The 288,358-nt window shown below is 31.3% G+C and overlaps 5 protein-coding genes across 11 annotated transcripts; 1 reads left to right on the top strand and 4 right to left on the bottom strand.

Annotated features, from left to right (window-relative positions):
- Window positions 1-24,226: 24,226 nt before the first annotated feature.
- LOC127702362 (forkhead box protein D5-B-like) lies at window positions 24,227-31,895 on the bottom strand. Its single transcript, XM_052206521.1, has 2 exons — window positions 30,513-31,895; window positions 24,227-24,613 (listed from the first exon to the last, which is right to left on the bottom strand). Exons 1-2 carry the CDS (start codon window positions 31,769-31,771, stop codon window positions 24,586-24,588), a joined length of 1,287 nt encoding a protein of 428 aa, XP_052062481.1. The 5' UTR covers window positions 31,772-31,895; the 3' UTR covers window positions 24,227-24,585.
- A 29,044-nt stretch (window positions 31,896-60,939) lies between these two features.
- On the bottom strand, window positions 60,940-121,825 carry LOC127701838 (forkhead box protein P1-like). 2 transcript variants are annotated; one of them, XM_052205822.1, is made up of 17 exons: window positions 121,741-121,825; window positions 116,839-116,917; window positions 110,717-110,775; window positions 97,499-97,624; window positions 96,757-97,002; window positions 92,439-92,682; window positions 84,927-85,112; window positions 84,421-84,547; window positions 82,498-82,585; window positions 77,193-77,288; window positions 76,557-76,911; window positions 75,033-75,109; window positions 74,676-74,777; window positions 70,869-70,990; window positions 69,468-69,546; window positions 68,043-68,191; window positions 60,940-66,060 (listed from the first exon to the last, which is right to left on the bottom strand). In XM_052205822.1, exons 4-17 carry the CDS (start codon window positions 97,610-97,612, stop codon window positions 65,775-65,777), a joined length of 2,271 nt encoding a protein of 756 aa, XP_052061782.1. In that variant the 5' UTR covers window positions 97,613-97,624; window positions 110,717-110,775; window positions 116,839-116,917; window positions 121,741-121,825; the 3' UTR covers window positions 60,940-65,774. The 2 variants fall into 2 exon arrangements, with proteins under 2 accessions (XP_052061782.1, XP_052061774.1); XM_052205814.1 differs by lacking the exons at window positions 110,717-110,775; window positions 116,839-116,917; window positions 121,741-121,825 and adding an exon at window positions 104,331-105,288.
- A 7,350-nt stretch (window positions 121,826-129,175) lies between these two features.
- On the top strand, window positions 129,176-159,476 carry LOC127719965 (S-adenosylmethionine sensor upstream of mTORC1-like). 4 transcript variants are annotated; one of them, XM_052226363.1, is made up of 5 exons: window positions 129,176-129,285; window positions 131,587-131,750; window positions 132,466-132,817; window positions 148,057-148,171; window positions 158,895-159,476. In XM_052226363.1, exons 2-5 carry the CDS (start codon window positions 131,666-131,668, stop codon window positions 159,441-159,443), a joined length of 1,101 nt encoding a protein of 366 aa, XP_052082323.1. In that variant the 5' UTR covers window positions 129,176-129,285; window positions 131,587-131,665; the 3' UTR covers window positions 159,444-159,476. The 4 variants fall into 4 exon arrangements, with proteins under 4 accessions (XP_052082323.1, XP_052082316.1, XP_052082309.1 ...); XM_052226356.1 differs by lacking the exon at window positions 129,176-129,285 and adding an exon at window positions 129,292-129,414; XM_052226349.1 differs by lacking the exon at window positions 129,176-129,285 and adding an exon at window positions 129,828-129,883.
- Window positions 159,477-174,325: 14,849 nt separating this feature from the next.
- Window positions 174,326-266,882, bottom strand: LOC127719950 (leucine-rich repeat serine/threonine-protein kinase 2-like). Of its 3 annotated transcripts, XM_052226322.1 has the most exons (61): window positions 266,764-266,882; window positions 265,546-265,668; window positions 262,936-263,042; window positions 262,663-262,754; window positions 260,533-260,639; window positions 258,913-259,042; window positions 257,937-258,070; window positions 257,471-257,599; window positions 256,609-256,689; window positions 254,271-254,413; window positions 245,979-246,093; window positions 245,264-245,361; window positions 243,824-243,943; window positions 242,765-242,876; window positions 240,915-241,007; window positions 240,248-240,436; window positions 238,349-238,537; window positions 235,579-235,725; window positions 231,878-231,978; window positions 228,753-228,867; window positions 227,542-227,738; window positions 226,764-226,874; window positions 225,006-225,145; window positions 222,962-223,113; window positions 221,359-221,482; window positions 220,354-220,465; window positions 219,359-219,430; window positions 218,672-218,782; window positions 217,831-217,926; window positions 217,237-217,379; window positions 216,514-216,640; window positions 215,134-215,326; window positions 214,588-214,690; window positions 213,478-213,532; window positions 212,150-212,281; window positions 211,297-211,452; window positions 210,038-210,150; window positions 208,692-208,792; window positions 208,151-208,251; window positions 207,521-207,541; window positions 201,939-202,010; window positions 201,201-201,283; window positions 200,476-200,603; window positions 198,951-199,060; window positions 198,444-198,517; window positions 197,728-197,791; window positions 195,359-195,424; window positions 194,969-195,136; window positions 190,462-190,560; window positions 189,574-189,699; window positions 188,727-188,834; window positions 188,074-188,178; window positions 187,359-187,460; window positions 186,630-186,734; window positions 185,174-185,346; window positions 181,968-182,043; window positions 181,065-181,240; window positions 180,651-180,788; window positions 179,798-179,976; window positions 179,458-179,523; window positions 174,326-178,263 (listed from the first exon to the last, which is right to left on the bottom strand). In XM_052226322.1, the coding sequence occupies exons 1-61, from the start codon at window positions 266,840-266,842 to the stop codon at window positions 178,148-178,150; spliced, it is 7,098 nt and encodes a 2,365-aa protein (XP_052082282.1). In that variant the 5' UTR covers window positions 266,843-266,882; the 3' UTR covers window positions 174,326-178,147. The 3 variants fall into 3 exon arrangements, with proteins under 3 accessions (XP_052082282.1, XP_052082290.1, XP_052082299.1); XM_052226330.1 differs by lacking the exon at window positions 207,521-207,541; XM_052226339.1 differs by lacking the exon at window positions 238,349-238,537.
- Window positions 266,883-270,277: 3,395 nt separating this feature from the next.
- LOC127719980 (uncharacterized) lies at window positions 270,278-280,768 on the bottom strand. Its single transcript, XM_052226401.1, has 7 exons — window positions 280,748-280,768; window positions 278,758-279,067; window positions 275,230-275,321; window positions 273,994-274,073; window positions 273,339-273,427; window positions 271,881-272,024; window positions 270,278-270,483 (listed from the first exon to the last, which is right to left on the bottom strand). Exons 1-7 carry the CDS (start codon window positions 280,766-280,768, stop codon window positions 270,278-270,280), a joined length of 942 nt encoding a protein of 313 aa, XP_052082361.1.
- Between the last annotated feature and the right edge of the window lie 7,590 nt (window positions 280,769-288,358).

The raw sequence follows: 288,358 nt of genomic DNA, 5'->3' as shown, positions 1-288,358 counted from the left end.
TTATGAGATTCTTACAGCGTCCTCCCCATTGAAGCCTGTATTAAACGTTGGACCCCAAGTTCTTTGAACCAATGTTCCCCAGGACAACTATTCCTACAAACTTAGGGGAGGGTTAGGTTCCCGCTAACATGTTTAACCCCGCCACATTCTGTATGTATGTGCCTGTCCCAAGTCAGGAGCCTGTAATTCAGTAGCTGTTGCTTGTTGTTGTGTTACATATTTGTTTTTCGTTTATTTTTTGTACATAAATTAGGCCATTAGTTTTTTCGTTTGAATTGTTTTACATTTCTTATTTCGGAGCCTTTTATAGCTGACTATGTGGCATAGGCTTTGCTCATTGTTGAAGGCTGTACGGTGACCTATAGTTGTTAATTTCTATGGCATTTGGTTTCTTGTGGCAATCATACCACATCTTCTTTTTTTTATATTTAATCCTCATCATATAAGGATCAACCATTCTCTAAGATTGATCCAATATGGCCTGTAGTTCTTAATGAGAAGATTTTCAAAGCTTTTTCCATTGGAGCCTATGTTAAATTTTAGACCCCTAATAATCGAGCCTAATGGGTCCCCTGATCTTCACCTATCACCTAAGGAACTTGTGTCTCGTTCTCGAAGTGGTATGCGAGCGATTGCTATCGTTTGTTGTCCGTCGTCGTCTGTCGTAAGCGTGTTTTAAAAATCTCCTTTGAAACTACTTTTTAAAATTCTTTAAAAGTTAGTTTGATTTTTCCTTGTTAAATGTTTCCTTCACAAAAAGCGTGCTTTGATTTTTGACTCCTTAAAAACACAGCCGCTGTTATTAACTTGAAAATATAGGACATAATGGTCACACATTAGTTTTTTGATAATGTCTCGAATATCGTTACATTTATCTCAAATCTGTTGAGGGTTCATCATGACAAAATGGACCTATGCCGAAAATTTCAGAAAGATCAGTTTGACCCATATCTAAGTTGTATCCTCTAAAACATTTTTAGATAGCTACATGTATTGTCATCACTTGAAGTCCGTCGATTTTGACCGGCAACCAACAGAATGGACACTATTACTAAATAAAGGCAACAGTAATATACCGGTGTTCAGTCATTTCAGCGATCTTGAGAAGCAGATTTTGAACATTGATTTTTTCAAAGTCCCTTGGCGGTCATGTGTTTTAACCAATGTGTAACTAAGTAATAACACTTGAATAGGACCTTATAGTGCACACGTATATCAAGTTTGATTCAATTCTAATAAGTAATTCTTAAAATAAAGATGAAAATGTTGTTTCCCATAGTGTTTCGATGCTCACAAAGTAGCAATGTTAAGGTTGTTGTTATAGATGATATAGATGATATGTCGTAATTACGATATAGCGATGTCGTTATTTCCACATAATATGTCGTTATTACGACATAGCGATGTCGTTATTTCCACATAATATGTCGTTATTACGACATAGCGATGTCGTTATTACGACATCATACTATGTCGTAATTACGACATTTTTTTTTGAATGACCCTTATCGGCTTCCGTAGCCAAGAGACTAAATGACACAGAAATTAACAACTATAGGTCATCATAATGCCTTCAATAATGAGAAAAGCCCCCGCATAGTTAGCTATAAAAGGCCCCGAAATGACAAATGTTAAACAATTTAATTCAAACGAGAAAACTAACGGCTTTATTAATGTAAAAAAAATGAACGAAAAACAAATATGTAACACAGCAACAAACGACAACCACTGAATTACAGGCTCCTGACCGCTATGTCATAATAACGACAACCTTAGCGCTTTCACTTTTTGAGGCGATAGGAAATTCAAAATGGTCGTCAGTGAGGGCAAAGTTTGTAGCGTAAACATATTTATCTTCTTTTTGAGAATAATGAACACTAAATGCAATCAAGGTTAATTAAAGTTATTTACTTGTACATAGTCGAACTTAATTTTATAATCAAGTCAAATGAGACCCAGTTGAATAGGGGAGCAAATCAGGCTCCTTGGAGCCTCTAGTTATGTTTGGCATGTACAGATTCGTGTAAATTATGACTGCATTTCCATTGCAGGTTCTGAAGAAGATGAATTTTAAGCTTTTCCCAATAAAGACTATGATAAACTTTGGACTCCTAGTGCTCCGACACAAGGACCTCTGTACCTGCATTTGTACACAATTGAATTTTAAGTCCTACTGATGCTTGCTGCAAATTATAACTGCATTGCTACTGTTGGTTCTTAATGAGATTCTTCAAGCGTCCTCCCCATTGAAGCCTTATTGAAACTTTGTACCCCAAGTTCTTTTAACCAATGTCCCCCAGGACAACTATTCCTACAAACTTTGGGGGAGGGTTGAGATCCCGCTAACATGTTTATCCCCGCCACATTCTTTATGTATGTGCATGTCCCAAGTGAGCAGCCTGTAATTCAGTGGTTGTCATTTGTTGATGTGTTACAAATGTGTTTTTCGTTAATTTTTTGTACATTAAATAGGCCATTAGTTTTCTCGTTTGAATTGTATTACATTTGTTATTTCGGGGCCTTTTACAGCTGACTATGCGGTATGGGCTTTGCTCATTGTTGAAGGCCGTACGGTGACCTATAGTTGTTAATTTCTGTGTCATTTGACTTCTTGTGGAGAGTTGTCTCATTGGCAATCATACCACATCTTCTTTTTTATATTTAATCCTTATCATATAAGGATCATCCATTCTCTAAGACTGGTCCAATGTGGCCTGGTAGTTCTTAAGGAGAAGATTTTCAAAGCTTTTTCTATTGGAGCCTATGTTAAACTTTGGACCCCTAATACTCGAGCCTAATGAATCCCCTGACCTTCATCTATCACCTAAGGAAGCTTGATTAAATTCAGTGTTTATCATTCTCAAAAAGAAAATGAATATGTTTACGATAGGGTTTTGATACAAACTTTGCCCTCACTGGCGGCCATATTTAACTTCGGATCAGGTCAAAACGTAACAACTCTTTTTAAGGACCTGGATACTAGGTGCACAATGTATATTTATAATACGCTTAAACTCAGTCATTTCAGCGATCTTGAGAAGAAGATTTTGAACATTTTCAAAGTCCCTTGGCGGTCATGTGTTTTAACCAATTGGTAACTATAAGTAACAACACTTGAATAGGACCTTATAGTGTACACGTATATCAAGTTTGATTCAATTCTGATAAGTGGTTCTTAAAATAAAGATGAAAATGTTGTTTCCCATAGTATTTCAATGCTCACAAAGTAACAACGCTAAGGTTGTCGTAATTTCGATAAAGGGATGTCGTTATAACGACATGATGATGTCTTTATTACGACATAGCGATGTCGTTATTTCCACATAATATGTCGTTATTACGACATAGCGATGTCGCTATTTCCACATAATATGTCGTTATTACGACAAAGCGATGTCGTTATTTCCACATAATATGTCGTTACAACGACATAGCTATGTCGTTATTTCCACATAATATGTCGTTATTACGACATAGCGATGTCGTTATTACGACATACTATGTCGTAATTACGACATAAATTATTTTTTTCGAATGACCCTTATCGGTTTCCGTAATTTTCCTTTTTCAGAGGGCAACACTACAACAAACAGTCTTCAACAATTGTCAGGTGTTCTCACAATATACATATACGACTTAAAGCATGTAGTTGATGTGTAGAACTATAAACACCCCAAGCAAGCAAAGGGTGATAATTTATTTATATACGGAAAAGCTACTGTGATTTTTTAAGAAAATCGTATGAATTACTTTTTTTCTAACTTTAGTATAAATCTGTAATTGTTTTGTGTTGTAGCATAATTTCTGCCTATAAAATGTATCAAATGTATTTATAGTAGACGTCTATCTTCTTGTGTTTCTGTTCTTATTTGTTAAAGATGAAATCTATTAAAAATGTTTAGTACAATGTCTTTAAAGGTAAAATTGCTTGGTCATTTAATAAAAACATAAGTACTGTTCACAGTAGTCATCGGAAACAACTGCCTTTGGAATGTTACATCTCGGACAGGTCTTTAGTATGAATTCCATTTTTCAAGTACCTTTAAAGGTTCAAATTGATAAAAATACTACGACGAGGAGACATAGGGAACTTGTAAGTCCGGACTGCCGACTGACGGTCGAACTATGTCAACACTTTTGATCACAGTGACGTTTATCCGAATTCCAATATCACCTAATATTCCGTGAGAAAAGTGCCTTCAAATATCAATTTGTGACCAGTGGGCGGCGCTTACTACTTGTACGCAAGTAGATTTGATAAACTCCCAATGAATAAACCAATAAGACCTTTTATAGCTGTCCACAACAAAGGCGGGGTTGTTTATTTATGAGAATTCTACAGAAATTAACTGGATTCTTGGGTGTGAATTTCAAACTGGTCACTACAGATTAGAGTCCTTACATAGGTCGAGTAGGGTCACGACTCCCAGTAGAGAAAACCTATGTACATTAACAATTGTTTGAAGAAGTGATACTGAAGTCATGTTTACTATCAGTAGTGTCCTTTAATGTATAATTGATATTGGTATTTGTAGTATTTTATCTTTTGTTTGACACTCGAACGGGACAACCATTGCGACATCAGTATCGTTTTCACTTGCTTTTTATCTCTCAGATATTTAATTATAGTATCGCATTAAACAACTAAACAATAATACGCATGAAAATACCATTGTTCTCCATAAATGAATCGTTCAACAATGAGCATTGCTATAGTCTTGCTTCTTTCTATACTTTGTGGAAAATGCAAAGCGTTTAGCCAATCACCTATTTGAATTGACTTCATAAGCGAAAGCAGTGTTATTACATCAAATAAATTAGAAATGTCGAGTTTGCAATATAGCCTGTACAACTGTACTGTAACTTTCCGCAAATAAATGCATAAAAAATAGACTGATGCGGTAATGAACCGGTATGTACGCGTATAAATGTTTAATTGGCTGAATGCAAAATTGGAATAGCATAGTTTGATTGATATAACCTTAGAATTAGAAACACATAAATGAGATTATTTTTTTTTTGTGTTGCTGACAGTTTTACACTTTCTGTTAATCTTTAGTGTTGAGATAAGTTAGGACGACTCGCTACAGGGAATTCGGGTGAAATTGATAATATAAACCAAAGTAGGAACTTACTTGATTATTTAAGAATAACCTCTCTACATGATAGGACATCTTAGAAGTGGAACAGTCGTGAGATATGTTTTCAAGAAGAAACCCCGTACTTTCACAAGAAGCGTATGTTTCAAACAATGAACCACGTTTCACTGCTTACAGATTAGATCATAAATAACATATTGGGGACAACCAATCATACTTAGTTACCCAACGTTATTTCTAATTTATCTTCTTTCGTTCAAACAAAATTAGTTAAAAACATATTAATAAATGTATCAGAAAAAATAAGCAGTCTAAGACCTTCAAAGGCGGAGGACATTTTAGTGAATCGATATAACATTTTAGCGAGTTTGGACGTTTCAGCTCCAAAATATAATCCATTTTAGCGCCGTATTTTTAGCCAATTTAGGGAAAAAATCAAATTATCAATGTATATTTTAGCCACAGAAAATAATTAATTTTCTAATCATTTATAATATTATTGTGGATTGATATTTGTATGGCCCGACCATATAGTTTAACCATTATTCAGTCATTCTGCAACAAACAGTTATACGGACTTTTTTCTAAACGCCTTCACATACTGAGCTTATTTTGAGTATGTGAGGCTTTTACTCGTATTATTAATGAATAAACTGAGCTATTCACAAGCAAACACGTGTTGACACAGAGTTGAAACAGCGATGACGGAATATTAAACGAATATAAACATTTCTTGCAAAAATTACCATCACCATGTACGTTCGAGACCAAAAGTTTAGAAAACCAAAAAACATCAAACAATTTGCATAGAATTCAAAACGGCCTGAGTTTCCCAATTAAATTTCCATGTATTTTTTTTATTTTCCTCTTTGCTTGCGATAAATTAATGTTTTGTATATTTTCTGTATGTTTGAAATTAATTTCTTATAAAGAATGATAAAAAAAACCTCTTCTTTAACAGCTCAGTAAATGTAAACGAAAGATAACTAAAATAAGGAATACATATTTATTCATGTTCAATTGGTCATGTAAACAAGCATATAGATAATAATCGGGATTGTAGTTACGACAATTGAAAATATCCATCGTCATCTGTGAAACAGATATTAGATAACGGTCAAACAACTCGTGATGGCGTCCGTAAAATTTACGAAAGAATGATTTCAACTTCACCACTTGGAACTCTTGGTTTTTAATAGCTTTCTTGTAGAAATCTCTCCGCTCTGGTGTCCGATCTTTAGGTTGGAAAGTCTATCTTCAATTCCCTTGTATTTTAGCTTCCGTAAAACAACACGCTTTCCACAGAGTGCATGCTGTAGTTGCTGGCATCTTGTAAGGGCCTCTAAAGATCTCCTAGAGCATTAAACCAGACATCTTTGACTTATTCTACTGGCACCAAAAGCAATATAGCAGCACGTCGTACCAATACTTGGTTTTCTCATACATTAAATATTTCTATGAATAAAACTTTAAAATTTGAATGATTTTTATTTATGAATGTACTTTAAACAGTTTTTTTCATTTATTTTTTTTCAATTTTAGTTATAACTTTGAATTTTATTACTCTTTTTCTTATTATTTATTTTTTACTTGAAAATTTAAATACTATTTTTCTATTTCATTCAAATTAATTTTTTATTGAAAAAAAATGATATATTTAAGGTGAAAATAATTTTTACCTTAAAACTACTCTTTTCCTAATTCTTAAATTTTGTTCTAAAACAATATCTATTAACAAAAACAACATCTATTCAATTATTTTTGTAGGCATTCGAGGAAGAGATTTTGTTTAAAATGTAGGCATTCCAGGGAAGACACCAATTATTCATTTAAGACTCGTAATTCGTTATATAAAAACGAGAAGATTATTGTTTTTTTTAATAGTTGGCATATTGACATAATTGATACTACCAAATATTCATCTATTCTATTATCTATATAGTAAGCTCACCTTGTCCAAAGTAAGTACCAATGTGAGCTATTGTCATTGCTTGGCATTCGTCGTCCGTCTTTTACAAAAAAAAAAACTTCTTCTCTGGAACTTTTTTGCAAAACTTGCCCATAATCATCATAGAGTATATTGTTTAAAAATAATTCGATGACCCCTCCTTGCACATAGCTGCAATGGCTAAAACGGACAAGTAGGTAAACTCGACGAACTGGCTAATATCTGTAAAACCGTTATAGATAGAGAAAATATTGCATTGGCAAACATAATCAGAATGTCAAGATCTACACACTGTCCATTTGGAAAAAAAAATGTCTGACGATTCCTTATTACTGTTCATAAATGGCGAGTTTTGATTACAGTCTTGAAACTATAATACATGAGAGAAACTTTCAATAGCAAAACAGATTAGTCAAACATAGTCTACAAATAAGTCAACATGACTGAAAACGTAATAAAAAGATTTTTTAAGTATTATTGTGTTTCTGTCGAAAAATAAAGAAGATATAGAAAACTATACTAAGCAAAACAAAATCAAATAAAAAGTAAAATAGCCGAAATCGTCGGTCAACTTCCTAAAGGTTATATTGCCCTTATTTGACGATTGTTTGCCTTTTTTGTGATTTTTACGTAATATCTTTAAAAGCACAATAGATGGACTGAAACTTTGAACAACTTTACAAATAAGTTAAAAGATTGAAATCGCCAATCGACTCTTAATACTAGTTTTTTGTTCCTAAATCATAAGTTTAAACCTTTTTTTTTTTAACTTTTGCTTTTATTATCTTCAAATCTATGATAATGGAAAGACAAAAACTTTTTCCTGCAAAAATGATTAGCAAGGCAAGATTTTTCCCACAAAGTTTCCTTTCAACACACATATTCTCGTTTCTACGTATCATTACATGCAAAAATACCAGGGGTTGCGAAGCAGGTTCCTTCAATCTTTATTTTCATTTGTGTCTGATAAGTTTCACGATAAAGCATCTGTTATGACTATTGTTTTTTTTTTGTCTAAAGTAAAACTACATGTACAATAAAAATATCACATACAGACTTCATTGGATTTGGAGATCTTATCTTTACTAACCTTCAGGCATGGAAGCCCAGTGTCAAATGTTTTTAAAAGCAAAAGAAATACAAAACTACTGAGAGCTATAAAATGAAAAATAACAAAGCAGTTTGATAAGTTAAACACATTTTAAATGAGTTATAATGCGGATGGTCCAAGCTGCTTGTTGTACAACGGAAACTTTTAAACATTTTTTTAGTTTTATTTGGAATTCTGATTGTGTTATAAATGCTATCAGTTTGGAATATTATAAAGTAAAAAAAGAAATTTGGCTTTTATCATTTATAGTTCTATTTATATAAACTGTCGAGGCCTCCTGGTGACAAATTTCTTTTGAAAATTGCAGTCACTTCGTCAAATTTTGTCCAAATTATACACCAAACTAACTTCCTCCTTTTCAAGCCTTTTTGAACTTACCATTTGCACATTTGAATATAATATTAATGGTAGCTGAAGATTATTCTAAAAATAAAATAGTTATTCTTCATTTATTGGTCAATATTCCTTTGTTTCAATTTGGACTAATACAAAAAACATATTACCTTGATTTTTTACAGAATGTAAAGAAAATCTGCTAAACCTAGTTCATTACATTGTAAGTTGTTTATTCCCTTTTTTTTGCAAATTGTCCTCTTTTAAAAATGGAACTTTAGACAATAACCAACTAAGCGACAGTATCACAATATCACAATAATGCTATTCAAAATGTTAACTCTCTTTTATGCATGTGTTTAGTTTTTTGAAGGAGATGTTGGATATACGTCAATGAGACAACAACCAAACTTCACAAAAACAAAAAGACGTTTTTACAACTTTTTCCTTTTCTTGTCCGTGTTTTTTTTTTAGAGAAATATTGCTTGTAATGTTCAATACCTTTTTTGGCATTAAAAATGCTTTCTTGACTGATATTCCCAGGTGGCTTTCCGCAGTTTAATTTTTTTCGTTTTCTTAACCTCAAAATAAATGTTTTCTGAAGTATTATTTAGACTGTAATAATATTTGCAAACAACATGCTAATATATCCTCTCTGGTTGAAAATTATTTATTTTGTTTGGAAGAATCACGATTTGCTTTGGATATCGGGGACCCAGATCCAAAGTTTTAACTAACAAATCTCATGTTTTCAGAAAACTTTACACCTGCTTTATACAAAAGTATCAAAACTTAGTACAGAAGATTGTACACGCTTTAAGCCATCACTATTTCAAACTTCATTATTTAGGCGGGGTAGCATAATCTTCATTAGTGCTGTCGTGGTGATAAGAAACTTCAGTCGTCTGCTAACCCCTGTAAATACTGCCATAATGGATGTGTTTGGTTGCGTGTTTTCGTAAATTTCGGATCAGGCGCCTCGTATTTAAACATTTAATCGGACGACATGGTTATTGGGGTAAAAACTCACAATTATATCCATTAGTTTAAAAGATATTCTAATTCAAAATTGCTTAAAAAAATAATTTCGTCATTTATTATTTTTGTAAAGTGACTATAATGTCGTGACAAGAAACGGAAGTAACCCTTTGTATATAGTCTTTTCTAAATGAATTTTAAAGGTCTGTGAGTTTTTATAACATTTTATAAATAATTAATATACTCAATTTTAAGTTTGTTTTAAAAGTTTAAGTTGTAATAGTTTAAAGAACAAAAACTATATAGTGTTTTAACGTTACAAATTATTTTATTTTAAAAAGTGTAAAGCATTTTGTCTGCACGATTGCATTGCTTTCTGGTATATTTTTAGGGAAAATCACCTAGGGTTAGCTATATGGTTACCCCCCCCCCCCCCCCCCCCCTCCTAAAAAAAGATATGTACTTATGTTCAAATATTGTAAAAATGATGACCGTCTTTCAAGTAAATTCTTTAAATGATTTTCACATACAATTCCATGAAGAAATGAAGAAAATTACCTTGCAATTATTTAGAATATGAAATACCATAAAGTAGAAAGACGAAATACATGTACCTTAACCATAAGTTAAAAGATGAATAAAATCGAAAGAAATTGTGTGCAATATTTTTTTAACCCGTTTCATTCTTTTTATTTGCAAAAAACAATTCATTTCACGAGGAACTTGTTCTACTTTTGTCGTCAATGATTTATTTTTAATTTCTTTATTAATTTCTTTTTCTTTTCTTATTGCACTTATAGGTTTTGAATGCTGAATACAATTAGCGTATATATTTTTTTTAATTTTATTAGTTTTCTTTTTCTAAGCTGAAATTTCTATTTAGGTTTTTAAATAGATCGAGAAAAAAAATTATGAAAAAATACGATTTTGTCAAATAAGGCTTTTGAAAAAAAGAAAAAGTCCTTTTTTCCGAAAATAATTTGAAAAAAAAATATATTTGAAGTATTGTGAACATACCCGCCACATCATGTATGTACCTATCACGCCAGTATTTGTTGTAAGTTACTGTCAGCAGTAAAAAAAAATCGTCTATTGTTGTAGAATAAATTAGGTCGTTGGTTTTCTTCTCTTTTGAAATGTTTTTTAAAAAAATGTTGTCATTCCAATGGTATAGCTAACCAAATGGTGTGGGTTTTTCTCATTGTTGAAAACTCTACAACGACCTGTAATTCTTCACATCTTTGTCCATTGGTCTTCATGGATAGCTGTCTCATTAGCAAGCATACCACATCTCGTTTTTCATTCTAATTTGCAAGGTAATGTCACAAAACAAATTGAAAATGTTTAAAAGCAGAGATCACTCGGAGGAACCTTTAAGAAAGTAGTTAAAGAGTCAGAATAAATAACAATAATAAAAAAAGACACACAACTGTGAAAGTAAGCATCCAGTTCTTAAGTTTTTTGTCAATAACACAGATGCTTAATTAACTGACTATACAAGTTTTAAAAAATAAAAATAAGATTCGTTTGGTTTTTGTTTTGTTTTTTTTTTTTTGGGGGGGGGGGGGGTAATTTTGATGTCTTTCTATTTTATGAAGTAACTGTGATTTGGGTTTATTTTGCAAAATAAAATTTTCGGATTAAGTGTTGCTGCATACCAATTAATTCAAAATGAATTTAAACGTGTATTGCCAATTCCAGTTCGATTGACCAATACTTCATTAGGAACGCTCGCGACTCAAACGTTTTGGAAACCAACATCAGATTTCTGGTTACTAGAACTAAGGTGTAGTTTCACTAATTTGATGTTTTGTATGATAAAATATTCTATTGTATTCTATTCTATAGTGAAAATCTTTATACTGTTAAACTTTGATTATTAAAAAAAAATAAAACAATGACAAAAATTAAAGTGGGGAAATACTTTATTTGGTTAAACATCATTCTAGACAAATATTAAATAATATTTAAAATATTATACGAGTTTTATCGCCCTTCACATTTTATCCCCTTTTGTTTACTCGTATCTTAATTTCCTAAATCTAGCTATCTAATAAGACATAAACAAAATCTTCTTTATCAGAATTGTTTCACCCAAAATTATTGTAAGACGTTATGTCTCCTCCCGTTGTGGTTAGTGTCAAATGAGGAATTTTTCTTTCACTATTGTGTATATCATCAATATCACTGCTTTCACATTTTCTATCAGTATTTATCAGTGTACTGTTAAATGACACTCTATTAATTGAGATTTGTCTAGTCACATTTTCTCTAAAAGTATTTATTAATAATCTATATATTTTTTTTTTATTTTAACTATACTTTGAAATTTGGAACTCCTGCTACGCCCTGAACAGAACGTAAAATTATTTAATTCCTGGACAGAAACCTCTATTTCGTGAGCTTCTCTCTCACGAAAAAAGATGTAGTTATTTTTAGTGTCAACTCAGAATTCATGGTTGGGCCAAAATTGTCTTGTTATTTTGTTGGTTTTTTTTTTAGTCTGCTCACTGGTAAGATTTTGCTGGTCTCATTTAAAAAAAAACACACATACACACAAAATATCATTTCAGAAAACATTCTGAAAGTTAAAAAATGGATTTTAAGGGTTCATTTGAATTTAAGTTATATCCTAAATCATAATCTTGTTCAAATTAAAATCAGTATTACTTGATTTGTAGTGCTTAATTTTTTTAACAAGAGTTATTGTTTTTTTTTAGTTGGCACCAAGCTGTATGCATGTTCAGTTTAGTGTATGTGTGTTTTCTTCCTGGCTTACTGGTAGGTTCCTCAAAATTTGACTTGACGCAAAACAAATAAAATAAAATAACAGACACGGCCTTATATTAAATGATCATGTTGTTATTTCGGTCTATATGATTACAATTTGTTTTATTAACAATATAAAATAAATAGTTTGTGCATGTATACAAGGATGCTGTAACAAGATTTTCTGTTTTGCATGTGTGCATGCCATGATGGCATTTACATGATTGAATTTCTACTTAAAGGCTTTTTATTATTTAGATTATCATTATAAATAAAGTTAATATATTCTAATTATTTGTTTGCAGATACTAGTAGTTACTTTTAAATAATAAAGGAATGCAGTTATTTTCAAATACAAAAAAAACACAACTAGTGAGTGACGTGTCCAAATTCAAACTTTGTAGCTTCAACGATTTTTATTACATGTTAGTTTCAGTCTTCGGAGTCGAGTAGAATACATTTTCTGTAAAACTTTTAATGTACATCTTCGCTTCACTAAATTTCTTATTCATTAATTTTGAGAAAAGTACACAAAATTTAATTATTTTTTTTTCATCTATTTTAATTTATTTTTAAAATTTTTAAAATTTACCCCAGGGAGTTTTTGTCTGAATTAAGTTTTTTTCTTAGGTAATTTTTTTCATTCAGAGAAGTTTTCACTTAAGAAAACTTTCCCCTTTTTGCATTTATCCTTTTCAACAGAAAGCTTCAGTCCTATATATAAATGATGTCAATTGTTCAAAGGTTAGTTACATCGCCCGGACAATTAGCAAAAAGTCTTCTCTTTAAACCCCTTTAACCGACTTGAGAGAAAAATGAGAGTTGTGCCACCCTGATCAAATAATAATAATAATAATAATAATAATAATAATAATAATAATAATAATAATAATAATAATAATAAATAATAATAATAATAATAACAACAACATCAACGAATCCTTTTATCTAAATAGTTTATCTCAATTAGACATCAAAGAATATATATGTGTATAGTACAAAATCTACAGCAAAAGTATAAGGCAAATCGTATATTTGTTTGCAAAATTAACAACCGGTTTTATTCGACCTTAAAAAAGAGCTACACATTATGCGTCATAATCTATATAATTAAAGACTTTCTTTGGGTTTTTTTCTAAATGTAACATATAAAATTTTCTACAGTTAATCTTAAGATAGGTCTTCAAAAAGTGAGTATAAAAGAACTTATCATATGAAGTTTGATAATATAAGTACAACTTACAACTTACAAAAATTGCTTACACTTCCCGGGCGCCTGTTGGTTTTTTGGTGGATCTTGTGTTGCTCAGTCTTTAGTTTTCTAGGTTGCGTATTGTATACTGTTGTTTGCCTTTTCGTCGTTTTTCGTTCTTTGACTTAGCGTTGTCAGTTTGTCTTCGACTGGTATCTTCCGCCTCTCTTTTATAATAATAATAATAGTCTTTATTCGATGGTTTTGAAGTTGGCGGTACCGTTGTATTGTAGAAAGTATCATATTACAACTGGTCTTAAGACTGGACATTCAGTCTACTCAGTTATAAGCAAATGCAATTAAGATTGAATGTCACTCCTATATAGAAAAGATCAAACTAATAAATAGACGTACAGGATCAAGTAGACAAATTATGAATAAATTTGAAAGCCACTGTACAAAGCAGGGTTTGGACATTTGTCGATGAATACAGAAAAGCGTGATGTGATGTTGGAAATTTAATTAGAAGAAAGCAACTATATAAGCTTGGTATAGAACACTACATTCTCATTTATTTTTTGGTCATCATTTGTAAAAGCATTCTACCCAATTTTTGATAAATAAACCCATCATAGATACCAGGGTTAAAATTTTATATTTCGTCCAAAAAAGACTCATCAATGACGCTCGAATAAAAAAAAGTAAAAAAGGTCAAAAAGGTAAAAAAAATAAAGTACTAAGTTGAAGAGCATTGAGAACTAAAACTTCTGAAAGATTTTTCCAAATACAGCTAAGGTAATCTATCCCTGGGGTAGAAAATCCTTAGTATTTCGAAAAATTAAAAGTTTTGTAAATAATAAATTTTAAATTATGACCAATGATAATTCATGTCAACACACAGAAATGCTTAGTACTGGGCTGGTGATTCCCTCGAGGTGAAAACCTCCACCAGCAGTGGTATTGATCCGGTGGTTGTAAATAAACTCGTCATAAATAACAGGATTAAAATTTTATACGCAAGACGCGCGTTTCGTCTTAAAAAGACTCATCATTGACGCTCGAATCAAAAAGTTAAAAAGGCCAAATAAAGTACAAAGTTGAAGAGCATTGAGAACCAAAACTATCGAAAGGTTTTGCCAAATACAGCTGAGATAATCTATTCCTGAGGTAGAAAATGCTTAGTACTTCGAAAAATTCAAAGTTTTAAACGGTTTTTCGATAAATCTTTGAGTAACAATATATGTTATAGTCGTTATAATTCTCTTTTCATAACATTTACCAAAAAAATACATTTATTAGACATGCGATTTTTACATCGCGATGACCGTGAGGGCATTTCGATGTATTGTTGCCACAGAGATTTCTACTTACGTTTTTGACTGGTAACCGATCGATAAATAAGCGGGCATTATCGAGTGCAAAATAACATTCCTTATCGCTTGTTATAAATTCGAATCTTCAATGAATACTCATAAAAATATTCTTTTCAGAACATAAATTAATAATATGAAATATATATATATAAGTAAAAAATCATTAATATCTATGCACACGTACAGAAAAATTGTGTTAACGCATGCGGAAGAATATCTCAAGAACGTTTTGCGGGAAAATATGAATGCCTACTCAAATCCAATCTATTAGAAAAATCGAATTATTACAGAATAGTGTCCACCATGCACTTGCACTGCACTATTATTAGAATAGTAGAATAGAATGGTATACAAATGGATGAAAATAATATATACATGCAACTGTTATATATACAAATATTAATATAATATATAACAACAAACCAGAGTATACTGTATTGTATCACTACAATATAATAGTTTACGGTGAGGTTGACTCTATGATTCCCTGTCATTAATTCATCATCCACGCACGAACTTGTCTCAGAAAAAAATATATCTGTACATTAACCTCACTTTCAGGTATAGAGATGTGATTTTTTTTAGACAAGTGCTTGTGACCATCCACAAGAACTTGCGGTCATCCGATGTTCAGTACTTCAGTACTTTGATTTACTTCCCTGTTATGAATCACGGTTTATGGTTAAACTTCTTAATTACCAACAAAGCACCATTTAAATATCTTTAACCATTATTATATCTGCATGCAAATATTCAGACGATAAAACAATCCCGATTTTTTCTAAATATTCAAATGCATTTAAACAACTCAACTCATGCATGCCTAATCCAACGTTCACAAAAATTGTTCAGTGACCAATGTCTTATTTTAGACCTTGATATAATTGAAGTTTTAATGGTTATTTGCATTTCTCAGTTGGTTCCATATGCACGTATCTGTAATGACGTTTATGGTTTCAATGTACATTATAGATATTTTCATTATTAAAAAATGTACAGCAAAATAAAGATGTCATGAGGACAATTCCTAAAATTATGATGATAAGAGGACGGAATACTGTGGCTACGACAATTGGAACAATTTCGCTGCCATATGTGATACATATACCCCATCACTGTCAACCAAATCATGATGGCATCCGTAAAACTTTCAAAGAAATGACTTCATCTTAACCAATAGATACCCTTGGTTCAATAGTTTTCTTGTTAGCAGTAACCCTCTATCAAGGAAATTATGATAGGAAGCGTAAGCTCTGAAAATATATCAACTGGGAGATACATACCACATATGCAGGAGCTGCTCAAATAGGAAATGGAAAGTTCACAATTGTGAATCTGTGGTAAACCTTTATTTTGAGTTCGATGCGTTCAATATAGTAAAAAAACTTTGAAGTATTAAGTGAAAAGATATCATCTTTATATTGGAACGTAAATTTAATGAAGATGCTAGCTTCTTTCCACTCTCCCTGAATAGCTCCTGTGAAATGTTTCATCTGTTTTCTACATTGAAATTATGTACAAGTTTGTTCTAGGGATTGCACAAGCTTATGTTTTCTTGTACTGTTTATACGTTGCTGTATGAAAACTTCTCTGAAATACAGCCAACGATATTAAAGTGCTGGAAAGCTTATTTTCTTATCAACAGGTAGAAGAACTTTGAGCTTGCTTTCAGTAACTGCGATCATTCTTTGATATGGTATAGCTAATTTTTGTTTTGTTTGTTATTTTTTTATACCGCTATTATAGAGTTAAGAACTTTTCTGTACTGGTTTATAATGGTATGTTACATGTACCTTTTTATTAGCACGTGTTTACATTTACATGTTTGCATTTGAGCATGTACAATTATTTGAAATGCGGAAAAAGTGTGATCATTTTCATTAGTTGTAGCTTAGTGTATATTAATTCATCGTCATTCGATGACACCTTTACAGTACTTCCTTGGTAGAACACACAAGGAAATGCATAGCTTACGAAATTGTTGTTTCAACTGAGTCACAAAGACAAAATATTAATTAAACCTCGTAACATGTGTGTGTGCCTGTCCCGAATCAGGAACCTCGTCTGTGTCCTTACGTTTTTTGCCATTTAATGAATTTAGTGTTTAGGCAAATTTTTCAAAGTCTCTATTAAAAACTTTATAGAATCGCGTCGATTTAGAGCTTGACATACCCCTGTATTGACACTATTAATGAAGATCATTTTGACCTTAATATATCTTTTGTTTATTTGTGTCGTATCATTTACGTGTATCACAATATATTTTATTTACCTTACCGTAGTTAAAATGGTCTACAGCTTTACAATAGCTATTGGTTCCCGAGTTCAGCCAGTGACAGTTATTTTCTTTGAATCTATACTTATATATAAATTTGAGACTTTTTTTATTGACCGCTCTCTTACCATTTTCTACAGATCTACTGACTTTGATAACAGTTTTATATCTCAAAAATAATACCAACAAAATCATGTTGTATTATATTGTGATCACCCGCGCCTTCCCCGTTTCCATAACAAAATCAGTATTTTTCAAAAGAGAGGCGAAGGATACTAAAGGAATATTCAAACTCATAAGTCGAAAATAAACTGACAACGCCGTGGCTAAAAAAGAAAAACGACGAAAAAACAAACAACAGTACACCAAACACAACATAGAAAACTAAAGACTGAGCAACACGAAGTCACGTTTAAAGATTTCAGTAGTAGTATAACTGCATAATCTAATATCGTGTTTTTTTTTCACTTAAAGAATCCAGTAAATTCCTTCAGAAGCAGCAAGTTTAAGAGTTAAATGGTCTCCTATGCTGTTTTTGATTTTTCGTTCTTGTATGTTCTTTTTCTGATTGCACTGGTCGATATTTAGAATTGCAAAAATATAATCAATCATTTGCATATCAAATATTTATATGAATAATCATCATATATCTCAAAATAGAATATTACAGGATCTAAAGAGCATTTGTCGCTCACCTAGGTCTATGTGCATCTTCTACAATGGAAACTCTTCAACAGTGTAGACTTAAATATAATTCATGACTAAAATCTCTATTTTGTTGATCTTGTATTGTTGATTTTATCTGTTTACATGTTTGTGTCTATCTTTGAAAGTTTTGCCCCGCCGCCCCCGCCCCCCCCCCCCCCCCCCCCTTAAAATGGTAAAATCATAATTTAAGGGTAATAAATCCTATGATAAGACAACTGACTATTTCATCTATGCTAACATATTTGCAGATCGACTGACGAACTCCGCCATGTGATTTATTTGTTGATTTTGTCTTGCTGACAATTTTTGCTATTCCAAATGTTTATCTATCTAATACTACTATAGTTTTCAAGATAATAGTCAAAAACGCAAAAACATTAGTAAAAAATCATCATTAAAGGGCAATAACTTCAATATGGAGTCGACTGCCGATTCCGGCCATGTTAAACTATTGTAGATCTTGTCTTGTTCATCAGTTTTGCTATTTGAAGATACAGTCTGTCTTTTATAGTTTTTAAGACAAAAGGCAAAAAATCAGGGTAAAATTCGTCATTTAAGAGCAATAACTCTGATAAGAAGACGTCTGCCAGTTTAAATGTAAATCAACGGTAGGTAGATCCCAACATTGTGAATGTTTTTGCTCTGTCAGATTTATTGATAGCGGTTTTCAAGATAAACGACAAAACTGGCATTTTACCCCTATGTTCTATTTTTAGCAATTTCAGCAATGTTAGCTAACAAGCGGGGACATGGGACAATTTTTTTAAGTAGTTACCTCAATGACGATTGTAGTCAAGTTTGTTATATTTGTCCCGGTTGTTTCAGAGGGGAGGATTTTTGTAAGTTAACAGACGACGATGACGGAAAATAGAGTCCATCTGATGAGAAAAGCTCAATTGGCCCTATGAGCCTGTTGCGCCAATAAAAATAAGAAGGTGTGTTATGGTTGCCATTAAGAAATATCCACCAGAGACAAAATAATGTGGATGTCCGCAGTTATAAGATACTGCAAGGCCGTCAACAATGAGCAAAACCCATACCGTATAGCAAGTGTCTAAAGATTCGGCATGATAAAATAGTTAAAAAGCTTATTTAAGCTCATTATAACTTGATTGATAGATACAAGATCTGTCACTGACGAAAAACTAAATTTAAGATAAAAAGTTTTTCCTTTTCGATTTACGGTGACTATATTTTCTTTTTTCCCGACCTTCTTCGTATATATGAATAAAAGGATATGTGGGTATACGTCAGTGAGACAGAAACTCTACAATAAAACAAAGTAGATGTCATCATACAATTTTCAACAATAAACAATAAGAAGATTCATGACAATTTTGAAGGTACATATGGATAATTCAGGGTAAGACTCAAATAATCATTATTTCTCAACCAATAAGGAATTCACCGATGAGATCATTATCTGTGAAGTTTATGATGTCATCAAGGTCATTCACAAATGATCTGATTTGATTGGAAGTACTATTTCAAAGTGACTATAACTCAGGCACGGTAAAAGAAATTATAACAGATGAAGTACATTTGGGACATCAAATCAACACTTTTTTGATGTTTTTACTAAAATTCCAATTCCGAAAAGGGACACGCCAGTTTTAGGTGACTGTTACGTGATATACTGTTTGCCGTTTGTTCATGGACATTTATTACTATTACTATAATTGTTATCTTATTTATTTATTTATTTATTTTTATTTTATCTATACTGCTTTTAAATTTTTTATGTTGTATTTAATCCACAGTATTTTTATATACGCATTTCATTTCTAAATAAAACTGAAATTAATTGCATCGTATAGGCTGCTAGAAAAATCTTGTCTCTTAGACATGTATATGATTTGATTTAGATTTTGTAAAATGCCGAAATTTCTTTACCTGTTTTAAATAAAAAAATATGATTTAATCAATGTTAAAATTCATTTGATAAACATGATAAACGTAATCCACTTTCACCGTTTTCTCTTGTTGTCATTAAATGTTCTAAAATATAGATACTGTACAGAAAGTAGTAACAAACATCAACTAGTATCTAAATTCCATGCTTTCCCTGTAACCGCAGGTATTCTACAACTCTCAACAAGTTCCCACGATTGTCATCTTTAGCTTTGAAGCCATAGGAGACTGTCGTTTTATTTATCTACTTTTATCTATCTTCAGTATCCTTATACACACCAATGCGGTCATTAGAATGTTTATTTTAACGGTGAAAGCATAATTGGGAGTAATTTTCTCAAGTGATCTGCAAACATCTGAGAGAAACGACTGAAAATGAAACATCACTTTGACCAAGATGATTCACTCGACGTCTTTCGTTTTTATCAAACATATTGTTGTACATGTCTTCAAAAAAGTGTTCTGGTGACCCAGAATGTATTTGTCATTCAAAGAAATATATTCAAGTATCATTTCAAAATAGCGAAGGAGATCAAATATTTTTCAAAATGTTAATTTATATTTTTAACGGACTCTTGAAACGTCAATAATTATGTTACAAGTACACCAGGTTTAAACAAACGTGGCAATTTACTTTGATAGTATCTTTGTTTAAGCTTTCAAACGTTTTAATTGACTTTGTGTCTAGTTCATCTTTGTGTAAAATTTTATCTACAGAAAACAGAAGTTTAAACATTGGATACATAATCAGAGCATTTTAATAAAAAACATACGATAACAATTTTCTGATTTACAGTTCATTGTCAAAGTATATGTGACGCAAACATAGAAAATAAATGTCTACATACAGGCACACAAGAATGAAATTTATGTTTTAAAATCCATTATAATATCTATATCTTGCATCAAATAAAAAGTGAAATTCCAAAATGCACCGAAGCAATGAAAAAAATTCAGATTAAAAATAATCGGGGAAATTTTTTAAATCTTTGGTCATTTACTTGCCCCATACTTTCAAAATCTACCTAATCATATCATACGATTTTTTTTTCTATTGAACCAATAACTATAATAAGGGACAAGAAATTTCTGTCAAAATGAAGAAAGACGATAATCCTAACACAAGCTGTACTAGATGATATATACCTTAACACAAATAGAGAGCAGAATAGCTTTAAAAAAATTAGATAAGTCAATTAAAAGATATGAATGGTCCAAAAAAGATGCCAAAATTTGATGTATAACACATATTTCTGCAAAAGAGCGGCGAAAGATACCAAAGGGATATTCAAACTCATAAAACGAAAACAAAATGACAAGTCCATGACAAAAAGCGAAAAACGACAGTACACAAAACACATCATAGACAATTAAAGACTGAGGAGCAACACGAAAGAACCCCACCAAAAACCGAGGGTAATCTTAGGTGCTCCCGAATGGTAAGCAGATCCTGCTCCACATGTGGCACTCATCGTATTGATCATGCAAGTACAAAATCGGTGATAAGTCTAACTTGAGGGTACCCAAATTGCACCTATTTTGACCGTTTTTTTTACCTACGCTTATTTAAGAAACAAATACAAGTTTCCATTCTGTGTTGATTTTGTAGATGTATCCTTATTTACTATATAGTTCCACCAAGTTAATTTTGAATCCATACTGAATCATAAAAACATGTAATTGGATCGACAACCAAACGACCCAAGATTCTTTAATAAGGAATACCTAAATTGCAACCGTGTTTAATTTCACATGCGTAAAAATCGAATAACAGATGTTTTGTTTTACTTCTCCACATTTTAAGAACTATTTGACAATAGTCCATGCCTACTATGCATTTTGTAAGAAATGAATGTCTGCGACATATTTAAATTTTTACTTTTTATAAACGTCGCACGCGGCATTTCCGTAGATTTTACTTTTTCAGCCGATACTTATCTGTTGATATATAATGTGACCGTTTAGTGTACACATGTATTTAAATCTACTCAGCTATGTACAAAGACGTGCAAAGTAAAAAAATTATAAAACATTCAAATTGTTTAGTCTCCATGGGAACTTGTAAAGAAACATTCGAGGAAAAGAGGGCAATTGGAACATATCGGTCGTCATCTGTGAAACAGATATTCCATTATGGTCAACCAACTCGTGATGGTGTCCGTAAAATTTTCGAAGGGATTATTTCAAATTCACCTCATGGAACTCTTGGTTAAATAGTTTCTTTGTAGGCAGCAACCCTCTATCGAGAAAATCATGATAGGAAATGCAAGCTCTGGAATATCGTTTCAACTGGGAAACATATACTCCATATGCAGGCGCTGCTGGGATGTTGCTACATAGGAATGGAAAGTTCACAATTGGGAAGCTGATTTCAGAAATCATCTTCTTTTGTCGTAAAGTTTTGTTCTCAACCGACCCTCATTGTCAATTTCTAGATGTAATTCAAGATATGAGGCAGACTTAACTGTATCTGTTGTATGCTTTATTTCAAGTTCAATTGGATAAATGTGTTCAATATAGTCACCAAACTTTAAATCATTTAGTGAGAGGACGTCATCTGTTATAGCAATTTATAGAATATTGAATTGGCAAAACAACAAAACAAAATAAGACTGCATGCTGAACTGCTTTCAGCCAAAACTTTGAAAAAAGTCGACCATATCAAAACTGAATGGGGATATTCATTTTGTAGAGACCACAAAACTAAATTATTATAAATCTACTTAGGGATCGAAGTTGAGTCAAATAGCATTCATAAAACGGTCTTTTTTTTATAAAGAAATTACCAAATACATGTAATGTCAATGCTGATGCACGGATATTTTGCGTGTTTTGTCTTGTTTACAAATTGCTCTGTCGACCAAAATGTAGCATAAAAACACTTTTGCCAAGTGTACTGTGTTTGAATCATGGTTTTCTTTTAAACCTCAATGGATAATCTTATTAAATTGGAAAACCAAAGAAGAAAAAAACACCATGAAATAACAATGTATCGAGCTGGCAAAGATCACACTTAAACGTAAGAAGATGAGCCTTCTAAACGGTATGAATTTTGCTTATTGTTGAAGACCCTACGGTGACCTATAATTGCTTACATTTACGTAATGTTGGTCTCTGGTGGATAGTTGTCTAATTGACAGTTTTACCCCATCTTATTATTTCTATATATTTTTTTTTTCAAAGGATCCATGCTATATGAGGTTTAAGTTTTAACCTCAATAAGTGTAATAAGAAAACGGTACATAGAATTGTTGGGGCCTCGGTGGCCGAGTGGTCTAAGAAGTTGAACTACTGTACCACTAGCCAGTCAACACTGGGGAAGGTGCACTCGACTCCAATCTTAATTGACTAGGATTGTCAGTTTTCCTACCGAAGGTCGGTAGTTCTCTCCGGGCACTCCGGCTTCCTCCACCAATAAAAACTGACCGTCACGAAGTAGCACAATAGTGTTGAAAGTGGCGTTAAACACCAATCAATCAATCTATCAATCAATCAATAATAGAATTGTTTGATTGTTTCATTTTATTTCATTAAATTTATCATAAGCAATGTCGGTTGACACGATCTTGTACAATTACAGAAGTTGTACAGAATTTCAATAGAAAAAAAAAGATACGGAACGTTTTAGTCGTGTTCAAACTGTAAATAAGCAAATAAATATTAATCCCCAATATACAGGACTCATTTACATAGTTAAAACTGGAGGTAAAACAAAATTTAGATTCAACCTTAATATTTAACCCTTCAGAACGACCGATAAAAAAAGAGTCCAATGAATATCACATATACTCACAATAAGCATATGTGTTTTAAAACTTCTTGCATTTCATAAAAAAAAAGAAAATCTGTAGAAATAGACTCATTCAAATCTGTCATTATCATAAAGCCAAAAATATTGGCCTAATTTGGGAAAAATCAAATCGTTGTTATTCGATTTTTTTTTTATATATTATATCCAATATGGATCATATTCATGTTTTAGGAAAAACGACATATACATACTTATGTCATTATAAATTCTTTTGGAAAATGTTAATTACACTTTCTGATAAAAAGAGAGATTTAAAGATATTCAAATGTAAGAATCAAATTTTCACAAGAATTTGTTTTGCGGAGCATAAAGTTTTATTTTTTTTAAATCATTGATATCTAGAAATATCTAAAATTTGGTTACAAAATACGTTTTACAAGTCAAAATATATAGTTATGACACCAAATGTCTGAAAAGATAAAAAAAAATCTATCCCTTCACAATTTAATTTTGTGTCAATTAAGTTTTTCAAAACGGTTTTTTTTCTATAGTAATTGTGATATATTATTCTATGCATTGTCGTGGACTTTCAAGGCCATAAATGACCCTTTGTGAACCTACTTCTGCTGCTCTTTTTGTCTTTTCAACTTTCAAATGAATTTTTACCATCAAAGTATTTTGAGAGTACGACAGACTTGATCTTAAGGCTTTTCTCAAACATCATCCACGCCTTCATCTTATCAGTCTTGTCTGAATGACAAACGTATAATAATAAAAATTTCAACATGATTAAATTTATTGTACAAATTTTAAAAATTTATAAATATTCAACAAAAAATATCATGTCAACAATTAAAACTGTTTTAACAAGCAACTAGTAGATAATATCTTTCCGTAGAGAATCTGGGTTCTTTGAAGATCGCAAAACAGAGTCGTCAGGTTTGTTCGGAAAGCAAATTGGTATTCTTTGTATATAACATAGAATTCACTGTTATGTAATGTAAACATGGTGTCTGAAACATCAGCCGGGTCATATGATTCTAATGAACACGAAGTTAGGTTGACGCCATGAACTAATCCATTTGAATCCTCTTGGCCTCTTCGTGTCGAGATGAATCCGAGGGGTTGATAACTGCATTACACTAAAGAAGGTGTTGAGTAATTTCTGAAATGAAAAATCAAAGTAAAAAAATTGAGCCTTTATATTTTAAAAGGTATTTTCATTCGTAAGAGCTCTTCAATTTAAAGATCAATTAAGATATGGATCAGTTCCAATCCACGTGTAAACATATGATCTTGGATGAAAAAGATGTAAAGCGAGCCATGGAATCATCTTGAGTGTTTTAAGAACTTTAAAATTGATAATGCGCATTGATATAAGCTTCCTCAAATTTAATGTCTATTTGTATTAGCTCTTCTTTGCTGCTTTTGTATTGTTTTTTTTAACAATAAATTCGTGTCATCAATACGATGTTCAGCCGAACATTCTTATTTGTCGCTGCCCTTATAAACTGTATTTTACTATACTTTTTCGGTATTTCTAATGTTTTTTTTGTCCCTACAGTTAGTGTTAAAGTTAATGCCTATTTTTAATACATTTTAATTTACAATATTAATAAATATTACAGCAGGAAGCCATGCTATCTACTTGAAAAAGTGGCGCATGACACACGAAATCCATGATTAATTTATGTTTTAAGAAAAGGCATTTGTTTAAGACTTTTTAATTTATTTTTGAAATATCATATTATAAATCCGAGATTAATGAGATAATATAATTATTAAAGTCTTTGAAGGTATGAATAGGTATTTTTATTTTTGATAAACATTATGATATTGAACTGGAACAGGTGTTAAATCATAAGTAATCCTATAAATATTATAAACAAAAGTGTGATATTGTTAAAGACTCTAAACAGATTGATAATAAACTGATCATATTGTATTTCTTACAATCGTTTTGGAATTTAGCTTATTGACTGCTATAGCAGTTTGATAACGCTCGGAAAATATCAAATCCAAAGTTCTGTGTTGCATATTCATTTTAGCTTTTTTTAATACAAGTGACAATTTTTCCCGAATGAGCATTTCAACCAATTTCTAAAAAGCAATATTATTTTTTCTATTCATCTATTCGTTTATTTACCATTTATTTTGTCTAGCACAAAGATAAAATAATACAATTGTTTTATCAAGATTTTAAAACTGCAGAAAAAGTTGTTCTTAACACAATCAAAAAATAAATTAAGAGAACCGACAGCCGACCCCCCAAAAAATGTGACAATAGACAATTTATACTTTTAAAGTGTTATAATTTTAAAATCGTCAAATATAACAAATAACATTCTCTATTCATCAACAATATATTACATGTTTTACTCTTGAGAAAGCTCATTCACTATTCACTGTTTCGCGACTTGAATGATTACAACAAAACGTATGAATCTATGAAACATTACTCGCAGTTTTTTTTCTTAATCGTTGTTAGATTTGATGATTGACAAAATAATTCTGATGAAATTGTTTGCAATGCACAACTGAAATTGTCATCACTCTTACGAATAAACAATCAAACATCCAGCGGGAAATATTACAATCAATTTTAGTGCGAAAAATGATGGTAAGATCTACCGGGGTTAGTTAAATGGATGTCGATCTTATTTTATAAGCTTCAATACTTTGCATAAAACACAAATGTAACTGGTAGGGAAAAGTTAATATTTCATAGTAATACGTATTTTGGGGAGTGGGAACTGAAACTGAAGAAAAATGTGTGCATAATAGGACAGAAAACTGAAGTGCTATTCAGTTTATCCATTTCAAGTCCAATTCGTACAAAATCCTTAACGTATTCTTAATGCACGATATGAAAGAGGTGTTTTGGTTTTGGTTATTTGTGCCGTTAGGTTGCTGTCTCAATGCCGCACATACCCCACGTCTCCCGTTTTATCAATTTACATCACTTTCTCAACGATGCTATAAGTCATAGCAAGACCACAAATGTATTTCAAATATATATGTTAAAATTAATAAATATTGATATGAATAGATGCATTTTATAGAATTCTTGTATTTTGTATTTGTATGTGTTATATAGGGCATTTGCAATTTATAACTTGCGGTTGTTCCATTTACAGGGTCAAATAAAAAACCTGACCGACTGGAACTTAAATATTAAATGGTTCAAAATTATTGGCCTCAAAAAAGATTTTCAACATTGTACATACCATTGAACAATTTTACCATGGAGGACTAGAGCTCTGATGAAGGACAATCGGAACATAATTAATTAATTTCAGATTATATAGTTAATTCTAAAGACAACGTATAGCTTTAATAAGTCCGATACTTTCGTTTTTAATATTTTTTAGGAGGATAGGATGTCCATCAAACTCATAATTTTTGTATTTGTTGTGATAAGTATAAAGATTTAGTGATACCAAATTTAAAATATACAAAACTACAGTTTTTAATTATTTATAAGCATTGATCAACTTCACAAATTTATTAATACGAGCAATAAGTTGTCAGAACTTAAAATTACAAGCAAATGCAAAGAAACAAGGCATGTCCCTGATGTGAAATAAATTCAGGGAAAATTAGTCCTAGCAAAATTAGTATTATATTTATTCTTCACAATGTTATCCATATCTCCAGCTACTTTCCTTCATGTAATATTTATAAAGAGAAAACATATAAAAGGAAACTGTGACGACAAGGACGGGAATGTAGGTAGGCTAGCCTTAGTTTAGATTGATTTAAATTAGAGTCAAATGCCTTCAATAATAAGTAAATAACCTTGAAAAAGTAAGTAGTCGTAGAAACTCTCAAATATTTATTTTTTAAAACTTATTTTTGTTTTATTTTAAATTTTCTACAACTTTCAGACAAAAATGGTAATGCCAATTCAAATATAACAAAAAAGAGTAGAAATATATTATTGCCACATTAAAGTATTTCTGGTGAACCTAAAATAAAGTATCAATGTATATGAAGGTGTTTTTCATAAAGATTGATCAAGTACGCACACAAACATTTGAGAACATAACAAATAAACTCATCATGGATACCAGGATTGAAATTTAGTACGCCAGACGCGCGTTTCGTCTACAAAAGACTCATCAGTTACGCTCGAATAAAAAAAAGTTAAAAAGGCAAAATAAAGTACGAAGTTGAAGAGCATAAAAATTATAAGCATTGTTATGTCCTGAAAATAAATAGAAAAAAGAAAGAAAAAGGCTAAATATGTACGAGATGACACAAATATCGATCAGGTATGCTAAAAGACAAACGTTTTAGAAGCCAAAAAATAAAGCATTATAAGCATAAATCAACTTCACAAGTTTTATTTTAGAATAACGGACATGGTTTAACATGTATAATAAACCACGGGAGTAGTATCGAGTAAAAAAAAAGACTTCTAAATTTGTCCTTGACTAACACAAAATTTGATTTGATACACCATGGTTAAATTTTTTCGCAGAATTTGTTTTCTCCATGGTTAAGATCAAAAATGACTTTTAATACTAACAATTTAATTTTTTTATATAACTTGGTCAAAATGAAATGTTCAAATTTTGTTTTTTTAATACTGTGGATGTAAACATATGTTTCTTGTGTCTCATGGTTGCTAGAGAAAACAATCTTAAATAACCTTTTTATATGTAGTCGGAGAGAGTACGAGTTTGTTCCATATAATATTCTTAGTATACTGACTACTGTAGTCTTTAGCATCAAATTGGATTAATTATCAATTGTAATGGATGGAAATGGTGTAAAGCAAACTTAAACATCTTTTTGTTGGATTTTAGCTGTAAACCAACTTAGTTTCGCGTATTCTTTTTCACGCTATAAGACCTTTCCAGCTGACTTCATGACAATTTATTTTTGCGATTTGTTTATTTTGTTCATAAATTCATTTATACGAAAAGATTGACATATTCGCGACGATTTATGTTCGTTGTATGTTCTGTTGTCGAAAGTCGTGTAATAAATCATTCTCGAAAATTGGTTGGTAAATAGTATAATTTTTTCATTTTATTTTTCTAATTCAAAACTGCATGTGTAGTATACAAATGTGTAACACCGATTTCAGTGCAAACAGTGCGTGTTTCTTGAATAAATCATTAATGCCAAGAGAACATCTTTAGGCAATTGCGATTGTTTAAAACCAATAATCTCCAAATTTTCAAAATACATGGGAAACTTTCAGGAAGCACTGATTGCCTTAGCAGAAAATAAAGTTCTTTTCTGGTGAAATAATATAATTTCTCTAAAGTCCAGAAACCTCAACAAAGCTTTGTTGGTTGTGTATTCGAAAAGCGCGTCAAGTGTTCGAAAAATAGAAGCATTGTATTTTGATGATTTTTTTTTTGCTATATAACTATCTATCAAACTTACAGATGTAATTCATGCGTGAAGGGCAATATTTGTACATAACAAATTGCTAGTAATGAACTTGTTAATGTGTATTTGTATCAAAACTATTTTTAAAAAAATGGCTAATTGCTATAATTATGATAATAATAAAAAAAGAAGCTCGAGTTTTGTTTTCCAATTTTCCTCTTTTTTTTTCTCTTTTCTTTGGAAGAGAAATAACAAGTGTTTCCCTGCTGTTTTATTTACGTCTTTGACGCCTGAGAACTAGTTCTCAAAATCGGTCAGGAAAAAAATGAAGGACTGATTTTCTCCAGTATTTATAACAAAAAAGGATTATTTCAAATATTAATTTATCTTTACTAGAGTTCACAGTATATCAGCTTCACACATGTATGTGTATTTTTAGCTTTCATGACATCATGCTATATCTTTTTAAAATAGGCCATCAAAATCATAAATAGTAAAGGACTCAAAACTGCAAAATTTATAGACTTTGTCTTTCTAAGTATTTATCGCATCACTAGAACAAGGGCATTCCACCCTAAAACAAAATTTCATCGAAATTAAAGATTTGTTTTTTCTATTCTTTTTCAGATAAAATTAAATTCATTTTGTTTCGGATGTATTTTATTCAGAATTGTACAAAAATATGCAATGTATGCATCATTTCATTCCAAGAGTCAATGCTAAGTATTAAAAAATATTTATTTGAAAATTTGTTAATATGCATGAAAAAAAATCATCCAAACTCTAAAATATTCAAACTTTACCATGTTTCATTACCTTTCCTTTATTTTTATGAGCTAAACAATTTTTCCGTTATAATGTAAATATTTTTTTACCTTATTTTTCTGAGGTTTTTTTTCATATAATTTCATTCATATCATATTATCTTTTCGTCTGTCGTTTAAGGAGTTTTAAGATTTCGGTTTGCTAAATTTCTATAGTGGCAATTTTTGCATATTCAGGACGCTGAATTTTTAGACTGAAAACCCCAATATTATATTAAAAAAATAATGCACATAAGAATTTTTTTGTATTCATGCAATTATACATTGCCAAGTGTTTATTTGCTTATTTTCTTTAGCTAACTTATTTATCTGATTATGAATTTCTTTATAAGTTTATTTATCTATTCGTGCATTTATTGGTTTGTGAGTGTTTTTTATTTATTTTAATGTTCAGAATAAAATTTACTACTGTAATATCATGAGAAAACTTAACACAAACGAAAATACCTAGTTCTAATGTAACCCTCTTTGTTTCAAGGTTAATTAAAAGGAAGTGTTTACGTTTGAAATCACGATAGATATCTATAATGTAAAAATTAGAGTTTTTTTTTACATTAAAGATAAATATATTTTTTCGCATTATTCAAATATTCGCGTAGAACAGAATTTAAACTTCGGAAACAGTAAAAATAACAGTCCGCAATTGGAAATTGATAAAAATACGAGATGAAGTATTTTCATTTACAAGAGTATTGTATAGAAGAATACCAAAACAATCCGTTATTGTCAAGATTTAAAACGGATTAGGTTAGGCAATATTATTCAAATTATCTGATAATGTCACTTTTACTGTTATAGTGAAAGTTTATATTTATATGATATACCACATGTGATAACATAATTGCTATCAACTGATGAAACAAATCCCTTTTTGACACGCTGACATGAACTTACCGTGAGAGCGGGGAATTCAACTGATACACTGACTGCATAGATTGCGAATTCTGTTCTCCGTATCCCTGCCATTGGGCGGAGCCGTTGTTATACATCCCTGAATTGCAATTAGAGTTTTGGGCCGGATACGAACCGTTGGCTACTCCTGCAGTTGGGTACCATTTCATAAAGGGATTGTTCATGCTTTGCCTTAACAGAGCTTCATCAAGTCTATAAGCTCGGCGCTCAGCCTCCGTGTATGGTGAATAAATAGAACTAAAAGCAGTGTTTGGGTGATTAAATGGCATGCTTGGCGTTAGCGCGGAATATCCATTTACATGATACATCCCTAATTCACATTCCTTCTTTCTTCCTCTACGCCTTGACCTCCGTCTTTGTCGGAAGTCGCCACGCATAAAGTCTTGAATGTTTGCTGGATGTATTGCCCAATAGTTGCCTTTTCCGTCTTCACATCTTCCTGCCTTGATAAAGCAATCGTTCAGTGACAAATTGTGTCGCACGCTATTTCTCCATCCTTGTCCACGATTCACATAGTAAGGATAATTCTTCTCAATCCAACCATAAATGGATCCTAAGCTTAATCGCTTGTGTGGTGACTCTAAAATAGCCTTCGCAATTAGTGCTATATACGACATGGCAGGCTTTACGTCTGCGTTTCCACGTGCTTTTTCATCATGACCTTTATCTGGAGATTCCAAATCGAGTTTTTCCGAGTCCTTATCATCTTTAGAGCCGCTGTCACTGGTGCTTCCAGGTGAAACAATGCTGTCATTTCCACTTGACGAAGAAATGTTCTGGTTATCTGTAGAAGTTGCTTCTATTTTGATCGTGTCCGTGGTATTGAGATCAATGTCATTTTCAACAATCAGTCTGTTTGATTCTGAATCAAAACGATTAATGTCCAATGAATTTGATTCTAACAAATCTGTCTTTGACATGATTTGTTCATTGCTATTGTTGCGTTGCATTGTGAAATCTGGCATATTACCACCCGGTGAAATTTTGTAATAAGTATTATTCGAATTAGTCTGTGGAAATCCAGTATGAAATACAGTTGATTCGGCATATGATGGTGGTTCTCGGGGTATACTATAGCTTCCAGGCGATGATACGTTGTTGAAAAATGTATTATAACAAGAATCCGCTGGAACAGATTCCGGAAAATGTCCGTGATGCAACTTAATAGTCGAACCGTCGTAGGTTTGTGGTGCTCCATAAAGTCCTGGAGTTTGATACGAAGTTGTATCACAATACTGCATCTTTACGGATTAAAGCAGTAATAACTGCTATGTTGAAACAATTAAGCACAGAGTTTTACTACAAATGTTTACTGTTTATACGTAAACAATCACAATTTAGAAGACAACAAAACAAACCGTGTAAAACTGCAAATTATCTGGACACCATTATTTTGTTGTTGTAATCAACACAAACAAAGCAAACTGTCCAAAACATTTGTATGCAAACTTAATCTGAATTATGAGGTTTTGTTATATATAACGTACCTTTATATCACAAACCTGGAATATTTTGGTGACCATCAAAATTTTGATAGGGGTAATGAAAAACGTTATCCGATTGGTTGATTATATCAGATAAATTCACGCTTTTCAGTGCTTTTGATGTACCTGTTTAAATATGAAGGCGGAGTTACGTCTTTCTGTGGCCCTTTCTGAGATAAATATATTTAAAGTATTTAAATTTTGTTTAAACAGATGAAGAGGCGAATTTCAATTAATGGGTATAAAATATATACAAATAATTAAAAGATACAGTGCTTAGTGTCTTATTTGGTTAAGATTTAAACGATTCAAGTGGTCAAAATTATTAGAACTTTCACACGATATATACATACTATAAAAGAAATATAAATGTATCTAAACTGATCTTAAAGTAACTGTTTTAGGTTCAATCCATTAATTTTTTTTTCAGATACCTTTTACAAATCTTTATTAATCAAAATCTGAATCATAGTCGTGCAATAATATTTTTAGCAATTTTTTAGCTTTAAATCTGTGTTGACATATTCAATATTTTTTTTATTATTATTTTCTTTAGTTTTTTTAATTGTCATAGGCTTGCCAGTTTTGCTCATGCAATTTAAATCAGAGCAGATCGTACTTGAAACTTCAAAAATCATTTGCAAATATAAAGGACCTGCATTTTGTATACAATTTTAAGAAGAACGTCTGGGAATGAAACAAAATTCGAAGAACTAGATATTGTTTTCCATTATTTGGGGTTTTTTTTTATTATCTAAAGAATATTATCACATTAAACCAGAATAGGGATTCTGTCGAAAATATCATATACACTTTGATTTTGCCTTATGATAACGCTATATGTTTAATTTTAAAATGAAAGTAAAATTTAAAGTAAAACTATACCATACAGTAATATAATTCGTAAAATTCTTTTATAAAATAATCCTTTCATAATATGTTATTTTAGAAATTTTTAAAGGAATATAAAAGGCAATGTTGAAACCAGGCAGATGGAATAATCTTAAATTTTGATTCCATTTTTGTCTTCCTTTCATATATGTTCATGATCAATTGAATATATCGAATTTTTGTACGAGTTGTACTTTATATTTATAACAAAAATACCTAATTTTAATTGTAAATTTTTTTGGTAATTTCCTTCTTGAAAAAAAACACAAATTTTGTTCGTTGTTGTTTGTCTTTGTATATGTATGTCTATTTTGTTGGAGGAGCCGAGTGTCGGTGGTTAATGCGGGTTATTATGCTGTCAAATATTTTTGAAAATTTCTGTTGTCCTTTTTAAGTATTATTTTATAGGTTTTATTAAGGATTTGTAAGATCTAACTATACAAATCCTTGGTTCTATATATGTTGTTTTTCTTCTTCATAACAGAATCATTCCGCAAATTGAGTAATCAAAAGTTACAATGAAAATAAATGCAGAATGCTTAATTTATTTATTATTTTTCTAAGTGGCTTTAAAAATCTTTTGATTCAAAATTGATCGTAAGGTACTCTGGAATGTTCATGACTAACGAGTACTTTTGCTCGTGATATTTTTTGTGAAAAGAGCCACTAGTTAGTCTTTACCAAGGCGGTTGATGGTAGTGTTCATGGTGCTCAATCTTTTGTTTTCTTTCTATTGTTTTGTCTGTTTGTCTGTATTCTTTTGGTCATGGCCACGATGGTGATGTTTATGTTTTTTCGACTTATTGGTTTGTATGGCCTCCTTGGTATTCATCCTCTTTTTTTTTGCATTCATGAATGAATGACATTTTGGAAACTTTAAAAATGAAAGAAAAATTCCTTAGGTTGCTTGAACTTTTAAATCAACGATTATTAAAATAACAAGATAATAAAAAATGTTTATAATAAATAATTCAAGTGGCATAGCAAATTATGAAAAAGGAAGCCCGCAATTGATCCATCGAAAAAATGACACGAAAGAAACTTGAATAACTATTCCATTAAAATAAAATTCATGAAAAGTATAACTCCTGTAGATAATTTATATATCTTGCAATGCATATTTGTAAATATATTCATAAAATTGTTGTCGAATCCTGTAAATATTACATTGGATTTCTGCAGAATTTACAATAATGCCGTTCATTCATTCACAGTGAAAAGGAATGCCTTTTTAAAGATTAGTCGACATATTATGTTCAATCACAGACCAGAACAATCACCAAACTCAGAGCCGGAGGATCTGGAAAGGAACTTAATGTTCAATAACAGAATTAAATAGCTGTTCTCTTTCGAGATGCATTCATCGGTGAGTATTGTTGGGTGTTTACTAGAATACAATGCATTTTGGGATGTATAAGTACTTAAACACAAGATGAACGTATTGCATTAAGGTATGTGTGTGCATACATAGCCAAATATGATTATTAGTATTTCTATAATTACAGTAATGAATTTTGAACTTCAAGAGTCTCAACATTGAAAATTCAAATTTACATTATGAATATGAGTACTGTAACATCTTACAAGGGAATAAAAAGAACTTTCAGATTGTATTATTTCATTTTCAAAAAACTAAATGACGAAGGCCATTAAAATTGTTGAAATGTAATATTTGTCTGCAGTATCGTTGCATTAATTACATGTATTAGACTTGTATGAGTTTTTTTTTTCTGTTTGTGTTATATCGTCATTTTCAGGCGGTCCGAAATCTACTGGTTCGTTGTTTTTAAGAGTATATATTTCCCGCTGCTTTTGGTGAACATTGCTTGAAAGGGATGAATGATATTTAAACTGAATCTAATCAAAATCAACGAAAATATATATTTAATATTCTCACTCATGATTTATTTCTTCTTTTTAGTTTAATAAATCCTTTCTACAACATTTTTGTCTTTAAAAAGCAGCAGGTCCTTGTAGAAGATTTTTGCTTTGAAATTGCATTAAATCTTATAGTATTTAGTCCATCTGATTTGCTATGATTTCTCCTTATGATCGGGGTTTATTACGTTAATGTGAAGTGATAAGGTAGCTTGGGACTAACTTTACCATTCTCAACATTTGGGAGGCTTGTTTGAGTTCCTGTGTTTCCTCCTTTTGTGCATGAGGGCATGTTGTGTTGCGTACTGTTGTCTTAAGTCTATAGTGTTTATCATTTCCTAAGAAACAAAATTTGTACCACTTAAGTTAAATATTGTATATAGTAAAATATTGATCATGTTTTCATTACATAAAATAAAGATTGTCTGATTAAATGAATTTTGCAACGACGACGGGGGGGGGGGGGGGGGGGGGGGAGTTTTAACGACCTTGACTACCCATGAGGGTCTTGCACGATCGGCCCTGGCTTACGCCTTTTTGGGCATTTGAATAATTTTTTTTTAACTTATGGTAATTGATATAATTTTAAGTGACAAAAACATAACATGAATAAAAAGTAAAATGAGCAATAATTTGATAAAAAAAGTAAATAAATAAATAAATTGATGAACATTAATAATAGATAAAAATAAATAGAAATTAAATAAATAAAAAAATGATTTTTTTTTTGTAAAGAACAAAAAAATAATAAAATAAAAATAGGAGCCACCAAAAGCCGGAACAGGAGAAAAGGCCAAGCAAACGACAATGAGCGACAGCAACGTTGTCCTGGTACACCAGCAGCCAAGCAAAGAGCGGAGAAATTTGATATGCCAAATTGTGTATGTGAATTTAGTTGCCAAATATTTGGTATAAACCCAAATAGGCTTAAATATGTGTTTGTAAGTTTAAGATAAATAATTAGAGAAAGTTTTATAAAATGCGTATTGTTATGCGTTTACTTTTCTACATTGGCTAGAGGTATAGGGGGAGGGTTGAGATCTCATAAACATGTTTAACCCCGCCGCATTTTTGCGCCTGTCCCAAGTCAGGAGCCTCTAGCCTTTGTTAGTCTTGTATTATTTTTAATTTTAGTTTCTTGTGTACAATTTGGAGTTTAGTATGGCGTTCATTATCACTGAACTAGTATATATATTTGTTTAGGGGCCAGCTGAAGGACGCCTCCGGGTGCGGGAATTTCTCGCTGCATTGAAGACCTGTTGGTGGCCTTCTGCTGTTGTCTGTTCTGTGGTCGGGTTGTTGTCTCTTTGACACATTCCCCATTTCCATTCTCAATTTTATAAAAAAAGAATGAGTAAATGAAATGAAATAGAAAAAAAACGAATGGTGTATGTATAATTTTGACTGCTTTATGCTAGCCTACTGTTATTGCAGGACTTTAAAGTGCTAGTACACCGGAACGCTGTTCGCAGGAAGACAAGCGCCCCACTATTTTTTTTTTTTGCAACGATATTTCGACACTATGTTTCTACTATACACTGAACACAATACATATGTCCGACAATTTTGTCTACCTATATTTCATACTTGAGAGACTTTGTTCCGTTTTGCATTACTAGAAGATGCCCGCGAAATCGTGGTACAATTAGGCAAGTGTTGAAACAAAGAGTGTCAAGGGTGCCTGTGTTTACACATAAAAAGAGGGGAGGGGTCCGGACGTCGGGTGCCTGTGTTTACACAAAAAGGGGGGAAGATCACTTCGACACGTTCAACGCCCATTTCATTTTTGGACAGTTCTGCACCTGAGTAAAAAGGGTGTATGTCGTTCAATTTAGCAAAATGATGCACTTACAATACAATACAGGATCCTAATAGGCCTAACTGTCCTATTTTCTATCCTTTCTTCTTACTTTCATTTGGCAGTACGTCAACTGAGCATGCGAAACGATAAAAGTCTCCGAATTTGGATATTTTCTCAAAAATTAGCGTTTTCTGTGGAAAAAAGATTGTTTCAAAGACAAATTTAGGAAGTACAAAACACTACATTTATACGTCATATCACAAATATTTCCGACTTTGTATGGTTTCAGAGTAGTTGCGGCTCAATGAAATCGGTCTCTCTCTCTTCCTTTGGTAGTATAGAAGTCACTTGTTCATATATTTTTCACGATGTATCACTTGGATTGATCTTTAATTCAATTAGTGGCCGTACAGTTCTCCTGTCATACGGACTTTCCTTATACCTCGTCTATTATTTATTTCCATACCCCCCCCCCCCCCCCCCCCAAAAAAAAAAGATTCCAAAACTCGGTAACTTTTCAGAGTACTTAAACATGTTCCCCTTCATTTAGTCCAAATGGCATGAATATGAGGGTCTGGATGGGGTTTACAGAATAGAGAATAATCATGGCAAAAAAATAAAAAAATAATGAAAAGAGAAAAATTAGCAAAAAATAAAGAATAGAAAATAATGGGTTGCAAAAATTTGAAGAATGACTATGGAAAATAGAAGCATTAGGTAGTACAATACTGCTTATAGAAATTAAAACAGTGTACAGAATACAGAAACGAAGAACCCTCCATTCAAACCCTCGGATATGGAGATATGTTGAAAACTCCTTTAGTTCAATGGTCAACTTCATAGAAAGGTAAAATAAGTACCAACACAAAATATGACAATGTCATGAAGAAATAAAGAAACAGAAACAAATTAAGAGAATTAATTTGAGGGCTTACGTTAGGGTCCTAGAGAAAGGCCAAAATGATACGACAGTCAGATCAAATAACTCGTGTAGAATGAAAACTTAATAGAACCACAGATACTGCTTTTACTAAAGTATGCTAACAGCATTGTCATTTTTCTCATATTGTTAGAATACCCCAACTTAAATAACATTAAACATTTTTGGTAAGATATGTATTGCCCCAATGTCCTTTGCTAGTGAAGGCTTATAAGGCTTAAAATTAACAAAACAGAACAAAAAGTACATGCATACAAAAGTAAACAATACTATTAACAGCAATAAACTGCAACGTATCAAGGGCGGTTCTTTGTTCAGAAAGATCATGGAGTTAATCTGAATTACCGGCCTTGTTGCATAATACCCCAATCAAAGTAGCCATTGCAATTTCTTAAAATTTACAAGTGCAAAAACAAAGGATTACGGATCTAATCCTCACCTTACAGTATCCATATCAGAAATCTTTAAGAAATATGTTTTTATTGAAATGTGTAGGTTTGATATAATTAAACAAACATACGAATTAGTACGGCAATGTGTAAACATAGTCATTACGGTTCATCAAAATTATTGGATTTACGGTATCAACAAATAATCTACTTGAAAGATTACGCCTATGTTCGTTTTTTTCACAACTATAAATTCACTGTAAAAAAAGACACGGTGCTTTTTGTGTTAGATGTATTAATCCACTTGAAATTTCCCTATTTTTACAAGTAGGACCGGTTATTGAGAATGAAACACGAAATTGCATTCCATGAGTTCGGTCTTTCTTACGAAAGGAGTTAGATTGTCACTTAAACTTGTTCAGGAAAAAAAAGACGCGATTAAATGTTTCATTATTCCGTTACGGGATATAAAAGTAAGATGCATTGTCAATAAGACATCTACCCAGCAATGACTGAAGTTAGCTACAATCTGCAGATATGCGTAATTCAAGACCATAACCAGAGACATATATACATTTGTTGAAGAAAATTCAATGTTTCTTTTCTATAGTTTTGTGTTAATACTAGTAAGAAAAGTTACACATAAAAGATAATAAAACATAGTTATATTTTTACTGCTAGAAAGGAAGGCGTATTATAAGACTCGTCCATTGGATCTAATGTTAGGAAACATTGAATTGAAATTATTTCATCATCACATTTATCTGGTGATGAAACTTGAATAGATTTACACCAAATCAATGCAAATGTGCAGTTATGATGTCACTGCTACGCAATAAACGTGCTGCAATTTACCATAGAAAATAAGATCGCGAAAAATGATATGTGTAATTCATGTACTTTCGGAGATATATATCAAATATCTGGAAAATAGAAGTATAAATGTATAATTCTTCATTAACTTTGAGCCTTACGGCTAATCGATGTATTCAAATAAAGTATATACATATGGCTTATATCTCTAAAACAAGCACACGGACCCTACATTTTTTTCTGCTTTTTCAGTTCCTTTATTCATATACTATCAATTTATAATAGTCTTTTAAAAAGCTTGTTATTTTGAAACAGAGTAGCGAACATCCTTAACTCACAAAAAATACAATTTCTTTCATTCCTATATAGGATACACGTAAATATCGCATAAAAGTTAAGCACTTGAATCATTCATAAAACCTCCATTTTTGTCATTTTTTGCAGAATTAATTGCAGTGAAATAAACTCTCGTGTGAAGAAGCTTTCAGAATAAACAAATCTGTCTGAAGATGGAATATATGGATGTTATACTTTTGCAAATCACGTATTCACATAGTTTAATATTGATGATGAAGGAGATGTTAATTTTGATAAACCTTTAGATTTTGTTAAAAATTCATTAAAGAAAATAGATAATATCATTAAACAAAAGAATGATAAAAGCACTCTTGAAAAACTTTTCAATATAGTTAATAGTTCAGAACTTTATCTTCATAATAAACAGAAAAATAAAATTATATTGAAAAACACTTTGCACAATCTAATAAAATGATAATCGTTTTCACCCAAGTTCTGTATAAGTGACCACAACTTGGAAATCGAAATAGGTCGATGCAAGAAAATTCCAAGAGGACATAGAGTAACAGCATTTTTATTCTTCTCACGGTAAGCTTGAAACCCTAAAGAAAATATACAAAACGAAAACGATTGACATGTGACATACTATTTTTCATAGATTTAAAATATGTGTGAAACTTTTTTCGAATAATAAAGTGATCTATTCACGCCATTCTAAATGTTTCAAAGACTCGACGATACGCTCTGTTAAGATAACATATATTTAAAAAATAATGTTTAGTCATTTTTTACAAACACCAACTACTTGTACTTTTGATAAAGGTTCATGTTTGGGGAAGTGAAAATCCAGAAAACCAAAATTCATAATCAGCAATTTATTCTAAAAATGAGACCACAGTATTTTTGAGACAATACGTATCAATTGAAAATAATTTATCATTCTTTAATTCGTTTGTAGTTCAATTTTTTTCTCACAAAAATGTATTTGCCCTCCGCTGTAACCAAGAAATGAGAATGCCCTTTTAATTGTTTTATTGTGCACAAATGTTTTAGCGTTGCCTGCTGAGTGTTCCCGACGAAGTTTTAATTTCAAAGATATTACATTGTATATGTTACCAGCGCAACGAGTCTGGAAGGTGTTTTGAAACAAAGTTTTGCTATGCTTTAATATTTCGATTTGACGAAATTCATACAGGATGGTATTTCGAATAACTTTTAATTTTAAGACGAGAAACCATAAGAATAGAGGTAGAAAATGAAATCTTGGTAACTGTACATTTAAGTATAGCAAAATTAAAATCAATTCTTAATGTTAAGATCGACCTGCTTTTCTACCTTAATGTTTATCGGGAACACTCGGAGCCAATGATTCTTATAAATCATAGACCCATATAACACGGGAGCTCAGTTTCAAATGAAGTCGTTATACAATTGCTATTAAACAACAGAACCGGAACTTTTAGCCAGCTTTGTTTGACGGAATTTATAACCTTGAAATCTTATTGACTGATATAATTCGGACGAAAGAGAGCTGCTGTGCACAATCTCCGAAAGTATATTACGATATAGCTAACTGCATTAATAAGAGCCAACTACCAAATAATAAAGACCCTACATATGGTCATCCTCAAGACGAATGTACTACTCTATATGTATGAGTTTGTCTCTCGTGTTGTGTGGAACCGTAAAAAATTTCCCGGCCGTGCTTAGGATTAACTCGTAAATATTTACAGTTACATAGCGTATATGCTTAGGGTTAACTCGTAAATATTTACAGTTACATAGCGTATATAATGAGATTGGCGCCAAATAATGGAGGTATATTTGTTGTATATCTTTGACTTTTATCGTGTGTAATTGCATGTGGATATCACTCCGAAACGATGTTCTTTAGCTATAAAGGGATCGACATTTTTATTATTACATTCATAAGCATTATCAAACTCCATACAGCGTTATCGTTCGGGTCATACGTCCCTTTCTCTCTGTAAAGAAGCGTAGCATTATGTCACCACTGTTTCGGAGTTTGGAACATTTATATAAAAATCTATTTTTTTTCGAAACTTATTTTTTGTAATATTGAAATGTGAATAACAAACAACTACAGAAATAGAATAATCGTATTAATTATTTTAGAAATCAAAACTTGTTTGCTATTGCTCTGATAAAAACCAAAATACGTCAATGCAAGTTAATGTTTTCACCAACTAGTTAAGTTTTGTTTCAATAATAACGGATACATTTTAATTTTCTCAAATAAAGTAGACCACAAATTAATTACCAAATTACACACACTTCAAAAATGGTATCACTTGCTAGTTTTAATTCAAGTTTTCTATAAACTACAAAGAGGTAAATCCCGACACAAGTGTAATGTGGATACAACAACACGGGAGGTCACCAAAACAAGCCCCTTCTCGATAATTCCGCCAGAGAATATAGACCTGTCTACAACTTTGATAAGGTAAAAGACACTGCTAATTCATTCTAAGTGCCATCGATTAAGTTGTTATTCTTTTGGTTTACAATACAAAGAGATTGTGATACGCTAATTGTTGACCATAATCACTTTGCAGGCAGCTCGTGTAATGGTTTACTGATATCAGTATAGGACCGTGTTTAATGGGACTATTTTCAGTGGCATAAATGTTTGCAAACGAGCTGGTTGCGGCTTAACGAATATCACGCGTTTACCCCATAGGATTAAGTCAAAAAGTTTATTTGAATCCAGAAGAGTCCTTTAAATGGGTATATAACGCTAAGTATTTAAAGACGATTTATTAAATGATAATTTCACAAGAATATTTACATTGTTCAAAAAACAACAAACTTATCAATATAGATCTAGACTCGAATCGCAACATTTTAGATTACGCCAAATGTTGCAGTCTATGTAATGAATGATATACGCCTTGCTTCGTGACACGTTTTTGTCTTTTGCAATGGCCCTTAACATTTTTCTTTTCTAAAAACATTTTAGAAAAACCTGTATCGCATGTGATTGTGCACCTTTTTGAATTTAAATCCTTAAAAAATGTTAATAACATCTAAGCTCATGCATGTGTTTATTATAATGCTGCTTTGTACAGCCCTGATCTTGCAACGGACGGGCTTTTGCATCAATTGTCCATTCTGCGGAAAATGAAGCAAATTGAAAAAGTGTCAATATTCAGCCTAAAACAACCAATCAAAGCTTCTTGCCATTTTAATACATACAACTCTTACATTGCAAAAGAAATATGTAAAAAGGATACCAGTAATCAACAAACAATGACAGCACAATAGACCAACAGGTGACCAACTACCAACACCCAACCATTCCGAAAGAAGAAGAAAATGGACAAAAAACTGACATGCGTATAATGCGGCACTGTTGGTTCGATTCTCAAAGGTATGTGTCTACAACAATGATTCCATGACAGAGCACTATTATCGTCATATATATTAATTAGTCGGGGTTATATTTGTTACGATCGCTGTTTTTAACATTGTCCAATCACCAAAGAGTCAGTAATAATCGTTCGGTATGCTGTCGCTTTCGTTTACATTTGTATCACAAGATAGGTTTTTGTCATGGTTTCGTGTTTCCTTTAGTTTTAAAAGTTATCTGTTTGTATATATCTATAGTATTTACTAGTAGGTAAGTTTCTATATACCTGTTTTATCCTTTTGATTTATTTGGATAAAATAACGTATCATTAACCTATTGAAAACGAAGTCACTTTGGGTTAAGAATTGTGTATAGTAATAAAAAATCAAGTAGATAACTGAACATATATAAATAACTAACATATAGTATATACATATATTCATTTCTTACAAATCATGAGACATTTTTTTTATTCATTTTAGCACCCTATAAAGCGGTGAAAAGGTGAAATTTAACACATAATTTAACATAAATATGCATTGATAAATTTGAAAGTTACACCTTGCTAGCTTACATCTTAGGCATAGATGGCCTTTGCCAGATTGACAAACTTTGGGGAAGATTTAGATTTATAATTACACTTTTCTTATTTCTGATTATTGTTTTCACCTTTTGTAGGAGGTGTTCATTTTATTCGATTCAAGTTCAATTCAAATCTTTAGAATGTAGCGTGTGACAACAAGAAACATTATCAATATAAATGTTATAGGCATTTTCTAAAATGCCTAAAAACTACAAACATTTTATATATTGACTAATTTTTACAGGCTTTTTATAAAATGCCTGGACAAGTTGAAAGGAATTTTACAAAATGCCTAAAATTATTTCATACAATGAAATGTTCACAAAAACTTAGCCATTGAAAGTATTGAGCAGTGAATTTTAACGCTTGCATTTTAAGAGTTAAAAATTAGAAACAAAATTTACTGAATTTTCAAAATTCCCACAATCACTGAACTTGACAATTATTTGTTATTCAATAAAATGTTGTGATGGCAGGTTTTGTTTCTCATTTGTCCTGGTTTTTTTTGCAAATACATCATTTAGCGTTAAATCTGGTCTTAACATGACAACCACATTGTCCCCTTATTTCTTCAGATTGTAAAGACCTTGGATTCTCTTGAGGCTGTGAAGATGCAGAAACTCATATCTTTGCATCACAACCAAACACGACCTTGTACGGCTAAACCCATGCTATAAAGGAGAATCCGTTTGGATGTTCAGGATGTATCAATTTGCATTCTTTCTGAATGGTGATATGGTGATATTAAATCTGGTGCCTTTTGTAAGGAGAGTTCCATGCATGCTCTCTGCACGATAAGAACTCTTTGGCCGTACCGTAGGTGGCTTGTTGGAAGGCACCATTTATGTCCCTATCCAACATATCTTCATTTGAAGCTGCAGTTGACTTATTATCAATTTGTTCTCGTCCTAAATATGCATGAAATATTTGCTACTGAACTCAAACAAACACCAATCAGTCAACAAACAAATATTCATCTTTTTCTCATCTTCATATTATACACTTGTGTTTTGAATCTAAATTTTCTAAAAATTCATTTGTAAATTTTTTTCCATTGTAAGAACAATTTGTCCTTCTGTCATCGTGACAAGAAGATATAAAGTTACTATCTGAAATACAGAATGAGAACATTCTTAACGTAATGTAACTAAACAGAACTAATTATAGACATAGAAACTTTCCAAGCTGGTATTTGCAGAATAAACTTAATTTTGCCGAACCATTTGTTATTTTCTTTGCAAGTTATTGTGTTTTGCTCATTTGTATCTCAATGCTATCCCTTTTCTAAAAATTACCTGAAACTGAACAGGCAATTTGTTGAATTTTGTTTTAAATTTCAGTCATTTTACAAAATGACTAGGTATTTTTAGTCATTTTATATAATGCCTGTCAAGGTTAGGCATTTTATAAATTGACTGAAAATTCAGTAATTTTACAAAATCCCTGTAACATATACAAGTATAGTAGTTTAGGGAAACATTTCAAGAGTTCCCCAGTTCTGTCTAATGTTTTAAGAGTGAACCAAGCTACAATTGTTTCCTTTGCAAGAAGTTGTTTCATTATTAATTCTGAAATTAAAATCTCATTTATCTTTTCGTTTTCATTTATAAGTTGCACAAGTTGTTTTGACTTACAATCAACCGTGTATGATGTAATCATCATGAAAGAAGTCAATAAACACAAAGGACTTGGTGTGACTTTCAGATGAAAAACAGCAATAAAGTAGTGTTTCTTTGTTTTTGGGTTTATCGAGTCTGTGTGTGAATTAACTGAATTTTGTATCATACTTGAGCTTATTCACCACACTACTTTTCCATTAGCAGAGAAATTTAAAGATTTGAGTACCAAAAGATAAACAAACTATTTATCTTTTCTTTTTTTGGTGATTTTAACTTGAAATGTGTCTATTCATCTATAAATCTGATAACATCCACAAGTCTATCCGTCATGTACTTCTTTAATTGTTATTTTTTTTTGTATAGCTACGAATATAACCATGCTGCAAAAACACAATCTAAGCTGAAAATAAAGAAGAAAACTTTAGTATGAATCTACTGTTGTAAAGTGGTTTATTTTCGCGTGTACATTTGGTATATTTTAACAAAACGCATTTGACTAGCAGGTCGAACAACGGATGTTCTTAAACCCTGCTGACTGCCATTGGCGATTGCCAAATAAACGGATCACCAGATGTAATAAATTGGATCTTAACTATTAATTAAATACCAAACAGAAAACAATAAACTTGCGGAAAAGATGGTAAACCGCAAACAAAAGGTGCAAAAATTAGTACACCATATCCGGATTTCGACAATTAATGTCTCCTCAGTGATGTTAGGAATCGAAACGGTATTTGGAAGGCCATATAATTTACCTCAATTTAGGATAGACTCTTGAATTTTGAAGAGTCGAAATAGGATGAACGGATCATATAAACCCGAAGGCAAATATAATACAAGCCCAAACGAAAAAATATAAACAAGTATAAATTGAAAACAACGTTCAAACCTATGATTGCGTTGGATAAAAACCGCAATTTTTATACGTGTGCATGCACAACCGATTGAAATTTCTTGGTAGAGGGGTCTAAATACAGCACAAACAACATTTTTCAAAAGACCAAAAAAGTGAAAAAGTATATTTTAACAAAACGCATTTGACTAGCATGTCCAACAACGGATGTTTTTAAACCCTGCTGACTGCCATTGGCGATTGCAAAATAAACGGATCACAGATGTAATAAAATGGATCTTAACTATTAATTTAATACCAAACAGAAAACAATAAACTTGCGGAAAAGATGGTAAACCGCAAACAAAAGGTGCAAAAATTAGTACACCATATCCGGATTTCGACAATTAATGTCTCCTCGGTGATGTTAGGAATCGAAACGGTATTTGGAAGGCCATATAATTTACCTCAATTTAGGTATAGACTCTTGAATTTTGAAGAGTCAAAATAGGATGAACGGATCATATAAACCCGAAGGCAAATATAATACAAGCCCAAAAGAAAAAATATAAACAAGTCTAAATTCAAAACAACGTTCAAACCTATGATTGCGTTGGATAAAAACCGCAATTTTTATACGTGTGCATGCAAAACAAATTTCTTGGTAGAGGGGTCTAAATACAGCACAAACAACATTTTTCAAAAGACCAAAAAAGTGAAAAAGTATATTTTAACAAAACGCATTTGACTAGCAGGTCGAACAACGGATGTTCTTAAACCCTGCTGACTGCCATTGGCGATTGCAAAAAAAAACGGATCACCAAATGTAATAAAATGGATCTTAACTATAAATTTTATACCAAACAGAAAACAATAAACTTGCGGAAAAGATGGTAAACCGCAAACAAAAGGTGCAAAAATTAGTACACCATATCCGAAATTTCGACAATTAATGTCTCCTCAGTGATGTTAGGAATCGAAACGGTATTTGGAAGGCCATATAATTTACCTCAATTTAGGTATAGACTCGTGAATTTAGAAGAGTCGAAATAGGATGAACGGATCATATAAACCCGAAGGCAAATATAATACATGCCCAATAGAAAAAATATAAATAAGTCTAAATTGAAAACAACGTTCAAACCTATGATTGCGTTGGATAAAAACCGCAGTTTTTATACGTGTGCATGCAAAACCGATTGAAATTTTTTGGTAGAGGGGTCTAAATACAGCACAAACTACATTTTTCAAAAGACCAAAAAAGTAAAAAAGTATATTTTAACAAAACGCATTTGACTAGCAAGTTGAACAACGGATGTTCTTAAACCCTGCTGACTGCCATTGGCGATTGCCAAAAAAACGGATCACCAGATGTAATAAAATGGATCTTAACTATTAATTTAATACCAAACAGAAAACAATAAACTTGCGGAAAAGATGGTAAACCGCAAACAAAAGGTGCAAAAATTAGTACACCATATCCGGATTTCGACAATTAATGTCTCCTCAGTGATGTTAGGATATATAATTTACCTCAATTTAGGATAGACTCTTGAATGTTGAAGAGTCGAAATAGGATGAACGGATCATATAAACCCGAAGGCAAATATAATACAAGCCCAAACGAAAAAATATAAACAAGTCTAAATTGAAAACAACGTTCAAACCTATGATTGCGTTGGATAAAAACCGCATTTTTTATACGTGTGCATGCAAAACCGATTGAAATTTCTCGGTAGAGGGGTCTAAATACAGCACAAACAACATTTTTCAAAAGACCAAAAAAGTGAAAAAGTATATTTTAACAAAACGCATTTGACTAGCAGGTCCAACAACGGATGTTCTTAAACCCTGCTGACTGCCATTGGCGATTGCCAAAAAAAAACGGATCACCAGATGTAATAAAATGGATCTTAACTATTAATTTTATACCAAACAGAAAACAATAAACTTGCGGAAAAGATGGTAAACCGCAAACAAAAGGTGCAAAAATTAGTACACCATATCCGGATTTAGACAATTAATCTCCTCATTGATGTTAGGAATCGAAACGGTATTTGGAAGTCCATATAATTTACTTCAATTTAGGATAGACTCTTGAATTTTGAAGAGTCGAAAAAGGATGAACGGATCATATAAACCCGAAGGCAATTATAATACAAGCCCAAAAGAAAAAATATAAACAAGTCTAAATTGAAAACAACGTGCAAACCTATGATTGCGTTGGATAAAAATCGTATATAAACAAGTCTAAATTGAAAACCACGTTCAAACCTATGATTGCGTTGAATAAAAACCGCAATTTTTATACGTGTGCATGCAAAACAAATTTCTTGTTAGAGGGGTCTAAATACAGCACAAACAACATTTTCCAAAAGACCAAAAAACGTGAAAAAGTATATTTTAACAAAACGCATTTGACTAACAGGTCGAACAACAAATGTTCTTAAACCCTGCTGTCTGTCATTGGCGATTGCCAAATAAACGGATCACAAGGTGTAATAAATGGATCTTAACTATAAATTTAATACCAAACAGAAAACAATAAACTTGCGGCAAAGATGGTAGACCGCAAACAAAAGTGCAAAGATTTTTTGTACACCATATCCGGATTATATATATATATATATACTAGTATATATATATATGTATAGAATTACCACACATTGTCTCGAAATATAAAATGTATTTGTACCAGGCTTAGAAACAGGTAGAATGCGAGGCTGTTTTGGGCCGAATACCCGACATGAAATATATATTTCAAGATAATGTATGGTTATTCTCTTTATACTGCAACTATTACAACTTTTTCAACTGAAATACTTTTGGAGTATTAACCCCAAAACTCTTGACACTTTAAGGGCAGATATAGATCTTTGTTATAATTTTTGCAATTTCCATTCAAAACAGGTTATCAGATTTTTTTCGGAAATTTTCAGTGTAGACGTATCTTGTCATGCTAATCCATAATTGCTGTAGATTGAAAAAATCTGACAGGGGCAGAACTGTTCAGATCTACCTACTGTCCATTTACATCAAAACTGTCTGACGACTTCTTATAGGAGTTAGTGTTCTTAAATGACGAATTTTACCTTTTTTTCATTTTCGTCTTTCATCTTGTAATATTAATAAGTGGAGAGAAACTGTATATAGCAAATAGGATCAACAAGACCAGATCTACAAATATGTCAACATGACCCGAAATCGTCAGTCGACTCCTTATTGGAGTTATTGCCCTTTTAATGACAATTTTATCTATTTTTTGCATTTTCGCCTATTATCTTAAAAACTATTATAGAAAGATAGAAACTTTGAATGGCAAAAATAATCAGCTAGACAAGATCTACAAATAAGTCAGCATGGCCGAATTCGTCAGTCGACTCCTTATTGGAGTTGTTAGTCTTTAATGACGATTTTAACCATTTTGTTCGTTTTTGCCTAATAAGAACTTATAACTTAAAAATTATAATAGATAGATCAAGGATTTATGTAGTAAGATCTCTATATAAATCATTGGATAAATATAAACTTTTTAAAAAGCAAAAATGATCAGCAAGACATGTTCCACAAATAAGTTAAGGCAAAAATCGTCAGTCGAATCCTGAATATATGACGATTTTTCCAATGTTTTGAGTTTTTGCTTAATATCTTAAAAACTATAATAAATAAATAGATAGAGTCGCAATTACTAGAAACCATGCCTTCGGATTTTTCTGAAATTTTCAGAGTAGATAGATCTTGTAACGCTGATATTTGTTGCAGTATATCCATATGTCCAGTAAAGGGTCCAGAGTAACAAACAATTGGTCTTATATATTTGTATTAATATTATCATCTACTTATTTCATTAAATTTAATGAAATCAAAACTTATCATATTATTATTGTACCTGTCAACCTCTGAAGATGAAAATGCAGGTCAATATTAACACCATCCTTTAGTTTTTTTTAAGTTAAATTTATTCAGATTGGTTCACTTCATCTTAAGTGTTAGCATGAAAAAAGTTCAATTGTGAAACTGTGATTTTTTTCATGATAATAGCCCAAAAATGGGTAAAAATTGATGAAAAATGGGAAACTCATTAAAAGTGGGGTACTTTCAAATGGCCGTAGAAAAAGAAGAAGTGCACCACCATATGTTTTTTTTTTCTTCATCAATTACTTTCTTACAGTCATATAAACCAAAAAATCAGGTTAAGAAAAAAAGTCTAATTCTAGAAATGTTTGGCTCCTCAGAGGTGTACATCCTTAATATATAATACTATATAAATTCAGGCAATACCCCCCAATTATTGTTTTATTTACAGTGTATTATATCAACACTTCAACTATAAGTTACATGGATTGATATAGCTTAGTATCTTTTTTTTTTCTTTTTTATTTGAGCACTCAGACTGTCGTTAACATTTACATTCTTTTATATATAAAAAAAAAAACGAATCTAATTTAAAAGTGTTACTATCATTTCTTATATTTTTACTAATAAAAATGTTTACACATATGATAATTTATCTTATTTTCTAACTTTTTGACTTTAAACAAAGTAGTCAAAATATATATAACGTGACGAGTATGTAAGTTAGTATTAAAATATATACAGATGCGTAGAAGGAAGAAAGTGAGAATCTAGACTAAAGTATTCATATTATGAACTTATATGTTTTAAAAATAAAAATAGAATAAAATATAAAAAAGATGTAACAAAAAAAGATAACAAATAAGATGAATTTTTCTAGCTTTATTCATATATTTTTTTTTTTTCATTTTTGAACATTTCCACCGTAAAAACCAAATTTATGCAGGTATAGGTGATATCATGCTCTTGTAATTTATGTTTTTGTCTAATAAATGAAAAAATTATCCACACCTTACATACCCCAATTATTTTGGGGGTAGTGCGATTTATACATTTCATGTTAACATTTTCATCATCGTGCTCTATAATTGATTTATTTTTCTAAAAAAAAAAATTTTTTAAAAGTTAAATTATAAAAGTATTCTAGTTTAAATAGTATATTACATTCTGTTCAATTTATGTGTCATTTAGTTTTCTGTAACAGTTCTCATTTGTTGATTTCCTGTAGCTCCAAATACTGTGCGCATAACCAAATATATATGGAATTATCTCAATTTTTACATTCAAAAGTATGCAGTTGTCCATACACATTTCATTTTCATTTCTAATTATGTTACATGTTAAATCCCGAAAGTCTTTCAGTACCTCCGATATTTGATAAAATGTATGAGTATAACAATTTCTTGTCATATCTGGCAGAATATCTCTTGTCGTTAGGCCTAAAAGTATACGAATAAACTTCTCCATATTGATTGATTTCCCTTGGTTATCTGTGATATTCTGCCCATTTTATGTTGAATATCTGGAACCTGTTTGTCCTCCCTTTTTATATGATCTTGTTACTGTTTTTTCTTTTTAATAGTTCTAAATTATCACAGAAAAAGCTAAACATATGCTTATTTATTTTCTTTATAACATCTTCAGTAGGTGGAATTATACTTGCTGTATATAAAACCTTACTAATGATATAAGAGCTTATTATCAAGACCTTTCTTTTAAAACTGAGTTGTTGGCCTTTCCATTTGTTTATTTGGTTAATAATGGCATTTAAATTCTTTACCCAGTTTAGAACCATTTTGTGTTTTCCAAAATAAATTCCCAATAGTTTGACACTTTCTTTAGACAAAAGCTCTATGTTTTGAAAGTATGTTGTGTTTGGATTCCCTATTTAGAGTATTTCGGTTTTAGGTTCATTTATTTTACTTCCAGATACTAATCCAAAATCATTAAACTCTTTAACCAATAAATCGTAATCATTTAAATTTATCGATATCATGGAACAGTCGTCGGCATGTTGGAAAAGTTTTATTTTTTCACTATGATTCGGAACTGCAATCCCTTGTATTTGCTCATTGTTTCTAACTTTATTTGCTATTGCTTCAATAACAATTGCATAGATGCATACACTAAGTGGACATCCCTGTCTAATAGATCACGGTACATTTATCTCATCACTAAGAGCTCCATTTATTAACACTTTACATTTTATGTCTTTGTAGATCATTTCAATCCATCCTATAAATGTTGGAGGGAAGTTCATGGCTTTTGATATTTCTATTATAAATTGATGTTCAATTTTGTCGAAGGATTTTTCTTGGTCGGAAGCTAATCAAATACCATCTATACCATGCATTTCCATGTATCGTATTATACTTTCTTTTGAATATAGATTATCAAAAAATACTTTTCCTGGTCCAGCTCCAGTTTGTTTATAATCTTATTTATCACCTTCGTTATATTTTTGTTGTTCAATATCTCTACCAAATCTTCTCCAAGAGTTTCCCAGAATCTGAGGTAAAATTCTTTCCCAAACCATCTATCGCCGGTGACTTATTTTCAAATTCCTTATTTATTGCCAAACATGCGTCGTTAGTCAGAAAAATGTCTAACTTGTTTTTATCATCTTCTGTAAGTTTTTCAAGCTTTAATATATTTATATATTTGATAATTTCTGCCTTTTCTATGTCTTGACTGATATAAGCCTTTGTAAGATTTTCTATAACTTTTTCTTTTGCTTTTTGAATTTTACCTTTTTTGTCAAAAACAAAATCTATTCCTTTATACTTTTCTTAACTTTTTCCCACCAATCTAATAGTTCATAATATTGTTTTCTTTTTTTCCAATTTTCCCAAAAGTTATTTACGTAAGAAATATACTGATCATTTTCTAAAAGCTCTCATTTGAATGTGATAAAAGTCTCCAAGTAGTATATTAACATTTTCATTATAATCATCTCTCATATATTCAAATAAATCTTTATAAAAATGTTTCTGTTCCCCCCCCCCCCCCCCCCCCCAGTTCATCTTATTGGGCTGTATATATTAAACAAGTTATACACTTTATCATCTAATTTAAAACTGCTATGGAACCGGTCTACCTTTCAAATACTGACTAATGAAATGATGTGGTTTGACACTTTCAAAACTTTTGTTCTTTAGAGTCGTCACACCTTTTGTATGTAGTTCACCTTGTGAATAATGTTTCATAAAATTAGTATTGTTTTTTCATTGTTTTTAACATTATTAAGATGTAGCTTAGTATCCCTTTGCAGCTTTACTTCATATTTCGTTACTACGACGAGGGGGGTTTCTAATAAATTAATAATCATTTATGTATTATTCTTATAAATCTTTGCATTCAATTTGCCTTAGATTTAATATTTTTACTTAAAAACATCAATTTAAGGAGTATACTGTGAAAATACGTGGCTAAAAAGGGGGGAGTAACTCGAAGTTTTTGTCAAACATCCTTGAAGTACACAAAATATTTTTTACCTTAGGCTAAGGTAATGGGTGTTAATTAACAGTGTGTTTGACACCAAAGCTGTCAAATGAACCTATGCACTAAATGGGTCATTTAATTTGATGGTAAACACGGCTAGTTGAACTTCCTGTCCAGGAAGAATTAAGAATATTTCAAAGGAATACGAAATTCAGCATTCATACTGAAAAGTCTCAAGGCACAAGAATACCGGTGAAAACGGGTCAAATTCCGAAATTACGGGTTATTTGATCACCCGGGCAACTATATCAAAATCTCGGGTGAACTCTTTTATTTTTTTTAAATTCCCGGGTGTGATCTGCATAATCCGGGTTGGCAAATAAAACATTTTTGTTTGCTTGTTTTATATCATTTTTGATTTTCAGTTCAGTTTAAAGAGGTCTAAATGCATACAAAATTTTGCCAAAATTTGATGAGCTACCGCCGAATTACGTATGGCCAGAGGCGTCTTTTTTTGTTCGTCAATAGTGAGCCAGAAGAGGTTTTTTTTTGAAAGATCTTCTGTCTCTCTTCTACCTCTTCCTTTTAAATCGGTAGATTAGACGGTAGAGGCACATAACAAACATGGAGTCGTTTAGTCTAAATGACATAGATAAATTTATGAATGCAGATATAATAGAATGTGAGTTGTGTGATTAACGTTTTTATGGTATGGCAGCCTTAGTAGGACATCACTGTAGGGACAATAAGCTGGATAAATATAAGAACAAGCCGGGCAATAATAGTAAGGGGACGACTATTTGATATTCTAGGGAGGGGAGGGGGCAGGAGGATTTTTTGCAGATTTATTATTCATATTAATCAGTCGCAAAACATGCTTATTTTTTCAACTCTTACCAGGCCACCATATTCATATTCAAAATCCTCTTGCCCCCACATCCCGAAAAATATAAAACAAATATCAAATGGTTTTCCCTTTATTTAACACGTGTTTAAATTGAATGTTTGTGGGTTGCTTATTTCAAAAGTCCAGTAACAAATATGTCATGCATGTTCAGGACGACACAAGTTAAAAAGTCACGTATATAATATAAAAAATAAGGAGATGTGGTATGATTGCCAATGACTGAGGCAACGATCAACCAGAGTTCAAATGAAGTAGATGTAAGCAATTATAGGCAACAGTACGGCCTGCAACGATAAAAAAAAACCCATATCGTATAGTCGGATATAAAAGGCCCGGCCGACATGAAAAATGTGAAACAATTCAAACGAAAAAACCAAAGGCCTAATTATATATAACCATGGAAGTATATTGTCAATATTATACTTCCATGATATTACAAAAAATCAAATATGAGTCGACAGACATGAACTGCAGGCTTCTGACTTGGGATAGGCACATAAGGAATACGGCAGGGTTAAAACATGTTTGTTAGTGCTCAAACCTCCCTTAAACTGGGACAGAGGTGTAACAGTACTGTACAACATAAGAACAAACTGTAAAATTCAGTTGCAATTGGATTAACTCAAAAGTTCGACACGAGGCACAAACACAACTAAATTAAGAAATAGACACAAATAAAATTGAGTATGGAAACGGGGAATGCGTCAAAGCCTGAGACAACAATCCGACCAAAGAGCAGAAAACAGCCCAAGGCCACCAATTGGTCTTCAACACAGCGAGAAAATCCCGCACCCGTAGGTACAAAGCACCGAAATAAAGAGTATTTGCAGTTAATGAAAGCTTATTCAAAGCCAATCACAAATTATAAATAGATCATGTTCTCCCAGACTAACGTATCAATCAACTACATAACCAACAGATTGTCACAAACAGTCTGAGAAACGCATGACCTTGTATACATATACAATTAAAGTTCTCGAAAAGGGGTGATCCGAAGGTTTGGACCACCGAAATTTTGCAAGGACCGGCACAATTTTGGTATAGTTTGCAATAGAAATAATAGAATCAGCAGATTTTCTTCAAGAACCACCAGGGAAAAAAGAGTTTGAGTACTCTGCATGATACCGGTATATCTTTTATATACAAAAATAATCCAATTTGGTTACTTTAAAAAAAATTGATAGACAAGATGTCCTTTTCGATCATATACCAGACAAACATTGACAATTTCTTGTACAGGTTAAGATTATTCTTAAAAAAACAATTGGTCGGAACTTTATGCTGGATTTGTTTAGCTAGATTAAGTTAGAAAAGCATAAAGAAAAAATGTCACGAACACAGCGTTTTCTTTCAACCATTTTTGTTTTGTTTTTACACTTATTATATAATTACATCAATGTCAAAACAGATCACAATATTACAGTCATGTCTACCGAATGAACTGATTTAACTAACTTTTCTAATAAATCATTGTAAACTTCATTTATTTCATCCAACATAAAAATTCTGCTATATGAGGCGGCAAATTAAATTTGACATTATGTTTTATTGTTTTTTCTACAGAATATCTCCAGAAGAGGACCAAATTCATTTTTTTGGGGACTCTTCACCAGAAGACATTATGGAGATGAACTGAAGAGAGCAATAAAACACGCCCCATGAGTTAATCTATGAAATAGTTTATACTTATTGACTGGGTATGAGTGGAATAGTAAGTTTATTGTCCCCGAGGTGCAACTATTGCCCTGAGGCGTAGCCGAGGGAAATAGTTGTATCCGAGGGAACAACAAACTTACTATTCCACGAATATCTAGTCAGTAAGAGTTTCATTATACCGAAAGAGACAACAGACAATATAAATATCGTGGCTAAATCAACTATAGTATACTAATATAAAAAGCAGAAACACAACCATATTGTTTCACGTTTACTTCATATATATTCTGAATGCTAAGGCTACGTCCCGCACTGTCGTCAACCCTAGATACAATAGGTAAAACGCGACGTCGTAATACCCATTGTATTCGCAACATTATCCAATCCCGTAGCTGCATTTGAAATTCCGCGAAATATAATGACGCTTGCGGTCAAATAGTTTCAGCGAGGTCCAATAGTTGGAAACTATTGACCGGTCACATAGTTCAACACTTGCAATTTGAAAAAATAGTGAAAATATTGTGTACTTATTTTATATAGAGATATAAAATGTGCTATGTACAATGTACAATGTAAAGAGAGATAACTCTTAGTATTTGGAGTTTTTCCCCCCAAAAAAGTATTGCTCATTGTATGATTTATGGAATAAATAGCCCATTGAAACTGGCAGATTTTTTTTAATATTGACAGAACTGAAAGACATTGTAATCTCTGTAATGCTAATGAACTTGGTGTTGAGTTACATTACTTATTTCAAATGTACCTTTTTCAACAATGTAAGAGCTAAATTTTTAACATCAGATTTATTTACAATTACTGGAATAGCAAAATTTTGCAAAAGTGTTAATAAAACCTTTTAATACATGTGCTTAATCATGTTACTATAATTTGTACTTCCTGTCACATATCAGTATTTCATTATGTATATACTATTATTGTACCTTTGTTTACCATGTTGTTCAAATGTAAATATGTTCACACTTTTATTGTTTGTTAAAATGTTGCACTAACATACCCTTTGTGGGGACTTTAGTGAAATAAAATGTCTTGTGTCTTATGTTTTATGTCCTAATTCATGAGGAAGAACATATATATACACACAAAAGTAAATTTGAAATAAGCTTTTAGCTTAGTAGAAGATCGTAGATATATATAACTATTCATTAGATTTCATTTGCTTTACACGTTACATTTGTTGTACTAGTAAAATTTCCCCAGGGATTTAATTGAGTTCAAATATTCAATATCAAAAATGTTGAAGCAGGTAAAATATCTTCATTTGATTTTGTCCAAAATAAAAAAAAATCTTTTGCTAAATCATGATGTTCTCGAATTAGGAATTTGTTCAAATAGTCATAGAAAATCTCATTAAACATAAAAGTTTTCATAGATTAGTAATTAGTTCCAAATGGAAGAAATAATCTGGAACATTATTTCCACTCATTATGTTATGATTTTTTTGGTTCTTAACAGTAAAATAGAGCAGCCTTTAATTGCAGAGTGAAATGTTCTTTTTCAACTTATGATACATTTAGAATCATATTTGAATTTTTATGTAAAACACCAAGATGTTTGCTATGGCTTTTAAGAGAACACAGTACTGTGTTGTGTTGTGTTATTCAGATATTCTTGGATAAGACTGTGAAAGGTTAGTCATATAAATAAGGAGATGTGGTATTTTTTCCCCAAAAAAGTTGTATATGCTTAATGCCTTTAAAATTATCCTTTGAAGACATGTATTTTAAAGTTTGAACCCTTCATGTATAATAAAAATATCTATTTTCGCAGGTTGGTTTGCTTAAGTAGACATCACACATTTCCTATTCCAATTTTTTAAACTGTCAGACTTATTTGTGAACATTGATGATTCCCATGTATTGTTTTTGAAACAGGCAACATAAAATTAAATTTGTTTTGATCCTTTCCTCTCTGCACTCTGTGTGCAACTTTGTATATGTAACTAAGGTGAAGTGGTTTAATTTTCAAAGAGACGACTATCCACCAACAGACCAAAGGAAAAGGTTGTAAACAACAGGTCACAGTGGCAAAACCCATATCATAAAGCATAAAAAGTCCCCAATAACAAAATGTGAAACAATACAACAAACTGATAACGGCTGGAAATAAGCTAACAACATCAAACGAAAAACAGTCATGACAGACAGCAAACAACAACTAGACTTCAGGCTCCTGGCTTGGGACAGGCACATACATAATGTGGTAGGTTTAACATGTTCATGAGCGCTCAACCCCAAGGGTCAGTGGTGTAACACCCTGTTAGATTAAACCATTTTTCATTCATTAATCTTGAGTAACTTCAATTTATGCACTTTGGCATGGCATTTCTGCACAGAGAAAAATTCCTCAAAAATTGAAAAAAATGCAAGAAAGAGCATGTTTTGTATATGAGAACTTTTCTAGCTCCTATGAGAATTTACTAGAAAAAGCAAAGATACCTTCTCTGCAAGTCAAAAGAATGAGAACAATGGCATTTTAAACTATTGGAATCATAATCAACTGATTATGATTCCAATAGTTTAAAATGCCATTGTTCTCATTACATATGGAATGTCCAATATATTGTATTCTGATTGCTTACCTTAATAAGCCTTGTAAACATACAGGTGCCACCTGTATGGTTACAAGGCTTATTAAAGGTAAGCAATCAGAATACAATATATTGGACATTCCATATCATATGTAATAAAATGCAGTGCGTAGCATGATGGGACCGCAGAGGTTGAACCCTGAACCTCAGAACAATCATCTAATAGTTATTTCATCATTAATTCATTTCAAAATGTGACAATATTCAATAACAATAATACATTTGATTTTACTTTAATTATAAACCTAGACCATTCTGCCATTTGGGCATTACCATAAGATAACCCTATAGCCATTACAATATCCTACCTTCAATAAATAAAAACTTACCCAACCCTAACTATACCTTTTTTCCATAATCCTAGCCTTTACAATATATTTAGCATTTACAATATACTAGCCTCATAATTTCAATTAAAAACTAAACAAACTCTTTGCTAGAAATTTCATAAGCTATAATCCAAAAACTAAATACAAGGTTAGATTCAGGATATCAATTTTTGTTGAAATCAAACAAAAAAAAAGTTTGATTTTGGACCCTGATTTGGACCAACTTGAAAAATGGGCCCAAAATCAAAAATCTAAATACATGTTTAGATTCAGCATATTAAAGAACTCCAAGAATTCAATTTTTGTTAAAATCAAACTAAGTTTAATTTTGGACCCTTTGGATCTTAATGTGGACCAATTTGAAAATCTGTCCCAAAATCCAAAATCTAAATACAAGATTCAGCATATCAAAGAATCCCAAGAATTAAATTTTTTTTTAAAATCAAACAAAGTTTAATTTTGGACCTTTTAGACCTTAATGTGGACCAATTTGAAAATGGGGCCTAAAATCAAAACTCTAAATACACGGTTAGATAGCATATTAAAGAATCCCAAGGAATTAAGACTTTGAATGAAACCCATTGAAACTGGTCAAGAAATAAGCATCGGAAAAGGATTGTTTTTGGCGCCTAATTCCTCAACGGTTAGGGCCACAACCCCCAAAATCAATCCCAGCCTTCCTTTTCTGGTAGAGAAACCTTGTGGTACAATTTCATAGAGATCCATATACTTATACTCAAGTTATAGTCTGGAAACCAAATGTCTCCAGACAATAACATCACCATACCATTATACAGACAAACTGTTGCGGTCGTATAAAAACTACTCTTTTAAAAAATTGCAGCTACATTGTGGAAAAGTCTTCTGGACCATTTCAGGACAGAGAATAGTTAGAGTTGCTGTTTTGCATGTAGATAAGCTTTTGTTTTATTTCACTGTATTTTACTTTAACTTGCTCTTTTATAATATAATTTGCTTGCCATGTTTGTGCCGTGCTTTCTTTTATGTGTGCTTTCTCTATTTTTTTATTGCTTGCATGATTGTTTTTTATGTTGTTGTAAATGTTTGTATGTATTCGGTTAAAAGTTCTCTAGAACTTATTTTTGTAGTTGATAACTATACCTAATCTAAATAAAGTTTTTGTATCATATTCAGTTCAGATAAATAAATAAATAACTAATAAATGATTTTACTCCAATGTTGTATTTCATAGTTTCAATTTAACTGTATTTAAGGGAAAAAACTTCTCTAAGGTTGTCAACAAATGGTATGTAATATTGCTATGTATTATTGCCTATCATTTTCACTATTTATCTTCTTACTGCCTATTGAAGATTTCAAATTATAGCATACAAACTCATTGAAAATGGTGAGAAAATTTATCATTTAAGGACAACGACTGTTGTGAGAAAGCATTGATTGTCAGCAATTAAGCATTTTTGTAAATATTTTATGGCTGATCATTATTGTTTTGACAGTTTAAGCTATCAATCATAGTTTTCAAGATACATGTGATAGGCAAAATTGATTAAATTGGTAAACAAAATCTTTCTTATATGGCAATAAATCATACAAGGAGTCAATTGATGGTTTCAGTTTTACTGGCATATTGTTGATCAGGTTACACTAATCATTTTTGCTGATTACAGTTTCTGTCCATCTAAAATTTTCAAAATAGGCAAAAACACTAAATTTCAAAACATTGTCAATAAGGGAAATAACTCCTATCAGGCATATCCTGATAGTTGAAAGAAATAAAAAAATGGTAGATAATCTGACATTTTTATTCTTGTCTACTATGTTGTAGTAATCTCAGGATATGACAATATTATTTGCATTTTACCCTCAAGTTCTATTTTAAGCTCCATTGGGGAAATGTTGGTTTATTGGCTTGAATCCGGAATATGATCTTAAAACAAAATCCTCTAAGGAACTTTCTAACCAAGTTTGGTAGGAATCGGCAAATTAGTTTCAGAAGAAAATATTTTTAAATAAAAAGTTTAAGACAATGCCAGAGATGGATGATAGTCTTCAAGTGATGGCAATAGCTCATATGGTGCTATGGGCCAATTGAGCTTAAAAGGGACTTGGTCTTTAGTATACACAAATCTTCCTCATTCTAAGATTGGATTTTGAAGGAAACTTTCAAGAAAAGTTTTTACAAATTGCCATTTTGCACCACCTATTATGAATGATTGTCCAATAGAATATTCTGGTTTTCTGTAGTAAAACAACTGAAATATCATGGTGATGTTCAGTTGACATATTTCTCAGCTAGGTACAATTTGGCAATACGTTACTTTGCAGTAGTGTCTTTAATTTAATGATCCATTGTCGAGTGGCTGTCTCATGACCTTTACACAATTACTTGGTTAATGTACTGCAATTAAAGCACATTTTCTTTGAAATCATGAGGTCGCAAGAAAAATAAATGGAGAATGTGTCCATGGGACACAGATGATGCCCCTGCTTGCATATAACGTTATAAAGGGACATAACTCAAGAACGGTAAAAGTGACGCTACCCAAATTCATACTTGATCTGAATTTTGTGGTTATAAGCATTGTGTATAAGTTTCATAACATTTGGTTGAGGCAAACTAAAGTTAGAGAACGGAAACCAATTTGTGGGACGTACGGACGGACGTACAGACGGTCAAGGGTAAAACTTAATGCCCCCTCCACTACGGCGGGGGCATAAAAAAAAGAAACAAGCATTATAACCCAGTATATTATTTATTGTCTCTGATGAAGACATTACACAATAGAGAAAGATAGGTAATCATGAAATGCACCGGTTACTACATACACTCCCTAGTAGTAAATACTGTTTGAATACAGATTTTCCTGAGAAAGAAAAAATATAACTATTTCAGATGTAACATACTTGGTGTATAATGCAGTAAAAGAGATTACATAACTATTGCTGAAGAGGAAACTATTATTTGTTATTTAAAAATACCCTACCAATTTTCTCAGTAGTTTAAAAATAAATGACCGCATCATTTAAAACATGCATTATAAATTTATCTAATTAAAATGCCCTTGCACACACAGCTATCTGATAACTGAGATATTGATATTTTTACTACATTTCTAATTATTTGTATAATTTTCTAGCTGACCTGATAAAAAGGGATACATACTTTCAACTCCTTGTAATAATTGTTACATAACAGACACAACTTGTAATAAATACTTGCATAGATTTATTAGGACTACCTTGTAAAATCTAAATATGAAATCAAAATCATAAAAATATTTATTTATATGACTTTATCAAATGTCTACTTTCTGCATCTTTTAGATATTTTAATATTTAAAGTTATATAAGCTGTTTTACAAACTAATTCTTCTTAATCAGTTTCAATTTCAATCTACTTTATTATTACACCCTTTAAACAGTTTACCTTATTTTTACTATGCATGTGGCTGAAATATTGCATGCTTGTCATTATATGATGACTAACAATAGTTCTTTTTTTAACCAAATTGCCCATAAACATCTTAATTTGTAGCAGTTGTTTTAGATAGTTAACCAATTGTGTTATGAGATGTGTCTTCCTGTTTTTTATGTAGTTTGACTTTTGTGACTGTTGTATAAGGTCTTCTGTGAAATGTCCATCAAATCTATTCATCACAAAAGCATGATTTATAGAGGATGCTACAGAAAGTCATATTCCAAGAATACAGTATACAACAGCAAAGTTACTGTACATTAAAACCAAGAGCACTATTCATTTACTGCAAGTAAGAACTGCTCCATGAACAAGACTTTGAAGGTATAATCCAACATTAGAAAGATAAAAAATTTTGTCACTTTTTTGTTCATTATTTTTATCAAGTTACAATGTTATGGTTTGAGAAAAATACTTTCTGATTCTTAAACTGATATACTTTTAATAATGTCAAAAGATAAAAAGTTGGGAAAAAAATTACCAATATAACTAAGCAAGTTAAATTGTGACCTAAAAACATATGAAAAAATACACAAATGATCTTACTACTTGTTTACATTTATTCCATAATATAGACCTTAGATCCTAGTTTTATTTTATAGAAATTCCCATAAAGCTTTGGTCGTCTTTCAAAAATGTTTAAAAGCAACGTGCAAAAAATTCCTTCAAGAATAAAATAATACTTTGGAATCTTAATTCATTATATTATTTATGCAAGTTCATAAAACATCATGACAGGTTAAGGGAATGTTTGTGTTTACATTTTTAATCTCAATGAATACAATTTTTTGTTAAGCTAAATTATTTGAGAGTTTGTTTTCAGGAGAATAGAAACAATTGTACATGTGAAAGAAACAAACAGATTGCAAATTCAACAAAAAAACAAAAAATGACTAGAAAGATGAAAGAACAGAGAAAAAGAGGTATGTAAAATTGATGTGCAAGAATAACACTGGTGAGAAAAGTGAACATATGTTGTATGAAATGATTTCAAAATCTTGAAGTCCAACACATTCTACCAAATTAGCATTGGCCTAATGAACCATGTTTTAAATACATTTAGGTATTAAGCAAACTAGTTGCAAATTTTAGGTTTTCTTTTGCAAAGGAATTTTTATAAAAAAAAAAGAACTTAACAATATAGCATGAAAGTGTTACGAAATCAAACCTGATAGTTTTAATGTACCACATCAGATTTACATCAACATTTAAAAGACAATGTCATTTCAGTTTTACTGTATTTTTTTAAAAGCATAAATCTATTGAAATGTAAAAAAATTTAAAAGATCATTTTCTTTATTTGATGATTTTTTTTTCATATTTTTTTTATATTTTATTCTCTTTTATCCTTTTGTTTTGTTTTACATTTAAAACTTCAAGCTGTTATTAGTACACGTCCAATAACTACAATAACAGATCAGCGTGTTGGTTTGGTTTGTAAAACAGACATATCAAACATAAAAAAATAAATATATTTAACAGAGTATGAACAAATGAAAACATCTGTTGCTTTTGAAATTGATTAAATCAATGATATAACAATAAAGATAACAGTGCTCAGACTATCATCTCTTTACTTCTTAGGAAATGATTGTCCCATTAAAAAGAAAACAAACAAAATATGAAATGAAATGAAAAATGAAAGAAAACAAACAAAATATGAAAAATGATTAACCAGCATATATATTTATATATAATATGCTAAATACATGCTGTAGATTTTCCTTCAATATTCCTAAAAGAACTAAACAAAATTTGATTTGAAAAAAAAAACCCTGTCAGCATGTTAATTTCCAAAAATAGAAGGTTCCAATTTAATTTTTACAGAGATAATAGAGGGGAAATCATTCTTTGGTGGATAAATACATCTTATTGACAGAAATTTATAATTCTTTTGGACATTATTTTCAGAAAATAAAAACAAAATGGGGGTACCCTTCTTGATTTCTTGATAATTCACCAAAGAAAAGTGTAAAACCTTTTTGACTTGCTGTAAAATCCAGTTTTTACCTCCCCTTAAATAGAAGGTTCCAATTTAATTTTTACACAGATAATAAAGGGTAAATATCAATCAAATTTATTGAAAGCCATTGTACTTCTAAAATAATAAATTCTATTTTATTTAAATGTTTGCAAATTTCAAATCTTATGATAAAATGACTGATGATACAAGGTATTGGCTTTTAAATGCTCTGTTTAAAAGTGTCTATCTACAGTAAAATCAGAAAATAGGACAGGTTAGAAAAAAATAACAGTTCAATCATATCTTAAAACTTTTAAATACTGAACATGAATTAATCCAATCTTTTAGTATAAAGGCCAAAAATGCTAGAAATAGCTTTTACTAGATTTGCAAAACGAACAGTGCATCTACATGTACCAAAAGGTTTTTTTTTGGGGTGGGGGGGCTGGAAATATGAAACAAGTTTATACTTTGTAAATGTAAAATTATATTTTGCTGCCAACATTCTAGAGATAAAAAATATTAGAGATGATATTACAATGAAATGGGAATAGTCTATCAACAGTTAAACTGGGAAAATATTGTATTGCTTAATCATAATTTATCTTAAAAAGTCTTTCATAAATAGAATCATAATATAATATTACGTTTTATCCGTAGAATGACTTCAGAAGTTCATTTCTATGAAAAAAGATGTATGTACAATGTATTTACAGAATTTAATGAATAGTCAAAAGACTTAAACAGTAAAATATACATTAACAACTAACATTTATACAACAAGGACCAGAATGTACAAAAATACATGAACACAATCTTGTAAAATAAAAAATGTCATGCTTAATTTACCAATACTGAAACATAGAGTGAGAAACCAGTGAGATGATACATTGTTCACTTATTTCCCATATAAAATTATGACCCAAAATCAATGTTCTCCAATTTCACAAAAAAATGACATACAGAAAAACTAAAAAATATAATGCTAAATAACTAATAAGATTTTATGGAAGTATTTATAACAATACTTTAAGAAAGAATGTTTTTTTGCAACTAATATAAATCAACGAATCCCTATAAACTACCATGGGTCTTAATATTTCTGTGAAGTTAAATCTAATTTTGTATTTGTTTTAACTGGTGAGTAATCAGATATTTTGAAATAATATTTCACAACTATTTTACTTCTCAATAACATGTTGCAAGGGATAATTAAAACAACCTAATAAAATATTCAGTATAAATATAAAATAGAACTAACAAACAGTTTTTTGGTCCTTCCGACTGTATGAATTGATGAATGATTTTTTACATTGGTGATAATATTAACTGAATAATTATCTGATGATAACACACATCTTATTTTTCTGTCTACAGACATTGTCAACAAGATTAATATTTTAAAAAATACTCAGAATATACGATGGTCCTTTAATAATAAAAAAAATGCTTCTGATTGAAATGTACAATATGTAGTTAAGCACTAACTCCAGTTATATTTTCTCAAACATAGCTCTTCGTTGAAGCTGTGTTGTATTGCCTATTATTGCACATCAAACAAAACTTTTAAAACAAATTTATATGAAATCTACAATGCTTGATGCACTTGACTGTGGTAAAATTTTATACATTAAAATTATGCATATGAAGCACTGCATTCTGTTTTTAAATTAAAACTGCCCTATAAGCTATGATTTCCAGATCTAAATATCTGCTAATTAAAATCAAAATTGTAACACTTCAAATCCGCATGTCATCTGAATGGTCCAAAACAAGTTAACAATTAAAAGCTCTAAAAATAACAACAACATACAAACACAACATGTAAAGCACTAGAATAATAGAAGTTCTTAACAAAACATTTTTTGATTAAAACTTTCCTGACACTTTTTACAAAAGATGTCCTATTCAGTTTAGATTTTTACAACCTTCAGATTTCCTTTTTTATAATTGAGAGTTGTCCCCCTTGTGTATAAGGCTGACATTGTAAATCAAATCTAGTTAAAACAAAAAAAGTCTTAAAAAATCTTCGATCACTTTCTTGTTTATGTACTAAATTAAAGCAGAACATTTACTACAATAGATTGTTCCTATCAATAATAATTTTTTACAACTGTTACGGTCCTGTTCTCTAAGATGCTATATGACTTGAAGCTGCTGACATTGAATCTTGTGCCTTCTGAAGCAAACTTGAAAATATTTCATGATTTGTAGGTACATGTGATGTGTCTTTCGGAGAGTGCACAGAAGTCTGATCCTCAGTTTTCACTTCAATCATTTCTTGTGAGATACTGTCTATTTCACTGTCAATCATATCTTCATCTTTATGAATCCCATCACCCAGATGACCTTCATTGTCATTTTCATTGTAAGCATCATCTTGAGCCTCTTCTTTCATCATCATTTGATATTCTTCCCTGAAAGATAAATATAACAACATTCCAATAATAATTTGAATAATAAAAAACAAAATCAAATCAAATATCATTTTCTAGTTCTGCAAATATGCACCATGAGGTGAAAATAATGTGGAATTCAGGGAATTATTTTTATTTTTTGGGGGTTCAAAAGTCAGAAAATATTTCATCTTTAACCTAGTCCATGTCCTGTAGTATCCACATTGTTTTAAAGGAAGTTTGACATTTGTTCTCACTCCATGGACAAAGTGACAACGATCAATGCAAACCTTTTCAAAACAGATAAATTCTACCATTTTCTTTTCAAGACAGATAAATTCTACCATTTAATTTTAACTTGTTTTAAATTTCTCATCCTTAACAAATCCTTCAAGATGTCTTTTCGTTTTTTTTTTCATTTGTTGGGTTCGTGTTTTCTTAAATAATGAGGATAAGAAATGGCTATTCATAATATGAAAAATATTAAGATTGACCCATTTCACCACTTCCTTTTCAGTAAATTGTAATTTTAAGAATGCCTTTAAAAAAAATCCTTACAAATGTCTTTTGGTTTTTTGTATCATTTGATTGCTATCTCATTGATGTATACCCAACACCTGTTTCGCTTTTTTTACTTCTTATAATTCCTGAAGGCAAACTTACTCAGCAGATCGTGACATTAATTTACTAATTGATTTATGGAAAACAAATAATTAGTAATCTCAAATTTAAGAATCTTTCCCTTATAAGGAAGTGTCAAACAAAATCATTTTTTCTAATTAAAACAGCACATAATAAATATGTATTTCATTGTAATAAACAAATTACCAAATTCATAGGTGCAGAAAAAATAATATTAGTTGACATATTAATTGGTAATATAAAATATTTTTGACATATCTAATCAATCTTTTATCGATACATGTGAATGTTTATATTATTTTATAACATATGCATGAGAAGAATTTCAATTTTGAAGAAAAAAATTTAATGTTGAAATAAATTAGACTTGTATGTCACTAGGATTGTTAGATTTTACCTTGTTTCACCAGATGCGTGTAGATTTTAACTTGTTTTAGATGTGTGTAGATTTTGACTTGTTTCACCAGATGTGTGTATATTTTATCTTGTTTTAACAAGATGTGTGCTTTTGACCACACTAGTGTATTTGTGTTTTTAATATATCATGTTTTCTTCATAAGTTGCAAATGAGGAGGTGTATAAAAAAGATGTTATATGATTACCAATGAGACAACTATCCACCAGAGACAAAAAGATGTGGTATGATTACCAATGAGACAACTATCCACCAGAGACAAAAAGATGTGGTATGATTACCAATGAGACAACTATCCACCAGAAACAAAAAGATGTGGTATGATTACCAATGAGACAACTATCCACCAGAGACAAAAAGATGTGGTATGATTACCAATGAGACAACTATCCACGAGAGACAAAAAGATGTGGTATGATTACTAATGAGACAACTATCCACCAGAGACAAAATGATGTGGTATGATTACCAATGAGACACCTATCATCCAGAGATAAAAAGATGTGGTATGATAACCAATGAGACAATTATCCACCAGAGACAAAAAGATGTGCAGGTAAGCAACTATAGGTCACCGTGCAGCCTTCAACAATGAAATAACATTAAAAAAATTATTTTCAATTTTGGTGGATAGTTGTCTCTTTGGCAATCATACCACATCTCCTTATTTTTATATCTGTGCTAAGATTCAAGTTGATGTGACCACTAATTCATGGTTAACAATTGTAAACAAAATTTTAACTTGAGACAGGACAGACATCCCCCCCCCCCAAACCAACCTGTAAAAAAAAACACAAAAAAAACAGGAAAGTCATAAATACTTGCATCTAGTTTTTTTTTCTTGGTATATCCTACTTGATATAATAAATATATGCATTACATTCTGAATTTAAACTGAACAGGTTTAGTTCAACATCCTTCAATTAAAAATTAAAATCTAGCTTACCTAGAAGGAAAATCAAATTTTGAAAGGCTTTCTGAACTGTCATTTCTGTTTGACTTCATAGAAAGATCTTCAGCTCCGTCTAATGATGATTCACCATTGGAATAATTCTGATTGTTCATAAAATGAATATTAGCTTGCTCTATTGCTGCCTGTCAACAGAAAAAAGTTAAGGCATTTCTACTGATCAGAAATGTGTGAACAAAAACAGGTGTATATGGATTTACATTCAAAGAACATTGTAGATTAAAAAATAATAATATTTGAAAGTTAAAAAAAGGTGTCTCTTTATTTAAAACAAAATCAGTTGCCAGGAATGAATAGAGACATACATTAATAGCTGTCTTCATATTTTGATATAAATATCAGTCAGTGAACATAGAAAATAAGGGAGTTAACTCAATACAAGTTATTTACAATTTTAAAGAGCAGTCTGGTCTATACAAAAAAAACATAGAAAAAAGGGAGTTCACTCAAAACAAGTTATTTACAATTTTAAGGGGCAGTCTGGTCTATACAAAAAAAAACATAGAAAACAAGGGAGTTCACTCAATACAAGTTATTTACAATTTTAAAGAGCAGTCTGGTCTATACAAAAAAAACAAGGGAGTTCACTCAATACAAGTTTATACTGTAAACCAATTAATTTTCATGAACGACTTATTTCGCAAGAAGAGAAATAACTCATATATAAATCATTGGGAACTTAAAACTACATCAAGAAATTGAGAAAATTGTGATAACTAATCACTGCTAAGAAGGACGGATGACATTGCATGACAAAGTATAAAGGCTGAATTTTAAGAACAGTTTCACCGAGCTCTCTTTATCTTTTTGTTCATGATAAAACAAGGAAAAGGAATAGCACATGCTTAGTTTATCTGCAATTCAAATAAAGCAAATTTGCATTGCTGTTACATTAAAATTGAATTGTTTGTAAAATAAAGGCTGTATCAACTGAATATAAGCTCATATGATTTATTTATAATATCAAATGATTCTTTTAGAGGATCAAATGATTTATTTATAATATCAAATGATTTTTTTAGAAGATCAAATGATTTATTTCAAACAAAATACTAATATATAAAACAGCTGTTTTAAGTAATTTTAAATGTCATAGGTGAAGGTTAAAGCAGTGTGTCAAACAAAATTATCATAAAAAACAGATTCAGAAGGTAAGGCCAGCTTTCAAAAATTGAAAAACAAATTTTGAAATGACATTATTGTTATTCATTATGAACTTTTGTGCGCTTTCTTTAAGAGCTTACTGTTGAATAAATTTTACATACAACTGCTCAATCTGTTTTTTCCCTACCATAGGCGATAATATAATGATGTTAATTGTATACCAATTTTTTGAATTATCATATTTGAAGAGGGATTATGACCTCACTTATTTTTAATTAAAATCAGCAATCAACTTACCCTAAGACTTGCATTTAGACTATCTCCAAAAACTGAAGGATCAGATCCAGGACTTGGTATCTCTCTCATTCCCATACTCCTAAAAGGAAAATAATCAAATCCTCTCAAATTACAAGTATTTATTTATTTACTAGACACAAGTCCCTTACCATTTAATATAAAAGATGTGCAGTGAATTCTTTAAAGATCTTGACTCGATAAACCATATCTCCAGTTTGTCTACCATAGAAGGAAATGAAACTTTTCTAACTTATTTCAGCAACACAACAGAATTTGTTTGACAAAGACCAAAAGTGATCATTTGCAAAAGTAAGGTCAATCTTGGTAAATTCTCAGAACTTGAGATTGACGTAATTTACCCTATTTTATACTGAAGAGTGGACTAAAAGATAACAACAATCTGAGAAGTCATAGATAATAAATCTTGGAAAGTAGAAATTTTTTGAGGATAAATATTTTCTCTTAATTAAATAATGCTAATAGGAAAAGAACAGAGATTACAGTTTTCAAAAGACAGAGAAAAAATGTATCCTCCTAAAGAAAAATGGTCCTTATGGAATTCCCAGTTTCTACTGCTCAAACCAAAATCTGGGTAATAAAAACTATGACTAAACTGTAATAACAATATACTGAAGAATGATTTTGTGGCAGTGAACTTACAGTTCAATAGAGGGTTTTCTAGGTCGACCACGACTGAGGTGTTTATGATTTATAAATTCAATGTCATCCACTAACCAGAAAGATTCATTATCTTCCTCAAATCTTACAAAACATTTATGTAGAGACAAGTTGGTTCTTATAGCATTCTGTTTAGCAAGGACGAAATGTAAAAAGCATTTTTGAGCATTTTGAAATACTTTGAACAGCATTAAAACTAATCTCACTTATTTGTACAACAAGACTTCTGCAGCTGGAACAACACTAAAACCAACACTTATACACAAATCAGTCAAATGCTGTATTTGAAATATGCACAATAACTTTTAAAGCTTTTAAGATGCAGAAGTAATCCAGTACACACTTAATAGAACATACTGCATTTGAAGCAACTAAAGAAAAAGGAATATGTTCTCAAATTTTTTTCTACTTATTCAATTAAATAAAATAAATAATAAAAGTATAATTTTGGAGTTCAGATGGACACTTATTTTAATCATATACTCAAAATTTTAATTTTGTAAAAACCTAACATGCAGTATGCTTCTATATGTCAATGAAAATTTCTTCAATATCACTTTCCAATTCAATTTTATCCTTAACTTGTCATATAAAGGTTTCATTTTACATGTTTATATAAAAGTAAAAAAAAAAAAAATCACAGCAATTGAAGAAATGTTCATATTTATGCAACAATTTAATCATGTAATAGATAAGCCATATATGGAGATTTTAATGACATACCCTCCCAATTTTTGAGGCCGTCTCTTGTAGAATTCTATTTCATCAACAGTCCAAACTGCTCCTTTAACATTCTCAACTCTCATAAAACATTTGTGAAGGCTAAGATTATGTCGAACAGCATTCTACCAACAAAACAGAAACCAAAAATTACTAGGCATTGGAGCATTCATGTTAAATTGAAATAAAATTATAAAAGCAATTGAAATAATACTCTTAAAGGGATACTTCGCAAAAAAATTAAAATGATTATGTATAAAAAACCACAATTTCAAAAATATTAAAGTTTAATTCTGCTAGATAAGAGATCACCATCAATTTTAAATTTAGAGTATCACTTCTCCGCGTGCGGCCATTTTGACATCATCCCTGAATAGAAACCACGATATATATCTATAAACCACAAAGGACCAAAATAAGCAGTAACCTAACGTAGCCGTAATTGAGTGTCGATATCTTGTCAAGCGTACGGTTGTTTGACCCGACAAGGAAAGCCTAAACAGTTTCCCGGGTCAGAAAACAGGATTATAATAGACATGGTTGTGCATGCAACCTTTCCTAACTAACTTGATACGGAAAATGTAATTATATATAATTTTTTTGGAATAACTAGTACTATGGTCTGTCATTTTAAAACAGTTTTTTAACTAAGTTTTTGAAACAAGAAATTTTAATGGAAATTAGTTAAAAAGTTCAAAGTGATAAATTAAGTGTTCCGTGTAAAAATGTTTTCGAAAATCTAGTGTGTTCATAATTCATTTATGTAATAATCTTATTTAAATAAATTCGGACCTTCCCTTATCTGATCACCAGCATGGCTAAAGGAATTGTTCCCAGAGGTATTGTGAGTTGACACGTCCAGGTATTCAAGCGATTTCCTGTCGGGCTTTAAAACTCTTATTACACAATTACATAAAGCAAGTTCGTGCATCACTTCACCTCTGGGGGTATTGAGAAGTGTACACGGCCGATAACTTGTAACTTTCCATTTTGAAACTATCAGGTGAATATACATCATTGTCTTGCATGTTCGATAGTGATATGCTAGTCTTTACTAAACCATAGATATAATAGCCATTATATATATGACTAAACTCATACGCTTGTTTATAAACAACATTTATGGTGTACAGAATATTTATGAAAATCTAAATAATTCCCAAAAAAGATTTGATAAAATAAAAATATATTTACATATTTTCGAAACGTAAATTGGGGAAAATGTAAGTAATTACTCGTTGTCAATAATTATGGACATTTTGAAACGTACAAATATTGATTTAACAAAATGTTCGCACTTGTCGATCATTGGATTATACGCCTAGATAGAAGGTTACGGAACTATAGATAGTCGCAATTTAGAATATATACATGTATATTGAATATACGAGAGAAACATTCAAAACCAATCTGATTTAAATACAGGTCGATATCTAACTTGCTTTGGTTCATCGAAGTTATGCACATAGTAAAATCACAGATTTTTATTTCAATTAGATTATTTTGAACAGTTTAAGAAAGTCGTCATCATCTCAATGTTTGTGTATTATGTATAATAATGTAATAATGTGAACATGGTTCTATCATACCGGTAGTACCTCATGTCAATTTTCCTGTTCCGACTTGCATGTAATATATATGCCACTGGTCGTACACTAATGATCCCCAAAAAGATTATTTGAAGAAATAAAGAAACTTCACTCCGAATAGACTGATAGTAGATGTATTAACGTCTGATCAGCTAGAGGGTTGATTAATTTATTTAGTTAGCTTAAAAGGGAGGGGGGATAAACCATTCCTAATATTGCACTTATGCATAAAATATTAAATGAGAGTAATATATTATAATCATATCAGAAATCCTTTAAATATAAATCGTGCATTTTAATTTTGAAAGTTGCACGGCTGATCACTTTACTTTCTTAATTATTAGTTGGTTAATACTACGCCAAAAGTCGTTGATGCGCTTTAAATCGCGTTATTAGATGATTAACGAACAAGACTTACAATGAAATTTATTCACTCCCGGCATGCAAAAAGACTTAAACTATGTCACATAAGTCAGGAAGTTGGAATAAATTAAATTATTAATTCCCAATTTTCTTCTTTATTAGTGTTCATATCCAGATAAAACTTGGTAAATATGTTTTTTATGGTATTATGAACATAATAAGATGAAAAGTAAAAAATCACGAATTTTCCCTTTAAAGAATATGAAAAAATTTAAATATAAGCTTGATATAAATAGTACAAAAGGCAACAAAAATATTTGTTTCAAAATTTTAGTGGAATAAAACAAATAAATAAAATGCTTCAAAAGTTGAGAGCAAAGCAAAACGTTACTTCAGTGATAAATATAGTTTTGTGAAATATTATTTTCGTTTACTTTTATTTTTTTTTTATGAGTAGAAGAGTCATATGCATCATTACCTATAACACACGCATAAGGATAACCTATTTTTCTCCTTCTAAAGTTATAGTAGAAACATTTTGACTTCGGAAAACAGCATTCTTTGATTCATTGAGAATGCTTTGTGTGTCACAAGTAAAATCTTGTCATTTAAAACAAATTTTAGGAAATATACAACTCATAACCTAACAAATCTACTTAAATCAATCGTAAAACTTCATTGGTGAATTCAATTTCTTCCATTCATTGCTCACTGCGGTGCAATAAATTCAATACCCGATTAATTATATCAATTTCTTGCAGCAATCGTCTTGGACATCCACCTTACAAATCTTTAATGAATCTTTATCTCTATTTTTTCTACATATTTTTTTATTTCTTATTTTCATATATTAGTGTGTCCATCCTTTCAAAATTTCACCAAACATATATGGTATAAAAATTCGTAAGGGTTCCGCGGAACCCAGTGTCTCGCCTACTTTTTCTGTTAATCGCAGGCTCAACAAAAATGAGGAAGTAAATCAATAAAAATATTCCTCTTGATACTATCTTTTGATTGTAAGAAGCTTCTGTCCAAGTTTTGTAAAAATCCAGGATAGTTTATGAATCTAATAAATGTTTAAAAACTTTAACTGCAGACTGAATGTAATGTTAACTGGAAGAAAACAAAATTTCCTTCTAGATACTAGCATTTGATCATAAACAAGCTTCTGTCCAAGTTTGGTACAAATCCAAAATAGTATAAGAAAGTTATTAAAATTTTAAAAACTTTAACCACAGAGTGAATGAGTTGTTTCCTGGCAGAAAATCTAAGTCCATTTAAAAGTAAAATACTGAAAAAATGGATTTATTTTTTTCCAAATTTCCTTTTAGATACTAGCTTTCGATCATAAACAAGCTTCTGTCCAAGTTTGGTACAAATCCAAAATAGTATAAGAAAGTTATTAAAATTTTAAAAACTTTAACCACAGAGTAAATGTGTTGTTTCCTGGCAGAAAATGTAAGTCCATTTAAAAGTAAAATAAGGAAAAAAAGGATTTTTTTTTTTACAAAATTTACTTCTGGATACTATCTTATGATCATAAACAAGCTTCTGTCCAAGTTTGGTAGAAACCCAGGATAGTTTAAGAAAGTTATTAAAATTTCAAAAACTTTAACCACAGAGTGAATATTTGTGGACGCCGCCGACGACAACGACGACGACAACGCCGATGGAATGTAGGATCGCTATGTCTTGCTTTTTCGACTAAAGTCGAAGGCTTGACAAAAAGCACTCTATCAGTTTCCATAAGATTCAAACTATAATAGCCTAAAACATTAAAAAAAAATAAGAATTTATCTTATTGCGGGCTAACTGTTTTTCAGTATCTTATTCGATCTCAATAATATATTTAACATACCTTCCATGTGGCTTCATTTCGTCTAAAATATGAAAATGTATTTTGGAACCACTGATAGATTTCATTTAACGTCAGCTGTTTATGTTGAGATTCTATAATAGCCTAAAACATTAAAAAAAAAAAAGAATTATCTCCCTTAGATCATATCATGTTGTAGAGTGTTCTATTTCAATAGATTACTTTTAACTGCATCTCACAGCCAGAAAAAAGGTAACTTTCAAGATGCATGCCTAATGCAGCAAATTGATAAAATGTTAGCAACCCTTGTCTGTTGTCTGATTTATTTGGAATTAACAAAACAAGTATAAACTAAATAAAATGTAAAAATGTTTGCCAAAATTAAATAGCAAGACTTACCTGTCTTATTAAAGAGGCATATGTAAAAGGTGGGCGGACATCTGTATTCTTGTAAAATTCTCGGTTTCTTTGGATTTCTAAAAATATATTAATATGCATCTTTTCAAAATGAAGAACTGTAAAATCATACCTAACTTCTCATGCAATTCTATTACCATCAATTTATTTATAAAAAATTATACAAAATTTTGTTTTAAAAGTAACATGTTGAATCCTCTAAAAAAAATTATGCAAAATTGTGGCTGCATATTCCGAAAATTTTGTGATGTTTTTATAAATTTAAATATTTGACAGGATTAATTAGTAGGGCATCAATTATAACTGACATTTTAAATTTTGATTACATTTATTATTAGCAGTATTTCCTAAAATAGTATCGATTAAAGTCTCACATTATGGTCAACTGATCAAATATCGTAATAATAAATGCACAATTATTTTTGAATTCACAGTAAATATTTCAGGGTTCACCACAGAATGAAAATCAATTCAAGATGTCATCAATTCTGAGAGGATGTGTTGCGTTTGCATCCCTTCTTGGACATAACGTCAATATTTTTCTAGGAGTTACATTTGTGGTTTGACATACATAAATACATGAAGAAAACATTTTTACTTTCACTTTCTATTTCAGTATACAAATAAAAATATAACAAAATAAAGATTAAAACAAATTAGTTGTTTTTCTTCAGAAGATACATATTGTATGTTTTTGTTTTGACTGTTATGTCTCAAAACAGGGACTAATGGGACTATTATAATGAATACTCAAAAGAAAGTATTAGGTCAGAAGTGTGAAGACATATCTTGAGTAGGTATTTCAATAACTAGGAAAAATTATAATTGAGTAATCTTTCTGGTATTCCTATATGCTCCTACTTCACTGGAGGATAATACACAGTAGAACTAAATACAATCAATGGCAGCTGTTATGTTATTTCACTATCAAAAGTGAGGGCAGGCAAAGACAAAAATTCTGAATTTAACATTTTTAATGGAATTCAAGTAAAATGATGTTTTTTATAAGTTCATTACAATTTTCGTCTTTCTGTCAAGTCACTTTTCATCATGAAACTATGATAAACGTGGTAAACTGTGTGGTCGTTTGTCGAAATGACAAATGCTGACTGACCGATGCTTTTTGTATGAATTAATTTTGATGATCAGTAATGACCCATAGTATAAGTCGATTGCCTGTTACAACAATTTATGACAACTGTTATGACTGTTAAATGCCTTGGGGTTGTAAACTTGTCAAACTTTTTAAACTGCTTTAAATGTGATCTTTTTTTTAAGCATGGTGGACAATAAATTAAGCGTGGTGCATGAAAATAAAAGGTGGTGAAGGGAAATTCAAGCATGGCGCACCACCACGCTACAAAAGGTCATGGTGATCCCTGTATTAATTTTTCATTTTAAAATCACTTTCTGAGGTGGGGTACACAGAGTAAGGACATATTGTTATCTATGCTTGAAGAATTTAAAGAAAACTTGAAAGATTTAACTTTAAAAGCAATGAATTACCTGCTGATATTGGTAAATTACATTTATCTGACACTCGTCGTCTCATTGGACCAATACTGGTAGGAGTAGAAGGCTGTGACATGGAATGGGACTGAGGAGTGGGCGGTTTTGATATCGATGTATGTCCCAGCTGTGGAGGGATCACGATCGGCAATGAGATTGGGTGGGATACCAATGACACTGGAGTAGGTGGTGCTGATGCAGACATGTGTAAACTAGGTAGGATCTTTGTTGGACTCGTTATCACTGATGTCATCTTTGGAGGGCTTGGCACTGATAAGCTTGAAAGTGTCGATGTTGATTGTGGAGATGTAGGCATTTCTGTTGCTGCTGTGCTGATAATTACTGGAGCCCTCTGTAAAATGACAAATACATGTATTTTTAAATTACTAAGATATGGAAAGCAAATTTGAATAAAGCACCATAAAAACCAGTTTGAAGGTAACTTGCATGATTGTAAGACAAAGTTGTGTCTGTTATTGAATATTTTTTCATAAAGAAACCAAAACTTACCAAATCTAGGCAAACAAGGTTAGTCATGAAGATAAATATTTAGTTACAAGTTTTCTATTTAACTAAAAAAAATATAAAGAAAATGAAATGAAATAAAATTAAATTAAATTAAAAATACCATACCGGCTTCTGAACTTCAGCCACAGTGCTATTTTTATCATTTGGTTTCATATGAAGATGTCTCATCATTTCTTGTAAGAGCTCTTTTTCTCTTGTTAACTGGAAAAAGGAAATCAGTATAATAGCTTTTATCATAAAAAAAAACATACCTTAAGCCATAAATAATAATACTCAAATTCCTGAAACCTACATGTCCACTTTAAATTTCTAAAATCACAAAATATAAACAGTCAACCTCATTTTTGGTTCAAAATAAAGATATTCTCATTTAATAATAACAACAAATTTTGTGGGCCCATTGCTTATTGGGCCCTATCAATTTCAATTCAGTTGTATTTTTTTTAATATCTGCCAATCAAAATTTCTTGAAACATATACATTTTATTAGTCATTAAACAGCATTTACTTCACTGTTAAGATTTTATTTTCAATGTTTAATTGCATAATTTATGGAGGAAACGAGTGAATCCTGAGCTAAATGAAATAAATGTCATGGGATGGATGGGCAGACATTTTTTGGTTCAGACTCCCATACTACCTTAAATAAAACTCATGTCTATACATCCAAACAAAACCTTCAGTCCTGAAGGGGCTCTGTTTAGACTTGATTCACTTCATAAGAAAGGCTGACTTTATAAAAGCCATCATACACCAAAAGATGATTTTGGCATATATTAAAGTACTGGCAAAAGCAAGTTAAAATGGCATTTATACTAACTGTTATGTATGACTGATTTTTGCATATTAATACAATGTACCATCTGACAACATAAATGTATTTAAAACATAATAGTGACGCATTATCAACTGCCATCTTCCACTAAAGAACTCCCCTTTCTTATTTTAAACAAATACATTTCTTGCACATTTCTGGTTGTAAAAGTGGTTATGGTCAAGAAGTAAATAATTAAAATTTACTGACCAATAAGAAATTGTTGATTGACTGTTGGTGGCTCAACACCCAATGGCAAATATTTCAGGCATATTAAGATCATATCAGAAAAGGAATATTACATGACTGTTTCATATGCTCTGTATTAGGGTAAGAGAACTTTTTAACAAATTTTGAAATGACAAACAATTTTAACATGTTGTTTTATGTGCTAGATCAATGGCAATAATTCTTATTTCTAGATTATAAATCTGACATATTTTTTTACCTCAAAAACATTTTAATATATTTAAGTACAAGATACCTTTGCACAACAATAAAAAAGAAATAAAGTTGGGATCCTTTCTATTGTCTCAGCCCTTTATTTGAGTAAAGTATGTAGATCCAAAGGAAAAACAATGCAATAAAGATTTTTTTTTATAGCATCAAACAACAAGCAACATTTATTTATCAACTTGATCCTTCTTAGACTTGTGTTTTCTTCCCACTCACAACGATTCCTATTGCAACAGATTTCTGTCATCTTCATAACACAGATATTTCATAAAAATCAATACTTCATCCCTGTTTATTTCTGTCTATATAAGTGCACCGTCCTACGCAATCAAGTCAACATACTGACCTAAATCCAATATTTTTTCCCCAATCATGTTGTTAACACCTTGTGACACTGTTAAAGCCAATACATTAATTCCATGTAATTATCACCTGTCTGTAGGTACAACATGTCATTACTGTATGTTTGAGCCATTAAATATTTTCCATTGCATAAATCACAATAAATATGGAAAATTGATGATATAAAATACTGGCTCATCTTTTCCCTTTTTTGTAAGTTGTAAATATACTAATTGCAATCACATATTTTCTTAATAGAAATACATGTAGCCAACATGATGAATTTACTTACTCTAAGGCAAGACAAATTGAAAGAATATAAATAAACAGCAGTCATATTTAAATCTTCAATGGAAATCAGAGGCAAAACACAAATATTGACTTCATTCATATCTTTTCTAGAATAATTTCTATAAAATAAGTCCATTATTATTTGAAAACATGATTAGAGTTAGATTATCAATCATGTAAGTACTTTTCCCTAATTCATTTCCAGAAATCTTAAATAATCTCTTCCAAAAATTTCTCATACTGACCTTTGGGTCTCTAGATTTAAGCAGGACAAGTGAAATTGAAATTTTTAGTTTTTTGGTAACAGATTGACAGGAGGACACATACACATCTCTAGCCTTTAAAATAAGCCAACAATTTTAATTCAGTACCAAAAGTGACAATTATCATGTCTTTACAATCCTGTGCAAATATTCTTTGAAAAAAAACATCACTTAAATTTATTTATAGAGTACTTTATTTGATTCTTGATTGGATAGATAATCCATTAAACTTACCGGTACTTCAAAAATGAAACGAAGAAATTCTCAAGTTTCTGGCCAGTATTTCTAAAGTTTTCACCGTGCAATGTATGTCAATGGTACAGAATAATATTTACAAGTAGAAGTGGAAAGAAACAATTGCATGTTAACAACATCCTCTTAATTCAAATGAGAACAATAAAGAAATATCAGGATGGAGCTACAATTGTAAACAAATTTCCTTTCTTTAATTAGAGGAAATACTTGAACTAAAGTAACTGATTCAGCAGGCTAAATAAGATGCAATGACCTAAATAGAATTTGGGGCATTCTGTTACAATACAAAAGTCATGTACTACTTAGACTATGAAAAACCTTGTATAAATTTTCTTGGATATGGTCATCTCTATTCTGATCATCATAGAAAGTTCAAAACGCTAGAATAAAATAAAAACAAGTAGTTGCACCCACGCAAGGTTGTCTATAATAAGTATTAAAACTGGATTTTAAAATTACGCATCCTAATTCGTCATTTCGTCAAGTAATCATCACTTATTATGCCAATTATGAAATCAGCAGATTAAACATATTGATATGTAAATTTTCAGAGCAAGTGATAATTATCTTGAAATTTTTATGTACTTCACAAAAACGTATTGGAGTATGTTTGCAAAAATGGTGAAACAATCAATCTTGTATTCCTAACCACACGATGATTTAGATCTTGTCATATTGTATTAAAACCTGTCTTTTGTTGATGACGTTGATCTCTAGATATCTTTTCTTTATTTTTTGTTGTTGGGTTTTTGTCTAATTGATGTATAACTAACATCTCATTTTTTCATAAAGAAATTGATCACTTTCATGAACATTTATGTAAAGTTCAGAGGTTTCTGTGGTTGTATTTCCTTTTTTAATTCATCCTACCTTACTGTGCCTGGATAATTGACTTCAAAATTGGTATGCATATCAACAATTACGAATCAGTAAGGAAATGTGAGACGAAAAAACAAAGTTCAGTTTACAAAGATAAAATGAAACTAATCTAGTCTCATCTGATAGTACAAAGAATTGACTTTTGCTTTTATAGAATATTTATACCTCTTATATCAGATGGATTTGATGATTTGATGATTGGTTATTACAATGTCAAAACAATGTATCCAATTTGATTTTTTTAAATATAAATATAAAGTAATTTTCAATGGTATCTGTAATATGCTTACATCATCATATATCAGGCTATTATCATTGGATATCCTATAACTATTGTTACAGAACTTTAAAGATAAATGGCTTTGCCCTTACTTTTTGCTCATTTTACATATGAATTATGCATTGACATATTTTTACAAAAACAAAAGCAACTGGTCATGATAAACAGAGCTGTGATGCCTATTTTTGGCTGTTAGCAAACAATTTTCCCTGAACCTTGACCTTTACTATTTTTAAATGACATTTTATACTTTAAGCTAATAAGAAAGATTTAAAGGACTGTAAAACAATTCTGGAAAGTTAAAGGCAATTCTAGAAATACTTATATTATGTATCAGAAGACATTTTTCAATTTATCCCATCATCAATAAAATTCTTTTTATTACTGTCATTTTGTAAGCAAAGATTATTTCCATCATTTTCAAAGGTAACATTCAGAAGCAGATACCACTAATCCTTTTTTATTTGAGATGCATTTAGAACTATGTAAGGTTGTAATCCAATATAAAATATTTAATTTAGCATCTGGAAACTGCCTTTCTCCACAATTTGTTATCTAATTTAAGTAGCTATGACCTTAACCTTTGAAGTGGTGACCTCAAAATCAGTAGGGTCATGGTCTCATATGTCCGTACGTATGTACGTAAGTACGGACAAGGGTAAAACTTAATGCCCCCTCCGCTACGACAGGGGCATAAAAATGTTAATAAGATATGAATATGACCACTGCTTTGTACTGGCCTAATACGCTAAGTCAGATTTTTAACCTGCTTGTTTACAGGAAGTCATGTCATCCTATCCTGACACATTATTGTGACTCCTAGCAGACCAATCTGCTCTACTCCTTAATGCCATGTGCTTGGCAGAGAGGTAAACCAGTACTACCTATGAATAACAACCAGATGCACATATTTGTATTAAATATGAATAACAACCAGATGTACATACCTGTATTGAATATAAATAATAATAATAATAATAATAATAATAATAAATTCTTTATTTAAAGAGGGTAAACACAGTTAGTTGCAACAAACTAATCTTCCCTGAGGCCCACACATACAAATAACAACTAGTCGATGAACATATCAATATTAAATATGAATAACAAGATGTACATACCTGTACTGAATATAAATAACAACCAGATGAACATACTTGCATTGAATATAAATAACAACCAGAAGATGAACAACTTGCAGCTCTTTTCACAAAAAATCTTAAGAGTAAAAATACTCGTAAGTCATACACATTTCAGTATAACTTACGATCAATTTTAATCGTAAGATTTTTTGTGAAAAGAATCGCAGTTGATGTACATACCTGTATTGAATATGAATAACAAGACGAAGATGTAACATACCTGTACTAAGTTTGAATAACAACCAGGAGATGTACATACCTGTATTGAATATGAATAACAACAAGAAGATGTTACATACCTGTGCTAATTATGAATAACAACCAGGAGATGTACATACCTGTATTGAATATGAATAACAACAAGAAGATGTTACATACCTGTACTAATTATAACAACCAGGAGATGTACATATCTGTATTGAATATGAATAACAACCAGAAGGTGTACATATCTGTATTGAATATGAATAACAACCAGAAGATGTACATACCTGTATTGAATATGAATAACAACAAGAAGATGTTACATACCTGTACTAATTATGAATAACAACCAGGAGATGTACATACCTGTATTGAATATGAATAACAACCAGAAGATGTACATACCTGTATTGAATATGAATAACAACCAGAATATGTTACATACCTGTACTAAGTGTGAATAACAACCAGGAGATGTACATACCTGTATTTCCAGTTGACTAACAACTTGCATCTGTACTCTTGCTTGAGCTGTACTTCTATCATCAAGATGGTGGTCTTCATTGATATGTCTGTAAAAATATGATTTTCTTTTGTACATAAAATAGAGATAAGGGAAATGCCAATGAGACAGCAACCCAACAACACATAAAACAACTTGAAAGACAAGGTACATAAAAAGGGATAACATTTATGACCAAAGCAGTTTTACTTACCCTAATCTAGATAGTGAATATATTTACAAAGGCTACAAATCATCTGTCATCCACATTAGTTCTTCAAGTAACAAAAGGTGTAATCAGTTAAGACAATCACTTAGTTTTTAATCAAAATGAATCAGAAGGATAGCTACTTTATAACCCCTAGGGCCTTACAGCATCAAGCATGGTGATATCTGAAAAAATCTTATAAGTGAATGTCTAAGAAATATGGGGCTATGATTTTAGATTTCAAATCCCATGGTGCTATTTCAAAATACTGGGGAGAACACTGAGAATAGACAAGTACAAAGAAATGAGACAATCTTACAACAAAAGGCATCTGAATAGGACCATCCAGTTTACATTCAATTAGACAATACAAGTATGACGGATTGACAACACTTGTGTGCATAACATGTGTTAAATACCAGTCAACAACACTTATGTGTAAAACATGTGTTAAATACCAGTCAACAACACTTTTGTTTTCAAAACACATGTTAAATACCAGTCAACAATTCTTAATTTCAAAACACATGTTAAATACCAGTCAACAATGCTTAATTTCAAAACACATGTTAAATACCAATCTACAACACTTATGTTCAAAACAAGTGTTATATACTACTACACAAGTGATGCTTTGTAAATATCAATGGATTAATTGTCAAATAACAAGTAGTATCTTTATTCTAAGAGGTCAGTATATTTAAGAACCACTTCAAAGCTATTAAATAAACTTAAATTTCCCATAAAATGATTTTATAAATTTTCAACTGGAATAAACATATACACACCTTGTTAAGCCTTTATACTAAAACTTCATAAAACAAGAATATGTATCTATAGGACAATGCCCAAATTGCACTATCACATTTCCAAGTTCAGTCAACCACAAAATCTAGGTCAAACCATAATTTGATGCACATTTTATAAAGTTCATTAAAATGAAATGTGTACTAAGTTCAAGTTGTTGTGACCACAACTTCATGGTTAACTATTTTAAAATTTAAACCTGACACAAGATGGTAGAATAACTAACAGTCCCACAGACAGGTAAACATAAAGCACTCTACTATCAGCGGCCGGTTGTACGAACATGTCATTAGTCTAATGAGTCATTAAGTCTTCATTAGCCTAATGCATCATAAAGGCTTAATGAAGACTTAATGACCTATTAGGCTAATGTCACGTTCGTACAACCGGCTGCTGGTCTGTAGAGTTACCAAGTGTCCTTATCCCTATCATGACATTTTGACTGAGTTTGGATTTACATGACAGGTCATGCATACAAAGTAGGTGAAGTTTACCCTGTTTACACACCTGATCTCGCTCAATTTGGATTTCATACGATTCCCTTAGTACTTTTTTTTCAAATTTTAAATTGTATATTCAAAATAGATTTACAAGTTTTGAACATTGGTAGACTATCTGTTACCTCTTACTGATATTTGTAACAGATCATCTTCACAATCGTAGCGGCCAAGGTGATACAAATCTGGTTTAACTTTGATTGGTTAAAAACTTTATTTATACACAAAAAACAATCACAGGTTAATAATTTGATTATCATGACCTTAGTGGGAAAACTGCTTTGAAAACATATGGACTGGCTAATTATTTTTTAACTACGACTATTTTTAGGATGAATTATGATTGAGGGATAAGTGTATATAATAGCTTTGATTTTATCATTAGATAATAACCTGAAAAATACTTTGTAATTTTCACACTGAATATCACAACCTGGCCATTTACACAGTCCCTGTCTGTATAATGTTGTAAATTTTGGTTCATCATCTTCCTCTTCTGGTTGAGGGCGACTTGGTTGACCTGAAATACAAAATAAAGTTTGACTTTTAAATCTAATAGAAAGAAAACTACCAGTACCAGTGTATAAAATGATAAGATTATTTCCAAATTAACTGAATTGTTGATTACAGTTGGTAAGCTTCAGTGACAAAAATATTTCTGTTGAAACATATCATTATATAAACAATTCTGATCATATAAAAAATGATAAATTGCAAAGTTTTATTAATGGTTAATTAATAACTTTCTTCGTCTGGAGAGGTCTCCAAAATTCAATCAAAACAAACAGTCAACTGGAAATGAAGTGTGCTTTTTTGTTAATCTTTTTAATATTTTTTTTATAACAAAAATATAGTTTTCAATAACCATAGATATTACCACACATTATTTTGTATTGCACCTGAGATATTGTGTTGAGACAGGTGGTTAGCCACACCATTGGTCCACGTGGGCAGTGCCTGAGAAGTAGGGGTTTGAGATCGTGTGGAGTTGAGACCATTAAAGTGAGCTTTGGACTCATCTTGTAGACCAGACTGTGCTGCCACTTCTTTCCATAATTGCTGAATCTCAACAGGAGACATCATCCCTGCAATTATAATGGACCAATATTATATCATTTAAATTTTAAATAAAATGAAATGTTGAGTATATTAATGAAACATATTGAAACAAAAACTTTACTACAGAATACCTTTTCAAAGTTCACACATTTTCATTGTCCAATTCCATTTTTCCTATTTGTTTATATAATCTTAGATATGTTGGTAGTGGCTTCAGGTTGTCTTTCTTTATCTATAGTCATTAATATTAATTGCAGGGCAATAGAGAAAAACATTTTATTTTTAAAATGTAGTAATCACTGCCATTAGAGGCCTAAAATGTATTAGTTAAGATGTTGGCTGCTCAAATCTATATAAAAAAAGCTCAATTTGGTGCTTAGGGCAAGTTGGGATCTATATGGATTTATAGTAGAAGCTTCAGTTTTGTGTTGTGTCAGCTTCTTGTTAATTTGGTTTTGGTGGTGAAGACTGTCTAATCTGCAGACATTTTAAATAAAATCAACTGAGGATGGTAACTGCTGCATTTATGGTTAAGGGTCATGCCACTTAAAGAATAATTTCAGGAAAAAGGTTAATAATAATTTAAATAAGTTTTAATCACAGTTGTGAACTTGACCTTTGACTTATAGACTTCAAATTCATGTGTTGTATTTCTCTCCTGGATAAGTTTGGTAGATAAAAAAAATATTGTCCAGAAACAAAATTTAACCCAATCTTATTCTCTTACAAAAGGACAGTATCAAGATATTTTTTTTACTGCTTGAATGTATGGTACAAAACTGAAAGGCATTATCTGAAAACAAAACATTTGACCAATTGAAGTCTATCATTTGCTCCTGTGACCTTGACCTTAGACCCAGTAACCTTGAAAATATTCTGTGACTTTTTCACCTCACAATGAATTATCCAACAGACTGTTTAAGATCTGATTTATGGCTCAAAAGACATTGGCTGGAAACAATTTTTTGTTATTTTTAGGAACTGAATCCTTGACCTCTTACCCACAAGCCATAAAGTAAATAGGGGACTCATTCTATGCAAGGAACATTTTCAAGCTACATTTGGTGAATGTTTAATCCACAGATCAAAAGATATCATCTTGAAACCAAAATTTTATCAATTTTAAGAGTTTATTCCCTTGAACCTTATACATATTCCAATACATTGTAATAATAAAAACATATATATTTTTTTTCAACTTTAACTGTATATAACCGTTTATACACACCAATCTGTTCAATTTGAATAATGGGGGGGGGGGGGGGGGGAGTGTGGGCTATAAAAAAATTATGAAGGTGTCAAATTATTGCTGTCCATGTTATTTACAAGATATCATTTAATGTGATAGTTGTCTAATGTAAAATCCAACCTGTATGTTTTCTTATTCCACTATCAAAATAACTAACGAGTGAACTTGAGTGAAACAAAAGATCTGAAAGATTTTAAGATAATTCACAACAGATACTATAATCCATATAAAAAATCTGCAAATCAACAAAAAACAAAGCCACTTGAAATGTAAACAGACCAGAACATAATAAACACTAACTAGCTATGTTAAACCATTAATATGAAGATCTGTTCTGAATTAAGTCATGTGCAAATCCTAACAAATTACTAATAGACAATTTCCTGTTTGTCTGACTTCACCATCAGCTGTTTATGTATATTTTTTTAGAAATTCAATTCAGTTTTCAAAAAGACTGTGTTGCTTATATTTTTTGTTGATATACTTTCCAAAAACCAAACAGGAACAATTAAAGGGCTTATTAAAAAAAAAAAATCTGCATTGCAATTTAATTTAGTCTGTTACAATAATCATCTTTTTTCTAATTGATTTGGGTAACGCCCATGCAAGACCCTCATGGGTAGTTAAGGTTGTTAATTACCCCCTGTAGTAAGAAACTACCCAAAATACCCATTAAGGCTTCAATCTGTATAGCACCAAAAGAAAGAACTTTAGTTCTGGATTTCTGTACCACCAAATAATTTGCAATTTGAGTTCATGATTTGACAACTTGGGGGGAGTTTGCATAGAAAGCATTACACTTTAAATTTTGAATTTTACTCAAGACTGATGGGAGGATTCAAGCTCTATCAAGATTTATACCCTATATTTCATAACAATTGGTTTTACCTCAAATACAGAAGTCAGACCTTCACCCCAGAAGTAAGATTTAGTCAATCTCTGAAGGAATAATTGAACTAACCTGTTAAAAAACTGTAATAAGGATGCATCACTGGTATAAAATCTTTGAAAAAGGCAGACATTTTGAACACACAAAAGAAAAAAAATTGCTTTAAAATGTGTTTACTTTTCTTTCCTGCATTATTTACTTGCTCTAAACAGGAAACTGTTTTGTTAGAAATTAATGGCCTTTGTATATGAAAACTTTGGTTGTGTACATAAACGTGTAAACAATCCCTGGGAATTTAATAAACTAAGTAAACAAACATCATGGCCACCCCAGGGTTGTTGTAAACAAACTAGATTAAAAATAGATCTTTTTATCTCTAAACAGCTGAAGAAATAAATAAAATTTATCTCAAACTTATTAAATGATCACCTGCAAAAATCCATTGGACATAATTGAGTTAAACAACAATTTACACCTAAAAAATATGTCAAATAACTATACAGTTTACATAAACTACAAATAAAAACATGTGTTTCAATTGTATTTGTACATGTATGTATTTACATAAAGTGTCATTCAGGTTTATACAGCATATGTTCATAATGGTACAGCAGCTGATAACATGTTTTTCACACCGTACAGTGCAATTTTTTTATTTCTTCAAAAAGATTTTCTGATCATAAAACAGTATCAAAGATCAACTGTTACGAGTTTTACAAGGACCAATGCTTTAATTCAGTCTGTTGATTATTGTCAAATACCTTCAGAATATGTGCTTGACTGATTTTACTTTTAGCTGATGTAACCTAAAATCAAGTTATAAAATTCAAATGAAAATTCCATAGCAAGATTATGTCTTATATTTTGTAACAAACAAGACTGCATTGACTTTTATAGACTAAGAAGGCAAGCTCCCTATATATACCCATTTTTTTTCAAAATGTAATATCATTTAAACAATATCTAAAATGTTTGCAACAAGTATCACATAGAATTGTGTTTATTAGAAAATATAATATTTGTTTTTATAAAATTAAATTAATATACTGCTTTATTCAATTCTTAATGCAATCTTAGGATCAATCAAGAACAGCCAAACATGTAACATTTTCCCCATTTATTTTTCAAACCCACGCGAATTAAGAATGATGTTATTAATGCATAAAGAAACACTGTCAATATTTGTTTATTTTTTTCCACCAATTTATGATAAATTAGAAGGAAAAGCTTAATTCAACATCATTTAATTCTTCTTCTAAAACAAATAACACTGTCAGCACAAAATCAATAGGTACACAGTCTAATAGAAACACAGTTGTTTGTTTTTGTTAAAAGAATGGGAGATTTCACCCACATTGGATCACAATTTTGTTTACTCTTTTGAACTTCATCAATCAACAATTTGGAAATACTTTTTCTTTTCATTTTTTTTTTCAGTTAAGGCCTTATACTCTATTACTGGTACATACCATTGTCTTACATATAACATTAAGTGATAATGTTTTTAATATTTTTCAAACTTTCAGTCATATATTGTGTTTAAATATTTATAATTATTTTGGAATATTTTTTTCCACATTTGAAGGAGGAAGGACTTACTACCAAGTTATGTCAAAACCATATCAATAATGCAAGTTAAAATATAGTCATAATATAACTTATTTATTAATTTAGCTCTTTTTAATATTACCTGTAATAACATGAATTCTGAATTGATTCTTACTAAAAATGAGTTATGTCCCTTCCTAAGAATTAGTAACTGACTTACAGGATAAGTGGTGCAAACATGAATGAGACATTAACCCAACAACACAATTAAACAATTAAGATATCATTGTATCTGGTCTTTCTTTATACTTTTAAGATTTTTCTGGTCATAGTTGAAGTAATCAAAGAGTTATAGAATAACCACATGACAGATACATGCCAAACCTACCATTTTTTTGTTTTTTTGGGGGTTTTTTTCTGGAAGGGGGAATGAGGAACCCCTATGGCTTTAACTCTGAATAGTATTACATGTAGGCATTAAAAACTGTTCGGCCAAGCCAAAAAAATGAAAGTATACACAATTTCTTATTACACACTATTCCAATGCATAATTTTTGTCAGGCCACTGAATTATGAACAATATTAGTGCAAAAAGTCGCCAAACTTTTCATGTAATTTTCATTTTTTTTAAAATGCATCATTTTCTCAACATACCCTTAACCAGCTATATAGATATACATGTAGTTCTACTGTAGGCAGGGTAACTATGTATATTTGCATGGTTAAAACAATGTAGTAATAGTTAAAGCTTCAGGAAAAGTTATCAAATTGCTGCATTAAAATATTTAATTTTCCATTAAATATATAATTCCAGTAATACACAGCTGTTTTTAATGTAATATGATCTCAAATAATCACAAAATTTCAAAAACAAAAATTACTGTGAAAAGATAGGAAGTATTTTTCAAGTTTGTAAAAAAATATATTCTAAAGTTACGATAGAATAATGTCACTTTTAGAAAAAAAATGTAGATAAAACTTAATATTTAGTCACCAAATTATGCATGAGATTCTCAGTTGATCAAACCAATATGAGAAAAAAAATTATCTTAAATTCTGTTTGATAAAATTTATTGTTCTATTGCCATGATATACTGTACAGGTCTTATTAGGGGTAGATAATTAAAACCTAACATTACAAAAACAACAAGCATGGCAATACATAGCCCACTACCGGGTAAAAATTACATTATACTGGAACAAAATGCTAACTAGTTCCATAACTTGTCATGGTGTAAACAAAGAGTAAATATCAAGTCATTATATTTAAGCATGACTAAAAACAGTGTGAATAACTGATTATATGAGTGAATTTTTCAAGTCCAAGGACCATAATTTGCAGAAATTTATCAGACCAAAACAAAAATTTGAACTTGATCTGGAACTTGTCATGATAAAACTATATACCAATTATCAATCAATATCTTCAAGCATGATGAAAAAAGTGTGGAAAACACTCTTAACATTGGATATGATTAATAGTTCTCTAAAATTAGATATGATGTAATACAATGTATATCTATTTTCAAATTATAATCAAATATAGTTAATAGTTCCAAATATTTTTTCTTTCATTTGTCACAAACTAATATAGATTTGTAACTTATCTATAAAGTCTCAACAACTTTTATCTACACAATGTAATGTAATGAAATATATACCTTAATGAAAATAGATTATTATCTAATTTAAGGATTTCACTGAATAATATTTTTTATATATATATAGCATTCAGAAAATTAGTTAGTACAAAATAACAAACAAACAAACTGGCACAAATTTTTCAAACAATTTACTTAAGAATTTCTTTAAAAAAATGAGTTATCTCTCTTTGTATAGAAATATGGTTTAACATAGTACATTTTTTGTACTCTAACATTAGATATGGATTTTTTATATGGACCATAACTCTGGACTAAATCATCAGAATGGAACAAAATTCGAACTTGATCTATAACTTGTCATGATAAAACCATAGAACAAATATTAAATCAATATCTTTAAGAACGAAGAAAAAAAGTGTGGAAAGCTGATTTGCCGGACTGACAGATGGACAGACAGACAGACGGACAGACAGACAGAGTGCAAACCTAAAGTCCACTTCGACTTCGTCGGTAGGGGACTAATAAATTGCTTTTCATATTAAAGTTGATAAGTTTATCTTTTTAAGATTTATTTGCTTTTCATTTTCCTCTCTTTCTTTACTTTTATTCTTTTTTTCAAGATCATTATGGGATCAAGTTTAAGGCTAACAATTTAGTTGACTGGAAATAAGTTATCCAAAAATAAAGATTCATACAGTATTGTCTAGTGAAATTCATCATTTCTCTTCACGTTTTTAACAACAGGCTTGTTCACCATTCTAATCCATATTTCATTATTTTTATGTCAAAGAATGGAGAAATGTCATATAATGTTGTTTTAGAATCTGTTTCTCTGATAATTTTGTTCAACATTGATGTCCTTAGCTGGCGATCTGAACAAATGTGTCCGTTTTGAATGCTTTATAAGGCATTTGCAGTTGTAACATTAAACAGTTCCTTTGAAGTTTGATGTGATAACTAAATTTCAACAAAATAGGACAAAAATAAATTAACCACACTAATTATATATCTGCTAAAAACCATCAACACACAGAACAGAAAATTACAAAACAAGACGGGGAATAGCGGTACATGTATATCGTTTAAAAATTGGATAAAAGGGCACTTCAATTTTGTACATTGTTTCTTTCATTTTATTGAATGCTTAATTTGAGGTGCAGATCCATACATATATATATATATATTTAGAAATATCAAGTTGGAGATTCCAATTAAAAGGGGAAAGAGGAGGGGTGGAGGAGTATTTTCTTAATTTTTTTGCCATTTTAAACAAATCTAAAAGGAGGAAAGGAGGGTTTCAGCCCCCAGAACATCCTCTTCTGGATCAGTCAATTATCTGTCTGTCAAGCTTCAGGAATTAAGTAGTGACTGACATGATGTTACTCTGTACACCTTCAAAGTCTGTGTTCTATAAGCATTGTTTGTCAATGTAATGAACAGACTCACAAAATTTGACTGTATGCAATACTGTAAATTCAGATTTTATTGCGTGCATTTATTATTGCGATTTTGTCATTTTAGACTAAAATGCGATTTTAATTTTTGCGATATTGAGAAAAATCCTGTTTAATTCATATGAAAAATTTCAAAATGCGAGTTTAAATTATTGCGATTATAACCATGTCGCATTTTTCGCAATAATAAAAACATCGCAATAATTTCTGAATTTACAGTATATTATTTGAAAATAGTGAATCCAAAATATAACATTTTAAAATACATAACCAACTATTTCTTTAAAGTATATCCTGATGATTGATGGTGGAAGGAATAAAAATTTATCATATCAATAGGGACAAAAAAAATATGCAATAAATTGCCTAAATATGTACATCAGTTAAATTTTCTCTGAGAATTGAAATATTTGGTTCTAAATCATAACAAGGTTATTGCACAGATATTAAGAATTCCTGTCCCTCAGTGTAAACCATATTTTGCTAGCATACTTATGAAATATAGTATACTGATCTGAGATATACCCTTCAATAAAAGGGCAATAACTAAATAACACAATATTCATAGCTGTACACTGATCCCTATGAAATAAATGTATGGTTCTAACCTTGGCTGACACCAACAAAAGGCTGGGCTAGACATGCTAACAAGAACTGTCTTTGTTGTAACTGTATTTGTTGTATCTGTTGTACAAGCTGTTGTTGTTGCACTGCCAACTGAGTCAGCTGTTGTTGTGATTTGCTGTTTTTCACTTTGTCTGGTTGCTGCATGAGCTTTGACTGTTGTAACATGTTCATTTGTAACTGTTCATTGAGTTCTTGAAGAACTTGCTCTTGGAGTTTTTGCTGTTGCTAATATAACCAACAAAATAAACATGATCATGAAGATAATCAACAACAAATTATATAATTTAACATTGAAAGTAAAACACCCAAGGTACAATTTCTACTTTTGGGATAATTAAAGAATTGAAACCTTTTAATAAAATAAATACCTTTTTCTTCTTACATTATTAATTTTCAAAAAGTTGCATAATAGATTCGTGTACACTTTGTGGCTTTTTAAAATATGCTTTAAAAAAAAGTTTAATTAGTAAATATGCTTTATTTTGAAGGCTTCATATTCATAAGGACACCTTAATAAACAAAGAACCATTGCATGAGAAAGCTCTTTTTAATGTCTGGGTTATTTTAGTATTTCTCAGACAGATTCAGACATGATTATTAATTTATACACCTATGGACACCAAAATAAATCTATCTCAAAATCAATAAAACAAATTATTGACAAATATTTATTTTTAAGATTAACAACTTTTTAAATTTGTTTTAAAAAATAAGACCTTTCAAATTATTTCAACGCTATCAATAGTAATGTCAATTTTAAAATTCACCCCTACAGAAATATGAGTCAACATTTTGGATAATTATTTTGTGATTTTAAAATTCAAATAAGGTGCACTTGAAAATGGTCTCAACAAACATTATCTGAGAATTATTTTTTATCATTGACACCCACATCTTCTAGCTGTTTTGTCATATTATCTGAAGCTTTGCAATACAAATATAAAATTTGTTGTCAATATTACTTTCCATAGCATATCTTCAAGGAAAATTCCAGCTTGATTTTTAGGTCATCTTTAGTGTAATTGATGGCGTGGGAGTTAAAAAAAATGATATTATGCAGGTTACAATCACTGATTTCATCAAAGTATTTATTACAATACATGCATAACACTCTAAGATGTAAGACATGATAACGGTTAATGAAATCTACCAAATATGTCCTCAAGGAAGGTGAAACAAAATACATATTCAACACGGTCATCAAAACAACAAATAGATGTTTATGTGACATCGGAAGTGTCTTTTACCCTAGGCTTTATGTACTAACACTATTATCATGAAGAAGATCAAGGGCTGTTATATTGTGTCCCTGTTGTCAACATTACAAGATTTTCAACAGCTACCACTGAGGCATGATCATAATACATGTGAAATTCATGTTTCTTTTTGTCAATTTTGATAATTGTTATATTAATATCAGCAACGAGGTTATAACCTATTGGTTGAAAATTACAAAAGTAATTCATCATTTGAAGTAAGATGTTCTTCTCAAATGTTTTGTTGCTTTTATTACAATTTTTTTATGTAATTTATGTAAGGATATTTTTTCAAACAAATCAACATCACGCTTACACTTTAATCTAAAGAAATGTTTCTGTAACCAGACATAAAATTTTCAAAAACATGCTGACATTAAATGTGAATTTTGTTTTTTTTTTTAGTCTATTGGAGCAATAGCAATATTTTGTTTATCAGTTATAAAAGACAGTATTTCATGGAATATCATTTCAATTCAATCAGTTATATTTTATTATAATTAGAGGGCATCATTCTAGAATTACATGAGTTGCATTAGCCGAGTTGTAATAAAGCATTATAATGTAGTATGTATAAGTATAGAAAGATTGGTATGGACTATAAATAGGATTCAAAGGATCGTGTCTTTTAACTCAAATTTAAAGCTATTTCAAATATTTTCAGGAAATTGTGCTTTGCAGAATAATAAAAATTTTAGCTTATAAAAATAACTGATTGTGAGAAGAAGACATATAAAAAATAATTCAACTTCCTTTAGAGACAGATGAATGCAAACTATGATATGACCCAAGTTGGAGCTTAATTGTGCATGTGTTCAGCATGTTCAGTTAAAGAAAAGAATGGAAGCTGAAAAACTGAAAAGACGGATGCCAGGAGGAAAACTGATTTCCTTAACTGATTCAGCCTTTTTGGTTTGATCTGCTCTTCAACATTTGTAATAGATTTTTGATTTTCAAATATTTTGGCCTTGAGTATCACTGAAGAAACAATAATTGTCAAAATGTGCATCTGGTGCATTAAAATTGGTATCGTTTATGTTTTATCTATGATGAGAAATCAAACAGTTCATTTCTTATCATATTTATATTCATACTGGGTCAATATAATATGCATCAACAATCTCCTGAGGTCGTGTTGATGGCTAATTAGATGGGATCCAGTGACTCCAGTCCCAAATAAAATGAAATGTTGACACTTAATAACAATCCACACATTGTTTATTGTTACCTATGGTACTTTTGAAATTATGTAATGCATTTTAATAAATTAAAGTCAAATTTGAGAGTCTGAGTCTATTTGTTGGGCATAAATTTGGAGGTTATGCCTATCCCAGAAAAAAATTGCAATTATATTGAAGGAACTTTACCAAACATAGCCAAATTTGCCAATTTCTGAAAAGTTTATGAGATTTTCATTGTATTTAAAAACATAGCATTCCTTATGTAAATTAAGACACTTTTTTGGTATGCCAATTATGACACATGCTGTTAATAAAATTTGTAAGCTTATCTCAAATTAAAATAGCTACATGTAGGCTTCATGATTTATATCCTTTGAATTAACAAGAAATAAAGTAGTCTAAAAGAACAGCATACTAAATATTGCACAGTTGAAGGATGGAAAGGAGAATCATGCCAAATATCTTGTTTCTAGATAAATACATATCTGGGGCTCTTTTCACAAAAAATCTAACCATAAGAATTGATTGTAAGTTATACTGAATTGTTCATGACTTATGAGTATTTTTTCTTTTAATATTTTTTGTGAATTTAGTCACAAAAGAAGCCAAAATTTCCAAACTTTTAAAAATAACTGACTTTAAATTACATTTACAAACTAACAGGTATTTTTTCATTGCTACAAAAGTAATTCATTTCGCCTTCAATTACTGTATAAATAACTATTTCTATGTCAAAGAGACAATACATCTTTTTTCGCCACAGACATAATTGTGTAACCCGGTCATGAAATTCTCCAGACCATTTGATGGTTACTATCTTGATCTATGAATGAAACAAGTATACAAAAAACTCATAATTATGTCAGTATTTTCTCATCGTCAATAGCCTGAGGGTATCAGACAGGCTTTTGGCTATCAATCAACAGAGTGATCTCCCTTACTCTTCACACCTGTCAACCAGTAAGGCCAATTACCTATTGCTTTTTTTGCAACAAATATTTTTTTCTAAAGACAGGTGAGATGATATTTATGACCCAATTGAAAGACAAAAACATTGTTGATGTGCAGGTTGTCATTATATTCTTAACAACAAAGGCAATAAACAACATCTTTGGTGTACACCTAGCGGTAAATGTGCCAAGGAAGGTGTAATTTTAACAAATAATATAAAAGTCAGCAGATATATTTATGCACATCATGTATTATATAATTTCATACTAGGAAAAACAAAATTTGTACATGTTAAATTTATGAGAAACAAACAAGAAAGGGTTAATCTAACTGTTATATCTTAATACAATAATTATAATATTTTGCATCATATATCATTCAAAATCTCCACATCTGATCATACTGATGTTACTTTTTTTCCCCGAACATTTGATAGTCCCTTACTTTTTTAAAATACTGTTCCAAGTAAATGGTTGAGCTTTTGAAATCATTCTTTTAACTAAAAAAATAGCAGAATTTGCAGCTATTTGGTAATTTTTATAATTATAATTATATTAGAAGAAAATCAATGTCCATGAAAGTACATGTAGTAGTTACATCAAGGATAGGACAAAAAATCAAATACTAAAAAATATTGCAAATAACCAGGTAGACCAAACACTTCTAAGGTTCAGATGAAATTCTAAAACCAACTTATGACATAGAAAAATTGCAATGGTAGTCCAATGCTAGCATCAGTGTCATTTTTGGAAAATTTTAATCTAGTTGTATAAAAGATAATGCCACTTATGAGGGCTAATTGGGAACTTCCTTCATATAAAGCTAAAAGACACTAAATGTTGCAGTGACTCGTGTAAAATATCTATCTCATTTCTGTAAAATAGAATTACCTCAGTATAAAAAAAACTGACCTGATGTTGCATAACCATTGACTGATGTTGCATCAACTGTTGAATTTGAGTTGGGTTAATAGCAGGAGTTGTTTGTTGCTGTAAAAATTGCTGAAGCTGTTGTGCCGTCAGACCATGCTGAGCAGCCATTGCCATCTGTTGTCCAAGTATTCCTCCCATTCCAATTCCTGTTTCTATGGCACTGTTTGACTTGACCTTTCTTTTTGCTGCAACTGGTTGATCATGGGGAGATTTTTGCCCAGTTTCCTTGATTTTTGATAAAAAAAAATATGTTTAAGTCCTTGTTCAAATCAAAATAAAATTTAAAATACAAACGGCAGTCAAGAGAGACATGTGCTCTGAAATATTTTGTCTATATATCAGTGTGACATACAGAAATTCAATTTTATCACACATTTCAATAACTTGTGTAATGAATCATAAATTTAACATTTTAATGTTATACCAGTAAGTCAGTTACTACACTTCTGAAGAAGTAATACTAGTTTTTTGGTAAAAATGAAAAAAAATTACTAATTTCTTTGACATAAATCATTTCAAGTTATACACTATTTTTCTCTCTCTCACACCTAATTTAATGCAAATTAATGGAAAATATGCTAAAGGGAAAAAAACTGCTAATCATCAACTCTTGAGTATTACAGCCCTGATAATTCCCAGAAGGAAATAACTGTTATTTGGTAGGTGAAAATTTAGGGCCAATTCAGGATTCAGGAGAAGAATAATGAAAAAAAAGAGGTACCTGAGATTCTTCTGTCATGTCACCATTTCTCAGAATTTCGCCATTTTGCAAACTTTCTGTACTTTCACGAACTGATGTTAAGTTGATTGCTCCTTGATGTTCAGTTTTATCCATTATGCCATTGCTCTGTAATACACAAAAAAACTTGTCCATCATGTATGTAAAATCCAAATATTGACCATTACTTAAAAAAGAACCAATGACAGCCTAATTACCCCTGTATCCTTTATGAAAGAAGTGTAGTCTTTCCTTATCTAAGTATCATCTAGTTAAAACCTTTTTTTTGTAATATAAACCAGTTTTTCTGTAAAATTTCTCAAAAAATTCAAGACTTGTTTTCCAAGTTTCATTCTAAATCTAGTTTTCTATGTTGAGTGTCTGAAATTTTATAATAAGTTAATAGTGATTAACACAGAAATTTATATATTTGCAAAAAGGCCAGAAAGATTGGCATTATTTTCAAAATCACTTATAACATGCTGCAAAGTAGATAAAAGGCTAGAATAGTAGCACTACATAGAGTCTACAGCACAAAACAATAAACTGAAATTACAGCTGAACAATGGTAATTTTTTTCAATATCAAGACCATTCATCTGGAGGAAAAATAGAAGCCTGTCAATATTATTGTTATTATTTTTAAGACACAATTTCTGTATTCGTCCCTCTCCAATATACTACATTGAAACTCACAGACAAAAATCAAGACAGGACCAAGGTCACAATTTGTGTAAGCAATGACTGATTGTCATCTTATTATGAAGAAGAAAACAAAACAAACTTGAAAAAAGATAATACAAAACAAGTTTTTTAACTGAAAAAATATGATTTAAAACCATTGCATAATTCATTACTTTAATGTTGATAATAAGTCTTGTACAGGTATTTCTTTACATATCTTAAAAGTTTTAACCAATAAGTAAAAGAAATACTGTAAATTCAGAAATCATTGCAAGGTTTTAATTATGTAAATAATGCGACTGAGTATCGCAATAATAAGAACTCGCATTCTGATATTTGATACATATATCTGTATACAGATTTTTCTGAAATCGCAATATATATTCTCACATTTTTGTCCATTCTTCAAAAATTGCATTAATAAATGCATGCAATAATTTCTTAATTTACAGTATGCAAAATCACAGCACCAGATCACATGACAATATGATACATAGGACAAAAAAAAAATATGAGCATTTTTATTTTTTTAAATTCTATTCCTTTCTTGTGAAACTTTATGTCGTTTACTGTAGATACATTTACTTTCTTGGGTGCTTGGCAGCCTTTGTGGATTGAGGAGAAATAGTATTTTCGGGGATTATGGATTTCATGCTTTTAACGAATACATATGCATATCTGTATTTTGTGGAATAGTTATATTCATTGTTAACCTCAACCTACAAAATCCATGACACTAAGTACGCATGTACAATAATAGATTCAATGTCTTTCAAAACTTGTTCTATGCACAGTTAACTATTGTACAATTTTCTTACACTATTGAGTAAACTTTTTGCAATTTTTTAAAATATACTATAAAGTTGACCTCAATTCTAATAAAATTTAAGCAAATGAACATTTTGACCTTAAATTTGAACAGAATTTATAAACTTCAGATATATGTATTAAGGTAAGCCAATAAGCTTTATAACAAAAACCTATAAATATATATGTATAACAGAACAATACATATTTATATTTTGATCTGTTTTGTTTAGCAATAAATAAAAGTTCTAATTCAAATCTAGTGAATGAATAAGGAGGTTAACTTAACCACACTAAGTAACTTATACCTCAGGCATTGTTCAAAAGAACATTTTCATAAAACTGTTTACGTATTAAATTCTCTTAATCGGGATTAATGTATATTCACACCTTGAAATTATTTGTAACAATTCCATGCAAACAATCTATAATATTAGATTTAAGCAAAAGGTAATGTGCTCAGTTGTGCGTAATGTCTGGTGAAAAACAATATGAGGATAAAGCCGATTCGTGTCAATAATAACATTCTTCTTGATTACCCTGGCTTTTTAACTAAGTAACAACCTTATAAATTATGTCAGTAGGTCAGATTCCCTTATAGAAATCTTTAATAAGAACAGGAGATGGTTATGACACAAACTGTGACTTTTCAGGAACCCAAACAAAATAATGTAAATAAGTTATCTCCAAAGTTGTTGACATTTATCTGATCAATATGGTGTTCTCTCATCCAGATGAGAAGAATTCTATCTTAGTCAGATTTAACTTTTTGAATGACATCAATTTTTTTTTTTTAAATTAATCAAAATAAACAGCATAAGTATTAAGTGTTAACAATATGCAAGTTGATAAAAAAAAAAAAAAGCCCAATAAAATTTTCTTTCTTGACCAACAAAAAAAACAATTGGTAAAGTCAGAAGCTGGAATGTAACATCTGCTAAAAATTACCAAATTTAATTTATTTTAATTTAAAGACATATTATGCAATCTAAATTAGGGAAGATGAAATCAATTTTAATATCACTGGAATAAATCAAGAAAGGTAATATAACAATGTTGGAAAGATCAGCTACATATAAATGTTCTCACAGGCATGAAAGTACTAATATTGGCCTTATGAAAAAAAATGTCATTGACAAAATGATCAGTAAGACTCAGAAGTTCACACCATAATGAATATGTGAACTACGTTTCAAGCTGATGTAACCACATCTAACCAAAAACTTTAACCTGATACGGTAAGGAAGGACTAATGGATCATAATGCCCATCTTCAATCGTAGACAGGGCATAAAAGCTTGTATTCACTGCCCCTGAAATATTATAGAGCCATTTTTATAGTTTTGTCAATGGTATTTTACATCATTTACATTATTACAAGTCTTATGGTATATAAGTTTATCAACTGTACATTTGTTCTAGTTGAATTTGCATGGCAGGTGATACTAAACCTGATGAAGCGCTTGGTTTTGCTCCGTTTTGAGTCTATGACATTAGTTTTCGTGTTTTTTTTTTAAATCTTGGTTTGTCTATTCAAAATGGATTTATAAGATTTGAACATCCATAAACTATCGTTGCCTCTTATTTAAGTTGGAATTTGCCCGATATTAGCAAGGGCATTTAACACCAGACTGAATAATCTTTGCATTCTTACTGAATACAATGGGATGTCCCATAGTTTGATTATTTATCTGGTATACATCTTTTTAAATGACATGACAGTACACAACAACTTTATCAAAATCAGCATAATTTGTTCATATAAAATAAATATAAATGTCATCCCGATGAATATCTGACAAATAAAAGATCTCAGACAATAAAACAGTTTAATTCATAAAAATACCAACTGAAGCATATATTAATTAATTGATAATCCGAAGTACTTTTAACATTAATATCTTCAAAGTAATTGTTTTTGTTTACAATGGGGTTCGGAGATATTTATGTGTGATAAAGAAATATTACTGCTATTTCACAGTTACATATAAAAATTATTTATTATTTAGATTAATCTAAGTTTTTGATCTTATTAATTAATCTGTTTAATCCATTTTTCAAATAATATTCTGCCCTCATAGAAAGGTTTTATTTCTTCTTAGTGACCAAAATAAAAGACTCATTAATAACGGATAAATAAACATCTTATTGTAAACAACAACATACTAATTATGCAAAATTGATACTGGATGTAGTCAAATACAAGATAATCCACTTACAACGAGCTAAAAATTATTAAGATAACTGTGACCTCCTTGAGCAATGGAAACTTGTTACTCTTCTGTATGGAGAACAAAATTATAATGTTTGCTCAATGCCAAATTAAAGATTTTTCAATTAATGAGACAAAACAGTTACTTTTCATTTGTTTAAAGCAAAATCTGTATGATACCTGTCTGAAATGATCTCTGCTTCATATTTCTTATCTTTACTGAATTAAAGTAACTGAGTGTTTCATCATTAAAGATAAAAAAAATCTTCTTGATTGAATAATGAAAAAAAAAATCAACAACAACAAAAAAAGAGGCAAAAAAAAAAAAAAAAAAAAAAAGCAGTTCTTATCAACACATGTTATTGTGACTGGTGATATTTTTTTATAACTCCCAAACAGGGCTGTCTCCAATTATATATTTAAGACATCAAAATATATCAATTTTAATACTTGGAATATAAAACAGAAAATTGATCTGTCTGAAACATGTGAAAGGTTAATAAGCATATACACAAACCAATCTTGCATTCAAACACATAAAAAACAAAGTATACAGTTACATTAATTTCTAATATTTATATACATTTATTTCCACTTTAGTGATTACTTTCCATACAAATGAATATTATACAACATATTTATTTTGACAACAATTACCATTAATTCAAGCATTCCAACTCACAAGTATGTTAAGAACCCTTAATGATTGTTTGTTATTGTTAGAAAAATATTCCAGCAATATAAGGTTTTCCCATAAGTAAACAATATATTTTTTCATGTAATTCTGGAATCCAGTTCAAAGAACTGTTATAGAGTGAATGATTGAAGCTTTCCATTCAAGTTCACTTTCATGTTTCCTTGAATCCTATATTTCTGTACACATGTGGTATCTTTGAATTTTCCTGTAACTCTGATGGTTAATCAAAGAAATTGACTGATCCATTATCTTTAATCAGTATTATGATCAACTTTATGCAATTAATTCAAAATCTAATCAAACTTCTTTTAACTACTCTACCAATAAATCACCAAAAAAAATCATATTTATTTATAAAAAACATGAATCAAAAATTAATTGTGCACATAGAGACACCGATGGATACAAAGTTTTCCTACAGCAGAATACTGCCCAAACCATAAAAATTATGTTTTTTTAAAAATTTTGTTTTAGATTGATCTGTATATTTTCATCTTTCTGTTTTCTTTCCCGTTTTCAGCCAAAAATGTACCTGATGAAGAAGCATCTGTGTTGCTACTAGCTCAGTGGATAAGTATCTTTGTAATGAACTGTTACTCCTCTAGAGGTTTATTATCCATAAGGTATTGACATTACATAATATATATTTACAAAAATAAACATTATGATCTTTAAAATGTTTTTATTTCAAATACATGTTCTACCATTAAAAAAAAAGAAGAAGCGCAAAGACCCTAGCATATTATTCATATAGGGGTGATGACTTTTCTGGTGTTTGTGCATTAAATGATTTGACTTTTGGTTAAGTACACTTTTTATTTTTTACATCAGCATTGGCAATTATTATGCCAACATGTCTTTATTATCTGATGTAGTAGTTTTTCATTAACAAAACTTTTAATATGGAAATTGCTATGTGTTATGTGTATTAAAGAAAAGAGATTACCATTGATTTTGTCTGATCATGATGATAACCCAAAAACATCCTGTTAACTTACATAAAATATAGGTTATTTATATTTTATGTTTTTCAAAAATTGGTAATTTCTGGGTTGATGTGTCAATTTGATAAGTATTTTTGTACTTTCATATGACTTCAAAGGTAGATCAAGATCAGCTTTAAAGAAAATTAGTTAAAAACTTAATTGGATAGGAATAGACATGGAAAAAAGATTTGTAAATGCATGGCAGGATGAAGGCTGAGACAACAGAAAAAAATCCAGGAATAAATGTTCCATTTAAATTCTTTTTTAAGAAAAAATAATATATGATATTACCATAAAGTTACTTATGTCAGTAGCCAGGTGGTGCTTTTGGCAGAAATAATTTGCTTCAATGTGCTATAAAATCTTAATCTCAAATCCTGTTTACCTTCTGCCTCCCTCAATTTGTTATCTCACAATTCTCACATATTTCCTCTTAAAATATTGTGATAGATAAAGTAACAAAAAAAAGGCTCATTTATTTTTTAAGATTTAATGCAAGAGTTAAAATAAAGTAAAGTGTGAAATTTTTTACATTTCGAATGTTTAGAAAAATTTAATGCAAAAAAAATAAATTAAAATCCGGTCCAGTAATTCAAATACATGTATTATATTTATTGATTGAATAAATAAACATATCAATGTCTGGGCTCTTTGTTGCTGATTTCAACAAATTGGATGAAAAGGACTCGAAGAAAAATTTGTCGTTCTTTCAACATGTTCAATGAACACTCATTTACAATATTTCTAAATTATGAAAATTGTTCTAGTGGTAAATCCCAATGAATTTCTAATGTTCAATGTCCAGTGAAATGCTGAGAAAATTTGGATTATGAAGTGTTTAAGCTGCTATATTAAAAAATTTAAAAAATAATTGCCAAAACAATTAGACAGACAAAACAAAGTGTACTTAATTACTTAATGCACATAAGCAAATGCATATCCTGTTTATTAAACTAATATCAATATAAATACAGCAATTCATGTTAAACATTGAACAGTTTTACATTCCAAAATATGTAAACCATATGGAAATGATAAATACATAATGAAAGCATGTTTCTAAACCTTTCAAGTGACAAACTATTAAGCCTAAATTAGAGAAAACAGTCATATTCTGAAGCTGATGGAGTGCAGTACTTCTCATTCTCTAAAAATAGACTATTTCCATTACGCTTTAAGTTAGAGCAATGGGTGCACATTAAACATTTAAAATCAAGCAGTTCTGCTTTTCATTAAATAAATAAAAACATGATGCAACATATGAAAAAGGACACCATTCAAAAGTATTTATGACAATGTCCCTGACAATTTGAAACTCCTTAAAAGATAAAACAGAAATCTTAGTTCAGGAAATGACACCTGTTTGAGAAATATGAAATCTGTTGACATAATTTTATCCACAAAATCCTACCTGCTGTCTGACACATATATAAAATTAGACCTTAACTTACCTGTACTGAAGATGTATAGTACGAACTTTTCCTCAGTCTTTCATCCAATCCTGGAGGTGACACAGAGTGAGACTTATGGGAATAATCTGTTTCACTTTCCCTTTCTTTCTCTCCTAGACTGTTGTAGTAATAGCGTGGACTGTGACGACTGTAGTCCTCCACCTGATTCCTGTGTCCTGTAGTTGTCAAGTCAATTTCTGCAGGTCTAATTTCCTCTGACATTTGTTTTGGAGGAGATATTCTCTGGAAATACTTGTCTTCTTGGTATCGTTCCATGATTTTTCTCTCGGCAAGTCTTGAATTCCACAGATCTTCGTCAAATCTGGTCATATGGCTGTATATATCAGGATGAAACAAAGTCGGAAGATGGGGAGGATGAGAATAGAATGGAGAGATCGGTGTATCTCTCATAAACCTTGAACTGTCAAACTGAATGCTCATCATAAAATGATAATCCTATCTGTGTCATATGTTCAACTTCTGAACAATTATGAAGTCACAATTCAAAGTGTCTTGAGAATATATAATAGTGAATAATGTAACTACAATCTAAAATAAAATTAATGAGCTAAACAATTATATGCAGGAAATGTTTTTTGTCTAAATTTAGAATCACAAAGTTTTTTCACAGGAAGCAAACTGAGTATCTATAATCCAAGTCTGTTGATTCTGATGTACTACAGTTTCTTATTAAATTGGCCCACTGACCTGGATACACCTACTTCATTCATAAAGTCCATTAGCATCAGCAGCTTACAACAAAATCCATTATTAGATGTATTCAAACTGCATAATTACAATGAAGTTTATTGCTGGAGAAACAATTTTTCCAAGTTACACCAACATTATTTTAATAATGTTCTGTGCTACATAGGTAAAAAATCATTAATAAAAATTAAAGTGTTTCCCAGTTCTCCTTTGCTAAACACCAACTGTCAATCAGCTGTTACAAAACAACTAAAATGTAAACATACAAATGCTATTGGTTTGTTTCTACTGGGGTTATAGTTCAATATGAGGTAGTCCATATTGATAAAACACATGTTAAGTTGCTTATCATTGTGTTTGAAGGTTTAATGACCCATATAGATCACTCTGATTACCTGATCACATGATCGTTATTATTACAGATACTTGTCAGATGACATAATGTAACAAGTAATACCGTTTTCTTTTATTAAATGGACTTAACATTTAACAAAATTCATAATCTGACCAAAAGTATTTAACATGTGGGTCACTTCAAAAAAATTGTGTGTTGGTCACTGTTGGGTTGGGAGATAGCCCTTTAAATACAAAACAAAAAATCTGAAAATTTTAGTATTTTCTGACTTATGTTCCGTTATTAATACAAGGTTTACAAAAAAACTCACAGAGTCCTGGTAAATAAATATTCATTGTCATTGATAAAATTTACTTTAATGAATCTTATTAACATGAATAAAGAAGATGAGTACATGTGTTTTGAGACACAATAGTAAATTTACTATTTAGAACTAAGGCCCCTGTCCTGCTCTCATTTATATATGTTAATACCATGGGCATGTCTTTCGAGCTATTTGGAAGAGAAAAAATTGGTACATTTCAAAATAAATTATTCAATAATACATTGATAACCCAAGGCTATTTTAAAACATTTAAAAATCTATGTTAATAAAAAATTCTCTTTTTAAACCTCCTTTTTTTTGCTCAAATAGAACAATCAAGTGATACCAAACATTTATGTACATGTGCATCCTCATATAACTTCAAATGACTAGTGTAACTTGAACATACATATATCATACTACATCAAAAACAAAACACAGGTTATTGTAATCTGGGACATATAGATTCAATTTATTAGTCCCAGTTGTAATCAAATATACAAATATTGGTAAAAATATAAAAAAAAAACAAAAAAAACATACATGTATTAGAATACTCACAAATCAGAGTTTTAAATAAAACAGCTTGTATCACTGAAGCCTTTCACCATTGTCATTGGTTTTAATTTTATATATAACTAACACATTTGCACTGCATTTATTGCAATAGAAGATGTTTATTAGGTAACTGACCTATTCATAATTTAGATCACATACATTACACAAAATAGCCTCTTCAGTGACATCTCCTAAGTCAATCTGATTATTTATGATAGTTTTTGCTATGAATAATAATCGATATTAAAAACTTATATATTTCTCAGTACAAAAAATGGTCCAGGTTACAAAAATCCTCCACTACACTGACAGACAATATTAATACATGTATTTGTTTTTTTTTTTAAATTAGAAAATACATTTAAGAGATTTAGAGTTTATGAAAAATGGTATTTTAAAGTATAATTTGCCCTTTAATTAAAAAAAATATAATTTTAGATTGAAATAATAAATAAGGACACAACACTTCATAAGAGTGTAGGTATTTTATTATTCCAGATGGACATTTTTTTCACCGCCATCAGGATACATTGAGAATTTTTCTTCTTGAATAACTTGAATTACATGTATCTCAAGTGTGATGTCATTAATCGATTATAATATTATAAGATTTATCACTAAAATTTAAAAAAGGTAAAAATATGGGTGTTCTATGTTACAGACTATTGTGTTTTTATGCTTATTTCCTCATTTAACTCTCAGTACATCTGTGAGTTCAAATTAATTAGATCTTCAGTTTGAAAAGCAACAGAAATTAAGTAAGCAACTGCAAAATGTGCTTACATATGATGAAAATGGTTCTGAAGTTATTCATAAGGTAAATTATAAGTCCAATTTTAATGCTAAAACTGTACCACAATACTTTTAGTAAGAAACATACATGTATATCTTTTATAACTAATATCAGTCTAATTGGGGAAAACAGCCTCCATATCCCACAGATAGTATCATCTATCCAATAATTTACACAGAAGTCAGTATTTTAGAAATGACTTATAAAAATATATGCTGACTGGATTAAATAAAATGGATTTCTTTGATTGAATGATGATTTCAATTATCTATTGGATTATTACATATAATCCCAGAAAACCATCATATTTACAGTTGTTTAAGAAACTTAGAATACCATAAAAAAACATTTTAAACAAAGCAAGGATGTATATTAGATGTTAGTTACGTCCTTGAACAAAGGAAAATACATTAAATAAATGAAATTATTGAAAAGTCATAATATAAAGCAGAAAAATTAGACAGAATTGGCTGATTCCATTTAATGATTTACAACATTAAATGTCATAAAAACTTATACATAAAACTACCAAGCAATGTTATTTTTGATTAATAAATGTCAGTACATTGTAAGGGAAATAACTCTAACAAATTTGTACTACTTGAACTAGATTTGTTTCCCAAAGAAACTGTATGTCAGAGGCACAAGCCATAAAATTAAATTTTGCAGCCAGTAGGAATAAAAAAACTAAATTTTTGTATCTGCAAGTTTTAGCTGAGGATTGAAATTTTTGGTGAGTGAATACAAAGGATTTTCAGAGAAATTATTTAACAAATAAAAATTAATGGAAAAAAGTATTTATAAACCATTTCAGTACATATATTCAACTGTTTCAACACATCTGAGCAAATCCGATTCAAAGCAATATTTCTGTTAATAACTACCTAAAAGCTATGTTCATTGGAACTGACAGAGTGATATTGTTGAATTATGTAATTATTTACAGGTAAGCCATAAAGAAATTGGCTTTGAAAATGTAGTTAAATAATTATACTTGAATCAATTCTGCAATTAAACAGCTCATGATGTCCATGGAAATATATCCATCAGTGTTTTCAAACTTTAAAATGTATTGCATCTATTTTTTCAATGAACGAATTTGTTGATTATCCGCAAAAATAGTTTTTGATGAAGATTTTCGTAACTGTATTTTTGCAAGTATCTTTCATCATACATTTATCAAGGAATTTTTTAAACAAAAAAGTTTTTTTGACACACATATTTGGTTTCTATTTTGACATATTGTCTAAAACTAGTTGAAAATTTACCAAAAGGTACTCATTTTTCACAAAATTAATCAGAATGGCCCCTTTCTCATGATGTCACAAGTACATTTGTTAAGACTTCATTGATCTTAAACTACCTGTTTTTAACTTTATTTTAAAGAGACATAAATAGAAATCTCAAATGAAACTGTCCAATTTCAGTGAAGAACTGCGCCTAATATCGCCCTTATTGCACCCTGTTCTTTTCAATTAGTAAAAGTTTTGACCAATTCATGACATTAATATCCCTGTTGTGTAGCTACTCAAAGAGATTTAAGCATTTTTTCTAATGAATATTTAATTTTGGTTTCATCTCGGAAAAAATTACAATAGTATTTTTGTGGAGAGAAAAAAATCATTAAAATTTTTAAATCTGGTTGTTCAATACATAGTGCATATAGGTTAGAACCTCAATATTTTTAACATAAGAGATTTCATCTTGTAGCATGATCTTCCTGAATAATAACACTAATTCATGCCTATCAACTTATAAAAATGTATCTTTCATTATCTATACTCTATGCAATTACATGTAAAATGGAACATAACATATCAATGCATGATGTACATATTTTTCATGGATTTGCTGATATAGGTGAAACATAGAATTACGTGTGCAACAAAATACTGTAAGAAACAAGAATGTGTTCATAGTATATGGATGCCCACTCACACTATCATTTTCTATGTTCAGTGGACCGTAAAATTGGGGTAAAAACTCTAATTTGGCATTGAAATTAGAAAGATCATATCAAAGGGAACATGTGTACTAAGTTTCAAGTTGATTGGACTTCAACTTCATCAAAAACTACCTTGACCAAAAACTTTAACCTGAAGCGGGACTGACGGACGGACGAACAGACTGAAAAACATAATGCCCATAAATGGGGCATAAAAAACAATTCTTCCTCAATCCATAATAATTGGTACCCATGAAAATAAAGAAGTCCTTAGTATAAATTGACCATTCATTGTATCAAGGACAGGCCATAACGTTGATATTATTTATAAAGTTATTTTTAAGTTAAACTGGAAAATTGCAATAATTCGGTAGAATTTTTTTTAAAAACCCAAAGAAACTCACTTTCAGATATATGTGAAAAAGAGCTGGAGGATCAACACATCAAGCATTATCGTCATTTGTGTAAAAAATTATAATTAATACTTCAGCAGTCCTCTAGGGCATAACGACACATGGCTGACAAATATAAACACATATTTAGTTGTGTCAAAGTGTCAATAAACAAGCAATTATTTGTCACAATTAGCTTTTTCACTAGACATAACATGTGTCCCAAAAAATATACACTTGTTCAAGGGAAAAAAATGCTGAGAAAGCATCTATTTTCAACAGTACATTTTATTATCACATTAATAAGACCTTCTAAAAAAAATCTTAATCCATTTCATCTATATGTATTTACACTGTATATTGGAAGAAACTATTGAATACAAAGGAAACATAGTTTAAAACTTGGGATTTGAAACATGAGACAGCATTACAGATATTTTCACAGGAGTCAAAAGAGTCTATTAAGCCTTGTCCTGGGCAAATGAATTTGAGCAGCCAATCTTGTAATTTTAGAAAGGTTGTGGTTGTATTTTTTTCCATATCTGGTTCTAAGGTAATGTACTGAATGTCCTTAATTTAACCCCAAAAAAAATTTCCTCTTTACTTTTAGCATTTTTGAACACAGCTGATTGATTGATTGATGTTTGCTTAACATCCGGTGGCAAATATTTCATTCATGTTCAGGAGGATTACTAAAGTGATAGATATTTATTACTTATTATTTATCAAAGATCATGAAACCTTTAAGAATCATTGTCTCTGGTACGTTTTTTTAGCAGCCAACATTTTTACCCTGATCTAAAAGGGAAGTGAAATTTTACTTCTTATTCAAGTATTTATAGAATTTTAAGAAACATGGTCTAGACAGAAAATGGTGAAACTGTGAACACAGAAAAATCGGATAACTAATAGTACTAATGCATGGGGATGTGTTCGTTTGTTTTTGGGATAAAAGAGAGGCAAAAGATACCAAAGGCACATTCAAACTCATTAGCGGAAAAAAAACCCTGACAATAACGAAAAGAGATCATAAGACAAACAACAGTATACAAAACACAACATAGAAAACCAAAGACTGAGCAACATGTACCCCACCAAACACCTGGGGTGATCTGCTGTCATCCTGAACATATCAAGAATATTACCTTCTAAATTTAAACATCCAGTTATCAGTCAATGAATCTTTTTAGAAAAAGATTAATTGATTGGTGTTTGCATCCACTGGATTTGTTTTGATTAAAATCCAAAGATATAAATTCATTCCTATTCAAGATCAATCCATCAAGTTTTTAAATAAAGAGTATAACAGCATATATATCTAAATGAACTACCTTTCAGCTATCTTCGGATCTTTCTTTTAAGTTTACTTCCATTCACTGTAATTTTGTCTCTAAAATAAGAAAAATATATTTTAATTACTGTCATAAGTTGTAAAAATTTGCATGCTCATAATACATCTACTACCATGTCAATGCTGCTGGTCATGAATTTCATTTAAATGTTATCAAATTTACCATGTTTACAGAGGATTTATTTCTATTATCCTTTTTTTTTTAAATTCTTTCCAAATATATTTGAAAAAAACAGAGACTTTTTTCATACATGTGATGCAAACCACTTTAAGGATAAGGATCCTTCCTTTAGCAAAAACAAGAAAAAAATCTAAATTAAAAAAAAACTCTTGTTTTGCTTGAAATTTTCATCATAGTACAAAGTAGTCCAATTTTTTGAGAAAAATAAACCTTTTTTTCTATATATATTTAACCCTATTCTGATGTAAACTTCACCTAATTTTACCATCGTAATTACGAATTATTATTAGATAACTTCTCCCCAGTTCTGGAATATTCAAATAATATTCAATACCAAATTAATAAATTAATACTTTCTAAATTGCTGTAAGAAACACTGCTTTTTTACAGGTAATAAATTCTCCTGAATCAAAAAACTGCAGATGAGTCATTAAAAATGATATCATTATGATATAAGGAAATTATTAGGTCTAAAACATAAATGATCTCGCAGTTTGCTGATTGACAAGCTAAACAAATTCAAGCACCTGATTAACAATAAATTTCAAATGGAATTACAACATGTCAATATATATTGAAAGTAATCAAATTTCATAAATAGAAAAATACATATATCACTCATAAATTTGTCAATAATAGGTCATATTATGTATTCATAAACATTCAACAAATCAGACTAAATTTTTAAATAATATTTATTACTATATCAAGGCTTTGGCATTAAAATTTGAATAATATTTAGACATCCATCTCATTAAGACTGACACCCACTTGCAGTATGCAAATAAATCTGTGTGGGGATATCCCTCTGATGCACTAGGAAACAGGGCACCAGAGAACTTTAACAAAAAGAACTTTTAGGGATATCAAACTAAATTGCGTCATTTCTGAAAAGTCTTATAATACACAACTTGATTATAATTATTGACTCCATTTAGCACATATAACTGAAAATGTTCCCTATATTAATTTCTGCAACCTGTCCCTCATAGAGTGCCATACAAGGAATAGTTTGACAGAGGAAAAGGTTTAAATCCGGTCTATGTTTTCATTAATAATTTATGACTGAAGGCTTGCACTGTGCAATGCATAAACTTTGCAACTTAATAACTTTGAATGTGTCAGGATAAAGACCACATCAACATTGTTTTTCATTGGAAAGTTGGTTTACCAGCAAATATGCCATTATCTTAAAAGGAAAAAGTGAAAGTTTGGGTAAAGACCATGTGTCATAGTATTCTATAAATAGTTCTCTCAAAAACTACTAGCTACTGACTTAATAAGAAGTTTTGGTAGAATATATCATAGCATATGCTTTAGCATGTTTAGTAAACCATATCAAACCCCAATGTGTCATAACGTAAGAATAAATTATAAGTTATTTAATAGTTAAAAATAGTCAAATAGTTAAAATGTCTATCATCAAAAATTTTACTGATTTAATATAAATAACTTGCATTTTTGCAAGTCAACTTTGTTCCAGTGACACAATTTTGAATTCTGGTGTATTATAACATATTCATTTTTAATGACATCTTATATATTTCAATTTCTGATAATTCCCATTTTTCCATTCTGATGAATATATAAGAATAAGAAGAAGTCAGCTATAAAAGGCCCCAAAATGACAAATGTAAAACAATTCAAAAGAGAATATATGTTTACTCTAACCACTGTTTCACAAAAAATGTATGAACATGAAGTTAATTGGCACATTGTTGGAAATTCAAGTCAGTCTATACAAGTTTTACAAGAGGAAAAGAAGAAGGCTTTCTGATAAAAAAGAGTGATGATTAATGAAATACATGTAGTTCTTCAGGCCTGTTGGATGTGCACATTTTATTACTGACATTACATTGGTAGGAAACTAGACTGACAAATCATTTAAGGTACAGATCTACTGAACCTGCACATATTTGTAAATGTTTGGAGAAAAACAAAACAGTGCACATAAGCCATACAGATATGTATGCATTTAACCTGCAAAAAACTATGTTACCGATCACTCCTCCTTTATTTCCACGCACACACATACAACTAACACCTGTGAACATGGTATACTAATATTCTTTAAAAAGTCGAACAATTTGTTCAAAAGACTGGCTTTTTTAAATCAATATAAACATTTATTTATGAAAATACAAATAAAAATCCATCAGTTAAATCAAGTTTTATTAGATCAATTATGGCAATAACCACCTCCTGCCCTTAGTTCTGTAAAAACTTTAAAATAAACAAACCTTGACCTATAAAGCTACATCAATAAATAATGCTCATGGGGAGAGTTGTTTACAATATCTTGTTTAGATTTTCCTCTTTTTTCCTAATGGTTTATATGCATGAATTAATAAAACTCTCCAATACTTGGAACATCAACACTATCTTATAACACAACTTTCGTAATTTAAAGGTTAGTAAACACACAGAACCTAAATTCTACTTTTGTAAGATCTATTCTCTTTTTACATTTTTTTACATGTAGGTAAAATTGATGTATTTATAGCTCTAAAAAATATTTATAATTAAATAAAAAAGATTGCATTGATTAATGAAGGCATATACTGTTACCCATTAATAATATAATGTACTCGACTTCATATTTGCAAACCCACTAGCCACAGTCAAATCGGTTACAAATGTATGTTGTTCAAGTAGTTAAAGTCATATAAAGTCTTAAAACTTGAAATATTCATTTATTTTTAAAAAAAAAATCAATTTTAGTTTCAAATATTCACTGACGTGAATTACAGATTAGATTTATTCACCAATAACATTTTGTGGTCGTGATATGTATGAAATATTTGGCACTGAACATTCAGGACCAAACAAGCAATTAAATATAAATAGTCTGCAGTCTTTTATAAGTTTCTTTTCATATAAGCAAAAGTGACTATTGATAAAACACTGTTTTGATCTGGTGTAACAGAGTACAACACAACAAATTTGGTCAAGGACAAGGGCTATTTTTCAGATGATATCTATCTTCTATCATTACATGTTAGCATCCTAATAACCTCAAAGATTCTAAGGAAAAGTAAACAAGATGCATGCTGCTGCATTTAAGTGTAGAGGTTGTATATATAACTTAATTGAAAAAACTACAAACCTTCAAAATTTTAAGCATCAACTTGCTCTTTTGTGGTGACCTTATTATTTTTGTACACAATTTTCCCCCATGAAAATAACAAAATTCAGATGCTCATACCAGCATGACCAGAAAAGTGAAAACTGGGTTTAAAATCGTAGGTGACAGTTTTCTGCTACTAAAATGAATAATGTTATATATATATAACTTTCAATATGGAAAAGCTACAAGGATTGTTTAAGTAAAGTTGAGCGCAGTTGCCTGATATTTTTGCTTACAGTGTTGTTGATTACAGGCCTATAATAGATGAATATACAGATTATGTGTCTAAGCTATGCTTACAAGGATCTGACAACACTCAGTTGTACTTTCTGTTCTGGTAATAATTACATCAGCCAATGAAATTTCAGCCTTCAAACTTTTGAAGGTGTGTATCACTATAACAAAACCAGAGGATTGCGAAAGATCTCTTAAAAAGAAAGTAGACAGGAGCATTGTTAGATCCTAAGAGAAGTTTAGACACATAATCTGTATTTTAATCAGATTGATAGTCACTATTAAATATATGCACATCTTTTCTAGACTTTGGGCAATTATTATACTGTATAAAAGACTTGTTTAGTGTTGAAGACTGTTGGCCATTAGTCTTTTGAATTTTGTGTCACTGGGTTTCTGTAACACTGACATATTCTTTTCATTTAGGAATAAACTCATCATAGATACCAGGATTGAAATTTTGTATTTGCACCAGACGTGCGTTTCGTTTACAGGAATACTTCGGATACAGGGCTTGTTTGCTGAAGATGAAGTCTTTTCCAAAACCAAAGTAAATATATTAAGTAGAACTAGTGTGATGAAGATGTAAATAAATGTACTTCTTCCTGAAGGAGTTTACAAAAGATTTATATTGTTTGCCTTACATTCAGTAAATGATGTCTCTTCACTTTTCAGAGCAAACTATAGATAATTCTAACACTATGATTCTGAAAAGTGCCTTCACACTGACAAAGGGCAGTTAATTTTGAACTGCCACTGGAAATAGATGGGTAAGTTGGATAGGAGTAAACTTTTTTTGCAACAGACCACTTTTTGACCCCTCACTTAAAGAGTTGTTGCAAGGGATCTGTATTGCAGAGATTTTGGCACTCATAGATCTTTACACAAATGGGTTTTGATATGTCTTGATTTCAATAAGATATGGCTGCATACTTATACATAATGCATATTCAAATAGATACCAATTCAGCATGGGTTCTACTGCTGAATGGGAGAACTTGGAGAAGTTAAGATGACTATAGTTCAATACCCTAGTCTATCATTGAAGTTGACAATGGTAATAAGACCTTCCAATGTTTTGCTATCTTTTCAATGTGCAAATGAAGTTTTTTTGGTTGCTGACATGTTGCTGTCAGGCTTTGAAAGCTTAAAAATGGCATTTTTTCAAATGAAAAGAACATGTTCCCTGTTCAGTTCAAATAATCTTATCATTAAATCTTATACTTAGAAATGAATTATACTTTTAATTATTTGTCAACTGCTTTGATGACCTAGTAAGTATAAAATCATTCAGCTTATAAAAGTATACAAATATATGGTAAAGTATAAATACCCTTAATTATTATTTTCATAAAGGATATATAATCCATAGATCAATCAATAAAAACATAGCACAACAAATACCCATAAAATCCAGGTCATTGATTGTTTACAAAATCGGTAAACAACACACTTCGACATTATTTATTAAAGCACATAGTTACAGGCTGATATATGAACAAGTTTATAACACTTCAAAATTTTAATGTTTGTCGTTTCTCTATTTCAATGTTCTAAATAGGGTAATGTTTATATTTTAGGCCACAGGTATTCTAAAATACAATTGTCAGTTAAAATCTATCTTGTCCTAAATATTCCAATGCATTTAATTTTATAAATGGATTAGTAGTTGCAACTACATTTCATGATATTTCTAATATGTAAAATTCCTTACCAATTATCATGGATTCAGTATGTCATAATATGTCGATTGTATATAAATTATAAATACATGTATTCTTAATTATACAATATTCTCCCCTTTTTGCGCAGTAGGCTCTAGGCTACAAACCCATTATTTCAAAAGGAAATGAGTTTCAATATTTATACATAAATATGCGAAAGGGTGAAATGGAACATATTTGTCCAACTTTTTTTAATAAACCATATTATATGCCTCAGAAATGACCAGGAATCTAGAAATGGAGATATCATCAGAGTAAACAGAGAATCCCAAAAGTTTTATGGAGTCATTTAAAAAAAAACTAATATAGGAAATTTTGTACAAACATTTGTCTTATGATGAAGACTCAGACCATATGCTCACCTTTGAACTTCTAGTAGTTTTGGTGTAATTGGGATGCTGTCTCATTGGCATATACTCATGTCTCCTTTAATTCATATGCACTAAAATCAAGATTCATTGTGGAAGTCTAGGGGTTACTTAGCTTACTGTCTGTCAGTGCATGTGCTAAAACATATTTTGCAAGTTTAGTAATAGTAAGCAGGAATAAATACTGCCTCAACACTTAACTTTGAAGGAATACATCATTTGTGAAGCTCATTCAAGATACTTTAAAGAGCAGATTCTGAAAAAGTACACCATTAAAAGACTGCCAAAGGTTTTTTGCTTTATTGTCTGTGTTCAAACATTTTAATTCATAAATAAGCAGTAAATGAAATACATGTGTCCTTAGTTAAAACATTATTTGGTAACTGGTATGAGTAAGTTTTCCATTTAGTTAAAACAAATAAACCGAACCTAGGTGTTTTTTAACCAAAAGTAAACAAACATTTATACCTGGGAACAAACAATGAGGACTACACTGTTGATAGGTTGCAACAAGACCTTCTTCAACTTTCAACCCCAGTCTGCTGATCTAAAAAAAAAAGCAATAAAATAATTTTTTACATGAAAACTGAATCAGTCTAGTCTAGAAAAACTATAAGTGAACTGAAGTTTTATTTTTTACTGTAAACATACATGTAGGCCAGAATTGTCATCACACTCAAAATACATATATTTCCATATCAAAACGCTTAAAAAAAAGGGCTTGATAGCAGACAAATAATTTTATTTTCACAGTTTTAACTCCAGTAATTTTATCTTCAGATATATGTGTGAATATACATTGATTTTTTAACAGCACTTGTTACAGAATTATAAAATAAAAAGTGGACTGACAGTTATCTCCCCTGTGTGCCCTAATCACAAAATTAACCCTAATTTTGCTTAAAATGCTGATGTCCAAAACAGCATACCTGTTACCATATAAAAATAAGGAGATGTGGTATGATTGGCATGAGACAACTATCCACCAAAGTTCAAATGAAGTGGATGTTAGCAATTATAGGCAACCATATGGCCTTCAACAACGAGAATAAAATGCTCCGCTGGGCGCAGCTTGATACGACCGCAGAGGTCGAACCGTCAACAGTTGGGGCAAGTATGGACACAACATTCAAGCTTGATACAGCACTGAATTTGGATTGTGATTAAATATTTGACACAGCATAGGTTTCTGACACAGAATGAATGTGGTCTAAGAACTTAAAATTTTTTAATTTACCTATTCAAACCATATCATTTTTATTTGCTTTTATATAAAAATCAGAAATAACCAATTTAAAATGGAAAATTTTAAAGAAAAAAAAATCCCCCCCCAAATTTTTTAAACCCCCTTATGATTCATCACCCCCAAACTCAATTCCAGCCTTCCCTTTGTGGTATGGTACCTTGCAGTACAATTTCATAGAGATCCATACACTTGAACACAAGTTATTGTCTGGAAACTAGAAAAATGCTTGTTTTTTGGTCCCTTTTTGGCCCCATATTCCTAAACATTTAAGGCAATTACCCCAAAACTCAAACCCAGCTTTCCCTTTGTGATATGGAACCTTGTAGTACAATTTCAGAAAGATCCATAGACTTACACACAAGTTATTGTCATGAAACTAGAAAAATGCTTGTTTTTTGCCCCTTTTTTGCCCCGAATTTCTAAAATTTTGAGGCAATTACCCCCAAAATCAATCCCAGCCTTCCCTTTGTGGTATGGTACCTTGCAGTATAATTTCAGAGAGATCCATACACTTGAACACAAGTTATTGTCTGGAAACTAGAAAAATGCTTATTTTTGGCCCCCTTTTGGCCCCTTATTCTTAAACGTTTTGGGCAATTACCCCCAAACTCAATTCCAGCTTTCCCTTTGTGATATTGAACCTAGTAGTACAATTCAGAAAGATCCATAGACTTACACACAAGTTATTGTCATGAAACTAGAAAAATGCTGGTTTTTTGCCCCTTTTTTGGCCCCTAATTCCTAATATTTTGAGGCAATTACCCCCAAAATCAATCCAAACATTCCCTTTATGATATGGAACCTTGCAGTACAATTTCAGAGAGATCCATACACTAACACACAAGTTATGTCTGGAAACTAGAAAAATGCTTATTTTTGGCCCCTTTTTGGCCCCTTATTCCTAAAGGTTTTGGACAATTACCCCCAAACTCAATTCCAGCTTTCCCTTTGTGATATGGAACCTTGTAGTACAATTTCAGAAAGATCCATAGACTTACACACAAGTTATTGTCATGAAACTAGAAAAATGCTTGTTTTTTTGCCCCTTTTTTAGCCCCTAATTCCTAAAATTTTGAGGCAATTACCCCCAAAATCAATCCAAACATTCCCTTTATGATATGGAACCTTGCAGTACAATTTCAGAGAGATCCATACACTAACACACAAGTTATGTCTGGAAACTAGAAAAATGCTTATTTTTGGCCCCTTTTTGGCCCCTTATTCCTAAAGGTTTTGGACAATTACCCCCAAACTCAATTCCAGCTTTCCCTTTGTGATATGGAACCTTGTAGTACAATTTCAGAAAGATCCATAGACTTACACACAAGTTATTGTCATGAAACTAGAAAAATGCTTGTTTTTTTGCCCCTTTTTTAGCCCCTAATTCCTAAAATTTTGATGCAATTACCCCCAAAATCAATCCAAACATTCCCTTTGTGATATGGAACATTGTGGTACAATGTCAGAGAGATCCATACACTGCTAACACACACGTTATGTCTGGAAGTTACAAAAATGCTTATTTTTGGCCCCTTTTTGGCCCCTTATTCCTTAACTGTTGGTACCATAACCCCCAAAATCAATCCCAACCTTCCTTTTGTAGTATTGAACCTTATGGTAAAATTTCATAGAGATCCATTCACTTAAACTAAAGTTAGAGTGCGAAAACCAATGTGTCTTCGGACGACGACGACGCCAACGTCATACCAATATACGACCACAAATTTTTTTTTGCGGTCGTATAAAAACCCATACCGTATGGTCGGCTATAAAAGGCCCCGACATGAAAAATATGAAACAATTCAATTGAGAAAACTAACAGCTTATTGATAAGAAAACAATTTATGAAAAATAAATATGACAGACATGAACCAACGACAACCACTGAACTACAGGCTTCTGACTTGGGATAGGCACATAAAGAATGTGGCGAGGTTAAAGATGTTTGTGAGCACTCAACCCTCCCCCTAACCTGGGACAGTGATGCCTAGTCTAGTTTTTGCAAGTTTTGTTGTAGGGAAGAGAAATTCTAAACAACAGGCATTTACAATAAGAAAAGAGTCTAGGAAAACAATGAAATGAAGGTAAGTGAATGTATTTTTTATCAGGCTAATTAACTTTAAAATTATTTTTTATCTTGCATATTAAAAGCCTAGGGTATAATATATTTTAATTTAGGGGTGAAAATCAAAGTACATGAAAAGACACTTATTTGTTGCCCTTTGTAGGTTGAATGCCACTCTCTCTTCATGTAAAAATAAATTTCAAACAACTTGAATTTATTGGTTCGTGATTTCTTCAATTGTAAACATAATTATTACATTTTATACCTTAAACTCTCTGTATGTCAAATTTTACACCATTTTAAGCATACACAAAGTCTGAAAAAAGGGAGTCTATGTCAAACTGTTTGAATGCCAAAGGCAAGCAAAATATTTCATGGAATTTTTAAGTCATGCGACTTTTAAACAGAAATAATTTTAACTGAAATAGAATTTTTTTTATGGCTGTTTAGTATAAAAATGAAGATAACAGTATCCTAATTAAGGCTTGGTCTATGTTAAACTTACATTTTAGAGTCCCAAATATATTTGTATGCCTAGCTCTGCTACATGTCATAAAGGGTAACTCAATTTGTAAGAATAAAACTATCATATATATATATATATATATAAACAAGTCTAAATTGAAAACAACGTTCAAACCTATATATATATATATATGTCAACTGCATTCTGCTAAAAAATGAAAAGTGTTTCCTTTTACACTATATAATCAGTCATTACAAAAAAATAAGCGTCTATGCATGGGTCAAAAACAGTTTGTTTCCAGAATGTAAAGATACATTAACAACGGAATCTTGACCAACAAAAGAATCCATTGTAAAAGCATTTTAGCATTTGTGGTAAGTAGTGTCAATAATTTGACATTTAAACCATGTTAATGAAAAGATGTATTGTAACATTCCCCTCTTTGCATTAATTATCATTGTAGTTCAGTAAAAATGTCTTCCCTTTTGAGCAGGATTTATACACACACATATACCGGGGCATATGCCTGCAGAGGGAAAAAGGGGGGAGTAAACACCTTGAAAGTGACCAAGCAATTATGCACTCTAAAATCAGAAAAATATTTTGGCACAAATAAAAACATTAAAATGTGTTGTGCCTTACTTTATCTCAAATCCTGAATCTACAACCTGATACATATTTAGTATTCCTTTACTAGTAGCAATTTTCAGCTGAATTTTTTTTAAATAAGCTCTCAATTTAACCTTATGTTCATTGACTGGATTTTTGTTTGGTTTGGTTTAAAATTTTCAGCAATATTTTTAGCCATTGCCAAGAAAGTGATGTTTAAATAATATCAAAATAGAAAAATCTTCAAAAAATTTCAAATTATATTAAAATATAATTGTGACTATGATATATGTATGTATGCAACATATCTTTCCAAAAGAGAAACAACTCTTTCAAAAACAGGGTCAACTGGGAAGAATTTACCTTTGAACACCCTCATTAATCGTTTGGTTAATGAAATAAGCATACACATGCATTACAAGGGGGAATCAAAAGGATGTCTTGCAGAAAATAGTTGCATTTAAAAAATAGCTGTATCATAACTTAAAATAACTTCTCTGGACTTGACAAAACCATACATAATTTGTATGCATATCTTTCAAAAATATGTGGCTCAAAAGTTTTTCATGTCTACTTTTCCCCAGTTAAAACATTTCTTTCCTGCATATTATTTCTACCTTGTAAAAAAATATGCAGTAGTGATGTTATCTGTATTTTTTAATTAAAGAACTGGTGCATTATGTTTACAAATTTAATATTGGAGTTTAAATAGTTAAAAAGAAATACTATTTATATATATGATCTAAAAATGCCATTTTGTCATTATTAAGAGTATCATAGTCTTTCAAATTCATAATTGATTAAATGGGTTAATCAGTTGAAAGCTTCATTTGCTATGCAAAATTGTTTACTTAGGAGGCAAGAACAGAAGAAATCTGGTTTGAAAAATGTAGGGTTAAAATATTGAATTTAAGCATGACAGTCAAAAATTTGTGATGATTAATAATCTTTAACGATAAAAAAATAATTATTTTCAATTCTTACCTTTAAATACCGCTACTGTTTTAAATATACAACAGATATTCGATATTATCAGCAGACAAGAAAGACAACATTGGGCGGGCGAATTACATCGGTAAATACAAACATATTCTTGCGCACAAACATCTGTTTATTTAAATAGACCCGCTCTTAATATGGGTGAATGAATATTTTCGTACGATTTTGGTAACGTGCAATTAAACATACATGGTTAATTTTTAGAGGAGGATAAGGTGCAATTAATAATAAATAATTCAAACGTAGAAATCAACTTTTCTTCTGGTTGAAATCTCAAAGATTTTCCAAGGTGACGTCACTCGCACCTGCTGTGTAAACATAAACTTACAAACAATGGCAGACGAAGCCAAGCTTACCAAACCAGTGTTTTCTTTAAATTTAACAGCATTTCTTTGTTTGTTTGTTTATTTGATACGCCCGATTACGTAGCAATGTAGTATTTGTGATAAAAAGAAATGAGTTTTCCTTCAAAACCTTGTGAAGTTGTGTCGAGCCTGCACTGCTGAGTCGTATTCATTCGACGGCTTTTTGTTAATTTTCTGTCATTTCACATTGATGAATAATATGACAACTAAATAAAATACCATGATAACTAATATTCATTATTTTGATTTGATAAATATAGCCTCATGAAATGAAACTACCCTTGAAAGCAATATTGATAATTTTACACGTGTAGCAGACGAAAATAAGCGGAAGTTATTAGTTAAAAAAAGAGTCATAGTCGGCATTATTGTGAATGTTTACGGGCTATATTTAGCCAGAGGGAGACATATATTTAGCATTGGGACTATCTTGACCTACTCTGAATTCAAGGCCGTAACTACATTGAGGCAAATGAGGCAAATGCCTCATGTTGGAAATTTCAAAAAAAAAAATAATAATAATAAGTTGAAACAAAAGCTTGTCTTCATATCAAATTGTTTTCACGGCGAGTGTCTTACAAGAACCTCTGACGTCGCCCCTGTTTTTTCGAGATCCATGTTTCTCATTTATTTTTAGTTTTCAGTGTTGATTGTCTATTGTTTGTCGTAATGTGTCTAAAATCTGTTTCCAGGTTTGTCTTTTGTTCATTGGTTGCCCTTCTCTATGACTATTTTCCTAGTTTTGAATTTAATTTGTAAATAAGTAATTTTGCTTTAAACTTGAGTTTTTATCATATTTAAGCCGGACCTTTTGTCTAAATAAATTTTAAAAACCACTTTAAATTGTAAAAATAATTGAAATTAGCTCTCGACTTTTTGTTCTGAGGCGGCGTTAAGCGAACACCAATCAATGGCAACCGATCTATATGACTATGGTTTCAGTTGTCTAAAAGAGGGACGAAAGATACCAGAGTGACAGTCAAACTCATAGATCGAAAACAAACTGACAACGCCATGGCCAAAAATAAAAAGACAAACAGACAAATAATAGTACAGATGACAGAACATAGAAAACTAAAGACTAAGCAACACGAACCCCACCAAAAATGGAGGTCTTAGAACAGTTTTCCTGAGTGTACCCTTTTATCCCAGTTAGAAACTACATCAAGTTGTAATTGAAATGTGTTATAAAAACTTAATTCACATATTTATATCATTGATAATCAACCCCCTCTTAACTTAATTAAAAAAAACAGAATTGACAGGTATAATACGTTTTTCTGCAAGCCAAAACCGAGTCAATAAGAGAAAAAACAAAAATAGACAGCAGCCACACACTTGACTATATATATATGTGAATTACGATTATTGCTTTACTCTACACGGTGCAATGGAATCAATTACACCAAAAATCATTAAATGAGATGTATTGACACGATATTAAAGATACATTGCAAATGTCATACGCCCGTTTATATATATATATATATATACAACTCGTCTATAAACATCAGCCCAACAATGTTAGATCTGTAAATTTGCTTTCGCAAATTTTTTGTTCTTCCCTCGCCGGGATTCGAACTCATGCTACTGAGATATCGTGACACCAAATCGCCTGCACTGTATCCGAGGCGCTAGATCACACGACCACCTAGGCTTCGCAAAAATAAAGCTTTCGGTGGCCGGGTGTTACCTTTCCTCGTCAGTTTTAATCTAGCGTCTAGCGTCGTAATACAGTACATGATATATAAGGCAATGAAGATGGAATTGTTACAGATCAGCTGAAATATATATATATAAAGTACGTCTAAACAAGTGACAACTCTATCCATTGGATCACCAGTGAAGGTGATACACGACTGAAAACACATATTATATTCATAATTACTCTAAATATCAGCACAACAATGATAAATCTGCAAATTTGGGGTTCTTCCTTTGCCGGGATTCGAACTCGATCATGCTATTGGGATATCGTGACAACACCGCCTGGACTGTGTCCATGCAGCGCTCTAAACCACTCGTCCATCTAGACTGAACGTTCTCCTTAATCTGGGATAGTGTTGTCGCAGCACAACATAAGAACAAACTGAAAAGTCAGTTGTAAATGGCTTAACTCAAAACATCAGCACGAAGCACACAACAAAAAACTAACATAAAAATAATAAAAACAAATCACCGATATAGGAGTACTCTCAAATACCGAAAGCTATAGTTCAACGGCCAATCACTAATTGCAAAATAAATAAATTATGTTATTTCAGACTAAAGTATCAATCAGTACACATTCAACGGACTTATAGTGTATATACATATATAGATATGTCATAAACAGTCTGAGAAACGCACGACCTTGTGCATTGCCAAAATATAAGTAATCCGAATATCGACACAATGTAGGATTATGTGTTCTCATAACATTTACTGTACATGTATAGCAATATATATTTAGTTATGTTTTAATTTTTCAAAAACAAAATCAATTTTAGTACCGAGTTTGGAAAGCCAAAAACACAAAATGATGGAGAGGACAAAAAACCAAAAGAGTCTAAATAGAACAGTCAAAACTTCTACTCAAGGTCATACGTGCCTGAGAGAAATTCAAACTAAACCTTCAGCGCATCTTCATAAATATATGAATTGGTAAGTTACCATTTTAATCATGCCAAAAAGTTGTAGTAATTAAAATATTATATTATAAATTCCGTTCCAACAACTTTTTCTGGAATACCCGTACTGATATCAGGTACGTTCGAGACAAAACATAGTTGGAAATAACAAAGACTAAAAGGGTAAAAAAGGATCGACACGACGAATGTCTATACACAGTCCAAATAATCATATGACGTCTTGAAAGGCTATTCAATATTTTTGCTGTGACGTAACGTCATAATTATTTGGACTAATGCAAATTTACTCTGTCTGGGGAAGTTTCAACATTGGCTTATGAACAAGTCAAGAAAATCTTATGAATTCGAATTTTATTGACAAAATGTATCATTTGAAACATGCAAATACCAAAGCACTAGCTAACCTATTCCTAATTTATCACGTATAAAAAATGGAGTTAAAAAGACTTTAAAAGGCTTAAAATAGCTAGGACTCATGGCATACAGTATGAATTCAGATTGAGAAATCTTGTATGCTCTGAATTGACTGTTTCAAATCTTCGGACGCCTGCATGGACATATACGGATTGCATTTTAAAGTCTAAGTCATTCCTGAAAAAGTTTTACTGACACCATCTTGAGTAAAATGACCATATGGAATATATGTGTCACAGGTGACTACATATGTATTTTATTTGTCGAAGCCGATGTTAGCCACCTTCCCGTCCTCATCCCTCGGGTTGGGGGTCTACACGATTCACGAAAAAAAAAAAACACGTGTTCAATTTTCTACAAAACTGAAAAAAACCTCAATTCTGACAAACAAATAACAATATATATACGAAATAGAAATATATGAACATTAAAGCTTTAAAGTATTTTAAAATATACTTTTTTTTTATCGGTAAACAGAAATCTATTTTATTATTTAAAGCTGGTTGGATATGTTTGAGATTGCTTCGATGTTCTGCAAACTAAATTCGAATGGTAAAGTTTTATATATTTCTATGGTTATGTTTGTATACTGAGAAACTCAACCGAAATGTTCTGTCGATACGAAATTCAAGAAAAATCGAGAGTGGACTGGTGTTAAGTAGTTTGGTGGGGAAATACTACCCGCTTAACATAGAGTATGAATAGAATATACTTTATTCTAAATTGATAGTCCATAAGGGGCACCATGATTGTTTTCAATCCTAGAATATGATATTCACTGAATCCAACGGCATCCACAAATCAACATTTTTACATCGTTCGGGTTTCCCCCGAGTATTATAGACATATTGTCCTTTTTTCAAAACTGCAGGACCATGGTCCGTTTTGTTATTAAGAAAATGTCATTATGAACCTTTAAAACTTATTATTTTTTAATTTCATTACTGTTATCATTAGCCAGTGAAGGACAATTTTACATATTCATCTAAAACCCCTATAACATATATCTATATGATGTTAAACAATTGTAATCCTTTTTTGATGTTATGCCATCTTTCATGGATACAGTTTACCATATAAACCTTGCAGTATTCTGGAACCATAACGTTCAATAGAACAACTAAAGGGGACCTGAACAAATTATGCTTGCTTTATTTTTAGATTGTAATTCGATTTATGTTTCTTTTGTTTGTCGAACACTAAAAGTTTAATTGCAACAAAACTTGAATAAAAAATATTATTCCACAGTATGTTAAATTTGATAGCTTAATCAATGTTTGATTGGTTGAGACCATTCCACGTGACACTGAACAAAACTTCATATTCCCCTCTGAGTATCATATTCCACTCTGAACACTCGGGACTTGCCTGTGCGACGTTACGCGCGGTTTATGTAAGTAAGGTTTTGAACGTTTTTAAATTGCGATAGAAAAGTCACTTTCGTGTTCAAAATTATTTCAGACGTAAAATCCAAACATAAATAATAGATAATTATCTTTTGATCAGTACTGTTTATCAATGTTTTAAATTATGTCGTGTTTAGTTATGAAAACAAGCAGTTAATAAAATGTATGTTAATTAATGTTTTATGTTCATTTACTTAGAGTAAACAAAGTAATGGCAGTGGAATAAAACATTCATTTCCCTTGGCTTAGGGAGATATGAAGATTTTTTCACCCTCGAAAAGTCATATTTCCCTCGGACGAGGCCCTCGGGGAAATATGTATTTTCTTGGGTGAACAAATTTTCATATCTCCCTCAGGCACGGGAAATAAATGTATATAATTCCGCCAAATTCTGTATGTGCCTGTCCTAAGTCAGGATCTTGTAATTCAGTGCTTGTCGTTTGTTGCTGTATATCATATTTATTTTCGTTTATTGTTTTGTATGTAAGTCAGGCCATTAGTTTTCTCGATTTTATTGTTTTATATTTGTCATTTTGGGACCTTTTATAGCTTGCTATGCGGTATGGGTTTTACTCATTGCTGAGGTCCGTACGGTAACTACAGTTGCTTACTTCTACGTCATTTGGTCTCTGGTGGAGAGGTGCTCATTGGCAAGCATATCACATCTTCTTGTTTTTAAATTTACAATATAACAAATAAGTTATGAGCTTTAATGAAATAATGAAAATGGCACCCTGAAAATGGTAACAAAATTAATCCTTGTTATAAAAAGACTTGAAAGAAGACACCAAGGGGCAATAAAATTCGTAAGTCCTCCGAGGCTAACTGACAAAACACAATAACCAATACGTCGAAAACACAAACAATACTAACAAAACCCAGAGACACATACTAGTATAGTCAAGTATTTATAACTAATATACGTCCTTGGTATAGTATCAGGTATTATATATGTCTAGAGATGATGCACCAAACTTATGTTTTAAGTAGTTTTCCATGAGTAGGTGCAGAGACATATAATATTGTATTATATGTCTCTGGTAGGTGCAAGTAATTAGTAAAAAAGAATACACATCTGGGACTATTATACTAACGGGACTGGAAACTGATCGATCTGTTGAGATTTCATGACCCCGATAGCGGATTATTGATTTTTTTTTTTGATCGACAGCTTATCGTGGCACGTAGTAAATTAGCATTCGGTACATGAATGTAAACAATAGATTTCTGCAAAGAAGTCAGCATATATATAATACTGTTAAAAATTGGTGGATTTGAAATAAAAAAATAATTATTAAATCAATTAGTTTAAATGCAAAAAATATATATTGTTTACGAAAAATTATTAATAAGTAGTCAATATATTAGTGTTGAAAATAAACCAGATATAGTCGAAATGCCGGCGCTTTACTTGACCGCTAAGAAAACAACGTATCAAAGGTTAACAGATCATAATTAATCCCGATAAAAACAATAATTGTGCAATAAAAACAATGTTTACAATTTCAGTTCATAATTAATTCATATAACAAAAGTTACCCGGGTCTCATAAAGATATAGCCTCATTGTTTTGAACGTTTGTTAACTTCGTGTTTACACCAAAATTTCAATATGGTTGTGAACGGGCCTACTTTTGTAGTTCTAATTATGGAACCTAGTGTACATATTTTCACGAAGTCATATGCTAATGCCACCAGAAGACCATTACTAAGCAAAATTAACCATGATTATAATAAAAATATTGTACACATAAAAAATTAGTATAATAGTCCCAGTACACACGAAGACAAAATATACCATATCTTAAAACAAGTACTATCTTTAAAATAGATATCTGACGCATTCAGATGTGAGCATACAGTTTAAAACAAACCATGAATCTTTATCAGGTTTTTTTAAATCATAGTTAAAAAAATTGCACACAATTTGACGGCAAAAGGCTGACGATTGTTAAAGTTGAGTATATGCGCTTTTCTCTAAAGAATTAAAATTATACTGCATGGTACTTAACTAAATGTATATATATAGGTATTTTCAGGGATAAAGAAGTATATACCTATAGCTGTGAAATAGACATACACATTAAGATATTAGTAGGTTACAATCTGTAATGAATAACAAACTTGAAACAGTTTAGATCCGTGAAGACATATCAATTATAACTATACGTCAAGAACAACTTTAACAATTAGAGATACAACCTATTTCGGTGTGTATATCGGGGACGGACGGACGCCAAAGAGAGATGATCTAATACAGCTTTTGACAAGTAATTGAATTTGCGATATATGTATTTTGACATTCTTTATTTCAAGTATAATATGTTGTACTCTTTGAGATTATTATTACGCCTTGGAAGTTTTAGTCGATAAGATATAATTTATAGCACTGAGCTATCAATTGCTTAATTGACCTGAATCTAATGAACCTTCTTAAGCCTACAAAATCCAAACAATTTGACAGAGGTGATAATGACACCTTCTTCACCTGCCGAATTTATTTTTATTTATCTGGATAATATTTTTAAGTTTGATTTTATGTCCGTAATGTTTTCCTTTTATTGTAGCATATATCTTTTTTTGTTGATTTTTGTTCAATTCCGTTATTTCGTCCAATCAGAGTAAAGATTTGTGACATCATGCATGTCGTTACCATAGTGAAGCGTCCTTTATAAATGGGTCACAAACCGAAATTATACTGACTGCGTCAGAAAAAGTAAGCTGATAAACTGAATACCACATGCATTATTAGTCTGACTGCATTACTTTGGAGACTACTTTAACACGTAGTGTTACAGTAGTCTCAGATAAGTACGAGCAGATGCGGAACCAGGATTTTGAAAAGGTGGGGCTCCCATAATTGGAAAAAAAATAACACACACACACACTAAATCAGCCTCTGACGAGTGCATTTAGCTGTTGAACCTATGACATAATACATTGAGTATATAGTATACTATTCTCAGATTGAACAAAAAAAAAGGTCTAGATTAAGACATTATGTTTGTTTAATTCATTGATAAAACCTACTCGACCAATAGAATTGAATTGCAGACCTAGTGTGGGATCTGACTGAGATCTTTTGAAACAGTGTATACTCCATCGATCTTATATAAGTAACCATAACCTTCGAAGACCAACGAAAGTGGCTTTTGAAGAAAGCTCGTTATGTTTCTTGTCTTCTAAAAATATCAGTAGTGCACCATACATAGGAGATACATCCATAGAATATATTGGTAAACGTAGATGCAGGTGTACCATTCCCCGTTCTCCAGAGGTTCCAGTCTTCAGTGATGTGTTGAAATTATTTTATGGTAACAACACCATTACAAAATTAACTCAGTATGAATGAGCGTTGGAGATAATGTTAAGCCTTACTTTGAAAGCAATCACTGTATTAAAGCAGAAACATTGTTCTGACAAACACAAAACTAGCCTAGGTTCACACAGATGTAAGCTGGGACTTATTTAATTTTATAGTCCCAGATCATGGCAGATGCATGAGAGGAGATGTGAGGCAACAACAACTAAGCATTACATCTTTATACTTAATCCGTTGGAGGTGTTCTTATCATATTTTAGTTAAGGTTCATTAATAATTCAAAATATAGTTTCAAATAGCTTTCAGTAAGCCAGACTGAGAGCAGTGTTGACAGCATCAGGGGGTGTAGAGGGCTTTGCCTCTCTCCACTCAGCAGAATATATACTGTTATCTGCAATTAGCCAATTACTGTATTATTGTAGATTGTCCAAAAAAAACCCACAATAATAAAATATATGTTATGTACAATGTACAAACAGTTTTAATATGTATAAACGCCATCAATGTCCATAAATATATAATACATGTATATATAAATGTTTAAGTTTATGATAGCTTCGTCTTAGGCACATTCAAAACATAAAAAAATGCTTTTAATAAATTGGCAATACAGTCAGTAGAAATGTAAGGCAACAAGGAACAGAGCTGCATGGCAAGGTGTGTGATAGACCTTTATTGTACATGTATGTGTATGAGGATAGACAGTAGTAATTTGATTAAATATTATGAGAAGATGCAAAAACTGGCATGTCATCTATGTGCCTATACTTGTACATAAATTCATCATAAATACCCCAGATTAAAATTTCGTATGCCATACACTCCTTCCATCTACAAATGACTCCAGGGGTTCAAATTTAATTTACATATTGAAAGGTCCAGAACTATTGAATTTTCAAATAAATAGGTCAATCTTTAAAATCATAAGTTCTGTATAAAACAGTGTAAAGAATGGGAGGTCCTTAACTTATGTACCGGGGTAATTCAAAAATGAAAAGCCCCTCCCAGAAAGACAGGTTCAGGACCTCAGACCCACACTAATTTGAACCCCTAGACTCATCAGTGACGCTCAAATAAAAAAAACTTAAAAAAAGGCCATATGAAGTAAGAAATTGAGCACCAAGGACCAAACATTCCAAAATTTCTTTACCTGTAAACTTGTGTTTAAAATTGGATTTTTGTTAGAACCTTTGTAGCTAACTTCTGACAGCCATTTATTTCACAATGAAAACACTGCACAGAGATAAATTTTTATTGTATACCACCTTGATTACATTCCTATGCATATAAGAATAGGGTTTTAAACTTTTTAAGGTAGTCTGGAAATATCTATTTTTTTACAATTTGAAAGTGCTACATACCTACCATATTTTTTTGAGCGATGAGCTTGTTTCCATACGAAACGCAAAAAAATATGGTGAGCTACCCCATATTAACTGCAGTTTGCATGGCTACTTAGATTGAGTTTTACAAATACATTGTATTGTAAAAACTCTGTGATTTAGAGTATGATATTGGTATAGAAAGTGGTTTCTTGTTAAGGATTTTATGCTTGTTTTGTTATTTTTAGTTACCTCACATTTACTCTTTTATTCACTATATATTAAATGTAGCTAGGTACTCTTAAGTAAATGTAGAATGATTAAAATCAAAACAAAAAAACACAGTCCTAAATATTTTCTTTTCTTTCATCAGGTACATCTAACTTGTGATTTGTGGCCATATGTTTACATGGCAGCCCATTCCTAGAAACAAGAAAGTGTAAATAACCAAGATGGATAGAGAAAAGGAGGAACATCTCAGATTAGCAGCTATAATCAAAGGTGTTCATGCAGATTTAAGAAAAAAGTACCAGAAAGGTAGGTTAATTTTATTTAAGCACCAACCATTCATCTTTATTAGGGGAGAAGGAGGGGGAGCATGGCAAAATCAATTTTGTTTTTTAAGACATACATGAATAAAAAATGGGGAAAGTCAATGTTGTATTTATTTTTTTCCCCTAAGTTGGAGACAATGAAAACTAACAATTTTTTCACTTCCCTTCTGAAACGAATTATTTTTTTTAAAACAAATTTAGAATTGAACAATTTATTTAGAAAAAACCATCCCTCCCATAAAAGATGAATAGTATGGGTGCCTTAAATGTTTTTATACATTCTAGTTCTAATTGGAGATACCTTCATACCTTACTTTCGGCTCAAAGATCTATAGGTAACTGAATGTTGACTACTCTCCTACAAAGGGTTGTCATCCTTCAATTGAACATTTATAAAATACATGAACACTTAAGTCAGCATCTCAAATTTTCAGGAAATTCAGTAGACCTAAAGAGCTTTATTCTACAAAATCCAGGCATATTACAATGTAGTTTTCCGATTCTATAATTGCCCCTTCAGCAAATTTGAAATTATTGATGACTTTCAAATTCTATGGTCACATTAATATGAAAAAAAATAAAGACCAATGCATATTTAATTTTGAAATAAGCATATTGTTTTCAGTTGTACTACAATTTGATTGAAATCTCAGTAAATGTCATGAATGTATTTATAAAAATATATCTCTATTCCAAAGGTTCAAATGATTTGGAAGAAATTTGGAAAAATCACTGTTCTGATCAGTCAGTTTTAACTGTATATGCTGATGCCATGTATAATCTATCTTGCAACCACTGGTCAAAACTACCTCAAACCAGAATAGATTGGTGTCGTGCAACAACTATGGAATATTTTTACAACGATGGATTGAAGAAAGCACTTGAAAAAGAACAGAGAAGACATGCACACAGACTTAGAATAAAACTGGCCAGCCAAGACAGTAATTTGTTAGGTAGATCTGAAGAGAATAGAAAAAGTATCATAGAAACTGAAAACAGAACAACATCAAATAATGTACAAGGAGATGTCTTCTCTACAGCCAATATTCAGTAAGTAACCATTTTTGTCTCGCCTGCGATGCAAGACATAGGGATTACTATGCGATGGAGTTGGCATGATTTATTTGTATAAAGCTTTATATTTTAGAAGGTAGAACACCTGGATGATTCATACCTTGTATGCAGATACCTTATGTTACAATGTTTCCTTCTGTCTTATGTCCATTGTCCTTGACCTCATTTTCATGGTTCAGTGACTGCTTGTAAAAAAATTATAGTTTTTTTGTGAATTTTTCACTTATTATGAGTAAAATGATAACTTATTTGGTATATGGTTTTCTTGCAATGCCTACATGTCTGTCAGACAGGGTTCACTTGACCTAGACCTCATTTTTTGGATCAGTGATCAAGGTTAAAGTTACGTGATTAGGTCTGTTTCTCAGATACTATTAGTAGAAGGTCAACTATTTGTGGTCTATGGAATGAATGTAAGGGGTACATGTCAGTCTGGCAGGTTTCATCTGACCTTGACCTTTATTTCATGGTTCATTGAAAAATGTATAGTTTTTGTGGTTTGATCTATTTCTCAGATACTATAAGCAATAGGGTCAACTATATTTGGTGCATGGAATAATTGTAAGATGTACATAAAATTGAGAATGGAAATGGGGAATGTGTCAAAGAGACAACAACCCGACCACAGAACAGACAACAGCAGAAGGCCACCAACAGGTCTTCAATGCAGCGAGAAATTCCCGCACCCGGAGGCATCCTTCAGCTGGCCCCTAAACAAATATATATACTAGTTCAGTGATAATGAACGCCATACTAAACTCCAAATTGTACACAAGAAACTAAAATTAAAAATAATACAAGACTAACAAAGGCTAGAGGCTCCTGACTTGGGACAGGCGCAAAAATGCTGCGGGGTTAAACATGTTTATGAGATCTCAACCCTCCCCCTATACCTCTAGCCAATGTAGAAAAGTAAACGCATAACAATACGCACATTAAAATTCAGTTCAAGAGAAGTCCGAGTCTGATGTCAGAAGATGTAACCAAAGAAAATAAACAAAATGACAATAATACATAAATAACAACAGACTACTAGCAGTTAACTGACATGCCAGCTCCAGACTTCAATTAAACTGATTGAAAGATTATGTCTTCATCATATGAATATCAGGCACAATCCTTCCCGTTAGGGGTTTAGTATCATACCATCATAACATATATGAGAAGAACATAACCCGTGTCATGCCAACAACTGGTTTTTAAATAAATGTGTTTAGTGCCGATGCAAAGACCCTATAAGTGAATCAATATTAACGCCAAAATATGCAATCTTTAATGACCTGACAACAGTATCGTAACTATATCCCTTCTTAATAAGTCTATTTAAAGGTTTTGTTAGTTTCAGAGGTGAATACTGACATTTTTGTGCTTTATAAAGAATATTTCCATAAAAAATTGGATGTGAAATACCTGAACGTATAAGAAGTCTGCATGTTGAGCTATATTTACGAATGATGTCCTTATACCGATGATAAAATTTAGTAAATGTTTTGACTAGTTTGTGATATCGAAAACCCTGGTGTAATAATTTTTCAGTAATACATAAATTTCTCTCGTTAAAATCTAAAACATTGTTACATACACGAGCGAATCGTACAAGTTGAGATATATAAACACCGTAAGATGGTGACAAGGGAACGTCACCATCTAAAAATGGATAATTAACGATAGGAAATGAAAAATCATCTCTTTTATCATATATTTTAGTATTAAGCTTTCTGTTAATGATATAGATGTCTGTCTGGCAAGGTTCAATTAGTTATGATTAAAAAGATAAGCAGGCGAGACATTTCTTTGTGTGCACTCTTGTTTTCATTCTTGCCTATTATCTTGAAAAATATAATTGATAGACAGAAACTTTAACTAGCAAACTGATCATCAGAACAAGATCTACAAATTAGTCAGCATAGCCAAAATTTTTAATCGACTCCTTATTAAAGTTATTGCTCTATAATGATGATTTTTTTACCATTTTTTTGCATTTATGTCTATTATCTTAAAAACAATATTAGATAGACAGAAACTTTAAACAGCAAAAATGATCATCAAGACAAGATCTGCAAAAAAGTCAACAGGGCCGAAATCATCAGTTGACTTGTTATTGGAGTTATTGTCCTTTAATGACAATTTTTACCACTTTTTTCCCCATTTTTGCCCATTATCTTGAAAACTTTTAAAAAATGTAAATAGAAACTTTAGAATAAAGCAAAAATCATTAGCAAGACAAGATCAACAAGCACATGTAAGTCAAATGTTCAAAATAGTAATTTGACTCCTTATAGGAGTTATTGCCCTTAATTAACAATTTTTACCAATTTTGCGTTATGGCATATTATTTTGAAACTGTATTAGATAGAGAGAAATTTTAAGTAGCAAAATGATCCACATGGCAAGATCTATAAATGAGTCAATATTGTTGAAATTGTTGGTGGACTATTTACAGGATTTCCTTGACTTAAAAGCTATTTTTTGCTTTTTTGCCTATTTTCTTGAAAACTATGATATATAGATAGAAACTTTAGAATGCAATAATGACCAGCAAGACAAGATCTGCAATTATTTCAGCATTAATGAAATTATCAGTTGTTTTCTTATAGGAGTTATTGCCCTTAAGGTAGATTCATTGTATACTGCCATCTAGGATTGTACATTTTATTTACTTAAAGTATATTTTAAAACCTATCTTCTCATATTTTATTTCAAATTTCTATATCACAGATTTCTTTTTATTCACAAAAATGTGTATTTTCATGAACAATCTATGCATATTTGGGGAAAAAATAGCACGGTGACCCATACTTTTCATTATATTTTTGAAAAAAAGGAAAGTTAAATCTTCATTTTGACAAAATATAAGAAAACCGAACATGGTATGAATGTTCCTTATGAGGTGCTGACCAAGTGTTGTTACTTTGAAGAAAATCCATCATCCAAGATGGCCGCCAGAGGGGGACTTAGTTTAACAAAGGACCCTTAGTGGACAATACATACAAATGTCTTCTTTTAGAGAACCACTGAATGGAATGAAACCAAACATGGCATGAATGTTCCTTATGAGGTGCTGACCAAGTGTTGTTACTTTGTAGCCAATCAATCATCCAAGATGGCTGCCAGCGGGGAACATAATTTAATAAAGGACCCTATGTGAAATAAGTACAAAAGTCTTCTTTTGAAGAACCACTGAAAGGAATAAAACCAAACTTGGCATGAATGTTCCTTCTGAGGTGCTGACAAGTGTTGTTACTTTGTAGTAAATCCATCAATATATACAAATGTCTTCCTCTAGAAAACGGCTTAATTGATTGAAACCAAACATGGTATGAATGTTTCTTTTGAGGTGCTGACCAAGTGTTGTTACTTTGTAGCTGATTTGTTATCCAAGATGGCTGCCAGCAGGGGGAGTAAGTTTAACATAATACCCTATGGGAAATACATACAAATGCTTCTTCTAGAGGAGCACTGAATGGAATGAGCAAAATTGTCAATTGACATCTTGTTGGAACTATTGTCCTTATAAAGTCATTTTTCTACAATTTCAATGAATTTATTGGTAATTTCTGTAAACATTAAAAAGTCTTCTGCTTTTGATTAAATTATTGGGCCAATCTTAAACCAAATTTGGCCTCAATCATTATTAGGGTATCTGTTATGATTTTAATCTATTTTTACATGATTTCCAAAACCAAAGTAGAATCAGGTGAGCCACACAGGCTCTTGAGAGCCTATAGTTTGTTTTGGAAAAAAATCAATTCTACCTTATTTTATTAGGAAACTTTGAATTCGATTTAGTTCAAATTGTTTTATTGCTTTAAAAAGGTTAAATTGAAGTAATTATTATCCACATGACTAGATAATTCACTGGGTTTATCCCTTTCTTAAAGGACATTGTTTACCAGCATTTTAACCAGCCTAATCATTCAATCCTTTCTATGCAAGTTCTCATCATCGAAAAAATATACCACAGGACTAATAATCCTCATCTTGCAACACCTCTCCGTAGACAAAAAGAAGACTACTGGATTAGACAATTGGGAACTGTGACACCATTTGGTTGTAATGACAAAATTGCTGTTATAGGTATTCTATCTAGTCCTTCCTGTAGCTCGGGGAATGTGATGAACATTTTCAACTCTACTCCTTGACTCCATTATGTCTCTATAAATGACCTGCTGCCATTTAAACAAAATCCGTTAGGTATTCATCACATTCGCATGAGGCTTTATTCGTTACCCCTTCCAAAACTATCTGTACAACTTATGTTTGGAAAACTACTGTTACAAACCCCTCATTCAAACCAATACAAACATACAGCTATCATTTCGGATATTGCAAGTCACAGACTTTTCAAACCAGTTCTCATTGGAAAAGATGAAAAGGAGAAAAGATCCTTTCTTAAACTTTCCTTTGCCAACAAAGGTCTCAATGCCATCAACTTTGGCAATATCCTTCATCATAAATCAGTTCACTCGAATATACCTCCCTATTTTAAAAATCAATGTGTACCTATCATTTCTTATACCTATACCCATTGCAATTAAAATTTTCAATTACAAACACGTGTTGAAGGATCTCAATATTGACAACTTCAAGTCTAAACCTCCTAATTGCACCTGTGCTAGTTCCCCATTCATATAAAATACAGCTGGCCACGTTATTACAGGTGACCTAAACATTGTCAATAACACTTCTCTGCGAAATGTGTTATCCAAAGGCATGAAATATCATGAGCCTAAATCCATCAATTGGAAACACAACTTCAAAATACTGATGGATTCAGTCAAGGATTATGCCAGGCAATGGGTTAAATGAGAGAAAGAAGATGTAGATACTCTTTCCGAATGGATTAAGGCTGTGAGGTCGTTGATACAAATCAGAATTAAGAAACTGAATGGGTCTATGAATACTCATGCTACATTAATCTTTAAAGACCCAAATGTTGCATAACACTTGTCCTACCTCCATGACAAATATGTTGTTGTCCCCGCAGATAAAGCCCCAAACAACATCGTTTTTGTGTGTAAATCACATTACATAGACTGCTTGATAAATGAATTAGGTATTGGCAATTCACTTGGAAACTCAACATATACCCCCACAACACTTACTAAAGAGGAAATCCTGGATAATCACTGTGTTAATTTTTTCAACCTTTTTAATTGTGTGCGTTGGTAGAACTTTATGCCACTGATGGCGGGCACTGTTAACTTCATAGACAAGCCTTTGAATTTAAAAACTTACATCAAAAATGATTCAAATATCCTACAATAGTTTACATGTACAGTCAAACCTGTATATAAAAGGTCATCCTTGAGACCATAGAAAACTGACCTAATAAGTGAGGTGACCTTTTAAGTGAGGTTCAAAATGTATAGATGTTAATATAGCTAGACAGGAAGAGAGTGACCTTACAAGACAGGTTTTTGCTTAAATGAGGTGACCTTTATAGCTAATTTGATTGTATTGGGATGGACCATATCATGCAGACCAATAAAAAAGATTTATTTTTGATACTACTGATTCATACATAAACTGTAGATTTGTTTATGACTCATTATACCTCTGGATGATATTAGATCATAACCTGGCAGATTTTCATCAATTATAGATTTTCAGATAACAGTGTTTACAAGTAAACATTGCATACATAAAGAAGTTTTCTGTTTGTTTATTTTTCCACAACAGCAAATGGCACTGTATAAATTATTGACTTGCCACAAAGTTTTTGTGTTTAATGAAATGAAATTTCTACATTTTTGTAGGATCCATTACATGTATGACAATCATTAGTTGTCTTGTCTTACAATTATTAAAATGGGGAAATGAAGTTTGAAAAAAAGTAATTTGTGATTGTTTTGTGCAAGGTTGACAACTAGTAAAATCATGTAAAATATTGTTAACCTTTCAGAAAAAAATAAGTGAACTGAAATGTCAAAGGAGAAGGTACATATTAGACTTATTTGTCTTTGCTTGTTTGCCTGAAATAAAAAGGTTTTGACTGAAAAAATGAAGGGCATACAGACTTTTGAGAGTAATGGTAAGACGGGATTGGAGCAATTGTCCCCATTCACCATATTCCTCAAACCTATTTCATCTACCATAGACTTAATTATTGTTAGTGGCTTGATGTCCATCAATATATAGAAACACTCAGATTTATTAACCTGATTTGAAATAAAAATGACTGATGATACTAAAAATAGCAAATAAAAATAAATCCTTTGCTAAATATCACATGTATACAACAATCATCATTTGCAGTATGCCTGTCTGATCAGAACAAAATTGGTATCTAAAATTACTGCATTAGACTTTTGTTTGGATTGATTTGCATTCTGCATACAGCTGCTAAAACATTGTTTGCTTAATAAACAGATTGTCTGAACTGTTGTTTACTATTTGTATGATTTCCTTTCCAGAAGAGTTCTAAGTTGGTTCGTTTCCATAGTAACTGCAAGCTTCAAGAATTATTCCATCTGTGCTTAATTTTAATTATCTTTTATCTGTTGATTTGTTTAGAATTATGACACTTATGAAATGTTTTTTTATAAGAACAAATATTAAATGCTGAAATCATATCTTGATTACTCATCTATTTATTGACATCTGACCTAGTTTACAAACCAAGATCCTCTGTCCTGATTTTAGGAGATAAGTATAATTGTTATTGGATTTGAAAGCAAACTATGACATTTCAATTTAGTTATGCTATTTCTAGTAACAGTTTCAACACTTTGGACACATTAAACCTGCATAATGTAAGACTTTTAAGACTTAAGGTCAAGGTCAATTTTGAAGTATAAACAAATACATATGACCTCTCATTCATAACTATTGACCCAAAAAAATTGTGAATGAAGGAACCAATAAAATTAAATCAAGGTCATTGACAGGTATTAGACTAATAAAAAAAAACTTTCATATAAATATGATATTAAAACTAATTAAATGAAATGACAGAATGCACTATTTCATAATGCCTCTTTCTGTTGTCTTTTGAGTGTAAAATATTAATTAAATTACATTTGATAAGATGCACTGAAGCTCTTTACATGAAAATGTGTGAATGGTAAACTCTCTTATGACCCTAAAATACTAAAGATAGAAAAGCATTCAGCTCTTTAAGTTTTCGAATAATAGAAGTTAAAATTGGGATACATTTTAAACAAGTGAGAACTGGGATTTTACCCTGGACAAATTTCATAGAGTGAACACAGTACTAGATGCATAATTAACTGAGCTGAAAAATGGCCTATTCATGAAAAATGAATTTTGATCTCTGGACTATTGTATTAAGGTCATATGACATTTTTTAAATATAAATTCTACCACTGCATCAAGTGTGATACGATATTTATCCACTTGAGTCAGTTAAATTTCAAATTTATAACACGAGGCTTGCCAAGTGTTTTAAATATTTAAGATTTAACTGTCGAGAGTGGATAAATATTGTATAGCACAAGATTTGGTGGTGGAATCTGTTTCTCTAATGACTTTTCGACAATATATACAGACAATCTTAATCGTTCTTTTCGAATAATCTGTGTTTTTTCTAAGTGACGTCATCAGGTATGGTCGCCTTTTTTCATGACGTCACAGTAGGAAATTCAGAGGAAAGCAAGAAAATTTGACATCATAATCGAATTTTGACCAATGAAGAACTGAGATCAAACGAACCATATGTTTATTAAATAAAAATAATCAACAGGTCAGGAAAAGGATAAATTGGGTAAGAATTAATGAAACTGCCATATAACACCTTGCAATAAATTTCTCAATTATTTTTTAAGTATGAATTATAGATCTTGGATATATGTCAATGAGACAACAGTTCAATCACAAAGACATCTAGATGCCAACATATGATCTTCTTTATTTTTAGTTATTGCTATTTTCTTAAAGGAGAAGGTCCGGTAAGGGCTAATTCAGGCCTAAAATTTAAAGTACATCTGATCAAAGATTTTTGACATTTTTTAAACACTAATGTGTCTACTTCAGTCGATTCAATTAGTTTATGTAAAAGATTTGAACTGATTTGGTCATTAAAGACGATCAAGTTCTAGCTTAAATATGAAAAATCTTTCAAATATGCCATAAAACGTCGCTTTTCAGATGGTTTTTGTCTAAAATGTAAGTGGCTGCATTCCTGTTCAGTCTCAACCTTTATATATGCTATGTGTTATCATCGAATACAACATATATTTAAAAATTAAGACTGAACACAAGAGCAGCAACTTTCATTTTTAGACAAAAACCGCCTAAAAATTAGCACATATGCTAAAATTGTGAAGATTTCAGTAATTGTGCATGAATTAATGATGCTAGTACCTGATGCATGTGCATTGTATTGTCAAAAACAGCCCATATTTATGTTACAAAAGTATTCTACATTCCAATAAAAAGCTAAAAGTTTCATGTTTTAACAAATTTGTAAAATGCTATATTTTTGGGCCAAAAAGGGGTCTTACCGGGCTTACTCCTTTTGCTTTGATCTCTTTTGGTAATAATTTTCCATATCATGCTACTTGACTGGAAATATTTTGCTCAGTAGAATAGAGTGAGAACACGATGAGGTCATAAGCCTAAGTCATTGACATTACCTAGGATAAGAGCAATAAATAGATTTTAATGGTCTTTGAAACTTGAGGATACTTCTCAGCTACATCTCATCTCAGGTCTGTCCCCCTTTGATGAGACTGTAGTTGAGAAACACCCTCTCCTTTAAAAAACCATTGAGAATTTTTAATTATCTTAGGTTTTTGCCTTATGCAATCAGTACTGTCAGTCAAATTAATTCTTAACGCCAGCTTTAAGAAAATCAAACAATCATTAAATGATGAGACCTTAAGAAAAACAATTTTCATTTAGCCTTGAAATTATTTACAACCTTTAATGGCTGTTATACTGATAGATTGGTACAGATAAAAACCACAGAATGAAAAATAAAGATTAACATTCTTGTCAAATTTCATAAATAAATATAAATTGTATGTAAAATGCATGTAATGAAACACTAAATGTTTTCATTTTGTTTTGATATCTATGTGGTAAATAGCTTTGCTACTCGACAATGAAAATACAAAAATGTTATTTATTAAACCTAATATCTAACATGTTTGTTAAATTTATATGAAACCAATCAATATCTATAAATTACTTTGATGGTTTTGTCAGGAACATCAATGACGGTTTATTTTTGTTTGGTGATTACAACAAAGAATATTTACAAATAATCTTTGTATGTTTGTTGATGCTCCACATCAAAAGTGTACTGATATTGGGTATTGACTGAGAAAAAAAAATTAAAAGGTCAAATGGTGAATGTAAAAATAGAATAAAAAAAAGTATTGGAATGTTGTAACAGTAACATACATAATACATTGTACTTAACAATAAAATACATCAAATTGATTTTTCATCTGCATATAATATTAAGTGTTACATTTTAATTTAAAACCTTTTATACAAAACACCAACCACTTTTATAGCTAAAAAAAGTTTTAAATCCTGAATTTGAACTTTTGTCCACATTTGGTGACCTTATAAAGTGATATTTAGTTGAGAATGTTACATTATCATTCCTATGTTTTTAGCTCACCTTTCCAAAGGAAATGTGAGTTTTTGCCATCTCTTGGCGTCCGTCGTTTGTCGTCGTCCGTCCGGTGTAAACTATTTCAAACATCTTCTCCTCTGAAACTACTGAACCAGTTCCAACCAAACTTAAACTGAATGATCCTTAGGGTATCTAGAATAAAGTTGGGTTTTATTTTCTGTTTCGTCAAAAAACATGGCCGCCATGGCTAAAAATAGAACATAGGGGTAAAATGCAGTTTTTGGCTTATATCTCATAAACTAAAGCATTTAATTTTCAGATGAATCTAACAACCCATTAAAATTGGTAATTTAAAGGAAATTTTGCAGTTTTTATACGACCGCAAAAGAATTTTGTGGTCGTATATTGGTATGACATTGGCGTCGGCGTCGTCGTCGTCAGAAGACACATTGGTTTTCGCACTCTAACTTTAGTTTAAGTGAATGGATCTCTATGTAATTTTACCATAAGGTTCAATACCAAAAAAGGAAGATTGGGATTGATTTTGGGGGTTATGGTACCAACAGTTAAGGAATAAGGGGCTAAAAAGGGGCCAAAAATAAGCATTTTTGTAACTTCCAGACATTACTTGTGTGTTAGTGTATGGATCTCTCTGACATTGTACCACAAGGTTCCATATCACAAAGGGAATGCTGGGATCAATCTTGGGGGTAATTGCCTCCAAATTTTAGCAATTAGGGACCAAAAAAGGGGCAAAAAACAAGCATTTTTCTAGTTTCATGACAATAACTTGTGTGTAAGTGTATGGATCTTTCTAAAATTGTACTTCAAGGTTCCATATCACAAAGGGAAAGCTGGGTTTGAGTTTGGGGGTAATTGCCCTAAACGTTTAGGAATTTGGGGCCAAAAAGGTGCCAAAAAACAAGCATTTTTCTAGTTTCCAGACAATAGCTTGTGTTCAAGTGTACGGATCTCTCTGAAATTGTATTGCAAGGTACCATACCACAAAGGGAAGGCTGGGATTGATTTTGTGGGTAATTGCCTGAAAATTTTAGGAATTAGGGACCAAAAAGGGGCAAAAAAACAATCATTTTTCTAGTTTCAGGACAATAACTTGTGTGTAGGTGTATGGATCTTTATGAAATTGTACTACAAGGTTCTATATCACAAAGGGAAAGCTGGGTTTGAGTTTGGGGGTAATTGCCCTAAACGTTTCGGAATTTGGGGCCAAAAAGGGGCCAAAAAACAAGCATTTTTCTAGTTTCCGGACAATAACTTGTGTTCAGGTGTACAGATCTCTCTGAAATTGTACTGCAAGGTACCATACCACAAAGGGAAGGGATTGAGTTTGGGGTTGATGAATCATAAGGGGGTTCAAAAAATTTGAGGGGGGGATTTTTTTTTCCTTTTTTTTCTTTAAAATTTCCATTTTAAATTGGTTATTTCTGATTTATATATAAAAGCAAATAATAATGATATGGTTTGAATAGGTAAATTAAAAATTTTTAAGTTCTTAGACCACATTCATTCTGTGTCAGAAACCTATGCTGTGTCAAATATTTAATCACAATCCAAATTCAGTGCTGTATCAAGCTTGAATGTTGTGTCCATACTTGCCCCAACTGTTCAGGTTTCAACCTCTGTGGTCGTATCAAGCTGCGCCCAGCGGAGCATTTTATTGGTTATTATCTTGAATATTATTATAGATAAAGTTAAACTGTAAACAGCAAAAATGTTCAGCAAAGTAAGATCTACAAATAAGTTTATATGACCAAAAGGAGTTATTGCCCTTTAAGGACAATTCAACACAATTTGTTTATCATGTTTTCTAACTTTAAAAAATCTTCTCCTCAGAAACTACCAAACCAATTCCAACCAAACTTAAGCTGAATGATCCTTAGGGTATCTAGAATAAATTTTGTATTTTATTTTCTGTTTCGTTAAAAAACATGGCCGCCATGGCTAAAAATAGAACATAGGGGTAAAATGCAGTTTTTGACTTATATCTCAAAAACTAAAGCATTTAGAGCAAATCATACAGGAAGTTAAAGTATTCATTAGGTCTACCTGCCCTGAAATTATCAGCCAAATCGGGTATCTGATTTTTAGGTTATTGCCTCTGAATTGATGATTTTAAGGAAATTTTGCAGTTTTTGGTTAATATCTTGAATATTATTATAGATTAAGATAAACTGTAAACAGCAAAAATGTTCAGCAAAGTAAGATCTACAAATAAGTTTTATATGGCTAAAATTTTGCCCTTTAAAGACAAATTTTCACAATTTGTTCATCTAGTTTGCTTACTTTAAAAAATCTTCTCCTTTGAAACTGCTGAATGAGTTTCAGATTATCTTGTATAAATTTTGTATTTTATTTCCTTGTACGTCAAGAAACATAGCCACTATGGCTAAAATGGAACATAGGGGTAAAATGCATTTTTTGCTTTTGAAGAAAATATGACAGATACAAAGAACATTTAAATGGCATTTTTAAGCCACTCATTGATATATATTGAAAAGCAAAAATAATCATTGATGAAAGATTTAAGCAAAAAATTACAGGTGAGCGATTCAGGCTCTTGAGAGCCTCTTGTTTGTCTTGTAATTAGTAAATCTGTACATTGTTATATAATATGTTGTTTTTTGCTTGACTCATATGGGACATATGGAGTTTATTTGCAAATAAAGTAATACTATTAAATAATTGATGGATTAAGATGTGATTTTGTCACTTGCTTTAATGTTAAAGTTTAAAATAGTTCATTGTCATTCTTTTATCTGATTTGATATTAGTGACAAATAAAGATACAAATTTACTTATTTTTCAGATGTTGCTTTACTGCAGCTTTGAATGCCTCCTGGTCATGTATTGATTTTTTATTATTTGAAAGCACATTCCAATCTTTAAGGGAAAGGGATAAGTTCAATGGATAAACTTTGCTTAAAATTTAGGAAACAACACACAGGAATCATTTAAAGTATGTCAGTCCAATATTAGCTGCGGAACTGTAGCTCTTAGGTCCTTGTGATATTTTTTGACAATTTGCGGGTCTATGTTCCCCACAAATCAGAAAATATAATAAGGACCATTAGAGTTACGGTTCCGCAGCTACTCCAATATATGCTGCTGTATTGTAGTACAAAAATTCTGTTAAACCAAACAGCAGCGCAGAGTTTATAATCTGCAGGTACTATTCAAGTATGTCAGCCCAATAAATGCAGATGCCAAGTTCTAATATAAAAAAATACCTTTGACCTATTAATGGAAGTACCTTAAAAAAGACAAAAGTCTAAAACTACTGAGATTACCCCATAGCCATTATCTTTGCAAAGCTTTTAGTGCTACATTAAAGTAGAAAAACCTTATATCTGCTAAGCATAGCAAAACAAATCCCCTTTCTTTGAGAATGTTATCTTTAGAAGTCAAATGTCAGATTGGACTCAAAATATATCTGATAAAGTTACATATTTATTTTTTGTTGCAAACAAACATACATTTTATTTTTAAGGCTGAATTATTCAAATCCTGATGAATTGTAATTCCTATTGATTTCTTCTAGCCTTGTTGAAATTAATTAAGGTACAATACATCAAAATATAACATCTATGAAATTATCAGTTGCTTCAGCCCTGTTGTCAAAGCTATAAAATTGAAGCATTTATTCTTGATAAATATTTTCATTTGTTACAAACAAACATTTATTTGCAGCCAAGTTGGTAAAGTTATTGATCAGCTTGGTTTAATGTTGTTTACCCCACTGTAAAAACATTTCAATTTGTTTGGGTAGAAAATAAACATGGCATAAAATCAATAAATGTTATTTGTTTTTACAAAATAAATCAAGATCGTTCCATCAATCCATGTTGAAAGTTAAGCCTTTATGTGAAATTTGATAAAATTGTTCCTATAATTCAAACCTCATTTATTAGATGGTATTTTGGCACTTCAATTTATAACAAAAAGCTATTGTTTATGTTTGTAACAACTGAGTGCCAAAAGCCTGATTGTATAGCTTTGTAGCAATTATTCAGAACTATATAACAAGTTCTTGGAAAGTGAGAAAATAAAAACAGTGGTGTTCAATGCTTTGTTTAATATGCTCCAAAATGGAGCATAAAAGATAGTAGGGTTGATTTTGGTCATACCACTCATGTATTTATCAAAAGATCTTTAACAACATTGCAGCTGCTAAAACCATTTCAATTTTTTGTCTCAACAAAACGAGACTAATAGGTGCTGTTTCTGGCGGCAGTGATGGTGGCTTCAGTAATGTATTAGTTTGTGATTAGGTCGGTTTATGGGGAACCACTAGTGGTAGGTCAATGATATTTGATATGCAGTTGTATTAGTATTGGCACATCATATTTCTATGGAGATAATTTGACCCCATCTCCTCAGTCATGATTTAATGACTTTGAAACTTTTGCTTAGTTCACATGTATGCGATTAGGTCAGTTTTAGGGGAACCACTTATGATAAGTCAATGGTATTTGGTATGCAGTTTTATAAGCATTGACATGTTTCATTTCCATGGAGGTTATTTGGCTCTGCACATTCAGTCATTGTTCATTGAAATTGTATGTTTTGCATCACCAGCCCAGTAGTCAGCACTTCTGTGTTGACATGAATTATCATTGATATGGTCATAATTATAAATTAACTGTTTTTAAAACTTTGAATTTTTGAAATACTAAGGCTTTTCTACCTCAGGAATAGATTACCTTAGCTGTATTTGGCAAAACACTTATGAATTTTGGGTCCTCAATGCTCTTCAACTTCGTACTTTATTTGGCCTTTTTAACCATTTTTGATTGGAGCATCACTGATGAGTCTTTTGTAGACAAAACGTGCGTCTTGAGCAAATACAAAATTTCAATCCTGGTATCTATGATGAGTTTATTTGCAGGGTTTACATGTCATAGTTGAATACCATTTTAATTAACATTTGCATTTTACTATCAAAATTACATAAAGGCAAGCCATAATCTCTGTGTCAACAGTTTATTCATTCTTTTTGTGTATTTCTCTAAAAATCATAGATCATAAAGGAGCATGATGATTTCTTGCAAATTTTCATCTGAGGAGCACACAATTTCATGAGCTCATTAGTTTATCATGTAGCACCTGTCTCATATTAATAATGCATTAATTTATTCTGGTTGTTAAGTTATCATTTCACACTGTGTAATAAACTCCTTTATATTTCTGGTGTTCTGTGACTACAGTATTTCATAGAATTACATTGAAAAAATCCTTCTCATTTAAATACAAAGAAATATTATGGCAAAATTTTAAGGGACACCAAAGCCTGAAAGTACATTTCAAAGGGGACTATTTTGACACCATCAAAGTTCCAGTATGATATAAATCTTTATGGTGTTCAAATCATTGTCTCTCTTCCCCTGCCTCATCTACCGTTAAAACCAACAAGCTATTGCCCTCATTATGCATGTACTTTACTGCTGGACTTGATAATGAAAGAACAATCGGTTAAGTTATTTAGATTTGAGAGAAACAATATTAACAAATTTTACAATGTGTATATAAATGCCAAGCGATGGAATCACATCTTGCTTCCCTTTTCAAATAAACTGCAATCAATTCAGAAGAGAGGATTAAAATAATTTTTAATTAGTTATATTTATTATTTTTTGTCTTTTTTCAGGGAATTACAAATAGATGGTAAAATAAGATTATTAGATGTAGGAAGTTGTTTCAATCCCTTTGCTTGTTATGATGATTTTTTGGCTGTTGGGATAGATATTGGTCCAGCTACTTCAGTAAGTTGGTTATGTTTAGAATAATATTACTGGTAACTCTTTTCATCCAACAAACTCTAGAGTTATAAATTTTAAAGTTAAGAAATTGTGCTTTTAATCTTTCTTTTTGGCACCATAGATTTTTTGATAACAGATACAATTATACTGGTGTTGTTCAGTTATTGTGTCTGGTATTTTTGGATGAACATTGATTCATTTATTGATAGTTTGAAGCCAGACTAAAACATTTTTTCATTTTTCTGAAAAAGAAATTCTGTACTTGAATGTTTTTAGCTTTGAACAAGATTGTGTCTTCCTGTTCTTTTTATGACACCACTGACTGAAGTCTATTCTGTCATGAGTAAAGCCATTTATATTGGAGCTTAGATTTGCATGATTTCATATCAGAAGGTTATGTACTTTGAGTTTGTTTTCATTAAATGCAAAAAAAATTTGATACAAAATTGTTTTCTATTGTTTATGCTTATGCTTATGTTTTTGTTATCTCTTATACTAGTTTCATAGTTACCGGTAAGTGCTTTTCCTATGCTTATAATTATTATATGTCCTTTAATGTTAATTTATATCCACTGATCAAGATTAATTGAGAGAGGATTGAGTTGTCTGAATAAAAAAAAAGGAGATGTGATTGAAACAACTATATACCAAAGACAAAAGGACTGGGATCACCCTTTAGCAATGAGCAAGAACACAAAAAAAGAAATAATTAAATAAAGCTTTCCTCATGTACTACTGAACAGAATGACTTCATGATTGTTCAGCATCTTTTCAGTGATGGGTTGTAAAATCTAAGCTCTTTTCAAATCATGCAGACACATAACCCTCCCCTTTCAATTTCAGCAATAGGAATAAGAAAATGTAAATAGAACAAACCGTTAAAAATAAGCCCAGAAAAGCACTTTACTCTATAATACTGGTATTGTGGACTACAAAAACACAGGTACAAGTAAATCAAAACCAAAGATATGAAACAAAAATAATGCTTGCTGTAAAGGAAAGCAAGCTGAACTGGGCCCGATTTGGTGGTGTTAAATTTTACAAAGTCTATCTGAATCATTTTGCAAAGAATTCGCTTAAACAGGTGCTAGGGGCCATTTTAAATTTGCACTGAGGGGAGAGATTTTTTTTATGCCCCCGCCGTAGCGGAGGGGACATTAAGTTTTACCCTTGTACGTCTGTACGTCCGTACGTCCCAAAGTTGGTTTCAGTTCTCTTACTTTAGTTTGCCTCAACCAAATGTTATGAAACTAATACACAATGCTAATTACCACAAAACACAGATCAAGTTTGAATATTGGTGGTGTCACTTTAACCGTTCAAGAGTTATGCCCCTTTACAAATGGAAAATTTGCTGAATTTTTCGTTTCCGTTCTCTAACTTTAGTTTGCCTCAACCAAATGCTATGAAACTTATACACAATGCTTTAATATTACCACAAAATACAGATCAAGTTTGAATTTTGGGGATGTCACTTTTATTGTTCTAGTGTTATGCCCCTTTACAAATGGAAAAATTGCTGAATTTTTCGTTTCCATTCTCTTTCTTAAGTTTGCCTCAACCAAATTTTATGAAACTTATACACAATACTTATTACCACAAAACTCAGATCAAGTACAAATTTGGGTAGCGTCACTTTTAATGTTCTTCAGTTATGTCCCTTTATAACTTTATATGATATGCAAGCGGGGGCATTATCTGTGTCCCATGGACACATTCCCCATTTATTTGTTTTATTTATGGTCAGTGTTGAAGGCCTCACTGTGACTTTGAGATGAAAAACAGCAATAAAAGTGCTGTTCCTTTGCTTTTTTTTTTTCTTTTTTTGCTGTGCATGTACTGAATTTTGTGTCGGATGGATACCCCATATCCTTTGTTTTTCTATTATGAAAGTGATTTTAAACAAAATATTGCTCTTCTGCAGTAGTGATACTAATGAGTATATTTCAAACATCAGAGTCATGAGCTATGCAGCAGAACATTTATTTAAAAAAATCATAATTCGCAAAATGGATTTCAAAACTGCATCATATTGAATAAGAAAATTTCTTCTCTTTCAATAGTTGAATTTCTGAATATTTGAAATGAAACCATTTTGGATCAAGAAATATTGTATCACTATGGATAAAGAGGTAGAACATTTAGAAATGAAAAAATATTCGAAAGGGGCATGACTCTTGAGACTCTTTATTTTACTGTCAAACTCTTAGCAAGTTAGAAAAAAAATACATTAGGTTGCAATTTGCAGCATTCTGCTTCAGATGCAACTGAATAAAATAACTTCTCCTATACCAATTTCTTTTTGATCTATATCCAGTATGTCGGGGGAAAATTCAACTAATTTGTTGTTGAAATTTAGAACTGAAACTAATTTGTTACAATTCATAGCTGGTTTCCTTAATTTTGTCATTTACTCTTGATTTACTATGAGCTTAAGTTTCATTTTCTTTTTAATTTTTCTTTCAGACAAAAGTAATAGACCATAGTTATAATCTCTTGTCATCAATATTTACCCATAGTTCAAATAGAAATTTGATCTTTTGTCGATAAACAAATCTTGGGGGGATATTATTTGTTTGTCCCTTGTGCAAATAGTTCTGGCTAACAAAAAATGCAACATATCTATTTCTCATTTTCCATCATTACGCATTAATATTTTATTTCATGTCATTTTCTAATCTTGTATCAAGGACAATGTGTAAGATTGGATCAAAATTTAAATAAATAATTGCCTTTTTATTTCATTCTTTTTATACAGTGAAATTATATTTTTGGATACAGTTTGTGCTTGTTGACAAGTAATAGACGATTAAGTGAAAAATATTTTATAACAAAGAATATGTTAAAGGAAAATGACCTCGTCAAATATATGAAAAGGAAATCTGCAGACGATATTGTTGGGAAATTTTTTTTGTTTGCATAATTTGGACGAAACTTTTTACAGAAATAATTTGAAGGGGTTTGAATTGTTTATTTACCTCAGCAAAGAAAATAACAAGGTCTCAATCTTTTATAATTGTAACATTTTTGATAAAATTGTTTAAATTAAACAAGGCTAAATTAGAATTTAATATGAAGCAATAGAGAAAAATGTTTACTCCCATGAAGAATTAATATTTAGTTAAAAAGAGATATTTAAGGAACTGTCATAGGTCAATGTGACATCATTGTATGCCTTTTTATTGATATTTTAAATTGTTAAATGATTTCAGTCAAAAAGATTATCTACTATATCTTAGGTTAGATAAGTGTATACTTCATGAAGTAAATTCTATCGATGAAATTAATACTATTTATTGTAAGAATTATATCAAATTATTGTCATTTGATAATAACTGATAATAAAAGTTGATGTAATCTTTTTGCTTTTAGTTGTTTTGTGTACATGTATGTACCTCTTTTTAATATTGAAAACATAAAAAAAAAAGAATACCAAAGGTTTTCAAAGACTTTACATACAACTTTGACATTAGCACATAAGCTCAAATTTGAAAAAAAATATTCATTCAAGTCTCATTGATTGAAAAAAGGTGCCAACTTTTTATGGAATGCATGTAAATTTTTAAAACATTCTCAAAATTGTCTCTGAATCTGAATTCCTACAGAATCAATCCATTATTTTATTTTTGAATTTTATATTTTATTGGCAGATATTTTCTTTTAATGGTTAGAATAATCATAGGGTCAATACATTCTTTTTTGGTGCAAATATGATTTTAAATGGCATTCTGGATGATAAAAATTATGTAGCAACCAATGAAAATTAGACTAGAATCTCCCTTTTCAAGGTGGATTTTTTTTTTAGAATCCAGCTTCACTGTGTATCATCGCCACCGGAAATTGGGTACTAACGAAGCGGAGAGAAATGGAAAAAAAAGTAAACAAGGTAAGAATTCGTTCAATTTAAAGCATTTCTACTGATTTGACGAGGGTACCGCTTAAGAAATGATTTTCTGATATATAATTCTTTAAATTATTAGGCCGATAAGTACAAAATTAAGACAAAATTTTGTGTTATACTCAAGAACTTGCCACTTAGTACCTGAAAATTTCGAGGTCGATCGTCCTCTGTCGCCCCATTGGCAAGATATTCAACTGTTTTTCATTATTTTTCCAGACACTTTTTTAGATTATTATAGTGTGGCATCATATTTACTGAAATTTGTTGTCAAAATGAACTTTTTAAAAGAATATAGACCATAAAAAATAAAGTCAAGGGTACGGCAACTTGCTCATGTTGACAAATTTACTGTATGGCAACTTGTTTTCAACTATATGGCAACTTGCTAATTTCAAAATATTTATTTGCCGTCTTTTTAAAGAAAATAAAGTATTAGGTTCAAATATCTAATTATGCATTTGATAAAAATACAATTCGCTTGACACCATTTAAGATGTATACACAATATAAGGCTTGAACACAGTCATATTACATCTTTTACATACCTGATGTATACAATATGAATACGGCATATACAAAAGCTGGCAAATGTTGTAACTTTCGGAAAGGCATGTCACTGTTTTACTGACCTGTTGTTCTGCCCTGACGTAGCGTAAAATGTTACCCATGTCCGTCCGACCCGTCTCTCCCGTCCGTCCAGAAAGTCTCAATAATTGGTTTCCGTTCTCTAACTTTAATATGCCTTAACCAAATGTTTTAAAACTTACACGAAATGCTTATCACCACAAAACACAGATCAAGTTATAAATTTGGTAGCGTCACTGTTGCCGTTCTTGAGTTATGCCCTTTTATAAATGAAAAAAAGCTAAAGCTGTCGTTTCTGTTCTCAAACTTTAGATTGCCTCAACCAAATGTTTTAACCATACAACATTAGTCAGCATTTGCATATAAGTGATGAACATTTCGGGGATGGGTTGTGGGTGGAGGGAAGGAAGGAGGTAATGGCAGGAGAATTTTTTCGCATTGCATATTTAGAACCATTAAGTGAATGAATTCTCTTCCAACTTTCAGATAAAATGAAATATAAATGAATTATCATTCTCTGCAAAAAAAAATGTTGTATTGCTACACCACGGCACCATGTCAAGGGAGGTTTGAGTGCTCACAAACATGTTTAAGCCCGCCTCAATATATATGTGTCTGTCCCTGGTCAGGAACATGTAATATAGCAGCTGTCGTAAGTTGCTGCCTGACATATTTGTTTATGATTTTGTCATAAATCAGGCAATTTTGATACGGTATGGGTTTTGTTCATTGTGAAGTGTATAGTAACCAATAGTTGGTCAAATCTATTTCATTTGGACTTTGTATGAAAGTCCTCTCAGTGAAAACCATTCCACGTCTCCTTTTTCAATTAATGTTATTGTCTTGTTGTAAAAGGCAGATACAGCCAATATATTAGAATAAAGAACATTAATTTTCTAAAAAAAACTTCATCTCTATATAGTAAGAAATGAACAAGCTCGGTGGCTAACACTGTTTAAATTTAAAAACTAGCTACAAAATGTATCCAAAATCAAAGATGTGGAACATATTCTATCATAATCATTTGGTAATTAATGCAATTAGTATCTCTTCCATGCCCGTGTTGAACATAAACAACACCCCTTATGCTCCTGTTGGTTGTCATTGTGCAACACAGTTAATACATAGAAAACATAAAACATAGAACTCCTTTTGTCATATAAAGCACTGTCAAACATCCAATCATACTATCCACACTGATCTGTGTCCACACTTGTTAAATTTAAAAAAATATTAACTATAATGAAACAACATCTAATAAGGACAGGTTGAAATATTTTTGAATCCTGATGGTGCATACTCATAATTTTTTTTGGAAAAATCCACGTAAATTTAAATGTTGATTTGATAGCGTTCATTTGTTTATTTGCCCTCGTAAACAGTTTTGTTAAAATACCGAAATCGGTAAATTCTTATCGTGAACGAATAAGTCGGGTACACCTTTTTACATCCAGGCGTGCTTAAGTTGCACTTTTTTTTTATTAAGAAAAATGATTTTAATTTTAGCATTTATCTAAAGATTAGATTATTTACACACACACAAAAATAGGGCTTACTGTTGATTTTGAAACTATGAATTCACATTCATATTCAACGTGACCAAACAGATAGGCCGAGATCCATACCTTTATAAGTTTCAAAACAGAGAAGGTGTGTTTGAAAACAAATAATCACGTACTGCTATATCTTTTAAGGCAAATGCAAGTCTTACTTGTATTAATTATATAGTTTTAATTGGCACAATATCACATTAAAATTTAATGAGAAATATTATACATAGTAATCATGAAAATGTACTACTGTAACAATGAAAATTCGAACGAATACACTCCTTTTCACTACCCCTCCATCTACTCATTTAAGTTTAGACCAAACAGCCTTAGCAAAAGTCTTTTATTATTTTTTCACTGTAAATAAAAAGATTTGATTAAATTTACTTAAACTAAAAAATACAATCTTATTTTCAATAAGAAACAAGAAAATTAATTCGAAACACAATTCATGATTTATTTCTCCTAATTTTCAATGAAAACAAAGTATTTTCTTCACTTTTCTTTTAACAAATTATTCATTTCAGAAATTTAAAAAATAAACAATGTTGAAGACCGTACCTTGACCTATAATGTTTTACTTTTATAAATTGTGACTTGGATGGAGAGTTGTCTCATTGGCACTCATACCACATCTTCCTATATCTTTTTAACCCAGCACATTCTTTATGTGTCTGTCCAAAGCCACGAGCCTGTAGTTTGGTGGTTGTCGTTGGTTCATTTCTATCATATTTGTTATTTATCGTAAATTGTTTTGTTATGAGTTAGGCCGTTAGTTTTCTTGTTATATCCTCCCACAATTTTCATATCGGGGCTTTTTATAGCCGACTGTAAGGTACGATTTTTCGTTGTTGAAGGCCAAACGATAGCATATAATTGCTTACATATACTTTATTTGACCCTGGTGGATAGTAATCTTATTTGCAATCATACAACATCTCCACTGTTTATATTAAAAAAAAAAAAAAAACAGCACCAACAAAAGATGAATGGTCGGGTTTTTTTTATTGAACTTACAAAATTTCACCCTGACAACAAATAAGACAACAGTCGTTAGTATTATAACGATATATGAATGTATTTAGGATAATATGGTTGAAAAAAACCTGTTTGTCTTTAAAAACATAAAGTCAAATAGAGGTACGCAACGACGACTTCTGAACGAAACTAACGGCATATATTTTATAATATTTGATAAGTAGTTTATTTTGTATATTTGTAAGCCGGTAAAGCTTTGATACAGCCAAAATTTCGTCACTTGATATTATCTAAACAGTGATTAATTTCATCTTTAAATTACAATATATTGCAAGACGCCGTACAGACAAAAGTTGTTATTTTGCAATTCGCCGTACAACGTCCTGCAATTCGCCGTACAATAAACACACAATGTTTTGGTCCATATTCTTTAAAAACATCTTTATGACAACAGATTTCAGTCAATATGATGTCACACTATCATAATCTAAAAACGTGTCTGGAAAAATAATGAAAAACAGTTGAATATCTTGCCAATGGGACGACAGAGGACATTCGACCTAGAAATTTTCAGGTACTAAGTGGCAAGCTTTGGAGTATAACACAAAATATTGTCTTGATTTTGTACTTATCGGTCTAATAATTTAAAGAATTATATATCAGAAAATCATTTCTTAAGCGGTACCCTCGTCAAATCAGTAGAAATGCTTGAAATTGAATGAATTCTTACCTTGTTTCCTTTTTTTTCCATTTCTCTCCGCTTCGTTAGTACCCAATTTCCGGTGGCGATGATACACAGTGAGCTTTATACAGTACAAGCAGAATCATACTTTGACTATAAATAAGTTTATGTTTAAAGTAAACCATAAAATCTAAATAGTATTCCACATATAATTATCCTTTCATAGTGACCAATATAATAAACTAGAGGCTCCCAAGAGCCTGTGTCGCTCACCTGATTCTACTTTGGTTTTGGAAATCTTGTAAAAATAGATTAAAATCATTACAGATACCCTAATAATGATTGAGGCCAAATTTGGTTTAATATTGGCCCCGTAATTTAATCAAAAGCAGAAGACTTTTGTAAAGTATACAGAAATTACCAATAAATTCATTGAAATTGTAGAAAATGACTTTGTAAGGACAATGATAAATCAGCTACAAAGTAACAACACTTGGTCAGCACCTCAAAAGAAACATTCATACCATGTTTGGTTTCAATCCATTAAGCGGTTTTTTAGAAGAAGACATTTGTATATATTTCCCATAGGGTCCTTTGTTAAACTAAGTCCCCCTTTGGCAGCCATCTTGGTTGATTTATTTGCTACAAAGTAACAACACTTGGTCAGCACCTCAAAAGGAACATTCATGCCATGTTTGGTTTCATTTCATTCAGTGGTTCTTCAAAAGAAGACTTTTGAATGTATTTCACATAGGGTCCTTTGTTAAACTAAGTTTCCTGCTGGCAGCCATCTTGGATGATTGATTGGCTACAAAGTAACAACACTTGGCCAGCACCTCATTAGGAACATTCATGCCATGTTTAGTTTCATTCCATTCAGTGGTTCTCTAAAAGAAAACATTCCCCATTTCCATTCTCAATTTTATTTGTATGTATTTCCCATAGGATCCTATGTTAAACTAAGTCCCAGGGGCCTCGGTGGCCGAGTGGTCTAAGTAGTCCAACTACTGTATCACTAGCCAGTCAACACTGATGTTGTGAGTTCGAATCCCGCAAGGGGCAGGTGTACTCGACTCCAATCTTAATTGACTAAGATTGTCATTTTTTCTACCGAAGGTTGGTGGTTTTCTCCGGGCACTCTGGCTTCCTCCACCAATAAAAACTGACTGCCAAGAAATAGCAATCAATAAACTAAGTCCCTGCTGGCTGCCATCTTGGATGATTGATCGCCTAAAAAGTTACAACACTTGGTCAGCACCTCATAAGGAACATTCATGCCATGTTTTATTTCATTCCATTCAGTGGGTCTCTAAAAGAAGACATTTGTATGTATTTCCCATAGGGTAATATGTTAAACTAAGTCCCTCTCTGGTGGCCATCTTGGATGATGGATCTGCTTCAAAGTAATAAAACTTGGTCAGCACCTTATAAGAAACATTCATGCCATGTTTGGTTTCATTCCATTTAGTGATTCTCTAAAAGAAGACATTTGTATGTATTGTCCATAGGGTCCTATGTTAAACGAAGTCCCCCACTGGCGGCCATCTTGGATGATGGATCGTCTACAAAGTTACAACACTTGGTCAACAACTCATAAGGAACATTGGTGCCATGTTTTATTTCATTCCATTCAGTGGTTCTCTAAAAGATGACATTTGTATGCATTTCCCCTAGGGTCCTATGTTAAACCAAGTCCCTCTCTGGCAGCAATCTTGGATGATAGATCTGCTTCAAAGTAATAAAACTTGGTCAGCACCTTATAAGAAACATTCATGCCATGTTTGGTTTCATTCCATTTAGTGATTCTCTAAAATAAGACATTTGTATGTATTGTCCATAGGGTCCTATGTTAAACGAAGTCCCCCGCTGGCGGCCATCTTGGATGATAGATCACCTACAAAGTTACAACACTTGGTCAACAACTCATGAGGAACATTGGTGCCATGTTTTATTTCATTCCATTCAGTGGTTCTCTAAAAGATGACATTTGTATGCATTTCCCTTAGGGTCCTATGTTAAACCAAGTCCCTCTCTGGCAGCCATCTTGAATGATAGATCGGCTTCAAAATAACAACACTTGGTTAGCATCTCATAAGGAACATTCAGGCCATGTTTGGTTTCATTTCATTCTGTGGTTCTCTAAAAGAAGACACTTGTATGTATTTCCCATAGGGTCCTATGTTAAACTAAGTCCCCCGCTAGCAGCCATCTTGGATGATGGATCGCCTACAAAGTAACAACACTTATCCAGCACCTCATAAGGAACATTCATGCCATGTTTTATTTCATTCCATTTAGTGGTTCTCTAAAAGAAGGCATTTGTATGTATTTCCCGTAGGGTCCTATGTTAAACTAAGTCCCCCTCTGGTGGCCATCTTGGATGATGGATCGGCTTCAAAGTAGCAACACTTGGTCAGCACCTCATAAGGAACATTCATGCCATGTTTGGTTTCATTCCATTCAGTGGGTCTCTAAAAGAAGACATTTGTATGTATTGTCCATAGGGTCCTATGCTAAACGAAGTCCCCCGCTGGCGACCATCTTCGATGATGGATCTACTTCAAAGTAACAACTCTTGGTAAGCACCTCATAAGGAACATTCATGCCATGTTTGGGTTCATTCCATTCAGTGGTTCTCCAAAAGAAGACATTTGTATGTATTGTCCATAGGGTCCTATGCTAAACGAAGTCCCCCGCTGGTGGCCATCTTGGATGATGGATCGGCTTCAAAGTAACGACACTTGGTAAGCACCTCATAAGGAACATTCATGCCATGTTTGGTTTCATTCCATTCAGTGGTTCTCTAGAAGAAGTTCTAAATGTAAAAAGTTAACGACAACGATGATGGATGACGAAGACGGACGACGGACGCCAAGTGATGAGAAAAGCTTACTTGGCACTTCGGGCCAGGTGAGCTAAAAAGAAGTTGTGTTATGATTGCCAATGAGACAACACTTCACTAGAGACCAAATAACATAGAAGTTAGAAACTTATATATTCATGTTGCATTATGTTTTTGTCTAATTTCAGAATGTTTTATGTTGTGATTTTCTTCAGTTGGAGACTACCTGTCCTTTGGAGATTGACTTTATAGAATCATATTTACAGAATTTAAAAAGCCCTGTGACTGAGTTACCAAAGAACAGCTTTCATGTCATTGTATTTTCTTTATTATTGGAATATCTTCCTTCTCCAGAACAAAGATGGACATGCTGTCTGAAGGCAAATGAGTTACTTCATACCAATGGGCTTTTGTTAATAATAACACCAGATTCACATAAACAGCATAGAAATGCAGCCATGATAAAAAACTGGAAAGAAGCTATAGAATCTATAGGTTTCAAACAGTGGCGTTACGTAAAACTTGAACATCTTCACTGCTTGGCATTTCGTAAAAATGACAAGACAGAAGATTTGTCATTGGATTTAAATGTTTCAGCTGGCATGCTGTATATTCCACAAGATTTTCATGATTTAAGTGAAAGTACAAATTTGTGTGAGTACAGTGAAGAAGATGAGAAATTTTTTATGGATTCTGTTAGTGAATTGCCTGGATTTCATAGTTATGATGAAAATTAAGCCAATGTTAGCGTAATAATGTTAGAGTAATTATTTAGTTTTTGGTATATCTTTGCTCTTTATGCAAACATCAAAAGATTTTTTGTTGTTGACATTTTCGCAAATGACACAAAAATCCAGAAAATTGATTATACCTTAGGCTTATGGTATATACAAGGGATGACAGGAATAAAACAAAAAGTATTGGACTGTAAATAAGAGTACACCAACCACCAGCATCCAACACCAACCCCTAAAAAAGAACTGTAGCAAACATGGTCCAGACGATAATTTATACAGGAGCAAACTGTGATTATAGGATTAAACCAGTTTTTCATATGCACACACATCTCCCATCTCACAAAAAAAAAAACACACAATAATAACCCACACAGTCCAGCTACCAACAAGATGACCACCAACTTGAACAGAAATGAAATATGGCACTTAATTTTGAAAGCATGGTAAAAATTGCTTCAATAGACTATTTTCATATTACTGACTTTTGACTCCTGATTATATAATTTGTCGACTGGTTACCTTGGTACTGATTATATAATTTGTCGACTGGTTACCTTGGTAACCAGTCGACAAATTATATAATCTGTAGTCAAAAGTTGGTAATATGAAAATAGTCTATTGGAAACCACAGTTGTTAGTAGAATACTGCTGCTAAAGAAAACAAAACAAAAATCAGAAAAAACACTACTTACAGTTTACATAAAAACTCATCATAAAATTTATAGAAGTCATCAGTATTTATGAGAAGCCAGTAAGGAAAAAAACATATTATGCTCAACATGAGTGCTTCAATCTTGCATGCATCATAAGGTGATGTGCACAAATATTTCAGTTTAAATGCTGAAAATTCAAGATGGCCATCATGATGTGACATAAAGTTATAAGGATTAGATAAGAAATTTTCCTTCTCACCACGATTTCTAGCTGCAAATAGGTGAGGGTTCAGAATGGAGCCAGCAATTACTGATTACTTTTATTTTTTACAGAAGTCTCTTTGGTTATGATAATTAATCTTCTGTGAAGGACTGTTCTCCTTGGAGCAGACTCCCAAAAGTCAGTATTTATATTTTCCCAATTAGACAATAATAAAAATTGAGATAGTAAAGTAGCTATCATCTAAGTGACACCACCAAAGTTTTAAATTTTTTCAACAACATTTAAACCAAAGAGGTGCACTGCTGGATTCTTTGCAAGACTTGTATACACTTCTGATTTTAATGGCTGTAACTTAAACCAGCTCTTAATTGTATTCTTATTACATGTATATATTCAATATCGCCAATTAGCAACATTTATTTTGTTATTTATTAAACTGTCAAAATTTACAATTCCCTGTAATAAGCATCATTATTTATAACAAAGAAACGAAACTCTAGAGGACAAGATAGTTTAAGTGAAATGTAATTTAATCTTCACTTTTTCTTTGTGGGAGTGAAATTTTATTTTAATTTGGGATATCTATGGATAGAAAACACAATAAACAATATTCCACAACCACCAATATGGGTTTATTAGTTATACTTCGTGATTTTTTAATGCTATTTTTAAATTAAAGAAAAGCGATGTCTCCCTTAGATGCAACAAATATTTATATTTTCTCTTCTTTGTTTGGGGAATTATACTAAATTGTTATGAACTCTTATAATTTACGATATTTCTATAAATGTTTACAACCACATTTGTCAAAAGGCCTTTTAAATTTCAAGTTTCATTTTTACTGAAAACAAAGTGATAGAATCGTTAATTTCAATAGCAGTGTGGTGTTACAAAAACTGCAATTATGTATTTAAGTATTTACATTCAAAATAAATAGAAAATGAAATTATCTCAAATTACATATTCTTGCTTTTGATAAAATCAAATGCACCTCCCCAATGCAGTCTGTAGTTGGTACAATCAGATACTACTGTTAAATGTAAGGAAGACTCTCGAAGGTTAATTAGGCAAGTCAAAATACAGCTGCTTGGTTCATTGAAGTGCATTAAAAAGAGTATTCTATGTAGCTTTTCCCGAGCTGGCCACCTTTTCCGGCTCTTGCACTTATTTGTATAGTAGACAATTGCGAACACGAGACCATGCATGTACCTCAATTCTTAGTTTACTCCAAAAAAAGCATTACTAAGTTTGGCTCGATTTTGGACTGCTTGTTAGACTAGACTGTAAACTTTAGATTAGTGTTTTACAATAATGAAGCCAAAACAGGAAATAACAACTAACTGATTACCTGATTAATTGATTAATTGATCTTAACGTCCAATGGCAAATACTACATGCATATTGTACTAGACCAGCAATTTGAGCTATAGATCTTTAATGTACTAGCTCACACGGTACAAACCAGTGTATGTGAAGACAATTCTTAAGGACTCCCTACACAGACACGTTGAATCTAGACTACGAGCTCTTGCACTTGAATGGGCCATGATTATAACTGAGATCGGCAAAGGCCAATTTAAAACCTTTGGTGCTACATGACCGAGTATCAGACCTACGCCAATCATTCAAGATAGAAAACAACATCGTAAAAACCTATATACAAATTACTAGATATGGTGTGATTGCCAATGAGAAAACTGTACCAGAGACCAAATGACGTTGCAGTTAACAACTAGAGGTCACCGTTCTACCTTCAACAATAAGCAAAACCCATACCGCATAGCATGTATGTATGTTTCTCCAACAGATTACCTTTTAAGCTGTTGAGGTTATTTTTCCAGTACTTTTTATTTTAATATTTATTACTCGGCGTCTCTCTGCGTGTGGGAATAAACATGTAGCCTTCTTTGACTTGTACAAGAACTTGTAAGCTTTTAAGTAACATTTAAATTTAGCTGGGACTACTTTTTTCGTTAAGTAAATATTGTCTGACCCTACTTACTGAGGTTAAAATTATAAATTTGTTTGTTTATCAAATTTTGCAGAGAGAATTTAATATTTGTATTTGTTAATCCGTTACCCGATAGCAGATGGCAATGAACAAACATTTCTTGAGGATATCGACGAGTATACCAGTATATCATGATTAAGCATAATATGGTCCTTATAAAATCAAGCTTTGCTGTCGAAATAAAGTTTGCTGCTGTGGTCCTCCCGATAAGAAGGTGTGACCAATTTTCTTGCTATTTTTAACTTTGTAGAGTCATTTTTACAGATGAAAGAACATTGTGGAATTGGAATAACTTAAAGATTTGTTTAAAACTAAGTTTAAAGAACATCAAAACGACATTATGGTGTACGTTCTACACTGATTGCTGTTGAACACAATCATAGTTTGTATGTAAAAATTCATTTATTTCTTCATTTTATGAGATCCAGCACCAACAGTTAACTTAGTTTGTATCTCTGAGATAACACATAGCGTTATTTTCAAAGAATTTTGGTTCTGGTTTGGAACTTCCTTCCTGTCAATTTTTGAGCTACTTAAAATTGCCAGACTTGATAAAAATGCAGTGTTGAACCTTGTTGCGAGGTTCAAGTTCAGTATATGAGCATCTACTTTATGGTATACGGTTACCCAATGGCCATGCTAACATGCTTTTTCGTCCAAGTGCAGTATGTCAGCCTCCAGACAGTAGTACGTCAATGAAACCCTAAGTGATTCGTTGAATTTTGTTTGATAGGTTTATAATTTTGCAATCATTTTTTTATGCACAATAACAAACAACTTAACATCCATGCAAAAAATCAAACGAAGCTCTTTTCTCTCCATACAGAGTCGTAGCTAAGTATATATGTGCATATATCAAGGAATACTAATTAACGTTGTTGGTATTTTGAACTAACAGGTTACTGAAACTAGGAGCTGATATGCACATTTTTAATGGCCAATGGAAATCTTGTATTCATCATTTTGTGCCTTCTTCGTGCATATAATTTTATTGCATGACTAACTATTCATTGGTTATAGTTTATACAGAAATACAATATCCAATCAAATATTAGCGGATGCCATTTCTCGGTCCTTTTCGTTGATGTTTTGGCCATATCGCCCTATATATTAAGTAAGGACAAGCTATCCGAAAAAAATGTTTGTTGCATATTTGGTCATTTTTATTTCTTACGACCGATCGATCAATTGCTATGATGCACATTGTCCAGATTTTTTTGAAGAGATAAAAACTGATGTGATTTTCAGATAATTTATAAATGTAACAAGCTACTGATATCAAGGATGATATTCATCAAAACCTTTCCTTTCAACTCTAATTTCGGGATAAATTTTTTCAATTAATCGAAACCTCTATTTAGTTTTCTCTCCCCCCTTTCCCCCATTGCCTATGCTTAGTCACCGTGACAGTTTCATGGCTTATATTCACATTACGTAGCGTATGGCGACATCTAGCAATCTGCTCAAATCGGTAATGATGACCGTTTGAATTAGCAGTGAAGTCAGCGTTAGCTTCGTTTTAAAGGACTTGCAGTGGCTTTGAGATGAAAAACAGCAATAAAAGCACTATTACCTTGCTTTGTATTTGGCAAAATTCGTATAGATTTTTTTTTGTGGTTGATATATAGCATGCAAAATCATAATACATTAATATGCTTATATGTACTTGTCTTAGTTCAAATCTTGTATTGGGTTGTTTTGATGATATATTATAGTCATGTTTATTGTTGATTTTACAAATGTGCCGACTCTTCATAAAAAAATGCTTACTTATACTTAATACTTACTTTTTTTATTAAAAAATACATTAATTTCTGTCTAATTAGACGATAATCTGTACATGTAGGAACTATTTTGTTTTAAATATGTACTACTTTCCAGTATGTTCTTTTTTGACCGGGCCCGATTAGGTGGTGTTGCATCTTACAAAGTCTATCCAAATTATTTTTGCAAAGAATTCCCTTCAAGCCGGTGTTAGGGCCGTCTTAAACTTGCAGTGAGGTGAGAGTTTTTTTTTTTGCTCCGTGGTGAAGGCCTCACTGTGACTTTGAGATGAAGAACAGCAATAAAAGCGCTGTTCCTTTGCTTTTTGTGTGTTTTTTTTTTGCTGTGTATGTATTGATTTTGTGTCATGGATGGATACCCCATATCCTTTGTTTTTCTATGAATAAAATGATAAAATAAAAGTCGCCCATCGAAATGTAAGAAGGGAGTTACGGAAGTTAAGCTGCTGATATTCCCCGTCACAACATTTTCATGTACCGTTTATTTTATAGTGTATTTTGTGAATCTCCAATAGAACCCCTTTGTATACACAATTTGGACTCCTGGAAACATAAACACATCAACAAATATCAAAACATAACCAGTGTTTACTTTTCAATCAAGACACGCCAAACCATTATGGTGCATCTCGATTTTTATATTGCTAATGGCTATGTAGTTGACACTACGGATTTATTTCATCAATATTGTGTCGTCTGTGGATTAAATTTGATTACTTTATTTCTATTTACACTATATGAATACGATATACAATTTCTGCAGAGTAATTTATTTGTATTTATCTTCACACAAGGAAAAACTTTTAGTGTTTACAAATTTGTTTTTTGGGTAAACATTGTCTGTCATTTCAAGAGCCTGTCAGCCTGTTGTCGTGTTTGTTTTTCGTGACCAAATGCAGAAGTTTCATTTGATAAAAAAGTTTTAATTCAAGGAGCGACAACCGTCAAAACACAATTTTAATATTGCCTCCAACAATTGTAGGTCATTCTAAGTACGAAAAAAATCATGTTCATCTTTAATTGAGAATTAGAAAACTTGGAAGGAAACTTTCAATATAAATAAATTTACGTATTTGCGCTCTCTATTTTAAAAATGATTAATGCGATTCCCCATTTACTATTATAATAAGTTTTAGTGAAATATAGTAAGTTTTGTATATGTCGGATGTTTTTAGCTAACCTTGCATTGTGAGCTATTCTCGTTACTTGGGGTCCGTCGTCCGTCCTAACTTAAATCTTCTCTGAAACTACCACGTTAAATTCAACCAAACTTGGCCACAATCGTCATTATGGTATTTTCTTTATAAACAAGATGTCCGATGGTCCTGTTTGCCAACCAACATGACCGACATGGCTAAAAATAGAACAAAGGGTAAAATTCAATGTATGCATGTCTATTATCATGAAAACCGCTGTAGATAGAAAAAAATCTGACGGGCAAGAGTGTTCGGAATGATCGCCCTACTCTCCTTATATATCAAAGTAAAACTGTCAGATAAATTCTTATAGGGGACATTGCCCCTAAATGGCGTACGTAGTTTAACTTATTTGCGTCTCTGCCTATTATCTTGAAAACTATAATAGATAGACAGGGGCGGATCCAGCCATTTTTAAAAGGAGGGGGGAGGGGGGTTCCAACTATATGTCCCCATTCAAATGATTGATCGTCAAAAAAATGGGGGGGGGGGGTTCCAATCCCCGGACCCCTCCTCTGGATCCGCCACTGGATAGAGTAAACCCGTTTAAATAGCAAATATAATCAGCAGTACAAAATCTACAAATCAGTAAACATACTGATCGAAATGGTCAGTCATAATTGGAGTTTTTGCCCTTTCATGACGATTTTACCAATTTTTGGTGTTTTCATATTATCTTGAAAACTATGATGTATATCTAGAAATTTTGAAGAACAAAAATGATCAGCAATAAAAGATCTACAAATAAGTTGATATTTGCGGAAATCGTCAGTTGACTCCTTATAAGAGTTATTGCCCTTAAATGAGGATTTTAACCCGTCCGTTAACTTTACAAAAATCTACTTTTCTGTAACTACTGAGCAAATTGGAACCAAACTTGGTTAAAACCATCAATGAGGTTTCTAGTTTACAAAATGTGTCCAATGATCCCGCCTTCCTACCAATATAGTTAAAAATAGAACAAAGAGATAAAATGCAAGTTTTGTATATTATCTTGAAGAAGGTTGAGATTTACCTACTGTCTATTTACAGCAAAACTGTCAGATAAATTCGTATAGGCTGCCAGATGACTTCTTATAGGAGTTATCACCCTTATATGATGAATTTTAATATTTTTTTTCCATTTTGTCTATTATCTTGAAAACTATAATAGACATTGAAAAAAATATCAGCAAAACAAAATCTACAGATAAGTCAAAACATGGCCGAAATTGTCAGGCGACTTCTTATTGGAGTTATTGCCCTTTGATGTAAAAATAAGAAGATGTGGTATGATTGCCAATAAGACAGCTTTCCATTAGAGACCAACAGATATAGAAGTTAGCCACTATAGGTCACCGTACGACCTTCAACAATGAGCAAAACACACACCGCATAGTAAGCTATCACCTGGGCACAGATGGCACTTGTGATGTTTGCCATTACGTCGTCGTAAACTTACAAAAAAAATCTTCTCTAAAACTACAAGACCAAACTTGGGCGGAATGATCCTTATGGTATTTAGTAAAAAGTTTGTTTTTTTTATAATTTTTGTCCGTCAAAAAACATTGCTGTACGGAACATATATGGACAAAATACACTAATTGTCTTATGGTCTTGAAATTTTAATTGAGAAATCTGACGGGGCAAAAATGCTCAGAATGCTTGCAAATACATACTTCCTGTTTGCACCTAAATTATTAGATCACTCTAGATGAGTTATTGCATAATTATGACGATTATCAACTTAAACACCATAGTAGATAGGTAGAAAAATGTTGCAGGCAAAACATATCAGCATTTCAGAATCTGCAAAAATGCCAAAGTACCCTAAACAATTGGATGACTCATTTAAGAGTTATTGTCCGTAAATGATGATGTTTGACTCAGCAATTTTAGCGTGTTTGTCAATTATCTCAAAACTATAATAAATAGGTAGAAACTTATAATGACATAAATGATCAGCCAAAAAGTCAAACATGATCGAGCATTGTATGACTCCTAAAGGAGTTATGGTCCTTAATTGACTTTTGTAGACGAATTTTCATGTGTTTGCCAATTATCCTTAAGAATTATAATAACAGAATGATAAAAAAATTGTTATCAGCACAATTGATCAGTAATTTATGATCTACAAGAGAAAATTGGTAGAAGAAATGTATCTGAGGCTTCTATTTTAGTAGTTTTAGACTGTATTCGTCTAAATAACAGCCCAACAATGTTAGATTTATAAATTTGCGGAAACAAATTTTTTGTTCTTCCCTGGCCGGGATTCGAACTCATGCTACTGAGATATCGTGGCACCAAATCGCCTTGCACCATGCCCGACGCGCTAGACCACTCGACCACCTAGGCTCGACAAAAATCAAGCTTTCGGTGGCCGGGTGTTACCTTTCCTCGTCAGTTTTTATCTAGCGTCGTAACACAGTACATGATATATAAGGCATGAAGATGGAATATTACAGATCAGCTGAATTATCTATCGTAGAGGATCTTACAAATTAATGTAGGATGCAGTCACTGAAATAATTATATTTTAAGTACGTCTGAACCAGTGACAACTCTACGACAGATTTTATCCATCGGAAATAACAACCCAACAATGTTAGATCTGTATATTTGCGGAAGCAATATATTCATGAAAATAAGGCTGATGCTTGAGGGAAAAAAATCATAGAAAGAAAACGAAATCTTTTGTCTCTTTTTATATTACCGCCAACAGGTCCATTCAAATAGTAGAGGCTTTATGTGTTTCTATTTCTTTGAGCAAAATCACACAATAGTCCCTACTAATGATAGTTTTGTTGTTATCAAGACATAGGCGTACCAAAGGCATAACATGTTGACTTGCATTTAGTTGTTTTATGAAGTATCTGTTATTTCAATGATTAATTTTTGTTTCCTTGAATAGAATTTTAATATTAACCTTTTACATCTTCAAAAGCACGTGTATGCTGTCCCACCGGGCCCTGAATTACTTATGATCAAAATTCAATCATTGAGCCGTATGGACAATCGGTTGTCTGGTTAGTACAGCATCTTAATGCTCAATTCAGGGTAGTATATCATCCTTCCTTTGAAAGCGGGGCGTATTTCCAGAACATTGAAATATACCGTCTGGGAGAGCGAGGCGATAACATTTTTGGATGATTTGATGCTAAGTAAATCATATAAATCGTAAGAAATACGAGATTTATTTTTTTTGACGATCAGATCTCTACGCCCCCTGGATCCACCACTAACACCTACGAAGACAAAAACATCATAAAACCAGTATCAACATTACGTGTAGTATAAACAGCTGTCTTATTAAAACTACTGAACGGACTACTTCAATTGTAGCACTTAATGGGACTATGTTACACGCAAAATTGTCCTTAAATACTTTGGCTTCGTAAAACATCCAAAACTATATTCAAGTCAGACACATTGTAATTATTTTTCAATCTGTGGTACAAGTGTATAACATATAAAGCAAAACATTTGAATCAAGCAACTGAGAAACTGAAAAGTGTGGGAAGTCTCTATAGTTATATTTACTAAAATGACACCGATAATGAAATGTAAACTATTTGCTTATTCTGCAGAATATACAGCTTCACCGGATCAGGGTTTGGTCTTCTATCAACAAAAGTTCTATAAAATAATGTGACCTGTCACTGCATATATTATTTAGCACCACTGGAGGTTATACATTCCTTCAACTGCTATAAAGTTCGATTGTTTTTTTTTTTTTAATTATATCACCGGAAAGATCTTCCAATGGCTATGGGAAAGTCCAAGTATATAAATATAAATCAGACACACTAGTCAGTAAAGTGCAGTCACTTCATTAAACAGTTCTGCAGTCATTAATTCTCCCTTATCTTATAGAAATAATTTAAATCACTAATGTAAAATATTGTCAAATTTTCAGTCCTAACAGACTACCAGCAGCAAATATTACAAAAGGAACACACTACCATGATGTGGGGCTATAGTCTGCATGAATGAAGTTAAAGTTTCATATGTTTCATAAATAGAATTCTATGTCTTGTACAAGCAGTTAGCCAAATTTTAGGTTTATTTACCAACATAAATCAGCAGTGCTGTATCCTGAATAAATGAACATAAATCGAAATACATAGCTCAATTTTCAGAACTTTACTTCAAATATAAAATGGGGAGATGTAGTATGATTACCAATGAGTCACTGAAGTATCTACCCGAATCCAAAGTAACGTGAATTTAAGCAACTGCAAGTCACCGTAAGACTTTCAATAATGAACAAAACCCATCCACTATAGTCAGCTATAAAAGGTCACGATTAAACAACATCTGAAGCAATTCAAGTGAAAAAGCAAACGGTCTGATTTATTACAATACAATGCTTCTTGTTGATGCTTGATGGCAGGGAAAAATTATGAAATCGTAAAAGATATATATCTTAATAGGTTATTGCAGAAAAAATTATAATGAAGCACGATAGTTGTCTTTCAAAACTTATATACAAAAGTATATTTAAAACTTTTTAAATAATACTAGTACTTGAATAAATAAAAATATATAAGAAGATACAGAAGGGGCAACCAAAAACTGTAAGTCAAAGAAAGATAGAAAACACGATCATCAAAAGAAAAAGACAAACAAAAGCCCTCAAAACTAGATGTATATAAAATAGGAAATGTCGTATGATTGCCAATGAGACAACTATTCACCCGAGTCCAACTAAGGCGGATTTTAGCAATAGGTATAGGTCAACGTACCATCTTCAACAATGAGTAAAACACATACCGCTATTTATGACAAAATGTGAAACAATTCAAACCAAAAAACCAACGACTTGATTTATGACAAAACAATAAACAAAAACAAACACGACTGATAGCAACCAATGACCGACGACCACTGAATTACTGGCTCCTGACTTGGACAGGCACAGCTAGAATGAGGCAGGGTTAAACACGTTTGTGAATTCTCAATCCCCCACCCAAAACCACCCGTAAGTTATATGAACCTTGGACAGTTGTGTTACAGCACAACATAAGAACAAACTGTAAAAATCAGTTTGAAATGGTTTGATTCATCAGATCGGCAGCATTAAAAACTCAACACAAAAAAAAAAAATAACATTGAACATTGATGAGGGTCTGGATGGGGGTGTCCTTCATTTCTGTATTCTTTATTTTTTAGGCCATTTTTCTCTATTCTTTATATATTTTGCTCATTATTCTCTATTCTTTATTTTTTGGGTCCATTTTTTTCTGTTCTAAATTTTTTTGCCCATTATTCTTTATTCTGTAAACCCCCACCCAGACCCTCATAGATAAAAAGATAAATGACACACAGCACCGATCTAAGAGTAATTTATCAAAAACAAAATCAACGTCGGTCAATAACCGATAAAAAAATGCAATATTCCACTATCTTACTACGGTGTTTAATTGATATCCTTTAAGAATAAGTTTATTAAAAGGATCACAGAGTTCACATGGATCATATATAAAGTTACGGGCTTTATAAGCAACAACTGTACCGTAAAAATTAGGATGTGATATCTATTTTAATAAGAATTCTACAGTTACAGCCAAACTTCAAAACCAAATCTTTGTTTCTATGAAAAAAATTAGCCAAACCATAAGTAATATATGGTAACGAAATCCCTGACTTAACAATTTATCAGTTATACATAGATAACTGTTTTGTGGACTAAAATACATATCCACCTTTCATCTATAGAAGTCACTAGTTCATCGGTCAAGGTCGCAGGTAATCTTCAATGGTACATGACAAATCATCTTGAAGTGATTCACCCATGTGCCTTAAATCTAGAAACAATGCTGAAGGATGAGCAATATAAAAATAAGGAGATGTGGTATGATTGCCAATGAGACAACTATCCACCAAAGTTCAAATGAGGTGAATGTAAGAATGTAAAGAACTGGATTATTTTGGCCTTTACTTTAGGTGTCCCAATGGCTGTGTTTCTGGGCAAGGAAAAGAGTTCATGTAAACTGATATCCTGATTTAATCTATATATAATCAATTTTGTTAAGAAAATTCCATTTTAGAATAGCAACTGATATCAGCATGTGATCACTGTATTGTAGTAAGTTGAATCAGTACGAAATGTATTTTTTCTGACCTAATATTAGAGGGTTTGGATGGGGGTTCTTCATTACTTTAATTTTGTAGGTCATATTTCTCTATTCTTTATATTCTAGCACCCAATTATTTTCCTTTCTTTATTTTTTTGGCCTATTTTTCTCTATTCTTTATTTTTTTGTCCCATGTTCTGTAGATTTGGCCCATTACTCTTTAATCTGTAAACCCCATCCAGACCCTTATATTAGTATTAACTCAATGGACCAGTACATACTACATATTTAGTAGGAACTAACAATATACTCAGTTTCTTGTTGATATGGGAAGTTTTGAGAAATGAAAAGAAATTAAAAAAGGAAATTAATATATCCTCAGGTCATGGACAAAAAATGTGCTAAGTTATCGCTTGAATCAACTGGACATTACAAACATAAGAAACAAACATACATTAAATGTGACCTTGAACAGCAGAATGTAACCTTGGGGAAAATTCTTACATGCATACACTTTGAGAAATATTACCTGGATTCAAACTTTTATCACAAAGATATGTCTTAGACACATTTTTATTTAAATGGGTTGGCTTTCTTAGTTCATAGACAACAATTGTATAAAGTGTGAATTGAATCCAAGCAGACGAAATGAAGTGGAATGAAAAAAAAATGGCATAGAATTTTATACACACTCCCTTGTGGATCAAATGTAGATTTACACAGATAAAAAGCATTTTTCAGCGTGTAATGCAAGCATTTTTATGCCCCCACCACAATTCTTCTTACCACAAAACACAGATCAAATTCGAAATTGGGTGGCATCACTTTTACCATTCATGTGTTATGCCCTTTATAAACATAAAAGTTGCTGAATTTTTCATTACCGTTTTCTAACCATTAGTTTGCCTCAACCAAATGTTATTAAACTTATACACAATGCTTATTACCACAAAACACAGATCAAGTTAGAAATTAGGTGTTGTCACTTTTACCGTTCTTGAGTTATGCCCCTTTATAAATGGAAAAATTGCTAAATCTGTCGTTTCCGTTCTCGAACTTTAGTTTGCCTCAACCAAATGTTTTGAAACTTATACACAATGATTATAATCACAAACATATTTACAAGTGGGGGCATTTGTGGCCTATAGACACATTCTCCATTAATTTAACTGTTAAAACAAGCTGTTTTCATCACAAGCCATGTACATTGTACATGAATAACATGTGTTTACACATGACCACACATATTTTTTAAAGGGAAATGAATACATGTAGGTAAGAAATTAGTAGAAAAAATACTTCAAAGTTTCAATTAAAATAATTTGGAAAAAAAAACCCATTGACATTATATACATATCAGGCATTGACATCCCACAAGAAGCTTAATAGTACTAAATGGTGGAACAAGAAGATTTTTTTGCCTTTTTTGAAATAAAAAATAAAATAATTCTGCCCTTCGAAATTTACCTCAACTGCACATATTCTTCTTGTTATAATCACATTGTTTTTAAAATGGAGATCAATTTCAATGTTCTCTATTTATAACCCTTTGTGAATTTGACATTGTGCACTTTATTTAGTACATTGGGTATAATAAAACATGTCATGGCTTAGCTTTTAAAAACTAGAAATTATTGTTAATATTTAATTTAGTGCTGATATCTGGACTGGTAGATCTAAGTCTATAACATTATTATTTTTAGAAAAAGTGCTTATAATGTAGTAAATGTACCTTTTCTAGATTAAAAGGGGTAGGGTTGAGATTTACAAAATAACAAGTGTATCAAGTCAGGAACTTGTAAGAATTGTCTTATGTTGTATCTTTTAAATATTTTAGTTGTGATAGTTTCTCTTATATATAGTCACAACAAATTTTTTTTTAGAGTTTTAGTGTTGTGATGATTTAGATGGTTACCAGATGTCTTTTGTTTTGGTTTTTTTTTTGACGTTGGGTTGCAGCTGAGTTTGTCATTGCAATATACCCATAATTTTATTCATGGTGATAACAATCCGACTCAATCCATGAATTTTAATCACAGGATGATAGTCCAAAATTGGTCAATAAGAATGCTAGACAATGAGGTTTTTGTTAATTTGCCAATTTGTTCCTCTATTCAGTTGTGGCAAACTTCATATAGGAGTTGCTCAGGAAGAATGAAAAGAACCTAGTATATCCTTTGACTTCAAATTCCGCTATACAGATGTCTTCTCAGTAAATATTTCAAAGTTAGGTGACAATGTGGAACTCATCTATCTCATTGAACTTGAAATTAAGGATACCACAAATACAGTTAAGTCTTCCTCCTATATGGACTTACATCCAGAAATTAACAATGAGGATCAGTTAATAACTTGACTTTACCAACAAAAGAAATGATTTCAGCTTTCAAAATGTGAACTTTCCACTTGTATGTAGCAACATTCCAGTAGAGCCTGCATATAAGTATATATATCTCCCAGTTGATAAGATATTCCAGAACTTGAGGTTCCTTACATGATTTCAAGGATAGATAACTGGGATATCTGCGTTACAATCCCCCTATCCCCTTTTTCTTGAGTGTGACATCATTGAAAACTACTTTTCCCCAAACATGTACTTGCCATGAATCAAAAATAACGGTGCCACCTGTGGATCAGGATCTGCTTACCCTTTTAGAGCACCAAAGATCATTCTGGATTTTGGTAGGTTTGGTGTTGCTGTCTTTAGTTTTACATGTAGTGCTTTGTTTTTTCTTCCCTTTTTTTTTTTGTTTTCTGCCATGGTATTGTCGTTTTTTTCGTAAAATTATGTTTTTTTTTTGTCCCTTTGGTGTCTTCTGCCTCTATTTTTCATTCATGTTTATGGAGGTGTGGCTTGATTTAAAGCTTTAAGTATTTGGTTTGAGTTGCTCATCACAGTCCTGTCTTAATGTATAGATGTTATTGAATAGAGAGCAAAATTATGTTATCAAGTCAAAGAACCCATAAAAGTATTTAATTATTTATCCTAACAATTAATAACAATAATAAATTAATGTTAATTATTAACAGAGATATATAACAATAATTTTCACAATCAATCATTCAATCATTAAATATATAATCACAGACTAGTTTCCTTGATATGTATTAAAATTGGTCAGACTTTCTTTTTGAACCCCTTCATGTATGTCTATTCTGTCAAGAGATTGAGTTTCAAAAAGGAAGACTTTCCTGAAAATAAGAGGGAGGCATTAACACATGTATGTCAATCATATTTTACAATAAAATATTCAATTTTTTATTAAGTAACGTATCTTATTTACAGAAATAAATTTTCTGGTAGATAGGATTTCACTTTAATCAAATTTTACAGGTGAATGGTCTTTGAACCAACTGCCTTATAAAATATTGGAAATTTCAATTGAAATTTTATGGAAGTGACTAAATGTATGCCATCTAAAATTGTCATAGAACAAGACCTACACTAAAACACGACTCAATGTTTTCAAAAGTGAAAAAAAAACCAAAACATCCTTAAAAGTATGCCAAGATGGTCATGTAAGATGGAAACTTGATATCTTATTATACTGAAAATCATCTTAGGGAAGAGACACAGTAATTTTTTCACAACTAATCTTGACTCTTGACAAAGGGTAATTTAGTGCTTGAAATATCATATGGTGAAGACATATTTCTTTTGTTCACAGGTGTCAACTCGGCAGATATTAATAGGATACATTGGATATTCCTAAAAAGAAATGGAAATCTCCCTCTGCTAGTAAATCTTCCACTAAAAGAATTTCTTGAGAGGGAGGTCTACCACTTAAGTGGTTTGAAATGTTTACAACAATGTTTCATGAAGATTACGTCAACCTCTAAATGTTTCTTGTGTTGTTGAGTTACTGTTCTGACATATCTTTTTTATTCATAATACTATAATATTAAATTTTTAAAGTCTTTTCCAAACCACTCTTGCACAGAAATAATAAACCACACTACCATCAATAATTTTTTGGTGCTGATGTATTCAGAATGTTGCTATTAAAAAAATAAGTATTGCAGTCAAAAAGTAAAAGTTTTCCCGATGGAAAAAGATATTAGATAAAGTGGGATCTGTTGAACTGTTTCATCTGAGAAATACACATTCCAAAACCTAGTATTCTTCAATAGCTCCTGTAATAAGAATATATTTAAAATGATGAAAATTGATACATTGTATACAGCACATAAAATTTGGTCTTCTTTGTAACACAAGTGTCCAGAGTACTGTAAATTCAGAAATTACTGCGATGTTTTTATTATTATTGCGAAAAATGCGACAGGGTTATAATCGCAAAAATTTAAACTTGCATTTGAAAATTTTGTATATGAATTAAACAGGATTTTCTCAATATCGTAAAAATCAAAATCGCATTTTAGTCTGAAATGACAAAATCGCAATAATAAATGCACGCAATAATTTCTGAATTTACAGTAATCAGAAGTGTTACATCTAAATTAATCTTAAAGACATATGCTATTGCAAAATGCTAAAAAAATGAAAGAAGACAGCAGATTAAGTCATTCTTCAAATATTACATACAAAACAATACATTACTAACAATATCAGTATACAGCAAGTACAACCATCATAGCTATATTATCACAGAATATACAATTTTGGTCTGATATGTATCAAAATAAATGGAACTTCATGTATTGTCATCAGTTAAATGAAAAATTCTAAAATACATTTTCACGACTTCATATGAATAAAACATCTTTGATATAACCAGTGATTTATCATTCAATGTACAAATCAATTCTGTATTCATACTTCAAATAAAATATACTATAATAAATACTATGACAAAACTATTATTTCATAAAAATAAAATATTGCATATGTCCCATGGTCTTTAAAAATAAAATACATCATGGCAATTAACAACTAGAGGCTCTAAAGAGCCTCCTGTGTCGCTCACCTTGGTCTATGTGCATATTCAACATAGGACACTCTCCAACATTGTAGACGAGAATAGAATTCATGACAAAAATCTCTGTTTTGTTGATCTTGTATTGCTGATCATTTAGTCTGTTTAGTTTCTCTCTATCTTCTTTAGTTTTTGCTCAAAACACAAAAGAGGGTAAACAAATCCTCATTTAAGGGCAATCACTCCTATAAATAGCAGTCTTTTGCGCTCAACCACAGGCCCACCAGCCCAGTCATGTAAAAATGCTGTTGGGCCTGTAAAAATCATCTCTACAGGCCAATAGAATCAAATAAAATTTTCATAAAATTCAGCTTTGGGCCAATAGATTCAAAAGTTTATTGTGAAGACTGAAAGAGTAACAGTCTACTAACTATATCTGCAAAATTTGACTTGTTGGTAGATCTTGCCTTGCTGATCATTTTTGTGATTTAAAGTGTCTTATTTATCTATTATAATTTTCATCATATAAGGCAAAACGCAAAAACATGGTTAAAATATTAAATAAAGGGCAATAACTCCAATAAGGCAAAAATGAAAAAAATGTTAAAATTTGTCATTTAAGGGCAATAACTCCTTTAAGAAGTCGTCTGACAGTTTTGACGTAATTGACAATTGGTAGAGCTCAACATTCTGAACATTACTGCCCGTTCAGATTTTCTCTATTTATAACAGTTTTCAAAATAATAGACAAAACTTGCATTTTACCCCTATGTTCTATTTTTAGCCATATCAGCCATCTTGGTTGGCAGGCGGGGTCATCGGACACATTTTTAAACTAAATACCCCAATGATGATTGTGGCTTAATTTGGTTAAATTTGGCCCAGTAGTTTCAGAGGAGAAGATTTTTGTAAAAGTTAACAGATGACGATGGACGACGACATTGGATGCCAAGTGATGAGAAAAGCTCACTTGGCCCTCTGGGCCAGGTCAGCTAATAAAGACTAAAAAATTACAAAGTAAGTCAATAAGCACCTTCTTTGAGGCCATTTTGTTCGAACCAAAATACTGTAGGACAACAATTACATATTATCCATGTATTTTTTATGCGCTGATACTAATAGACAAGAAATACAACTGCATGTCCCAGTTACTGAAAAGATCGAGTGTTTTGCTGCATTCTAATTAGTTTATAAACTGTAAATATATTATCAACATTTTTTACACATTTAGCAAAATAAATGTGCTGAAAACTATGCCTTTAAACTATAAAAGTGGATGCAATAGCATATACCATATAACAATGGAATATCATAAATATTTTCTCATTAACACATGAAATTAGAAAACAGTGGCTTTCATTGTGAGCCAGTTTAAATCTGCATAAGATTTAAATTTTGAATTCACTGGAGCTAGGTAAAAAAAAAATCATGAAAAATCTAATTGTGAATATCTAGCTTTCACCAGTCTTAAAACTTCTAGGACAATTACATGAAATATTTTACATCAATTTTTTTGCATGATTAATGAAACACACCAGAAGATGAGAACAATAACATCCCATTATTGTTGACAACATTTCTGCCTGTCATATAAAATTTTCTCCATACAATTGGATATCTCTTATATAGTAAGACAACTGTCCATAATTAATAAAAGTTAATGGAACTCATCAGATGACCCACTTTCAATAATTACCAAATCTTAGATTAGCAATATTTCTTTTTCAAGATGTCATGTCTATGTAATTTCATAACTGAAATGTAATATGACCAAAGTTATTTACAATTTCTTAAGATGTCTGTAGTTTACGAATCCAAATAAATTGTTCCTTAAAAGCATTTATGTCTTTTCATTAAAATGTTAGATGGTTGTATCTAGTTGTGATGAAGTTGTCATCTTCTTAACATTACAGTGTCAAATAGTTTTCTACTAACTGTTGTCTTTGTTTAATTTCAATCAGCTGTTGCCTTACATTTCTAGAGAAATTTCCATCCCATACAATTATGCTACCATAATCTTCATCTGAAAAGTCAAAATATGTATACAAAAAAATATGTTAAAAATCCTAACACATGTTTTATATAAAAGTTGTTTAGTTAATAACTTGATTGGCTGCTTTACATCCAATGGCAAATATGACATGCATATTCAGGACTATACTGTGGATTCATTATTATTTGTTGGATACCAATTTTTGTTGATTTCATGGGTACAGGTGAACCACATATTTAAATGTTCAACAAATTACGAATTTTCTATAGGAATATAATTATCCAAACTTTGGTAAAATCATGAAATCAAATATCCACGAAAATGAAAGTTTTCTCGAATACACAAAAGTTGGTACCAACAAAATTAATGAAAAATGTTCATGATGTTCATGTGATATAAAGAAACCCTACTCTGTACTAGAATGACATGCCTTCAAAATTTATATGTTCTAGCTCACAATGTAACAGTCTAAAGGAATTTAGGTCACCTTACTTGTCTACTGTAACTGTGAGCCAAAAAGTTTTTCTACTTGCATCTCAACCCTGTGTGCTCGGTGGAAAAGCAGCAAATACTTATTGCATGGTCTTTGGTTGGAAAAGATAGAGTATCAAACAACATTTGGATTCAATGAAAGCAAGCTACCAATGAATATGTTATTTCCAATGAGAGAAGTTTATTGGTTATATATCAGGGCTTACAAAACCAAAAAAAATTGAACCAACCAGTGGAAGCCCTGGTATATAACCCTTAAACTTCTCTCATTGAAATAAGCTTATCCATTAGACCTATCTAATGTTGATCTCAGGAAAAAGGTTATATAGGCATTTTCTACACCAAAATTGATTAAACATAAAAAAAAATTCTGGTCTCATGATGATTTTGTTGAAAGAGTTTAAATGTACAAATTTAATCTGATCTCAAAGATTCAAGTTTTGAAGGATTTTATTACATTATAAAATTGAGAATGGAAATGGGGAATGTGTCAAAGAGACAACAACCCGACCAAAGAGCAGAAAACAGCCGAAGGCCACCAATGGGTCTTCAACACAGCGAGAAAATCCCGTACCCAGAGGCGGGGTTCAGCTGGCCTCTAAAATAAAATGTGTACTAGTTCAGTGAAAATGGATGTAGAATATCATTTGCCTTTTTTAAGCACATTTTCAATACAATCTCAGTGAATATAGGCATTATTTGACATCATTTTATACAGTTGTTATGATTTACCATGACATTTGTAGGAGTCTGCTCTGTCGTGGAATCCTAAGGCTCCACTAACAACTAATGAGTGTTCTGAAAAATAAAATAAGGATTTACTACTTAAGACTATTCGGCCTTTTTAGTTAGTAAACTGAATGATATTCAACAGTTTTTCTCTTCTGATATGATTGTCACAATGCGTTCTATATAATCATGCTTTTATGATTTCTTTTTTTTCAATTTTGGTAAATTTACTAAATTTGTAGAACATCACTTAAAAGTCAAATTGTTGGGCAAAAATGGGTCCCAAAACAAAAACTTCTTTTACTGGTAGTAAATTTAATTTTTAACAAAATAAAATGCTTACCTTTATGGTGTACCGTCAACAAACTCCTCACAGGGTTTGTGTATTTGTGTGTTAATACAATAAGATTTTTTGTCTTTACATCAACCAAGCCAATATGGCCGCTACCAGTCCCAATCCACAGTACACCTATATTGCCTTGCAAAGCTAAAGATGTTATTCTTGATAAGTCTTTCCTCAGTCTACATAAATAATAAATACTTATTAACAATAGGAACTTTAGAACACTGATGCAACTCTCCACTAAGTAGGTAATAAACCATAGCTTACGCATTTACAGATTTTATAGATAATATGTACCAGTATCATGAGTACAATGTCTTTCAATATCAATTACATTCTATACAAGGACACACATATAAGTTAGCACTGCTAGGCTTTCAAAGCTATTCTTCCTGTTCATGACTTAATTTATACAATATATGTTCTACATCAAAAACATTGAGAAGAAATTACTTTTTTCCTACATTCCAAAAATCTTAGCTTTTCTTTTCTATTTTCTATTTGAAAAGAAAAGACAATTGGTATTTTGGCAGATAAATGTAGGAAATTCCACCTATTATTAGATCACAACTACACAAGATACAAAGGAAAAACACATATTAAATCAAGAATGCTACAAGATTTTATACAAAATATACCTTATATATTTTTTCACATAAACAATGTACCTCCTTTTTTTCCTTTGCCTGTGCTATGTCAGGCTGTCAGTAGACCATGTGTTATTCATTTTTGTGTGTCTGCTTGTACACTTTTTTTTTCATGGGTAGGATATATGTGGTTGATGTGGTCTGTTATACTGTCCAGTATTTCTTTTATGAATTATTTGTTTAAACTGAATTTAACATGAACTTACTGAAAGATCTGGGAGATATCCAATGTTGACCTTGGTTTCAGGTCTGCTGCAATGTAGATGTGTACAATACAAGATTTAGCATGGGATAAAAACAGTTTCTTATGTCCCAACACCATATTATTTATCTGTGATGGTCTTCTGAAAATACAAAAATAAAATACATATGTTTTCGAATCGAAAAATTGAAGGTTTATAACATAATTAAACACAAATAAATATGTGAAAGTGAATTCGTAAAATTCAGGAGGAAATAGTTCTCTTGGTTTTTCATATGGCTAAAAATCTCTAGATGTAACGAGGATTTAGCAAGATTTTGTGGGATGTTTTCTAATGCTATTAAAGTGAAAAAGCAAGAGGAGCTCATGTTCAAGAGTTTAAGCAATGAACATTTTCTTTAGTTTCTCTTTGTCTTACTTTGGATCTGCAGTATCTATCTTCTTTTCCACACCTATACTTGATCTGGTCCTAAGTATCAACACACGAGACCCACAACTGACATACAAATGTTTATCTCTCTGTGATACCTCCATACACCGAACAACTTCCTTAGCATTACCAGGGGTCAAACACATTGGTATGGCTTTTTCTTCCTGAAAGAGACAATATCACTTAGCTTTATTTTTACTGGTCTGCAATATACTGTGTTTGCAATTCATTTTAGGTAGCTGTGTAAAAATAAGGAGCTGTGGTGTAAATGCCAATAAGACAACCATTAACAGAATACCAGAGGACAAGGATGTAAACAATTACAGGTACTGTAAATTCAGAAATTATTGCGTGCGTTTATTATTGCGATTTTTCAAAAATGAACAAGAATGTGAGTTTAATTATTGCAATTTCAGAAAATCTACATACATATTCTATGTTTAAGTTATCAAAATGTGAGTTCTTATTATTACGATACTCACATAGTCGCCTTATTCGCATTAATAAAAACCTCGCAATAATTTCTGAATTTACAGTTACTGAAAATCCCTACCCAATTTTCCGACCATCATTCTAGTCTTTCATTTCACTGTGCAGGGCTACCTATTAGATTTACTGTGAATTTGTTCTCATTCTAAGTATGCATTTAATATTTGCCATTCAATCAGTAAAAAAATGCACACAAAATGACAAAATCCACTTCATTAGATTATGGTGCATTCATTTTGTACAAATCTGATACTTTCATTTGCTATATGATTACATTTTTTTAATAGTCAAACAGAGAATTTGTTGCAAAGATACATTTCTTTGAATCAACTTTCATTAAGAATGCTAGAAACAAATGTTCTGAAAGCCAAATCTTTCAAGAAAACGATACCAATAACTTACATGAATCAGATCAGAAACTAAAAATACAGCTATAGTTCCATTTGCTAAACCAACAAATACCAAATCATCCTTAGAACTGAAAAAGAAAAAGCATAACATACAAAAAATATGAACCTTACAAATAAAGATAATAAAATCATGGATTATAAGGAAATACATGTAAGTATAGAAATCAACCTTAATAAAAAAGAATCAAAGGATCATATATTTTGGGAAATCATGGTTTATTTATTCGGGTTGTTGTCTCTTTGACACATTCCCCATTTCCATTCTCAATTTTATTTATTTATTAGTTGAAACTGGCTTTGAACTAGGTTTCAGCAACTGTGAGTACACTGGCAGGTACACTTGGATAAATACTTTTTTTGTGTTTTTTGGCCATTTGTTAAGTTTTCTGTTGTGTTTCATGTCAATCTGATTAGTCAAGCCCTTTCCAACTTTTTTTTCAGATTTTTCTTATGTTGTGTTGTTATACCACTGTCCCAGGTACGGTCAGGGTTGAGCACTGACAAACATGTTTGACACTGCCACATTCATTATGTGTGTGTCTGTAATTCAGTGGTTGTCTTTGGTTGCTGTCTGTCAAATTTGGCTTTTTTTGGTTTATGAACATTATAATAAATCAGGCTGTTGGTCTCTCTTGAATTGTTTAACAATCTATCATGCTGGTGCCATTTATAGCTTAAAATATGGTACAAGTTTTTCTCATTGTTGAAGGCCATACAGTGACCTAGAGTTATTTATATCCTTGTCCTCAAGTCTCTGGTGGATAACTGTTTCATTGGCTATCATACCACATCTCTTTATTAAATATTTTTATATTGGAATGTCAAAGGAATCTATTTCTTATTAGCTTTTATATATAGAAATAATGAACTATAAAATATAGAATAATCATTTCTTCATTTTATTGAAAAATATGGAATTCATTTTTCAAAGTATCAATACCAAAAATGTGTGATAACTAAAAATGAAAAGGATCTCAATTTCTAATAATACAAGCATCTATTTTCAAAATAGTATTAAATACTTTAAAAATATTTAATACTAACTGATGATTAATTACTATGCTTATATAGAACATATGAACAAATTTGTAAGTTCCTTCAATTACACCTGCCAACATTTAAAGTTTGCAAAATATTTCCTTAGACGTAATAATGTGCAGTATATGGAAGAAGAGGCTTATTTGAAGCAAACTGAAATTCATGTTAAAACTACTTCCCATTGACATGAAGTCTACAATATTACTTAAAAATAGACCAAAGACTCAGATGGCCAGGTTGCACAAAGTATTTCTTTAAGAAATGACTGTAATATTTTTTCAGTTTATGAAGAAATAACATCAAAAATGTGATGCACACTGAATAACCCGCATAGCGTTATTTAAAAGTGTGCACCACATTTTTTATGTTATTTCGAATAGACAGAAAAAATATTACAGTCCTTCCTTATAATTTAATTCTAAATTTCATTTTTAAGGAGTAAATCATGAAAAAACATTGATGACGTCAGTCAGATGACAAAATTATGTCTATTAGCTGATAGACAAAAAACTTTCAGCCAATCAAAAGACATATTACATCCAAAATTAAATTATTAAACAATGGACAATGCTCTATACTAAACATTAAAATATTTGAAATATGAAATGTAAAAATTCCTCAAACAATTCCATAATAGCTGGTGCACAACTGCCAGCCCGACAATTAACCATACTATAAGTTGTTTTTGACTTTGTTCAACCTGGTCAAAAATACAAGAATAAAATTTTATTGTATTTTGCAAAACCTTCGTGCTGGCAGGTAGTATCCTATGTATTCCTAGAAAATATATTAAAGGCTACTATCATGTTCATACAGGATAGGTATACTTACAGTTTTTTTCTGCAAAAGTTGCCTTGGTTACATGTGATATATAATAAAACAGTAATATGGTTTCAAATATTTAAACATAAATTAATGGCTAGATGGATTTTGAAATGTCCACCTTGTTGTGAATCTTTTAAAAATATAATGAAGATTTGTTATAGTTTTGAAAAAAGAGGGAGCAGATACCAATGGGTCGAAGAAAAATCCTATGGCCAAAAAGAAAAACAGCAAAAACGCAAACAAAAGTTCACAAAAAACTTCCCAGAAATTTAAAGTTTGAGCTACATGAAACATCACAAATAAAAGAACCTTTGTGAGCATGCTCACATACCACATGCCCCCACATTGTTACTGGACAAACAAAATCTCACCAGATTCCTAAGTTCAAAGACTCATTACTCCTACAAAAGTCAACTGATAAAAATTTCTTGTGGATATGCACATCTACATATTATGTACTTATTATCTACAGAGTTCCATAACATTCTGTTGTGTGATTTCAGAGTAGTTGCGATGACAACAGTTGCAATAGTATATTTAGACCAAAATTCTAAGTTCAAAGGGGCATAACTCCTAGAAAAAAAATTGAATTATAATTTCCTGTCGATATGCACATCTACATAGTATCTCCTTATTATCTACAAAGTTTCATGAACTTCTTTTATGTGGTTTCAGAGGAGTTGCAATGACAAGAACAGGACTGACGGACGAAACAAACAGACAGACGGATGGGTCAAAAACATACCCTACAGAACTTTGTTCCATGGGTATAATAACTCTTTAATGGTAATCTGTTCCTGCTGAACAAGTTGTACCTGTTGTGTTGCTTATGGCAAGTAAAAGTTTGGTGATGTTACTATCAAGGAAAAGAGGACATGATTGTGGAAACGACAATTGGAATATATCCCTGGTCATCTGTGACATAGATATTCCATAACAGTCAGCCAAATCATAAAAGCTTCCTAAAAACTTTCAAAGGGATGACATTTGAAATCCTTTGTTAAATGGGTTCCTCGTAAGCAGCAACCCTCAATCAAGGAAATTATGATAGGAAACACATGCCCTGGAATATGGAATCAACTGGGTACATATTAATGCAAAAGGATTATAAACCCTTCATTGCACTACACCAACAGGCTGAGCTGGATTTTTTAACGTGCGAGTTCACTTAGTCCGCATGAACACTTGTGTCACCTAACCCAGACATGTTATTCTATGATTCAAAGCCTATCAGTCTTTGCTCTTACTCCATTATGTTGAGTCCTTTGTTGAAAAATAGAAAATGCCAAGTAAATTTATGTGATATTTTAACTTCATCCTGGAGAGATATCTTACCCTGGTATGTGTCTCATACACAGAACTGCATCAGTCAGTAGTGTAGTACTACGTTTACATTCCAGTGTAAGTGTATTGTAAATCCATATTCTACACTCTTCTGTGCCGATGAGTAAACAGTTCTCTTTCAATGCCAGTAAACACAGAATTCTGCCATGTGTAAATATTGCACCCTAATTCATATAAACCAAAACAAAATAATATATTGAGTTCAAGATAAAATTTAAACGAGTAGGGACAATGAGGCCCTTTTTTGGCCAAATATTAGTGCAAATAAAGTTACCATACATGTTGTTAAATTTGTCATGACTGTACTATGTACAAGATGTTTAGAAAATATAAACAAATTTCACATTAAAGGAAATACCATTGTAACAAAACAAGATGAAAGGAGAATTTCCGGTAAGGGCTAGTTTTGCCTAATATTCGCAGTACATCTAATGAAAGATTTTTGACATTTTTTTATACACTTAAGTGTCTACAATAGTCGATTCAATTAGTTTATGTAAATGATTTGAACTGCTTTGGTCATTAGAGAAGCGCTTAAATATATAAAAAATCTATCAAATATGCCATAAAATGTCATTTTTCAAATGGGTTTTGTCTAAAATGGAAGTGGCCGCATTTGTGTTCTGTCTCAACCTTTATATATGTTATGTTTTATCATCAAATACAACATATATTCAAATATTAAGACTGAACACAAATGCAGCCACTTCCATTTTTAGACAAAAAACCTTCTTAAAATTAGCACAAATGCTAAAATTGTGAAGATTTCAGTAATATTGCACGAATTTATGATGCTATTACCTCCTGCATGTGCATTGTATTGTCAAAAACAGCCTATATATTTATGGAACAGAAGTATTCTACTTTCCAATAAATAGCGTAAAGTTTACATTTTAACATATTAGTAAAAATGCTATATTTTGGGGCCAAAAAGGGGTCTTACCAGGCCTACTCCTTTGTATAATTTAACTTTCCTTGTTTAATATTAATTTGAAAGTATATTTTAGATTGGAAAAGAATTTTTGCACCAAAGAAACAAAGAAGGGTGTATGATATAAATGAAAGGTGAAAAGATATATACATAGAGAATACGAGTGATCTATTGGCAATTTTGTCTATGTAAAGTAAAATATCTTCATTACTTTGTAAACATACTGAAAATATGCAAAATTGGAATAAGCAACAAAAACTGTACTGAACTAAACAAGTGTGTCTAGTGAAGCAAGAACTGCTTCCCATTGTAGCACCTAAGTTCATCACCTGGTTTTTGGTGAAGGTTTTCTTTTTTTTGAGTAGTGTATTCTGGACTGATGTATGTCTTTTCATCTTTTTGTTCTTGACCATGGTTTTGTTTCCCCTTCATATTCTTTTTTTTTCTAGGGATGAAAACATTTCTAAAGGAATAACATTTGAATTCTCAAACATTTATTACTGAAGTTGTACTAGCCTTTGTTTCCATTAACGTTTGTAGCTGTAGATCAAGTCTAGATAGCTGAACACATTCACTGTTGCCACTAGCAGCCCATAAACATACTTTGCCTTCATCTAATTTCTACAATATATTAATAAATTGAAGTTTATAATTTCATGTGAACCAATAGACAAAGTACTATATGTTAACAGAAGAACTTTAAATGAAAAAGACTTGTTTTTATCATATAGGTGTCAAATTTTCAAACCTTGACGTGGGAGACTTTTCTTGGGGAAAATGTTTTGGAGAAAGATTTGATGTAGGTCTGATTTCATGGTGCATTGTAAAGTGAGAAATTTTGTGACGGGTTTATTTTCACTAATTTTGCAATTAACAGTCAGATGAAATTGCAAAATATCTTCACATAACTTTGATCTTGATGAAAAAACAGAATAAAAAGGGGAAAATAAAAACTTCCAAACAGGTTTTACAGTAGAAACATTAATATTATCTTACATTCAGGTAGATTTTTAATGTTTAAATATTTCTCCTCAACTTTCCACACTGAGGTGTCTGGTACCACCATTATACGATAACCAGACCTTAAATTCAGTCCATACATCTTACATTTATTTTTCACACTTAACACAAACTGCAAAACAATCGACACTAAATTTAACAGTTGCAGCACTAACCTGAACTGTAAGACATTTACACCAAGTCTTCTAACCTGAACTGTATGACATTTACACCTATTCTACTAACCTGAACTGTAAGACATTCTACACTAAGTCCTTTAGTTACTGGAATTCTCTGTTTTAGATTTAAAACTTCTGGATCTCTAAGTCTTTCACAGATTGCTGAAGACTGAAAAAAGAAGTGTCATTTGCCTTATTTTTTATATAATTGAAATCCTGCACACTAGATAATAGATACACTCTCATAAATAAGCAGAAAACAACTTTGAATGAAAACACTAAATCTTTAAAATAAAAAATTTAAACATGGTTCTGTAGAACACTGTGGCCCGATTGTGACTGCTGCTGTCAGTGAAAAAGTGTTCTGTTGACTGAAAGAAACTAAGCCCATCGACCAGTTAAATAATAATCTTTTTGAAATTAGTTTTCAGATGCTATTTCTTGATTATGAAGAAGCTTACGTTCAAACTTGAAAAATTCCATGAATGTTTAACAACATTGTTGATGCATAAAAAATTAAACCCCTGACTGTAAGTAATTAAGCATTTACTGCAAAAACTAAGTACTTCAATCAGTAAAATACTGGAAAATAAAAAAAATATTTTCAAAATTTTGCTCTGAATACTGTCTTTTAATCATGAAAAAGCTTCTTTCCAAATTAAGCAAAATTCAACGAACTCGTTTCACAAGGTTATTCATGTCTAAAAAAAATTTGACAACAGACTGAATATAAACATTGACAATCTTGATGGTAAAAAATTATCTATAATATAAATTCTTACTTCTGGTCTTTGGTCTGGTCCTTGGTGAAGACAATCCAACAACAATGCCTGCATACCTGGCCACGGAGGAACATCCTTCTCTGTGATTGGATGAATTGACTGACCCTGATATAATACACATTACATTTCTGATTCATAATACAACAAAGAGTCACAGATTATTATGAAACAATTGTAGTTATCTACCTAAAATGTACTAAAAACATATTTACTCTGACTTGGCTGTTAGTTATACATTTTTTCTCTGCATTGGTTCAAATATTTTGAAGCAATGGTGAATTCTCTATTGAAGTGAACACAAAAGTCAACTGGCTTCACAGCAAGAATTTGATATCATAAATCATATTATTTTTAATGTGTCAAAAATTTTCAATTACTGGATATATTTATTTTTGTGATTGCCAACTTTTGATTGAGAAAAAAAAGTATTTTTGAGGATATTTGATTTCGTGGTTGTGGCAAGCCTATAGAAAATTAGCACTTTGTTGAACATTTCTATGCGTGGTTCACCTTTAATCACGAAACCAACGAAAAAATAGGTATAACATGAGGTTTAATGAATCTAAAGTATATTTTTAACACAAGAGTAAATACAGTAATACAGTTTGACTTTCTTTGTAGACTAAGAAAGTCTCAATGAAGAAATAGATTACCTCAGATATAGCTTTGTCCATTTCACCTTTACATTCAAATTCACTAAATGGATGTTTACCGTTGGTCAATAAAGAATAAAGTGTTATACCATACGAGAACACATCAGCCTGTCAAAAAACAACAACAATTTTAACATCACTATATTCTGAAATTTTACTTTTTCATTTTTATTCATTGCAAACATAAAAACTTGAATTTCAAAAGGTACAAATGAATTTTCATTGACAAGTGCCAATACTGAAATGTTTCATCTGCTTTGCTGTTTATGATTTGATTTTCAAGTGGAAAGTCTTTGAGATACATGTCTTCTTCAAGTATCAATGACATTTAACATTATCCAAGATCCATGAAGATGAAATCAAGGTCAGATAATCGTCCACTGGGTCAGTAATTAAAGCTGCTGGTGGACTAGTACCTCTCGTGAGTACCATCCACAGGCAGCCAGTACTTCTGTAATTGTATGATTTAATTTATACATTTTGTCCATAAATTTCCAGTTCCTAAATCATGGAATCTTACAAAAACATCTGTTACTACTTTAGGTAAAGTTGACCTTATTGTTTTGTTTAGAGGATTAGATTTTTATGACCTCAAATATTTTCATTATTCACATTCAAAACTTTAGGTCCCTGAGATTAATACCTGCTGAAGGCTAATCTAGAATTATTTGTGGTGTCAAAGAAATCAGTATAATAAAAAGTTTCTACAGGTCATAAAAACACATAATTTCATATGTCTTCAACTAAGAACTCTCCAACATCTCAAAATCCGGAGTGATCACATAGATCCAGCATGGCTGAATCAAAAATATCAGAAAAAAAGGCACTGGTATTTGTTTACAATTACCTTAAATGAATAAGTTTCCCCTCTGATCACTTCAGGGGCTCTGTAGGCCAGTGTACCTTCTTGTAACATCAGTCCATCTAACATAGAAAATCTGGATATTCCATAGTCAGATATTTTAGCATTGATCTACAATTAGATATACTACATATATAAGTGAACTCAAAAGTAAAGTATCAAACAATTTTTAAATATTTATACTCTAATAATAAAAAGGTTATTAATGGCAACAGAAAAAAAAACTCAGTAATTTCCACATACTTTCTGTGATAAATGAAAACTATGATAGAAGAAATTAGGGCTCCTATGATTTAATTTAATCTAATTCAAAGTAAGATTATCTTAATAATAACTACCATGTATTGGTTGGAAGATTCAATTCAAAAAGTTAAAATTTTATTGTTTTTAAAAGGTGAAAGCTTGTGTTTAACTCAACGCATGAAAGTATTTTTGAATTTAATAGTTTTTATAAAAAAATCAGTTTTAATTTTGTCCAAAACAAGCACAACAAAGTAAAATTGTTGACACAGATATATGTCTCGCCTGTGTATAATTTTGATAGTAAAATGCAAATAGCAATACTTTCAATTTAACTTGGTGAGATAAAATTTGCATACATATTCAAAATGAATGTAACATGTTAATATGTAATATATATAACTTGCTTTGTATTGACATCCTAGGTCAAATATTTGAAGTGCAAATCCAATGGAGAGAATACAGAAATGTTATCTTAAAAGCACCAATATTTATCAGGGAATTGAACCAATAACCTTCCACAATCAGGTTAAGCACAATTCATTGAGAACATAGGGGCATTTATAATTTACTATTGTAAGATTTCAGGTATTTTCTAGATACAGGTAACTATAAAACATACATTATACTTACTAAAGATTTAGGATCTTTACTAAAGATAAGAACATTATCTGGCTTCATATCTCTGTACACTATCATCATCTGATGGAGATAAGACAAACCTTCTGCTACCTGTAAAAACAGACAACTGACAATCACATACTATCAAAAACTATCATCACCTGATGGAGATAATACACACCTTCAGCTACCTATAAAAACAGACAACTGACAATCACATACAAAAACAAACTATCATCATCTGATGGAGATAGATAAACCTTCTGCTACCTGTAAAAACAGACAACTGACAATCACATACTATCAAAAACTATCATCACCTGATGGAGATAAGACAAACCTTCTGCTACCTGTAAAAACAGACAACTGACAATCACATACTATCAAAAACTATCATCATCTGATGGAGATAAGACAAACCTTCTGCTACCTGTAAAAACAGACAACTGACAATCACATACAAAAACAAACTATCATCATCTGATGGAGATAGATAAACCTTCTGCTACCTGTAAAAACAGACAACTGACAATCACATACTATCAAAAACTATCATCACCTGATGGAGATAAGACAAACCTTCTGCTACCTGTAAAAACAGACAACTGACAATCACATACTATCAAAAACTATCATCATTTGATGGAGATAAGACAAACCTTCTGCTACCTGTAAAAACAGACAACTGACAATCACATACTATCAAAAACTATCATCACCTGATGGAGATAAGACACACCTTCAGCTACCTATAAAAACAGACAACTGACAATCACATACAAAAACAAACTATCATCATCTGATGGAGATAGATAAACCTTCTGCTACCTGTAAAAACAGACAACTGACAATCACATACTATCAAAAACTATCATCACCTGATGGAGATAAGACAAACCTTCTGCTACCTGTAAAAACAGACAACTAACTATCACATACTATCAAAAACTATCATCATCTGATGGAGATAAGACAAACCTTCTGCTACCTGTAAAAACAGACAACTGACAATCACATACTATCAAAAACTATCAAAAACTATCATCACCTAATGGAGATAAGACACACCTTCAGCTACCTATAAAAACAGACAACTGACAATCACATACAAAAACAAACTATCATCATCTGATGGAGATAGATAAACCTTCAGCTACTTATAAAAACAGACAACTGACAACCACATACTATCACCATCTAAATAAATAAATAAATAAATAAATGAATAATCTTTATTTCAAGAGGATAATCCCATTAGTTAAAACTAATCTTCCTGAGGGTCCTCAAAATAATAATAACATATTTATAAGTACATACAATATTATAATGATATATTATACACAATATACAATTGTATCTAGATAATAATGAAAAAGCATATTAATTTGCACAATTGATGAAAAATTTGTAACATTTTGTTTTAAAAGATACAAGTGTATTACTCATTTTAATTTCATTTGGTAAACTGTTCCATATTTGAGAACCTGAATATGTAAATGTTTTCTTTAAAAAGTTTGTTTTTGGTTTCAGAAGATTTAATAGTTTTTCATCAGCCGAACGTAAATTATAATTCTGATTACCAATAAAATGAAAGTTTTCTTGTAAATAGTTAGGAACCATATCATTTAATGATTTAAATACAAGTATTGCCTTTTGTTATTGAATGTGTTTTTCCACATTTAACCAGTTTAAACTATTAAACAACAAACTGGATGATGTCAAATGTCAGCTTCTACTATAACCCTAGCAGATTTCTTTAATAACTTATTAAGTTTATTTATTCCACTTTCATAGCAACTTCCCCATATATTGCAACAATAATCAAACAATGGCAGAATATAAGCATTAAAATATATAATACGTATATGCATAGGTAAATATTTTCTTATCTTTTTTAATAAATTGATTCTATTTGATATTGTACATGACATTTTATCTATTTGCTCATTCCAATTTAGGTTTTTGTCGATATATAAACCGAGAAGTTTTTCATAATCTACATTCTCTATTCGTTTATCTGAAATTTTGATATCTAAACTGTTCCCAGTTGAATAAAGCCTCTGTTTTGAACCAATAATCATTGATTTACACTTTTTGGCATTTAGTTTCATACAATTTTGCGAACACCAGTTTTCAATTACATGAATATCATTTTGAAGGTTAGCAGTTAACTGAAGTACATTATTACCTTTACTATGTAATGTAGAATCATCTGCATATAAACCAATAATGAATTCTTTATGTTCAGTGGTTAATCATTGATATATAAAATAAATAACAGAGGGCCAAGGATAGAGCCTTGTGGTACACCAGTTTTTATGCATTTAGTATTAGACATGACGTTATTGACCTTAACTTGTTGACTTCGTTCAAACAAGTATGACTTAAACCAGTCTAGTGTACAGTTTGAAACATTATAATATTCAAGCTTTTTTAATAAAATAATATGATTAACCAGATCAAAAGCTTTCTTTAAATCTAAAAATATAACTCCGTTTATTTCTCCATTATCTATATTTGCTAACCATTCATCTTCTAATTTAGTAAGTGCAGTTGTGCACGAATGTTTAGGTCTGAAACCTGACTGTGTAGTATTAAGAAGGTCATTACTATTTAAATATATATACAAACTATCAGCTATATGTCGTTCTATGATTTTGGAGAGACAAGGCAATACTGCTATTGGTCTATAATTATCAGGATTACAAGCATCGCCACTTTTAAAAATTGGGCAAACTCTTGCAGTTTTAAAAATACTTGGAAATTTACCACATTTGATGCTTAGATTAAATAAATATGTTAAAGCTGGTGCAATGACATCGCTGCACATACTCAAAATATTTGGTCCAACATCATCTAAACCAGTTGCTTTAGACTTGTCAAGTTTTTTTAAATACATTTTTACATCTAAAATACTCATTTCTGGTATAATGAATTTTTCACTACCCCTTTGTAACTTTGATTTCACAAATTTGTTGAGTACATCGAAACTTGGACCTTCATCATTATTACATAATTTGTTATCAACTATACCTTCAGCAATATTTGTGAAATGCACATTAAATGTATTTGCTATATCAACATCATTTTGAATTACACTATTTTTATATTCCAAATGCGTGATATTATTATGTAATTTTTTTGGATTTAGACTTTTGACATACTTCCAGATAGTTTTACTATCTTTACAATTTGAGATAGCATTTTGGAAATAATTTTTCTTTGCCTGTTCTACTAAAAATGTGACCTTATTACGCCAAATTTTATAATTATATATATCCCCAATTCTATGAAAATAATCTTTGGTGTCTAGCGCTATTTATATCAGAAGTCCACCACTCTGGTTGTTGAGTATTTTTAACCCTTTTAATTTTCTTAGGAGCATGCTTGTCTAGGGTGCTCAGAAATAGATTATACCAATAATTAGCTGCTTCATCAACATCTCCAATCTTTTCAATGAGATGAAAAGGAGTATTTGTTAAATTTTCAATAAATTTATTTTTATCAAATTGTTTGAATGATCTATATTCTATGGACAAATGCTCCATTTTTGATATTTTTGGGTTAAGTTTTCTTGTTACGCAAACAGGATAATGATCACTGACAGCATAACTAGGCACATTTACTTCTGTAATATGGTCTACATCGGTAGTATAAATATGGTCTATAGTAGTTACTATAGTAGTAGAAGATAAGACAAACCTTCAGTTACCTGTAAAAACAGACAACTGACAATCACATACTATCACAAACTATCATCATCTGATGAAGATAAGACAAACCTTCTGCTACCTGTAAAACAGACACTTGACAATCACATACTATCACAAACTATCATCACCTGATGAAGATAAGACAAACCTTCTACTACCAGTAAAACAGACAACTGACAATCACATACTATCACAAACTATCATCATTTGATGGAGATAAGACAAACCATCAGCTACCTGTAAAAACAGACAACTGAAAATTCGAAAACACGAGAAGAAAACATACAAATAACAATAATTATTTGGTGGAAATAGGATAGACCTTCAGCACTATAAAAGAGATTGAATATCAATCATTTTGTTGACATTCTGTCTTCTTTCATATTTGAAACTAAAGGAAGAAAAGAAAAAGACAAAGACAATCTCACTTTTGATCCTATTTTAAATTAAGACTTAAAATTTAGTTAAAAGAAAAAGAGATCTCTAAACAATCTGTGTAAATAAGTTTTAGCCCTACAGGAGATATAGATTATATAAGAAGCTCATACTGTAAATTCAGAAATTATTGCGAGGTTTTTATAAATGGGAATAATGCGACTGGAAGACTATCGCAATAATAAGAACTCCCATTCTGATATCTGGTACATATATTTGTATGCAGCTTTCCTCAAAATCGTAATAATTAATCTCACATTTTTGTTCATTCATCAAACATCGCAATAATAAATGCACACAATAATTTCTGATTTTCAACATCAAAGAAAGAAAGAAAAATTGGCATAATATAATAATTGTAACTGACTTACTTGCAATGCAATTTTATGTTGCATTATTTGTTGCAATTTGCCTTCCTGTTTCAGAACTGTTCCCAAAGACAAGTGTTTAGCCAGTTCTAAGACAACTACATGTGGACTTATGCCTACAGCTAATAGTGAAACTACACTTGGATGTTTTAAACATCTTAGAACTGTTGCCTACAAATAGAAAACAGAGGCTGAAATAATTAAGCAAATCAGGAATAATAATAAAATTATTAATTAAGGTTATTTCTTTCCAAAAAGCTAGAAACATTTTTAATTTGTTTGAAAGGAAGAATAAAACCTCAAATTCGCAAATGTAAAATGAAGAACTTTTTCATATCATTTATGGCCTAACATGAATGTAAGCTAAATTAAAAGACTGATCTTTTATTTTACCTCTTGTCGTAACATCTTTAAGGGATGGACATCACCAATGGCTGCAAATACTTTCACTGCAACAGGCTAAAACATAAACATAAAATATAAATATTTACAGTAAGGCATTCGAACAATTTTCATAATCAACAAGAAAACTTTGCACAAATGAAAATGCTAACCAATAAAAATGTATTAAATATAACAACTGTCCTTGAGCATGAATGTTACATGCATACCTCAATGTTCACATCATCAATGAACTCAAAATGAAACTTTATACACAACTTCTGTTAATTACAAAAAAAGAGCTTCGGACACACAAAATTCATAAAGTGTTATTTTCATAAAAAACATATTGATCATGGCTGACAATTGTATGAACAATTATTTTTAAAGATGATTTTAATACAATTCAGGCACTAGGATCTTGGGCAACAGTTGTGTGTATAATTACTGAGATTCAATCAGACATCGCAAATCTTTGGCATGTAAATAATTTCAATAAATTCATCAACTTGAACTTCTGTTTATGACTTTGAATCAAGGTCAAGACATAGGCTTAGGTCAATGGTAACAATTTCTTGTCATTGGATCCAAGATTGCACAACAATCTATATGTATACGTACATCTATGTAAAAATTTCTTTACCTGTAGAAAAACTTTTCTTTTTCTAAATTTGTACATTTAAAATAATTGATAGTTCAAATAAACTTAAATAAAAACTTCTTAAATTAGAAGACGAATTTCATATTTTCATTGGATTATGATGTGATTCATATTTGAAACAATAGAAAAACAAAGGATATGGGGTATCCATCCATGACACAAAATCAGTACATGCACAGCAAAAAAAAAACACAAAAAGCAACGGAACAGTGCTTTTATTGCTGTTCTTTATCTCAAAGTCACAGTGAGGCCTTCAACACAGAGCTTACTTGATGTGTTTAAAATTTGAATTTAGAGAATTAGATGGATATTTCACTAGACATATTTGCTGCAGTTAATATGTCCTTTCATCTGTCATGTGAATTTTTATTGTAACAACTTGTTTTTTTTGTATTCTATATGTTTTAAATTAAAATTTGTAGATAACCTGTCAGAAGATAAACTGTATTACTGAAAACATATTTAGTTCCAATCAATATTATAGGTACTGGTAAACTTGATTTTGACTGGAAAATGTCAAAATATAGCAGTAGTAAAATACATGATCAAACTGTTAATATATGCTTTCCATTGATTAGTAATCATTGTCGCAAATATTTTAAAATAGCAAAACAGACCATTTGTGTATTCAACTCTTTGATTTAACCATTGAAATTATCCATTTCATAGCATTACTAGCACTAGTTGATGTGTGACAAAATAATCAGTGACTACCACCTGGAAGTATCAAAATACAAGATACTTCATTAATCAGTGTAAGATAAGAAATCTCAAACTCTTTAAAAGGTACCGTAATCAGCCTTGTATAGTTCGCACTGGTACATTGTCCCCACCCCCTTCTCACCACAAGAATTTAGGTAAAAATATTTTTGGTAACCGTTCGAAAATGTCTAATGAAACTCCAGTAATTACAAACGTGCGTGATCATTTGTGGTATTTTAATGGAAAAGCACGTTTTCCATCATCAAATAGAAGTTGAAAATGTTTGTAAATGATTCTAGAACATAGGAGTATTAAAATAAGTCAAAATTACAAAAAAAACAATTGAGAAACTTGTGTTTTTTTAAACCTGAAGTTCGAATACAACGTGTAAATGAATATAATACGATGCGAGTGTACAACAAATCTGTACTTTAAAGTAGATATCACTAGATTACAACTTTGAAAATAAATCAGTTCCATTCTTAAGTAAAATAAGGCTTAACATATCAATCACATTCATGATTGAAGGATCTTAACCTAAAACAAAACACTTGCATCAGTATGTGACACCAAAACAGAATGAATAACCTATTACGTTTTGTAGTTTATACATAAGCTGGTTCCCGGCTGACTTGTATTCTTTTTGGTTCTGTTAAATTCAAGTGGATTCCAGCTTATTTAATTTTCAGTGAAAAGAAAGGAAAAATTTGTAATGAAGAATTCAATTTTGAAATTTATCAGTTTATATTTGTTATTGAATAAAAACTGGATATTAATATGGATTAGGTAAATTATTAGTTTTGAAAATGATAAGAGCGCCCTCTACAATTTCAATAACAAACATGGCTGAGCGTAAACAAACCTCTCGAAATCGAATGTTTCTCTTATTTCTTGCTTATCGTACTCTATAATCCGCACCCCTGTCTGGCAGGTTCAATTTTGTAGAAAAAAAAATGCAGACTATACAAGCCTGAATTTGATACTAAATATTTAACACTACACATGTGACAGCACCAACCTGAGATTTGTAAGTAGCTCTATATACAGCACCATAACCTCCATCTCCAAGCTTTTTTTCTTCACTAAAAAAAGGAAATTGTGTATTAGCTTATAATTGTGTGCAAAAATATAAATTCCTCCACCTATGAGCTTAAATATTTTTAAGCTTTTGACAAAATTCAGGAATAATTAGTTTACAAAAAGTTCATTAAACCTGTCAGGAGTTTATATATAATTTTCATAAGTAGCCTTGGTCTGTTGTTTTTTTCATTGTGTTGATTTCAAATTTGCCAGCTCACAAGGTACCATTCTGCAGGAAGACATGTCTTCCTTTATGGACATGTTTTATCTGACCCAATTCTAACCATTTAAGCTGCTTTTAAAAAGTAACTCTAATTGCTGCATGCTTAGTGGAGAGGCAATAAATACCAATTTTCAAGTCTTCGGTTTGACCTGGCAGGGGATCAAGCCCAGGGCTTCCTGCATTTGAGGCTAGCACGGTACCTCAAGACCACAGAGGTGGTCTACTGGAATGATAATTACATTGTTTAGCAGGTAGTCTTCAATATTTGGTATACAGGGATACATAAGGACAAAGAAATTAAATTACATACTTAAAAAATAACTTATATGTTGTTTTTTTTCTTGAATAAACAGTTGATTTTACTTTTACTTTGTGTGCATACCAAATAAGATAATCCAAAACTATCACTGATAACTTCACATAAAAATTACCTTTCTACAAAATCAAATTGTGAATTGTCCATAATAAGGTCAGGGTTCAGATCCATGAGAACAAGTTCTGGTGCCTGAAAAAAATACCATTTTTATTGCACTGGATCTGGACAACTTAAAAGTATGCACAAAATGCCTCCCTCCTTAGCACTTACCTGGTATATAACAAATCATAATGACCTTTTGGAACAATGGCCCTGAATTCAAGGAAAAGTTCCATAATCTAATGGTCTAACAAAAGGTTATTGATATCTTACATAGTCTTGTTATTTTGCTGTCAATTTAAATCAATGCTGACAAAAATTTAAATCAATGCTGACAAAAACTTATAAATTTTCAGTTTTGCAAAAAAAGTGAAACCTTTCCCCAGAATAAGTTCCTCTTTGTCTGGCTATTTAAATTTTTGCAAGTTCACCTGTCTCATTGTAAAATTACAATAGTTATTGTTCTCTGTGGAGTCTATTCAAGATAATTCTTTAGAGAACTTATTGAAGTACAATAACTTACCAATGCTGCTATTTTCACCATACCATCATGAACATCACAATAAACTGATGTTCCTTCATTCTCTGTTTTGTGAAGCAGATCATCTAACCTAAACAGCTTCATATTTTGTCCTTTAATAATGAAATATTATTTCTGAATCATAAAAATAATGTTTATCATATAAAATACATGAGTGCTTCTGTTGTCACTTTGAATAGACAGATATGTCCAGCATATATTAATGAGAAACCAACCTGACAATACATTGTAGTTTTACGTTAAGAGTTTTTGGTCTTTTTTGGAAAAGATAATACAGTCAAACATGTACTAACCAGTCACTCTTTGGAAGTACTAAAAGTGACCGCTCAAGAGAGGTGACATTCTAAACGAGGTTCCGAAATTATTCCGATTTTGAAATCGCCCACAGCCGGGATCGGGGAAAATTGTTTTAGTGTTTTCAATCAGTAGAGTTATCTTTCTTGCGGCAGTGAAATAAAAAAATGGTGGTTTCTGGCGCTGTAAATTTGAAGAAAACATTCAAAATATGTTTTTATTCATGGAGAAATAGGTCGATAATAGGGTTTTTAATGGAAACCGATCTCCGTTGCAAACAGGTTCTGATTTTCTTTTTGACTTCGATACTGAACACATATATTTTTCGTTAGTTAAACATTTTAAAATGACCGTTGTTAAAAGTTGAAATGGCAATTTGGTGTGAAAATTAGGTGACCTCTGAAACTAGTTAAATTATATAGAGAAAATGTTTGGGAGGGTCTGAAAGTGACCGTTAGAGGCAGATGACCGCTGAAATGAGGTGACCGTTAAGGCAGGTTTGACTGTATCTTGATAAATCTTGCATTCATCTATCTAAATAGCATCCAGGATATGTAATATAAAGTTTATTAATCATAATACTTATCTTAGTTGGACATCAAAATAAATAGTGGTAAAACATAACTGTTTGAATGACATGAACACAATCTTAAGTCAGTTTTAAATTTATTCATCACAAGATAGGCAAAGATAAAAACTCATCAGCTCAAATAAACAAAATTAAGGGATACAAGAACAAAAAATTTAATCAAATCTCAAATAATCAATGTTAAGGGATCGTAATATAGAAGTTTGAACATAATTTCTATCAACATACTTTATCTATGCTTGGTACTTTTCATTAAAGGGTACTGATTTTTATGAATTCTTCATCTCATGGTTGAAAATTCCAACAAAATAATAAAAAAATTTGCATTTTCTTAGATATGCAATTTACTCAAGTTGGTAATCATAAATTCCAAAAATAATTGGTTCCCTGTAACTACTGTAAATTCAGAAATAATTGCTTGAATTTATTATAGATACTTTTGAAGAATTGACAAAAATGTGTGATTCATTTTTGCGATTTCAGAAACATCTACATGCAGATGTATGTATCAGATATCTGAATACGAGTTCTAATTATTGCGATACTCATCCGGTAGCATTATTCGCATTAATAAAAACCTTGCAATAATTTCTGAATTTACAGTATTCCTTTTACAGTAGGTACCTGTACAATCAACACATGGTACAAGTTTCTCTAGTAATTCTCTCCCAAGGTAAGGGTCCACAGTGGTCAGTCCAGGGTACCATTCTTCTATCAAAGAATCTAAATGATCCACCAACAGTCCAAGTAATCTATCAGATGAAAAGAAAATTTAACATAAACAGAATTTTGACTTAAAAAGTTATCAAGAATTAGGACAACATAAACTTAAATGACCAAAGCTGTATGATATGTTTAAATTCTGAAAATGCTATTTTCTAAGAAAAGAATGTAAGAATTGCAGAAAAACATTACTTTTAAATTTAGCTTACTTCAACTTTCTTTTTATATTAATATATGAAAAATCCACTGGTTAGTGGCATCAGACACCCAGGGTATAATTAAGTACAAGCTTGATCAAAATGGAAGACAGGCTTTTTTTGTTAATTTTCCCATAACAAATTTGCAGATGGCTGGCAGTAATAAATACATTTGAAAGAGAAAGAAGATGGTCATATGTATTGTTTTAATGTGTAATACCAGTTGTCTTGACCACAACACCTTTCTAGAATAACCTTTGTCAGGTGTGCTTGAGAACAATTGAAGTGTCTTCACAATATGTTAAGTTTTACTAGACTTGTGCTTATAGGACTTATTGTAAAGACACTTCAATTTTTGAAGAGTGTATTGCCCTCCAGATTTTTGTGTCCTTAGGTCAGGTTTACAGAAATATATTTAAATCTAGATACCCTGCTCCATTTGATGTATTGGGAACCGTCACCTGGATTTCTTCTTTTTCATTACTATGGAATTCTACCAAGTAGAAGGCATTCTGAAACATAAAATAATATCTGTTTTAATGCAATATAACTTTGTAAACAATTATCAAAGATTTCAGCTTAACTTACACCACCATCCTAATGAAAGGCAACTCAGGCCTACTTTTAATACTCCACTGCCTTGGTATAGAATTATCTAAACTTATATGCATCATTCTTTTCTGTTGAGAAGGACAAAAGTATATCAGTTTAACCTAATTTTAGTTCTACTATGACTGTACAACATGGTTAATTTTAGAATAATGTTTTCATAGCCTGAATAATGTATGCTTTCTTCTTAATTATTCTTCTTGACTGGGTATTTCTTAATGACAAAATACAACTTTGCAAAACAGTTCTTTACTGAGCACCATAACCTCTTTTTAATGGAAAATTGGTGCCAAAATCTACAACACAGTAAGTCCCTATATAATCTGAAAAAATAATGGTAGAACCACACATAAGGAAGGTTCTTTGTTTTTCAAATTTTCAATGAATGTCCAAAAATATATTATGTAAACTGATTTTAAAGGTACCTCAGTTTTTTTTTTTTTGCAAAGCCCTCAATTACAAAACAAGAAATTAATCAATGTTAATATAAAAATAAGAAGATGGATACTAATGGTTACTACTAGTTTAACTGTTTAGACAACTTTTCAAAATACTTACTTCTGACCAGATACTACATACTCCTTTCTTCCAATAATTAATCACAGGCTGTTTATCAACTTCCAAAAGCAGCTGAAATATGATGTATAAACCAAACAGTAAGTTTTTGTTTAAGTTTTCATTACTCCTTCAAATATTTTTTTTCATAGCACAATATCTATCCAACCTTAAGACACTACAATAACTATTACCTAGAATGTTTATGTTACAAATCCACTAAGATACTTATCAATATAGTTTCCACTTACAAACCCTGATTTTACTAAGGCTTAAAATGTTGTAAGTAAAAAAATCTAACTATTTTCACCATAGTTTCAACTTACAAATCCTGAAATTACTACTGCTTAGAAATTTTAAAGTATAAAAATCCATTTTAGATTCTTATTACCATCAAGGTTTTACATTTATGATAAGCTTTAACAGAAATATCTACTATAAGACAGCTATTTAATATCTGTCATTAATAGCTGTCTTCACTATTCAAAAAAATATAGTTTCATTGACAATCAAAGAACCTTTGTGAGCACGCTCACATACCCCACATCCCCACATTGTCACTGGGGAAACAAAACCTCACCAGATTCCTAAGTTCAAAGACTCACAACTCCTACAAAAGTCAACTGACAAAATATTCTTGTAGATATGCACATCTACATGTGATGTCCTTATTATCTACAAAGTTTCATAAAATTCTGTTTTGTGGTTTCAGAGGAGTTGCAAAGACAAACTGTTGCAGTAGTATATTTAGGCCAAAATTCTAAGTTCAAAGTGGCTTTACTCCTAGAAAAATAATTGAATCATAATTTCCTGTTGATATGCACATCTACATAGTATGTCCTAATTAACTACAAAGTTTCATGAAATTCTGTTGTGTGGATTCAGAGGAGTTGAGATGACAAACTGTTGCAGTAGTATATTTAGGCCAAAATTCTAAGTTCAAAGGGGCAGAACTCCTAGAAAAAAGATCAATCATAATTTCCTGTCGATATGCATATCTACATTATTAGTATGTCTTTATTATCTACAAAGTTTCATGAAATTATGTTATGTGGTTTCAGAGGAGTTGCGATGACAAGAACAGGACTGACGGACAAATGAACTGACTGACCGACGGACAAGCGGACTGGTCAAAAACATTATATCCTACGGAACAAACTTAGGTGGGGGTATAACAAGATTGTTACATCCTTGCCAAATACTCCCTTGCGCTGTATAAATGAGGAATCAAATTGTGTGTCACAATGTGAACAATATAAAACATGGTAAAATGTCTCATAACTCCCACTAAAATGGTCACATCGAAATCATAGTATAATATGGTCAGCATGATGGCACACAATCCTACCAAGTATGAAAGCTTTCTGTCAAATGTTCTCAGAGGAGTTGTGTTCACAAGGTGACACTATTACAATACTCCAAATATAAGTTAATGTCCCACAACTCCCTGGAAATGGTGAGGTCAAAGTCAAAATATAATATGATCAACAACACAAGATGGCAACTGATCATACAAAATATTAGAGGTTTCTTTAAAATGGTTCCAAAGGTATGGTTGTTACAATACTCCAACAAATGGTAAAAGTCCAATAACTCCCCTAAAAATGGCCAAATCAAAATGGCTGTACTATATGATCAACTTAGCATGATGGCAAACAATAGCATTAAGTATAAGTATTTTCTGTCAAATATTCTCAGAAGAGTTGCGTCCACAAGGTGTTACTGTCATAAAATTCCAAGTCCATTAACTCCCATAAAACTGCTCAGACAAAAAAGACGATATAATATGAAAAAAAAAAACTACCGTATAGTCAGCTATAAAAGGCTCCAACATGTAAAATGTGAAACATTTCAAACCAGAAAACTAAGGCCTAATTTATAACAACACAATTTACAATACTTTACAATAATGAATATTTATAGGAAACTGGTATACTTTACAGAATATAAATAAAAGAAGAATGTGTCTAAGGACACAAATGCGCCGCTCAAGCTTTGCAATTTTCCAAGTAAAAAAAGGGGCAAACTCTAGAACGGTAAATGACTCACTGCCCAAATTCGAACTCTGTCTGCATGTTGTGGTTCTTAGCTTCATGTATGAGTTTCAGAAAGTTTGGATAAGACAAACTTAAGAGTGTGGAAACGAAAAAATTTGCAATTTCCGAGTTATAAAGAAGCATAACTCTAGAACAGTTATAGATATGCCGAAAAAATTTAAACTCTGTCTGAGTGTTGCTGTTCTTAGCATAGTGTATGGGTTTCATAGAATTTGGATGAGACAAACTTAAGTTAGAGTGTGGAAACAGAAAAATTTGCAATTTTTCCAATTATAAAGGTAAGTGACTCACTGCCCAAATGGAACTCTGTCTGCGAGTTTTGGTTCTTAGCATTGTGCGTTTTATAAAATTTGGATGAAGAAAACTTAAAGTTAGAGTACAGAATCGAAAATGGGATGGATGGAAGGAAGGATGGACGGAAGGACAGACGATCAAGGATGACACTTAATGCCCCCATTGCCTACAGAGGGGCATAAAAAACCTTTAAATACTAAAATTCAAATGAAAAATGTTGTATGCATTATGACCAGACATTTTCTTCCTCAATGCAGGTTATGACCTGCATTTTCATTTCAGAGGTTGACAGGTAAGCAACATAAAAACAAACTGTTAAAATCAGTTGCAAATGGCTTAACTCAATATATTGGTACAAAGCACAACAACAACAAAAATAACATAAAAACAAAAGACACAAAGTACTGATATAAGAGTACTTCTAGTTACTGAAAGCTAGTTCAAAGCCAATTAGAACCATTCAATAAAAAAATCATGTTCTCTCAGACTAATGTATCAAACAGAACACATCCAACAGATTTAGTGTATAAACGTCATACACAGTCTGAGAACCACATGACTTTGTGCCAAAATATTAGTATCGTAAACAGTATCAACAAGATGTACGATTATGAATACTCATAACTGTACATATATAGCAATATATATTCAGTTATGTTTTTATTTTTTTTTTAAATAAAATCAATATTAGCACCATTAAAAACAATATCAAAAATTTTACTACTGTAGTCCTTTGTGGAAGAGAAAAGGCACAGACAGTCCCTATAAAACAATAAGATTGTACAGGCCAAAATCTGGACCTTTTACTAATTTCTATGCAGAAAAATAAAGTGGAAGTTATTAGGAACATATAATGACACAAAAAAATGTATCTTTTGACAGTTTCAAGAGAGTTATTTTTTGAAGTTTACAAAATTCAGAAATGAACATTGATTTTTTTCAAAAATAGGCACATTCCAAAAACAATCACAAACAAAATATTTAGATATTTTATGAGGCAAATCATATAAAAGATGATTTTGGTTATTATAAATGTATGTGGCAAAAACAGGAAAATATGTTTTTCTGTACCTTTTCAAGAATATTTGTACATGTATACACCATAATTTTGACCTTACAAAATCAAATTCCAAAGCAGTTAAATTTGCATAGTATATTTGGAGGAAAAAATTAAGTACATTTCGGTTCAAATTAAGTCCCTTTGTTATGATTAAGTTTAGTAGTAAATATATGAAAAAACTAGATGTGTCGGAACGACAGGAATGGCCCCGTCTAAAAAGTTGAAAAATCTGCACTTTCAACAACACATGTGGACAACAAACATGCATGGATAGTATCCAGCTCTCAAGACCAATACTAGTTGGATGAAAAATTTCCTTGATCAATGAGTAGTTAAATTTCAAACTATCTATCAAAGTCCAAAGTCCATAATTTCGGCAAAAATTAGTAAAGCGGGACATTTGACACTTAAACTTGATCTGTAACTCATCATTGTTAACTCACATACCAAAAAATCAGCCCAATATCTGAAAGCGTATAGAAAAAAAATCCACCTTACTGTGACTTTCAACAATTTATCAAAGTTCAAAGCCCGTAATTTCGGCAAAAATTAGCAGAGCGGAAAGAAACTTAAACTTGATCTGTAACTCATCATGGTTAACTCACATACCAAAAAGTCAGCCCAATATCTGAAGGCGTTTAGAAAAAAGGTCCATATAACTGTGATCTTCAACAATTTATCGAAGTCCAAAGCCCGTTAATTTGGCAAAAATTAGCAGAGCAGAACGAAACTGAACTTGATCTGTAACTCATCATGGTTAACTCACATACCAAAAATCAGCCCAATATCTGAAGGTGTTTAGAAAAAAAATCCATATAACTGTGATTTTCAACAATTTATCAAAGTCCAAAGCAAGTTATTTCGGCAAAAATTAGCAGAGCGGAATAAAACTTAAACTTGATCTCTAACTCATCATAGTTAACTCACATACCAAAAATCAGCCCAATATCTGAAGGCGTTTAGAAAAAAAGTCCGTATAACTGTGATTTTCAACAATTTATCAAAGTCCAACGCCCGTAATTTCGGCAAAAATTAGCAGAGTGGAACGAAACTTAAACTTGATCTGAAACTCAGCATGGTTAACTCACATACCAAAAATCAGCCTAAAATATGAAGGCGTTTAGAAAAAAAGTCTGTATAACTGTGATTTTCAACAATTTATCAAAGTCCAAAGCCCGTAATTTCGGCAAAAATTAGCAGAGTGGAACGAAACTTAAACTTGATCTGTAACTCATCATGGTTAACTCACATACTAAAAATCAGCCCAATATCTGAAGGTGTTTAGAAAAAAATTGCGTATAATGGTTTGTTGCGGAATGACGGAATGACCGAATGACGGACAAGGGTAAAACTATATGGCCCCGACAACTTTGTTGCGGGGCCGTAAAAATATTTGTTAATAGCTGTTAATTATGTTAAAATTTAGATTAATTGCCCAGTCTTATCAGCTTTCATTGGTTGAATTCAATCAATAAGATGTCAAATTTCATGTTGTTCTTTGATTTTGAAATTGTGAAAAAAAGGGACACACTGAAAAAATATAGTTATATAATTTGAAGATCCCCAAGAAAAACATGAAAGTCTACCTATGTACTGTAAAAAAAAATCACAACAGAAAACGATTCTATAACTACATCTCAAACTTAACTTGAAAGTTATATGTTCAAATATCTAAAATGAGAGGGAAGCTTCAATCACTAAAATTAGAAAATTTGTCTTACTCAATGCAATGGTAGAATCTATAATAATCTTCTTCATAAAGGCATTCATCATATGCTTGCATATCATGGTCATTCTCATTTCAATTTTACTCAAACATAACATAACATATATAACATAACATAACATAACATAACATAACATAACATAACACAACATAATATAACATAACATAACTTGCCCTCTTTGACCCATAAGTTATGAAGAACAAGAAATATGTTAATAATTGTTAATTTTAAAAGCAATCTTTATCAATAAAGCATAAAATATAATACATATTTTTAGGGGAAAAATGAAACCAAAACAAAAATGCATGAGTAAAGCAAAACAATGATATTTTTAATGTTAAACAAATGAAACCATAATACATTTATATAAATCTATGATAATACAAGCATGTGTATCTTCAACCATGCATTTAACTATGTGCACACTAAACATTTCATGTAACTGACCTTCATCTTAGACCTTGATAACTAAAAATTTACAGATAAATATTCTAATATATGTTACTACAAAGGTTGATACTTCCATCAGGTTTCTTGAAATTAAATGATAAATTAACATCTCTGAACCCATATGTCATGGTATTTCATAAAGTATTTTGATGTATAGAAAGGCTATGCATTAATTTTCTTTCTCTGCACAGAAACCTTATAATATTCAGATCTTTTTAACTACTGAATTTATTAACACTTCTTTTTAGCACATTTTAAATGGTTTATTAAGACCAGTAATTAGAAATATCAACTTTTAAAAAACAGTTAATAGTGATGAAAATCATGTGATAAACAATCAAATGAAATACCATGCTTTTTCTTCACGGTAATGGTATGAAGCAAGCACAGAAAATCTAGCGGATGTAATCATTATATACTGATTAACCAACAAAATTAATGCAGAAAAACAAAGGAGCAATGAATTTTCACAGTAAAGTTTCCACATTTATCTATTTTCAAAACTGCAAAACTTCAGACATACTTAATTTCTACCTAATTTAGGAATGCCTATATGTGCTATTGCAAACGTAACAAATAAATTGTATGTTTATATAACACCAAATGAATCTCTGAACTTTTTTTTACCTTTGTCAAAAAGCTGGTTGAGAATGTAATCAGTCTTGTAATAAGTCTTGGCCAAAGTCCCAGTTGTACATATGGCATAATGTAATACCGGCATATCTTTTCTGTGAAGTATAAAAGTTATTTATATATTCTTATAAGCTGTAGATTGTTGACTTAAACAATTGAAAGATATGATCTAACACTGGATTTTTGCCTTTTTGAGTAATATGATTAACAGAAACTTTATCAACTTGATGGTTTGAGCTCAATCTTCAATACAATCTATTAAGATAAGCATGATCTTTCATTCCTGATAAAGCTGATGGGACTTAAAGCTATCACCAATCCATCAATCATTTGGGAATATAGAATATTTTTTCAAAGGCAGGTGAATGTAAAGCAACTTAATTTAAATCTTATAAATATTATGACCTGGTTAAATTAAGTGGTGACATTGGCTTTTCTATTTGTTTATGTCTTATGTTGACAAACTAGTATATATATATCATTGTATCATCTATCTTGTTTAAAATCTACACTGATATTTAGCTGTTAACATTACCATGCTTCTGTAGTGCTGGAAGATGGAGAACTGGTTTCTTGTCAGGTAAATAGCACGGAATCAATAATTCTGTATCAGAATGTGGCAATGCAATCTCAAATCTATAAAATACAAAATGCAAACAAAGGTAGTAACCAGATATGATTTGATAATTTAACTGGAGGCTCCTTGGAGCCTGTACTGCTCAACTCACATTTTTGGATGAAATTGATTGATTGATTAATTGGTTAATTGACACCACTTTCAACACTATTGGTATTTTGTGACGGTTGGTTTTTATTTGTGGAGGAGGCAGTAGTGCTCAGAGAGAACCACCTACCTTCGGCAGGAAAACTGACAATCCTAGTCAATTTAGATTGGAGTCAAACGCACCTTCCATGTATGAGATTCAAACTCACAACCTCAGTGTTGACAGGCTAGTCATACAGTAGTTGAACTACTTAGACCACTTGGCCAACGAGCCCTTAGGATGAAATTGATACTATGCAATTAGAACTTTTGTGTTAATTGCAAACTATGTTGGCCAAAATGTTGTCTTACTGATAATTTTTGTTGGACAAAGTTTTTGTCAATCCATTATAGTTTTTAAGATAATAAACAAAAATGAAAAAAATGGGTTAAAATTTTTATTTAAGCAAAACAACATTATTGATCTTTTATTTGTGATCATTTTGTATGTCACAAGTTTCAGGGTCAGGTGAGTTCAATACATATCAATATAATAACTTCAATTACGATTTGTGCATTAAAAATAAATATAAAATTTAAATAACTTTCCAATGAAGTAATTTTGCTACATGAACTTTAATTGAACATTTTAATCAGCATTTTGAATAGTAAGTTTTTGTCTTGGTTTTTGTTTTATGACTTTTTCACACTTTTAACCGTATTCTTGTTATCTGTCCTGAAATGTATGTCACAGTATAGTGGTATCTCTTTCAGGAAAAGTTTAAGTTGAGCAATTTTGACCAAATGTTTAGCCCTTTTTTGGTTTTGACATTTTTATATATGTTTCTATATATTTGACTGTCCAAGTTTTTGATCTTAGCCCACTGATTGGGTTCTTCCTGAAACATGTCTTGTGCATGAAACCAGTAATACTGTTACATTAAAATTTGACAGTTGATAAACAAAACCATTATTGAATATAAAAAACAGAAGATTCAGGGTATACAACAATGAAAAACCACTGGAATAACATTCAATAACAACACACATACTTTTCTAGTAACTTCAGATAGTGTGGAATCAATTCAGACAACATTCAATAACAACACACATACTTTTCTAGTAACTTCAGATACTGTGGAATCAATTCAGATAACATTCAATAACAACACACATACTTTTCTAGTAACTTCAGATACTGTGGAATCAATTCAGGTGGATATATAAATGGCTGATCTTTGTCTACTTTTTTACCAGTAAACAATATCTTTGTATCTGTCTTCCTCAATATCTGAAAAAAGTAGTATCATAGTGGTATTTACTGCAAAATTAGTGAATATCATCAGGGCTATAATATTACACGGCAAAAGATTACAGTAGTATATAAGGAATAACATTCACAAAACATTAGGAAATAACCCTTTCATTATAGGGCAAAACTTTTTACATGAAACTAACAAATTCAATGAGAAGTTGTCTGCTAAGCATATCCACTTGTAATTCAAAGTATCCTCAGAAAATTGTGACGAAAATATTTGATTCAATTCAGCATATTGAAAAATTCAAAGTATCTGCAAACAGAAAGTAGATGCCTGACAGATCTGCAAGACACACTATTTACAATTCATCACTGTCAAGCGGCTGACCAAATATGAAGTCATTCTCCCCAGTAGTTCCTAAGAAAAGTGTGACAAAAAATACTTGTTTGATGGATGGACAAATAGATTGTAATAAACACCCTACTCACAAAGTGCACAGTAAGAGTATAATTTCTGATAACAACATTTTAGGGATATTTCACTGTGTTCAGTATTATGGAACACTGCACACTAACGTTTGGACAACTTCTACAGGGAATTTATCATTGCTATATGATAATTTTATATATGAAATCTATACCTGTTGCTTATGCTATGGAAATACAATGGAAAAAAAAATCAATAAACATATCTTTTGCTTTTTGTTTTCTGTGAACAAAGACTTGATAAAATCTGTTGCATTTGAGTAATAAAAAATGATCTAAAATGTAATAAAATAAATAACAAGTGAACCTGCGAGCTACTGCTCACTGATGATACCCAGCCCAAATATTTCGGTAAACAGGAAGTTGTTGAGTGATGAATCTGAAAACCCATCACACGGTATAGCTGACTTATATAAACCCTGAAACCAAATTTCAGAAATCCTTATGATGTAGTTCCTGAGAAAGCTACGACGAAAAATATTCATGGGACTTTTTAAAGTGGGGGTATAAAAATTTCATAGCTGTAACATATTTCTGATTGAACAAAATTGAAAAATATTAATAATCTGACATTATTTTCTACATACAATGTGCATAAAAACCTCAAAAAAGTCCATAATATATTTTTCAAATCAAATCTTGAGAAATAAACTTTTACAGAAAAGTTTGGAATCTCCTACTTTATTAACTTACCCCATTTTTTATGAATGGATTTATCTGTCTGACTGTAATAACTTGGGCCATCATTCTACATAACCAACCTGGGTCTATGAAATGCAGGTCCTTCAACTGCAGTGAGGCATCTTCATAATGCAACAGAATTCCAAACTCATGCAGGAACCTGATGGCCTGATTTATACAAAATAATAATAAAAGTTGGGCAATTTGTTGTTTTTAAATCCAAATAAGCTTGCAACACTGACTATTTATTCTGGTGATAAACCTCACACAAATTCAACAATTAAGGTTCAAAACCAACATACAAGTTCAAACAGTAAACATCCTGTATCACTTTTTCAGGGAGGGTATATCTTTGATAATATAATGGTCCTTGATTTAAAACAAAATAACTTCAAAACGGACAATAAGTTAAGAAGTTTCTAATAATGATACTGAAAGAGGCAGCTAAATGGATATTACAGATAATATTGTCCAGTAGCTCACATTGATTTGGTTGCTTGATATTATTCTTTGTCCACAAAGCTAATAGTGACAGTGATGATATTATATGCTTTGCTTTCCAATGGTCCTTTTGTCCTCATTTAGTAATAATTCTTTTTTCACCATTTTATTCTAGTGGTCACTATATTCCTTAATAACGTACTATAAGGTTAAAATACTGATCAATAAGTTTCTGTCTTTTTTTCCTTTTATTATTTTATGTGTTTCCAGCTTCGATAGTTTTACTTTTTAAACCTGCTGGTTGTAACATTGAATTCTTTATCTTTGTATTTCATTAATTTCTATACCCACTTCAAAATAATTCTGTTGTTTTGAGTGTGTTTTAGTTTTTACAATAGTGTAAACTTCTATTTAAAAGAAATACCTGTATCAGCTCTTCTTCATCTAAGTCTATAGATGATTGCTTTACAATTTTTAATAATTGGTTGTGTGATATAATTGGATAAGATTTCTTCAATAGTATTCTGGCCTCTTCTGCAAGCTTGTCAGAGAGTTTCTGAAATAAATTTCTCATAATCATACTACAAGCTAATACATTTAAAGACAGCTGCAAAACTAGTTTCAGACAAGCAGCTACGTATACATTAAAAGACAACTAAAAAAAACAAAATTCAAACGAGAAGCTTTATAGAGGAATGAAGGACTACTGCAAAACAAACTAATTTTTATGTCATTTGAGGAAACTGATAAAGTTGTTTAAATGCACATGACATGTGTTTCTATGACAACCTCCATCAGGTACACTTGAGACCAAACATTTTTTAGCAGTCAAATACATAAAACTTTTGACAGCATTAGAAACCAAAACCAAAGCAAATGATTTACTTCTATCATCTATAAAATTGAAAACAACACTTTATCAAATTTCATGCATCTGAAGTGCTTTTCTGGATTTACCTTCATCAAGAACACTCAAAGACAAATATTTGAAAGCAAAGGATGTATAAGAACTGAAACTGTTGAAGAGCTATAATGACCAAAACCAACCTAAAAAATAGCCAAATCCTTCTAATAGACAACACCATGACTGCTAAGTTCATCTTGAATGTAGCTGCAAGCTAGTGATCCTTGTAACTGACTGCAATAACTAAAACTACTGTGAGTTATTGTTCATTTATAATATCCCTGATCAATGTTGTTCATTAAATGTGATGAAAATTTATATATGTGCCATTTAAAAGATAAAGTTTTCTGCAAACAAGAAGAAGATTATAGATTATGGACAGATGGAAAGACAGAGGGAAACCAGTATACATCCCAATCCTTCTTTGAAAAAGGGGGTGGGGGTTATAAAAATAATTCTTTGCAATAAATAGTAAATATGAATTAAATAAATCTCAACTGGCCAAATTTATGCAACTAAAATTGCTTTCTTTCTTTTGATTAGGACATGTATGAAAAGGCTACAAAGTTTTCAATAAGATAAGGACAGCCCAAAAGGTAGAATTATTAACATATTATGTTTAAACTTTTTAGTTGTGAGGGATTCTACTATAGGAAATGAATTCCAAATAGTCATTATACAGTCTAACCATTTGATTGAGGAAAAATATCCAAAAATTTGCAGAAAGAAATATAGATCTTTCATCTAACGAATTTGAACAAAGCAATTTCACTTATAATACTATTGTTAATGTTTTAAAATTATTAACTGATTATTAATAAATATTCTAAGGATAAAAAATCACATACCACATAACTAGCTGGAACCATCTGTCCCATTACTGGCTGACCCTTCACCTTGTAACTATAAATAAACAAAACAAAATAAGTAAATTTAAGCTTTCATTCCTGGCTACTTTCCATCAACTGTCGAGTTGATCTCAGAACACCAAACTAAGGTGCTATTTTTTAAGATATTTGATATTTTCTGATAATTCATGAAATTTTCTCATCACATTAACCTATGCCCACTTTTTTCGAATAAATAAAGAATTTACCACAACATTGTGAGTACAATATTTCTCAACTTGAGACAGTTAAATGTGAGGCTTGTCAAGTGTTTTTAATTTCTAAAAATTTAACTGTGGTTGCAATATTCTTATTGAAGGAGATTCTGTTGTGGATCTGATTCTCTAATGATTTAAGATGATATGTAGACATATTTTATCTAAAATTGACTAGGAATTAGAGAAAAATGTATAACAGTCTCAAATCATCCTGTGTTCACAATTCAAACTATCTCTTTTTCTGACTCTGCATTAAACATTGGTTATTCATTCAGTCTGCTTATCATTACAAACCAAACGACATAACATATTTTGTATGCTGTTATTGTTGAGATACTGTTAATTGAGATTTATTCCATATATAGTACCATGTAAGAAGAAAGTACATTTTGGAGCTTATTTAGCCTTAAACATTGACTGAAAAAAGTATTATATTGTTATTTGTTACATTTTTAACCTGCTCAATATAGGCCTTTAGGAAAATGTAAATATTAGGTTAATTTGAATATGATGTCAATGTGGTGATTTACTCAATTTTAGCAACAACAAAGAAAAGGAAACTTTCAGAAAACTTCAGTCAGATTATCATAGACCACAAGCCTCATCCAAAACAATTTAATGAGGAATTAGCTAAACACAAAATACACTGAAAGAAGATTTTAAAGGATCATGCATGGTAGTGCTCTATATAATATTTAGCATCCTTTTATGGTTAATATGGTCCTTTATGGTATCCTCTTCTCAAAGGAATTCTATCCAAAGAGAATGAATGAACTGACATTTATTTCCAATACTTCTATGACTGAACAGGTTAAATATGATAAGTAAGACCAACCAATACATAATTACTTACTTATCAATGACATCTTTGATCTTCTCCCTCAGTTTTTCCAAGTCCACATTATCTTTTTCCAAGCTACAATCCACTGGACAAAATTCCTGTATGTCAGGAAACCCTAAATAATTCACATTTGGAAAATGATATATGCTGTTCAAAGCCTTTGGCAAGCTGTTTGTTGTGTTGTTTTCCTTTTTTATCTGAATTTAATTATTCATAAACATTATTATCATTTTTATTTTTTTTCATATGAAATAAAACTATTTAGATATCAGTTTTATAACTTGGTTAGTACAGTAATAACAAAAGTTAATAAAAAAATGTAATTTGGACCCACTTGTATCAAAAATGTACAATATGATTTCCAAGTACACAACATGTCTCTGGAATAACCCTTAGGTAAAAAGTTTGGACAGCCAGAAATTGTGTGGTTGGAGAGAGGGGCATAAAAAGAACAACAATGGACAACTTTACACTATAACATAATTCTTTGAACTGGATATTTACAGAAAGTATTATGCAACTCATTCCAATACTAAAGATGTGGATTTGATGTATTACCTGGTTTTGTTTTCAGATCATTCAGTCGGTCTATGAACTGCTTTACAACCTTTTCCCTATGTGACCTATGCACTTTATCATAATGGGTACCAACAACTATCACAGGACATCCTGGAGCTCTGGCATAGATGTTTGATAACCATGGCTTTAACAATTCAACTTCTTCTAAACCTTTGTTGATTCTTAGAACAACCTATTTTTCGATAAATAATCAACTCTCAATATGTAAAATTTTTCATCAAAGTTATCTTAAATTTGTTATTGTGTGTGTTTTTAAGGGTTTAAGAGGTTGAATAGACTTTTAGATGAATGACTTGTCTAATCTTAATTTAAATCATTTGCCTAGATGTATGAAACAAGAGTGCACTTTTACTTATGATTGAATTTATGTTGAAAGTCTTAAATACTACAAGTATCACATAATCTTAACATTGATGATCCAAAAATATGAGGTCAAGGTCAGATGATCCATGCCAGACAGACATGTACATCTTATAATCATTCCATACACCAAATTTAGTGGTCCTTTTGCTTATAATACCTGAGAAACAGACCAGCCTCATAAACTTAACATTGACCAATGAACCATGAAAATGAGGTCAATATCATACGAACCATGCAAGACAGACATGTACACATTACAATCATTTCATACACCAAATATAGTTGACCTATTGCTTATAGTACCTGATAAACTAATAAAACCATGAAAAGTTAACATGAACCAATGAACCATGAATATGAGGTCAAGGTCATATGAAACATGCCAGACAAACATGTACACCTTACAATCATTCCATACATCAAATATAATTGACTTATTGCTTATAGTATCTGCGATACTGACTTGACCACTTAAACTTAACCTTAATCACTGATCCATGAAATGAGTTTGAGGTCAGGTGAACCCTGTCTGAAAGGCATGTAGATCATGCAAGGAACCTATATACCAAATATAGTTATCCTATTACTCATATAAAAGTGAACATTTCACTGACAAAAAAACTGTAATTTTTTTTTTTCAAGCAGTCACTGAAACATGAGGTCAAGGGCAATGGCCATATGACAGACTGAAAACTTTGTAACATAAGGTATCTGCATACAAGATATGAAGCATCCGGGTCTTATACCTTCTGAAATATAAAGCTTTATATAAATAGTTTATGTCGTCACCAACGGCGGATGGTAATTCCAATGTCTGCTAATTACCAAAAAATCACATAAAAATCCATCATTGTAGAATAGCAGAATCAGTTTTACAACTTTAACATGTCATCTTTCTGTGATCATTTAAAATTATCTCCAATCAAATTACTTTCAAGACAAAATAAAAAGATAAATCTATAAACAGTTTATATAATTTAAGATATTTAATCTTACCAGATACAAAGCTTTATTCGACAAGTAACACTGATGTGTGCTATAGAATTCTTCTTGTCCAGCAAAGTCCCATGTACTCAATGTATATAAAACTTTTTTCCCTATATCTTTTCTGTATCTTTCAAATCTACAATGTGAGTTATGTATATATGTAGTCTTTTTGTGGAAAACATTTTACATCAAAAAGCAAAACAATTCATGCAAAAATGATGTAGGACATATATTGCTGCAATTGATCCCAGGTCAACCTGAGCAGTTCATTCATAAAATGGATATTGGAAACTTGTCTTTTCAAAATTACTTGATGGCTGGAGAATACTGTCATTTTTATTGACAAAGCAGTGAGGAAAATATTCTTTTTAATATGTTTAAACCCTGTTAATTATTAAAAAGGCTCCTCATCTAAGCCATCCATTTTTTCTATTAAACAATGTCTAAGGAATACTTAAAATACAAAAACTTTTTTTTGTGTTACCCAATATTTCTATCATCTAAACGCTTAAAAATTCGAAGCAATAATTGTTACACTTGAATGATATATTCAAACTGTTACCAAATCCTCTCCTAAAAGTTCTAACAGCGTCATAAGTTAGCTACTGATAGACCTGGACTTTTTCAGTGACGGATGAGTGTTTTAAATCAATCATTATTTCAATTCTAATGGTTGGTTTACCATAATATTTGTATTGATAGCTAATTGTTTAAACTATTTAACAAACTTACGCCCAGTCTTTAACAATAATTCCCACAGTTGGTGTGTTGTTAGCTGCTGGTTTAGGCATTTTCATCAGTGCACGGAGTAGTGTTGATTTACCTCTACCTCCATAACCAACTACCATTACTTTCATTCTGAAGTATGCTGCAGCCTTTAAAAAACAAGTAAAAGGCTGGAAATGCCACCTGATGCTCCAATAACTGCACATTTATTGAGAGAAAATTTCATTTTATTTTAAGGGTTCAAATAACCACTTTTCTATTTCAGTTGACTATTTTTTAATTATTTTTCTATTAGAAAATTTAATTAATTCGTGCAAACTTAGTAACTTTTCAACAAGTAAATTTCGCACAAATGTGGAAAATTGTTTGTGCATTCCTGAGGTACCAATACATAGCATTTGAAAACACTTTTGATACATTTGAAAATACTTTTGATATTTTCAGAGGTAATTTCCTATGCAAAATTAGTAGGAAAACGATTTGGAAGTTTATGGAAAAACTTGATGAGCTTATTTTGAGTGTGAATATTTTTTGCAACATTCTAAAGAAAGAAAATCTGCTTCAATCTTATGGTAACATCTGAATATCACATTTACTAACCTTTTTAAGTTTGTTATGTAGAAATGATATAAGGTCTTTTACTCTCCCATTAACTAAAGATCTGTCTAACTGTAATTCCACCCCTCTATATCTAAACTGAAATGGGAAATATAATTAAATATATCATCTTTGAATTACACAATTTATTTTTTTTGTTCTGATTGTTATTGATGACAATAAATCAAGAAGAAATGTCTGAACAGTAATCTGTTTGATAAGCAAAGTTTTGAAAGACAATTTAAAAAGATACAGGTAGTCAAGTTGATGTAACTGAAGACATCTTCCAAAATTCTGATAGTATTCAAACAAAACATTCAGAGCTTGACATACTCTGTAGGCACTTGTCTGTATTTTTGAAGACTATGTGTTGATCCCTTGATGTAATCTGCTTTTCTTTGTAGTTAGATTACTGTCTCATTGATAGAAACTAGAATATTTCCCTTTATTTACAGTACATGAAAATGAATTCAGTAAAACTAACTTTTCTGCAAACACAGCTAAAAACATATACTGGTATCAACAATCCTACAAATGAATAAATGTACAGAGGACTCTGATAGTTTCATGTTCTTTCTTTTAAAGGGTGGATATATTGATACAACATCAAAATTATCTACATGAATTGTATTGCAAAGTCTATAGTTTGATATAAGAATCTCCTGAAATAATTCTCATCAAATGATGAAATAGAAGATAAACAATGCAATCAGGGAATTGAAAATATGTGAAAATTTCTTGTAAATTCATTGTCCAGTAGTTGTGGAGGTATGGGGCAAATCAGAGCAACAGACCATCATACTAGCTATCACTAGTAGTGTTAACGATACTGAAATATGCTTACTTCCCACATCCTTGAGCATCTTCCCATTTCATCTGGTAATGTCTTCAATGATTTGTTGTAGCTGATGTCAAGGGAGGTCAGTGAGGTCAACTGTCCTATTTCCTTTGGTAACTGAAACACATAACATATATGTTTTAAGTTGGTTCACCAAATAAACAGTTACATGCAGAGGCGGATTTAGAGGGGGGCCCAGGAGGCCCCGGCCCCTCCCTTTTCTAGGAAAAATTTGGTTGATTATATAGAGAATCACTGAATCATGAATCAATTATACTCAGGCAGTCAACGGGTCCCCACTTATGAAAATTTCTGGATCCGCCACTGACATGTACAATTCTAAATTCATACTTCATCCTTCACTACATTTTTACCAGAAATTTAAAATGACCTCCTGTTACTGTTGTTTCTGCACATTAAAAGGCAAAGAAAGAAAATCCTTATGATTTATTGGTAAAAAAAATATAATAAACTGTTGACACAGAGATATGTCTCGCATTTTGTAATTTTGATAGTATAATGCAAATGTTATAATTAAAATGGCAATATTTAAACATATTAACTATGCAAATCATTCAAAGTCAATGAACCATGACTGAATGTGCAAAAGATGGTGAAATTAAGAGTAACAATTTTTCCTGGCAATGTTCATCAAATTTGTGTTTATACTGGAACATTGTTGCCACTACTTACCTCACTAAGATTATTACCATCAATGGCAAGAGTTTCCAACTTAGTCCATGATTTTCCTCCTTCTAAATTCAACTATAAGAAAATGAAAAAGAAAAGTCATACAATAAATCTGTAAATTATTTCTCATTGAGGGTCTTATTTTGATAATTAAACAGCAAGATAATCCCTAAATGCACATAGGCAGTTTTAATAAATGATACAACTATTTATCATGAATACTATTTAAAATATTTAAGTTCCATGTATCTTAATCTATCACAAAAGGCTAGATCAGCATTTTAAAAGTAAAGAAGAGAAATGGTGTATATATAGGCTTATTTCATATTACCAACTTGTGACTCCAGATTATATAATTTTCGACAAGTTACCTATGCTTTATTAAGCAAAGAAGTCTAATGATTACTGTCATAATTTGAAAGACACTATAAATGTAAAATATAGAAATTACAACTATCTAGTCTGACGTATATCAAAATAATTAGATAATTTGGCTGAATGTATGAATAGGGATGAACTGCATTTCAATTTCAATAACAAACAGATTGAAAGAGTTCAAGTGAAGTAATTACCAAAAGAGATGCTTTCTGAAGAATAAATGTGTTTTTTTTTTTCATTAAATATATAAGACAGCAATCCAGCATACCCTCAAGCTTTGGAAGTCTTGACACTTGTATATTGTTTTTTCATGAATGTAGTTTTCAATTTTGACCAACTTAATCAACGACAATGACTGAATTAGGAATTCTAAAGAAACAGTAAATTGGTAAAAATTTTCGGGGGTTATCCCATTTGAAATAGTTGTTTTAACAGGAATCCAGAAAGTTTATGTTTGTCTGTAGAATTTCATCGATCCTAAATCGATATTGTTATAAACATTTAAAGACACAGAAATAAATTTGCATGTGCCTCTTGCTGGTTGTTTAAATCAAACAAATTATGTCTATTAATAAACATTTGCAGTATCTGAACATTATCTTTGGTATACATAGACCTACCTTTGTAATTTTGTTCCTTGACAGTTTTATTTCTTGAAGGAACTGAGATCGCCATTGAGTTGGGGAAGGAAAACTGACTATGTTATTATCACTCAGATCAAGTTTCCTTAAACTGAAAAATAAAGGTAAAAGTAAAAACTGTGGTATTGACAAACTTTTTTTTCCCAATATACAAACTTTCTAGTAAAGCATAATATATATAATATATTTATCCCCGTCATCTTTCTGTGCCAGTTATATGTGGTGAATTTCGTCAGTAATTGTTGCATCTTTTTTTTAACTTAAAATCTAATGTTGGCGTCAGATATTATTGTTTTTTTTATTAAAACTACAAAAACAAGTTCCCTTATCATGAATTACAAATTTTATCCTATAAATTCACAAGAATGCACATGCTGAAGTGTCTCCCCTACTTAATTCATGTTGAAAGTCTTCAAGAAAAGGTAATACTATAAGTCTTACAGAAAATTTAAAGCTATCAATGACCCATGTAAATGAGGTCAAGGTCAGATGAACCCTGTAAGATGGACATGTACCCCTTACAATTATTTCATACACCAAATACAGTTAACCTATTGCCTATAGTATATGAGAAACAGAACCAAGAAAATTTTACCAATGAGCCTTGAAAATGAGGTCAAGGTTAACTAAACCAAGCCAGACAGACAAGTACAGCACAAATCATTCCTTACATGAAATAAAGTTAACCTATTGCTTACAGTGTCTGAGAAACAGACCTGACAAACAATCTATCTTAGATTTTTTTAGCATGACAGTTGTGACAACAGTTATAAATTTTGTATGCTTTTTCAGTTGTAGACAGCAGGTACAAAGTAAAAAATAAAGTACATTTACAACATTTTGGTGAACTTTGAAAAAGAAAGCAAACTTCAGAAATTATGTATATGTCTTAACATGCTTCTGACTAACATTCTAATATATGTCCAACATTCTTTGTATTTTTTAATTTTAAAATAATTTAAAATATGTTTTCAAAGACTTTACTTTTGTAAATCCAAAATAAACTTTGGAATGTAGAGTGGCTCCTTTTCTGTCAATTTGTTCTTCTTTAATTTCAATCTTATTAACTTTGGTAACATGGATGTAATGCCTTGTTTAGGTAGAGATTCTGAAAAAAATTAAGGCAGTTTTACTGTTTTTATAAATTGCAGTAGTAATAGAGAATAACTGTATTGTATTGAATATTTACTGATATCAAACAAGGTTTCACTGTTCCAGCATCAGTTGTTTTCAACTGTAAACTAAATTTATGATAGAAAAGATTTAAATATTATGCAGTTCTAAAGCTTAAATTGTACCTTAAAACATATTTAAAGTCAACTCTAACATTATCTGCAGTCCTGTAGATTCAACATTTTACCCTTTTACGATTCTAATATTTCCTTATCAAAACTTATATTATGATCCCCACCATACAAAACACTAATATTCAATATATGTAGATTGTCTGGAAACATAAAATCTATTAGTACTTTAGAGATTTAGAAACAGGACGAAAAGCGAGGCTACCAGAACTTTTCTCCTGTTTCGTAGCAAGTACAAATCCATTTTTTCCCCCAACAATATACATAAATGGTTTTTATCCTGCAGTTTGACCCTGGCACTTTAATTTAGTTATTTTACAGTAACTCCAAATCTTTGGGTTTTTTTTTTTATAGAAGCCGACATGGTGAAATGTGGACTGCAGAGAGGACACCAAAATGAGCTATAATCGTAAACAATAATGTTACCATTACTGTTCCCTCCAGACAAAAGCAAGATAACTGCAGACCTTATATGTACAAGTAAAAATAAATAAAACATTTATTTGCATACCTGTTATGTGTTTAATAGTTGGCTGATTGTAGAATAAATAATAATACATGTACTGTCTAATCAAAACTGACATAATTTGGATGCCTTGTTTTGATTTAAGAAACATTTTCATCAACCTGCTAAGAATTTTCATTAAATAATTTGGACTGAATAAAGTGCAGCTAATGTGGTAGGATATATTGCTCAGGAAAATTCTCCTAGAAATGACATGTAATTTTGTAGACAAATGAGTCTATTGAAATTCAATCAAATATCTGTTTATTTTTTTGTCTTATTAATTTCTAAAAACATATCTTAGCTCTATTGGTCAAATCACTAATAGCATATAAATGGGTATAATGCATCTAAAAAAAAATCAGAATGAATATTAACCACTCTCAAATGTAATACATTCTAATAAATATGTACTACTTTCCAGTATGTTCTTTTTTGACCGGGCCCGATTAGGTGGTGTTACATCTTACAAAGTCTATCCAAATTTATTTTTGCAAAGAATTCCGCTAAAGCTGGTGCTAGGGGCCATCTTAAACTTGCAGTGAGGTGAGAGTTTTTTTTGTCTCGTGTTGAAGGTCTCACTGTGACTTTGAGATGAAGAACAGCAATAAAAGTGCTGTTCCTTTGCGTATTGTGTGTCTTTTTGCTGTGCATGTACTGATTTTGTGTCATGTATGGATACCCCATATCCTTTGTTTTTCTATTATATGATTTTTTTATTGAATAAAATCTAAACCATGAATTTAGTACTGAACAACTTCATTTTAAGCATAAATACCTATTTCATTGTTTTCTAGATCTAAGATTTCTAGTTTACAACTGCCATGTAAGAAGTCCTCTGGCACAGATTTTATGTAGTTACAAGACAACTCTAGCACTTTAAGACCAGGCAACTCCAAAGGTTCCTTTGGCAAATCACGAATTTCATTACTGAAATATAAAAAAATCAATAAAACAAAATGTATAAAACAAACTTGCCTTGTGTTCTGAATATCAAAATTTATTCTCTTATATAAACTTAATAAATTTTCATATCAAAATATAATACTAGCAGTTCAAAATTGATATCTTTGACTTTTGATATTTTGGTATACTGTGGATTCATTTATTTTCGTTGATACCAATTTTCATGGATTGAGGACAAATTATATTTTTGTGACTATTTGATATCATCGTTTTGCTAAAGTTTGCATTCAAGCCTATAGAAAATTTGCACTTCATTGATCATTTAAATTCTTGGTTTACCTGTACCCACAAAATCCACGAAAATTGGTATCCCACAAATAACTAGAGGCTCCAAGGAGCCTGTGTCGCTCACCTGATATTTTTTTTACAATTGATGCATGAAATAATGCAACCGTTATACATTTGCTTTAGTTTCAGAGATATAAGTCAAAAACTGCATTTTCCCTCTAAGTTCTATTTTTAGCCATGTCTGACATGTTGGTTGGCAGGCAGGGTCATCGGACAAATTTTTGAAACTAGATACCCTAGTGATGATTGTGGCCAAGTTTGGTTAAACTTGTCTCAGTTGTTTCAGGAGAGAAGATTTTTGTAAAAGATTACAAAAATTTACAAATAATTGTTAAATTTGACTTTAAAGGGCAATAACTCCTTATGGGGTCAATTGACAATACGGGTCATGTTGACTTATTTGTAGATCTTACTTTGCTGAACATTATTGCTGTTTACAGTTTATCTCTATCTATAATAATATTCAAGATAATAACAAAAAACTGCAAAATTTCCTTAAAACTACTAATTCAGGGGCAGCAACCCAACAATGAGTTGTCTGATTCATCTGAAAATGTCAGGACAGATAGATCTTATCCTCCTGATGAACATTTCTACCCATTGTCAAATTTGCTCTAAATGCTTTATTTTCAGAGATATAAGCCAAAAACTGCATTTTACCCCTATGTACTATTTTAGCCATGTCGGCCAACTTGATTGGTGGGCAGGGTCATCAAACACATTTTTTTTAAACTAGATACCAGTTTCAGAAGAGAAGATTTTTGTAAAAGATTACAAAAATTTACAAAAAATTGTTAAAAATTTACTATAAAGGGCAATAACTCCTTAAGGGGTCAATTGACCATTTTGGTCATGTTGACTTATTTGTAGATCTTACTTTGCTGAACATTATTGCTGTTTACAGTTTATCTCTATCTATAATAATATTCAAGATAATAACCAAAAACTGCAAAATTTCCTTAAAATTACTAATTCAGGGGCAGCAACCCAACAACGGGTTGTCTGATTCATCTGAAAATTTCAGGGCAGATAGATCTTAACCTGATGAACATTTTTATCAGTCAGATTTTGGTTGGCAGGTGGGGTCATCGGACATATTTTTTAAACTAGATACCCTAGTGATGATTGTGGCCAAGTTTATTTAAATTTGGCCCAGTAGTTTCAGAGGAGAAGATTTTTGTAAAAGTTAACGGACGACATAGGACGACAAACGACGGACGCCAAGTGATGAGAAAAGCTCACTTGGCCCTTTGGGCCAGGTGAGCTCATAATGAATCCACTGTATATTTAATTTTGCATTTTCTTACTGATACCAAATAATTTAAATCATTACTCTCACCCTCAGATAAAATATCCACATTTACTATACCTCAACTAATACATGTGTACTTTCAACATAAACTTTCAAATTGAAAATAGAAAAAATCTTTCAAGAAGATAGATTTATCTAGCATTGTACATTTAGTTGACAAAATGAGAAATGGAAAGGCTAACTCACATGGAAAGAGGTTGTGAAACATCTTTGGGCAGATAGAATAGATAAAAAAGTGACAAAAATTAAGTATTACCAGTTCAAGAATAAATGTGTTAAAGCTGGCAAACGCTGACAAAACAACTTTGGTATTTCAGTAATGCTGTTACTTGACAAATCTAGGAATTTTAGATTTTCATTTCTCCACATATCATCACCCATACCAATTTCGCTGATCTGATTTAAAAATTATTTTTATAAAATTAAAAGATTTGACTTGTGTCTTGTAGTTCTAATTGTGAATGTACAGATAGAAATGTACGACTCTAATGCATTTTTAAAAAATATCATCAATTATTCTGAATATTTATACGTTTCAAGACATTAGTTTTCTATGTTGTGCTTTATTTACTGTTGTTTGTCTTTTGGTCATTTTTCATTATTTTCCATGGCATTGTAAGTTTGTTTTTGACTTATGAGTTATCCTTTGGTATCTTTCGACTCTCTTCTTCAAGCTTATAAACTCTAAAAAAAACATCTGAGAAAACAAATTTTAATCAAATGTATATTTAAAAAGTTATAATATATAATAGATACTATAACACTATTTACACTATATAAGAGATTTTCAAAATGTTTATTTCTAAAGTTGTATAATGATATATAACGCTATTGTCATTTAAGAGATTTACCACATGATTATTGTTAAAGCTATATACTATAAATTCACAAATTATTGCGTGCATTTATTATTGCGATTTTTTAAAAATGGACAAAAATGCGAGATTAATTATTGAGATTGCAGGAAAATCTGAGTACAGAGATATGTATCTGATATCAGGATGAGAGTTCTTATTATTGTGATACTCCTCCAATTGCATTATTCGCATTAATATAAAACCTAGCAATAATTTCTGAATTTACAGTATTAGTATATAAAATTGAGAATGGAAATGGGGAATGTGTCAAAGAGACAACAACCCGACCATAGAGCAGACAACAGCCGAAGGCCACCAATGGGTCTTCAATGCAGCGAGAAACTCCCGCACCCACAGGCGTCCTTCAGCTGGCCCCTAAACAAATATGTATACTAGTTCAGTGATAATGGACGTCATACTAAACTCCAAATTATACACAAGAAACTAAAATTAAAAATGATATAACACTATTACCATTTAATAGATTTCAAAAATGTAATAATAGATAACATAATTACCATATCAGAGATTTCAGTGCTTCCTTCTTATTATATTGTATTTCTCCTGTTGGTGTGGGTCTTTATACAATGCTTGATCAAGTGGTTAGAAATAATTAACATCGCAAGCATGTTCAATTGTTTCATGCAATAAATTAGCAATTTAAGGTTTTGTGATTTGTAGCTATCATGTACCTTTGTTGGCTATAGCAACATCCTTGTCCTATCTGCTTAAGGCTTTTGATAACATAAACGGTACCAATTTTGCTGCACTAGATGCACATTTGGACAATCAATGTCTCTTCAGTGATGCTTGAGGCCAAAATATTTGAAAATCCGAAGCTTATTAAAAAGATAGAGCTATAAACCAAAAAGGACAAAAAAGTATAGCCAAACCTGGACAAGGAATCAGAGATTTACATGAAGGAGATATATATATATGAGAAAAACAAATTTTCCTTCTGTTTTTTTGTGAGCTACAATACTTCTCCATTATACAGTCAAAGATGTTTTTAAAAGCTCTTCAAACATGGAGAGTTGAAATTCTTGAGGATTAAAAAGAAATAATGTAACACATTAGTAACAGAAGGAGCATCTATTTTTATCTTGTACTTAAAACAAGACATAAATTTTAGTAAAGGGTTATCAATGACTATGTACCTTGTTGTCAGAAAGATCTAAATGCTTTAATGAGTTATTTTCCAACAAAGACATGGGAATTTTTGTGATTTTGTTGGACTTTGCTTCAAACTGTTTCAAGGTTGGCAAGTTCTACAAAAAATAAATTTATTTTCATAAATCAGAAGGTCATGTATGCATGTGAAAATTCCTTGGCAACAATAAATATCAAATGGGCTTAAGGGAAGCATCAATTGCATTTTAATACCCTTGATGTCATTTATAAGTTCTGAGCAAGACATTTAATGTAAAGTTGAACAAATTCTGTAAACTTGATCTTGAAATAAAAACAAAATTTTCATATATTTCTTCCATAGCTTTAGTTACAGGCAACAATATCATAAACATGTCTCCATTCTTTATGTGGCAGTCTGATGTCAGGAGACTGTAATTCAGTGGTTTACTAATATCTTCGTCATCTGAATTCTGTTGGATAGTTGTCTCATTGGCAATCATATCACATCTCCTTATTTTTATATACATGTAGTAATCACATAAACTTTGTAAAAGTGTTTATAAAAATGAAAGTTAATGTTGTATTTTCATATTGCACATAGTTCTTTTGTTATTGCTAATTCATTTAAGTATGGGCCATGATATTTTTTTTTCATACGGAAAATTTCTTTAAATATTGACCGATCCGTTTTCAGCTTGGCATTTGGAATTTGGAATGCAATGAGTGTCAAAATGTTATCAGGTCCTTATAGTTAAACTCCTTAGTGAAATTAAATGACAAAGTGATATGTAAAAAGTCACAAACCTTAAATAACTCCTCTGGTAGTGTTTGTAGTTTGTTATAACTCATGTTTATCTTCTGCAGACATGTAAATTTGGCCCAGAATTCTTTGTCACAGTCTGCTAGATTTTGTATATCACTGATTTTATTACTAGAAACGTCCAGTAAAACAACCTCAATGTTATTATTTAGTACTACAGTTGATCTTCTAGATTCATTATCTGAAACATAATTAAAGTCAATTTATAAATTCATATTTTCACAAATTTGTAAATAAATGATGCAAATGCAGAAAAGAAAAATAAACCGCTGCACAAGGAGCTCATAATACACCCATCATATGAATATTGTAATTGTTGCAATGTAATAGCCTCAGACCCCTTTAACAATTCTGACCTATCATCTCCTTTGATCATTGAGCAATACCTTTGTTCCAACATGGGATAGAAATCTATAAAACATTATATCACTTCCAATTTTAATTCTTTTTGAATAACATAAACCTAAATTTTAAGTGTTTTTTGTTCAAAAACATCTTTTGTTTCTGTAAAAGGGTCCTGTCATTTCTAAAAACCTTTGATAAGCTTTGTTCATGTATTGTTCTTTAGAATTAAAATTATTCTTTCCTCTCTGAAAGCACTTTATGTTCGTATACCTGTTATTTCCTAACAGGTCACCGGATTTACCTGAGAAGAGAGAGTCTATGCTTGAGTATGGACTTACCTGAGAACCAAGAGAGTCTGTGCTTGAGTTTCAGATTTACCTGAGAACCAAGAGAGTCTGTGCTTAAGTTTCAGATTTACCTGAGAACCAAGAGAGTCTGTGCTTGAGTTTCAGATTTACTTGAGAATAGAGAGTCTATGCTTGAGTATGGACTTACCTGAGAACCAAGAGAGTCTGTGCTTGAGTTTCAGATTTACCTGAGAACCAAGAGAGTCTGTGCTTAAGTTTCAGATTTACCTGAGAACCAAGAGAGTCTGTGCTTGAGTTTCAGATTTACTTGAGAATAGAGAGTCTATGCTTGAGTATGGACTTACCTGAGAACCAAGAGAGTCTGTGCTTGAGTTTCAGATTTACCTGAGAACCAAGAGAGTCTATGCTTGAGTTTCAGATTTACCTGAGAATAGAGAGTCTATGCTTGAGTATGGACTTACCTGAGAACCAAGAGAGTCTGTGCTTGAGTTTCAGATTTACCTGAGAACCAAAAGAGTCTGTGCTTTGAGTTTCAGATTTACCTGAGAATAGAGAGTCTATGCTTGAGTTTCGGCTACCATCAAGACATTCATTGATTCTTCTTACAAGACTATTGTCATTCAAATCACTTTCATTTCTGACTAAAGGTTGGTAAGGCTGAAAAATAAATAACATGAGGCTTAAATTAAAATATTGTTTGTTTGCAGTTTACCGACCGACCCTTGAAAATCCCCCCGACTGTGAAAATTTTATTGCTTTAAATTTTAAGAAATTATTTTTAAAACTTCTATTGCCGAGATCCAGAAATTCAGGTCCTTTCCAAAATTGATTTCAGTCTAGGTCAATTACACATTTTAAGTTCGGTTTTTCTTGCCTTCCCGTCAAGCATTCATGTGACCGTTTAATGATAAAGCACATGGAAATTGTTTACAGGTATCCATGAAGTTATGTCCTTTACGCTGTCAACTTCTGTCAATTTTAAGACAAATAACAAACAAAAAAGTTTAATAGTAAACTGTTTATACAGATTCAGGCACATCGAATGATGTCTTTGATGATATCATTGAAGAAGATGCAGCGGATATTCACAACCGACACGATAACTCATCTTTGTCTAGTCCTATAACATATGACTTCGCATTCTTATTCAATTTTTAACGTTTTTATACTGATATTTTCATTTTTTATTTTTTTTAATGCTCGGGTGGCACATTGATAGTAAAAACAAATATCAGAAATAGTAAATAGAAATAGTAAAAAATGCCCCCGAAGTCATATGTTATAGGACTAATCTTTGTCAACTTTCTGTCTCAAATAAATCGGGTACAGAATCTTTTGAGCTCGACTTTATGGAACCAATTTCATTGGTTAAACAATTCAAAAAGCAGTTTGAAGTATGTCATATTTTCTATAAATCGTTGTGAAGAAGACAAAGATTAAATCACTCCTCCGTGAATATATGGATACCTGTAAACATGATGCCTGTACGGAGAAAGAACTCATTTAAAATGTAAATGGATAGCGGCCATGCCAAATCAATGAGAAGCAACCCAAAATACACAAAGATGTAGAGAAAATGAATGATTAGCTTGAAAAATAAATATACTCTCTCTATATTAAATCTATCTTCGATTGCAATGAGTATGCTCCTTTAGGATAAGGGGGGCTGCCCCACTCATTGCAACTATTCTCTTTCTTACAATATTAAATATACCCAAACTTTGTGGCCTGTCACTGTGTGAATTGAATTTAAAGCATGTTCTTAGGACCTATGCTGCCAATTTTTTTATGCAGTCAAAACATTTCAGTACAGACCATTTACTTTAATGGGGTGCTATGGATTTCACCACAAACTAGTAAGTTTTCTTTGGTTTTCATTTAAGTCTGGCATCAACATATCTTTCAAAATATAATCGTATTGCATATAATTAAATATTGTTAGAAATATGAAAACAGTCTTTTTCAAGTTGCCCTTTTTTCAATTGAGGAAGATTCAATGGCTGATTTTTTTTTATTAAAAATACACTCTTTAATACATTGTCTTATAAATCTTCAATATCTACATTTTTCTGATGAAAATACTCTACTCATGAAAACTTTCTAGTCAAGAAGCATATATGTCATTGAATATATTTCTTTAAAACAGTTCTAGTCATTCCTTGTCTACAAGTGTTTCAGTATTCAATAATACCATATTTTATATCATAAATTGAATTAAAGTTTCAGTTTTAGTTAAAAAGATTTTTTTTATCTGACAATGCCTGTTCATTTCATGTTGGTTTTCAGTGTTTTGTTTTAAAATAGGTTTTTTTTTTCTTAACAAGAAACTTGGTTTGTTTAACTGCTTGTTTAAACTTTTTGGCTGATAAAATAAAATATTTTTCCTACCTACCGACCCTTCAGTCTGAAGGTACAGTCGGGAAACTGCAAACAAACATATTTTTAAGGTTAGCCTGACTTTAACTTCATGATTGTTTACAATTAATGATACCAAAACAATAGATTTACCAATGTTCTTAAAGTGGCCATTATGATTTAATTTTATCAAGAGTTATGTTACATTATGTTCAAATCAATGATGCACTAGTAAACTCAGGCAAATCTAAGATTAAAATGCATGGAAAATTAAAATGCAAATCTAAGATTAAAATGTATCAACAAGCTTCCCTAGATCATTAACGATTTATATGTCTAAGAAAATCTTAAGTTCTTGATTCTTTAAAAATTCATGTGAACAGTTGCATGACAAAATGCCAATTATCAGATTATTTGTTTTATCTGATGTAACCATGGTAACCTGGTCTAACTATCTTAAGATAGTAAAATATAACAGGAAAAAGTAAGATCTTTTTTCTATGTAATGCAACCTTCCAAATGATCTAAAATGAAATTTCAGACAGACATGTATATGGATTTTATAATGTTGTGGGGTTGTCGCCTCATTTATGATCATTTATGTATGCGCACATCTTATTTATTCATACTAAATAAAACGTCTGCTGAAACTAAATATTCTCACCTGATGCATGATTTGAAAATAAGGTCAAGTTCATTTAACAAACTTATCAGTTGTGTATGTCCCTATTATAATGATTTCAATTACAAAATATTGTTGACCTGTATAATTTCTGTGATAAAGACCTTATCCAAAATCTTAAACCTGAGATATGTCAGACAGATATCGTAACAAATCACCATACCAACTAATATTGATTTGTCATGTACAGTTACTTTGTCATTAGACAGAACCTTATCACTAAGTACAAAAAAAAAGAGGTTAAGGTCATAGTACATCAGTCTAATAGACAAGTATTTTTTCAGAAGACCTGTAATCCCTTAAATAAGAGTGGAACTTTTCAGTTCAAAAATTAATTTTCCAGTGAAACAATTTTGATGGTAAGCAATACTATCCCAAAATATGAGAGTATCTATTGAAAAAATTGAAGCATTTTAATAAATCTTTCAAGGAAATAACATATTCCAGTATCAGACGGTTTTTCATTTTAAAGTGTTTAAATCTTATAAGGGCATACTATTGAGGAAAATTGACTCTATTGTGTTTGATGACTGTTAATAATGCCATAAAACTTAATGTTTTTGACAGAGAGAATTTTTCATAGTAATAATAATTATTGTTGTATATGTTTGTAATATTTCTAGTTCTTACCAGTTTAGAATCTACACCAATGAGATCTAACTGTTCATAGGAATTATTCCTACTCATACCAGTTCTTGGTGAAGGACTTCTGGATTTTCTAGACCATGGTACTACAATCAACACATAAAGAGTATAAGAAATCTAAGGGAGATAATTCATTGTTAGTCAACAGAATGTTTTAATAGCATTATGAAACTAGAGGTACTGTAAAGTGAAACCAAGCCACTTAAGCAAAGGGAAAGTAAACCCCCAAAATAATTGATATTGAAAACAAAATAGAAGGTGCACTTAGGCTTTTAGGAGAAGAATGGGATATAAATGTGTACTGTAGTATCCACATGATTTGTTGAAGAAATCCTGGAAAATGATTCTGATAAAAGATTTGATTTTGATTTTTGGTGTTTTAATGCCACTTTTAAGCACCGCTTTTGGGCTATTTCGTGGCGGCCAGTTTTTATTGGTGGAGGATGCCGGAGTGCCCGGAGAAAACCACTGACCTTCGATAGGAAAACTGACAACCCTAGTCAATTAAGATTGGAGTCGAGTGCACCCGCACAAGCGGGGTTCGAACTCACAACCTCGGTGTTGACTGGCTAGTGATTACAGTAGTAACTACTTAGACCACTCGGCCACCGAGGCCACTCTGATAAAAGACAAAATAGGAGGTGCACAATAGCAATTTCTATAAAGTAATAAATAGCAATTTCTATGAGGTGCACAATAGCAATTTATGGTTAAAATTGTGAGAAAGTTTCAATGAATAGTAATAAGGGGTCTAGGAGTAATACCACCATTGTTTTCCCCTATTAGTCTTTGTTAAATTGGCACTTTCAAAAAATTGTGCAGAATTTATCTTTGTTTCAAACACAGAAATATTTGGCATGAGTCAAGTTTTATCTTGTCCAGTACTACAGACAAAATTTCACATAACATTTCATTGTATATAAGTCAACAAGAGAGCACACACTGAAATGTCTCACCTACCATACTGACCATTGATTTTATGTTGATAGTCCTAAATATAGAGTTTTACTACAAGTATTACAATAACATTTATGATCCAAGAAAATGAGGTCAAGGTCAGATAAACCATGCCGGAAATACATGTACACCTTTAATACAATTATTCCATACACCGAATATAGATGACCTATTGGTTATAGTATAAAAGAAACAGACCAAACCATGGACATTTTATATTGACCAATAAACCATGAAAATGAGGTCAAGGTCAGATGAACCCTGCCAGACAGACATGTACACCTTAAAATCATTCCATGCATCAAATATAGTTGACCTATTGCTTATAGTATCTAAGAAACAAAGTTTTCCAGAAAACTGAACATTGACCAATGAACCATGAAAATGAGGTGGAGGTCAGATGATAGACATATACACCTTACAATCATTCAATACACCAAATATAGTTGACCTATTGTTTAAAGTTTAAGAAAAACAGACCAAAACTCAAAAACTTAACATTGAGCAATGAACCATGAAAATGAGGTCAAGGTCAAATAAAACCATCCACACTGACATGTACCTCGTAAAATATTTTCATACACCAAATACAGTTGACCTACTGCATACAGTATAAGAAAAACAGACCAAAACAAAATAACTTAACATTAAGCAATGAACCATGAAAATGAGGACAAGGTCAAATAAAACCTGCCAGACTGACATTTACATCGTAAAATATTTCCATACACCAAACATAGTTGACCTATTGCATACAGTATTAGAAAAACAGACCAAAACACAAAAACTTAACTTTAAAGTCTGGACCATGAAAATGAGGTCAAGGTCAAATGACACATGCTAGTTGGACATGTACACCTGACAATCATTACATACACCAAATATAGTAGACCTATTGCTTCAAGTATCTGAGATATGGACTTGACCATGAAAACTTAACCATGATCACTGATCCATGAAATGAGGTCGAGGTCAAGTGAAAACTGTCTGACAGGCATGAGAACCTTGCAAGGTATGCACATACCAAATATATTTATCCTATTACTCATGATAAGAGAGAAATTAACAAAACAAAAAATCTGAACTTTTTTTTTCAAGTAGTCACTGAACCATGAAAATGAGGTTAAGGACAATGGACATATGACAGACGGAAACTTCATATCATAAGGCATCTAAAGTATGAAGAATGCAGGTCTTCTACCTTCTGAAATATTAAGTTTTTAAGAAGTTAGTTAATGCAGCCGCCGGATCACTATCCCTTTGTCTAGCTTTCTGTGACAGAAGTCGCAGGCTTGACAATAACCATCACTGAAAGTTAACCAATCAAACTTTCATCCCTTTTTTTTCCAGTTTACAAGCTTTAGTAACCATGTAACCTCAAGTCTCCAAAATACTTTATAGAAGAATAAAATAAAAATAGAATGGAACTCTGAAACACCCAAGATATTTGTTGATGACTCAGAATTATTTTACTGCAATGAAATGTAGGATTAATTTCCTACAACTGTCAAATTCAAGGGAATATATTTTTTCAACCCTTTTTCCTATGAAAAACGATGTGACATACTATGATTTGGTGGTATTACACCTCCAGGAGTTGGGTACCCCAAATGTGTACAATAGTGTGCATATATGACTAAGTCCATGTCATCCCAAAGTAAACCACAAAAATCATTCAGATGAAGAAATAAAATAGGAGGTGCAAAAAAATATGTGCAATGCATGATTAAGATACTGTGAAAGTTTCACATAATTATGTCTAGTAGTTCAGGAGCAGTTAAGGGTACAAAAGCTGAAAGAAGACGAAGAACTCCCCTATCACTGTAATCGCCCCTTTTGAAATTGGGGATATAATAAAGTTCATTGAAATATTTTTATTATATTTTCTCTTTATAATTACATTATGTAAATAACTGAATATTTTGAATGTTTTAGTGATTGAAACACTCATTGGAAAATGGTCTGTTGACTGAATAGGGTCAACAGTCTCTTGACTGCTCAGAAATGGGCTGTATTTTGCCAATGTCCAAAATGTGAATTTAAATTTCGATTGGAGACAAAATACAGCAGCTGGTGATATTTCTGGTGACAGGGCCTTTAAATCTCTAGCAGATATGTGTGAAGAGGTTTAAATTGTTTTAAAAGGATTTTAAAAGGATAATTGATATTTGCAAATGGGGAAAATTTCATAAATCAGGACATAAAATTGTATGTATGACTGGCTTAAACCTTTCTGGGATACAATTAATTGGATAATTAGACTATTGTTATTACCTTTCAATCAAAAGAGTGTCAAAATTATGTTTTGATAGCTGTAAATCATTCAATTAAGGGCAAATTTAATTAAAGGAAAAGTTTCGATTTTTTTGTTTTTCATCATTTTAGACATTGGTCTCATGCCACTAAAATATGGGTGAAAATTGGTCATTTAATGTATTCCAGGGTTATTTGATAACCCAGGCGGTTATTGAAAAATCTCAGGTGAGCTGGTAAATTCACGGTCACACATGCAAATTTGGTTGTGCACTAAACCTAGGGATTTCAAAAGGGGGCAGGTTTGTTATTCAGTGGTGTAGGCCATCTTACTTTGTATGTGACCTTGCAATTCCCTTTTGAACATTGAGCAATGACATTAGTTTGTTCATTTAAATTTCACATGTCCTTTGTAAAATTTCTTGAATATTTACTCTGTATCCTTTACTCTATAGGAAGGCATTATCTCTTCTTACCATTAATTTTCTCTGGAACATATAGCTTTTCTGTGGATCCTTTATGTCTAGGATCAGCTGGGTTGTATGGAACATTGGCTCCAGTCAGAGTTGTGTATTTCCATTCATCTGCTTCTTGTTCAGAGGATTCAAATACGGGATATACAACTGATAAAAAACAATGAAATTGTTACAATATTATAATAAACAGCAAAACTCATTCAGATGCTTCTGGATTTTAGACCCACAAATACGAATTGAAAATACTGAATACAAAGGTCGATTCAAAAGCATTTTTGTTCTTTGTTTGATACAACGGTCAAATATTTTTGTGAAAAATTATATCTTTTTCCTCCAAGAAACAGTAAAAACCAGGAGATTCCAGAGGAGTAAAAAAAAAGTTATATTGACTAAGACCAGTATAATAAAAACCACCACATTATAAATTGTTTAGAGATGAAATGTAAACAATATATCCAGTTATAGTAGGTACCCAGGTTAGGGCAGGGTTGGCACCTTCAAACTAGTTTAACCCCGCCACATTCTGTATGTGCCTGTCCCAAGTCAGGAGCCTGTAATTTAGTGGACTGGTTGTCGTTTGTTGCTGTACATCATATTTTTTTTTCCTTCATTATTTTGTACTTAAATCAGGCCGTTTGTTTTCTCCTTTGAATTGTTTTACATTTGTTATTTTGGTGCCTTTTACAGCTGACTATGCTATATGGGTTTACTCATGGATTGAAGGCCGTACAGTGACCTATAGTTGTTAATTTCTGTGTCATTTGGTCTCTTGTGAAGAGTTGTCTCTTTGGCAATCATACCACATCTTCTTATTTTTATATGCACTGATGGGCAGCCGAAAACAACTTACAAGGATACTTAAATAGAAACAGACGAACGAATGGATATATAGTGATGGCTCACCCTTGCCTTTGGCTGTATTAAGCAAACATAGTGTAAAAATTGAGCAATATTTATGATACAACATTATGCATGATTCTAAGTTTCTTGCCATGTTTGTCAGTGAATAAACTAAACTAAAGGCTCTAAAGAGCCTGTGTCGCTCACCTTGATCTATGTGCATATCAAACAAAGGACATTCTCCAACATTGTAGATGAGAATAAACTTCATGACAAAAATCTCTATTTTGTTGATCTTGTACTACTGATATTTTAGTCTGAATAGTTTCTCTCTATCTTCTTTAGTTTTTGCTCAAAACACAAAAAGAGGGTAAAAAAAATCCTCAATGAAGGGCAATCACTCCTATGAAGAGTGACAGTCTACTAACAATATCGGCAAAATTTGACTTTTTGATAGATGTTGTCTTGCTGATCATTTTTGTGATTTAAAGTGTTTATTTATCTATTATAATTTAAATCATATAAGGCGTAACAGGAAAAATGTTTCTCTCTAAATATCATAGTTTTCATGATGATAGGCAAAAATGAAAAAAATGGTAAAATTTGTCTTTTAGTTTTAACGTATATGGACAATTGGTAGAGCTCATTATGCTGAACATTTTTGCTCCATTCAGATTTTCTCTATTTATAACGGTTCAAAAAATAATAGACAAAACTTGCATTTTACCCCTATGTTCTATTTTTAGCCATGTCCACCATGTTGGTTGGCGGGCTGGGTCATTGGAAACACATTTTTTAAACTAGATACCCTAATAATGATTGTGGCCGAGATCGGTTAAATTTGTCTCAGTAGTTTCAGAGGAGAAGATTTTTGTAAAAGATTACAAAAATTTACAAAAAATTGTTAAAATTTGACTATAAAGGACAATAACTCCTTAAGGGGTCAATTGACCATTTTGGTCATGTTGAATTATTTGTAGATCTTACTTTCCTGTACATTATTGCTGTTTACATTTTATCTCTATCTATAATAATATTGAAGATAATAACCAAAAACTGCAAAATTTTCTTAAAATTACCAATTCAGGGGCAGCAACCCAACAACGGGTTGTCTGATTTGTCTGAAAATTTCAAGGCAGATAGATCTTGACCTGATGAACAATTTTATTCTGTCAGATTTGCTCTAAATGCTTTGGTTTCAGATATATAAGCCAAAATCTACATTTTACCCCATATGTTCTATTATTAGCCATGGCAGCCATCTTGGTTGGCAGGCTGGGTCATCAGACATATTTTTTAAACTAGATACCCCAATAATGATTGTGGCCAAGCTTGGTTTAATTTGGCCCAGTAGTTTCAGAGGAGAAGATTTTTGTAAAAGTTGACGGTCAACGGCGACGATGAAGATGGATGACGATGCCAAGTGATGAGAAAAGCTCACTTGGCCCATTGGGCCAGGTGAGCTAAAAAACTGTCTTGTTTTATTTCAAAAATACAAACTCATTAGAGTAATTGTTTGAGGAACATTTCATGTTGTAGATACAGTCAGTCAAAACCTTATGCCTGGTTTTGAATTATTAAAAGAGTCAATCTCTCTCACCAGTGACTTTAAACAAAAATGCAACCCTCATGTCCTTTTTGGTTGCAATTCAAATAAAGCACAGGGGATGGAAATGAATGCCGGTAGTCTGAGAAGTGATGTCGTTGACTTCTATAACTTTTTTATTTAACCGCACAGCGTATATTTCTTCTCCCCCTTCACTCTCTTTCTCTCTTTTTTAATTTTTTCAATTTTTTTATTCAAAACGATGTTGAAGCCTTGGCTTCCGAGCTTCCGCCCAAGCTACGCCACTGCCCAATATGTCCATTTATTTTCACACAAATCCTGAACTTCAATTTAAAGAATAACCATAGTCATATACAAGTTAACCTTCACTGGAATTTTCATTTAATTCCAATTCTTCCTTTAAGTTACGATCCAACCACTCTATGCTGGTTCTGGGGCTAACTATAGGTGACAATTGACTAAAAGCAGGCAACTGTTTTCCCTTCAACCTCAGCATACCATCAGAATTTGATCTAGCCATCTTCATCATAACTGGCTCAGTCTTTTCTATTCCTTAACAACAGAAAATTAAATAAATGTCATTCTGACAGAACAGATTTCTACCCATATTAAGTTTAATCTTATTGTCGAATTGCTGTCTTTATTGACTTTTATAGCTTGCTGTTCGGTGTGAGCCAATGCTCCATGTTGAAGGCCGTACCTTGACCTATAATGGTTTACTTTTATAAATTGTAACTTGGATGGAGAGTTGTCTCATTGGCACTCATACCACATCTTCCTATATCTATTTTATGGTTTCATTACCTTTAAGTGTTAAAGGAATTTTTGAATTAGTAAATAAAATCTATTAGTTAACATTAAGATTGCATGTCATAACATTAAAAACAATCTGAATGTCAACTTTTCTCACATCACAAACTAGAGGATCTAAAGAGCCTGTGTCGCTCACCTTGGTCTATATGCATATTCAACAAAGAACACTCTCCAACATTGTGGACGAGAATAGAATTAATGACAAAAGTCTCTGTTTTTTTTTTATCTTATATTGCTGATCATTTAGTCTGTTTAGTTTCTCTCTATCTTATTAAGTTTTTACTCAAAACACAAAAGAGGGTAAAAAAAATTCCTAATTTAAGGGCAATCACTCCTATACAGAGTGACAGTCTACTGATTTCTTAAGAATTTTCATAGGCCTATGCGGGTCTCCGAAGCAGGGGAAAATTTTTTTCTGCCTTCTACCTCGGTAAGAAATTTTCATAGGCAGACACGGATCTCCAAAGCAGGGGAAAATTTTTGTCTGCCTTCTACCTTGGCAAGAAATTTTCATTGGCAGACACAGGTCTCCGAAGCAGGGGAAGATTTTTTAACTGTATCGACAAAATTTGACTTGTTAGTAGATCTTCTCTTGCTTATCATTTTTGATTATTTAAGTTTCTATCTATCTATTATAATTTTTATCATATAAAGCAAAACGCAAAAAAAAATGGTAAAAATCATCTTTAAAGGGCAATAACTCCAATAAGGAGTCTTCAGACAATTTCCACCATTATTGTCTTAATTGTAGATATTGTCTTGCTGATCATTTTTGCTTATTTAAGTTTCTTTCTATCTATTATAACTTTTAAGATATAAGGCAAAAACACAAAAAAATTGTACAAATCGTCTCAAAGGGCAATAACCCTAATAAGGAGTCAACTGACGATTTCAACCATTAGACTTATTTGTGAAACTTGTCTTTCTGATCATTTTTGCAATTTAAAGTTTCTCTGTATCTATTATAGTTTTCAAAATATAAGGCAAAAATGAAAGAATGGTAAAATTTGTCATTTAAGGGCAATAACTCCTCTAGGAAATCATCCGACAGTTTTGATGTATATGGACAATTGGTAGAACTCAACATTTTGAACATATTTACCTGTGTCAGATTTTCTCTATTTATAACGGTTTTCGGAATAATACACAAAACTTGCATTTTACCCCTATGTTCTATTTTTAGCCATGTCGGCCATCTTGGTTGGCAGGCGGGATCATCGGATATATTTTTTAAACTAGATACCCCAATGATGATTGTGTCCAAGTTTGGTTAAATTTGGCCCAGTAGTTTCAGAGAAAAAGATTTTTTTTAAAGTTAACAGACAACGATGGACGACGGATGCCAAGTGATGAGAAAAGCTCACTTGACCCTTTGGACAAGTAAAAGATTTTTTAAAAACTAATACATGTCAGTGGAGAGATTATTAAATCATAATCTAGATTACATACCTTGATTTGGACTTTCAGATTCATCTTCCTTTAGAAGTACTGAAGAATCTGATTTTATCTTGTATCTAAAGAACTTGTGTCTTCCAAACATCTTCATCATGTCAGAATCACTCTTAGTATATGCAAGAAGTCGATGATTTTTTCTGTCATGGCTGTTTTTTATTCTGTAGGCTAAGTGCTTGCTCAAATCTAGAATGCAAATGGTTATTTTTTCTTTAAAGACTAAAAATTAGAATTGCTTTTGTATGCAGTAGTGATTTTTTGTTGATTCTATCCAGGTCTATTGATTGATCATATTATTTTTGTCTTTTTATTGCAATAATGAGTTGAGGTATTTTGGTACTCAGTGGCGACCTTTTGTTGATTCTTTTCAAATCTATTGATTGATCACATTATTTTTGTCTGTTCATTGCAATAATGAATTAAGGTGTTTTAGTACTCCATGGTGACTTTTTTTTGGTTGATTCTTTCCAAATCTTTTGATTGATCACATTATTTGATTGATCACATTATTTTTGTCTGTTTATTGCAGTGGTATATTTTGATCAGAATTATTTTTTAGATTTTATAAAACCCATTTCTTATTTTTGTGAACTAAATCTATACAAAATATCAACAAAGTGAAAATTCTAAGTACAGGAAGCTCATATTTTCATTTCTTTTTTACCTGAATCATTTCTTACTAATTTGGCAAATGCAACAGTCAACCAATCTGCCTTTAATGTTTCTAAACCAAGATTGTTCCACAATGCCTGCTTTCCTACAAAGATAAATAGTTGTGATTTATTTCATGTCTGTAGATGAATAGAATATTTGAAATTAACTGATCTACATTTCGGCGGCATCAAAATAAATTTTTTGTCCTGTAAAAAATTCTAAATTCCTAAAAAATTTTTGGAAAACATCATTGCACCATTGCAACTCTTTAAAAAAAAACTGACTACTTTTGGAGACATAATTTATTTAGATGTAATTGGCTTTAAACTAGCTTTCGGTAACTGCAAGTATTCTTAGATCAGTGTCTTTGGTTATTTTATTAGTTCCATCTGATGAGTCACACGTTTTTCAACTGATTTTTATAGTTTGATCTTAATTATGTTGTGGTGCTTCACCACTGTAACAGGTAATGGGAGGGTTTAGTGCTCAATATCATGTTTAACCCCGCCACATTCTATATTTAAGAGCTTGTAAATTAGTGGTTGTTGTTGGTGGCCACAGTCTATCATATATGTTTTTCTTTGATTGTTTTGTACATCAGGATGTTGGTTTTTTGGGGTTTGAATTGTTATTTTAAATTTTGTCATTTCAGTGCCTTTTATAGCTTACTATTAGTTTTGTATATGGTAAGTGCCCTGAGCTGACCTAAAGTTGCTTAGTTATACATCATTTGGTCTCTGGTATCTCATTTGGCAATCATACCACTTCCTCTTGTTCTTATATAGTAATAATTTTGTCAGGTCTGCTCAATTCACTTTGACTTGAGCCATTTACATATTTATCTGCCACTATTCGAGTCATGAGTATATATTCCTGAGGACTATTCTAACAAATCTGAAACCTTTACTATTTTTTTTATTATCTTTTATTTGTTTTCAGCAGTCAGAATTTTACAATACCCGTACAATCACCACCTGACTATTGTATATATATTTCATGTGCAGCTTCTTCTACATAAGGAAACAAGCTTCCTGGAAGAAGAGTCTCCTTCATGAGATGGATGAATATATTTTGAATTAAAATAGCAAAGAAAACATATGATGCATGACAAAGCTTTCATTTTATTATATTTTATAAATGCTCTTTTTTTTTATGTCTATGACATCTGTAGGATCACTTATGAATATCTGAGTATTCTAGTTGAGTCAACCACTGCCAATGACTTTTAAATCCTCAGTAGCTTGAAGGTACCTCACTAAATTGTTAAGCATCCGTTATCATTAAAACTTTATTGTTTATCAAAATATGATGCAACAGCACATTAGATAAAACTATAGATATCAGTTGGAAAAGGCAAGACTCTTCAGATCAGATGGGATTAATGTCTCATAATGACATTTCACAGTGTGGATTCACATGGTGGATGATACATGTATAGCAGGAGACACTTACCCTGTCAATGCACTGTCACATTCCTTTTGGAGTTATTGAGATTCCTTCCTTTTTTGTTTGTTACTTTGATTTTTTGTCACTTCTTAATCAATCTACTAGACTTAAACATCAGCAAACTACTGTTGCCTTAATTACACAACTTTTCCATATATCCATCATCATATTTACCTGATCTGTCACCTATACAGCTTTCCATATATCCATCATCATATTTACCTGATCTATCACCTATACAGCTTTCCATATATCCATCATCATATTTACCTGATCTATCACCTATACAGCTTTCCATATATCCATCATCATATTTACCTGATCTGTCACCTATACAGCTTTCCATATATCCATCATCATATTTACCTGATCTATCACCTATACAGCTTTCCATATATCCATCATCATATTTACCTGATCTGTCACCTATACAGCCCAATATATGACCAGTTATAACATTTGCAACAATAGTATCTTGTTCAACCTCTAAACTCAGCTTCAGTGGCTTGTGAAGATTGCTGATGTCCTAAATCAAATATATAAACTTATACCATAAAGTATAAACCATTATTTCATTATAATCAATTCATTCTCCAGTAAAACAATGAATGACCCCACCACATTCTGTATGTGCCTGTCCCAAGCCAGGAGCCTGTAGTTCAGTGGTTTTCGTAGGTTCATGTCGGTCATATTTGTTTTTCGTAAATTGATAATTTTTATGTCAGGGCCTTTTATAGCCCACTATACGGTAGGGGTTTTCCTCATTGTTGAAGGCCATACGGTTGCCTATAATTGCTTACATCCACTTCATTTGAACTTTGGTGGATAGTTGTTTCATTGGCAATCATACCTCATCTCCTTATTTTTATATACAACTCATGTTGGTTCTAATACAAATTATCTGTTTCACTGATTGTGGCAAATTACATATCTAGAGACTCAAAAGAAATGTCAACATACATAAATAAATAAAAGGAGAATGTGTCAGTGGGATACAGATGATGCCCTTGCTTGCATATAACGTTATCAAGGGGCATAACTCCAGAACAGTAAAAGTGACGCCACCCAAATTCGAACTTGATCTGAGTTTTGTGGTTATAAGCATTGTGTATAAGTTTCATAACATTTGGTTTAGGCAAACTCATGTGGGTTTTCAAGATAATAAGACAAAACTTGCATTTCACCCGTGTGTTCTATTTTTAGCAATATTTGTTGGCAGGCGGGATCATTGGACACAATTTTTAAACTAAATACCCTAATGATGGTTGTGACCAAGTTTGGTTAAATTTGGCCCATTTGTTTCAGAGGACAAGATTTTTGTAAAAGGTAATGATGAGGATGACAGACCTGTGGGCCAGGTGAGCTAAAATGAATAGCTACAAATCTACAGGTCAATGTACAGTCTACAACAAAAGGATGATCTCCTGGGTATGTAGAACACAGAAATTGCAGTTATTGATATCTAAAGCTTACATGTTTAAGAAAGAGCCTGACAAGATCTTCATCCTGCTTTATAACAGCATGACAAAGTGGTGTAGTTTCTCCATCAGTGTAATTTACATCTGCTCCTAATTCCAACAAACATTCAGCTCCCTACAAAATAATAAGTCTTCTTATTATTTTACTTCAGATTAATCACACCCCTTCCCTCAAAAATCACAAGCAAACAATATTTCTGAAAATAACCAAGACCAATTTGTTGCTGTCCCATATTAATTACAGTACAAACATATAGTTTTCATGGAAAATCTTGTGGAAAACTATCGACAAGGCTCATTTTCAAATAAGGCTATTTATTAATTTTGTACAAATCATTGAGAAAAAAAAACCAGTTTAGTATTTACATGAATTTGTCATATCGTGTAAAATTACAGGGGTATACCTAACCTACCAAATGTTATCAGGACCAATATAAATTTGAGTTGAGATATCTCATAATGAAGTCACTGATGTCTAAAAACTAGATGTGTCAGAACGACACGAATGGCCCCGTCTCAAAAAGTTGAAAAATCTGCAATTTCAACAACACAGGTGGACACAAATATGCATGGATAGTATCCAGCTCTCAAGACTAATACTAGTTTGATGAAAAATTTCCTTGATCAATGATAGTTAAATTTCAAACTATCAGCAAACAGAAAGTGGATGTACTGCAGATCTAACAAGATGTGTTGAAACGACATGAAAATCAGCATAGCAGACCGAAACATAAACTTGATCTGTAACTCATCATGGTAGACTTACAATTAAAAATCAGCCCAATATCTGAAGGTGTTTAGAAAAAAAGTCCAGATAACTGTGATTTTCAACAATTTATCAAAGTCCAAAGTCCGTAATTTCGGCAAAAATTAGCAGAGCAGAACGAACCTTAAACTTGATCTGTAACTCATCATGGTTAACTCACATACCAAAATATCAACCCAATATCTGAAGGCATTTAGAACAAAGTCCGTATAACTGTGATTTTCAACAATTTATCAAAGTCCAAAGCCTGTAATTTCGGAAAAAATTAGCAGAGCGGAACGAATCTTAAACTTGATCTGTAACTCACATACCAAAAATCAGCCCAATATCTGAAGGCGTTTAGAAAAAAATTGTGTATAATGGTTTATTGCGGAATGACGGAATGACGGACAAGGGTAAAACTATATGGCCCAGACAACTTTGTTGCGGGGCCATAAAAAGTTAAAACCTAATGTTGACCCAGGCATTGATAGAATGTAGGATCATCTCACCTTCATGACTTTCGTCACACTGGAGACAAAAATTGGCATACAATACTGTTTGGTACTGCAGATTCATTGAAATCCAATCACAAGTTTAGGAAGAGTTGCAGTGCCAAAAGTGCAGGTAATGACCCAACAAATAACAAAGAGACACAATGATAACTGTATGCTGGTTCTTAAAACTTACAACCAATACTCCTTTAGTACAACTACACAACATCTTTGATTTTAAATCCTGTGTCAGTCCCATCACATATAAACATTCACAGATCAAATCCTTTATCTCTGAAAAAGAAACTTTTTTATTGAAATTGGTTATCAGGTATCAAAGCATTTACCTTCAGCAAAATAGATCCAAAATTTCAAAAAGTAATATGACAATGCTGTCATCTGACGTCTTTAACTGTTGATGCTTGAAAGCTTTACGACTTCATAGAACAGAACATTAATTGAAATTCTTCAAGTTCAATTTCACTTATCCGCACTTACACCACTGTCCCAGGTTAGGAGAGGGTTGAGCACTCACAAACAAGTTTATCCATGCCACATTCTTTACATGCCTCCCCCCAAGTCAGGGATCCCTGTGGTTCTTGTTTGTTGCTGCCTGTCATATTTGTTTTTCATTTATTTATTTGTCATAAATCAAGCTGTTGGGTTTTCTCGTTTAAATTGTTTAAAATTTTGTAATGTCACAGGTTTTACTCATTGTTAAAGGCTGTATGATAATTGCTTACATCATGGTCATTCAGACACTGGTGGAGAGTTGTAACATTGGCAATCATGCAACATCTCTTTTTATATTCATAATTTATAAAATGATCAGCATTTGTCTAACTGACATTTTCCTGAATTCTTGTTTTCCAAAAGTCATTCAATGTCAACAAAAAAGTTGAATCACCCACCTGCATCTTCATCTGATTCCAGTAAATTAAACAGTATCTGATGACACCCTCTTTCTACCAAACTGTCACATATTTGTTTTCCGGTTTCAGCTAGAATTTGTAGAGCTACACAAGCCTGCAATGCAATTGTAGTATATTACATATAGAAATACATATCTACCATGATTAACATCTCTGTCAAATTTGTAATAAATAATTTTAAAATTGTCAAAGATGAAAATGATTTTTGTTTGTTTTGACATTCATTGTAAAATGTATTAATAATAATGCTGACTAATTCCAAATCCTTTTTATATAATGCTAACAGAGGCAAAGTTGAACAGAAGAATATTTTAAACCAGGAATTTTTTTTTTTTTAATTTTTGAATCTAAATATGAATTCACCATATCCCAGTATCCTATGTATATTTTTATAAATGATTTAGAATCTTTACAGTGGTATGTGCACTTTAAATTGGCAATCAATTAATATGTCTGTTGGAGGTTACATGATATGGATATTAATCTGAAATCTTTTGGTCTAAACAAAGTGAACAGTTTTCGTCATTAATGTACATCCAGACATCTTTTACATCCAATATGGTTTTCAATTTTGCCAAATTTCTCAAAAAAGAAGTAAAAACTTGGCAACGATCTTAGATTAAGCGTAATAAAACCCACTGAATTCACATTGGCTTGTAAAAACATCAATGATATTAGTATACATTCATGTTTTGTCTTCGTCCTATGAATCAGGTTTCCTTGAAATTTTCACAGTAGTTCAATTTTCGTGTATGAACTCTACTCACAAAAATAGCATAAGTAAACTGCCATGAAAATTTCCCTGTTTCAGTAAATAAAACTAGAGGCTCTTTAGAGCCTGTGTCGCTCACCTTGGTCTATGTGCATATTAAACAAAGGACACAGATGGAATCATGACAAAATTGTGTTTTGGTGATGGTGATGTGTTTGTAGATCTTACTTTACTGAACATTCTTGCTGCTTACAATTATCTCTATCTATAATGAACTTGGCCCAGTAGTTACAGTGGAAAATATTTTGTAAAAATTTACAAAAATTTACAAAATTTATGAAGATTGTAAAAAATTGACTATAAAGGGCAATAACTCCTTAAGGGGTCAATTGACAATTTTGGTCATGTTGACTTATTTGTAGATCTTACTTTGTACATTATTGCTGTTTACAGTTTATCTCTATCTATAATAATATTCAAGATAATAACCAAAAGCTGCAAAATTTTCTTAAAATTACCAATTCAGGGACAGCAACCCAACAATGGGTTGTCTGATTCATCTGAAAATTTCAGGGCAGATAGATCTTGACCTGATAAACAATTTTACACCATGTCAGATTTGCTCTAAATGCTTTGGTTTCAGAGATATAAGCCAAAATCTACATTTTACCCCTATGTTCTATTTTTAGCCATGGCGACCATCTTGGTTGGTTGGCCGGGTCATCCGACACATTTTTTAAACTAGATACCCCAATGATGATTGTGGCCAAGTTTGGTTAAATTTTGCCAAGTAGTTTCAGAGGAGAAGATTTTTGTAAAAGTTAACGGATGACGGACGACGATGGACAACGGACGCCAAGTGATGAGAAAAGCTCACTTGGCCCTTTGGGCCAGGTGAGCTAAAAACTTGAACATTAAATATGACTTCATGTTCTAAAATTTTCAAATCAATTTTTTACTTAGATATTAAAGGGGCACTAGCTACGAAATATGAAAAAATTAGAATAAGATTTTGTTTGGTTCAATCACTAATAAAAGTGAAATAATGAAATAATAATTAGTTTTTAGCAGCCAATTTGGTTCAATTTTGTCAAAATAAACAAAGAAATATCGCTGATGAATTATTCACTTGCAAGTGAATAATTCAACCCCATTATATCCGTATTCATATGACCTTCAATTTAACCCATTAGATAGAGATTGGTTACGCATGTATAAGTCGTGTTCAGCCATTAAAAGGAAAAGAATGTCAACATTGAAAGTGAAACAAAGGTGAATCATTTTGTGACTGATTCGATCCACAAAAAAATCATTCTTATACAGGTAAAAACGTTAATCAACTTACTTTTTAACCTATAACATGAAATCAAACAGACCTATAAAAATCCAAATGCACGAGGTCGCTAGGCTATTTATAATTATGTTTATGTTTATATCATGTTATGTGACCATTGGCAGTATTCGGAGGTCATCTCAATAGTTAATAAGATGGCGTCTAGACTAAAATACACACGAAATTCTTATACATATTATCGTGTACATGCATTGTTAACTGTTTATTTCAGACTTATTGTAACTTGGATATATGTTTTAGTATGTTATAAATCAAATATGAGAATTTGAGTCAAATCGGTGAACATGGATTTGACAGCTAGTGCCCCTTTAATTACACATTTGAATGCAAAGTCTATTCCATTTAACACATATATGAAAAAATAAATCCCTGAAACATTAAAAAGGTCTAATAAATTTTTTTAACAAGAGTGCACATGCTGAAATGTCTCGCCTGCTTTACTGACCTTTGATCTTAAGTTGAAAGTCTTAAAGATAATGGTTTTACTAAAAGCATCACAGAAACTCGATCAGGTCAGATAATCCTGTCAGACAGACATATACGCCTTACAATTTTTTTTGTACACAAAATATAGTTGACCTATTGCTTATGATAATTGAAAAACAGATCAAAACAAAATCAAAGTGCTGGATAGTACCTGTGGAAAGTTTGCAACGGTAAATGTGTATTATTTCAAATATGTTGTAGATGTGTATTATTTCAAATAGGTTGCAGATGTGTATTATTTCAAATATGTATTTAATCACAGCTTTGGTGTATTTCCCTAAACCATTGTCTCATCAGCAATTATCAAAAATCAATTTTTTCATATGTTTGTCATGTAAAATTTTGATAATTTCTATTGCAACCTTAAACTGGCCCGAGAACACAGTTATTTCGTAGTGCATTTCTTTTAGACAATAAATTCAAATTAAAAAAATCGCACCTGCTCTATCTCAAAAAGATTTTTACAGTGTAGTGTACTACTATTGATACAAATAATATCAAAATTATAGAAACTTCTACCAGCTCTAACTCAAAATATTGACAATTTTGTGTTAAGGGGGGCTAAAATTCAGTTTGACAGCTTCAGACATTCTAATTTTTGACCTTTTTTAACTGGACCAAATCACTTTTTAACATAAAGATTCAGCACCCAAATTTTTTTAACATGTAATTTCATCCCCTTACTTAATATTTCATGCATAAAATATCAAGAAATAAATTGGGAAAGTGTATCAAAAAAAAATGCAAGTTATACACTGTTCACACTAGGGACTATATTCGTAGACAACGAAAACCAAAAGACGATAACTGTGTCCTTGGACCTAATAGGATAGAAAGACTTGACCAATTTTAATAAAACTTTGCATGACCTAAGCTTAGGAAATTATAAGATAGTTGTCTAAGTTTCATGGCCATAGGATATATATTATAGAAACTAGGGTCATTTTAATATTGAAATTTGGATGTTTATTTTTGATGTTTAAATCAAATATTTTCAACTGTCAAGATTTTGGCCTAAAAAATTTAAATATTGCAAAAATTTGCTTTTTAAATACTCTTGAATATAATGTAATAAGTATTTAAAGCAACGGGACACTCATTTGATTTATCAGATTTATCACAGTTATTCAAAAGTCAAATTTATATGAGCCTGTGCCTGAAAATAGAGATTTTCGAATTAAGGGAAGCCTTACATAAACATGCATTTTTTTCAACCAATTTGAAGTTTTTGAAGTTTTTTAACCATACATTATTCTTCCATATATATCAAATGTACTTTAAATGTAAAGAAAAGTTACAAAAAGCATACAACATGAGTATAAAATGGTCTTAGGCCATGTAAGACTGAGAATTATTTAGAGTCGATTTAGGCCGTAGCCCATATTTACATATAAAAATGCACACAGAGGCTATAAGAAATAAAAATTTGTTACTTTTTGCTCATTTCTATGCTAAGATGTTATGATACAAGAAGTCTAATTGCAAAAGGACTCTTGAATTCAACTTTTTTTAGCAGACAGTATGGTCTGATGACCAGTTTTTCACTTTTCAATGAAAAACTTGCATGTAGTTTTAGTCTCAATTGGCATATATTTGAACCACTTACTATCCTAAAGAAGAAAATCATGGTAGCATATGAAATGAATAGGGTGTACTGATCATTGTAAAGTGTTTTTTTCAACAGATTTAGTGAAATATTTGTGATGGACTACAGATTTTATGTACAAAGCTCTTCACAATTCACATACATCAAACAGGCCGTTTAACCAGGAACATAAATACAAATATTCTGCACATTTTTCTGTGATAATCTACTTTTCTCTAGATTCAGAGTTCACAAATGGTTAATTAAATTTAATTTAAGCATAGAAACACAAATATCAGAAACATAAAAAGCTGTCAGATAGAAAGTCAGCATGGCTCTTGGGCATAAAATGGAAACTGCTTTAAAATGCTTATTTTAGCCGTATAATGTCAAAATGGGACATTTTAACAGAATTTCTGTCAAACAAAGATGTAAATCCTTTACTTTTATTGAGTTTGACAAATTGAAACCAGCAAACCATTCAGGAAAGTTGCCAAAGTACAGAATGTACATTTACGGAATTCATCTCTTAGGCCCGAGAACACAGTTATTTCGTAGTGCATTTCTTTTAGACAATAAATTCAAATTAAAAAAATCGCACCTGCTCTATCTCAAAAAGATTTTTACAGTGTAGTGTACTACTATTGATACAAATAATATCAAAATTATAGAAACTTCTACCAGCTCTAACTCAAAATATTGACAATTTTGTGTTAAGGGGGGCTAAAATTCAGTTTGACAGCTTCAGACATTCTAATTTTTGACCTTTTTTAACTGGACCAAATCACTTTTTAACATAAAGATTCAGCACCCAAATTTTTTTAACATGTAATTTCATCCCCTTACTTAATATTTCATGCATAAAATATCAAGAAATAAATTGGGAAAGTGTATCAAAAAAAAATGCAAGTTATACACTGTTCACACTAGGGACTATATTCGTAGACAACGAAAACCAAAAGACGATAACTGTGTCCTTGGACCAACTGTAGATTTAAAAAAAACAAATATACAGAAAGCTCTGTTAATTTCTTTCTGTGCCCATCCCATTTAAAGGGCCTGTGATTAAGTATTTTTTATTGATTAAGGTCCTTCATATTTGTTTGTAGTAAATTGTATTATTACTAATCAAGCAGTTATTTTTCTTGTTTGAATTGTTATATATTGAACAAACTTGGACTACGATTAGTAGATTGTGTGGTTAACGTTTTTTTCTGACTTCTAAAATTTTTTACTAAATACAAGAATTAATTGTAACAGGATGCTGTTATGAAGTCTCCCAAACAAAGCTCCCATAATTAGTCATTCCCATGGTTGCCTGACATTGGGCAAAGTCCAGTACAAATTGGTTTGGTCTAGTAAAGTGATATGCATAAGTGACACCTAGGGATTAACCCTGTATGTCATTCAAATCTTCTTGAAATCATGAACAGGAATATATATGGTTTAGGGGGTGGAGATCTTGACCGTTTCCAAGTTCTTGAAAAAAAAGGGGGGGGGTTGATTCTCAGGAGACTCTTTATTTCATTTGATTTGTTTTATTGTCCAGTACAAGAATATATATGGTTTTGGGGTGGGGATCTCGACCGTTTAAAAGTTCTCAAACAGGATGGGGTGGGAGTGACTCCCAGGGACTCCCCCTATATTTCATTTGATTTGTTTTATTGTTCCGTACAAGAATATATATGGTTTTGGGGTGGGGATCTCGACCGTTTACAACGATAATTTTGGAAGGTAACATTAATGCAGTCAAAATATTTACCCTGCCAATTGTTCATTTAATCTGCAGTTCTACTCATATAGTGGAAAACATGGAATATGATGAGGAAAAATATATTGTACTATTCAGTGCTTCTTTACGCAACTTTAACAAACCATTGTGAACTTATTAATATTTTATTAGAGAACCATGCCGTAGCTATGAATACAGCAACAAGTTTTCAAAAAGAAGGGTGTTGGGGATGACCCCCGTTAACTTCTCCTATATTTCATTTGATTTGTTTTATTGTCCCATACAAGAATATGTATGGTTTAGGGGTGGGGATCTCAACCGTTTACAAGTTCTCAAACATGATGGGGTGGGGTGACCCCCAGGGACTCCCCCTATATTTTATTTGATTTGTTTTATTGTCCCATACAAGAATATATATGGTTTAGGGATGGGGATCTCAACCATTTACAAGTTCTCAAACAGGAGGGGGTGGGGGTGACCCCAGGGACTCCCCCTATATTTCATTTGATTTGTTTTATTGTCCCATACAATAATATATATGGTTTCAAGGTGGTGATCTCGACCGTTTACAAGTTCTCAAACAGGAGAAGCTTTGTTTGGGAGACTTCATAACAGCATCCAGAGGGACTCCCGCTATATTTCATTTGATTTGTTTTATTATCCCATACATGAATATATATGGTTTAGGTGTGGGGATCTCGACTGTTTACAAGATAAAAGCCCATTCTCAAATTGAAAAAGGTGACCCCAGGGATTCAACCTATATTTTATTTGATTTGTTTTATTGTCCTGTGATCATTACTGAAGACCGCGTGTGTCTATCACTTACTGTTGTCAAGTTATAGTCATTTGATAATTAAAAAAAATAAAATCCCATAGGGTTCTTTGTTAAACCCTCCCTTCTGTAGGCCCCTCAAAATACCCATAAATAGACCCCAAGAAGAAAAATGATAAGAACTGAGCAAAATCAATAAGTCTCCAAACTTTGTTTGGGAGACTTAATAACATAGTATATACGAATTTTGTTATAGTCCGAGTCTGTTATGGGCCGAGATGAGATACCAGGTTACTTTCGATACACTCAGGCTTTTACGTCTTTAATAAACATTTGTTATAATCGTAGTAAAAATAGCGTTGAAAAATGTTCATTCATGAAATATTTTAAACACGGTACTTATTTTCTCTTCAACCGGAGGACGGGAGGAATCCCCTAAAACCTGGATTATTGTAATTCCGTCGGGAGGTACACATAAATGTATCTCACACGTCTGAGGAATACCGTAAAAGCATAACGTAGAAACTGCTGTCTCGTGTAGATGTGTATTTATTTTAATTTCCATGCAGCGCAGCGCAGATCCGCGAAGTAGTGTTTGTGATAGCCATTTTCAAAATGAAGTTGAATTCATTTAAATTTTCGATGAACATTCAGTACATTTTAATTCAAGCTGTAAGCTAATCAAAATAGAAGTAACTCAAAATTTCAAAAGCATCTTCCTAGAATTAGTATTCAAACACTAGTACAACATTATCTAGGAGTAGAACACTTGCGATAGTCTGTCCAACTTCCGGTTTGAGGCCGATGCCTTAGGAAAGTATATTACAAAAAAATTTGACATTGGCCAATGAACCATGAAAATGAGGTCAAGGTCAGATGATACCTGCCAGACACAAATATACACCTTACAATCATTCAATACACCAAATATAGTTGACCTATTACTTATAGTTCTTCAAAAACAGACCAAAACACAAAAACTTAACATTTACCAATGAACCATGAAAATGAGGTCAAGGTCAGATGAAACCTGCCAGACTGACATGTATCCACTACAGTCATCCATACACCACATATAGTTGACCTACTGCTTATAGTATTTGTGAAACGGACCTAATCAAGTAACTTTAACCTTGATCATTGATCCATGAAATGAGATTGAGGTCAGGTGAACCCTGTCTGATGGACATGTAGACGTTGCTAAGAATCCATATGCCAAATATAGTTGTCCTATTACTCATAATAAATGAGAAATTCACATGACAAAAAAACTCATTTTTTTTTCAACCAGGTGCTGAACCATGAAAATGAGGTCAAGGACATTGGACATATGACAGACAAAAACTTCGTAACACAAGGTTTCTGCATACAAGATATGAAGCATCTAGGTCTTCTACCTACTGAATTATAAAGCTTTATACAAATAGTTTACGCCGCCGCCAGATATTAATAACTATGTCTTGCATACCTTGACTTTCGTCCCAGGAGACGCAAAAACACAAATAGTTACAAAGAGTCCATGGTGCATGATTAAGATACATCCCCAGATGGATAGGTATACAGATAGACAACAGCATACCATGATATATCATTATCAGGAGTATCATCTATAAAAATGGGAAATTACCTCTTTTAAAACACCAATATTATCTGAATGTGTAACTAAAGATTTGTATAAAGTATCAGCTAGACCAGTACAAATTTCTATGTCTCTACACATTTTCTTGTCAGCTAACAGCTGTATGAGTATTAATCCTTTCTTCTGTAAATCTACAAATATATTGTTTTATAAAGAAAACTTTTTTCATAAAATCTTCATCATTGCAACATATGCATAAGACTGAAATATGTATAAGCCTACAAGTCTTTTCTCTTAATTCTTAATGTTGAATGATTACAAGAGAAGCAGCAAATTCCAATTTAAAGTATTTGGTTTGACCAAGCCAGGGATCAAACACACCTATTACACTCGAGGCTCAAGACTGCCATATTAAGAAATCTTTCATTGATATCAAATAAACTGAAAAGTGTATCAATGAACTCAACAGACTCTGATAATAATGCAAGAGTGATGCATAGAAGGGTTTACTGGGCTTCATTGTAGACAATATTGTTAGATGTAGTTTTATCATTATTAATATGTATTAAAGATTTAAAGAAATACAACTTGATATCTTTATTGACAAATAAGCATAATTAGTTTGTGACAAAAAACAAAACTAAAACAAACATAATATAGCAAAGAAATATCAATTCTATAAGAAATAAACACATGGAAAAAATTATAAGACTTCTGCTCTCAGTTCTAATGACTGTTTTATAAAGGAGCCAATATTTTTAACATGTTCCATGATAGGGGGCTTTAGCATTTCTTTGACTTTTTGTTCTTGGATAAGAGACATAAAATTATGAGAAGGTAAACAATTTTCAAATAGATTATCCCTTAGTATTTTGATAATTTTACATTCAAGGAAGAAGTGTTTTTCATCCTCCAGCAAGTGGCGCAGTTTACATATTCTATCCTTTCTAGGAATTTTATAATATCAACCTTTTCTCTATTTCTAAATTATGGTCACTAATTCTCAACTTGGTGAGGCATTTTCCTATAGAAAAGTCATTGGAAGCTAAATAAAATTCTCTATAAAAGCTACCCGGTAAGTTTAATTTTTTTATAAAGTAACAGTTTACAATTTTCATCATAACTATTTATTCTATTTTCAAAAATATTTATTTTTAATCAAGAGCTTTAAAGAGTATACTTCATTTAAGTCCCTATAATTATTAACTTTATCTAAAAGGTCTGAGTTGGGCAAAATATTATTGGCATTTGTATACCAAGAATAAGTACCATGTGAGTCCAGCAGTTTTGACAATATAAAAGCTGCTTTAAGTAAAGGATTTATATTTTCAAGATTCAGTCTTGCTAGGTAAGATAGAGACTGTGAAAAAAAATGTTCAAAGGGGATTCTTCCTAGTTCTGCACGGACTGCTATATTTGAAGCTGTTTTTCTGGTACCCAGTAAAAAGGAGTAGGCCCAGTAAGACCCCCTTTTGGCCCCAAAATATAGCAGTTTTACAAAATTGTTAAAATGTAAATTTTAAGCTATTTATTGGAAAGAAGAATACTTCTGTTACATAAATATGGGCTGTTTTTGACAATACAATGCACATGTATCAGGTACTAGCATCATTAAGTCATGCTAAATTACTGAAATCTTCGAAATTTTAGCATTTTGGTTAATTTTTAGACGGTTTCCGTCTGAAATGGAAGTGGCCGCATTTGTGTTCATTCTTAATATATAAATGTAAGTTGTATTTGATGATAATACATAACATATAAAAAGGATGAGAATGAACACGGATGCGGCCACTTTCATTTTTGACAAAAACCACCTGAAAAGTGGCATATTATGGCATATTTGATCGATTTTTCATATTTAAGCTTGAATTTGAGCGTCTTTAATGACTAAATCAGTTCAAATCTTTCACATAAACTAATCGAATCGACTGAAGTAGACACTTAGGTGTTTAAAAAGTGTCCAAAATCTTTCATCAGATGAACCTGAATTTTGAGGCCAAAATCGGCCCTTACCGGACCTACTCCTTTACAAAAAGTAATGTGAACCTTTTCAAATTGACTTTTATCAAGAAATAAGATTCAAGATAAAAAAAGTCATCTTTGAACACAACAATTACTTGATCTTAAAAACAAGTAAGAATTTTGTACTATCAGATAAGGTGCATATCATAAAATACAAGTTTTCTTTACCGATCCAAAAACAATAAATGCTTCCAAAGATTTGAAAGTTGAAAGAAAGGCATTTTCAAAATTTGTGCTTAATTGTCCTAAATTTCCTTTATGAGAGCTACAAACTTTTTCCTTTTAGTGCGAACAAATGAACAGTTTTAACTTTATAAAAAGACAAAAACCATTATTTATTTCCTAAAAAGACAAATTTACTCACAAACCATATCAAGGTATTTCTTCAATACTGTAATAACATGTTGTGTAGCTCCTGCCATGTTTAACATTTCTGCAGCATTTTCTGACAAAACACAATAAAACTTTGTTTGCAGTAAATTTGTAAACTTTAGTCAAAATACTATAGTAAGTGATCAAAAATAAGATTTTCTAAATATCTATTAAACACTACCATAATATTGGAAAGTTAAAATAATCCATAATATGTATGCATCAAACAACTTCCTCAACTACACAGCTAGGCTGAATATGAAAGTTAGCTTATATGACCTTTTTTCATAATATTTTAATTGTTTCACATATTTCATGGGAAGATTATTATTCTTTAATCCAGAAAAGTGCTTCAGAAGCATGAAATCTATAAAGCATTGTTTTTGAATTTATCTGTATGTGTGGTTTTATAAATATTTGTGGTGAAGTTAAAAAAAAAAATTCATTAGATACCAATTTTAGTGAACTTAATGGGTATGAAAACACAATAAATTTAAATCCTTGATAAAAAAAAAGTTAAATGTTAACACCAAGTTAGATTCTTTGATAGGAGCCAATGATGAAACCACAAAATTATGTAACCTGGAAAGAGCAAAACTTTCTCAAAAGAAAGAATATTGATACTTCTGACATTACATTAATCCACAGTATGTATAACTTAATCACTATGAAAAAAAAATATCTTTTTCAAAAAATAAATATTGCAAAACTGTCTGTTTCAAATGTTTGTCCAGCAAGCAAGACAAGTAATTCATATTTTATCACAAAATTGTCACAGTAGCACTGCAGACTTTTTAATATGGTTTACCCGAGAATCTAGGCTCCTACTAAAGGTGTTCATTTACAATATATACCTGCAGCACAAAGGACACTCAAGCATTCAATTCCAACCTCTTGTATTGTTTCATTATCTACAAATCTTTCTAAAGACTGAATAACTTTTATATGTATATCTTCTAGGAAACACTGGTATCTCACAGAATCTGAAACAATCATCATTAACTTTGAGAAAGAACTATGTTTTTCACAAGTGTACATATATTTTTGAAATATATAAATTGTTCTTTTAAAAAAAATAGAACAATTGAATAAATGCAGCGTCTTCTTTAAACATTGAGTATTTTCAGCATAAATAAGTCTTTTAACAATATTGATATTAAAAATATTTGATACTAAAATTTATCATATTAAATTATTATATTAATGACAAAACAATAAATATTTTTTGCACAAAATTGTGGTATCTGTATATTTAAAAGTCTATAAATTAAAGTAATGTTCATAACTTAAATATACAATCAACATAAAAACAGTGAGTACCTATATCAGCAATACATGCTAATGTACTTGTAGCTTCAAGCTGAATTCTCAATTCTAGTGGAAACTTGTCTAATATTTTGCTGATCATGTTGAAAATTCTTTCATCAGCCACCAGTCTTCTTTTGTTCTTGTCACTGCAGAGAAAACAAGTAAAACTGTGAGCTACTGCTCACTGATAATACCACCGCCGAAATATTTCGGTAAACAGGAAGTTGTTGAGTAATGAATCTGAAAACGCATCACACCGTATAGCTGAATTATATAAACCCTGAAACCAAATTTCAGAAATCCTTGTCATGTAGTTCCTGAGAAAAATGTGACAAAAATTTTCAACTTGGCTATCATGTGTAAAATAATACAAGTGTTCGGTAAACAGGAAGTTGTTGAGTGATGAATCTGAAAACGCATCACACAGTGTAACTTACTTATATAAACCCTGAAACCAAATTTCAGAAATCCTTGTCAAGTAGTTCCTGAGAAAAATGCGATGAAAAGAGTCATGGGACGGATGGACTGACGGATGTACTGACGGATGGACTGACAGAAGGACAGACAGAGGTAAAACAGTATACCCCCACTTTTTTAAAGTGGGGGTATAATTAGATACAAGCTTAAAATGTAAGCAACAAGATCTTTTAAACACAATGCATTTCAAAATGCAAGTGTGTTCAGTTTAATTTGCTAATTAATTCAAAGTCGCTGGACCATGAACTAGTGGGCAGGGCCTCAAAATAGAAGTCAAACTGATATGTACTGATAGTAATGTAACTTCATACAAAATATCATTGATATATAACAAGTAGTTTTTATCAAACTAACTTAAGCAGAAAACCTAACAATTGTTGACGCCGACAACAACATCATCCCTGGAAAAGCAATACCTGTGTGTCTTGACTTCTGTGACTTTGTCACATGCGAGACAAAAACACCTTTAATGTACATTAATGCTATTATTTTGCATATAATGTGATCTTACTTAAATATACAAAGACCTCTCAAGGCTTTAAGTCCAGCTTCTGTTGCTTTGGGATAATTTATATGAAGCTTCAACCCATCCATTACAACTGTGTGAACATTCTTGTCCATTAAATTACTGCAAAGTCGCTCTGAAATGTAACAAAGTTTTGTTCACTGTCTCTTAACAACTAAACAATGTATTATTTAAGTTTTAAAAATACTTATACATCATTTCATATTGGTGTATGATTATATTCTAAATAATTTCAATATCTGAAACATTTTTAAAGTTGCTGGTTAACTAGTTCAAGTTAAAAAGTTTATCTTTATTTTCTTATAATAGAACAATCAAGTAAATGAACCCACCTAAAATTCATTCAATCAGGCCATAATCTTGCCGGCGAAATGACGATTTAAGTCGCCAAATAATTTTGAAAATCGCTAAATCTCGCCAGCCGACTGACTTCATAGCGAAGTCAAATCGCTATCAAAATCGGTAAAAGGCAGACAACTTGTGATTGACAAGTCTCACAGGTAAAAAAATGGCGGCTGACAAGGAAAATCGAGATTTTCGAAACGACCCAGGACTAATACTGTCAACGATCAAATTAAATAAATACAACGGCGACTTTGAACATCCTCGGATATAACTTTCAAAACTGTTCAAACGGAAAACTGACAGTATGTTTAAGTTATCATTTTACGATGATTTTCATCTGAGGATGTTGCGTAATCACTCAGCTGATTTGTTTTATTTTTATTACTTACACGAGTCGATCAATTTTACTATTCGGTAGGTTAAAGGTGGGAATTAACGGTAGATTTATTATATTCATTGAATAAAAATTGAAATATAAAAGGTAGAAAGACAGCTGATGGATAATGTGATTGCAAACGTACGACACTCGACCAGATTGTGATCAGCAGTGGATTTTTTCTCATGACCACTTCGTTGATATGGATGATATTTCAAAAAAATTATAGAAATTAGCTCTTTATCGGATAATTAATATGCGATTGAAAGATATTTTCATTCATAGACTTACAATCTTTAACGATAATCTCAATTTACAACTAACACAATGTCCTGGACATTCAATAATGATTTACAAAATAATGACAAGTGGTGATGTAAATTAAATTCCCAGTCATGTGAAATTCATCAGGTAAACTGGGAATCATATTTTTCTGGAGTTTTAAAAATAAATTGAGGCAGATGCACATGAATTTAATGCATCAAAATCATGATAATATTACTAGGCTACTCCCTCATGTCCCAATCAACAAATTTTATTTAGAACAGTTCAACACAATGGTATCAATAAATAAATAACAACTATAAATTGTCTAAACCTTTTTATTAAGAACTTTCTATATATACATGGTGTACAATAACATATGAAAAAACTGCAAGTATATCTTTTATTGAAGTTAAAACAATTTCCTTAGTGATAATCATGAAAACACGATGCAACCGAAACGGTAATGGAATCTCACTTCTCCAAGAAATTTACCACTTCTCCCTTCTCTCTCATGGAAGGAGAAGTCACTTCTCCCTCTTCAAAATCCTAGATTAGGCCCTGTTCAATAATGAACATAGGACACATGCATCCATTATATTATGATAAATCTGACTCACCGTTATCTGCTGCTAGCCAGTAGATGGTATTACATGCTGCTACAAAAACTTTTGGATCTTTCCTATGCATAAGTAGTGCTCCCATACACATGGTATGGATTGGTTCTCTGCAAATACATTTATATGGTAAAATCTTAAATGTCCACATACAATTTTAAACATGGTATATACATAGATACTGCATAAACGAGTATCAATAACCACTTTCACAGAAATTTTACAATTTGGTACATTGAATACTTTTCAAATGAAAAAATGTTTATTGCGAACCCAATGATACTTTTCCACAGATTCACCTGCAAGTTACCTGTGGATTTAAACTTTTGTAAGTTCTTTTGTCCCATCTAATAAATACAATAGCTATTGTTCTCTGTGTAGTTTATTTGATGGGACCTTTAAATTTCTTCCAAGAGAAATCTATCACTCACTGATTAATTTACCTGAACAAAAAATTGAATTTTCAATAATGAAAATACATGTACAAATACTAAATAAGGACTAAAAAAACTGCATGTGGTGTTGTATTTATTCAATATCAATAATTCATTTTTAATAGTTTCAATATAAACACTAATTCAAAAATTAAACGTTGATTTCTGAACAATTTTTTTATATTTTCCCTATTATAATTTGCTTTTTTTTTGTGTGTTTGACAAATAAAAACTTGAAAATTATTGTGATTAAATTAAGGTCTTGATAAATGTATTCTATAACTGAACAAAAACAAAAACATGCAAATTCATCGGAACAATAATAAAAATTTTGTCAGAAATAAACTTTTTATAATTAAATCAGTGTTTATATTGAACAGATTGAAAATATATTATTGATATTGATTAAATACAATATTGCATGCAGTTTATGCGAGTTTATACAACTATTTCCCCCAAAAAAGAAGATAATTTTTTGGTCAGGTAAATTAATCAATGAGTGATAGATTTCTCCTAGAAGAAATTTAAAGGTCCCAGTGAAAAAACTACACAGAGAACATTAGCTATTGTATTTATTCAATAGGACAAGAGAATAGACAAAAGTTTAAATACCCTGGTCAAGAGCAGACGACTCTGTGGAAAACTTTCATTTGGTTCGCAATAAAAAAAAATTTTAAATTATGCCAGTCACTCATGAACAAAAGGAAGGTCAAGGTGACATTTTTTTTGCATCAATTACTTTGATATATAAGATGCATTCACTGTCAGATCAAATACCTTATGCCAATATCTTCCAGCTTTCTTTTATCTAGAGGTTAAAGTTACTGGTAGTATGCTAAACAGCTAGCTCAATTAAAATTGACAATTGCAACTGAAGAATTACAACCTTGTTCATGTTCCTACCTAGAGTCAGGAACCTCATCAGGGGTTGTCATTTATCAAATTCTAATGTTTTTGTCATTTGGAGACTTTGGATTATGTTTATAACTCATGCAAAGCTTTTTTTTAGACTAAAGCTGATTCAGAACTTAACATATTGAATAGACTCAGTCCATTGGAGGACTATATTTTGACCTCTAGATGTGTTTTAATTTTAAGTGTAGTTAGGTTATTGATTTATACACCTCATCTTCTTTTATTCATAAAGGCAAATTTTCAGATGTTTTCTGAAATACTGAAATCTGATTGGCTGGATGGATGATTTGGCAACTATTACATTAATATCAGGACAAGAACATGTTGATATGACATGAATATGATACCTGCTTTGAACTTGACCAACATGCTGAGTCGGAAGTTTGTTAGTTTGTGAGGTAAATGTTAGAATATATGTCAATCTACCCATTCACATTATGTTGACTCTAGAGTCGACCAGTCTTTGCTCTAACTCCTAACTGCCTTTTCAGAGAAGCAGTAAATTCTATGGTTTGACCCAGCCAGGGATTTAACTCATGAACTCCTGCACTGAAGGTAAGACACGCTATAACCAGAACATTAAGATGGTGTAATCTGATTGGTAATCATATAATCTATATATAAATTTTAATTGAATTGAATGAACAAGCCTCTTAACATTGAACGTTGCATGCAAATTAACCAAATCCTTGTTTAATATGCCATTGTAGAAATGCAATGAACAGGGCCATTGGTTGTATTCTTACAAACTTTACTACACATATTGAAAATGCTAACTACTTACTGTGATATTTTTTCCTGAGAGTTTTCACCAATCCAAATAACACTATTATGTCTATTTTCTATCATAGTAGCCACAGCACGACACCCATAAGCCTGGAATAAAATTAAAATTTTAAAATCATTGCTTGAGTATTCATTCCTCATTCAAATTTTACATTCTCTTTCTTTACAAAATATGACTTATAATGATGACCAAGCTCACATATCTCCCCTCCCCTCCCCTCACCTTTCCATTCTTAATAACCATATTTTCATAATTCACCAATATTCTCACCTGTACAGACGGGTCTTCTAAATGCCTTGACATTGCTTCATAAACAGTCTTACACCATCTTGAAACAAACTCATCAATACTCAAAATCCCTGACATTTTATCTGGAGCTAAGAAAAAATCAAATATCATGTACATTTATAAACAATGGCAGTAAAGAAGTCATCTGTAAATTTACTGATTGTGTCCTCATTTTTAATCTTGAATTTTATACCTTTTTAATGGACTTATGAGATTTGAACATTGAAAATCTACAGTTGCATCATTTATAACATAAATTGCAGTATGGGTATCCCAATATTATTTCGATGGAGATGTCAATATCCAAATACAGTCAAACCTCGTTGTGTCGAAGTCAAAGGTACCAGACCAAAGTATTCGACTCATCCGAGGTTCGACTCATCCGAGGTTGAGTGTGTCGTCAAAAATTTGTAATGCAAGAAATACGGTATGAGATTTGCGTAAACTAGATACTTTGAACAGTGTGCCTTTTTTCGATATGACACACTTTATAATTGTGTATGCAATCGCCATTGTTGGTCCTTCATAATAATCAAGCACACAAGAACAGATACAAATCATGCACAAATAAAATCAATAGTCTACACAAATATTTATAAAGGTCAGTCACTATAAATTATGAAATCATTCTTGGAACGAAATAAGTTCTGAACGGTCTCTGATGAGGGTGTCTGCTGTACATTAAATTATCATGAATTTATCATAATTGTCTTAATCCTTTATTTATTGTAATTAACGAGTTTTAATTCTAACGATTGATTTAATCTCAGCTAGTGTCATTTAAATTCGTTTAGTTTTTATCTCATGTGAAATATATTCAACACACTAAAGTTCCGCTTGAACAATCAACAAAGGTGTTAATTACCGGCAACCATAAACATGTCAATTTAACTGTTATACAAACAAGTATGTTTACTCAGCTGTAATCTCATTTGAAAATGATTAGGTTACATAAGAAATACATCCGATTTGAGTTTTTATCATTAGGTCTGCATCTTTCGAAAATTCTTACTTTCGAACTTTGAGACATCGGGGTCAATTTACATTAATTTTATATGGACGGGACTATAAAATTTACTCGACATAACCGAGTATTCGAATCAACCAAGTTCGACTCATCAGAGGTAATTATGCATTGATCAAACGGGAATTTGACCAGGACCGAGAAATTACTTCGACTCATCCGAGTTTTCGACACAACCGAGTTCAACACAACAAGGTTCAACTGTAGCTCATTTAAAGAAAACATGTGTTGTGACGAACAATTTAGTTAATTTTTGTGTGTGCACATTTAAAAATTTAGTTTTCAAAAACAGCAATAATAAAAGTAACAAGCATTCTGAGAGTATTGCATGGCAATACATAGTCCCCTACCGGGTAAAAATTCATTATACTGGAACAAAATGCTAACTTGTTCTATAACTTGTCATGGTGTAAACAAAAAGAAAATATCAAGTCAATATCTTCAAGCATGACTAAAAACAGTGTGGAAAACTGATTATATGAGTGAATTTTTCAAGTCCAAGGACCATAACTCTGCACAAAATTATTAGACCGAAACAAAAATTTGAACTTGATCTGTAACTTGTCATGATAAAACTATATACCAATTATCAATCAATATCTTATCAGCATGATGAACAAAACATTAGATATGATTAATAGTTCTCTAAAATTAGATATGATGTTATACAGTGTATATCTATTTTAAAATTATAATCAGATATAATTAATAGTTCCAAATATTTTTTTCTTTCATTTATCACAAACTAATATAGATTTGTAACTTATCTATAAAATGTCAACAACTTTTATCTACACAATGTTATACATTAATAAAAATAGATTATTATCTAATTAAAGGATTCTCTTCATAATTTTTTTTTATATATATAGCATTCAGAAAATTAGTTTATAATAAATAACAAACAAACCTGTCAAAAAATTCTTCAAATAATTTAACAAAGAATGTCTTTTAAAAAATGAGTTATCTCCCTTTGTACAGAAATATGGTTTAGCATAGTACTCTAACATTAGATATGGTCTAGAGTTATGGTCCATAACTCTAGACTAAATCATCAGACTGGAACAAAATTCGAACTTGATCTATAACTTGTCACAATAAAACTATACACCAAATATCAAATCAATATCTTCAAGAACGAAGAAAAAAAGTGTGGAAAGCTGATTTGCTGGACTGACGGATGGACAGATGGACAGACGGACAGATGGACAGACGGACAGATGAACAGACGCACAGACGGACAGAGTGCAAACCTAAAGTCCCCTCCCACTTTGTCGGTAGGGGACTAAAAAATGATGAAGTTTATATTATTCAACATACAAAACAAAATAGATATTTCAATTCAGGGCCGAATTTTTTATATGAAAATGTGTTTTTTTTCCTTCTCTGTCTTTCTGTGTTTAGATACTCATTCTACTTCATATCTGTTTTCTACGGTTGTAGACACCCAAAATACCCAAACTTTGTTATCAAATGATGGCAATATTGTGCCACATCCCTATTCTAAAGTCAGCGAAAGTTCCATGAATGAAAGAAAGTCTGCAATATAAAATTTACAGTAAAGATACCTGAAAGTATAAACAGCTTTAATCCTGCAATCTGTAAACCTGCATTATCTGACCACTTTCCCATTGTTGGTATCAAGCTGTTCTTTAAATAACCAGACTCAAACAAAAATTTCTTCACAGCATCTAAAATAATGTTATAATTTTGAAAAGAGTTCTAAAAGATAAACAAATTCTTGAATTTAATCACAGATACATCATTATACAAAAGAGAGATGGACTTATTTAACAGAAATACAAAGATGAAATGCATGTATAGTGTACATTTTTTGTCTTTTCAGGATTAATATATATAAAAAAAGAGGAGATGTATTATGATTGCCACGAGAAAACTATCCACTAGAGTTCAAATGACGTGTATGCAAGCAACAATAGATCACTGTACAGCCTTTACCTTATAGAAAGCGAAAAAATTGCAGGGCAACCCAAATATATTACAGTAGTTGTCTATAATATACCAAAAATATCTAGAGGTTAACATACATGTATTGTCTTCAATAGTGAGAAACTGTCTACAACAAAAATAAAAATGTAAAATTCTGTACTAGATCAGACAGGCTGTGAATATACATGAAAGAGACTACCAAAGATCTGCCATCAATACCAAAATTCTTCCAAAGCCAAAAAAATCATATAGTTATAGTTAAAGCAATGATTACTACTGATGAGGTAAAGACTAAGGATAGCCATATGACAGTGTTTAATATCCTTTTTACCCTTTTTATCTCAATCAGTGGAATAACGATAACATCAGCGAAGATCATACAAAAGATATCAATGAAGAAAAAATATACAAGAGACACAACAAAAGCGAAGCGACAAGTGTGAAATACTCACTAATAAACAATAGCAAATAAGGTGTGACCTCCAAGTCTTTAATCTGCTGAGCACCGCTTAATTGGTAAAAACTGACTGGCAATCATACCACATCTCCATATTTATATATAGTACTCATAATAAACATTTTTATCATAACCAAAAACTAATGAAAGCTTTCTGAAAGACAAAGAGGAAAATTTGCTTTTGAAGGGGTCCTTATCTTAATCTCCCAGTATCCAATAATATTACGAAAATGTTTAAACACTGAAAAATTTGTTTTTATATCAAACGTAGTCCTCATGTAGGTAACTTTACTTCATGCATATATTGAGAGTGGATAAATATTTTTTAAAGTCCTTTAAAAACATAGAATCACAAAAATGAAAAAGGCTGGTCTCTTACCTTCTTTAGTAAGTAGGACAAGATATATTAAACATTCTTTTACAACCTCTTCATCATTACTCTGCTGAAGTTGTCTCATTATCAAATAATGTATATCATAATCAACCAAACATTCTCTGAAGTTCCCTGTCAAATAGACAGTCAAAGTTAGTATTTTAGTTATTAGTTTCTTGATATCTTGCATGGGATGTCCCATTAATAAGGCTCATAAAAATATAACTAATTCTCAGACACTGAACTTAAAAGGTGCATTAGGTAAGATTTAGATTTTGTTTTAAATATTTATAGAAGTGGCATATTCAAATAATATTACGCTATTAGCAGTTAATTTGGTTCAATTTTGTCAAAATAAGCTCAAACTCATCACTGATGTATATTCTTTATTTGAATCCGTATTCATGCACCTTTAATTTCGTCCTTAGCTGAGATGGGTTACACATGTGCCAAGTATGTTCAGCTATTAAAAAGAAAGGAAATCAACATTGAAAAGTGAAACAAGGAAGCCAATAGGAAAAAACATTTTGTTAACAGATTCTGCTCACAAAAAATCTTTCTTATACAGGTAAAACAATGATTTACATATATATTTTTTAAATCTGTGACATGAAATCAAACAGACCTAAAAAAATCCTCAAAAATTGCAAAAGCATTTCTGACTATTTATATTTATATTTAAGTTTACATCAGACCATATGACCATCAGCAGTCTTCAGAGGTCATCTAGATGATTAAATAGATAGTATCAAATCTAAAATATGCCTAAACTACTGATACACTAAAATGTGGGGTTAATTGTTTCTTTTGAACTTTTTGTAATTTTGATATACGTTTTAGTATGTTAATTTGGCATTTATTTGTTAAAGTCCAAATCAAATTGAACATGTGTGTATTAAGTTTCAAGCTGATGTGACCCAAACTTCATCCTAAAAAATTAAAACTTTAAACAGATACAGAGTGGACTATTGAACAGACTAATGGAAGGACTATTAGAAAGACAAAAGGCAAACAAAAAGACAAACTAACAAAGGCCCAGACAGGAAAACATAAAGCTCCCCTACAACCATAGGCAGGGCATATATAAAAGGCATATCTTTGTTTCTGCTGTTCTAGAAATTAGCTACTTTCATGTCACAATCTAATTGGCAATAACTTTGAATTTCAAACTACTTTGAAACAATTACAATAAAATGCTCCGCAGGGCGCAGCTTGATACGACCGCAGAGGTTGAACCCTGAACAGTTGGGGCAAGTATGGACACAACATTCAAGCTTGATACAGCTCTGAATTTGGATTGTGATTAAATATTTGACACAGCATAGGTTTCTGACACAGAATGAATGTGGTCTAAGAACTTAAAAATTTTAAATTGGACATTCACCTATTATGGTCCAATATCCAAAATCTAAATACATGGTTAGATTCAGCATATCAAAGAACCCCAAGAATTCAATTTTTGATGAAATCAAACAAAGTTTAATTTTGGACCCTTTTGACCTCAATGTGGACAAAGTTGATAACGGGGCCCAAAAATCTAAACATGGTTAGATTCAGCATATCAAAGAACCCCATATAGTCAATTTTTGTTGAAATCAAACAAAGTTTAATTTTGGACCCCGATTTGGACCAACTTGAAAACTGGGCCCATAATCAAAAATCTATATACATGTTTAGATTCAGCATATCAAAGAACACTAAAAATTCAATTTTTGTTAAAATCAAACTAAGTTTAATTTTGGACCCTTTGGACCTTAATGTAGACCAATTTGAAAACGGAACCAAAAATTAAGAATCTAAATACACGGTTAGATTCGGCATATCAAAGAACCCCAATAATTCAATTTTTGATGAAATCAAACAAAGTTAAATTTTGGACCCTTTGGACCTCAATGTGGACCAATTTAAAAACGGGGCCCAATATCCAAAAACTTAATACATGGTTATATTCAGCATATTAAAGAACCCCAAGAATTCAAGAATAAAACCCTATTGAAATTGATCAAGAAATAAGCAATTTATAAGAAGTATCTTCTTTTGCACAATACTGTGCAATTGAATATTTCTTGCTATTGCGCAATACTGTACAATTGACAATTTCTTGCTATTGCGCAATATTGTGCTATTGGATATTTCTTGCTATTGCGCAATACTGTGCAATTGAAGATTTCTTGCTATTGCGCAATACTGTGCAATTGAAGATTTCTTGCTATTGTGCAATACTGTGCAATTGAAAATTTCTTGCTATTGCACAATACTTATTACTGTAAATTCAGAAATTATTGCGATGTTTTTATTATTGCGAAAAATGCGACAGGGTTATAATCGCAATAATTTAAACTCGCATTTTTACATTTTTTATATGAATTTAACAGGATTTTTCTCAATATCGCAAAAATCAAAATCGCATTTTAGTCTAAAATGACGAAATCGCAATAATAAATGCACGCAATAATTTCTGAATTTACAGTATATAAAAATTTACACATCCTGTTTGGTGTGTATCTCCTACCATATCATTATTATTTGCTTTTAAATATAAATCAGAAATAACCAACTTAAATTGAAAATTTTAAAAGAAAAAAAAAAGGAAAAAAAGAAAAAAAAAGAAAAAAAAAAAAATCCCCCCCCCCCAAATTTTTTGAACCCTCTTATGATTCATCACCCCCAAACTCAATCCCAGCCTTCCCTTTGTGGTATGGTACCTTGTCGTACAATTTCAGAGAGATCCATACACTTGAACACAAGTTATTGTCTTGAAACTAGAAAAATGCTATAATTCCTAAACGTTTCAGGCAATTACCCCTGAACTCAATTCCAGCTTTCCCTTTGTGATATGAAACCTTGTAGTACAATTTCAGAAATATCCAAACACTTACACTCAAGTTATTGTCATGAAACTAGAAAAATGCTTGTTTTTTGCCCCTTTTTTGGCCCCTAATTCCTAAAATTTTGAGGCAATTACCCCCAAAATCAATTACAGCCTTCCCTTTGTGATATGGAACCTTGTGGTACAATGTCAGAGAGATCCATACACTTACACACAAGTTATTGTCTGAAAGTTACAAAAATGCTTATTTTTGGCCCCTTTTTGGCCCCTTATTCCTTAACTGTTGGTACCATAACCCCCAAAATCAATCCCAACCTTCCTTTCGTGGTATTGAACCTTATGGTAAAATTTCATGGAGATCCATTCACTTAAACTAAAGTTAGAGTGCGAAAACCAATGTGTCTTCGGACGACGCCGGACGACGCCAGAAGACGACAACGACGACGACGACGACGACGACGACGACGCCAACGTCATACCAATATACGACCAAAAATTTTTTAATTTTTGCGGTCGTATAAAAAGGTCATAATTGATTATCATACAGTCAAGTTATTCAATGATCAATCTGAATTCTAGTCCAAAACCTAAACATCATATAGACAATGTGGGTTTCAACTGGATCAGTGGTTCAAAAATCATTCTTGTACAAATGATGGATGAATACTTATTCCAGCTTATAGCATCAGCTTAAATGTACATTGTCCCTATGGAAAAAGCTAGCTTATAAGTATAGTTACGATCATTCTCCTCATGTCTTCTCTTCAAAGTTAAACATCCAAATATCTGTAAAATTTTCAGCAATATATCAGAACAATCCACTTGTGAGGCTGAAAAATTGTCGAACATAGTCTGCAAGTTTTCTTTTTTTATACAAATTTCTTTGACATCATCATCTAAAAATAAAAGTAAATTCATTGTTCATTAATTATTTGGCATTTTAAACTTCAAGACAATATTACATGCATAGGCAGGTAAGCAAGATTAGACCAAATAATGGAACATTAAACAGTCAATAAAAATGAATGAAGTTAAATTGTAACAATCTGAACGAAATGGCATTCAGGATTAATCTTGATATGATATATCACAGGTGGATGGCTATCAAACATCCAGAGGTTCTTCTTTTAATCACACACAGGACTAGTCGGAAATTGCTTTGAAGTCTGGCTCTCTTTTTATGACTTGTTGGGGCTGTCAAGATGTAAGAGCACAGTCCATATAAAAAAAGACTTGGGGTGGCAAGTACCTGTCTATAAATCGTAAGAGATCCATTTTCAAGGCGATAATTCATACATCATTCAATTCATTTTTCGTTTTACCCCAGAAATATGTAAATTTTATTCAAGTACTAACCCCCTTTAGCACAAACTAAAGCTTTATTTCCATCAACCCACTTTTTTCAGCATTATACTTTAACTCTGAAAAGGATATTGTGAATTTGCGTTATCTTCTCACAGTACTTGTATGCATGAGAGCTAATTAATAGCAACAGGTTGACATGCGCTACATCTGCACATGGTAGATTAGATGAAGAGCAAAATCTCATTAATATATGCAGGTCACCAGGATCATATACATAAATTAACTCCCATCTTTCAATGCATACAGAATGAAATAAAACAGTCAAGTGAATACTTGTTCAAAGCGAAGGGACAATGCAAAAGGGTTGAAATGAATAATGATTTCATTTGTGCTACAGAGGGTTAGTACTTGAATAAAAGTTACATATTCGTGGAGTAAAATGAATAAGGAATACAATGATGTATGATTTATCTACTTAAAAATTGATCTGCTGAGACAGAAACTTGCTGCGTCATTTCTAGGTTGGCAATTTCCCTTTTTTCTATAAGGACTGCACTGGGACACACTGATGTCCCACACCCCCAGAAAGTTCTAAAAGGGCTGTGAGACTAATTCAGGATGAAAACAATTATTGTGATATGAATATGAACACACTTTGTACTAGACCTTCATATTGAGCTGGTATCTAAATTTGTAAACAAAGAATTCTGAAATATCATAATGGCCATCTGCATTAGTTAGATCATTGAATCTTATAGCTGATCTAATCAAACTGTAGACTTTAAGAATTGGTATTTGCTGCTCGTAAGTCGAGCATGTCCAATTTGGAGTAGAAGCAGCTTGATCAGCTTGGAATCTCTTTCTGTGGACTGTTAAATACCACCTCTACTGTTGATTATGGAAAACAAGAAGACCAGAGTTGATTTTAATATTGATGCAATGAAAGTACAAAACTGTATAATGAATCAAATCAAATGAAAATTGTTACCTTCTTCCTCTAATAAAAGTTTTAATATACAATAGGCTGATCGTTTAATCTCATGGTTGTCATGGTGTTTGTGTAGGCTAGTAAATACTTCATTTGCAATATTTACATTATATTCATCCAGCATCACTTGGTCTAGAACTTCTTCTGCAATACAAATGTACACTACAAACAATTTCAGTCACAGACATTTACCTTTCTAAAAGAATTGACTAACTTAATAAAACAAGAGACTCTAAAGAGCATGTGTTGCTCACCTGGATCTATGTGCATTTCCAACATTGAACAGATTTTGAATTGACTAAAATATAATCATGACTAAGATCTCTTTTTGCTGATCTTGTGATTATCTTTTCTTGTTTCTGTTTCTCTCTATATATCTACTGTAGACTTTGCCAAAAATACAAAAAACTGGTAAAAAATTCTTATTCTGGGGCAATAACTTCTATAAGAAGTGAACTGAAAATTTTGGTGTTGTGGTTTGTAGATCTTGCCTTGCTGATCCTTTTAGTCGTTCACCGTTTTTCATTATCTTCTATATAAGTTTTTGTCCATCACATAAGAAGGGTAAAAATCATCCTTTAAGGGCAATAACTCCATAAGGAAACAAATGACAATTCCAGATTTGTTGACCTATTTATAGATCTGGTCTTGCTGATCATTTCTGCCTGTAACAGTTTTTCTTTAGCTAAACTGCTTCGCCGAGCGCAGCTGGATACGACCACAGAGGTCCAACCCTGAACAGTTGGGGCAAAAATGGACACAATATTCAAGCTTGTTATAGGTCTGAATTTGGATAGTAATTAAATATTTGACACATTATAGGTTTCTTACACAGAATAAATGTAGTCAAAGAACTTGAAATTGGTTATATGACTTGAATTTATATTCAATTGAATATTTCATGCTGTTGTGCAATACACGGTGCTGTTGTGCAATACTTAGTAAATCTGTTTTAAGAGATCCATACACTTAAACTAAATTTATTGTCCGGAAAACAAATGTCTTTGGACGACGATGACATGATAGCAATATACGACCGCAAAAAAATTTTGCGGTCGTATAAAAAGGTGTAAAAATTATCATAATTGGGCAAAATCTCCTATAAGAGTTCAACTGATAATTTTAGCCACATTGATATATTTGCAGATCTTGTCTTGCTAATCATTATTGCTGTAAACAGTTTTATTTATCTAATTTTGTTTTGGCCAAAAATGAAAAAAAATGGCTAAAACTGGTCATTAAAGCCAATAATTTCTCTTTAGGCCAGGTGAGCTAAAATCAGATTGAGCAACTTAAACCCACAAAAACATGGGTTCATTCAGGTACCTTGGAAGGGTAAGAGTTCTTGCTCCACTAGCGCCAACCATTGTGCTGTACATTGCATGTGAAAATCTAATGACAGTCGTATGTGTTCAGTTGATGCAGTTTTATTGAAGTTATAATTTGTACAGTATTTACCTTTTCCCATCAGCTTTTCTATTAGATTAAGAGCAGATACTTGTAATATCAGATCTGTCTTATTTTCATGTAGCACTCTTACAATATGTCTGAAATTTGACAAAAAATATAAACTGCTAGATTTCAGCACATAACAGTTTTAGAAGATTTTCCTTTTTCCAATTGTTTAGATTAACATAGCAAACATGAATCAACTCTCTTGCATTACATAAATAAATAATATGCATGTTATGTAAATGCTTAATAGTTCGGTGCACTTTTAATCCTTTAATAATGCTCTTCAACTTTGAACTTTATTTGGCCTTTTTAACTATTATGATTTGAGCGTCACTTTTGTTGACGGAATGTGTGTTTGGTGTAAAAATTTTAAGCCTAGTATCTATGATGAGTTTACTCCTAAGGGTCTTTCAGCATAATGTTAATGTGATCCTATATTGATTGAATGTAATGTTATCTGAAATGTTTTACTTATAGATTATGATATGAATGTGACCATGTTATGGTATTTCAAAATTTCCTGTTGAACAGGATGCTACATGAAACTAGTCAGGAGAACACTGGTCACCTTCCCCTACCCCCGTCTATGGTTGATATAAATATGCAGAAAAGTCTGATAATGAGTAAATATATGCTACTCTGCACAAGATATTTTTACCTGTAAGTATCAGCTGATATCAAACTTATCTGCAAATCTTCATTTTTCTCAAAAAATAAATCTAATAGTTGACATCCAATCTGAAAAAAGATGATTCCTGGTTTATTTTTTATAACATTAACTATTTCACATTTAATAAGTAGCTTAATTTCCTTTGCTTCCTTTTTACAAAATATAACATAGAGAATTTAGAGGAAGGAACTATATAAAGCAACCATACAAAACAGACAAAGTGTATCAGTTCAAACAATTTATTTTTTTCAATGTTAAATCAATTTTATAAGTTGGGCATCAAATTTTATGGATAACACATTTATTGAAGACAACAATTTTTTTTAAATTCCTCAGAAAACAATGAATTAAAATCAGTGGCTGCAAGGAGCTGAAATTACTAACTTTCATTCCTTTCATTCAAAAGTAATATACTAACAGTAACAAGTGGTGTATTTTGTAAATGAGATATAAAATGCCATAACGATCACATTAGAATACAAAACTGTGAAATTTGCCAATAAGAATCAATAATTGCCTCTGGTGGCTATGTTTTTTGTATAATCAGAATCAAACTAGTATAGATTGTACAGGTTCTTCTCTAGCTAACATCATTCCTGCCAAAGATATCTGCATTGGCCCACTGATTTTATAGTAGAACATGATAATGTGATTTTCCTTACAGTTTCAATAGTAACTATGTTCTACCTATTCAGCCAAGTTTGCCAACAGATGCTCCAAGAACCATACGTTTATTGGGAGAAAGGATAGTTTTAGTAGACTTACAGCCTAAAGCTAATAAAGCAAATATCTACCAAACAAGCATCTGAAACTACTCCTTTCAGAAAAGTTAAATATAAATTCTTCTCTATTATGAATGAACTGCCCAAGGCCATCCTTAAAAAATTCTTTGTTTGATGTTGTCTACCCATGCCCTGTAGGGTTGGGTGGGTAGGTGTAATTTATTTTTTTGGCCAACAACATAAGTTACATGTTTTAGAGAAGAAATCTATGTTAGAGCAGGAAAAAATCTTTAAAAAATTTTGAAACGATTTGTCATAAATTTTTTTCGGGTAGGCTGCTTTTAAGTTGGGTAGGTAGGCAACATCAAACAATTTAAATTTTGTTTTTGGCCTACTATGAAATTATATTTCATGTCAAGTTGTAAAAGATTGTTCTTCTTGAATGTGCAATTCCTTGTAAGCATGTAAACACATTCCTAATAGTTTGTATATATCAACTCACCGCTTGAACAGCTATATCATCAGGTAAAATTTCCATTGCTTTCATCACAACTTTGTCTATCTTCTTGGCAACAAGAAAATCTTGGAAGTCATCTTCAATTTAGAAAAAAATAATTCTTATTTTTATTTTTGTTTGCTCCATGGGAGTTTGAATCACTTGTATAATTTCATGGCAGCAATTTGAGGAGGAGGAAAGTGTAGTACATTATACATGGTACACCATTGATCTTTATTAAATAACCAACATTTCTAACACACTTAAACAAATAAAACAATGACCCTTAACATGAGCAGATTGATGAGGTGGAACCCAGTAGTGCCCAACTAATTTTTAGGTTAGCACTGCAATGGACCACATGGAGCCTAAAGCAGCCCCCAAATGTTCACTTATTTGTGTGCCCCCCTCTGTTTTTTTACCAACCTCGGCTAACTTTCAGCAAGAAACTGACACACAGTATATCACAAAGAAGCGTTCCCAAAAATTGGCAGTTTTGTCTATCCTCACCATTAAAAAACCTAATGTTCAACTAAAAGTTTGAGGTGGCTTACTTCTTTTTTACCCTTTCTGGTACTTAGAATAGCTCCTGATTAAAAAGTATATCAATATTTTATATGGAATCATACAATTATTGTGCAAACTGGAAATTAAGAAAACACAAAAGTGAAAGATAAATCAAGATTTTATCTTCATTTATTTTCAGACAGAAGTTGTGTTAATTAAATTTTTTTTAATAGTATATTATCTTTCAGAAGGGGAAGAACACAGTCTACCAGACGATGTAATTTAATTATCATTCATTATTTTATAAACAATAAGATCAAGGCTTGGACAAGTACTATTTCTCTTTTTAAGTATAACTGATCATACAGTTCTCAAAATTGTATTTCTCTTGTCAAACCAATCAACCCTTCTTACCTGGTATGATATATTCAATTGATTAAATTTGCAATTACTCCAGTCAATATAAACAATCATTTGACTTGAATTCGGTTCAATTAATTGACACAATTGATCTCCAAAGTACAAATGACTAAATCAATTCAATTGCACTTCTCCTGTTAAATAAGTCAAACCAACCATTTCTTCTTACATAACCCTTGGGTGGTCTCGTGGTAGTGTGCTCACCTCTTAGTGTGGGAGACTTTAGATTCTTCATATATACTTATCAGATTAATGTGTCCAGACTCTTCATGCAGACTGTAAGCATGCTTAAAATTAGGTACCTAATGTTGTTCTTATACAAAGCAAGCTCTATATATATATTACATTAACAGCTTCTTGTCCTGAATATGCATGTAATATTTGCTGCTGAATGTTAAGCAGCGATCAATCAATTAATCCATCTAAACCTAAAAAAGGTATATTTAATGTGTTAATAAACAAGAGGCTCTCAAGAGCCTGAATCGCTCACCTTTAATTTTTTGCTAAAATCTTTCATCAATGATTTTTTTTGCTTTTCAATATATATTAATGAGTGGCTTAAAATGTTCTTTGTATCTGTCATATTTTCTTCAAAAGCAAAAAAATGCATTTTATCCCTATTTTCCATTTTAGCCATAGTGGCTATGTTTCTTGACGTACAAGGAAATAAAATACAAAATTTATACTAGATACTCTGAAACTCATTCAGCCCAAGTTTGGCTGAAATTGATTCAGCAGTTTCAAAGGAGAAGATTTTTTAAAGTAAGCAAACTAGATGAACAAATTGTGAAAAATTGTCTTAAAAGGGCAATAACTCCTTAAGGGGTCAATTGACAATTTTGGTCATAGCAAACTTATTTGTAGATCTTACTTTGCTGAACATTTTTGCTGTTTACAGTTTATCTTTATCTATAATAATATTCAAGATAATAACCGAAAAACTGCAAAATTTCCTTAAAATCATCAATTCAGGGGCAATAACCTAAAAAATCAGATACCCGATTTGGCTGATAATTTCAGGGCAGGTAGACCTTGACCTAATGATTACTTTAACTTCTTGTCTGATTTACTCTAAATGCTTTAGTTTTTGAGATATAAGTCAAAAACTGCATTTTACCCTATGTTCTATTTTTAGCCATGGCGGCCATGTTTTCTGAGGAAACAGAAAATAAACACAAACTTTATTCTAGATAACCTAAGAATCATTCAGCTTAAGTTTGGGTTAATTTGATTTAGTAGTTTCAGAGGAGAAGATTTTTTAAAGTTAGAAAACATGATAAACAAATTGTATAAAATTGTCTTTAAAGGGCAATAACTCCTTAAGGGGTCAATTGACAATTTTGGTCATGTGAAAGTTATTTGTAGATCTTACTTTGCTGAACATTTTTGCTGTTTACAGTTTATCTTTATCTATGATAATATTCAAGATAATAACCAATAAACAGCTGCACCATGAGCACATGATACACCCGTCGTTTTTTCAAAGAATAACATTCCCATAACTCCTAAATGTCATATCAGAAATTTATAAAAGAACTAAAGGGAGCTCACATCAATAGAAATAAAGCAGTCACCAAATTTTCATGAAAACTGCTCAAAGCACTTTTGAGTTATTGTCTGAAAACAGGAAAATCCCCCTTTTTTAATGAATAAAACCCCATAACTTGGAAACATAAAATCTAAAATTTATATAAATCAAATGGCAGCTCATTTCAATAGATATAAATAATTCATCAAAGTTTCATGAAAACAGCTTAAAGCATTTTTGAGTTATTGTCTGAAAACTGGAAAATCCCCCCTTTTTTAACGAATTAAACCCCATAACTCCGAAACGTAAAATCTATAATATATAAAAAACGAAAGCGAGCTCACGTCAAAAGATATAAACAATTCACCAAAGTTTCATGCAAATTGGTTAATGCGTTTTTGAGTTATTGTACGACATGTGGACGACGGACGGATGGACAGACAGACAGACGGAAGGAGGGACAACAGTATACCATAATACGTCCCGTAAACGGACGTATAAAAACTGCAAAATTTCCTTAAAATTACCAATTTAGTGGCAGCAACCCAACAATGGGTTGTTAGATTCATCTGAAAATTTCAGGGCTGATAGAACTTGACTTAATGAACATCAGATTTGCTCTAAATGCTTTAGTTTTTGAGATATAAGCCAAAAACTGCATTTTACCCCTATGTTCTATTTTTAGCCATGGCGGCCATGCTTTTTGACGAAACAGAAAATAAAACATATACTTTATTCTAGATACCCTAAGGATCATTCAGCTTAAGTTTGGTTGGAATTGGTTTAGTAGTTTCAGAGGAGAAGATCTTTGAAATAGTTTACACCGGACGGAGGACAACAGACGCAAAGTGATGGCAAAAGCTCACATTTCCTTTTAGAAAAGGTGAGCTAAAAAAAACAAAAAACTTTTTAAAATGCATATACTAAATTTATAGTTTATCCTCATGCAAATTTAAATTAATGAAAGGATGACAACTAGGTTTTAGATCCTAAAAGCACAACAAAATATTTAACAAAAGTCACTTGTGAAAACTTTCTATTCCATTCATAAAATTTCTGTGAAAAACTTCTGGTCTTACCATAATGAAAGTGTTTCTTGATGTTTGATAAAGCCAAGATGACATAACCAGGATCTGACCAACTCTGTAATGTATTGATAATAGAATGGCCTAGTTTTAAGAGGTTTTCTTCGTTTTTTCCATAATTAATCGGTACAACTTCAAAGCTACCTAAAAAGTCAGGTGATGCTGGATCAGTGATGATTTCACGGCTTGCAAAATGGTCAGGAAACAAGTGTTCCATGGTTTCATCATCTTCTTTTATTATCCTGAAATGTGGAAGTAGAAATACATCAAAAACTGCAGGCTCTAAAGAACTTGCATCACACCCCTGGAATTACAAAAATATTGACAATAATTATTCTATCGTTTAAATTTGGTAGCAGCTGCTTTTAATGTATTTTTTTGGGTCGGGTTAAAAGTTTGGCAGGAATTGGGTCTTTCAATTGACTTTTTGGAATTTTCATTCAATAGAATATTTTTGGTAAAGTAGAGGTCATATCAATGGCAGACAGGTCTTGAAGGTTATTGGTTAATTCATCTTATAGGGGATTATAAATGGGTCATTTAACCAAATTTCAATAACAATACTTATTTTTCGATTTATGCAATTTGAGCAGGAGTTACTTCCCTTTTGTCTCCGTGTTGGAGGTCTAAATGCACACAATTCCTTCATAAACATGATAAATCAGCTAAATTTATCTTGGAAGTCATCTACTGACTGCTAGACTATAGAAAAAGTTGTTTTCTGAACAATTTCATTTTCTCTGATCATTGCTTAATTCATTACTTCTATTTAGTAAGGATCTCTTATCAGACTTGTTTGTACCACATGTTTCAATTGGTTTAGTCAAATAAAAAAATCAATTATTTACACCTTAAAAATTACAGCCAAGGTAAATAACACAAACTCAAATAACATCATATTAAACCTACCTATTGGCCCATTACTTGATTATTTTAGATTGTTTTTATTTACTATGGATTCATTAATATTCATTGGATATCAATTTTTGTGGATATTGATGGGTACAGGGGAACCACGAATTTAAATGTTCAACGATTTACAAATTTTCTAAAGGAATATATGCAGATTTTGTCAAAACCACGAAATTAAATATCCACGAATATGCAAGTTTTCTTCAATCCACGAAAATTAGTACCCACGAAAATAAATGAATCCACAGTAAATTTTGTGCTCGTGGATTCCTCCTTCAGGTAAGTTAGTAGAGAAGTGGTTTACAGTATCAGAACTCCCATGTTAAAATGGATAGAAGATTTTCTCCCATCCCTCACACAAACAGTCATTATTGATGATGTACAATTAAGACAAATAATGTGACATCTGGTGTACCTCAAGGAACAATTTAGGATCCTATTCTGTTCCTAATGTATATAAATGACTTCAGTGAATACATCAAACACAGCACTCTAAGATTTTTTGCAGAAGACAGCATCATGTACAAAACAATACAAAACAAAGAAGACACACTAATTGCAAGAAGGCATTACACCAGCAGCAAAAAAGTAGAATGACTGGCTCATGCCTTTCGACGAAGACAAGTATTCAGTCATTCAGAAAACAACAAAGAAAAATCCAATAAAATTTGACTATCTTCACCAACATGTACTGCAGAAAGAAACATTGACAAAATATTTTGCTGTTACAATTCAAACAGACTTAAAATGGAACAGAACAAACATTCATCAGTCACACAAAAGTTAAACTTCAAAAAGATAAACTTAAGTTTAAGGTCAATTCAAAAACAGTTAAAGAAAAAGCTTATATATCACTTGCAAGACCAAAGCTAAAATATAGCAGCTGTGTCTGGGACACAAATAACAAACATATCAACTTGAAATGGTACAGCAATGAGCACAGAGCAGCTAGGTACACCTGCAGCAGATACCATTACACCAGATCAATTACTGAAATGCAGCATACTCAACTGGACAGCTTTAGAGAAATAGCAAATAAGAACATGTATCATCTTTTTCTACAAAATCATACACCATCTTGTACTGTAGCCATATACCCAACAAATTTGCTTATCCAAGACAATATAATTATCATTGATATGGTCATAATTATAAATTAACTGTTTATAAAACTTTGAGTTTTTCGAAATACTAAGGATTTTCTACCCCAGAAATGGATTACCTTACTAGCTGTATTTGACAAAACCTTTCGGAATTTTGGGTCCTCAATGCTCTTCAACTTCGTACTTTGGCCTTTTTAACTTTTTTGATTCAAGCGTCACTGATGAGTCTTTTGTAGACGAAACGTGTGTCTGGCGTACAAAATTTTAATCCTGGTATCTATGATGAGTTTATTCACACAATCATTCTAACAGACCTATACAAGCCACTAATGATTCATACAAATATTCATTTTATCCAAGAACCTCCTACCTGAAATAAATGTACTACACTTGACTATTACCTAAGAGCATGTCCCAATATCTGTTCTCAACAAACATCTCCACATTTAAATAAACCTACACAGTAAATGTATAACAGTTTTAATCAAAATGTATGGTACAAAACAGAAGGAAACCACAGGCTATTTAGGGCCTGTGTCACTCACCTAGATCTATGTGCATCTTCAACAATGGACACACTCCAACATTGTGGATAAGAATATAATTCATGAAAAAATTCGAATTTTTATTGACTTAGGTAGATCTTGTCTTGCTGATTATTTTTGCATTTTATAGTGTCTGTCTTTTATCATTTTCAAAATAATAGGCAAAAACAATAAAATTAGGTATAAATGGTCATTAAAAGCAATAACTCCAATAAGGAGTCAACTGACGATTTCAGCCATTAGACTTGTAGGTAAATCTTGTCTTGCTGATCATTTTTACTTATTTAAGTTTTTATTTACAATGTATCTGTTATCGTTTTAAGCAGGGATGGGCACGATTACTGACAAATGTAATCGATTAATAATCGATTACTTGAAGGATTTTTGTGTAATCGATTAATAATCGATTACTCTGATTTTTGTATGTAATCGATTGCAATCGATTACTTTAGCAAAAGTAATTACATTACTTTTCGATTACTGTCAATTACATGCTACAAAATTACAAATTAAATAAAGTAAGTTAAACACAAAGTCAATTATGTTGTTCAATGTATTTATAGTGGAAATTTTGAACTTTACAAAAATAGCGTTTAAAGCATTGTTTCCAAATTTTATGTTGACAGTTGTTTTCTAGATGGAAGCTCTTACTATCTAAGGATCTGAAATATTCAAAAATTCTAGAAATTTTGGTTTTCAATATGAATGATTGGTGATAAAGTTCTTGCAATGGCATCACATTGCATCAATCACTTCTTTATATTTTAGGTTATTATCTCCATATTTTTGCAAATTTTTGCTGTCGTACTGACTAAAGTTAAGTTTTTTGTTTTTACTCATTATTAACAGCTATATTTGAATATAGTTCATTACAATGTTGAAAGTTTACTCTGAAAAAAAAACTATAAAAAAGTAGAATAATTAATTAGTTCAGCTAATTTTAGAGATGAAAATTTATGATTTGTAATTACATGCATGAATTAATCCTTTTGTTTTGACAACCTCCCTAATTACAGGCTATAATACTGCCAATGGAGTACACCTGGGGCAATATAATGTAAATCTCCTCTTAATTAGACATAATTGAAATCAAAACAAAGTCTTCATCTTATTGATTAGAAGTCTTTGTTCATCTGATTAGTAAAGACAAGAAGTTTGTTGAGAATTTTGTATTCTCATTTCAAAATTATAAACAATTTATATTTTTTGTGCAAAAATTGGATACATGTATCTCTATTTCTGAACAAGAATTTTAATGCATAGCCATTGATTCATTGTCAAAAGGATTTCGTGTACTTTGTAATTTTATGTCATAATATTATAATGAATCAAATGTTTATCTATTCTAAGCTAAAATTCCAACTATTATTGAAAATTATGCTTTAAGGAATTTTAATACAAATAAGCTTACTACTGCAATATAGTACAGATTTTAACTTAAGACTTATTTCTTATTTAAATCTATTTTCTTATTTTTGTATAAAAGGTCTTAAATTATTGACCAGCAAGAAAAGTCATTTGTTTCAAAAGCTAGATATACAGTATAATTTGATAGCTCTGGTTGAAGCAGCTGGAGCCAATAGATAGAAACAAGGCATTTGATAAACTCTTAAGTCATATCAATACATTTTATTTTTATCTGTACTATAAAGTGATGAATACATACATACTTTCATATAAAATAGATTATAATTCATCAAGCTATTTTACCAAAGTAATCGAAATGTAATCGAAAAGTAATCGATGATTACATCATAATTTTTGCTGTAATCGATTAAATTACGATTACATGTAATCGAAAATATCTTCGATTACAGATTACTGTCGATTACTGGAAAAAATGTAATCAATTACAATCGATTACGATTACAGATTACGATTACCCCATCCCTGGTTTTAAGATATTTGGCAAAAACACCAAAATTTGTTCAAAATCATTATCAAGGGACAATAACTCAAATAAGGAGTTGTTCGACATTTTTGGCTATGTTAATCTTATATGTAAATGAACACATGTAGATCTTGTCTTGCTCATCATTTTTGCTTTTTAAGGTGTTTATCTATCAATTTTCAAGATAATAGTCAAAAATACAAAAAATGGGTAAAAATGGTTTTTAGCTATTTAAAGTGTTTAAAGTTTCTCTATAAATATCATAGTTTTTAAGAAAATAGGCAAAAGGTTTTTTTTAAATGGAAATTGTCATTTAAGGGTGTTATTGCGTTTTGATTAGAAGTCATCTGTAATCTGAACACTCTGAACATTTTTACAATGTTCTTTGTGACAGATTTTCTATATTTACGGTGTTTATTAAAATACAGTAGACATAATTTGCATTTTACCCCCATGTTCTTTTTTTAGCCATGTCAGCCATGTTGGTTTGACTGGCAGGGTCATGGGACACATTTTTTAAACTACATACCCAATGTAGTCCAAATAATTATGTCTTGAAAGGCTTTTTTAATTATTTTGTGTGACGCCTTCCTAACACGTAGGCTTATTTAATTTAGGCGTCACAGAAAAAAAATTAAAATAGCCTTTCAAGACCTCATAATTATTTGGAAACCCCAATGATTATTTTGGCCAAGTTTACTTAAATTTTGCCTAGTAGTTCCAGGGGATGAAAATCCACAAATTATTTCTAATTCAGTCGGAAAGCAAGCCCTTAGAAACGACCGTTGTTGCTACTTTCTTAAGAAAACAATGGGACTGATATTAAAACCCGCCTTTCTGAAATTGCGTTAATTTCGCGGAAAAAATAATTTGGCGCCAATTTTTAATTTTTTCTTTTTTCTGTTTCTTACTTGCCATTAGGGTCAGAAATAGATTTCTTTCGATTTTTCAAGCATGGTTCTTATTATCAAAGAAAATAATACTTAAACATGTTATAAATTGTCCGTCTTTTAAAAATAACGTAATGCCTTTGATCGTCGTTTAAAAATTATGCGAAATTGTCTGTTATTTTTTTCATCTTTTTTTTCCAGATAAACAAAGAATATACAAACTATATAAAAAATTAATAATAAGTATCTCAAAGTTAAAACAAAAATCAAGTCTAACGTTCTATCACCCCTTAGGAAACCCCGTTCGAACTAAATTCCAAACGAAAGACATTTTTTGACATTGTAGTTTTTTTATCTTACACATTGATGTCAACTTGCATCTTTACACATTGTACACACATTTATAATTATAGTGTGTTTGTTTGAAAAAGCAATGGCGAGTTCAGCTGTGAATATTTGACTGGATTAATTATTCTCTTTATGTCAGTGAATTGTTTGACTTAACTAAAACAAGGTAAGGAAATCGTATACTGTCTTTACACAATCTTAACCAAAACTCATTCATCGTTTATAATATTATAAAAAAATTTGTGAATAAGTAATCCTGCAAAACTGCCAAAGGTAAATGAAAAAGTCTTGTCCTAAATATGAACTTAAAACAATCTCTTTCAGACTAGCATTTTAATCACTCTTATTCTAAGCATGTTCATACTGACATGAAGTGTGACTTACTTATGACTTGTGATCTAAAACATAATATTGTTGACTTAGCACTTAGAATCTGCTCTGAAATACTTTTACATAAATATAAAAATGCATAATTGTTAAAAAAAAATAGAAGAAGAAAAATATTAGACCCAGTCTTTTTTGTTCTTATCTATTTTCAAGTTCATGATTAGAACCATTTATTTATTGGTTTTAATAGTGTTTTTTTTTTATATAATTTGAGTCCATTCATTAGAATCTGCATGGAATCAGTGAGACAAAATTTATTGTTATATTTAGTTTGTTCATACAAGAATTGCAAGCTAATTTCCTTTTATTTCAAATAATGAAGAAATACATTCAGAATACTTTCATTATGGTCTCGTTTAAGTTTAAATGAAAAAGGTACGTAGGATCAGGTATCAGTAATGAAAAGGAGTTCCTGTATTTGATCATTTTAATCCTGTCTTGATCCATTATTCATGAATATTTTGGCTACCCCTTGTACATGTTGTATGATTAAAGTAGAAATTTATTTCTGTGTTGAAATAATTTGGTTACAGCAGTATAAATACTTACCAAAATATAAATATTAAATTAACTCTTGGAATAATAATATTATGGCACATACTGACATAGGGCCTATTTGAGTATTTCACTGAGACTGAGTTCTAAAAAGTGATAAAATGTGTTTCGCTAATTTTTTTGCACGTCTTAAGTATCAAAATATATTCAATGAAATTATTTTAATAATATCCTCATGTAAATAACAGCATATGGTGCTTAATATAATAATAGTTTGATCATGAGAGTGTCAAACAAAGGGACGTAACTCGTAAATTACTATGGGCCCCGCTTCGTCAGAAATATCGACACATCGAAGTGGCACATTTGCGTATTACAGCGTATTAAGTGGCACAAATTTTACATATCGTAGTCAAAGTTATGTTGCATAACATAATTTAAATTCAGCATAGCTTCCCGAGAAGTTAAGAAAGAAAATTACGATTTTAATTTCCAGTGACCGATTTTTTTGGTCAACACCTAGACTTTGAAGACACATTTTGAGAGAAAAAATTAGTTTAATCCATAATTGAGTGAATCAATATATTTCTTATATACTCAAGAATGTTCACTTAAAGGCAAGTTAGTTTTAATTCATGTAAAAAACTACAAATTCCAAAAAACGGGCTTCACTTTTTTTGGTAAAAAAATGCCCATATATGGTAATCACATGACTTCCATTGTTGCTTTAAGAAATGGGGTCAAACCGGAGTCAGCTTTCCAACTGATTGGACTAATATGAAATTTTTATTTGTATAATCTGTATAAATTATAATATATTTGGCTGTGTCATGTGTGTATAGCAATTAGAACCCACATATGCAAGGCATAATAGTGATCAATTCCCAAAACGTTATCATCAGTATGTTGATGGATTCCTGAATGATAAATAAGAAGAAGATGTCCTTGTATCGGCTGAAAGTCATGACAATGCCAGTGAGTGGTAAAAGTTTTAAAAAAGGAAAATCTTAAATATCTATAATAAACCTATTCTATTGTTAAGTACCAGCAGGGACATAGTCTCTGTTACTAGTAAGACGCGAAAGAAAAAAAAACTACAATAGCTCTATGTCGAATTTGGACTTCCAAGACTTGTATACCTTGTTACCTTTAGCTGTTACTAATTATGGAACACTCATCTCTGCGGATAAGATGGGGACTAAAGGCGCCGGGGAAAGAAACTACCAAAGAATTCTTGCAGTTACATGTATCGGAAGATCTGCACAGTCTAAAAAGGACAAAAGGTGACAGATTTTGTGTAATGACAGATTTAAGGGGACAGACAGAACACAGGCACTTGTCTCTGAATTTCCCTATATATATATACCTTAAACATGTTTAAGTCATATGAAACGAGTTTCTTGCTATTTTAGTGTTATCGAAATTATTGAACGAATGCATGCATAAATAAAATACTAAACTAAGTCCTGTTTGTACTTTTTTATATTTAGGTATTATACGAGTTTATAACGCATATCGAAAAATAATATATAGATCTATCATTCAGTGATTGTTAATCCCAAGCTAATTAAGGATGTTCGCTACTCTCATGACTCTGTTTCAAAATAACAAGTTTTTTAAAAGACTGTTATAAATTGATAGTATATAAATAAAGGAACTAAAAAAGCAGAAAAAAATGAAGGGTCCGTGTGCTTGTTTTCGAGATATAAGCCATTGAAAATTTGGCGGGAAATAATTCTCTTTAGACTTTTCATACATTTAACATTGGCACCCTTTTTCTTTCTAAAATTATGAAAAAATAACAAGGATTTTATAGCATTTTCAAATATGGCTTTTTAAACTATATGTAATAAAATTATGAAAAGAAAAGTAGGGGTTAGCGGGGAATTTTTTTTAATGGCACTACATGGATAAAACCAGAGGATTCCGAATTTCTGGCAAAAATTCAAAAATAAGAGGAGCGAACACCCTTCACTTTCGATTTCACTTTCGAGTTTGTTTCCAATGTTTACCTGATCGTGACGTTGATAAACAATTAACACAGAGCATATGGAGCACTTGACAAATAAGTGATTTGATAGAGCCATGCTATTTTTTTTATATTTTCCATGCGTTCCCATTTGTTAATTATACTTTCCTTGACAGTTGTAAAATGCTTTGTTGTATTAAATTAGTTCTTTAAGAATCAGTTATCATTATTTAACTTGTGTATGTCCTAAACTTAAAATCTACATTAAATTATCTACAAAATGATGTATGACACGCTTATTTCTGTTGTTGGTCAATACAAAAATCCATAGTCGAAGCTGGTAATAGAATACTAATAATATAGCATGTCCCAGGTCGAAGGAAAACTAAATATAGCCTGCACGAGAAACGCGGAAAAGGCAAACAACATTCAACAAAACACAGCATGGAAAGGGAAGACCAAGCGACACAAACTTCACAAAAACGGCAATGATCTCATATGCATTCCGTCAGAAGGGGAAAACGGGTTACGCAATAAACACAGACGTTACACAACACAACCTGTGCCATGTACTTGCTTTCTTTATGGTTTTCGTAGTTTTCCTTTGAAGAGGTCATGGGACCTGGATAAAAAGGTGCTGAGGAGTTTTTGTTGAGAGATAATTGGTCCCGTTTAGAGATTATCCATATATTTAGGCCTGACTGTTAATTAACAAGCTGGGACATACATGCAATATAACGTTCATATTAGGTTCCAGGCGTAAGGAAAGTTCTTGCAAATCATGCAAATGGTATACATTTGAGGTCGTCGAACAGTGTGTATGTTTTAAGAATTGAAATGTATCGTGACCACAAGCCAACTTGCTAAATAACATAGTGAACTATATAGAGTTTAGAGACAAGAAGTGGTATTAGAATGACAGACATTTCTTCTGAGCGGTACCAACGAATTGTATATATATGGTCATATATAATTCCTTATTGGCTGTAAATATATAAGTTTACACATTTTGTTCAAATTACATTGAATCTCTTGCTGTTGTAACCAATATTTTA

This window comes from Mytilus californianus, unplaced genomic scaffold (genome assembly GCF_021869535.1).
Source record: "Mytilus californianus isolate M0D057914Y unplaced genomic scaffold, xbMytCali1.0.p SCAF_1, whole genome shotgun sequence".
NCBI classification, from domain to species: Eukaryota; Metazoa; Mollusca; class Bivalvia; order Mytilida; family Mytilidae; genus Mytilus; species Mytilus californianus.
The sequence above is the reverse complement of the archived record's forward strand: the minus strand, read 5'-3'. Positions and strand labels throughout refer to the sequence as shown.

Bases quoted from the DNA above. Each gene is read 5' to 3' on its own strand.
- LOC127702362 (XM_052206521.1), bottom strand. From the start codon at position 31,771: ATGCAGTATTGTGATACAACTTCGTATCAAACTCCAGGACTTTATGGA. The intron at 24,614-30,512 runs GTAAGTTCATGT...TTTTCATTTCAG, and splicing joins TTGAATTCCCCGCTCTCACG to AAATTACTCAACACCTTCTT.
- LOC127701838 (XM_052205814.1), bottom strand. From the start codon at position 104,774: ATGATGAGCATTCAGTTTGACAGTTCAAGGTTTATGAGAGATACACCG. The intron at 84,548-84,926 runs GTGCAATACAAA...TTTGTATTTCAG, and splicing joins GTCTCAACACAATATCTCAG to GTCAACCAAGTCGCCCTCAA. The intron at 82,586-84,420 runs GTTATTATCTAA...ATATTTTTACAG, and splicing joins AATTACAAAGTATTTTTCAG to ACATATCAATGAAGACCACC.
- LOC127719965 (XM_052226363.1), top strand. From the start codon at position 131,666: ATGGATAGAGAAAAGGAGGAACATCTCAGATTAGCAGCTATAATCAAA. The intron at 132,818-148,056 runs GTAAGTAACCAT...GTCTTTTTTCAG, and splicing joins TTCTCTACAGCCAATATTCA to GGAATTACAAATAGATGGTA. The intron at 148,172-158,894 runs GTAAGTTGGTTA...GTCTAATTTCAG, and splicing joins ATATTGGTCCAGCTACTTCA to AATGTTTTATGTTGTGATTT.
- LOC127719950 (XM_052226322.1), bottom strand. From the start codon at position 266,842: ATGAGACAACTTCAGCAGAGTAATGATGAAGAGGTTGTAAAAGAATGT. The intron at 241,008-242,764 runs GTAAATATGATG...TTATCTTTGTAG, and splicing joins CTGTATAGGTGACAGATCAG to GAAAGCAGGCATTGTGGAAC. The intron at 179,524-179,797 runs GTAAGCATTTTA...TTTATTTTTCAG, and splicing joins GTTGACGGTACACCATAAAG to AACACTCATTAGTTGTTAGT.
- LOC127719980 (XM_052226401.1), bottom strand. From the start codon at position 280,768: ATGGCTACAGTACAAGATGGT. The intron at 279,068-280,747 runs GTATGATTTTGT...TTGTAATTCCAG, and splicing joins TGGCTACAGTACAAGATGGT to GGGTGTGATGCAAGTTCTTT. The intron at 272,025-273,338 runs GTAAATACTGTA...TTTGTATTGCAG, and splicing joins AGAAAAGCTGATGGGAAAAG to AAGAAGTTCTAGACCAAGTG.